General features: G+C 39.6%; 14 protein-coding genes and 1 long non-coding RNA gene across 30 annotated transcripts; 7 read left to right on the top strand and 8 right to left on the bottom strand.

Moving 5' to 3' along the window:
- Positions 1-2,996: 2,996 nt before the first annotated feature.
- nipal3 (NIPA like domain containing 3) lies at positions 2,997-8,479 on the top strand. Its single transcript, XM_084915700.1, has 11 exons — positions 2,997-3,240; positions 3,794-3,862; positions 4,441-4,612; positions 4,760-4,819; positions 4,979-5,124; positions 5,676-5,772; positions 5,928-6,063; positions 6,186-6,274; positions 6,456-6,519; positions 6,843-6,937; positions 7,068-8,479. The coding sequence occupies exons 1-11, from the start codon at positions 3,205-3,207 to the stop codon at positions 7,253-7,255; spliced, it is 1,152 nt and encodes a 383-aa protein (XP_084771826.1). The 5' UTR covers positions 2,997-3,204; the 3' UTR covers positions 7,256-8,479.
- On the bottom strand, positions 6,159-10,299 carry LOC146366009 (uncharacterized). The gene is made up of 2 exons (XR_014798712.1): positions 10,173-10,299; positions 6,159-7,235 (listed from the first exon to the last, which is right to left on the bottom strand). It is a non-coding gene; the product is annotated as an uncharacterized LOC146366009 (long non-coding RNA).
- A 63-nt stretch (positions 10,300-10,362) lies between these two features.
- Positions 10,363-57,896, top strand: rcan3 (regulator of calcineurin 3). 7 transcript variants are annotated; one of them, XM_084915706.1, is made up of 5 exons: positions 10,363-10,481; positions 12,110-12,338; positions 52,871-53,044; positions 53,891-54,062; positions 57,595-57,896. In XM_084915706.1, the coding sequence occupies exons 2-5, from the start codon at positions 12,129-12,131 to the stop codon at positions 57,747-57,749; spliced, it is 711 nt and encodes a 236-aa protein (XP_084771832.1). In that variant the 5' UTR covers positions 10,363-10,481; positions 12,110-12,128; the 3' UTR covers positions 57,750-57,896. The 7 variants fall into 7 exon arrangements, with proteins under 7 accessions (XP_084771832.1, XP_084771829.1, XP_084771830.1 ...); XM_084915703.1 differs by having other exon boundaries at positions 10,368-10,481; positions 11,954-12,338; XM_084915704.1 differs by having other exon boundaries at positions 10,382-10,481; positions 12,073-12,338.
- A 9,140-nt stretch (positions 57,897-67,036) lies between these two features.
- Positions 67,037-80,203, top strand: ncmap (non-compact myelin associated protein). The gene is made up of 4 exons (XM_084914782.1): positions 67,037-67,344; positions 77,785-77,891; positions 78,310-78,394; positions 78,963-80,203. Exons 2-4 carry the CDS (start codon positions 77,798-77,800, stop codon positions 79,240-79,242), a joined length of 459 nt encoding a protein of 152 aa, XP_084770908.1. The 5' UTR covers positions 67,037-67,344; positions 77,785-77,797; the 3' UTR covers positions 79,243-80,203.
- A 72-nt stretch (positions 80,204-80,275) lies between these two features.
- Positions 80,276-85,697, top strand: tmem234 (transmembrane protein 234). The gene is made up of 5 exons (XM_084914784.1): positions 80,276-80,484; positions 80,687-80,838; positions 80,933-80,999; positions 81,784-81,876; positions 84,811-85,697. The coding sequence occupies exons 1-5, from the start codon at positions 80,472-80,474 to the stop codon at positions 84,924-84,926; spliced, it is 441 nt and encodes a 146-aa protein (XP_084770910.1). The 5' UTR covers positions 80,276-80,471; the 3' UTR covers positions 84,927-85,697.
- On the bottom strand, positions 85,556-91,182 carry dcdc2b (doublecortin domain containing 2B). Of its 2 annotated transcripts, XM_084914781.1 has the most exons (15): positions 90,951-91,179; positions 90,483-90,768; positions 90,316-90,367; positions 88,917-88,987; positions 88,248-88,379; positions 88,006-88,140; positions 87,794-87,833; positions 87,558-87,623; positions 87,269-87,437; positions 87,074-87,183; positions 86,852-86,920; positions 86,564-86,635; positions 86,425-86,469; positions 86,256-86,327; positions 85,556-86,136 (listed from the first exon to the last, which is right to left on the bottom strand). In XM_084914781.1, exons 2-15 carry the CDS (start codon positions 90,764-90,766, stop codon positions 86,065-86,067), a joined length of 1,389 nt encoding a protein of 462 aa, XP_084770907.1. In that variant the 5' UTR covers positions 90,767-90,768; positions 90,951-91,179; the 3' UTR covers positions 85,556-86,064. The 2 variants fall into 2 exon arrangements, with proteins under 2 accessions (XP_084770907.1, XP_084770906.1); XM_084914780.1 differs by having other exon boundaries at positions 90,483-91,182.
- Positions 91,183-91,725: 543 nt separating this feature from the next.
- On the bottom strand, positions 91,726-93,829 carry iqcc (IQ motif containing C). The gene is made up of 5 exons (XM_084913929.1): positions 93,724-93,829; positions 93,400-93,543; positions 93,018-93,315; positions 92,464-92,585; positions 91,726-91,908 (listed from the first exon to the last, which is right to left on the bottom strand). The coding sequence occupies exons 1-5, from the start codon at positions 93,763-93,765 to the stop codon at positions 91,873-91,875; spliced, it is 642 nt and encodes a 213-aa protein (XP_084770055.1). The 5' UTR covers positions 93,766-93,829; the 3' UTR covers positions 91,726-91,872.
- Positions 93,830-94,035: 206 nt separating this feature from the next.
- fancm (FA complementation group M) lies at positions 94,036-132,899 on the top strand. 2 transcript variants are annotated; one of them, XM_084914033.1, is made up of 24 exons: positions 94,036-94,818; positions 94,900-95,072; positions 95,247-95,324; positions 95,413-95,571; positions 112,986-113,117; positions 114,061-114,193; positions 114,350-114,442; positions 114,602-114,706; positions 115,015-115,193; positions 116,346-116,552; positions 116,660-116,900; positions 116,994-117,142; positions 117,613-117,777; positions 125,358-127,206; positions 127,306-127,394; positions 128,239-128,307; positions 128,496-128,597; positions 129,660-129,825; positions 129,961-130,067; positions 130,181-130,650; positions 130,788-130,881; positions 131,179-131,527; positions 131,823-132,117; positions 132,204-132,899. In XM_084914033.1, the coding sequence occupies exons 1-24, from the start codon at positions 94,116-94,118 to the stop codon at positions 132,328-132,330; spliced, it is 6,234 nt and encodes a 2,077-aa protein (XP_084770159.1). In that variant the 5' UTR covers positions 94,036-94,115; the 3' UTR covers positions 132,331-132,899. The 2 variants fall into 2 exon arrangements, with proteins under 2 accessions (XP_084770159.1, XP_084770160.1); XM_084914034.1 differs by having other exon boundaries at positions 115,015-115,031.
- Positions 98,231-108,887, bottom strand: soul3 (heme-binding protein soul3). 2 transcript variants are annotated; one of them, XM_084914042.1, is made up of 5 exons: positions 108,281-108,887; positions 102,164-102,258; positions 100,824-100,965; positions 100,527-100,710; positions 98,231-100,396 (listed from the first exon to the last, which is right to left on the bottom strand). In XM_084914042.1, exons 1-5 carry the CDS (start codon positions 108,522-108,524, stop codon positions 100,225-100,227), a joined length of 837 nt encoding a protein of 278 aa, XP_084770168.1. In that variant the 5' UTR covers positions 108,525-108,887; the 3' UTR covers positions 98,231-100,224. The 2 variants fall into 2 exon arrangements, with proteins under 2 accessions (XP_084770168.1, XP_084770167.1); XM_084914041.1 differs by having other exon boundaries at positions 98,231-100,417.
- Positions 132,900-133,032: 133 nt separating the features above from the next.
- Positions 133,033-140,020, bottom strand: slc25a29l (solute carrier family 25 member 29-like). 5 transcript variants are annotated; one of them, XM_084914035.1, is made up of 4 exons: positions 139,546-140,020; positions 137,917-137,960; positions 136,811-136,894; positions 133,033-136,238 (listed from the first exon to the last, which is right to left on the bottom strand). In XM_084914035.1, the coding sequence occupies exons 1-4, from the start codon at positions 139,577-139,579 to the stop codon at positions 135,468-135,470; spliced, it is 933 nt and encodes a 310-aa protein (XP_084770161.1). In that variant the 5' UTR covers positions 139,580-140,020; the 3' UTR covers positions 133,033-135,467. The 5 variants fall into 5 exon arrangements, with proteins under 5 accessions (XP_084770161.1, XP_084770163.1, XP_084770164.1 ...); XM_084914037.1 differs by having other exon boundaries at positions 137,183-137,960; positions 139,546-140,019; XM_084914038.1 differs by having other exon boundaries at positions 136,811-137,820; positions 139,546-140,018.
- A 3,089-nt stretch (positions 140,021-143,109) lies between these two features.
- Positions 143,110-148,269, bottom strand: wars1 (tryptophanyl-tRNA synthetase 1). The gene is made up of 11 exons (XM_084915667.1): positions 148,160-148,269; positions 147,725-147,841; positions 146,011-146,227; positions 145,789-145,897; positions 145,471-145,590; positions 145,105-145,287; positions 144,829-144,929; positions 144,593-144,705; positions 144,319-144,492; positions 144,096-144,236; positions 143,110-143,983 (listed from the first exon to the last, which is right to left on the bottom strand). Exons 2-11 carry the CDS (start codon positions 147,836-147,838, stop codon positions 143,825-143,827), a joined length of 1,431 nt encoding a protein of 476 aa, XP_084771793.1. The 5' UTR covers positions 147,839-147,841; positions 148,160-148,269; the 3' UTR covers positions 143,110-143,824.
- Positions 148,270-148,537: 268 nt separating this feature from the next.
- Positions 148,538-174,780, top strand: wdr25 (WD repeat domain 25). Its single transcript, XM_084915666.1, has 7 exons — positions 148,538-148,629; positions 149,319-150,031; positions 155,899-156,046; positions 169,526-169,656; positions 170,904-171,074; positions 171,497-171,637; positions 173,947-174,780. Exons 2-7 carry the CDS (start codon positions 149,333-149,335, stop codon positions 174,166-174,168), a joined length of 1,512 nt encoding a protein of 503 aa, XP_084771792.1. The 5' UTR covers positions 148,538-148,629; positions 149,319-149,332; the 3' UTR covers positions 174,169-174,780.
- Positions 174,781-175,995: 1,215 nt separating this feature from the next.
- begain (brain-enriched guanylate kinase-associated) lies at positions 175,996-230,012 on the bottom strand. Of its 2 annotated transcripts, none has more exons than XM_084915665.1 (7): positions 228,342-230,012; positions 223,097-223,128; positions 205,417-205,578; positions 201,615-201,681; positions 188,414-188,521; positions 185,798-185,881; positions 175,996-179,951 (listed from the first exon to the last, which is right to left on the bottom strand). In XM_084915665.1, exons 1-7 carry the CDS (start codon positions 230,010-230,012, stop codon positions 178,410-178,412), a joined length of 3,666 nt encoding a protein of 1,221 aa, XP_084771791.1. In that variant the 3' UTR covers positions 175,996-178,409. The 2 variants fall into 2 exon arrangements, with proteins under 2 accessions (XP_084771791.1, XP_084771790.1); XM_084915664.1 differs by lacking the exons at positions 223,097-223,128; positions 228,342-230,012 and adding exons at positions 207,553-207,789; positions 222,775-222,962.
- Positions 230,013-271,783: 41,771 nt separating this feature from the next.
- Positions 271,784-280,732, top strand: dlk1 (delta like non-canonical Notch ligand 1). 2 transcript variants are annotated; one of them, XM_084915092.1, is made up of 7 exons: positions 271,784-272,002; positions 272,129-272,146; positions 272,476-272,555; positions 272,777-272,840; positions 273,283-273,413; positions 274,134-274,275; positions 279,665-280,732. In XM_084915092.1, exons 3-7 carry the CDS (start codon positions 272,504-272,506, stop codon positions 280,449-280,451), a joined length of 1,176 nt encoding a protein of 391 aa, XP_084771218.1. In that variant the 5' UTR covers positions 271,784-272,002; positions 272,129-272,146; positions 272,476-272,503; the 3' UTR covers positions 280,452-280,732. The 2 variants fall into 2 exon arrangements, with proteins under 2 accessions (XP_084771218.1, XP_084771217.1); XM_084915091.1 differs by having other exon boundaries at positions 272,132-272,146.
- A 5,979-nt stretch (positions 280,733-286,711) lies between these two features.
- On the bottom strand, positions 286,712-288,256 carry dio3a (iodothyronine deiodinase 3a). The gene has a single exon (XM_084915409.1). It carries the CDS (start codon positions 288,040-288,042, stop codon positions 287,257-287,259), a length of 786 nt encoding a protein of 261 aa, XP_084771535.1. The 5' UTR covers positions 288,043-288,256; the 3' UTR covers positions 286,712-287,256.
- Between the last annotated feature and the right edge of the window lie 102 nt (positions 288,257-288,358).

Here is a 288,358-nt window from a genome sequence, read left to right on the forward strand (position 1 = left end):
TTAATTTCCAACTTTTTTGCATATCTATTTTATTCATTAAAAATTCAGATTGCAGTTAAATCACATGAGCTTTTCAATTAACTTAACTGTGAAGTACACTAAGCTGAAATAAACCTAAACAAGCAAGATGCTAAGCAGCACGGTGGTTAGCACTGTTGCTACACAGCAAGAAGGTTGAGTTCAATTCCACTATCAGGCCGGGGTCTTTCTGTGTAGAGTTTGCATGTTCTCCCCAGATACTCCGGCTTCCTCCCACCGTCCAAAGACATGCAATCAGTGGGGATAGGTTAATTGATTAATCTAAATCGCCCATAAATGTGAATGTGAGTGCCAATGGTTGTCTGTGTCTCTTTGTGTTGGCCCTGCAACAGACTGGCGACCTGTCCAGGGTGTACTCTGCCTCTTTCCCTATGACAGCTGGGATAGGCTCCAGCACCCCCCACAACCCTGAAAAGGATAAGTGGAAGCGAATGGATGGATAAACTAATCTTTTTTTAAAAAAAACAAAAACATCCAAATTCCCCACAAAATTTAGTCTCTCAGTGCTCCTATTAGTAAACATGATTATGCTAATTAATAATGCTTAGTTTGCTTTAATGCCTTCCTTTGCTTTTTTATATATATAAATATTTGCTTTACATTTTGAAGCAGCCTCATAATTCATTCTTTTCATGAGGCAATACTGTGGAAAATTTCACCTGCATACCTGAGTGCACCTGTTTACAGCCTAAGGATGAAGCACCTGTTGACAGCGACTGAGCTGTAATCACTGTTGGAGTAATAAATAGCTGCAGTCCATAACGCCACGTCTCTTTCCCGTAAGTCAGTCTTTAATGAGCTGTTGTCATTAATCTGTGGCACGCACTAAAAGCAAAGAAAACCCTCTTGTGTGTGTGTGTGTGTGTGTGTGTGTGTGTGTGTGTGTTTGTCTGTGGTTTAAAGAAAAAAAATATTTGTATTAATATTTGCATTAACAATCCACTACAAGTATATGCACAAAAAGCCCTGCAATTGTGCAACTGTTGTCCGTAGACGTCATCATAAGGTTTTGGACGTTCTTGGCAATTGAAAGTGGAAAATATCAGCAAATAGGTATGGAAGAAAAATGATTATGACATGTTCACGCAGTACACCTGTCAGTGACTGTCAGAAACTCATGTTTATGCTCTCTTTCATGCATTCTAGTATTTACACTGTGAGGTTGGTGTAAGCGAACCGTGACATAAAATGCCAAGCAAACCTCAGAGAACTGTAAAGCTCCCATAGATGTGGCGTTTCTCTCCCTCTACTGGTTAGCAAATAAAATGAAAAGAGTGTTACTAACAAATTTAAACGTTATTAATTAATTTGGAGCGTAAGGCAAGATTCTGAAATTATCATTTGAAGATTAATGAAGGTATAAATATAAAATTATATCTTTTTTGTGTTGAGTTTGTAATTTTGGCAGGCTGCTTTAGTTTAGGATAGTTCTTACTTATTAAAAAGCTAACTCATGGGAAAAGATGCATAGAAAACATTCACAAAATGTCTGGAGTTACCACAGTTGGGTTTTTTTTTTTCTTTTTGGGCAATGTTGCATGGAATGGAAATAATGATTCACTGGTTTCTTAATTCAATTCAATTCAATTCAATTTTATTTATATAGCGCCAAATCACAACAAAAGTCGCCTCAAAGCGCTTCATAGATACAGAGAAAAACCCAACAATCATATGACCCCCTATGAGCAAGCACTTTGGCGACAGTGGGAAGGAAAAACTCCCTTTTAACAGGAAGAAACCTCCGGCAGAACCAGGCTCAGGGAGGGGCGGCCATCTGCTGCGACCGGTTGGGGTGAGAGAAGGAAGACAGGATAAAAGACATGCTGTGGAAGAGAGACAGAGGTTAATAACAGATATGATTCGATGCAGAGAGGTCTATTAATACATAGTGAGTGAGAAAGGTGACTGGAAAGGAAAAACTCAATGCATCATGGGAATCCCCCGGCAGCCTACGTCTATTGCAGCATAACTAAGGGAGGATTCAGGGTCACCTGGTCCAGCCCTAACTATATGCTTTAGCAAAAAGGAAAGTTTTAAGCCTAATCTTAAAAGTAGAGATAGTGTCTGTCTCCCGAATCCAAACTGGAAGCTGGTTCCACAGAAGAGGGGCCTGAAAACTGAAGGCTCTGCCTCCCATTCTACTTTTAAATACTCTAGGAACAACAAGTAGGCCTGCAGAGCGAGAGCGAAGTGCTCTAATAGGGTGATATGGTACTACAAGGTCATTAAGATAAGATGGGGCCTGATTATTTAAGACCTTGTATGTGAGGAGCAGGATTTTGAATTCAATTCTGGACTTAACAGGAAGCCAGTGAAGTTAAATGATACGTATCTCATTTTGAAATATATATATATAAATATATAAGAAAACTCTCCTGATTGTTGAAACAGTATCTCACACCCTTGACCTACCTTTGTTTTTTTTGTTTTTACAACACTACTTTTATAGAAAGTACAAAAGTAATTGACGTACTGTACTGTCACTCCCTCTCTGTTGCAATGACAAAGAGAAAACAGAAAACATGCCACTGACGTTAGTCATGATTGTAATAATGATGGCTTTTTTGGCAGGTTGTTTTTCATTAAAAAATTATTGCAAAGATGAAAGTGTTCGTGGTCTCACTGTAATTAATATATACAATTGATAATAGATGTGTGACATTGCTCTAAGTAAAACAATTTAAGAATTTAATGGTATTTGAGCCTCGTTTCTCTGCTATAAAAGTTGTTGGCTAAATCTCAAGTCAATAGCACACCCTAGTGTTCGCATTCGGTACTGCTAACTAAGTGCTGAACTACAGTAAATAATAAGAGAAGCCAAAAAAAGGCAGTAAGAATAACAAAAAAAAGTTAAAAGTCACTGCGTACAATAAGAATCAGACACGCCTTAAACCGGCTACACCATTCTCTAGTTTGTTAATAAAAGCTGCGAGCGTGCGCGGTCACGTGGTTTAAACCGACTGGCTTCCGTCACTAAACAGGTGAATTCAATCCGGAAGTGAGATGCTCCTCGTCTCAAAGATGGTGTCTTTCCGAGTGTAGAGCTAAAAAAGAAAAATGGACACGCACAAAAATGAGCGATAGATACTTTACATTAAATCAGAAGCAACCGGACAAGGTGAAATATCCGGTACTTTTCCGAGGACGCGTGTGTATGTAACAGAAATGGACTACAACGGAGCCGAAATAGGGTCCTACACGGTGAGACGCTTAGTTTAAAAACAGTACTTTAATGTATAATCGACTATTAATACTGTATGTTTACCTCTTTGCTCTAGTAGCGGGTGTCTAAACCCATACAAAAGCGCTGTTTTCAAGGTTTTAAAAATTACGGTTGTAACAAAAGTTGAGCTACAAAGTCTGTTTCCTGTTATTGTTTTGTGACAGTGGCGGCAGGGCGTAATCGGCATCCCCCTTATGGCCATCCCTGTTCGTCTTATTTCTTTGTTGTAGTGTTACGAGTGGCTTTTAGCACGAGTATTGTTCATCTGGTCTAGGTTAAAGTCCAACTTCTACGTCTTGGCCTTCTGCTTTGTATTTTTTATCTAGATTCATTCAAAGTCTCGTTTTATCTGATTAGACGGACACGTTGTGCATTTGTTGCAGACAAAACTGCCAACGCATCCGCTTTAATCACTCTGCGTTATATATTTGAATGTTCACAAAGAGTTATGCCTTTTTGCCTTTAAACTGTGTTTATTTAACTTTGATCGAATATGTGAATTTTAATAAATGTTTTCCTCTTTCTTTTTAGGACAACCTCATCGGGACTTTACTTGCAATTTTTGGAAATGTGCTTGTCAGCATTTCTTTAACCATTCAGGTACACGGCTCCTTGAAAAAAGTTTCACGTCTTTAAATTGATACACAGACACAATGTTGTCGTTCGTCTTGTAATCGGAAGGTTGCTGGTTCGAGCCCTGGCTCCGACAGTCTCGGTCGTTGTGTCCTTGGGCAAGACACTTCACCCGTTGCCTACTGCCTGCTGGTCAGAGGGCCCGGTGGCGCCAGTGTCCGGCAGCCTCGCCTCTGTCAGTGCGCCCCAGGGCAGCTGTGGCTACAATGTAGCTTGCCATCACCAGTGTGTGAATGTGTGTGTGAATGGGTGGATGATTGTGTGTAGTGTAAAGCGCTTTGGGGGCCTTAGGACCAAGTAAAGCGCTATACTAATACAGACCATTTACCATTCTAGGTAAGGCTAGGTCATTACAGGATTTAAAGATTATGTGGAATAAATGATATATGCTGTCATGACATCTCTTATTTAAATGTTCCCTTTTATAGTTTGATTTAGGCCTTGTTTATGTTTGCTTTGCACCGTGTACTGCTGTGTAAATTTTCTGCTTACGCTCTGTCACAGCTGTGTTTTACCTGCATGTTGTTGTTTTTTTTTGTTTGCAGAAATACAGCCATGTGAAGTTAGCAGGAACAAAGGAGCATCGTGCCTTCTATCGCACTAAAACCTGGTGGTCGGGTTTTGTATTCACCTGTCTCGGGGAGCTAGCAAACTTTGTCTCTTATGCGTTTGCCCCTCTTGCTATTGTAGCCCCTCTCAATGCCGTGTCAGTCCTGAGTAAGTATTTACTCCACTTTCAGATATATGTATTGTATTTTACAGATACATATTCCAACCTTAATATGTTATTTATAAAAATACAACAAATTAAAAGGAGAGCTTGAATTAAAAGTTCAGATTGTTCCCTTTGAAATTGCTTTCCAGCTAGCTCAATTTTGGGCTTCATTTTCCTGCGTGAGAGACTGAAACCAAAGGACTTTGCAAGTAAGTTCAGAATATCCATGTGAACTGAAATTCTGACATTGTATGCTAATTTCTTGCTGCTCTACTGACTGAAATTATACAGCCAAAGAGTTTGTCCTGTACAGAGTAAATAAGATCTTTAATTCTGAGTTTGCCGGTTTTCACTTGGTGATATTTCAGAGCAGTACGGCCTCGTCTTCCTGGGCTACATCCTTGTTATTGGAGGGGCATACCTCCTTGTATCATTTGGACCGAACTCTCATGAAAAACTTATAGCAGCTAACATTGTGAAGCACCTTGTTGGATGGCCTGTTCTCCTGTATCTGGTAAGATATCTCTCATAGATAGACAGTTCTCAAATGGTTCCTGTCTGTAGATGTGGTGTTCTTAGTTTATCACTGAGTGAATAGATAAAAACTAATATAGAGCGTGACATATGAAGCAGTGACACTTTTAAATAGCCTAGTTAGTATATGTCATGTCTGTATGTTGTGCTAAAGCAAATCTCTTAAAGGTAGCTCAACCATACAGATGACCACAGTGTTGTGATTAATGTTGAGGCTGTAGTTTGGAAAACTGGTAAGAATAAATGAGCCAACAAGCTCCATCAAATTGGCACCTAATGCAAGGCTGTTTTACCTTCTGTTCCTTTTTAATTCGGTCTTCCCTTTACACAATCATTATAATCCACAGCCTTGCACTAAATGCAGAAAAATGACCAGCTCTTTTTATCCTTGTTGGTATTCTGCATACACATTTGTCTGTCTGTAAGATTAATTGTCCTATTATTGGACCTTCCTGTGTTTCATATATTGTTTTTTTTTTCTTTATATGGCATTAATTTGGTGTTTATTCTTGTTTGTATCCTAACTGACAGCTCCTGGAGATTATCACATTCTGCCTGCTTTTATACTTCTACAAACGGCGCAAAGCTAACTACCTCGTTATTATTCTGCTACTGGTGGCACTGCTGGGTGAGTGTCCTGCATTGAAGCAATCAATTTCCGACCAAGCTGCTATCATGTTTGTTAGGATACATTGTCACATTTCAGATTTTTAAATGGAACCAAAGCTGTCGCTCCTTGTCGCCTTTATTTGCTTACTTACTTTGTGTACTTTTGGCACACAGGCTCAGTTACGGTCTTGACAGTGAAGGCTGTGTCAGGCATGTTGGTTCTCACCATCGAAGGCACCATGCAGCTTAACTACCCGATCTTCAGCGTCATGTTTGTGTGCATGGTGGCGTCAGCGATCTTCCAAGCAGGGTGAACTTGCATCACTTGATTTTTTTGTTTGTTTGTTTGTTTGTTTTAAATTGGTTTTAATTGGACCCAGTAGATAAGCATAATTAATACACCACTGTTTTTGTTTGTTACTGTCGTCCTAGATTTCTCTCCCAAGCTTGTAAGCTGCACGACTCCTCTCTCGTTGCGAGTGTCAACTACATCCTCTCCACCTTCTTTGCCGTGTTGGCTGGTGAGTCATGTCCTTCTTTGTTGCTGGTTTCTCCATTGTTTTCAATCGGATTAACTTGTGTGCGCAACTCTTTGCTTGTCTAATAGATCATCTGCAGCCCATACCTGCTTTATTTCTGCTACACGCCTTTTAGAGTAACAATGCCAAAGTCATTAAAGATTTGCTGTTTTCTGGTTTTCAGGAGCTGTGTTTTACTTGGAGTTTATCAACGAAGACATTCTTCACATCTGCATGTTTTTGTTGGGGTGAGTAATCATTCATCATAAGCAGAATTTATTTATTTATTTTTTTAAATTAGACTTCTGACTGCTTTGGTTTCAGGCACTCGCTGTTGTGCATGCTGTTAGGCTTATTAGGACACTTGATTAGGACAGGGCCACCTGTCCTAATATCGCCAGTTTGTGTTTTTTTTGTGTTTGTTTGTTTGTTTTTATACTAATAAACACAATAAAAACGTGCTTGGCAGAAATGTGTTATACGGTATCTCTTTGAAATACCATTAAAAGCAGTAAAACTTTGTATTTTAAAAAATTAATAAATGTAAATGCTTGTTTTGTGCTTTGTACAGATCTGCAGTTTGTTTCCTTGGAGTGTTCCTTATAACCAAAACCAAGAAAAAGGCAAGGATATTTGAGCCGTGCGTCACCTTGAATATGAGCAATGGTTTGTATAAATTTTAACATAAACATCATAAACTGTGTCTTTTGAGATTTCAAGCTACACAGGCTTGTATTGGCATTTTAGCTCTGCTGAAGTTGTGTTAAGAACCTTTGCCTGTTCGTTCCATTATCAGGTGTCCCGACGATCCACGACAAAGGCCCAGTCATTCAGCCAGACTACAGTGGTTCCTTCTCCTATGGGACTCTTGTCAACAACAATGGAGTGGCTCCTGCTCCTCTCCCAGTCCACGTGGAAACGCCACCGCTCGGACCTAGAACCAGTGATGCATCACAAGGCCATCCTGGCATAAAGAGAGATTAAACATGAGTGCATCTCCTGATTCCCAAGTCCTCCATTCAACAATTAATAACATTCAAGTAGCTACAAAAGGCCACCTCTGGCCTGACACTCCTGTGCACATCCTTGGAAAGCTTTCATTTTTGAAAAGATGTCCGCTGTATTCATTACAGGAATGAACAGAAGAAACCCAAAGACTGTTTGATGGGTTTGCAAACTTCACTTGAGAAACAGAGACAGTGTTGCGCCTTGAAGCTGCCTACCTTATACTTGATGTCATCCCGGATACCTCCAGTGAGCACTCCACAAATAGTTAGCAATTTTGTTCCCATTCACTTATCAATGGGGCCATACAATGATCTGTTCTTCCATGGAGGACTCAAACCATGGCTGTTTATAATATAGCTTCTCAGACTTGTCAAATTATATTTTGGCTTTAAATGTTTCCCTCCAACTGTCTTCCATGCACAGTTTTCTGCCTTCTCTTAATCCTGGGAGTGCAGTGCACTGTTTCATTTCTTAATGTGACCAAACACTGGGTTGCAGTTGTCTTAATTTATTATGATGTATTTATTAATCTTATCTTAAAAGTTTTGAACGTGCCTTGAAATCTGGTTCTGAACTGGATCATTTATTGTATAGATAGTAGCTACAAATTCTGTTGATAAAAGGTGAGGGGAGGCTGTCAGGGACTGTCTTAATCAGAAGTACAGTTGCAGTAATTTCATATTGGGGGATCTGAAAAATTCACATCTTAAGATTAATAAGTAAAATGGGTAACAGAGTATATAAAAAATGAAGCTGTCCAGCTAAAACAGTGCACATTGTAAATTGAACTTGTAACTTTTGGTTGTCCCTTTTCAACACATAGGAGTTTTTGAGAACACCCAAATCTAGAAATAAAAAATGTAGTTAGTGTTACTCAAACCAAATTTTCTTTTCTGCAGTGTCTTTCAAATGCAATTTTATCATTAGATGAAGTGATTGTTGCTCAAGTGGCACTTTAAGACACTTGCCATCTGCACATGGGTCACTGCATCTCATCAGTGTTATTAGAACAGCTACCCGAGGGCTTGTTGCTTTAACACTGTTCAGTATGTGGTTATTGTGGTGATAATTAATGCTATCTTCTAATGAAACTGGGATACTGTTGCAAAACAGCACTGGTAATGTAAATGTCAGATTTTTGTCATTGTAAAATATACAGTGGTGTGTAATCTTGTCTCATAAAGTTGACGTAATGCAGCTTTTGTTTGGTCAGAGTTGTGCTTTATGGGATTTCTGATACATTTTTAGCTCTTTGTTGGCTAAATTGCAACTCTTCACATTAGTGGTTTTAAAATGACATTGATGTAACTCTTCAACATTAGCACCCTACCGTAATAGCAGGTCCCTATTGCAAAAAGTCAGATTGTGAAATTTCTTCCTTCCTAGATATTCAACAATCAACTCTAAGTGGTATTAACACACTATGGAAGTGTTTAGGAATGACAGCACATAGTCACAGTGTCTAGAAGTTGCCAGCATTCAGTTGACTCATTAATGGAAGAGTTCCAAACGTCTTTTGGCATTAACATCAACACAAAAACCGTGCCAGGAGTTTCAGAGCATGGGTTTCCATAGAAGAGCAGTTGCAGGCAAACCTTACATCATCAAGTGTCATATTGAGTTGTGCGAAACATGCCACTACTGGACTCTGGAGCAGTAGAAACAAGGTCTATTGTTCTGTAGAGTCACAAATCATGCTTCTCCGTCTGGCAGTGTGATGGATGAGTTTGGGTTTGGAATGAGGATCTTACCTAGCTGCCAGATGTAAAGTTTGGTGGAGGATCAATTGTACTACAGGGTTGTTTTTGTGGGGTTGGCTTGGTTCCAATATTTCAGCCTACCAAAACATTTTGGACAGTTATATTGTCCCAGCTTTGTCAGAAAAGTTTGGAGGAGGCCGATTTCTGTTCCAGCATTTAAGTTTGGTGCAGAAGAACTTAAGTGATTCACATAAAGCCCTGGTCTAAACCCGATAAAAAATCTTAAACTAAAACAAAGATTATGAGCAAGGAACCCACATCCAACATCAGTTATTGACTTCACAAATGCTCTTCTGAGTAAATGGGCAAAAAATCACACAGTCACCGATGCAGAACCTTCTGTAGCTGCAAGGGGGGGGACCAACTCCATTTTAAAGCCGGTTTATATATAATGGGATGACTTTGTACATATAATGCAGAGGTGCCAGAATCAGCCCACCAAAGACTTTGGAAAATGTGAAGGAAGGGATACATTTTTGTTTTTTAACTGCATTTTCATGAGTTTCATGGCTTTTCTAGCTGCCCATCGCCACTCATACTACATCAAAGTAAATGTAAAAGATAAACAATTACATTACAGAAAGAAATTTAAGATTTTTGCTGTGGGTTAACCATGAAAATAACCATAAAAAATAGGACAAGCAAGCATTTTCCGTTTTATAATTGCAGGGCAGTTTAACAGAACCTTTATTTATTTATTGCAATTTAAAGTCAAAGCATCATTTCTACATCATGAAGAAAACCTGAGATGTATTGCAGAAAATTGCATTTCTTTTTCTTATAGTAAAATATTTCAGGGGGTTAAGCTCAAAATTGACTGCACATGTTCCACAATGTAAAATTATGTTAGACATCCCTGATATAATGTATATCAATGCCTCTATTTGACTTTGGCCTGGAGCCACAATAATACCAATATTATCGTATTATAGTATGCAATCTGCTTTTGAATTGATAACCGTTGTAAAATCTTCATTACTACATTTCACTAGTTAAAAGACACAAAGCTTAGCTACTTTATTTTGACTGAGCAACAGGTAGATAGAGGAAAAATAACTGCAATTGATTCTAGAAACATTGAAATGTGTACATATTCAGATAAATCATGCAGAAGATAGCAAAGCGATCCTTACTGACTGATATGACTCTAAGAAATCCTTCTGACCCCATACAGCAACGGATTTTGTGCATCTTTGCTGCTTGGCCGCCACCAATCATGAAGCTGCTGCAGCGTCCTCCCCTTTCAGCACGCTGATTGGTCGCTGCGAGCATACGCGCATATTTGATTGGCCCCACCTGCGGATCCAGACGGTGGAAGTAGGCTGCATCGGAGTGAAATAATCCAGTAATAACAAACACCCACGCTTCCGTCAACAGCCTCAAAATAAACACGAACAGCTTCTATTTGCTGCATTTAACAAAGTCACCGGAAAAATCCTGATGTAAGTGCGCTTGCAATGGGTTATTTCGGTCGCTTTCGCTGACAGTAGGGAGGTGAGTGGAAATATTTGCATGGGACGCGATTACAGAGGGAAAAAAAATAAAAGAGTAACTTCATCCTCCGCGCGCGTCTGTGTTTGTGTGCTAACTTTTGTATAAAAATTGAAATTTGTTGAGGCTTAAAAACAACATTTGGTATCGATAGCAACGTGCTTTAACGCCAGAATCGTATTATTTATTTATTTATTTATTGCACGAGCTTTACGTAATATCCAGGGGTTTCCTCTGCGTACACGCAACGCAAATTTTGATGTCACGATCCTCTTAAACAACAGGGAGGCGATGTTGCCGGTTCGCTGCCGTCGTTTTTACCACCCCTGTCTTGCTACAAGGAAGTTATATTGAAACAAACTTCCTCGTCGGTGTTATTTTAAATATCTGACAGTTGGCTCTTTTTTTCTTTTTTAGATGTTGGCGTTTTATTGTACTTAAAATATTCACAGGAAGTGTCATCTATTGGTGTATGTGTATATTTATACCACTAGATGGCACTCTTACCTCAGTGCAGCGTTGGCGGTGCTAACCATCCACCCTATCCATTTCTTTTCTTTAATATAATTATTTAATTTTTCATATAAAATAAGAGGAAAACTGTAAGTCAATCACAAGTAACTTATATGTACCTTTTTTGAAAATTAAACAATCATTTATAATTTTCTATTTTTTTGAGGGCTTCTTCACAGTTAGTGATGGTTAAATAAATATTTTATGCCTTATCTTTCTTTTTTTGTATGATTGAAGAGATTATTTTGTAACTGGGGTCAAATAAAGTCAGCATAATCTTTAAAATATTTGGTAATAAAATTTGACTCGAAGCCAGAGTTATCATAGTTTTGTGTTTCCTAATTAGTTTTTGTTTTTATTTCAATTTGTCTTCAGCTAGTTTCATGAGTGGGTTTTCTTATTTCAGTTTAGTTTTAGATTCATTTTTATTAGTTTCAGTGTTAGTTTGAGTCTTTTAATTTTTTAATTATTGCTGTCTAATTATTATATGAGGGAATATGTCTGATTCAAGATTTAGGGAAATCAGTACAAGCGTTAGAATAAAAACACACAACAATGAGCAATTCTGTAATAACATTGTATTAAACTAACAGATCCTAAAACTGAGGATATTTCCTCTCTATTTTTATTTTATTTAAGTTATTTTTTCCAAGTTTACAAATAGTTTCAGTAGTTTTAATTTTCTTCAAAAGTTTAGTTTTTAATTTTACCTCAATAATTAGTCAAGTAAAATGATTTTCACATCTTAGTTTTAAGTTTAGTCTTAGTTAGCTAATACCCTTGCTGGGAGGGAATGGTATAATTGAACTGGGAGAAAATATGACCTACAAATAGGATGCAAACCTTTTTCTTTAATTTATCCTGTTTTGCTTTTCTTAATCTTACTTTCCCTTTCCATCCTACCACTAAGATCTAGTTAAACACCCGCATCTCACTGTCACCTCACACTAAGCCAACTTTTACACGCATTCATCCAGCATCACCAACTTATCTTCCAAATTCCAACCCCCAAACCTACCCTGTTCCCAGTCCCCATCCTCTGTCATCTCCACCCCTCTGTCAGCAGCTGCCTAAAAGCCTTCAAAATGCTGCGAGAGAGCTCCAAGGCATGGAGTAACGGCTCAGAGGCCTACAGCAGTGATCCCGAGGAGGATGAGGAGGAGGAAGAGGACATGATATTTGGAGAGAGTGATCAAGACGGCATGGCGGATGAGATGATGGATCTGAGCGACCTTCCCACAGCGCTCTTTGCGTGCAGCGTCCACGAAGCTGTGTTCGAGCAGGACTTGCACAGGGTGAGCTGCTGCAAAACGCACTTTCTGGGCCGTGTCTTTGTTTTGCGTGACTGGGTGTTTATGCGTTTGAGTCATCTCGCTCAGTGTGTCAGCCCGTCCAAGACTTAAAGCCTGGCAACACGTGCGCAGTTGTCATCCTGTCTGTCGAAGTCCAGTCACGGTCTCAAGCTGTGCTGCTGATTGCTCAGCCGCAAAAGCACACGCACATATGCACACCTGATGTTGCTGTTTGTTTGCCAGGGAACACGAGTGCAGAGCAGCAGATTACAACATGACATGCACAGAATCATGAGCCACACTCAGACTTGGCCCATGTGGTTGTGCATAACATTCAGGCATCATCTCATGCATTGTATTATTTATATTACAGACCTCATGCATATATGATGCAGACACAATTATAAGGGATTGTGTCTATGCACATGCATACTGTATATATTCAGTTAAGGCCTCTTTTGAAAGTGTTGCCTTTCTCGTAGCTCAGCAGAATAGCAATACGTGCTATCAGTGGATACTATTTGCTGGAGGAGGATACAAAGTAAATACTTTTAATTTCCTGCCCTGTAATCCAATTATGCTGTGCTGTCATCCCTCCATCCGTCCAGCTGGCATCGTTACATTTCCCTGTCTTCAAGTCTCTTTTCTGTGAGGTCCATCCTCTTGGTCACCCAAAGCTATCAAGCTCATCATCCCCTGATGACAATCGACAAACTTTCCTGTTAACTTTCTTATCTGTCTTACTTTCTTTAAATACCTCCCTCCTCCCCCGTTCTGTGCTTCTTCGTAGCCTTCTTTTTTTATCCTCTCTATGTATATAAATGCAAAGCAGAGAGGCTAAATCTGGCGCATGTACCAAATCCCTTTAAATGAATCACTCCTGCTTTGTGAGTTTGCTGTTCGTACACCCATTGCTCCTAGCGCTCGAGTCCACCCCCTTCCCTTCCTTTTCATTTTGCCTCCTCACTTCATTACGATTCACACTCTGGCTTTTAAGTGGAAATACCACCCACACACCCTTCAGTGAGACCCTGTCAATAGAACGTTCTCCATATGTTTCAAATAAATGAGCTATGCTAAATATAGAACTTTTTGAGGTTTATTTAAGCCTTTAGAATGAGGGCACAAAGAGATATGAAATAAAAAACAGGTTGGGTGTGGTATTTTCAGAGCATGAACACGGATTTTTATGAGGTTGTTTTTAGCTTGTAGCTGTGCTTTTTCAATTTTACACACACAACCACACACAACCTGTAAATCGTGTTAAATTTGGAAGATTTCAGCATTTGCCTAACTGCTATAAACTTATCTAAATGTGTTGTCAACATTCAGCAGGAACATAGCAACCTACATTTTTGTGTCTTTGGGCTCTTGGCTTTCTCCCAGCTCCGACATTACCTTCTGTTTCTGTTCTCAAAGGCCTGCATGTAGAAGGGATGGGCTGTTGCTGTAATCACACTGTGCTCTTCTAGAGAGGAGAGATGGCTACTGAGACAGAGAAACATTTGCCTCCATGTTTATGAGAAGCTCTTAGCACACTGTAAAAGCCTTTTTCCTTTCTTCTGGAACGTAAGTAAAACCTAGTGGCACACTTCCTCTTTTATCTGCACTATTTTTTGCTCCTGACCAGCTTTCGGCTGAAATGGAGAGATGCCTTAAAAGTGTTTGGGTTTTTTTGTTTTTATAGGAAGATCAGCTAAGGTCTGACTGGCTCAGCTCATGTCTCCACTAATCCTTGGCTTTATTATTCATTTACTAATTTAAATGACGCATCATTATTAATACAGGACTGCACTACTACACTTAATGATTTAAATGATCGTGCATAGCACTCATATCATCATGTCAATTAAAATACCTAATGGGCCTTTCTTTATCATTCTGCATGTGTCATTTATAAAGTTAGATTCATCATTTACGCTATAGGCAAGTGACCTTTATTTGTTAAATGAATATGTTTTAAAAATGACTTTTTTGTCAGTTGTTCATACAGAGGATCCAGTTTGGTATTTCCTAGTTTTCAATGTCAGAGAGAACATCTTAGTGTTCACTCTGCAATGTGCTCTTAGAGCAGCTTCTAATTTTGAAATGATTCATTATCTGCTGTAGAGCACCCACAGAAAGCAAGTGTGTACAAGGAGTGAGGGAGTGTGTGGGCAAAGTAACAAGGCAAATGGGTTTCTGTGCTTATGAAGGCAAAGGTCAGGGGAGCCGTCATGAGCTGTCCCTCATAGTGCCTAGCGTATATCAGGCCTAATCAGCACCGAGCAAAGCTTTTATTGCTGCTTCTGCTGCTGTCAGCCTGAGCACTCCTCACTCCATAACCAGTGCAATCAAGCAAGTAGCAGCTGCAGTGCAACACCAAACAAAATGTTCTTATCTTGCAGGCAAACAAATTTTGTTATAAGATTAATGTAAATTATGCATGTTAGGTATCCAAATAATTATGTTAACAGCAGGTTAAATGTTACATGTTTTTTTGGCTACTGATAGTAACCTACCCACAGTGAATTATGAGATGCCTCTGAAGTTTGTCTCAGCTCTCCAGAGCTCTCTAATTATTCTCATCTCGAGCTGCAGTAAACACACGTCCTCAGCAACAAAGCCAGACAGATCCACACGGCACTGCAGTAGCAAACGGATGGACAGTAAACGTTAGCTTCTAGTGGCAGGCTGTGAACATGATAGCGGAGCATTTAGCAGCCCCAAAGATGTTAGTGTCAGACATCAATGGGGGCGGAGTCAAGCCGAAAAGTAACTGAGCATTAGACATCTAAACTTGAGGGACCATAAATGGAGCTCCAAGTGTTGCATTTGCAGTTTAATTCATCATTTAAGTATTTATTTAGCTGAGTAGTATTCATCTCTGAAAATAATCTCTCATTTTTACTCTCCTTTTTCTCCATGTCTTAGATGTCACCTTTAGCTAACGGACACATTGTGTTCCAATTTCCAAAAAACATCTCTGTGTTTGCTGATATTAAAAATCTGCACTTAAAAAAAGAAACGTTTATGCTTGCTCCTGTTCTGTAGCCTGGCTTTATTGAAACCTGCAGCATGAACGCAGGAAGGGAAGGAGAAGGAAAAGGGACGTGTATGAATGTGTAGGGAGACCCGTGGGGTGACATTACTTTCTAATTTGCTGAGTATCTCCCTGACATCAGCTGGAAGGAGCATCAGGCTGGAGCACATGAAAAATGAACTTGCTTTATATTCATTATGTATTAAAATACTTATCAGATTTAATTACTCATTAATTGAAGGTGCCAGAATGATGTTCCAGAGCTTTATGGCCCGCTTTAACCCTAACATGATGAGCATTGCTTCTAATTTGTTGAAACTTTGTTTTTGTTAATACAAAGGGGCCATCCAGTTGGCACAGCAAAACATGTTAACCACTATTAGTAACCACTTTATCTTTAGTGCAAAACTTTCCAGGCTGACCCTCTTAGCAATGCATTAGCAATATAGCATTGATGTAGTGCTCTAAGTATGTGAAAAGTAAAACTGCCTCTCATGGACACTTTCTGTCCCACTTGAGTGCAATGTGTTTGATAGTGTGACTCATGACTCATATATATATGTATGTATGTATGTATACATACACACACACACACACACACGCACACACAGATATATATATATGAGGATAATGAAAGACAACCCTTGTGCCCCTGAACCATCGGGACTAAAGATAGTAGGGTGCAGGACTCGAAAAGTGTGAAGTAAAGTGAGTGTGTGTGTTTATGTAATACACATACATACAGTGTGCATGCAAGTGTATAGTAGTGATATGTTTGCATGTATCAGACTGCAGTCTATTTTTGGCTGTCGGTCCCAAAGGGTGAACATGAGGGAGCGGGTACTTTGCAGGCTGAAGGTCAAACACGATGCAGTAAAGAGAGAGTGAGTGCCCCCGGCCCGCTACTCCTGCTGTGGCCTGGATATTATTCTGGTACCCTACTGGAGTGATTCTGCGGCCTGGTGTGCTTGTTTTGCTTTTGTGTGTAACAGGGAAGAAAGCGGAAAACAATTTAAGATGACAACAGAAAGCATAATTTGGCTAAACAGAGCTGGCGATGCATTCAAATGTTTGAAAAGATGACAGTGTTTTCTTTTGCAGTGACAGGTTTTAGTCACTTTTAGACATTTTTAGACTTTAGTATCTACAGAAAGCTGAACACACACACACACACACCTTTTCTTAAATGCTAGTTTATGGTTGCTGCATTGGCTGTTGTTTTTTTGTGGCAACTTTGATGACTCTGAACCATTTATACTGGCACTTGAGTTGCACTACACACTCTGCAGTCTTGTCATGAACAACAGGTGTCACCACTCAGTAAACTTCCAGAAATGAAGGAGTCCAACAAGGAAACAAAGTGATTAAGGAGGTTTTTTCAAAGAAAGTCTCATCTTTTCAAACTGTGTGTGTGTGTATACACTCACGCTTGCTTTCCTGTCTAATAGTAGACCATTTTATTGCATGTACAGCATTGTACATATAATACTGTCTTTTAATTTCTTTTTGTTTTAGGATGAGATATTTATTGAAACTAATGCAAACATAAATGGAAACACTGTATGTAAGGCAAAAACAGAGTTTTTACATTTTTATTAGAATCAGAGTCAGATATTTGATATGACCATCTTTATTCTACAGAACAGCCTGAACTCTCTTAGGCAAGCGCCTGTCATTTCTTTAATTAATTTCTTTAAGTATTCTTCAGGCTTCCTGAAGGACATTCAAGGCTCTTCTTTGAATGTTTGCTGAATTTTGTTGTTTTTGTCAAGATGATCCCACGCTGCTTCAATAATCAGGTCTAAATTTGGATTTATCACTCAATGGGACCTGTTGCCACTGATTTTCAGTCCAGTTCTTGTGTATTTTGGCATACCTCGTCCTTGTCTCCCTGTTTCTTTGCCATAAGAATGGCTTCTTCACACCCACCCTTCCACTGAGACCATTTCTCCATGAAGCTTCAGAGAACAACCAACACTAGCTGAATAAACTGAGGGAGCAGAGGGATCTATCAGGTTCTGTGTCAGGAAATGACTTTTAGATGCTGTTCATCTGCCGTAGATAGTTTTTATAGGGCTGTCATTAATTATTTTTTGCTCCACTTGTCCAATTTGCTCTGCTGAGATATGCCAAGTTTGGAGCTAAAAGCTGTTTGGGAATCAGCTTATTGGTGCAGAAATACAATTTTATGCTTATCAAACTTTGGCATTCTTTGTACATTTAAATAATTGAAACAAATTGTGTTTTTTTATCACAGGCTGCTGAATAATACAATTAAAAATCGGCTCTTTACCAAGTTGTCTGTTATGTTATGACATAGCACTGGTTTAGCCCTTGAGTTAGGGACTTGAAAATGGTCAGGGGCAAGGACTGGACTGAAAATGAATGAAAAAGTTTAAATTAATCAGTAATAAAACTTTTTAAACATTTAAAATTCAGGTGAGTATTTAGAAGAACGTGCCTACAAGTAGTTTGACACTTTGCTTATGTTTATGCATATGCACTGCCCTAATGTCCACAGTGTAATATGGGCATATAAGTACAAGAAAAAAGAAAACAACAAGCTTAAAATTAGGCCATATCTGTACTAAATCGTTGTGCAAACTTCTGGCAGATTTCAACACTGCTCTGATCCTTAAAACAAAGTCTGCTGACCCGGTTTTAGTTTGAAAGCTTTGAGGTGTTGTTTTAAATCTGGATGAAAACATATTTGTGTGCATGTAAGCCCAGGACAAAAAAAACTTCAATCATCTGCTTTGTGGAATGACAAGGGATCCCTGTTCGCTTGTGCATAATGTCAAATATGGAGCTAAATTAGAGCTTGAACACATGAATAGCATTAGGGGTCAAGAGGTTTGATTACAGTTGCATTAATTTGCCAGTAGATTTTCCCTTAGGCTCTTACATTGATGTGCTTGACTGATTAGAAGATATGAGCGAGAGAAAGTCATCTGTAAGCCATCCTGTCTTTGAAGGGTTTACTGTGTCATCAGGAGATGTTGCTTTTACAAAAATTAAACAGAAAAAGAAATCTTTGGCTGTAAACCCTTTGTAATCACCAGCTCTATTGGAGATGAGAAAAGATGATTAGTAATTATAATTTGATTACATATTTCCTAATCTAAGATTAGCAGATTATCATTGCTAGTTTAGTGCCATAGCCATCAAATTTTTAATTTTACTGCTTTTATTTTAATATTTCACCTTCATGAATTTACTAAGACAATCACTTAAGCCCAAAATGCAAATGAGAACAAATATATCCACTAATTAAATTGCATTGTTATGATCCACTGTCAGCTTGTTAAACTGTTTTATGGGCTAACCTGTAAAGGCTGCACCCAGAGATATTTTGTATTTTCTAATTAGTTAATTATTTTTTTTGACTTTTTGATTTTAATTCTGTTTAGTTTAATTAGTTTCCAGAGCAGTGTTTCTGGTCTCAGTTTAGTTTTTATTGTGTGGAAATGTTTCGTTAAATTTTTCTTACTTTCAGCGATAGTTTTTTTCTTTGTAATTATTATTTTATGGCAGGCTTGTGTCAGAGGCAAGATTTGTTTAAAAGCAGTACAGGTGTCACTTTAAAAACACAGAACATTTTAACTCACAGTCTTATAGATGACCAAAGTCTCAATAAACATGTTGATCAGTCTCTCATTAGGCAAATTTGAATAGAATTTTACCAGACTGACAAATATTAAAACTAAGATTATTACCTCTATATTTTTAGTTTTAGTTTGTTTTCCAAGTTCACAAAATTGCTTCAGTTAGTTACATTTTTTTGTCAAAAGTTAGGGTTTTTTTGTTGTTAATTACATTTTTTTACAGCTAGTTTTAGTTTTTTTGTCTCTAGTTAACTACAATGACCTCTGTAACACTGTAAAATGCACTGAAACCTCTATACAAAGAAACACAGTTCCCTAAGCCCTTCTCAGACGTGGTTTTATTAAGATCTGTTTGATATTTACATGGATCAGCTCCCTTTCTGAGTGAAATTAAATTTGCTGAACTGTTTTGTTAAACACTGGGGACTCATTTTCCCCTAATATCATTTAACAGGGTCAAATAGTTGTGAAATAATTTGAGTGTTGATTTGACAACAAAGGCGGTGACACCGTAATCAACTTTTTGATGAAGTCTTATGAAGGAGGCTTGAAAATGGTTGGTCTCAGTGGAGCCTTTATGATTAAGATGATACAGCTGTCTGCTGATGGTAATGGGTGTTTTAGCTCTACAAACCTAACTGCTTATTGATAGTTGAGACGCTCTTGGGTGTACATAACTATTGGGGAGAACTGGATGACCATTGGATGACCAAGCTATGGAAATAAATATTATTACTGAAGTTATTGCTGTTGAGATTTTGTCACAAGATATGATACCTACAGACAAATGCTTTGTTCTTCACCAAAGTGGTCAAAATGGTCATTGCTACAGACGGTTGCTTTGTAGTGCTAGTTTCTTTCACTGACTCCTTGTTAATTCTGAACACTTCTTCCTCTTTGCACTTTTCCTCCCTAAAGATATGAAAGTGTCATGTCTGAGGAGTATCTCCTGTTTTTATTCTTCTTTCTGTGGTCAAGAAAAAAACAGAGGTGAACTCTGGAGTGTTTTAACAGCACAGTATAAATGGAGGGATGAGAAACAGTGAAGAACAAAGGTGCAAAATGTTGTTGTTAGTATGATTATGAGTAACTTGGATATAACTGACAGCTCTCCTCATTCTCTTGCCTGTATGCTATCTATCTTCCTGTCATAATGGTCATGGATTCATCTAACCAGTTTAGCATTCCTCTCTTTGTTTTTCCCCAACTTCCTATTATACAACTTTGTTCTTCACAACTGCAGCGTCTTTGAAATCTTCCAGGCTTTTACAGAAGCTTGTTTTTGGACAGTCTTTGTGCCGATCCTTCGGTCCTTCCAGATGTCCTGTCTGTTTGGTTTCTTCTCTCTCTGTCAGGCTTGGCACGTGTCTTTGTTCGGATCTATTTCTGCCTTTAGGCCTTTCTTTCTCCTTCACTTCCACTACTCCAGGCTTTTCTCTCACAAGTTTGGGGAGGTGGATTGTTTTGCCTAAGGGATCTGTGGGGTTGCTTTTCCTCACAAGATGGGGGCCGCAGATATTTTATGACTTTCGCTCTGTGTTACCATATGTCTGCTCCACCGACAGCATGTACTGTTTGATAAGATGTGATCTTTCATTCTTTGAAGATTGGTGGACTTTGGAAGAACCTTCTCTTTATTTCCTTCCTGATGGCGAAGGTTTTGTTTTTCTACTAGATGAGACAAAACAAAAAGCAAGGTTTGCCATTTTTCAAAAATAAATAATACTTAGTACTAAATAATAATTATATCATAATTATAAATAATAATTATTTTCTCAGGACTATTCAGTGGCCTTGTAGATAAAAGAGACTGGTGTCAAAGTTTTAGTCAATTCATAATTAAACTGAAAATAAGCTTAAAAAAAAAAGGTTTAGTTTTTCTTTACTAAAGAAATCAGTGAGAGAAGTCAACTTGTCTGACTGAGCTAAAACGAGTTTATTTAAACAAAACGATATGGCACTGGTGGTTGTATTCTTACAATTATTCAATATTGAGATTTATTCATGAAAATGAAAAATGTGTTTGTACTTATGCAATATCTATTTTCTTACAGTAGTTACATCAGTTAATACAGTAAGAAATTTCTTTAAAAGCTGTTGCAAATGTGTTCAGTCTCAATCCTCACCATCCCGTGATAGTGGATATGGCAGTATGTATTGGGGGGGGGTAAGTGGTCCGATCTGTTCCAATGTTTAATTAAGCCACTAAACACCACTGCTTCAGAGGGAAAAGTACTATTAAATAAAAAATAAAAAATAAAGGAATCAGTTTCTGAGCATCAGGAGACCCTCAAAAAGATCCTTGAAATACTCGTTCTGTGTGCCAACCACATGCCTGATCGCATCATCAGAATTCCCTACACAGGTGAGTTGTTCAGCTCCTTCTTGTAGCTTCCTGGATGGCGGGTGTGCAGTAGAGCTGGTGTTTGCAACATCCTGCAATTATGAAGTGCATCTGTGAAAAAAAGTATGTTTGTTGGCTTTGCTGTGATGTTGCGCCTGCTGTAAAAGGGTCGATAGAGAGGAGCAGCAACACTCCTGAGTAAAAAGATTCAAACTGACCTGATCACTGCATTATTCACAAGTTAAAACTTGTGATCCAAGATGCTGTAGAACACATTACAAAGTCGTTTTCACATTTTTGCTAACTCTCAAAACTATAAAAGTTTCATGCTGGTCTTAGTAGGTCTTAGTAACTGTAACAGAGCCTCCTTATCTGTGTGGACACATTAACAGATGTGGTTAAGAGAGGGGATGCAGATGCAAAATAGTCCATCAAAGCAAACTGCAGCAGAATATTAACTTATTATTTTTTAAATCGACAGCATTTGATGTTTTTGAAATTTAACATTATTTCATGTTAGAAGTGAAGTAAATAGCAGCGCTGGGCATGTTGCACGAAGTAGAAGGGAGATTTAATGCTGACCTGTTTAAACATTTGTATCATTACGTTTGATTAGAGAACATGAGGCTGCAAACACATTTAATTCATTAAAAGTTTTTACAATATTGTGTAATGTTACAATATTCTTGTTAACACTGTGGTTGTATGTTTAAGTTCTAAATATGATTACTTGAAGCTTTTAATTGGACAAAATAAGTAACTTTTTGTGCTCATTACTTGTGGAAATTCTTTAGCACTATCGTTTTATTCTTTTTTTCATTTAATCTTACTTGTTAGGTTTATATTTGAATTTGAGAGACAAGTGGTAAAATATCGTAATATCTCAAATGCCACATTAAAAATATCTTAGCACATAAATGTCATTCAGTTACCCTGCGATTTAATAAATCTCACAGCTAATCAAAGCCACTTAGGCAAAGCAAGGCAAGGCAAGTTTATTTGTATAGCACAATTCAACAACAAGGTGATTCAAAGTGCTTTACAGAGACATTAGAAACAAAAACAAATAAAAAGCATGATTTAAAATTGATTAAAACAAGCAGACAAACAAGCTAACTAATTAACAAACAAACAAACAAAACAGTATATAAAATCAAAACAGATAAAATCAGAACAATAGATAAAATCAGTAGTTAAAATGTACATTTTGAAATTTAAGCTTAAAAGTGTGGATTTGGTGCTTTATTCAAATGCAGCTGAGAACAGGTGAGTCTTCAACCTGGATTTAAATAAACTGAGTGTTTCAGCTGATCTGAGGCTTTCTGGGTTTGTTCCAGATATATGGAGCATAAAAGCTGAATGCAGCTTCTCCGTGTCTGGTTCTGACTCTGGGAACTGATAAAAGACCGGATCCAGATGACCTGAGGGACCTGGAAGGTTCATACTGGGTCAGGAGGTCACTGATGTATTTTGGTCCTAAACCATTCAGAGCTTTATAGACCAGCATCAGAACTTTAAAGTCTATCCTCTGACGGACAGGCAGCCAGTGTAAAGACCTCAGAGCTGGACTGATGTGGTCCACTTTTTTGGTCTTAGTGAGGACTCGAGCAGCAGAGTTCTGAATGAGCTGTAGTTGTCTGACTGATTTTTTAGGTAGACCTGTAAAGATGCTGTTACAGTAGTCAAGCCTGCTAAAGATGAATGCATGGACTAGTTTTTCCAGGTCCTGTTGAGACATGAGATCTTTTATCCTTGATATATTCTTGAGGTGATAGTAAGCTGATTTTGTTATTGTCTTAATGTGTTTTTCTAAGTTTAGGTCTGCATCCATCACTACACCCAAATTTCTCGCCTTGGTTGTGGTTTTTAGGTGTATAGATTGAAGTTCTCTGGTGACCTGTAATCGTTTTTCTTTGGCGCCAAAGACTATTACTTCAGTTTTGTTTTTGTTTAGCTGGAGAAAATTGTGGCACAACCAGTCATTAATTTCCTCAATGCATTTACCAAGAGCCTGTACAGGGCCTCGGTCTCCTGGTGACATTGTGATATATATTTGTGTGTCATCTGCATAGCTATGATAGTTCATTTTGTTGTTCTTTATAATCTGTGCCAGTGGGAGCATGTAAATGTTAAACAGAAGGGGTCCCAAGATGGAACCTTGGGGAACTCCACATGTGATACTTGTCTGCTCAGATGTGAAGTTACCTATTGATACAAAGTATTTCCTGTTTTCTAAGTATGTTTTTAACCAGTTTAGTACAGTTCCTGAAAGACCTGTCCAGTTCTCCAGTCGTTTGAGTAATATGTTGTGGTCAACTGTATCAAATGCTGCACTGAGATCCAGTAAAACTAAGACTGACATTTTTCCACTGTCTGTGTTCAGACATATGTCATTGAACACTTTGGTCAGAGCAGTTTCAGTGCTGTGGTTCTGTCTAAAACCTGACTGGAAGGCATCATAGCAGTTATTCTGTTTTAAAAAGTAATTGAGCTGTTGAGAAACTGCTTTTTCAATGATCTTACTTAAAAATGGGAGATTTGAGATCGGCCTGTAGTTGTTCATTTGTGTCTTGTCAAGATTGTCCTTTTTCAGTATAGGTTTAATTACAGCAGTTTTTAGTGGTTCCGGAAACACACCTGACATTAAAGAAAAGTTGACGATCTGTAACAGGTCTGACTCTAAAGTCTTTGAGACCTTTTTGAAGAAACTTGTTGGCAGGACATCTAAACAGCAAGAGGAGGAGTTCAGTTGACCTAAGATGTCCTCCAGGTCTGTGCTGTTGATAGGGTGAAACTGTTTTATGGTGTTTCAACAGTTTTTCGGTGGACACAGTACATAGTCTGGATCTGCTGTTGATGTACCAATTGCTTGTCTAATCTTTTGGATTTTTTCTGTGAAGAATTTGGCAAAGTCATTGCAGGCCATGGTTGAATGAAGTTCAGCTGCCACTGGCACAGGAGGGTTTGTTAGCCTGTCAACTGTAGAAAATAAGACCCGAGCATTATGGCTGTTTTTAGTGATGATGTCAGAGAAGTAGGACCTTCTTGCACTCCTCAGTTGTAAATTATAATTGTGAAGTTTCTCTTTATAGATGTCATAGTGAACCTGGAGGTTTGTTTTTCTCCATCTGCGCTCAGCTTTCCTACACTCTCTTTTTTCATTTTTCACTAGTGTGGTGTTTCTCCATGGAGACTTTTTCCTTCCAGAGATAACCTTCACCTTAATGGGAGCAATTGTATCCATTACATTTAACATTTTTGCATTGAAGCTATTGACAAGCTCATTGACTGAACCTCTGGACAGGTCAGGTGTTAATGGGAAGACCTGGTTAAAGATCTCACTACTGTATTCAGTTATACACCGTTTTGTGATCACTGCTGTTGATATATTTGTGTGGGCTGAGATTTTACTTTCAAAGAAAACACAGTAATGATCAGACAGGCCCACATCAGACACAGTAATGTTTGAAATGCTCAGGCCCTTGGAGATCAGTAGGTCAAGAGTGTGTCCTCTATTATGTGTGGCCTCTGTTACATGCTGAGTCAGCCCAAAGTTGCCCAGAGTGTTACTCAGGTCTTTAGTCCCTTTGTCCTGAGGGTTGTCCACATGGATGTTAAAATCCCCAACAATAATTACACAGTCGAAATCAACACAGATCACAGACAGCAGTTCACTGAGGTCATTAACAAAGTCTGTGCAGTATTTGGGAGGCCTGTAAACACTAAGAAACACAACTTTGGATGGGGCCTTCAGCTGTAAAGCCACATATTCAAAAGACTGAAAACTTCCAGGAGATAGCTGCTTACATTGAAATGATTCATTAAATAAGACAGCAACCCCTCCTCCTCTCCTGCTCACCCTGGCCTCACTGATAAAACTGTAGTTAGGAGGGGTCGTCTCGATGAGAACAGCTCCACTATTAATTTGGTCCAACCAAGTTTCAGTTAAAAACATAAAATCAAGGCTGTGCTCAGTGATTAAATCATTAATTAAAAATGTTTTCCCAGCTAAAGATCTAACATTTAATAAAGCCAACTTAAGTGTTTTAGAGGCATTACTTGTCCCCTCGTGTTTGGGAGCAGTCTGTGGCACACAAGGTATGTTTACTATGTTTAAAGATCTTTTAGAGTGCAGCTCTCTGTGTTTTGACCAGGCCACATGTCTCCTTCTGTCACCTGAAAGTACAGAGATTTTAAAACCTTCTAGTAAACAGGGTCCCAGCTTCTTCTGGGAAAAGTCACCACTGCCATAATCCTCGCAGCCCGGACCCTCCACACATCACACATCAGACTGCGGAGACAGAGCATGAAGGTGGTAAGGAGGAACTAAGGGGGGCGAGGCTGGGCAATGTGACCTCGATTGCTCTGTTGAGGGTGGGGCTCGATGGCGAACCTTTGGCTGCTCTGGTGGGGGGTTTATGGGGGACAAAAAGGGATTGGGCCGGGGGGTAGATCTGAGCCCAGCATTGACCCGCTCCATCATCTCCTCAGTGAATTTCAGGTGTGGGGAGGAGGGAGAAAGGGAGGGGGAGGAGGGTGATGGGGGTGATGGCCTGTCAGGGGTTTGGGGGACTGGGGAAGATCGTGGTCCCTGGTCCTGGTCCTGGTCGTTGGTGTTGTTGAGAGAGTTAGAGGCAAATAGGGACCCCTCTTCTTGCCTCAGATGTCTCTCCTTTCTGAGGCTTTTCCCGGGTGGGGGCAGATGGAGCTCCTCCTCAAGGTTTCTGCTGGGCTTTGTCTGTTCTTGGAGTACTGTTTGTTCCTCTTTATGAGATAACTCCTCGTTTATCTCAGCCTTGGCACCAAGCACAGATGGATGGCGTATGGAATAAAACAAGTTGGAGGTGAACAGTTTCATCCCTGACTTGTTAAAATTAAATCCATTTGCTTTAAACAGATGCCTGCGTTCCCAAAAAATATTAAAGTTGTTGATAAAATGCACTGAGTGGTCAGCACATGCTGATACAAGCCATTACATAAATCTGTGATCTATTTCAAAAGCTCAAACATAAATATATCTACTTACATCCTTATATACTCTCATCATGGACTTGTTTTGCTGTTTTGTACACCGCCTCCCCCACAACTTCAAAAGAGCTTAGTGGAAATAATTTTTAGCTCTTTGATGTGTGATTATGACTGGTTTTATGTGCGGCTGCTTTGATGAAAATGATGGCTTTTCTTCCACACACGCATCTCGCCCCGCCCTCGCCTACTACACAAGGCTTGATTATGACACTCTAAGATTTACTGTGCTATGTAAGACATTGTTTTATTTGTTCTTAGCCATGCTCTTGCGATTCTATTTAAATCCAGATTATTTTGCGGTTCAATCAGTCTAAAAACAGAAATGTACTGTGGGTGATTTCAAGAATAGCAGTCTCAGTACAACAATAGAGTATAAGCGCCTTTTTAACTGATGCAGAGTATAAACAGACTCTTACGAACGAGGAACAAAAGTAATCATGCAGTCCGTGAAATTGAACAAGGCGACTGCTTTTAGGCAAGAATGTGTCAAATTAACGAGCCGAAACAAACCCATAAATAAATAAGAAGTTTAGTAAAGCTGATAGTGAGAAATAAATGAAAATATGTTATAACATTATAATAATGGAAAGCATCCACTGTGTTGTATATCCAGGATGGTTACTTGTGCCTAGTTTTAAAGACTTTGTTTATATCCTCCATATTTTTGATTTTTTTACTTTTTCACTTGCTTGCATAACTTTTCATTGTCTTAATGTAACCACCAGCTCCCCTCTGAGTTTGCTTTTGAAGCATTATTGTTGGAGGAGAGTTGGAGCAAACGGCATTTAAAACGATTTCTGTATACAGAAAAGGACTATTGATGCTGTTGCTGATGTTTTGTTGTGGAGTATGTTTTTGTTTTTTTCGTTTGTTCATTTCTGTTCCCATCATTGTTCATTCCCGCCCACGAGTGCTCTCTTTGCTATCATTGTCTACTTTTCACCGTCTCCATCATGCTGCCTATTGGCTGTACTCGGGTTAATGGCAGCTGGGGGCAGGTGTGGCATTCTGTTGTTAGTACGCTTTTGAGCATTTGTAGCTTTGATAATTATTTGGTTGTGTGAAATGGATCTTAAGCTTAAGCATAAACATTTCCTACTTTATTTAAATTTAGTGTGCTCAGTCTGCAATCTCATTGCACCAGTGCACCACTTGTGCCCATCTCAGCTGCCATTAGAATCCCATAGCTTTCAATTAGATCTGAAAGAATAGAACGCTCTTCCATCCTCTGGTGAACAGTCTTATGATTTCTTTCTTTCTCTTTGTTTGCTTGCCTTGGAAAATGATACCCATTTCTCAGAATACAATGTTTTCTTCAAAGCTTTGAAACTGCCTCGGGTCCCTCCCTGTTCTTTCTTCTTCTTCTTCTTCTTTGTTATGTTTCCTTTAGCAGCGGTGTTGCCTGCATATGGGTCGACGAGTCCGCCTAGCCCAATCCAAAGATTTGACCTGATTTCAAAGCAATCAGTGGAACCATCGGCACGTGTCACTCTGTGTTTCCTCCTCCTCTCGCTCTGTCTCTGTCCTCCCCACAGAGCTATACGGCAGCTCATCTCTCCAGCTCCTAAGCTGCTGGACGGGGTTAAAATGCTGAACAGCTGCTGGTGGCCCACCAGATGTGGGCTGTGGACCAAAAACATACTGTGCAGTCAGTTCTCATATTTGTTATGCAGTTTGCAAAAAGCAGTCTTTACAGAAAGCTGTTTTTCTTATTTCATTTCTTAACAAATTTGCATATTATTATAATTGAAATGCACCACACTAAAGAATGTATTTAATAAAACATGGTTAATAGATAACTATAAAAAGCTATTAAGTCAAACTATAAAACTAGGAATGTCTGTGACCAGTTGACTAGACAAATAAATATTTGCTGCCCTTCCTTAGTCGGTTAAAATAATTATTTCTATTATATTAATGTATAAAAGCAGGTAACTGTTGCGTCTAAGAAGCTACAATACCACCATCCATAGCTACATGCCCAAAAGATGCTAAATGGGAAACAATTGAATGGGAAGTTGTTAACAAACAAGCTGATAATACTGATGACAGTCATGGTAACAATCATAGTTCTGCAGCACTCAATTCAGAAAATTGACATTTGTAGAGTGTTGGTGCAAAAATGTTGAGCAGTTATTTATTAAAACGTCTGCAAAAATACGTGGAAATACAATATATAAGGCAAAAATAGAATTTGAACAATTCTAATGAGCTTCAACACCAATCGAACTCCTTTATCTAAGCTTTCTTGTAATTTCTTTAAGTCGTCTTCAGGAATAGTTCTCAGGGCTTCTTGAACAACATTCAGAGCTATTCTTTGGATGGCTGCCGTTTGTAGTGTTCTCTGTCAAGATGATCCCGCACTGCTTCAGTAATGTTGATGTCCGCGCTCTGGGAAGATCAATCCATTACTGATAGTGTTCCATCCATTGTGCGGTTTTCTATCCAGATATGCTTTTATTGTGGTGTGTTTGGGATCATTGTCAGGCTGTAAAATGAAGCCATTGCAAATCGGATTCTTCACATTTTTAAGGACACACTGTACACCATGCCAAGACATGCCAAGTTTGGGGGTAATAGAGTAGGTCTTTGAGAATCAGCTTGTTAATGCAAAAATACTATTTTATGCTGGTAAAACTGTGTTATCTTAGCATTTTTCATAGTTTTACAGTTTAAAATGGTTATTTGGTCAGTCTGTTATGTGTAGACACAGCATTGGTTAGGTTAGGTGAGTTGAGGTTGCAGATGCACAGCAATTGTGGTCAATTATGAAGGAGTTTAAATAGCATTCCATATGTAAAATGTAGAAGTGGATATGGATAAGAGTGCCAGCTGAGCCTTCAGCTGATGTCGGCTAGCACTGAGATCAGCTAATTTGCCAGGGTTGCTGTTGCTTTGGTGTATCGTTATCTCACAAGTTAATGTTGGCACGGCTATTCTCCAGATAGGGTACATTAGAGAATTTCAAGATGTCAAATGTGCTTTCAAATCTGTGACCACTACATATTTAATGACAATACATTTTAAGGGGAAAAATGAATAATTTAAGAGTAACTTTCAAAAATGTTGATCTGTCAGCAGCTGTCATCAGATTTTGATTTATCTAGCTAAATCTTGATTGTAAGTACGTGATATGAGCTTTTTTACACCTGAACCCTACCCAGGAGTGCAGTGCACATATTGAAATTCTGTTTGCATAGGTGCATGTACAGATTTCCCATGTTAACAGGCTCATTTCTGTTAATTAGGAGAAAATAGTTACAGTCAGATTTGACATTTGGGAGTTGTGCCTATCACTGTTAATTAAAGTTTGATTGCCAGAAGTCATGTAAAACTCTCGTCTATCAGCATATTTCACATCTGAATGACTTCAGCAGCTTCATCATCCTCCCCTCAATTTTCTGAGCTCAATTGCAGAATTCAAACCACCAGATTAAAAAGAGAAAAAACGTTTGGGGCTTTGAAGCAGTGTTGATGGAGGCTACTTGTTTTCGTCGTTTCTGTTGTGTGCTCATCTTCAGGTTTTGACGCTGTACTTTGCACACAGCAGGACCTTGCTCTCTTTCACTCTGTTTCACTCAGCCCCTCACTACTTTTATTCCCTCTACACCAGCTCTGCCTCTCTGTGCTATTCTTTTCTCCCTCACGCTGTCTCACCTACACTCTGTAGATCTGTCTGTCTGCCCTGTAGACATTCTTTTATCCTCCCATCCCTCTGTCTCCCTCTGGCTCCCTGCGCCTGTACTTGGCTGCTTGCTATAAAAATAGCTTGGCCTAGATTACAGCAGCTGCATTGGCGCTGGCACTACAGTTGGTTTGGCTGAGCCAAGTGAGGTAGCCTGTTGTAATAAGAGGTTGGCAGTGAAGAGATGGAGTGCATGTGTGTATGCGCACATGTGTTTGTGTGTAAACATATACTAACGCGTGTCTTTGTGTTCATTTTTAATACACAGGCAATATACAGTATACTGTAGATTTGCATGCAGTTATTAGAGTTGTGCTTGTGCAGAAAAGCGTTTGGTTATATATGTGCATGTGCATGCAATTGTCCATATTATGAGCATGCGTGTATCAGCCCACCAATGGTGATCCACTGCCCTGATTCCCCCCCCCCCCTCCACTGCAGAGCTCCACTTCAGAATACAAATTGTGTTCGTCAGTGAGTCTGAGACAGTGTCTCATCCTTTCAGCATCTCTGCTGCCTCTCCGTCCACTCCTCTCCTCATCTCTTATGAAGTGCATTGTGCACATTAGAGAGAACAATAGCTGGATTGCTGTCCTATTGACTGCACTTTATGTGATAATTGCATGTATAACCGCTTATTGGTCATAAAGAAGCGAGGTTTAAGTGAAAGACAAAACACATTAGGTTACCAGGGGTTTACATTTCCTAAATCTAACCGTGTTCTTGGCATGTATCTTTACACTTTATATTTAGACACTGTTCTGTCAATATCTGCCTATAAAAAGAGACAACCGTACTGCAGCTTTTACTGTGTCACTACTAAATTAGCTGCAGCTTAAGCAAACAGATTAAACTTGACAGAATATTTCTATTTTAGGAGATGCACTTTGGAGTTGCTGGTGGACATATTTCGTTACCTTGCCAACAGTCTTTAAGTGAAGCTAAATTTATAGACCGCTGGCGGAATCCACATATTAACCGTACAGATGTAAGAGTGGTATCGGTTTTCTCATCTTGGCCTCAGGAAGATTTTTGTATGACGTGGAATTTATGGAAGCATATACATACAGCGTACCTCAGTAAATTGAATCTATAAAACAGTGCTGACCATAACAGCATTGTTACTTATAGCTAACAATAGACCAGAACATCTTCAGTTCTGCTGTTAACCCTCTAAATTGCCAGCATTTGAAAAGAAAAAATGAAAAACGTAGTGTTCCTCAGGTTTTTTCTGTCAGATTTTTATATAAGCCTTTATATTTTCCTGCACAAAGTCTTGTTTGGGCTCTCTTCATCCTGTGAGATCTAACAGAGAGAATTGTGAATGAGGAGAGAAGAATTGAGAATGAGGAGGAGCAGAGCTGCAGAATGAGGCCAGAGAGGAAGAAAAGTGCTTCATCATCCACGGCGATCCATCCTACTTATCAGCTGCGACAAAACAGATCAAAGGAAGCTGCGCTTCGGTAGCCGAAAACAACACACGCAGTGGTCTGTACGGTTTGTTGATGCCAGTGGCCACAGCAGCGCTCCTTTAACCTTGACCCACCCACGACATTCATGTGAACTAATTATTTAGGTCTGATTTAGCACCATTCCTTACTGCCTTTAGTCCTTATTTTTAATTTAACAGACCTAATGTCTCATATGTGTTGTTTCTGTACATTTTCTTCTTAAACATAAATTTTTGGACATACTTTTAAATCAAATCCCCATTAGATATATATATATTTTTAGTTCATATTATTAATAATGTCCCTATTGCCAGTCTTGGCAGCCGGGGGTCAGTCCGCCAGGGCCTCCGCTCCTGGCCGCCACCCGGCACACAATGCAGGTGTCTGGGGTGTATGGGGTGTCTGGCCCATTGCTACGGGCCATTCGATCCCTATACAACCGTTGTAAGAGCTTGGTTCGCATTGCCGGCAATAAGTCGGACTCGTTCCCGGTGGGTGATGGGCTCCGCCAGGGCTGCCCTTTGTCTCCGGTTCTGTTCATAATTTTTATGGACAGGCTTTCTAGGCGCAGCCAAGTGGCGGAGGGCTTTCGCTTTGGTGGCCTCAGAATCTCATCTCTGATTTTTGCGGATGATGTGGTTCTGTTGGCTTCATCGGATGATGGCCTCCAGCTCGCACTGGAACGGTTCGCAGCCGAGTGTGAAGCAGCGGGAATGAGGATCAGCACCTCCAAATCTGAGGCCATGGTTCTCAGCCGGAAAAGGGTGGAGTGCCCACTCCGGGTCGGGGATGAGTTCCTGCCCCAAGTGGAGGAGTTCAAGTATCTCGGGGTCTTGTTCGCGAGTGATGGGAGAAGGGAGCCGGAGATCGACAGACAGACTGGGGCTGCAGCTGCAGCTGCAGTAATGCGGACGCTGCACCGGTCCGTCGTGGTGAAGAGGGAGCTGAGTGTAAAAGCGAAGCTCTCAATTTACCGGTCGATCTACGTCCCTAGCCTCACCTATGGCCACGAGCTGTGGGTAGTGACCGAAAGAACGAGATCGCGGATACAAGCGGCAGAAATGAGCTTCCTCCGAAGGGTGGCTGGCCTCTCCCTTAGAGATAGGGTGAGAAGTTCGGCCATCCGGGAGGGGCTCAGAGTAGAGCCGCTGCTGCTCCACATCGAAAGGAGCCAGCTGAGGTGGTTCGGGCATCTGACAAGGATGCCCCCTGGGCGCCTCCTGGGTGAGGTGTTCCGGGCATGTCCCACCGGGAGGAGGCCCCGGGGCAGACCCAGGACACGCTGGAGGGATTATATCTCTCGGCTGGCCTGGGAACGCCTTGGTGTTCCCCCGGATAAGCTGGAGGAGGTGGCTGGGGAGAGGGAGGTCTGAGCCTCTTTGCTTAGGCTGCTGCCCGGTCGGATAAAGCGGATGAAGATGGATGGATGGATGGATGGATGGATGGATGGATGGATTATTAATAATCTGAACTTCTGGCCAAAGCTAAAGGGGGAGCCTGCGTTGTCATGAAATGTAATGTGTTATCATTTCAATGTAGAGTGTCAGATCCCCTTTTTTATCTGTCGTCCTCAGTGCATCATTGTAAATATAACCATCTATTCGTTTGTTTCTGCTTGTCCAGTTTGGGCAGTAAGTAACTGTGGTTCAGCTAGAAGATCCTGGGTTTGAATCTAAGGCCTGGCTGGGTGCCTGTCTCTGCAGAAATGTGGTTGTGGGTACTCCAGCTTCCTCCTACAGTACAAAGATGTGCATGTTATCACCAGCATGTGTGCTACATGCTGTAAGTGGTAAATTTGCAGTGCCACATGGTATAATATACTGTTTTACAGTATGTTACAATATTCCATTGATTAGTTCCAGGCAGAAAGGACCTAATCTCTGTTTACCTGCAAACATTTGCTTTGCTGATCTTTCTGTTAACAAGAAGTGAAACTTACTTTTTTTTCAGCTTTGACCCAAAGCTTTGTAAATAGGGGAAAGAGAAAAGAGAATTTTCCAAGAGGGCATAAATAAATGATCACAACCTCTGGCAAACTTAGACTACATTAAATTCAAGTAAACAGAGCTGATTCAAAAGAAAAGATGACATATGCGTGCCGCTTTATCACTCCTCTGCGTGTGATTAATGAGCTGTGGGAGTGCTTTTGATGTAACATCTAAACCTGTCAGGTATCATCACCAGCGCTGCCTGCTCGTGCTGCCATGACTTGAAAGACTAAAACAGTTTCAATCTCAACAGATGAAGCAGCTGACGGTGCTTTTCAAACAAGGTCAACATGTTACTGTGTCTGATATGTTGTGTTTTGTGGCTTTTACAGGGGAATTTTTCCAGACCAAGTGACTGACACTGTCTGCTGGAGGAATGTCACAGTCATCCATAAATATCTTTCTCATGTTCTCCGTCTGCTCAGTGTGGACAATGCCTGACACACACAGACAGAAATAGCCCTCACGGCCCAGAGCCTTAATATTAATGGCTTATAGGGACTTTGTTGTCTCAGCTGGTTAGACAATTATTATTATGAAATGGAGTGCTGGAGAGACAGATGATCTGAGTGATGGAAAGAAGACAAGGTGCGTTAGCATTTTACGCAATGGCATAATGTCTGTGGAATCTGGAAAATGATTGGTCTTCAAGTGGAATGGAAACTCAGTCTATCAGTATAATCAAGGAGCTGCAGTATCACCAGCTTCTTCAGCTGCTTTATTGTGAGTCATAAAGAGCCACAGTACCACTAAAGTACAAACCAGTAACTGAAAAGTTCTTAAAAAGTTTTTGAGGCATCGAAATGCTGACAAAATAAGGTATATCTATTAACAGCATGCAGACAGACATCGGCATGATGGGCTTTTAGGCTTGTTGTTTGTCTGTATATTCCTATTCTCATGAAGTCACAGACCATGTCAACTGAAGGCAGCAAACAACTGACATCCGTGGTTATGCAATTGTGGCTTGACAAGGCAAAAAATAAAGCAGCGGATGCCTTCAGCGGAAAACATATTTTTCATTCACAGTGCTGATGGTAAGCCAGTAATCAGAGTGTATGTAATGTGTTGTGTTGGGCAGAAAAACTACACAAACACAGCTTGTATAGGATTGACTTTAACAGTTGATTTCACAAGGATTGTATTCATAACAGTGACAGCACATGTTAATAGACACCGATATACCAGAAATGTAAGGTGCAAACATTATAGCAGAACTGCTAATTTACATCTGTAGTCCCGGAGCAGGTCGCATACGAACTTTATAATAAACAAAGACATGTAGCTGTGAGCCTTGTGTAACTTGATACTGCTAGAAATCATGCTGGACTAAAAAGGATGCTGTGGATTAAGAGAATATTCAGCAGAAAGTCCAAACCATACACCTCCACGCTCCAGTATACTGACTATAACCTTGTGATCTGAGATGTATTGAATTAACTTGATGTCTATTTCTGGAAAGGTAATGTTGAATCAGCTCCTCACTTTTATTGTAAGATGATATTTTGTCTTATCTCCTCTCTGACTCCCTGAAGAAGTGAACCGTAACGGTACAGTTGAAGATCTCTCATGCTGCACTTGAACTGGTGCTTATACAGCTTCTGCTCTCATTGTCCACCCCATATTTGTTGTCAGTATATCACAAAGACATCAGGGGTAAACACGACTTTCTTCTTAATGAATGGGTTGGTCTGTGTGACTCTGATGCTGGTGTTGTTTCACGTAAACATGGATTGATTTTTTTTTTCAAAGATGGTTGTGACACATTTTTCTCCCTCAACCCCGCGAACACAAAAGACAATTGTAATAAAAATAAAATGCAACAAAAGCGGAACAAACCGGCCGGTGAATTCTGCAGTGCGCCCTGCGTGGTTCGTCAAGCTCTACAGTGGCGTAAAACAAGACGAACGTGAGGATGGTAATGACGTCAATGTGGAGCCAGGAGCGGGGAGGGCAGGAGCCAGAGAGAGAGAGAGACAGAGAGAGTTTGTGCAGTTGCTGCAGCATCACTCACAGCAGCGCGTAAGTGCAGCGAGGAGTCCAGCCTCGACTCACGCAGCCGATTAAAAAAGAAACCATCCAGAACAGTCCGCCGGACTTAACCGCAGCTTCCTGGAGAAAAAAAGCGACAGATATCTGCGTTTTCTGCGCCCTGCTAGAGTGGAAGAGAAAGACTTTTACTCATTTTTTTTTTAAAAACCCAAAACACGTAAGGGAATGCCATCGATAAATATGAAACTGGAGATGGTGACCATCATCGCCTGCGAAGTAGATATTGAGGTGTTTACATCAGATAAAATGCAGGTACGGTTCACCCATAAAAATGCACGTTGAAATGAAGCCTGCTTTTTGCGGTGTGGTTGTGCAGCAGTTTGCTCGGGGCGACTGCATGCTGCCCCTGTAGAAGCGCATGAATGTCTTGGGTGACGTTGAATGCAGCCCTTCCTCAGACGAGGATTTTTATCAATGGGAGCCGCATCTCGGGGAGACGCACGCCCCGCGCCGCGCGTGCACGTCGCAGTGATTGACGCTGAATAAATTGCAAAAATTGCTGGAAAATGCACGAATGTTTTTTTTTAAGGAATCATTGTGTATGTGTCAGTGTGTGTGTCAGGCTTCAGATAGACGGCAATTATAAGATGAGGCTCGCAAGGCGATATTGGAATGGGGTGTGATGAAGTGGATTGTCCATGCAAGACACATGTATGGAAATAAGCGAGGCGATGTTTAGACTCAGTGGCGAACAGGCTGTCTTGTACCCCCCCCCCCCCCCCCCTCCCCCTCTGGCCTTACAGCAGCATTGCAGGTACATCGGGTTAAACGTGATGCCGGAAAAAAATTTTTAAAAAAACTTGGTGAACATGAATAAACATGCAGTGGCATAAAAAAAATCCTGGTATGAGTGATTGAAATTGATGCCCTAGGAAATGATAATGGAATGGGGGGGGCTAATAGTTACAATTAGATTTGCCTTTGAGTACATTTACATCACTGTAAATTCAGTATTGCACCCCCTATGGCAGTGTTTTTCTAAAGGCCCTCAGAACTGGGGTGGGCAATTTATTTTCCCAAGGGCCCACGTGAAACACTGGGACAGTTGTGGAGGTATGCACCAATACTCGAATAGAGAGATATAATTAATACTAAGCTGAAGTCAGTTCTGCTCAGTTCTGTTGTGGTGTGGCACTCCATAACAGCTCCAGTTTCTCAGTTGGGCCCTTAGGGAAAATCAGCTGCCCACCCCTGCCTTGGGACACATCAGATACAGGTATTTGATAAACTGTCGGGCAGGAAAGCAGTTGCAATCAGATGAGTTCAAAATGAGCTTCAGGACCCCACCTTTGGCACCACAACATGCCAAGTTTGAGGCTTATGCAGATGGTCGGCCAAAGCTTGGCTCACCCACTAAACCCTTTGGAAATTCCATGTCAGAATATATTCCCTCACCTGCTGCCTGCATGTCTGCTTGTCTGATCTGACTCATCACCAAAAATGACTGAAATACGAAAAGGGTGAAGGAATTCAAAATAAAGTAGCAGTATAAGGGGCTGTAGTGCAGCCTGGAGGTATAAGGACTTATCTGGCCTACAAACTCAAAATAATCCCTCTGTGGTTCTCACACTTAAGTGCTGTTGTGCTCTGGTGATATAGGCTAATTTTCTACCCTACAGAAGCTCAAATCTCAGTCACCACACCCAGCTTATAGACCATTAATTTTTTTATTCGTTCATTTATTTATTTATTAGCAGTTTAATGTTTATCACTAACCTTCCCAAGATATTCCAGTAACATGTACATAGATGGATTGTTGAAGTTTCATTTCCATCTCTTAATGATGTTGTTGTGCTTGTTTGCTCCTGTTTTTGCTGTAAATATGTAACACAAAAAAACAGTCCCTGTTGACAACTGACTCATCCTATGGTCTGTGGCCCCTAGCTAGCCAGGCAGCTGCTGTGATTGCTCCCAGGTCTGACAGTTTCTAAACCACTGCAGACCAGCCAAGGTGAAAGACACCAATGTATCACCCTGCAGTTGTTCTCCAATTATAGGAGATTCAAATTTCCCTAGGGGATGTTAGAGTAAGAAAAACGACTGACGAGCTTCACCGTGGAACCTCTAAAGTGTTGATTATTTAGGATTTCGACTCACCCGTGACCTAATGTCTGTTAATTTATTGTACAGTTCATGATTGTGTGTTTCAAGGGGAGTCTAGGGTTGGATGTGTCATTTCTTTCGCTGTGAAAAACCTTCATTAAAACCTGCTGCTCCTTTAGATCGTCCGTCCTCCTCTGACAGGCTAGACACAGACAGGGGCAGGCCAGTCTGATCAGAGGACAGTCTTCACTAAACCTTCCTGTCAAACCGCTCTTATCAGCCCACCTCTCACAGACTCCGCCAAAGAAAAGGGGGTATGTGCACAATTAAAACAGCAGACAGAGGAATGAATAGCACAAAGGACACTAGTAATCCTGGTTTCTAGTGCACTGAGAGTGATGGAGAGCACAGAAGAAGAGGGCAGATTAAAGATGGGCACGTGGGGAGCACGCTCAGATTGAACCCACCTCCCCGTCAGTCTATTCTTGTTTTTTTTTTATTATCATTTAACCAGATCTGAGCCTGTCTGAGGCCCATGTTTTTATTACTATGCCTAAATCTGTAGATGACAGATAATAATCGGAATGCTGTTTTGTTGCAAAGCACTTTGGGTGAACTTAAGTGGATTGATGCTATTTATAGACCCGTCAAGGAAAGATTAAGCAGTGTTGGTGTTTGAAAGGGGAACATGAAGAAAAACAAGTGAGTGCTTTGACATGGTTGAAAACGCCGCGGCTCGGGTCTTTGCTGATTACATCATTAATGAGACAGACTGAGAGGCTACGCACAAGGTAGGTTGTTGTCATAATAATGGGAAGGCTGATGGCGTAGAAGGCTCTCTCTTTTCCAGAAAGTGCTTGGGATCCATTTTAGATTAAACAAAAGGACTGTTGATGTGAAGTTCGGCAAGGTGCAGGTGCAGGTTGACTGCATGCACACCTCATGTCATTACCTGCAGAATGTACCAGCATAAGCAGATGACAGCACGGGACACATTTTGAAGGTCGTAGCATGTTTTGGCATGCTGTGAGTGTATTTTAGGGCAAAGCTTGCATTTGCAGTTACACTTACCATGCATGCTTGATTTGATGTTGACACTTTCATGTCATTTTTTTTTAATATCCACTTGCACATTCATATAGGTGTAAATAGATAATGCGCGCCTGTCGACCTGCTCTTTCTCTTGACAAGTTCGTCTCTGGTTTCACTCAGTCGCAAAATATGTGTGTTGTTTCTTTTTTTTTTGGGAGAGGGGGTGGGCGTTAATTATGATGCCTATGCAGTGCTTTACACATTTGCCTAACAACCAAAAGATGTCCACTTTGATCCCAGGAGAAGACACAAATCCCTGTTGGGATGTGTCAGGAAGGGAATCGGGTGTAGAAATCTGGCAAATCGAACATGCTGAGCTACCCACTGAGGCGACCCCTTGTGAGTAAGGGAGCAGCCGAAAGTATCTTTATGATACGTTTAACACATCAGTGTTGCTGGAGAAAACAGCATTTTGACATCATGACCTCTTCACACTTACAGCTCCATCGGTTCTCCCGACAGTCAGACCCGCCTCATCATGAAAACAGCACACAGAGGCTACACTGCAAGCCACCAAGTACAGCTATTTTCGACTTATGCCTGATTTCCCCCCACACAGAAGACTCTAGTAACACTGACACACTCACACACTCCAACCACAACAGTGAGTCAGCGGACTCGCAGACCTACAGACAAACATCTCTGTCAGAAAACACAAACAGCACCTCGCAGAGGACACTGGGCGAATTCTCCATCCACCTGGGTCACTTTCCATTTGTCCCGTCGACTGTCTGTCTTTCTGCCCGTCTCTCACTTCCCTGCGTCTGTTCTCACGCTTTGCTGTTGCAGAAACCGCGCTGGTTATGAGGAAGGAGACGAGATCTGATGACTAATCTGCGCTTTTGTTGTTCAGCAAAACTGAAGAGTGATTTTGCTGACGTCTGTGATGTTTTCATTCTTTCCCGCTGTCTTTTTTTAATGTGCTACGTTACATAACATGTTGTCATCGCGCTTCATTTAGGAAGTTTATTTTAAGCATATAAACAGCACAGGAAGGTAAAAAGCAATATACTAGACCATAGTTTTATATAGAGATATTTTCTATCCTTTGCCTAAACCCTAACTATATATGTATATATGTATGTGTGTGTGTCCCAGGCCTCTGGTAGAGGACCTGAGCTTGAAGGGTAAAGATTGCCCGAAGGGTGAGTGTGGAATTTTTTTTATATAGGCCTTATGTACAATATAGCAGAGCGAAGATAAAAAATATACATGTATCAGTCCCACTTAGACATTTGGCCTTTTGTTTTAATATTCTAGGGAAATACCACTGACAGAGCTCTTAGTGCATACCGAATAACCATGCATTAGATTTGAGCGTTCATGTTATCTTAGACTCACATTTAAAAACATTGTTGTGATGCAGCCTGACCAGGTGTTTGTGTAAGGCAAGAGGCAGAGAAGCAACAGGAGGGTAGGGTAGGGAAGGCAGAATGGATGTAGACATCGGCAGTATCATTTTCTGTGCTGGTAGGAAACTAGATCTGCATATTGGCAGGGTTGAGCGATCCTGGGTCTGAGCAGTGGGCTCAGGTGTGCCTGTTCCCCCCACTCTGGGCACTAGGCAGGCGGCATTCACATTTGCCTGAAACCCTAGATAAGTGCTCGAGCTCAGGTGTCAGCTAAAGGTTAGTGCTGTGTCCGTTAGGGTGACGTAGAACAAAGGACATGCTCCTGGCTTGGGTGTCTGGTTACCATGTAGCCAAGATGACATGACTGTGTGATAAGATTAGATGCAAAATAAAAAAGGTCTTGCAATGGAATGTAGGGGCTCCCAATTTACTTACCGAGGACAAAGAGTGCGAAAACGGCATCATGCAGTGACTGGTCTTTGTTATTGAAGGTTCTTGTGAAACATAATTTTCTTGTCAGAATTTCCAATTAGATTTCCTGTCTCAGAAAAATGGCTGTGAGAATGCAAGGGACTGAAAAAGCAACATCAACCCAATTACTAAGGAAAAACACAGCAAGAGTTTTACATACCCTGCAGTCTATGGCGTATACACTGCACTGTGAAAGCTAAGGGCAAAAACTAATAATATTAAGTATAGAGCTGTGTGTTTATCCATATGCGGCACATAGATTAATAGATTATGCATTCGATTGTATATCATAAAATAAACACACTTATGAGTCTCAGTTTCTAAAAGCAAGTACATTTTTCTTTTTGTGCAATTTTGCTTTTAGTTATATAACGCCAAATCACAGCAACAGTGGCCTCAAGGAAACTTATATTGTAAGGTAAAGACCCTACAATAGTAAAAAGAATACCTCAATAATCAAACAACGCTCTTTGAGGAAGAACTTGGTGACAGAGGGAAGGAAGAACTCCCTGTTAACAGGAAGAAGCTTCCGGTAGAACCAGTCTCAAGGAGGAGCAGCCATCTGCTGAGACCAGTAAATCAAACACTGTGGAGTTTTGGGACTTTCGGTGTCTTAATATAAGGAATTTGACATGTCATTGTAAACTGTTGGGCCATGAAAGTTTCTCTCCTGTTTCAGAGCACTTCATAAGGAATTAAAAGTACATTGGTAGATATGTGATGCATCTAGGGTCATGCTTTTACCATTTTGAATCACTGTCCACAATATTTCTGCAACAAAACATGGTGATGTAACTGTGCGGCATGCTCTTGCCTTTGTTTCTGCAGTGCTTAATCATCACTAGAGATGCTGTATCACCACAGAGTAATGCACTGATTGCCACCAGAGATGTTGAAAGAGGGTAAAATGCAAGAGTGAGCAGTAGGAAGTGAGAGTGGTGAGCTCATTTGTCTGTACTCTGCGGCCTGAGTTAAGGACTGTTGGTGTGGCATCTTTTAGCCACCTTATGTAATGTTGTGTAACTCTCTGGATTATCGTCACCTTAAAAGCGTACGGATCTGCGTGCGAGCCAGCTAGAAATTTTATGCGTGTGCTTGTATCACCATCTGTGTGTTCTGCCTAAATGGAGCTGAAGAGGAAAAGCTCCAGCTTCGATAAAAAAATCGTTTTAAAAAAACCCGTAATGACCACGTTGGCGGTAATAGGATTAATGAGTCTCCCTGTGCTATAAACTGATTTCTAGCTCCCTGTCGTGGACACGTTGTGCCCTTGGCAGTGGCAGCATAGCACTGCAGCGTTGGGCCCTGTCAATTCAGCTCATTGCTCAAGGTATTTATTTACCTGTATAACACTTGGCCCATTCACATGCCTTCCCAGTATTTTCAGAGCCGTCACAATGAAGACAAAGCTGTTAATCACAGATTGTTCTCACTGTTTTGTAATACTAAGGATTTGCTGCTATGCTAATGTTAATGGCTGATTTGAGGAAAGCTGTGATTCCCTATGTTGGTACAGGTCACTGCACACACACAAACACACACGCACAATCTTTATCCGGAGTTTATCCAGTGATACTGAGTCTGATTTTTTTCTCTCTGACACATTACCTAATCCTAAGTAGTCACAAGCTAACAGTAGCTTACAATGTTTTATATTGCTAAAACACTAACCCCTAACCTCCAGGCTGAATGTAGCCATAACAGCCAACAGAAACCACTGAGCACCTTAAAATACACTCGAGCTATAATTTGTATGTGGCATGTTACAAGCGTATTGTAAAATACTCAAGTACTTTATGTTTCAGTTCAGGGCTTTTATGTTGGTTTTTGGAAACTCTCTGGTGTTTATTTATTTATTTATTTAGGACAATGCATGTTAATGAACATAAATGTAAAATAAATTACATGAATGTAAACATGCCAGATTATAGCCAAGGGCTAATTTCCATCTGTTGTCCATAAAACATTAAAAAATAGACATAATAATTCATAAAAAAAATCATAATTCATTTATAATAAAAACTCCATCACCAAACTCACACATATCATTCTATTCCCAAATAAAACATTAAAACTATACAACTTATACATGATCACACACTTGATTTGTCCATAACCAGTTTTTAACCTGTGCCTTAAACAAGTTGAATGTCGAGCATTCTCTAATGGGTTGGGGAAGACTGTTCCACAGATGGCCACGCTGGACAGAAAGGATGTTCTGCCCAAATGCTGTCCGTCTATGGGGTATAAACAAGTCTCCTCGGGTTGTAGCTCAAGTGGTCCTGTCTGAGCTTTCTTTATGCCTAATGAACTGCTTTAGTGGTGGTGGAGCAAGGGAGTGTAAGACTTTATATATTAAACACACTCTTTTAAGTTTCACTAAGTTATTGAAGTTCAGTAATTTATGTTATGTGTTGGATTTTGTCTCTTTTGGGGGAGCACTAGTTTGCACACCTGCACCATCTCCATCAAGCATATAAAACAATACTAGACAGAAAATTAATTGATGTTGATCGCATTGCTTACAAATATTTAAACAGTTAATATATGAAGTCTTTCTTTATGCAGTTTATTGAACTATTTATGCCAATGAAGCCGTGTTGAGCTGAACTTCAATTCAATTCAATTTTATTTGTACACAACTAAATCTCAGCAACAGTCACCTCGAAGCACGTTATATTGTAAGATAGACCCTACAATAATACATACAGAGAAAAACCCAATAATCATATGACCCCCCTATGAGCAAGCACTTTGGCGACAGTGGGAAGGAAAAACTCCCTTTTAACAGGAAGTAACCTCTGGCAGAACCAGGCTCAGGGAGGGGCGGGGCCATCTGTCGTGACCGGTTGGGGTGAGAGAAGGAAGACAGTAACTTAGATATACATATAGATACATATAGATAGATATACATATATATCTATAGATATATATGTATATAGCAGATGGGTTCCCAGATTGCCAGTTAACTAAATGTCTCAAAGAAGCTGGAAAAAAAGGGGTGGTAAAATTTAGCGGATATATACACTTTGAATCTACGTTTAATAAAGTCACTTCCAAGCCATTTGAGTTATTGACTTTCAGTTTTTTATTCATGCCAAACAGATAAACTATTATGTAGTGTACAGATGTTTCATTGAAGTTAGAAGATTTTCAAAGTCCTGCCTTTACTTTAATACTAATGTGAACATGGCTAGAACAATTATCAGTAATCTGAGATGGGAAAAAAAGGTGACTAACGAGGTGTAATAAATAATTTCCCTTTATTTAGATGCTATATGAGGAGTAGATAATGGATTTTAGTGGTCCTGCACAATAAATGAAACTTAAAAACTCAAGAAATCCTCTTTGTAATTTGAATTTTTATTTTTATTTTTTATTTTTTTACTGTGATTTCTCTAATATCCGCCACTTGAAGGGTCTTCTATATTTTAAATATAATACATATTCAACTGGAAAGCTATTAGAGAAAGTATACTGGAACAGGTACAGTTATTTTTCGTCCAGCTCCGTCTGTTATCTCTACAATCAGATCTTCCTTCCTTGTTCGTCCTCATTACACTGGTTCCAGTTTGGTCCTTTAGGGAGGACAGTAATTAAAAACGATCGTCTACACACTTAAGAAATGAATTTTCTTAATTATTCCAGCATTATCTATTTTTAATGTAACACCATCCCCCACTCACCCAGAAGCTCTGTGGCCTAGTTTGTTGATTTTCACCCAAATCCAATGCAAGCGTGAGGGTCTGGATTAGACTGTGTTAAAGCTCGGCACGTGTCGCAGAGAAAGCTGAGTAATTCCCCAAAGGAAGGGGGAAAAAAACAAAACCCTTCTTCACGTCCCAATTAGGTTTGGTTAATCTTTTCATTTTGATCCAAAACGCCAAATGGTGTAATTCAACATGGAACTGAACAAGCTTGTGGATTACAGTCATGGATTGTGCTCTGAGTGCCAGGGTGATTGAAATACTGTACAGGATTAAATGGGAAACCAGATAAAAATGGAGCATTGTGGCCCAGTCAGTCAATTTAAATCAAGGAAATCTCAGATAAACTTGCTGGAAATGGGGTGCGTGGACCTGCTAATGTACATTTTTAACAATTTGAACTGAAACTACATTTTTCACCTAAAGTTGTCTAAGGCTAGGGTTAAATTTAACCAAATCCTCTTTCATTTTAGTTTTTATTATTCTGTGTTAGTTTAACTTACCCTCCAACCAGGGTTGTTATAGTTATGCTACTCTATTATTTTCTCAACCATTATTGTCTATCTGAAGAATCCTGAGAAACGGTTTCTGGCCAAGCATCAATCCAAATAACCCTTAATTTAAATGCTGTTATTGTAATTTTATTTGTACTTTTTCCTGAAAAAATGACAAACTATTAAAGGTCCAAAATTGCTACAGATGAATATTAAATGCTTTTTCTGCGTTACCTATTATTTTGAAAATAATTAATTATATTTGTGCGTGCGTGATGCATTTTCAGGCATCATCAAAGAAATAATGGAACATGTAGCTGTGTTGCAGATGATGCTACTCGCTGGTTCCCGGCAGTGACAGCAAACTAACAGCTAAATAAATGGACCTTATGTAACTCTATAAACACAATGAGCTGACAAACACAACAATAAAAAGTGACAGTGTAGGCGCTTTTGTGAAAACATCGCAATTTGAACATAGCTTGCTGAGAATACATTCCAGTATTTGTCCAGTGTGTCTGAAATCCTTTATCCGTCAGTAAGAACAGGAAGAACCTGCAGGTCTGCTGAGTGTTAGTGCTGTTTACATATTAAAGAAACTTAATCTCCCTTTTACATAAGACGGGAAAACACTTCAAGTCACAGTCATCTGATACTTGACCAGTTCATTACGTAGAGAAGGTGTGAAGTAGATCCTGTGGGGTTTTTTTCTCTAACCAGCTTCCTGTTTCTCTCAGCACTGCTCTTTAAATCACTACTTTCTTTTGTTCTGCCACCGAAAACCATGTTGACATTTCCCAGTAAACTTGCACACCTCATCCCTATGCTGTCTGATCTTTTTTTTTAAGTGTGGTTGTGTGTCAAGACCGTGAGCTTGCTGCTGTGAGCATGCACACAGTTATGTCCTTTTGCCACTGCGATGACAGCCTTCCCTTTACAGTCAGGAGCATAACTACCCTTAGTGTCTTTTTATGTTGGTGTCTTTTGTGCTAGTTTGCAGTTGTGCCTGCCTCCACAGACAGTTCCTGAACTGCTGCTTTTGATTGCAGATCTTTTTATGTGTACGCTAGTTATGGTTAATATTACGTAATGCAAGAATGCAATCATATGTAAAAGCTAATTTCCATTTTCCCACTTTATACTAGTAGAAGCATTCAAGAGGACATTTTCAAGTGTCTTTTTAAGGGCCGTCTTGCTGCTGGAAGCATGAAATCATTTATATGTATGAGGAAATAAGCTTTTTAGTGAAAACAAGTAAAAACTAAGATCATGTAATTATACAATAAAATACTTACTTGCAAATAAATCTGCGAGTTGTCCAGCACGCTTGCATGCACACGTGGAGGTCGTAAAGATGGCAATTGTTCTGTCAAAAATGTTGAAATAAAGGCACTATTAAGTTAAGAGGTTGCCATCATTACAAATGCATAACCTGATAATGACCTTCAAAATAAAGTCCATGAAGACTGTGCTATAATACAATTATAAAAAAATGTTCATAAATTCACAGAAAATGTTTGATTATTTTATTTTTTACTGTGGACTTACTGTAAATAATCACTATTAGTTAATTATTTTTTGTGTAGTGTGAATGGAAATTGGGGGATGGAGGCCTCTTTCACTAGGAAAAGCTGTAAAACATGAAAATACAGTTAAAAGGTAAAAATCTGTGCAGTCCTTCCAATTTTCAAAGTTGTCCAGTGGGCCTGTTTGGAGTCCTTGCAGGGCCGGTTCTGGTCTGTGGGCCTTATGTTTGACACCCCTGGCCTAAAGATTAAAAAGGAAAATACAAATATATGCAAACAAACTAAGAGCCAAACGGAAAATACTTGACAAATAAGTTCAGAAACTCATAACTCAGGGTCCAAAAAATGACAGGTTTAGCTTGAATGTTGTGACAGACTAGCTCTATTACGCAACAACTGGGCAGAACCAAAATCAAAGACAGGAAAGTAAGGGAATCCGGCTCGTGGAGCTATAGCTCGGGTGTTACACAAAGGTGACATGGAGAAATGTGCGGTCTACACCAAAGACTCTACACACACTGGAATTCTCCCGTGAGCAACAGCCTTATTATAAACAGCAGCAAATTTTATGTTCTGAAGCAATTCGGTATCCAGCTTGTTCTTATTTTCAGGTTTGTTTGTTTTTTTGGAGGTGTGAAGGTTTTTTTTTTTAATCTTCTGTGTTGAGATTGAAAAACAGGACGTGCTGTTCGCTTCTTCTCCCTCACCTGTTGTCCTTCGGGCTCTCACAGGACACAGAGTACTGGTAGGATTTTGTGCGGTTAAAAGCGGTCGTCCTTCAGCTGTGCTTAGAGACGAATCTCGCTGCCCAATTATTTTATTATGCAGACTTCCCTGTGCGTGAGTGTATAGTAGGCGTATTGTATTTGTGTGGGTACCTACAGCTGTGGAAACACAGTGAAGAATCATGAACGCTTTGTCTACATCACCCACAGGCTTGCTCAATTGCTCTCTGTATCTCTCTCACACACACACACTACACAAGGGAACAAAGGGAGTAGGTCACCACAGGGAACATTGCGATGGCAGATGAGCAGGGCACTTTTCAGCCACATGTAACTCAACAACCCCTCTCTTCTTCCTCGTTTCCCCTCGTCTTCCTCCTCTCATTCCTTTAACATGTTTGCGCATAGAGGCCACATAAATTAGTGATCAGCACGCTCACTTGTTACGCACCAATCAGTCGTGGGTTTATCAGCGCTGGCATATGGTGGTGTAAAACAAACATTGCCTGCTATTATGGAACATGATCTCAGAGCTTTCCCACGTCTTTGCACATGCCAAAACATCAATTTGGGTTAAGGAAGTCACCGCTGTGTGTGTGGGTGTGTGTGTGTGTGCCTCTGTGTATGTAAATGATAACCTTATCAGTTTTACACATGGAGTTTTGATGACATCTGAGTCATAGAAGCTGGCCAAGGCTCATGGAAAATTCACAGTGTGAATAAGGGCTGAAGTGGGCTCTACAGAGAGGTTCAACAAGTGTCTTTGTTGTTATACTCAAGTCACGATTACACCAAAATTAGGAGCAACTGTAACAAACAAGCAGCACGGTGGCACGGTGGTTAGCACTGTTGCCGCACAGCAAGAAGGTCCTGAGTTCAATTCCACCATCAGGCCGGGGTATTTCTCTGTGGAGTTTGCATGTTCTCCCCGTGTCTGCGTGGGTTCCCTCCGGGTACTCCGGCTTCCTCCCACCATCCAAAGACATGCATTTTGAGGGGATAGGTTAATTGGATAATCCAAATTGCCACTAGGTGTGAATGTGCGAGTGAATGTGAGCGCGAATGGTTGTCTGTCCTTGTGTGTTAGCCCTGCGACAGACTGGCGACCTGTCCAGGGTGTACCCCGCCTCTCGCCCTATGACAGCTGGGATTGGCTCCAGCACCCCCCGCGACCTTGAAAAGGATAAGCGGTAGCGAATGGATGGATGGATGTAACAAACAATAGACTGATGTAAAATGCTCTGAAATGTAAATCAAGATCTTGCAATACAAATGCTACCAACCTCCCACCCCCAGTTTACTCATAACCAACAAACGTCTCTTATGATAAACACCAACTGTGACTCATGAGTCTGTCTTCAGTCAATTTCCTTTAGCTATATGACGCTTGAAAGCTTTTTTAAGGTGACTGCTTCAGTCTTTTCATTTTAGTCACTGCATCGTTAATATCTTAATTTAGTGCGAGCATGCTCACCAGCATCTTTTCTTTTTTAGCTCAGATAAACCAAATGTACACCATCTGATCAGTAATAGGAAAACAGAGTTAAGAAGAAGCTAGGAAATTGTACTGAACAAATGCTTCCCTCAAGCATTCGCCTTGAGGGAAGAAAAAACTTCAAGTGAATGCTAATTTTGTTTTACACCTGCTGAATGTGTAAGCAGCTGTTTCCTAACATGCTTTCCATAGTGTAGGCCAGCGGTCCCCAACCCCCGGGCCTCGGACCGGTACCGGTCCGTGAGTCGTTTGGTACCGGGCCGCGAGAGTTGAGGCTCAGGTGTGAAATGTATACTTTTCAGGGTTTTTATCGGTCTTTTCATGTGTGTTATGAATAAATTTTCTTTTTTTCGGTACCGGTACTAGTTTTATTTTGTTGTATTTATCCGCGACACCTTAAAGGCCGGTCCATGAAAAATATTGTCGGGCATAAACCGGTCCGTGGCGCAAAAAAGGTTGGGGACCGCTGGTGTAGGCTGTAAACAGTTTAGTAACAAGTTAAGTTTGAAGCTTTTTTTGCTCGTCTAAAGTGACCACAAAAGCCGTCCATGTGGATTTGTTCCATTGTTCATTTATTAAATATAAAATTCAAATTTAAAACAAAATCTGTCGTGCTCACATGCAAATATTAAGGAACCTGAAAACAAGATTTAACAAATTGAAAGGTGAGACCATTTAGGCCTCAGTCATACAGCCCTAGAGGCCGATCAGTGACCCAGTAGCAACTGGTTGCTAAGGAATTCAACTCAGTTCACTTCAATTTTGCCATCTATAATCCAGTGTTGAGATCCCCTCCCAGAAGCCTTGACGCCCACTCACAGCCTGGGCCATTTGACCTCAGTAAATCACATGATAGGGTGGGGCTAGGTTTCACAATGGGTTCACCTGAAACCTTGGCTGATTGTGACCCACACCCATTTTCACACCTTGGTTCGTGTGATTAATCAGAGGATCAATAGGGGGGTCCATGACCCTCTTGGGGACACTCCACTAGGGTTTAAAATCTGGGACTGTCTACCAGTTGCTTTTAGAACTGAAGAAGCTTCTCGGATGAAAGGTGAAACATCTTCAAGAAATCTAAAGTAGTCCAGACGCTTTTCTTTTAAAGCTCTTTAGGCTACAATGACCTGGAGGACTGAGAACCTTCACAGACAACTCAATTCAGTTTTATTTATATAGCGCCAAATCACAACATTTGCCTCAAACCTCTTTATATTGTAAGGTAAAGACCCTACAATACAAAACAGAGAAAACCTCAACAATTATATGACCCCCTATGAGCAAGCACTTTGGTGACAGTGGAAAGGAAAAACTCCCTTTTAACAGGACGAAACCTTAAGCAGGACCAGACTCGGGGAGGGCAATCTGTGGTTGGGGGTGAAGGAATCAAGACAGGACAAAGACATGACGTGGAAGAGAGCCAGAGTTTAATAATAACTAATAATTAAGTGCAGACAGGTGTATAAACACAACTGAAGATGAAACACACAATGTATCAACCCCCAGCACCGTAGACTTATTGCAGCATACTATGCAAACTACGGGCAACTGCAGCAATCTGATAGCATACAGAGCTATCACTAGGAGGGTTTTATGCCTCTTTGCCTGCATCATTCATCAGAAATTCAGGGAAAACACATTTTTCCCTAGGCCTCTGTAATTAGGTTTTAGTATTTCACTTATGTAAAACTGAGTGGCTCACAAGAGACAGATGGATGTATAAATCTCTGTTATTAGGATTACTATGTACCCTCTCTGATGCAATATGTAATATGAGAAGTAACATCTTGACATGTTGCTTCTCCTGCTATTTATGCACAACTTTGAGCGTAGAGCATTCATATTAAATCAACATACTTAACTCCCAGCTCTCCCATTATATTTAGCGATAAGCATGCTCTTCAATCTCCTCTGGCTTTGAGGGATTTTTGTATTTTAATTGCTAAGTTTCACTTAAAAGGAGTCAAGATATTCACACATTCCTAACTTGACCTCTTTTCCTAGCGTCTTAAGTACGCACCTTGTATGGTGAAGTCCAAATCTGACTAAAAATGGTATCACATGGCCTGTAGGTGAAGTCACTTCTGATGTTAAGCCAGCTACCCAGAGGTGTTCAGCAACAGAAGACCTGATGCACTTACATGGGGAGAAGATGTGAAAATAAAACAAGAGGGGAAAGGGGGGAGGATTAGGAGTAAAAGAGCTAATCTTCTTTTTTATTTTCCTCCAAATTGTTTGACCACAGTGAACAGCACACAGCATGATGGCAGCTAACAGCTTGCTGAATCATTTGGAGCTGTGCATGTGTCAGATAGTGTGATTATGTGATTTCTCTACAGAGAGGCCCGTATTATAAAGCATATATATTTACTGTGTCAACAAAAAACCAAGGCACTGAGATATAGCTGCTATATATTAATACAAATGCATAATGGCTTTACTGATCATTATTAAGTGTTTACTTTACTGTGAACTGATTAGTCACTTAGTAATTAATCGATCATTTAGGTAGAAATGCCAATGATTTGAGTCAGTCTAAGGAGCTTGGAAAGAAAAGCGTCTGGACTTGTGTAAGTTTCTTGGAGACGTTTCACCTCTCATCCGAGAAGCTTCTTCAGTTCTAAGGTCAAATGGTGGAGAGTCCCAGATTTAAACCCAGTGGGAGTTTCCCCTCAAAGAGGGACAAAGGACCCCCTGATGATCCTCTACCTAATCACATATGTGATTAGGTAGAGGATCACCTTAGACTACGATGACCTGGATGACTGAGAACCTTCACAGACAATGATTTGAGTCAGTTTCAGCATCTTGATCCAGATGTTCAGATGTTTGTGTCTTGCGTTATAGTAAAAAGATATTTTATTTAAAAACATCTTTTTTAGACCGAAAAAACTGAATAAAAATGAATGAAAACAGTTATTTTTTATGTGAATATGGACATTTTAGCATGTCAGTGCTGTGTTTGCACTTGACTTTAATTTATGATACCCAGACTTTTATGTGTTGCTCGTAGTTTGATTACATACAGTGTGAAAGTGTTAAGATTTTTGCATTAAATGTCAAACAAGGCCAGATGAATATGTGCCAGATTCTGGCAAGTGTTCTTCAATAAGACACAGGGCTGAAACGACACGCAGAGAGAGCCCAGAACTCATCCCGGTGTGCTGAGTGTGCAGATTATAGGTGTATCCTGTCACTTAGGTGTCACTAATGTACAGAGGCAGATCTCACAGCCGACATGCTGCCTGTATTCCTTCAGGTAACGCTCACCTTTTCCATCCTGGTGATAGCTGCTGTGTCAGCTCAACAAGGAAAGTGCTGTGGGACTATTTTAGTTTCTAGCTTCCACTGACAGAAGAAAAATTCATCTCAGATAAAAATCTGTCAGACAATAACAGAAATGGGCGCTGACTTGAGAGCAGCGTTTAAAAGTAGACATTGGCACCACTGATTGCAAACACGTGGCTCTTAAGACACTTGATCAAAGTAAAAGCAAACAGCCATATCCATATACTTAACTATGGCTTTGCATTAACTTTAACTCATTAAGTATTAAGTAGAAATGTTTTTGTAATGGCGGCATTACCCAAGTTGAGCACAAGAACTACATTAAAGATGTAAAGGCCCTGTGAACCTGTACTGGCAGAAGACCACATTCAGTCGATCATCCTTCTTCGTTCTCAAAAGAGGGTCTAGTTTGATAGTCATTGTTGGAAGGATTCAAAGAGTAGCACTACTGATTATTCAGAAACGAGCTCCCCTGGTGGCCTCTTACTTTCTTTTTTTGCCCTCCAGCTGAGCTGCTTGATTGAGTTTACAGTTGAGGAGGCCAATTTGGTGCCCGTGGAGAGGCCTGATTGGGCGGGGGGGGGGATATGGGAATGTATAATCGACATATATTTCAAGAAGCAGAAAATTACATAAAGATTAAAAACGAAAAGAGAGACAACAGCAGAGAAGAGTGCTGGATGACAGAGCTGGACGCAGAGCACTTAGTCACACGAGTTTCTCGCGTAGTGTTCTCAAATATCTTATTTTGTTGTATTTGAGATATTTGATGTTATCCAGCTTTTGAGAAAATAGTGCTCAGAGAACATGGTTCATCTTGAGTAATTGCACACAAAAGAAATAGAGAACAATAAACAACAGTTTTTAATCCAATTTTGACGATCATTAAGTGAAAGATGATGACGCTGACTCAGAAGATTTGCCTCTAGTCAAGCATATCGCTGTGTAAATACTATTGCCGTGGTTTGTCAGTGAATAAATGTTAACTAAGAAAACATTGTTTTAAGTGTTTATGGAAAAAATGTGACTTGTTTAGTCTATTTGGGTTTTTAAATGGTTGCTGTATTTCACAGTATCAGCAGGTTGTCAGCATACACGTAGCATGCTCAACAATAGCCTCGATCTCTCATCAGACTTGTACATTTTTACCCTTTTTATCTTGTGCAGGAGAGGTTCGAGGCATTGTTTAGGATCTACGATGAACAGGCGACTTTCCAAATGTTCAAAAGCTTCCGGAGAGTCCGGATCAACTTCAGCACCCCAGAGGCAGCAGCCCGCGCACGCATTGAGCTACATGAGTCCGAGTTCAACGGCAAGAAGCTTAAACTCTACTTTGCTCAAGTAAGTGTCAGCTGAGGGGTCTGGGAAAGGGCAGGAAGGGGGCCTGGGAGATGCAGGGTCTGAGACAAAGCACAGCTTATTTACATAGAGAGTTAGGGCACAGTGCAATGTGTGTGCACAGCAACACACAGAAAAACAAACTCGGAGAAAGAGCATGGTACACAATCTCCTCCCAAATTCTTTCAATTTCTCTTTTTAATCCATCTTTTAGTGTTGTTTGCACCTCTGAGCCACACCTGACTGCTTCCTGAACCTATGAGCCTTCCTGTCAACTCATCTGTTACATGATTGAGCACAAGAACACAGTTCTTGATTCCCCACCCACCCACTACACTGTAGCTGTGTGAACAAGTGTGTCTTTATGCAGTTGTGGGGAAGAGAGAGGTTGAAGGATGAATTTTACAGGTTACATACTGTATAAATTGTATTTCAATCACATTTAAATAGCTATAAATTAATGTGTAGCAAGTCCAAAACACCCAGTTTAGCTCAGTTTTAGTCAAGATTCCATCAAAGTTGTGCTTCCTGGAAAAAATACAAGTCACTGCAACTGCAACTGAAACTCCCCTTATCGCAAATACATCATCAGTCATGACCCCTGCTGCACCTTTTAGTACTTTGATGTAAGAGGATTAAGGATTTTACAGCTTGACAGATGCCACATGTAGGTATTGTAATTACAGCAATTGGCAGCTATCAAAATGCTGAAATCCATTCATTGGAAAAAGCCTGTTATTTGAGACTTGAAGACAGAGCTTCTGACTGAAACTTCTGTTTATCCTGTGCATATAACCAGCAGACAATGAGACTTGTGTATGAATTAAGCTATCATCTTCTCTCCAATAGATCCAGAATGGTGACGAGGACATTGATAAGTCATATTTGGCCCCTCCCCAGCCAGTCAAACAGTTTCTGATCTCGCCCCCTGCCTCGCCGCCTGTGGGCTGGAGCCAGAGCGAAGACGCCACGCCCGTCATCAACTATGACCTGCTGTGCGCCGTAGCCAAGCTCGGACCCGGTCAGTACTAAACTTCAACACGCTCGTGCTCTATGTTGGTACTCAGTGCCTACAACAGGCATAACACAGGGAAAATGGTGTGCAACAAATGTTTGAAAAAATCTCCTTTGAATCATTCGTCTCTGAACAGTAAAGCCGAAAAAAGCAGGAAATTATTTCATGCACCTCAGGGGGGCGATGTGGAAATGATATTTATCTGGGAAGCAATCATGACAAAAGGAAATGGAACATTTTTGAATTATAAGTCTTTTAATCTTGACTTTTACTGCGGTGCGTTAGTCACTTCTGAATAGCGTCTGAAGTACTTGTTCAGAAGTACATTTAAAGAATGCTGTGCCATTTAAAAATCTGTCTTTCTTAGTGATCTCAGCGAAGAACTTCCTGCTGCTGTGGTTTTTTGCAGAGAAGCATAAAAAAGGACTGAATCCCATGAATCAAATCCATTGTTCGAGCTATCATACATCAGCATCAAGGGTCATTGTCAGTACATATAATGAAAGAAGCAGTGGATTCAAATGATTTTGCATAACATACACTGACTAATGACTAAACCCCTTCATAGAAACCATAAGTGGATTTTTGGAGGTGGTGAACGTCTGTGTGTATTTTTTTTTTCTATCTGCAGTATTAAACTAGGATTAGAAAGTCCTGCAGGGACGATTTATTTCAATTCATCATTACTTATTTCAGGGATTTAGAAGAGTCATTAAGGGAGGATGGTAAACCAATGGCAATAGTTTATAGAATCTGCCCGAGTGAATCTGCTCTGCTTTCCATTTAGTCGAGCCAAGTTCACATTCATCAATGCCACCCAGGAAAAACAAAACATCCAGTGTGGAAATAGTTGTAGCAGCTAATCTTACAATCACGTTCCTCCCCACCTCAAGAACAATGCTGTTTCATTCTTTCCATGTCTATGCAGATCAACAATTGCATCCTTGTTATTCTAAGTTTAAACGGAGTTCTAGAGGCTCTCAGAACTAAAGTTAGCTCAGTTAAACTGGCAACAGACTACTTGAGTGTTGGCATGCATGCCCAGCCTGCACGGAGCTGCCACAAATGCTAAATACCTTCCTGTTTTAAACCATCCACTCGTATCAGACTAATATGTCGGAAGATTTTATTTCTTACACACACATAGTGTAAATGATAGCAATTGGATATCGTTCAGGTCTCACTTTGCCCTGGAGATTTTGTACCTGGTTGCATATAGAGTGGCATGGCAATATGAAAGCTAATGAGGAACCAGTCTAAATGAGGCAGCACAAACCACCACAGTTAGACTGGCAAGTAAACACCTGCACCTCTGTCTGCCTTGTCAGCAAGATATCAGATCGCCGCAGCCTTTAGAAAATGTCACCTAACACGCACAAGAAGGTGTGCCATTTCCACAGCGTCTTTCCATGCTTGCATATGTGGATGTGATCATGCTGATGAAGTGGAAAAAACAACCCGAGCGCCATTTATTATCACCAAAACTGATGATTAAACTTGCCACGTCCTCGCACGCACAATTACACACACGCAGTCCAGTTCGGAGGACCATTTTGACATGTTCTGCTTTTACCATAGCAACACGAGGCTTCAAGAAACTGCTTTGTTCTGCGCGTCACATCCTGCCATCCAACATCAGATTAGCTCAGGGCTGCAGCACAGCATGCTGACTCCCTCTGTCAACTCCCCGTGGTAACAGCAGGACTATATTCGGTGTCCCTCTCTTGTGTTTGGCACCACGGCGAAAAGCGACAAGACCAATTTCCTCCTGTCTGCCAGCTGTCTGATCTCCATGGCGACTGTGATACAATCTCACAAGAGTCCGTTTTCAATCAGAGTCCGCTGAGTTTGGCATCCAGACAAATGGCAAGAGTATTCCGGGGAATAGTTTTCTCTTGAACACGTATCCTGAGTTGTTCCTTAACAAACAGGAAAAACAGCTGTCACTATATAATAGATGCCGTACATATTTCAAACATAAAGTATATTTAGTTAGTCAACCATATTAGTGCAAAATTAGTGCTACTCTAGACAGAAGGAGGAGTGTTTTTCGTCTCCTTATCGTTCATGGGGGATGTATTCAAATCCCTTCAGTAAAATCAGAGGCACTATAAGAGAGAGACAATTAAATGCGGAACTGAAATTTATGGGAAGGTTTTGGAATGGCAAAGACAAATGCAGAAATACAATTTCCAGAGGCAAAAGCTGTTACATAAGTGTTACTACTTATGTAAATTTGATCATATCTGACCAATAAATATGGTGGTTTTATACATGCACTCTTAATGGTATGTTGTCCATTGGTATAATGAATAATGCTTCAAAATAACTGGGCAGTATCCTGCCTCCAGGCATTTGAAATGGTCAATAATATTGACTTACTTTTAGACTTAAGGTTGTAAAGTTCTAATATTACTCAAAGAGAGCAAAACATACAGCAATTTCCTCTGGAATGTACACTACATTAAATGATTAACTTGCATGACGCCTCTTCTACTGAGCAATGTGTTAGTCCAGTTCTCAGTACTCTGAGTTTTGCCAGTCTCTCTTTACCACAGTAGTGGTTTTGCTTTCATATTTAATCTGTAAATGTCCAATTACCCTTTTTTTAGTTTATTTAATTGAAAAAAAGAATGATGTACTGTGTGTGTATATATGTAGATTGATAGGTAGATATAATGATTAGTTTGCATTTCATCTTCCAACAAACTCATTCTCATAAACTTAGAATTAATTAATCAATTAAAATACGTAGCTGCTGCTGCCAGTTTGTGGAAGTCGCCATTTTTCCCTGCCATCTTCAATACAGTGGCTGAGACGGACATCGCTGTTCTGCCTAAATGTGTTAAGTTTGTTGATACAGACCCGCCACATATGTATTAGATGAGAACTCATAAGAAAATTGTAATTCATGCTTATTTATTCCTAATATACTCAAAATTGACAAGAGCCAGATAAACAGCTATGGCTGGTCATAAGCCAACATTATACCAGCTAATGTTAGGTTCAAGTGTCCAGGAAATCTCATTTTTCCTAAGCATAAACAGTTTGATTATATTCTCACATTGTACGAGAGTTTATTCGCCAAGTGTCCAGCAACTTAAAAGTTTCAATAACACTAGTTAAAAACAGCAGCCTCTGATGACAGAAAATTTCAGGATGTTCTCAATAACTCCGCTCAGTATCATCAAGATGGATCAGACTTCTTTAACAAGCTTACAGCCGCCTCCAGAAGTAAACATCGACACATACAGACAGCTGAGATGAACAGCTGACTAACGGCCTGCTCAGAAAACAGCAGATTGTGGGATGTATCTGGTCTGGAGTCATTTTGTTATCTGAGTACACTAAATACAGATGAACGGCAACCAGTTTTATAGGTGACTCGAGGGTAGAAGCATAAAATATCGCACATAAAATATGAAATATGATTGTCCTACAGTGGCCGGGATTATGCACTGCCACAATTTGCTGACATCTAGTGGTGATATTTTACAGACTGTAACTTAATGGCTCTTCTCTCTTTCCATCCCCTCAGGTGAAAAGTATGAACTCCATGCAGGAACAGAGTCCACCCCCAGCGTGGTGGTCCACGTGTGCGAGAGCGAAACAGAGGAGGACGAGGCAGCGCGGCCAAAGCAGCAGATTGTCCAGACCAGACGTCCCGACGGACCCCCAAAGGTCTTCAACTAGAGAGGCCTCCCTTCCAACACCAGTGGGGCCAAGACCGCCACTTAAGCCCACAACACACCTGCCCTCTCTCTCTTGTCTCTGCACTCACAGAGAGCGTCGATGCCCCTCATTTCAGTTCAACTAAAGCAAAAAAAAAAAAAAAAACAACCAACAAACATTGCTCGAAGACTGTGTTTGTGGGGAGCGTGGCGATGGAATGAGGTGGCTTGAAGGGGATGGATGAGAATCACACACACACACTCATCACATTCTGTGGACAGCCTGGGGGAGCGGTAGGCACGCTTGCCTCCACCCCACTAATCTCCCCTCGTTTTCGGCAAGAGGGGTGGAAATACCTGTCCCTACGCAGGCACCTGTCACTTATCGCACACACTCAGCTCTCATTGCTAGTCCTGCTCAGTAGCTTGCTAGTCAGTTAGGTTGTTAGCTGTACCTCTCCCTTCGTCTCACAGTCATACGTAATAATTGAAGATCTTTGGTTGAGGACATGTGATACTTAAGCAAAGATATTTTTCTTTTCTTTCTGTTTTTTTAACAATAAATTGTGTTCTTAGGTTATACATATGTATTATAAATGTCTATTTTTTTCCTCCTTTTTCATATCTGCTGGTTCGCAGTTTCCGCTCTCATTAAGACTGACTGTGTGATGTTTCTGCTCTTGTCTGCATGTATATACTGTATTACAAAAAATACCTACAGAAACACAAATACTAACAAGCTATATCAAGAAAAAGGAACCTATTTAACATCACACACAGCACGAAGCGCCATATGTGACTAACAAAGTTGTGGTGGTTGTCTGACTTTTTTTCTTTTTTCTTTTTTTTTTGGTTTTGCTTTTTGTCCTTTTTTATTTGGAGAGGTGTTTTTTTGCTGTACTACTAGATGTGTATACTTACTACGTATTTGATACCCCAAACTTTTTGCATGCTAAGTTACTTCTGTAGATGAAGAGCTGAGGTGTATTTTTTTTTCTTAATTGATGTTCGTGACTATGACAGAGGAACGGGTTGATGCTTTTGACGCAAGTGCATATTTGCGCACAGGGTTGAAACTATGTGAAACGGGGGGTAGAAAAATAAAAGCTGAATGAGTTTTTGAAAGCTTGACAGTTCAGTCTTTGACTCGACGGCAAATTTGCATGTGTCACTTTTTTGCGATTTGACAGGTCAAACCCCCCTTATTTCTTCAAAGGGGTGTCGGGACGGGGTTTGTTTTTCTGTTTTTTCTGATTCTGTTTGTTGTAATTCACAACTTAAATGTATTTTTTTATGTTATTTAATCAAACCCACAATCTGTGTCAGGTTTCCTCCGAAACCTTCTACTGCTTGTTTTGCACTGAGAATCTCTCGATATCTCCGAGCAATTGTGGGACTCTTGATCGTCTCCTGCTGCGCACCAGAGTACTGCGCTGCGTCTGGCTGTAAATAGCTTAGCGGAAAAAAATTTGTTGAAATAGTTCCTTTAGATATTGCAGTTTACCTGAAAGCATTTTGCTGAGAAAAGGGAAAATTAATCACGCCACATGAGATACACCAACCAAAGCATCGACTCATCTCCTAACGTAAAATGATTTCTTTCTTACTCAGAGACTCTGATCTGTATTTCTAAACACAAGGATATCATGTTTCCCCCGACCCACTTGCAGTAGTTTGTATTGAATTAGCGCTCATTTTATAAAAACATACATTCCTTAATCTACAGCTCACCTTTATTTTGTTCCAATAAAATCAAATCAGACCAGTGTGTTTCACCTCCACTGAATGAAACATTTCAGCGCTTTAAAAGCCACACAAAGGAGGCGAGTCTGAACCTCATTTGTGTCATCAGACAGCATGAAATCTAAAAGTACTTTTTGCTATGTAACAATATTAGTAAGCAAACTACAAGTCTGTGTGCATGTGAGCACTTTACTGTCAGTGTGCTGTTATTTCCTTCACATAAAAGTCTTTTTTTAAAGACAAAGTAGGAAGCACATTGTATGTCTTCAGTTTTATTTCTAGTGTTGTTTGTTTTATCTCAAGCTAAACACCTGGTTAGCCTTTTCACCAGCATATTGCAGTGAGTGAAACACTCCACTTCCTTTTTGCTCGTGTGAACCTTTCAGGCCTTTTTTGGATCTGTGGAAGTGCGTTTCTGAAAAGAGGTGTGGACATGCAGTGCAGTTTTAGGTTTGAGAGAGAGAAAAAAAAAGAAACGAGGCAGGATGACAGTGCAGAACAAAATCACTATCTTTGTTTTTGTGTTTGTCCACAAGAAACATTCATTTTATGCACTCTTGCAAATGCACCATGTTGGCAGAGTGCACATTTATTGGCACTACGGTTAAGCTGTTGCAGTTATCTAAGCAGACGGCAGACTGGTGGAGCTGCTGTGATGGATGATATTGTAGAGGAAGCAGCGGAGCAGAAAGAAGGACACAAGGAAAGATTTTTTTATCTCTTTTGTCATGGTGTTTTAACAAACTGGTGCATTTGGTCACAGTTGAAAAGAAAATTTATATTTATGTACATATGCCAAGTGTTTTTTCTGTTGCTGAGGCCAGTCCCGGTGTGCAGTTTGTTATGGCTTCTCTTGGCAATGTTGTAAATGGAAACAAAAAAAGACAAAAATGTATAACAATAAGTTCCGAAGATGCTCGATCAAAACCGACAGTCATCGTGTTGTGTTCAACATGGACTCTGTTTGAATGTTTCTTTTATTTCTGGGGAACGTCTACTAAAAAGCTCAATTATACCGTTTGTCACTGTTGTACTGTTTCCGTTGAAACCTGAATATTGTGTCTTGTATCGTAGGAATCGAGAAAACAACGTAGCAAAACGAGCAATAATTTATAGTTCTATAATACCAGTATGTGTATTTTCATGTTCTGTACTTATTTCTCAGAGATGGTCTCTGTCTCTTACAGTATCCGCTTCGATTTGTGTAGTATAATAGTCATTTGTTTCACATAGAAAAAAAAAATACATAAAGACTTATTCTTAAAATCTATGTTTAGTGTTGTTTATTTCAGGTGTGTCTTTGCTCGAGGGGCTACACTTGGGATGCAAACACAGAAACAGAATCTCATTCCAAAAAATTAGATAGTTATAGTTGTGCAGAAAGTGAGCTATATACAGTGTATGTACTGGGCTACACCTCTTAATCTTTGAATCCAGTCTTTTCCAGTCGTAAATATGACGCTTAGCCGTGCAGTCTGCCTTTACAAACATCTGTAAAAGAATGAGTTTTTCTAAAGAACTCATGGAATGCAAGAGTCCTACTGTAGGATGCCACTGTCACAACAAGTCACATCATGAGTTTTCATTCCCTCCCAGATGTAAGTGGTATAATTGTGCAATGGAAACCAGGAGGTGGCAGAACACGTAAAGTTATAGAGCAGCTTAAAAGCATTGCCAATGCTCTGCTGAGTAACTCCAGAGTTTCAAACCTCGGGCGTTTCTGTGGCTAAGCAGCTCCTGTAAATGTGTAGTTGTTCCGGTACTTGAGTCCATAAAGTGTGTGTTGTGCCAGACATACACCTGAGTAAAATCTAGACTCCCCAGTTTGTGCCTTTCATAGGTTCTCATTACTTTCACAGAACTCAGCATTAATTTACCAAATGCAAGATCTTTAAAACATTTCCTGATTTTGTTCTTCTTGATCATAACTGAAGGCTTATTTTATTTTACCAAGGCCAGCTGTTGATTCTTCAACAGATTATATTTATGTGACAGAATAAATCTTATTACTTAGTATTTAAGTACAATTTTGTTTTTAATACCAAAAACTAGAAAGTCATTTGCAAATAATTACTTTTTTGAAATAGGAAATAAACTGTAAGAACTTGGCATTTTTTCATGTAGAGGAAAGGTTTTTTCTTTTTGCCTGTATGTGCAGCAGATTCTAAAGTGAGAAAAGAGAGACCATCTTGAATTCTCAGCCCACATGATCTCTGCATAAGTTCAGCATTAACAGCTTGCATGCTTGTGACACAATTACATTGTTGTAGTTCCTACACAAGACCACATTTGGTATAATGGGGGACAGCAACTGACCTTTTTGCTATCAAAATGTCTTTAACTTGTGTTTATAAAATGTCAGCATGCTAAGTTGCTTTGTTTCAATGCACTGTATGCTAGCATGCTGACTGTAGCACTTAGCACATGACACCTGTCCAGTCATGTGACTGCAACAATGAGGGCAAACAGGCAACAAATGCTGGCCCACACTGGCCAATCCACAGAACTGCAGAACAGGCCTGTTTGTTTCCAGCAGTTTCTTTTCTATTTTGCAAATTCACACTGGCATGTTTCAGATCACAGAAGAAGTTGCAATATTAGACAAAGATAACCAGCTACCTTGAGTTAATACAAAATGCAGTTTTGATTACTTCATTTATTAAGATAAAAGACCTATCCAAACCTACCTGCCCTGTGTGAAAAAGGAACGTGCACCATTTGTTAAATAATGAGTTAATGGTGATTAACCACATTTTTTTTGCAAATCTCACTTCAGTTTCACTGACCACACCCAGGCTTCATTACTGCTAAACCAGATGAATCATGAAATCGGTTAAATAGAACCAGTCTGACAAAATGAAGTAGACTAAAATACCTCAAAAGCAACACATCATGTAACAATTTGAAGAAACATCTAAGAAAACAAGTCACTGAAATCTATCATTGTTGAAATGGTTACAAAACCATTTCTAAGGCTTTGGGACTCCAGTGTACTACAGTGAGAGACATTATTTACAGATAGAGAGAACTTGGAGCAGTGGTGAACCTTCCCAGGAGTGGCCAGCCTACCAGAATTACTCCAAGAGCACAACAGTGACTCATCTAGGAGTTCACCAAAGAACCCAGAACAATATCTAAAGAACTGCAGGCCTCCCTTGCCTAATTTAGGGGCCAGTGTTCATGATTCATGATAAGAAGGAGACAAAAATGTGATCCAGGAGAGAGTTCAAAGGAGAAAACCACTGATGACACAAATGAGTCTCTCACACCCCCAAGAATTTGGTGAAAAATATTCTGTAATTTCAGATGTAATCCCATTACATCTGATTTAAAACCAACACAATATTTCATAAAAAAGAACATCATACCAACAGTCAAACATAGTGGTTGTAGAGTGATGGTCTGCTTTGCTGCTTCAGGACCTGGATGACTTCCTGTAATTGACAGAAACATGAGTTCTGCGTTCTACCAGAAAATCCTGATGAAGCAAGTCCAGCTATCAGTTCATGCACTGAAGGTCAACCACATGTGGTTTATGATCCAAAACACACCAGTCTACTTCTAAACAGCTCAAAAAAAAACCCAAAATCAAGGTTCTGAAGTGAACTTAAATGTAACATGTTTGTCCTCTAAATTAAAACGAGGCATGGCTAAATTCAAACAATTCCACAAAGAATCATGAGCCTTAATTCCTCCACAGTGATGTGAAAGACTAATTACTAGTTATCACAAACACTGAATTGCAGTTCTTGCTGCCAAGGCTGGCAAAACCAGTTATTACGCTTACTTTTTCACACAGGGCCAGGTAGGTTTGGATATGTTTTTGTTCTTTAATAAATGGAAAGGTTATTTAAAGACTGCATTTTGTATTTAGAGTTATCTTTGTCTAATGCAGGGGTGTCAAACTCCAGGCCTCGAGGGCCGGTGTCCTGCAGGTTTTAGCTCTCACCCTGGGTCAACACACCTGAATCAAGTGATCAGTTCATTACCAGGCCTCTGGAGAACTTCAAGACTTATTGAGGAGGTAATTTAGCCATTTAAATCAGCTGTGTTGGATCAAGAACACATCTAAAACCTGCAGGACACCGGCCCTCGAGGCCTGGAGTTCGACACCTGTGGTCTAATGTATCTGTCACAAAAAAAAAATCAGGAACGGGACTTTATTACTTTTTCATAATGCTGTATATATTGTTGGGATTCCTGCATTTAACCTTTGCGTTTGTCCTTCACAAACGCAAAGGTTATAAATTATTTCTTGTCAAAACAAAGCTGAGTACTAATCAACAAACTTTAGCTGAATACCAAACTAGACGGTTATTTATGTGTCATTCTGGGATAGCGGTGCCAAAGCAGACATAAAATCTAGTTAAAGTTATTTTAATGTCAGGTGAAACATTTTCAGTTTCAAATGACCTACCACTGAAAACCTGGGTTGCAAAGATTGGTGGGGTTAGGCCAATGCACGTTTTTGGTTGGATCAGGAGAAGTTTGCATGGAGGTCAACAGTCTGTGGAACAAACTGAGTGGCCAGTAATCTGTGGATTTCAACAGCTTGTCTGCACATCTGTCAAACGTTACAATAACTGTATGTAAGAGAGAGAAAGCCTTGTTTCATCCTTCAAGTGAGCCTTTAGAAAAATAGCTTCTCGCCTTTAAACTGAGAATAAGCCCTGATCATTACAGTATCACATAAATTTTAGTTAATGGCGAAATACCGCTGGCGATTTTACTAGTGTTACTGTATGCTTAGATTCTTTCTGAGTATCAGTGCATGTTTCCCACAGGTGAGTTGCGGTTAACCCTGTGTGACCGATGTGCACACATTGTGACCCTAATTATTTTCTGTAGTCACAATTTAACCACAATTTCCTGACTCCTATGCAGGTTATCTGCCGAAAGCTGTCAGAGAGAGCTGCAGTGTTTTCACTAACTTATTTTGAAAGCGCAGCAGACTAACTTTGCCTAACTTTATCACTCATACAATCATTCACTCAAACAAGGACAAGCAGCTGTGTTTACATGGCCCTGCAGTGGTCCAACCAGAAAGAAAGAATGGCTCTGGCAAAGGAATGGAGCTACGAGATCCATTCATTCAAAGAGGTATAATTGCCGCCATTAAATGTTACTGTCACTTTCACATTGCAGCTTAAGTTAATATTCTGTCTTGTTCCAAGTCTGAGTTAATGATTCTTTCAGTGATCGTTAGCGTGTTTGAAATTTAAAGCATGAGGCATGAGCGGACTGTGTGGCAGGCAGTGTAGTCATGACCTGCTGTGTAGCAAGCGACTGAACATTCACAGCTTCTGTTCCATCCCGTCAGCCATGAACGAAAGACAAATGATTGCTCGTGAATGTTGTAACAACAGTTTTCTCTCATCCATTTCCTCCTGACACATTGCATGAGGTGAGAAACTACAACAAAGCCAAAACATTGGCACACTGTTATCCCTGATTTCACAAAAGGATGTCTTGCAAGCACAGGTTTGGCCCAAACTTAGTCAGTGGGTTGGTACATCTTTATTGTAGCACGCAGTCATAAAGATTGCCTGTGTTAGAGGTAAAACAGTGGGCGGCTGTTGGTATTTTGCAGGTAGAGAGGACTGAGTAGCAGCTGTGATACTGCACTGTCTCGTTCTTCACGACACAGAAAGCCCTCTCTTCACAGGCAGCAGGGAATTCCTCCTCACAATGACTCTTACTGTTGAACATCACAAAGTGTGTGTATCTACGGGGAACAGATCCAGTTAATGTGGATTTCATGGGTGTTTTGGGCCCTTAAGCTCTCAAGCTATACAGGCCAAATCTTTCTGGTTCCCTTTTAATTAATAAGTTAGTTATTAAGCACATGGAGTGAGGTTTAAGGTAAAGTGGCTTCTTACTTCCCTGTCATTCCAGGTAGGAAAAAAGACACAAGGAAATAAATCAAATTCCTACAGTGTAGTAGACAGGTAAAGAGGCGGGACCGTTAGCTGTTAGCTGATGTTTTTAAAAGTTATGAACCTTTTTGTGTGAAACAGTCAAACAGGAACTAGAAAGAGACATATTTCTCCCACATTATGTTCTCTCCATTGCCCCCATGTTTAATCCAGAATGTAATTTAAAATACTTCTTCTCATAGAGGACCCAACAAAACTGACCCAACACAGTCCTGGCTTACTTGTGGTTCCCGGAGTTGAAGAATGGTAGGCAGAGCCTTTAGCTATCAGGTGCCTTTCCTGTGGAAACACCACCTAATATTAAGATGAAACTTGAAGCTTTCCTTTTTAATAAACCTAATAGATAGGGCTGGATCAAGTGGCTCTATTGCTATAGACTTTTTGTGCTCTTTCACATAGTGTGCGTTTCTCTATTCTACTTTTTTCCTCTTCTCTCTCCTTCACACCCTCAATCATTGACAGCAGACAGCTGCCCCTCGCTGTCTGGTCTATTGTCTGGTCTCTTCCTGTTATAAGAGAGTTCTTCCTTCCCATTGTCACCAAATGCAAGCAATTAATGTTGGGGTTTCTCTCTAATGTTATAGGGACTTTACTTTGCAATATAAAGCAGCTTGAGGTGACTTGCTGTAAAGGGATGCTATATAAATTTACCTGAAATAAACTGAGGGAAGCTTCACACTCAGTGATATTCAAAGGTTTTAGCATGCATGGTGTTTGCATCATTCATACTGAACTGGAACCAACACAATGCTGTGAAAGATGTATTCTTCTCTATGAAATCTGACCTCTTTTATACTGTATGTTCCAGCACAGCGAAACACAGCGACACCAGCTCCGTGCATGTATCTAGGTTGCCGACAGTTCTTTCAGCCCATTGGTTGAACCGGGACAATGTGTAGCTCCTCAAATGAAGTTTACTTACACTTCCTCACAAAAGAATAGCTTCCAACTTGCTTTATTGTCATAGGAACCTCGTGGTCCCTGGGGGTAACATGAGGCTGGATCCTGTAGTGTTCTTGGCACAGGTTCGGGACAAGTCTAACCAAGCTGTTAAATTATTGCTTGTACAAATGTTTCCCTTGTTTCCGGCTGTTTGAATGGATCTTACAGTCCAACAATAGAAGGCTGGTACACACACACCCAATACCCTTTGAACAGGCACATTGTCAATTTTTAACTACATACATGAAATGTGTTTGACCAGAGATGAATGGGTATCTGATAAAACTGAAACGACAACCTTTGCCAATACTCACACGAGTACACACGAGTAGGGCCATTTGTTCTGTAAAGGAGAGGAAGTGACAGTTTCAAATGACCTACCAGTTAAGACATAAATCTTAACTGGAGGAATAGAAATGTGTCCACTATATGCTGACTATGTGGACAAAGTGTCCCGAGACGCCCACTGGAGACTGATTTTGAGAAGCGGTGGTCATGGGGAGAGCTGGCAGCTTTGGAGAGGATTCTTGCTTTTTGATCAGCAGCTCCAGCATGCCTAAGGGACGGGCGGAGGGACCTGAAAAACCAGTTGCCTGACATTATTACTTTCAACGAGAAGCAACGTGGAGCCTCCTCCTCCTCCACACTCTCCTCCCCTTCTTCACATAAACACTGTGATTCACAGAGAAACCACACACACACTCTCTCTCTCACACACTCACAGATATCCGTGATTGTTTCTGAACTCTCGCGCTCTCTCAGTACATCTGACCTGTATGCTTGTACCTGTGCCGCCACCACTTTAGCTACATTTGGGATTTATTCTCCCCTCCTGGAGTTGCTCACGCGGCTCTTCGACTCCCTGGTGTCTCCCTCCCCAGGCCTGCTGCGATTCTGGACTATGCCCCCCTCAGTCAGCTGAGGGAGGGGGCTCTTGCACTGCTCAGGCTCCCATCCGGAGAAGGCTTGGGCTGAAATCAAAGAAGAGGCGATCGGGTAGGTCACACTAACCGCTGCGGTTTTCTTGGCAGATACATTTTTTTGTTTTGATGTAAACTCAAAGAGTAAGAACTCCCTTTCCTGTTGAGTGTTTCCTGTTATGGAGCGGGGGTTCTCTCAGACATAACGAGAACATAGGTGATTCTCAGGTGAGGGGACAAAAAAATAGCACACATACCAAAGATCTCTCATGTATAGAAATCTGCTTTTAGTGCTAAAGAAGCGGACAAGTTTGAATTGGAATTTAAAAAAAGAGTCATTTTGACCTCTCATTAGTATCAGGCTGCATATCACCTATTGATAAGTGACTGTTTGATGGAGCAGCTGCCCTTATCTTCCCATCAGCTGGCACTATAATTGCAGGTAAATGCAATCGCACGTTGTGTAGTCCTGCTGTACCGATTCACATGATGACAGTTTATTGATTTAAGGTTTGTCACTGTGTTGTGGAACTCTCATTTTTAGTTTCTTGACAAGGAGACTTCTAAGAACAGAAAGATGACCTGTTCCTCAGGTGCATTTTACTCATCTTCACACATTAAGCTTCTTCTGTGTTTAATGCCTGTGTAAATCTACCCAGCTAAAGCAGATATTCAAGTTTTAATCACGTTGAAACATTGCTCGAAATGTTGCCTGTTATTCAAGTTATTCAATGTGATGTGGTTTGATTTTATTTTGCCTTCTGTGATTTTCTTTGTTTAATTAGAAGATTGTGATCCTATGATTGAAGTATAAAAGAGGTTAAAATGAAATTAAATTGACATTTTCACAAATTAACTCTGTGGCTCAGTAGGCTAACTTCTATTGTATGGACTTTCTTGTGTTGTCACATTTAACTTTGATGAGCATTGTCTTATACTGTGCTTTGTTAATACAGCATTAGCAAGTCACACCGTACGTACCAGCAAAGCAACACTATGACAGAAAATGAACTTATGTAGAAATCTATTACAGGCCAATTAGAAACAATGGGATTTTCATCATGGCAATGATGGATTAATTCTATGTCGTGTATCCAGTTAGAAGGAAAAGTGTGTTATACAACGCTAAACTCTATTCTGAGCAGTATCATCAAATTATTCATCCTATTATTAGATCGTAATATTTCTGAGGAATCCTGAATGAGTAATCAGCACTTCATCTCAGACAGTTTGTGTAGGTTTGTCTCCTGATAATAATTCTGACTGACAGATTTTAATTAGAAAATGTGTTCCTAATTAGTGTAAATACTCCCAGAGAATGTGTGAATGATGCTTTAACACTCCTTCAAGTGACTGGCAATTTTTTTACAGCTTTCACATTTGTAAACAAGCAAAAACAAAAAAAAAGAGACACTGAGTTCAGCATTCAGTCTGTGCAACTTACAATCCATATTTGGGTATTTTATTGGGCTTAAATGCTTTTTTTTTTAAGTTCACACTTGAGAAATGGCTTGTTAATCCCCTCACCAGTGTTGGGTAAATTACTTTAAATTAGTAACTTAGTTACATTACTAGTTACTTCTATCAAAAGTAACTCAGTTACTTCAAGTTACTCGTTACTTTCAAAGTAACTAGTTACTATGGAAAGTAACTTTGGTTTTACTCAGAATTCTCTTGTTAATGTGTTGCTTCCGTAACTGGATAGATTGCCAGTCTTCTAGCTTGCTTACTTGCCACAAGTGCACTGTGCCACCTACCAATAGAAAGGAAAAAAATAATGTGCACACTTCCACGAGAGAAATCCCACGCCTGGACCGTCGTTGACCGCCGCATGATTCTAGCCTAGCCTGCTTTTTACATCCAACACAAAAACTGCAGTCGTGGTGCTTTCGATTGTACTCGGAACTCAGAAATTCTGCCTTCTGAATAGGAAGATGTAGGTAACACCAGACTGCAGATGAGCTGCTTACAGGGCTGGACTGGGACAAAAAAAAATCGTCCCGGGGAATTTGACTAGAGACCGGCCCACCATTATAGGAAAAATCATAAAGCCTTTGAATGAAAACAAACACTGTTGTGACTGTGATGTACACTGTTCTGATGGTATATATGTATCAATCTATCAATCGTTTGTTGTAAGACTCAGATAATTTTTTTTTTTAAAAGCGAGATATTTTAAATGAGAATAAGAAAGTATTTCTTTGTGCCCCCCTCTCCCTGTTAATACCCTACCTGCCCCCCTGGCAACACTTTGCTAGACCCGCCCCTGCACAGTTACCAGCTGTCAGCTACTTAGAAAAGGATCCTGGTGTTATTTGTCTCTCAGAAACAGTTCATAACTTCAACTCATTCATGTCACCTAAAAGGTAAACCTGTTTCTCCATCACCTGTTCAGCTCTGATGATTCAGTAAGGACATCTCCTTGTTTCATCTTCATGTTTCCATCTCACCACATATCCAAACCGACATCATCACCAGCAGCTTTACAGCTGTGGCTCCAGCAAACATCAGCTGATACTAGAAATTAATATTAAATAAATTCTAACAACAGCTGATAAAGCTTAAACGTGCTGCTGCTGTTTAACGCGACATCCGGTGGTTTCCTCTTTCTGGCGCAAAGTAGGCGATAAATAAACACAAGAGAAAAGCCGATCAGCTGATCGCTGATCAGTTTCATGATTGAAGTAGAAACAGGAGAGGGAGGGTGAGAGGATGAGAGGAGAAGAGGCAGCTGTGCAGCGTAAACACAGAATAACTCCAGCTTTGTGTCTTTTTCATTGTAGCTGAAGTCCGGGACAAACTGTTCCTTTTCACCTCAATACGAAACACGTAATAATTTCTCTGAATACGAGACGATTCCGTTTTTTACGGGACAGTTGGCAACTCTAATAATTAACCTTATGAACAAAATAAAGTTCAACATCAGTAAAATAGCACCCACCCAGCTGTATAGAAACTCCGTCATGCTAGCTAGTACGCAGTACGAAAAAGTCAGCATAACGAAAATAAACTCCACCTAAACTTGATTTATATGTGACTCAGATACACTGCAGGTCATAACTTCTTACCTGAAGTTCAGTTCACCTGATACTCGGACCGGCGTTGCTTAGGGTCTCTCCTCTTGCCTCCCTTTTCCTTCATCCACCTGCTGGCTTCCACCACTTGCTAATGTTATTGAATCTGTGGAAGCTCCGCGATAGCCACCACACGAAGTAACGAATAACGAGCCTATTTAAATCCCAGTAACGAGTAACGCGTTCCTGGTTTTGGCATAATAACTAGTTACCGTGCTCGTTACCACAATAATAACGTAGTTACTGTAACGCGTTACTTAATAACGCGTTAGTCCCAACACTGCCCCTCACACACTTCATTCGTCATGCTTTTCGTGGCTGTGTAGAATACTCTTCACGCTAAGAAGATGTTGTGAAAACTTATCGTAGACTCATTGCTGAAGGATTTATGGCCTCCATCTGAAACCAGTTTAGTGTGATTCTCACTACAAATACCAAATTATCTGAGCTTGTTTGGAATTTGGCTTTCGACTTTATCCACACATGGATCTACATTTTTATCGTCTTTGGGGTCTGTCCAATGACTTAACAAGTGTCCTGCAGTTATCTCCGGCATCTCCGGCAGGTTTACATCAGAGATGATCCAGGCGACCTCTCTGCTGTGACTTTAGGCCACATGTCCGCTTTTCTAAGGAAACAATTGGGGCCATCTATGTCTTGTTAGCTTGCTTCAAAGTGACTGCTCAAATATTGGCTCCGACAGCCGTTTGAAGATTGTACTTTGAATGTACTTGTGAACATGGGTCGTGCGGGAGACTGCGTTGTTTTTAACGTCTGAGTGAGCATCTGCAGAGGTGGAACGAGTCAACAGCTTTGTCTGTTCATTCCCTCATAAAAAAATAATATTAAAAAAAAGGAAACTAAATTGTTCCCGTTCTGCAACGAGTCCACTTTCTGGACAGACCAATAACCGGCTTGTTTACTCAGGGTGGAAGAAAGGATATTGAATTTGCAGTGTTAGTGAATAGCTGCAGTTTGTGGAACAGCAAACAAACTCTTATTACAGAACGGAGAAGATTGACCGACGAGGACACGGATGCTGACGTCAGAATCAGTGGTCTGTTGAGATTTAGTTTCAGATTCCTTTACTTTTAAGAAACCAGAGTAAAAAAAGATGAGAGGGTCTCTTGCTACTTATGTCTTATGTCTTTTAAAAGATTATCCTGCTTGTGTATATTAACTGTAATATAGTTTCCCTGTGGGGGGGAAAACAGATTTTCCATGCTCTGGGGTTTGCAATAAACATAAAACGAGTTAATGTGGACAAGTTGTATTTTCTGAAATGTGAATTAAGTATTTAGAGCTCAGCCAATATAGTATATAGATTGGCAATAGCACAGCTACTACTGACAAATATGTTGTTCATTGTGTCCCGATGCAGGAACATGATGAAGGAAAACATACTTGGGCTGCTTTAGAAACAGTGTTAGCACATATTTTACATCATAGCTGAGCAGGCAGAAATGTGTTGCTGAAAAGTCAATAAACAATGGCTGCATCATTTTTACTTTTCAGTATTACATCATAAAAATAGCTCAAAATCTGGTACTGGCTGCACTCTTGCTGAAAACTGACACTTATAAAAACATATAAAGTATATTGACAATGGTGCAACAGATCATAAACTTTATGCACTCGGTTGGATCTTGGGTTTAAATCTGTGAAGTTGAAGTGTTTTTTTTCCTCCATCCTGCAGAATCCTGGCCAAGCCACCGGCCTTTACTGCCACTCGTGTTTGAATTAGCTTGACTGATTTCCCCTCTGTTATCTTGACAATAAAGGATGTATGTTTATGGCTTATGGCATTTCCAATATGTGGCTAAGTTGATCAGCTGATTACACTGTTTGGTTTGTACACCAGGAATGTGGTAGCCAGTGACCAAGCTATGAAAGGACCGGTGTTGCTTTAAAATGTTTACTGTAAATAAAAAACGATCCGGGTTCAAGCCAAAAATCCATCTGCTGGCACCTGTTATATGTTATTTAACTAACCCTGGAGAGAGCATATTCTCTAAGATTTACAATCAAAATCAAGCCAGAAAAGAGATATTATACACATAAAAATACACTTGGACAATTAAATGAGGTCATTATCTTTTATCACAAGCTTTCAATCATGGTAAATGGCTTAGGATAACATATCTTTTGCAATTTGTTCTACTCAGGGAAACGGCGCCATGATTCATTTGCCATCAAACTCGAGTTTTGTCTTCTGGGCAGTTCAGCCGAACTAAAGGAGTGGGTATAGGATGACGATGTCTGCACGTGAATTAGTCAAGGTGTGTTAACATTAGGTGTTTTTCCTTGGCTGAGGGCTCTTCCAACCTCTGCCACATAGCACCCATCCTAAACCTACACTGCAGCTCCTGTGATGTATTACTTACGTCTGTCAACACACCTATTCCGTGAGAGGCGTCACACCCACCAGCTACTGAATCACAAGCATGTGCAGTTATGTAAAGAGATGCCTCTGTACCATGAAAACGCCAAGTAAAGAGGGTGGTTAAGGAGTGAGACGTTTAGTTTAAAATTACAGTACAGCTATTGGGGAGCTGTCCCAGGGTGTAACCTATGACAGCTGCTTTGGGCTCCAGTCTCAAAACAGCCTTTGACTGGATAAGGAGTTACGAAAATGGACAGATTATGTTTCAACTGTACAAAAGATGATATTAAATCTCCATCCTAGGACGATAAATGTGATCTATCTTTGCTTAATCCGATCGCCTCTTTTTGATAAAAGCTGGTACACATCGTGCTGCGCTGGTAAAGCCATTTTTTTCGACAGCACATTTTTGATTGCCTCTGCAGACACGGCAGCTTTGTAGCACAACAAATACCCGTAGCTCTACATTTGAACCTTAAAGAAAGAGCTTGTTCTTTCTCTCATGGTAACTTATTCTATAATCACCAAAGACTCAGCTATGATAAAGGCACTTTTAACAAATTTATTTAATTAGTACACCTAGCTTCTTCCCATTTAAGCCAGTTAACCATATTAATTTTTTATTCTTTTTTCCAGTAAATGAATCCAGACCTGTTATTTCGTCATGTTCTGTTAATTTGCTGTAAACAACTAATGGCAAAGAACTAATGAAGACATAATAAAGGATTAGAAGCTAAAAATACAGCACAAGTACTTTAAAGAAAAGAACTGTAATTGTGTTATTTGCCACCATCTGGAAAATGTACACTATTCTTTTTACACAGTGGGCCAATAAATGAACAAATACAGTAATAATACTTCAAAGGAAGATATAGTTTAAAACTAACCGTTGAAAATACAGTACTGTAAAGAAAAATACTATAGCTATCAATAAGGTACTTTTTAAACACACACATTCATTTGAACTTTTTGCCTATAGGAACAAAAACGATTCAACTGGTTACATAACCACGTCATCCCCATAGTGTATTCACTACTGTTTCCAAAGCAGTGGTGTAACTGACCTTACACATCAGACGATTAGTTAGCCACTTATCAGAAGCTGTCAACACAGCAAACAGCTGACATGATGTATGCCATTATTAATCTCTTTGCCTAATAGTATGTCAACACCTGGAGAGTCATTTATGCAATATTTACCCGGTGGATAAGACGTAAAGTACACACACACGTATCGAGTACTAGTTTCGTTACTCTATTCTCAGAGTGTGACTACAGTTCAGATTTTACTGCAGTGAAAACAATAAAATCACAGTTTAAGCCCTGACCAATTTTTGGTATTTGTGACTTTAAGTGTCTGTGCATTCGTGTCCTTGAGGTTTCGCATACAGTATATGGTCTGTAAAAAGACCTTGTGCAATGCTTCCAGGATGTGCACAGTGGCTTGTAGGTGAAATGTAAACTCGAGCATGCCACTGATGTTTAAGACTGAGCACAAAAGACTGCGCTTATCCATACACTTCATGGGGGAAACAATAAGCTAAAATCTCATAATCTCTGCAAAGTAGGTAAAAGAATGAATCAGAAATGACGTGTCCAGTGTATACGCAGTGCTGGGGTGATATTTTCCGTACTTTACTGTGACTATAATTGATATGATATGTGTCAGGATGTGTGCGTGGGATGATCTTCCGTGTGCCAAGATTTTCAGCTTTTTATAGCTGATGCAAATTTTTATCCGCTTGTGCCACCTGTTCTGATTGTGCCGCTGTGCCGGCAAACACGCTCCTGTTAAAGAAATCTAAATAGTTCTGTGATTTCAGCCTGGTAACTTTAAGATTAGTTAATGAGTGGTGGAAGTGATTAGGTCAAAAAATATCAACTCATTATAAGATACAAAACCACACACACACACAAACACAAATAAATGCTATTGTAATGTCGGCACATTAAATCTTCCACTTAATCACCGCCTCATTGAGTCACGCTTGGATGACTCACTGAGCTCACTGTGTATCCTTTGGTTTACGTTGCACTGCGTGAAAAGAGGATGAGGAAGTCCAGTGATGACGCCAGCGTGCTACAAGTGGAAACAAAAGTAGAAGTGATATTTAGAGGATGTCTTTATGTAAATCTATAAGGAAATCCATTTTATGGAAGTTAAAAAGTTTGTTCGTGTCAAGTTTGCTTTGGTTGCGAGATGGTGTCGCTGTCCTTATCAGTGTCAGGGGAGAGATCAGTGACAGGGACAGCCCTGACCTACAGCTGTGATCTGATTGTTTCCTGGAGTTTCTGGGATCCTCCCACTTGACAGAAGATCTCTTCGTGACATGCTTGCAAAAAAGTAGATTAGATTGCAATCACAGTGTTCTGAGTACAATAACAAAATCACACAGGAGCCCTGATTGTCGACTTGCAGTAAAATAATATCTGAGGGTGACTCTAGGAGTCATGGCTGTGAGATCGCTAATCTATACCTTTTCATTTCTAGAACCTCGTTTGTAGGAATAAACTAATTAAATTTTAGCATCAGAAACTTCATTTTGATAAAACAGCTTGCACATAGTGGGGATTTAACCATTACATAAACATAAAACGTAATTTTGGTAATTACCAATACTGTTACTTTAGCCAATATCTGACGTTGTGTGGTGAGCTAATAGGTTTGTTGAGCACTGTAACTTGAAGACTTTAATAAGCACTATTATACTTATATGTTGTAAAAGAGAATGTGATATGTTTTTTCAGTTAAAATTTTATTGATGTTTATTTTGAATCTGACTACGGGAACTTTGAGTTTTGAAAACGTTAGGAATGTGGCAGGATTACCACCACGTTTAACAGCTGAAACTAGAAAAGCAAATGCTGTGCTTGGAACGTAAAATGTTTCCCCATTCTTGCTTTATCTAAAATGTTACCTGCTTATAAGTACAGAGCCTCCATTGTGGTAATTTTGATTTATTATATGCCAAGTGTTTATGTAAGCTGACAGGTCTAGATTGCAGACAGTTCACCTTAGCGCTCTTTTACCACAGTGCCATGCTGCTTTATGTATGCGGAAAATGTGAAAAATGGATTTGTCCTGCTGAAATAAGAAAAAAAGTGTCATCTATCTGATTGGCAGGTTATGTTGCTCTTAAAAGTAGATCTCATTTAGTATTACTGGTGTCTTCACAGATGTTGACTAATGTCACCTTATCACCATGAAAGCATCCGGCTTCTGTAATAGTCCTTGTTCTCTTTAGTGCCAAGGATGTGATTCCTCACACCACAACATAGTTTTCCACCTCACTTCAGTCCATTTTAAGTGAGGTGTAAGTCATTAAAGATAACCCTAACCCAACATTTTGGAGAAGGGAAAGACTGATTTTTATGGAAATACCGAAAATGGATTTTGATGTGTGTCAGTTGGGAAGATTATTTTCTTTGTTCCCTGATTGATGAGAGAAGGGAATGATGAAAAAATAGTTGAATATATTAAAAAAGCTAACGGAAAAATTGAAAAATTGAAGGGAAAGGTCAAAGTCAGGGAATGGGATAATTAATCATTATCCTCTAATTAATATAACTGAGGATAGGAAAGGAAAAGGGAGCGAAGGAGGACAAAATTTAGTAAAAGGGAATTAATAGGAAGTAAGGGAAGATTCTATTTTTGGAAATGGAGGAAAAGACACAAGAAGAGGAGGGGAAGGTTAGGCTTCAGGAAATGAAGGAAATGAAGAAGGGGTAATACTGAAGTTAGTCCAGTGGAAGGAGGAAGAAGAGATGAAAAGGTGGGATTTAGGGTTTAAGAAAAAAGAAAACAACATAAAAGGGAACTTTTTTAAAAAGGAGTGGAAAGAACATAAAGGGAAAGGGAGGAGGGAAGGTTGATATGGATGAACAGGATCATTTAAAGAATATAGTTAGGAGGAAAGGAAGGAGAGGGCGCAGAGGTTTGGGCTTTTGGTTGAAGTCCTCTCTAATGATGACTTAGGCCTCAGAGGATTAGTGCAGTGTCACCTGAGATACCACAATCCTGGCCATTCTCTGTTGGTTTTTGTCCTTGTTTCTCTGGATGTTCTGAATCTTGTAATTATATTATCTACTGAAGATGATGATTTGCACTTTTGCGTTAGTAAACATTCCTAAAATGTGAAATGGCGGACCGCTGCCCACATTTGCTTCGCTTGTGCTTAAAAAAGTCAAAATGTTACAAAATGTGATAACAATTTGTAAGGTGTTTATGCACAGGAGGTGCAGGGTATATGAAATAAATAAATGTTAAGTACCCCAAAACGAGAACTGTAGGGCAGGAATACAGGAACGCAGTACTGGGTCATATTTGTGCTCTGTTTTTTTCAGCTTTGTTCTGACTGCCTGATGAATATACATCCCTGAAACAACAAAGGCTCTGGCAGACATGACAAAGCCTGGCATTACCAGCCAGTCAATCAAAAGCACGAGAACCCAACAATCACATCCTGTCAGTCAGTTTAATACCATTTGTTTGTGTGAGAAATCTCGTCAGAGACGAGTTATGTGGCTGGCAACATATTTTCTGCTTTGACTGCTTCTGTAGACTGTGTCGTGAAATACATCAAAGATTTTAAAAACGAAAAAAAGGTGTGTATTTTGCTCTCTTATCTTCCCCTGCCAGAGGTTTCATCCTGTTATAAGGGAGTTTTTCTTTCCCAGTTTCACCAGGTACTTGCTCATATCCTTTAATAGGGGACGGCTGTTGTGAATATATATAAATAAAACTGAACAGAAAAGCTTTATGATTGCTAGAATCTTCTGGTACCACAAATCTTGGTATTCACTCGTACTTTTTATTGTACTGTTCTGGTGAGGCTTGCCATTCTTGTGGATGCCATAAAACATTCAGTCATTACCAACTTTCCCTCCACTGAGCAATCCATCTGCTATTTTTATTCCCCATCTGTTCTTCTACATTCCTCTTATTTTCTAGATGTGTTATAAATCTATTGCAGAAACGGTTTAAACCTTATAATATTTCTCGAATGAATGTAGTGCTGTTTTAGTCTGTGGCTGACGTGATACTTTTTGTTCTTGGCAGGTTATTCCTGAAGATGCAAGCTTCAACCGTCTCACCAGTGACCAACACTACCGTAACTTCGAACACAACCGCTGTCACCAAGTCCAAAGAACAAATACTCATTCAAAGTAAGAACATCATCTGTGTGTGAGCTCCAAACTGCAGTGTCGTCTTGAACCAGACATCAGTGAAACACATCCTTGTCAGCAAGGTTTTGTTTTTTTGTGGACACCGTGATAGTGCTCTGAGTTAGATAAAAATTATCAGAAGAGCCAATCCTCAGAAATAAAAATCCACTGCGTCATAAAGTCTAATCTGCACATTTCTTATGGGCTTGGCAGACAAGTATTTGGTAGAAAATATTTACCGGCGTCTGTTTACCTTTTTGGTGATATGGTTGCTAGGTCACAAGTCATTATTTCTGGAGGACACACAAAATAAGTTGCACCATCACAAGAAGGCGGAATGTGTATAAGACGGCATAACTCATAAACAAGCTTGTCAGAGAGTTCATTGCTCATCTTTCCTCTCTTCTGTGTCTCTCAGGTTCTGGGGCTATGATTGCTGTCATTGTCATTGGCATTATTATCATTCTCGCCATTTTACTCATCATCCTGAAGACGTACAACAGGTGAGACGACATTCCTCAGACACAAGGCGATTCCTGCATACCGACTGTTTCAAGCTGTAAAGCAATGTTGCTATTTCTATTCACTTCGTGGAAGACTAGAGAGCGGCTTCAGCTTTTCATCTTGCTTTTTTTATCACGTTCCGTTTGAGAGATACCATAATACCATCTTCTGTATCAGATTCTTATTTATTCTCTGCCTGTGGTTCCCTGACATTTTGACGAGGGACTTTTTCCCTATAAAGTGGCACAACCTGACGTACAGGTCACATCTATCTATATATCTGATTTGCAACCGGTAGCTACAACCACACAGGGGCATTCCCTTCTTAGATTGTTTAACTTCAATAAAGACATTCCAACACATGGGAGGGACTTATGACCCTTTGACAATCTAATATATGTAATGTAAATGAGATTTTTATTTTATTCATATAGCTACTACAGTAAAAAGACAAAAGACTGCCAAGTAAAAAACTGCTATTATTATGGAATTATTACAGGAATCACAAATTTAAAAGAAAAATCTATAAATTTGTCTTCACAATGTCTTTGTTTGTTTTTTGTTTAGGCGGACACGTGAATCCAGACTCCTGGGAACCAGTAGAAGTTCAAAACCTCGTCCGAAGATGTCCCAATCTACAGTTCAAAGCAACTTTCCGCTGACGCCCGTGGGAATCAGCTCTGTGTCAGGGAGCATCACCAACTCAAACCCAGCCTCAGAGAGCAGCTTCCGGCTGCCCAGAGCAGAGCTCACCAGTGCGGAGGGGAATCAAGTTGAGCAGTTCAGCACCAACAGCGGGTCCACCGTCGTCACCATACATGAAAATCCATCAATAGAAAACACATAGCACCAAGACTGCGGTTTAGTCTCAAAACAGGCACTGACTGATGTGTTGTTACATATTGTGCTGACTGAATGCTGTGGAAACTCAATCTGTGACCTTGTCACTGTTAAATCTCCAACAACTGGGCCACTGGTAGAGACTAAAAGGATATCATGAGGTCTTTTGGGTGTACAATTCAAAGATGATCAAAGCAGCACTGGAAACAGACACAAGGGAAATGAAGGATCTGAAAATGGAAATTTCCTCTTGAAGAACTTTGGCTAAACTCAGTGTTCAGAGAATAGTCATTGCGGTTTGTGCTCTTTGCTGATGTTGCATTACTGCTAATGAAGTAATGAAGTAATGTGTAGTGTGGACAGCTATGGGCCTATGGCTGGATAATGCTGGTCCGGCGATGCAAATTTATGTTTTCAAGAGGTTTTTGAGTAAACGTAGAATTCATCTAATTGAAGGCATGGAAAATTATAACTCTTTTTGTAGTTGTGTAATGGACACTTTTTATGACTGAGAAAATGTGTTAATGTTCCAGATTTATTTTGAGCTCTATTAACTTTACATCATTCTGTACTTGTGAGCAGTCGCACATTCACTCTGATTATTTTGTGTTTTTAAAAATCTCTAAAATATCATTACGTCCTTTTTTTCTTTCTTTCTTTCTTTCATTCATTCATTCATTCTTTCTTTTTTACCACGCAGAATGAAGAGACCTATGTGAAACAGCTTGTCAGCCTTACTTCCTGATGTGAATCATTTTTAATTTGACATTAAAGTATTTTGCACTTTATTCTCTTTGGTCCATGTATTTGTATTGTTTGTAGATGTTCACTAAATGAAATGAAGTGAAAATAAAAACTAATATTTCTAGTAGTGGATTGTCTGTTTATTACAATGAAGTAATTAGCACAGAGAATAATAATAATAGTAGTAGTAAAAATAATATTTGGAAGCGGAAGAGTCCCTGCGCCCCCTGCTGGTACTCTGTGGAAAAGTAATGACTGGAAAGCCTCAAAGCTGCGTTCAAGAGGGAAAGAACTGTTCGCAAACTCCAACGACCAGAAGCTGCAAATGAGAGAAACAGTCCACACCAATTTATTTTTGCACATTTCTTGGACAAGTTTAAGGATTTGCACTGTAAATTCTTGCACTATGAATTTATTCGTTTGAATAATGTTCGCTAACAACTGAAAAACAATCTTGAACGCGACTTATAGCGACTGTTGACAACCAGGACGATGGTGACCGTAGGTGAGTTGGCAATAATCTATTGTTTCCCTTAAAAATCATATTAGTTGTCAAGAATTTGAATATTTCGTCTGTATTTTCGTTTTAAATGTATATTTCCGAGTTTCCGCCTCCTCACCAGAATTAACTACGCAAAGCTAAGCCAGGAGTAGTTAGCATCTTACTACCTATGCTAAGGAAGTAAGCTCGTTTCAATGTGTTGCAGTCGAGCTGCTGAGTCTCCTGTTGGTGTCGGTGCTGTGGGGCTGCACCAACCCTTTCCTAAAGAGAGGCACCAAGGGGATAGAAAATGTGACAAAAACCAGCAAAGTGGCACAGCTGCTGGCGGAGCTCAGGTTTCTCTTTCTTAACGTCAAGGTAGGTTTTGAGACAGCAGATTCGCGCATTTTAACGTAGACTGATGTTACCGTAACTGGCTCAGTTGCTCCCTCTCCCTTGTGTTGCTCTACAGTACCTGGTCCCATTTCTGTTAAACCAGAGTGGTTCAGTGGTCTACTATTACACACTTTCAACCACAGGTGAGACCTAGACCTAGTGTAGCCTGAAACACTAATGAGAACTTACCAATAGAGGTGTGCGGATCGGGCCAAATATTGAGTGTATCGATACCAGCGGTGGTATTGTATCAGATTGATATTTTGTTTCTGCGTTAAATAAATTTTTTTGGGGGAAATATATCTCAAACATGCACTGTGAAGAATGGCTGAACCTTTGTTTGAATATCTGTCTATTTATAGCCTACAGCATATTTAAACAACAGAAGCTGACCCAAAGTGCTTTAGAGCCAGGTACATTTAGATTCCAGGTCTCCAAAAAAACGTTTCTGAATGCATGAAAACCTTATAAGTGTTTTATTGTGTTGTTATTATTATGAAAAGTAGTCAAAATCACAATAAATCACAAAGTTTTAGTGATCATTAAAATGTGTTTAAAATTTTAAATGATGATTCATCCCATGAATCATGACACACTGATATACCTATATAAGCTATATTTATAGGCTAAAAGTATTGGTATTGGTTTAGTATCAGTATTACTGGCCCTATATTTACTTCATATCAGATCATACCAGAATTTCCTGTATCAAATGCCAATAAGCCACCGTAGATTAGTTTTTCACATGGCTTACTGGATAAATGTTAAATGTAATTTCTTTTAAACACTACAAGCAGAAAATCATCATACTTAATGGAACATGTTTGAGAAATTACTTTTATTGCTTTACCTGACACAGACTGTCACTCTCTACCTTCTTTGTAGACTAGAAATTCATTTTTTAATAAAACCTTTCTTCTCATCCAGAGTTATCGTTTGCTGTTCCTGTAGCCAACTCCCTCACCCTCCTTTGCACTCTGCTAACTGGCAAGTTTCTGGGGGAAGAGATTGGAGGCAAACGTAAGTCACTCATGTGATAACACTACATTTGTGTGCTTTTTTTTTAAATAATGAGGCCAGTCACACAACTGGTAGTATTTATCTAGAAAAGGAAAGATTCAGATGCTGATTTTGAAAGTCAGACTTTAAGCTGTTTAGAGTCATGATTAAAAAGAAAATTAACCACTCTCTAATTCAAAGGTTTTACATATCAGGAAGCAATAAAAATCATCTGATGCTTTGCAGTTCTTCAAATTAAGTAAAAACAGTATCGGTTGTACTAAAGAACATAGCATATTACACACTGTCATTATTTATGTAACATAAACTAAGCCAAATGCAGAAGGATTATGTGAAACGCTAAATACAACCTTACTTCTTCTTCTACAGGAATTAATAGGGTATTTAGGAGCCAGATTAATAGATTACAGATGTGATTATTCGGTGGAAAATCATTTAGGTCAATTGCCATTAGGGCTGGGCCATATTATACCGTTCACGGTAATACCGGTATAATGTTAGGCAACGATAGGAAAATGAAATATCGCGATAAAATATGAGTAAAACGCGCATGCGCAGTGCCTTTGTTTTCATACGCACATGGCCGATTGTTGAGTGAAACAGATGAACCAGAATTGGTTTGTAAAAATGGTGCAACTTCAGTGATGTGGAACTGGTTTGGTGTTTGTCTGTCAGATACACGACAAAGCACATTTTTTTGCAGAACATGCAAGCAGCCGTCGTTATTGTCGTATTTGTCGGACTAAGATGCTCCTAAATCTGGGAGTAATCTGGGTCCTAAACTCCGTATTTTTCAGGTCAAACGAACACTGCAGCATCACTGAGAGTTAAAAACTGTCTCATTTCTTTCATCTTTAATAAAACGATCAGTATTGCTGCTTTACCAGGTGTAACTATGAAGTTTAACTTCCAGGCATCCATGAAAACAAAATGTATTACATTTAACGGAGTTAGAAGTTAGCAGGAAGCTAGCGGAAGTTAGCTCGCTAGTTTCGCTAGTTACCTAAGCATGGTATTGCATGTTCTGACTGAGATTTCTGAAAAAATTCAAACGTACAGCTCTGCTATCACTTCCAACATAAATGAAGACAGGAAACTAAACAGCAGTGACGTTTGTAGGGTTACTGAAGTTGGGCTAGCTGGTATATAATGATGTGCTACCTGATCGCTAGCGACACAGCTATGTTAGCATAACATAAACAGTGAAGCTGGAGGACGAACACTAACACTTTTCCACTTATAAAAGTTAACGTTAAGGTTCCTGATAGTTAGAGACAAATGCAATCGCATGGCAGGATGCTGTAAACGGACCAAACTTCAGTCAGGAGAACAACTGAGATAATCCATCCACAATAAAAGGTTAGTCATTAATATACTGCAACAACATGGGAATAGAGCAGCTGCTAGAGAATTCAACATTAATGAATCAATGGTACAGAAGTGGAGGAAGCAAGAAGAGTGAGTTTAATAAAGTTTGATTTATCTGACTGCTTTGTTTCGCTTAATGTGCCTTATAATCCCGTGCACCTTATGGTCCGAAAAATACGTACTGCACACTGCAGTTTAATGTTGCAAAGCACCTCTTTTTAACTTCAGTGGATATTATACATGGTTATGCTCAGGATATGTCAGCCCATTTCTACTGGAAATGCCTTTTGGTTAAACTTTATGCAAGGAATTTGCATTTGCACTGTTACATTTTTATAAAGCTTTAATGTACATAAAAACCAGCTTCTTGTTTAAGTGAAAATAAATGGAAGGTTGTCTTTTTGCGCTAGTAATGTTGTGGAGTTGTATTTTGTCTCGCATCAATTATATCGTCAGTTATATCGTTATCGCAAATTTTCAAATATATATCGTGATAAATATTTTTGGCCATATCGCCCTGCTCTAATTGCCATACTTCCAGAGAGTGGACATGCCAGGAAATTCATCCCAAGGTCAGATTGTGCAATTCTCAGACAAACTTGAAAAAAAAAGAAAACCGAGAGCTACATCTCAGACTCTACAAGCCTCCGTTAGCATGTTAAATGTTAAAGTTTATGACAGTTCAGTTAGAAAAAGACTGAACAAGCATGGCTTGTTTCGAAGGGTTACCAGGTCAAAGCCTCAGCTTTCTAAAAAGAACATGGCAGCAGAGCTGTGGTTTGCAAAGCTGCAGCTGAACAAACCGCAAGTCTCCTGGAACAATGTCCTTTGGAGTGACGAGACCAAAATAGAAATGTTTGGTGATAATGCACAGAGTCACATTTGGCAAAAATCAAATACGGCGAATCAGCACAGACACCTCATACCAACAGTCAGCACAGTGATGGAGGGGTGATGATTTGGACTTGTTCTGCATCCACAGGACCAGTGACTGCACCTTGCAGTCACTGGGTCAGCATCCGTAAGCCAAGGTGTTCTAGTCAAATGAGAGGCTACATGTGTGTCTGACAGCTAAAGCGTGACTTGATCCTAACCCTTGCAACACCACAGCTACAACAGAATCGCTGCAAAAGAAAAGACTAGAGGTGTTGCAATGACCCAGTCAAAGTCCAGACGTCAACCTGAAATGCTGTGCTTAAACAAATCCCCGCTAACCTCAATGAACTGAAGCAACATTGTAAAGGTGACTGGGCCAGAATGATGTGACAGATTGAGTAATACAGAAAACGATTGCTTCAAGTTATTGCTGTTAAAAATTGTTCTGCAAGCTTTTGAATAATGAGGCGTACTTAATTTTTTACACACTTCGTCTGTATTTTGGTTTAGCTTTTGTTTAATTAATAATGACACAGTTTAATATGTTGTTGTTCATCTGAAGTTGTGCTAAGACATGCTAACTGAACTGAAAGAGGGTGACATTTCTTTGTACCATGACCGTACCTAATTAATATACATTTTTTTTAACTTTAACTATCTTGATATCCTTGCCCACACATCTGTCTGCAGAGGCTGTCGTAGGAATGTTCCTCACCATGGCTGGCATCACTCTGTGTATTATAAGCTCCATTGATGATACTGACAGAGATACTGGGAATCAGAATATGACCCAACCCGTGTACTGAAGGAGATCAGGATTTAAGCCAATTCCTCTGCGCCTTCAAATAAATCCTTCGCCGTAAGTGGAAAGACGGGCGATGAAGCTGGAGCAGGACTGAAGAGGATGATTTAGATTCAGAGAGCAGCTCCTGAGAGCGGCGATGCTGATGGGAGAATTGTGTCTAAACTAACTCAAGCTTCAAAAGGCCTGTCCAGAAAACTCTCACACCATGTTGAGAGGGGGGGAAGCGGGTTCATGGAGAGTTCACCACAGAGCTTGACTCGATTTATGACGCTCGCATAGAAAAGCGGTGGTTGTTAACTTTTACTTTTAAACGCTCCGCAGCTCCTGCCATGTGACTGGCATCTGCATAGATGCTGTAGAGACCACATATAAATAAGCCCGGGGTAGTTGTCAGCTTCTGGTTTAATGGGGACAGTTTGTGGTGGCTGCCTTTAGCCGGCTGTAGAGTAAGAGCAAGGCATGAGGGGACAATGTTGTTGTATAGCTTGAGGATAAAATTTTCATCTTTCGCCTTTCCTTTTACTGTTTACTCGTGATATACTATGAAGGAATATACTGATTTTATTTTCCAAACTACTTTTGAAAGCAAAAGACTTTAACTGTGTAAAGAGTTCAGAAATTGGTCACATGTGCAGTAATATATATGTTTATTGTCACATTTAATTGATACAATACACTGTACAGATGACTGTTAATATTGTGCTCTGTTCCTGTGTTGTTGCTGATATTTAATCAATAAATTCTTGGCAACACTACTGTTCCCCAACACTCATTTAGTAGTCACTCATTTTTCAGTATAGGTTTAAGATTTACCCTAAAAAATACTTTTTTTTCTGTACACATGGTGAATATATTGCAGCATTGAACATCTACACGGTATCAGCATAAGAATCATCCCTGTAAAACTGAATGGACAGAATGTCATAAACGGGTGTACGATACAATAAACTTCAATCAGTTTGAGCTGAAGCTTGTAGAGCTTCTGATAGTGTATCCACCTGTTGTAGTGTTTGTTCTGCTTGCACTTCTCACGCTTACATTTTCTACAATAAAACAACATACATTAATGTTGTTATTTGGCTCATTACCACAGTTAAAGTACTACTAATTTAATCAAATGTTCATGCGATGTGAAACTGTTAGGATGCCGTGACCTCCTGATGATGGTGGTTTTGTTCTGTTGCAACCGACGGCGCATCCTGCAGGATCTCCTGTCACAGCAGCGACACTAAGTCAGTGTAAAGGCAAAAGCTATCAGCAAGACGAGTTTAATGCCTTGGTTATATTGATGCCAGTAAAAACGTGACGGTGTTATAGGGTGTAAACTTGCCTTTTCTTTTCTGTGCTCTGCGTGGCTGCTAGACGACGAAGGCCTCGACTTTGAAGACGTCTGCTTCAGCTCCTTTTGAAATGAAAGTCACAAACATTTTGCCTCCACGTGCTGAAGTTCTGTATTTGTTCAATTGATTAATTAGCTACTCGTGGGTGTGAGTGTGTACCAGTATTTCAGCTTTGGACTCCTGCTCCTCTTCAGATAGTAATGCCTTTTAACGGCACAAGAACAAAAATGGTTAACCCTTTTAATGCGAACACGTGAATTACGATTAAATGTAAACAACCCACCCACACGAACCGTACCTGCTTTCCACTGTACTTGTGTGGGTGCTCCTCGTCGTCGTGCTGCTCACCCTTGATAATTTGTGCTTGTCTCTTGAGAGAAATAAATTGTGTTTTTTAAATGCTTTTGTTCAAAATGTGCAGCATGCATGTACTGTCCTTGTGACAGTGAATTAATAATTACTCCACATGCATGCAGGACAACTATTATTCAGTGGTATTTTTGGTTTTGCTTGTACAGGAGTGAGTGATGAGTGTTATTTCTCATATCTAACAAAACATGTTAGATATGACATAAAAAATGCCTACCATCTGTTTGTTCTGCAGAGGATCATCTGGGTTGGTTAATTCCTCCTCTTCCACTATTTCTGCAGCTCTCTTTAGAAAGGAAATATGATTAAAATTTAGATTTAATCTCACTTCTATAACATTAAGGGCAGACAAACACGCCCACCTCAGTCATATTTTAGCATTTAATTATCTTCTATTCAATTATGAGTCTGAAATGACGCAGAGGTGCCTGAAGCTAACCTGATCAACAGGAAGCTCTGTAGCTGTATTTTCATCCTCCTGCACCTCCTCTGCCCCTCGTACCTCTTCTCTCCTTTTCTGTGCTGAACTTTTAAATACACTGGGCTGGCCTGTCATGGGTAGATATCAAAAGTTTTTTACCACCAAAAAGTGGAGATACTCCTTAAGACTGATTGGATTTCATGAAATCCTCACCAGATCCATTGCTGAGCGGTGGTCTCGTTTGCATTCGATTCTTCCGGATCTTGACCGGCCTGGCAAAAAATGCAGAGGTCTCATCTGCTCCCTCTCTCCTGCTCCTTTGCTGGGAAGCTTGTGGGGCTGCAGCTTCATCTCCTGTTGACTTCACCCTCCGACCGTCTGACTGAAATTCATGGGTCACATTGAATATGTTACATAACAAACACTAAATTATATAAATACTCATAATATAGCATCATATAGTGTAAATATAAGTCGGTGGAGACTTGTTTGTTTGTTTTACCTCTGGGGAGTCAAGGAGAGCTGAGTCACTGCATTGGTCTTCAGGCCCGCTTCCTGCTTTCCTGTTCTAATGGGGAAAAAAACAGAAGATTTTCATAGCCTGTTAATGTTTTCTTCTGACAGCTGCCAATCAGACCTGACATTTAGGCTGGAAAATAACGATCCTAAAACTGTATTTTAAGACATGAAAATAAAGCAAGTAACTGAATGCAGAGAGAGAGAGAGGAGGAGGATTACCTCAGCTCTCCTTAACATCCTTCTCTTCCCAGGGTAATATCTACAAAATGAAGAAACATAGTTATTAAAAAATGGGAGAGAGGAATGTGTGGGATATTGTTCTCTTCTTGTTTCCAGTCGTCTGATTATTATTCATGTGTTAGCACAGACTGACACAAGCACGGGTTTTGGGTTTTGTTTTGTTTTTTACAAAGGAACTTCCATGATTGTACCTCTCTGTAGTTTTGGAGATTAATAGCTCCACATATGGGAGTTTCTTGAACCTCTCACTTCCCACGGCAACATAGCAGCGGCCAGTCTCCAGCTCCCCAGCTGAGGACACGGCCACTCCTTCTAGAGAACACAACCTGAAAAACGTACAGGGGTTCGATATTTACTTTACTAGATCTTTCTGTTTGTATTTCACAGAGCTATTGGGAATGTTTTTGACCTTCTGTGTAATGGTGTCACTGACCTGCGCACCGCACCGGTCCTTAGGCTGACCTTCTCTGTGATTAGACTCAAGATCTGATCCAGGTCCTGCTGCATGCTCCGAGGAATGATGAATCGGAACGGTGGACACAGGAGGTCTCCATTTCGAAAAACGCTGAACATAACAAGAAACATCTTAATTCTTGTATGCAGATATGTGATGAAAGAGTTAAGAACTGGTAATTGTTACTACTGGTCTAAGCTGGTTGTGAAAAGATAGTTTCCCAGTGGTTTCCTTAAATGAAAGATTAGGAACAATTATTTAGCAATTAAGGAATAATGAATGATAGTTTAATTAGCCACAGCAACGATACTTTAAATCTTCCTACAGTTGCATTACTTTAATGTGAAATTGATTTTGGTATAAGTCTGGGAAACGTGGATATTTGTTTTCAGGGCAAAGATTAGGGTGTTGTTCATTTCTTCAAACTCCCCAAAAGTGTTGCTAAAGGAAACATCAGGGGAAGCCAGTAGTAGCAGTTTATTCTCTGGAGATCTTAAGGACAAAATTTCCTCTCATCCAGTAGGTGCAGAGATAATTTATTCCAAAATGAAAGCAATGGTACTGCCAGCAAACTGTATGTAAAAAATAAATAAATAAATTTCTGATACTATGTATATATGCCTCCGATAAGCAGTTCGTCCAACTCACTGTATAATGCAAGGCACAGGTATATACTTCCTCCATTTAGCTGACACATTCGGCCTCTGGATTGCTTTGACCTAGAGGGGACCAACATAAAATCAGATGCTTGCCACTGCAAAACATCAAATGCTGTCAATTTTTCATCAAGTGTCAAAATTCCCTTAACAGATTTACATCATTCCCATCCTGCACATAAATACCACTGCATGAGTATCGCCAAGAAAATCATTATCCAAAAAGTGTATTCAGCTCATGTCAGCTCAAGTGCTGCAGCCATGGAAACTGACGTCACTCCAAGACTCCTCGGACACGCATTTAGACATTTAGACACGCCGTGTCTTATCTGAGGGCCCTCACCCATGTCGTCGCATAGTAATGAAATCTGGAGCCAATATCCATGTCTGCCTCTAGCTGAGCTAAATCAGTGGGCTCTGATAATCTCCTCGTTATTGTTTTCTTCCCTTCTTTAAAGTGGCAGACGTTTAATTATTTACAATGTGTCTGAATCCAGAAGGAGGGCTCAGAATTTGAGTATTAGGCCTGCCTGAACATGTACACAGCCCTGATTACACTGGGTGGAAGCATAAAAACTTCAAACACAAACACTCAACATACGGGCACACTTCTTGTGTATCTCCACAGCAACCACAATACAGACATGTAAGACTTTAAAGCCAAAGGCCCCACCTAAAAAAAAAACACTTATCCAAAATAGCATCTATGCACGCTTATTCTATACTCATGTATGTTTTTTGTTCATTAAAGTAAGACTAATAGATCGCTCTACATCAGAAACACTAAGAGGTCAGTCCTGCCAGCAGGTCAGAATATAAAACAAGTGCTTGTCGTGAGTGGCTCTAAAGTGTGAGTGGCTTTGAAATCAATTTAGTGTGAATGCTAAGGGAGCTTCATTATGCCTAATCCTAGCATCCTCGTCACTGTGCACTGCCTGCCTTTCATTTTACTGAAAAGGCTGAGTTCAGCCGAAGAGAAAGGATAATTTTCTTGATGAAATCGTTTGACGTTGCAATATCCCGCTGAAATTAATAATGAAGCTGTCACATGAGAGTACCCTGCAAGTTCTGAGTGACTAAGTGTTTGATGGACAGTGCAGTCATTAGCCCATTATATCCGCTAATCTACCTAACAGCCTGTGACTTCAATAGGAGGATAACAGGGGACATGCACAGCTAATGCTTGCTCATAAGAATGGGTCGTCACTTTTAAAGGCGAATAAGGTTGCGTCAATAAACAAAAAATCCTGCACTCTTTTTAAATTTGACTTGGAAGGAGTTGAAATGATCAGCTTGATATGACTGTAGCCTGGTGGTGCATTCCTCTTGGTTAGGCTAGGATTAATCAGTTACAGATTCCTTAAAAGGACTGAAATGAAATGAAAGCCTACCTGGGTTTCCTCACGAGCAATGGGTTGCTTTTTTGTTCTCACGTTCAGGTAACTGTGCATAAAGACAAGGGATATAACAAAGAAAACCCTAACACAGTACTTGATCTGTTTTCCAGACATCAAGGACCTTTCTCTAAGTATAAATAACTTCATTTTATTGTACTCACTCGAGTTTCTTGAATCTCTCAAAGCCAGCAGCAACATACTGGGCTCCTGTCCGTAGATCGTGCAGGTCTGTGACTCGGTGGCCCTGCCTGGGGGTGTACAGAGTCCTGACGGCAAGAGGGGCGCCGATGCTCTGGGTCACTTCATTCAGAAAGGCCTCCATGGTGACCACCTGTCGCTGGTTGACCACAAACCTGCGTCCACTGTAGAAGGGGTCTCCATTCCTATACACTACCACGCTCTTCACTGGAGGCAGCAGAGATGCAGCTGCAGAGCTGGCAGCCATCTCTGAGTGCATATATGCATGCATGTATTCTCATTCATTGCACCTAATAATTGCATTTACTGAACCTTTTCATACACACACACACCACATTCTTTGGGTTCACACATTTCCAAAAGTCACACATTAACACAAACAAATGATCCAGCTACCACTCCAAAGTGCCAAACAATGCTCTGTCACTCACATGCTCGGTGAAGGATTAAGAAGGAAAACTGCAGAAAAGCCAAAGGTGAAGATCAGTCTCTGCTGTTGTTGTGGTGGTGGTCTGTCTGGACTCCCCCTCACCACGTTCTGCTCCTCTCTATCCCCTTCACATTCAAACACTCTCACACGGACACTACTCCACTGATGGCGGTGAGTATTTCCTGGTTGCCATAGCAGCGTGGCCAGCAATGACTGGCTTTGTGGGCCAAACCATCGGCAGAAACCACAACAAAAGAGACAGGCAAGAGGAGGGGAGAACGGGTGGGTCTCCTGCGCTGTAAGCTGAATCAATAAGATAACCTCTACAGGCAGGTTAAAAAAAAGAAGAAAAAAAAGGCCAAATCCATCAAGCATAGAAGTGAGAGCAAGTGCAACAGCCAGGTGATTCTTTTTCGTAAAATATTAAATATGCAAGCACAACAGAAGTTCTCTCAAGGGAGTCACGAGGAAAAGTTCAGCTTTAACTTATAAATATTTTTCTTTCCGTGGGTTCTCTATAAGGACTTAAATAACAGAGGACAACAGGTGTTTAATAGGAGATTGCTGTGAACATTTGAAGGATAATTTCCTAATGAAATGAGTGATAGTGATAGCTCAGAAATATGAGCTCCTGGGAAGCATGCTCACCTGGACTTTAGTGAACAAAACTTCTCCATGCACAATTGTAAACCATCTAAAACTGGCACAGTTAATGCTCCAAGTGAAGCCCAAGCGGTAGACAGCACAACAAAGAAAACGTTGTAGAAAAATAACATTTATTTTATTTATATACATGAAAATACACAATATACAGGTTTATTAACTTATGCCAAACACGAAAAAGGTACTCAGTGCAGCAGGTTCCTGTGTACATGAAGGCATCACTCCCACATGTTTAAGTCCAGTTCGTGGTAACGATGCCATCAGGACGCGCTAAGTTTATCCTTCAGCGACAAGTACTGTAGGAAAAAAGAAAGAAAACAGTCACTAAAAGTAACACGTTCTTCTGCATGTCTGGATGAGTGCATTCTCAGTGCATGACAACACATCTATAAAAAGTGTTGCTCCACATCTTGGCAAATTTACACACTCTGGTGCTGAAGGGCGCCTCACGGAAGCAACGAAATGTGTTAAAGATAAATTAAAGGATTTAAATCAGCTCTCAGTGTGAGGGTAAAGGGTGCCGACAGCTAAACATGCTTCCACCTGATTTACACGCTTAATACATGGGAGAAAATAGGCCGAACCATCCAGCGTGCACGTTTGTAGCTGGGGGGTTTGGACTGTCCGTAATAAGTCACTGTTGACACTTACTGCAAAATTAACATTTGTTATCTGATTGTTGGATGTAGGCTCTAGAACGAAGGTTGCTTCTCAGACCTGCTGGATGAACTTATTATGGGAACCAGTAAATAAATTCCACTATGGAGCAGAAGCAATTTTATTACAGCGGGAGACTGTCACTGCTGAATAAACGTAGGGAAGCACTACATCTCTCTCTTTCTTCGCCTTACCTTTTTCCTGCTGTCAATGGCCTGCTGAAGCCAGAGCAGCTCCATGGTCAGGGTGTTTCTATGGAAACGCAGGGCCTCTGGGGTACGGGGCACCTCCTGAGTCAAGCAGTACCGACGAGAACCTGATGGAGGGATGGCAAATTCGAAACGGCTCAAAAGGTTTCACCAAATTCAGTTTTGGATTAACACATTTGAGGCTAGACAAACTGTAATTAATGCAGGTGAACACTGATTGCATTCTACTTTTTAAGCTTCTGTGATTCTATTTTTAGAGGCAAAAGCTACATTAGGCTTCTCTTTTATTCACAACGGGTCACCACAGCAGGTAACTACACATGTTTGATTTGGCAGAAGGAATCCCAAAGAGATTTGTTAATCCTTTTGGGAGTTACCAGCCCTTATAACTAAATTAAGTACTGTGTGAATGCATCTTCTTTGAATCTTGAAAATTGTGACTGTAAATTTCTTAAAGACTGAACAAGAGGCAATATTTTTTAAAACACCTACACACACACACACAACATGGCTCCACTTTGTGTGCAACTTTAATATACCTTTATGAGACTGAGCATAGTTCATATCTAACTCAACACTGCTCCAGACAGATGACGACCCTGCTGTGCTCTCCACCACACCGCTTTGTCTTTGGCCCTCTCCTTCCCCTCTAATAGAGCTGCTGCTGGGTAAACAGGTCTGTGAATCATCTCTCTCTGCTTCTGTCTTCTCTAGCAGGGCACAGTGATGATCTCTGTTCTCTGGTGAGGGTGCAGGGATCTGGGGAGTAGCACTGACATCTGTCTCTGGATCTAGAGGCTTAGTGGCAGGGCTGCTGGGTAGTGGACGTAGGCTGCCCTGAAAAAGCAAAAAGCAAATGCATGAGAACATTTTGTATGTGGGTTATTAAACGTCACCCTTATTCGCATAAAAGCCACTTACCGTGTCTATGAACTGGGGAATAGAGATAAGCGTGTCCGTCCACTTTAAATGCGTCAGGCACCCGTCAATCTCCTTCACGATATCTTCAAAGTCTTCGCGTGCTTTGCAGACTTCTTTCCTTACCAGATATCCACGCGCACATGCCTGTGGCGAGGAAAGGATTAATTGTAGTCTCACTATCATATGAATGCTAACTATAGCAGACGTTAGCACCTGTTTTCCTGAGAAAGCAAGAGTGGTTAGGATGCTAAACGTAGCACAGAAAAGACACACTGTTGAAAAATTACTCTGCCTATAAACATGTATCGACAGCAGATAAATTACCTGTAAATTTACGATTGTTTTCTCCCATTTGCTTCTCTCCATTGCTATGGTAACATGACTATGCCGCTACGGAGAGCGGGAGCGTAACTCAAAGCTTTTATTTACTTCCTGTGCCAAATCTAAAAAATAAAAGGTTGCCCTTGTAAGATATAACAACATATTTACATATTTTCAGATTAACCTTTCATATATGGTCATAAGTGTCATTTTTTGTACAGTTTACAAATATATGAACCATAAATAGTTGTGTAAAACAAGTTTTCTCAACGTGAAGTGATTTATTTTGGAAAACGTCAGCGGAAATGACCGGGTGTTTGTGTTCTAGACAGTCTTCTTGCAATGTTGCTGCTCGTCACATGGCGTTTTTCCCTTAAAGTTTTTCGCCGCCGGTAATGAAAATGAGTGGCGGTTCAAACCAGAAGACTTTATTTCAGACTTGGGGTGTCTCCGTCTCCCAAAACAAAGTTGTTAACCCGATAAAAGATGGCAAAAATGCTGCTGGGCGCCCCAGAACAACTCCAGGCAGCAGTCCCCAGGTAGCTACATCACACCTTCCTTCTTATCCCCTCTGGTCTGAAAATGGTCAGGGGTCAGCATATACATTAGCGAACCCAGTGGGGACTGTGGACCCCACGCCTGCGTATGAAGATGAAGACGATGATCTGATGGTGGTCGCCGTGTATGAAGCTGAAAGAAGCCTCCAGCTTGATAATGCTAAATGTTTCCAGCATGGCAACCCTGCCAGAACAGAAGAGCCCACGTTCTCTCTAACCCCCTCAGGTGGGCAGACATATCCTGACTTCCCTGGCTTTGACAGTTCCTCAGCTAAGGTATGGATCTACCCGACCAACTATCCTATCAGGGAGTACCAGCTGAAGATATCAGAGGCTGCCCTCTTTCAGAACACTCTGGTATGTCTTCCCACTGGTCTGGGAAAGACCTTTATAGCTTCTGTGGTTATGTACAATTTCTATCGCTGGTATCCATCAGGCAAGATTGTTTTCATGGCTCCCACCAAGCCTCTAGTGGCCCAACAGATTGAGGCCTGTTATAAAGTGATGGGGATCCCACAAGCACACATGGCTGAGCTGACAGGTAAAAACAAAAAATCACATAAAATCTGATGCACAACACTCATCTTCCCCCTTTTCAAATTCTGCACCTACCGCTTCATAGGTAGCACAGCAGCAAAGCAGAGACAAGAGGTTTGGAGGTCCAAGCGGGTCTTCTTCCTCACACCTCAGGTCATGGTTAATGATCTGTCCAGAGACACCTGCCCAGCCCAGCAGGTCAAGTGCGTGGTGATCGATGAAGCACACAAAGCGCTGGGCAACCATGCTTACTGCCAGGTACACACACTTTGGAGAAATAATCAAAGCTTGACATCATGAAGTTGTATAAGTGTGAACTAAAGAACTAAGAACTAAATCTTAATGGTTAGTTTTGGGTTTTTTGCAGTAAAAGTTATGTAAACTGTCCAGATTTAGTGGAGATGATGTCTAACGCTTGGTCTTCTTCATTAGGTCATCAAACTGCTCGGCAGCCAGACTTTGCAGTTCCGCATACTGGCTCTTAGCGCCACCCCAGGAGGAGATACAAAGGTGAGAAAGATGCACTTTTTTTTTTCTGCGCTGTGACCTAAAAGTGAGTAGACTTTAATCTGCAATCCGCCTCACTTCATCCTTCCAGTCGGTGCAATCTGTGATCTCCAATTTGCTCATCTCCCATATTGAGCTACGTTCAGAAGACAGTCCTGACATCCGGGCTCACTCCCACCAGCGCAATGTGGAGAAAGTTGTGGTTCCTCTGGGTGAGGCCCTTTCAGCTTACCAGACACGCTACCTGCAGGTAGGGGCAGCAAATGATTTGTCATGTTTTTTGTCTCTGCTCTGATCAGGACATTGTTTATACTTCTTAAAAATGTAATTCTACAAGGAATAAAAAATGTCAGTTCTTTTATTTTGTGCAAAACACATAAGCTGCTTGTTTCCACAACCAACATGCACTGACTAGGGGTACATTTAAAAAAAAATCTGCCAAATATTATGTATGGTTGTTTTCTGCTGTCAAAACATGGAGTGCATTCATGGATTTTAGGCAGGGTGTGTTATGTGGTGGTGTCTGGCATGAGGACATAGTTGTTGGATTGTTTGGGTTGGTGGGTTGTTGCACAGATGGGGTTTATTCTGATATGTCCCAAGGATGTTTGGATGCTAGGTTCAATACCTTAGGCTCTTTATTGTGTTTTTCAAGCTGTTTTGGAGCAGCTTTTACAGAGTGGCAGATACAATATCTTCCAGAGGAAGGCGGTTGCTGTTTCTGTGTGATGTGATAGGTAAATAATGAAGTGTCAATGGTGCGTTTCTGTATGCACAGTGTTTGAAAGAATCCAGTCCATGACTTTATTATATATTTTTTGGAAGTTAGTTTTATACTAACTTCCACTTTCTTTGCTTTTTGTCTGCCTGTGCTTTCTTTCATTATTCTGTAGAGCAGCGGTCCCCAACCCCCGGGCCTCGGACGGGTACCGGTCCGTGAGTCGTTTGGTACCGGGCCGCGAGAGTTGAGGCTCAGGTGTGAAATGTATCGTTTTCAGGGTTTTTATCGGTTTTCAGTGTTATTTTGTTACCGTTTTTATCGTTTACTCGGTTTTCCTGGGTCTTTTCACCTGTGTTATGAATAAATTTTCTTTTTTTCGGTACCGGCACTAGTTTTATTTTGTTGTATTTATCCGCGACACCTTAAAGGCCGGTCCATGAAAATATTGTCGGGCATAAACCGGTCCGTGGCGCAAAAAATATTGGAGACCGCTGCTGTAGAGTAGCTAAGATTTTTTCCTTTGGTGCTTTACTGCCACCTTGTGGTAATTTTTGGCTTCCTTCTGCTATTAAAAAAACAGAACTCCTCAGCTGTAAAAACTTTTTCAGCTTCACCTCTTTCTCCTTCCTGTGAGGTTCTTTCTGGGTCACTTCATATTAAATTGATTGATTTGTCCTGAAAGCCACATCCTGTTACACTCAGTGGTCTAGCTTTTAGTGCTGGTAGACTTATTGGCTCTCTCCTCATCACGGGTTAGTTCACTGTTTGTGTCTTCTGCACTTTAAATGTGCAGCTCCACTTCATTTGTCTCAGCTGGCTGGATAACAGGAATGTGACATTTGAAATTTTAGACCCGCTGTATTTTTTTTCCTTTACTGTGTTGCACTATCTTCCTTTTTAGTCTTTTCCTTCTAATTCTCTCTTTATTGTTATCAGGGCAGAGTTCCTTTTTTTTTGTCTTTTAGTTTTTTTCTTTCTCTTCATATTACTCTATGATTGGAGGATGTTGGTAACCTGCTGAAATCCATTTTCCACTGCCAAAACATTGGGTTATTTTGTATTCATTATTGCAGTCATGCAAGCACAATTTAGTAACTGTTAAACAAATCAGAAAAATGAAGCAGTCATGCATACAGGTGCTTTTTCTGATTTTTCCTCCAGTTTTTGGCTCAGACATTAGAAAGGCCAGTGCTTGCCCATATATCGACTTGAGTCGCATTTCTCTTGCGGTTCGATTAAGTGCGGATTTAATGACGGCACATCTAAAGGCCACTGAGCTCAGAAGATATTTGGCTTAAAGCTTACACCTTTTATGGTTGTTGTTATGGGAGCTGTAGGTATGCATTAAAGAACAATTTGCCCAACAAGAATGAATTAACCTAAATGAGGTTATATTTATGACTAAAACTATCTATTACAGTATTATTACTCAGTCTCATCTGCAAGCTAAAAACTCTTTAAGCCTTCATGCAATTCCAGTCAGCTGGCTTTATTTCTTTTAGGCATTACACAGTGTGCTGCATTGTCCCACGAGCAGCACTATGATAGACTACTGTATACTGCCTGTGTCCTTATTTTTGGAGTGTGTAATTACTTTGCTCCAGTAACTCAACACTATGTTTGGAAATGGATTATGTCCTACATTTCAGACCTAAACAGGGTGTGACACCTTTTATTTAATATGCTTGACACCACAAAAAAGAGAGAATAGTCCCCTGGAGGTAAAATAAAAGTATAATGGGTCCTGGAAGCTATTTGCTTTGCAGCCTTAGGTTTTTCTTGGCACACCAACAGATAACACAATCTATTCCTCATGTTTTGTCTCTGCTGGCCTGCTGACTACTTTTTTTTGTTATTGAAATAATCAAACCTCTCATTTGTTGTATTTGTAATTCATAATGCGCGTGTGTGTGGTGGGGTTAATTGGTAGCATATGAAGTGATCTGACTTTTGCCCTTTCTCAGACTGTTTATTTAGACTGTACTTGGCAAGGAGTAGAGTAATTTTGTCTGCAGCTACTTTGTATCCAAACAGTTTACGTAGTAAATCTGGAGCTTTATCATCAGCTCATCTGACTCACAAGACTGGGCGTTATTTAATAAAACTAAATTCTTCATGAATATGCCAAAAGCTGCGCAGAGCTCAAGCTCCGTGTATGTCAACCTTGTAAAAACTTCACCAGAGTAGATTTGAAAAGACAGGAGACAAGCACATTTTTATTAAACAAAAAAAACTACAGTAGCTCATGTTGGTACACTTTAATTTTCACATTACATAACACTTTTGTAGAACACTAGAAAAAAAAAAAAAAGCAAAAACAAATTAAATCCAGACACTTGCAGTTACTATGTAACTAGGCTCTTAGAGGGAATACCGACCTACACGTAACATGGCTTTGCAAGAGTTTACACCCTACAGATGTCACAGAGTATCATAGCAATGCTACAATCATTTAATGCAGAATAAAGTCTTTGGATTTGGATGCACTGATGTTAACTGGTTCTTCTTGAGATTAAGACTGGGCAACCTCCCCAACCCAATACCAACTTTCTTAATTGTAATGCTCTCCGTTTCACACAATGATCATTTTTACCTTGTATTTTCCTACATAAAAAAAAAAGAAAGAAAAAAAGCTACAAATGTTCTGGTAAAAATCCTCACACTGTGATAATTTGGCCAATTCTTTACCAGGTTTATCTCACTGGAAGAGAGATTCTCTTATTTCCAGAAGAGAAAAATCCCTGTTATTGCAAACTGCAGGGTTAGCTGGGAGTTCCCAATTAACTTGTTTAATGATTTTATATTAAAATATAATGAAGAAAACCATCAATCCCTTTATAGACTCCTCTTTTGATAGAAGATGAGTTTAACTGAATCAGAATTGCGCCTTCTGTTTTTATCACATTTATATTCTCTGTTGTGTATCTCTTAACGAGTTTGCATCGTCTCTACTCAGCAGCAGTAGTATTTGCAATTGTTAGTGAATGATGACTAATACTAACAAGTAGTTTTTTGTTTATTTTTAAAGCATAAAAAGAGGTACTTGGGTAACTACTTGTGTGTGTACAAGACCTGAAACATGAGGAATGCGTTACACTGCATTATTTTCTTAAGAGAAAAGGATGTATATAATCTATAAGTACTGTATGATTGTCATTCAGCAAAAAATAAATAAATATGTATGTATATGTATGTGTGTATATATATATATATATATATATATATATATATAATCAGTGAGTGTTTCAGCATTTGGTTTGTAGAAGTGATCTGTGTGTTACCCCCTTGTCCCGTAGATTTACATTCAAGTGTAAACACACATGAACAAGTTACGTTCAAAAGTGCTTGTTTTCTAAATTAACGTCACCGTTTGTGTCAAGCTTATTTATGGTTAAAGCCACTAGTTCAGGTCAAGATGGATGCTGCAGAATCCCCTCCTAAACTTTCATCAACTGAACGCACCTAGATTGGGTTAGGTTAGTGGCCCAGGTACTGCCATGTTGTTATGGATGTTATGGATATCTAATAAATAATAATAAATATTGCACTTTTTGCTGAATATGCAGAATATGCTGTGTGACTGTTATCACAAACCTATAATCTGTAATGAAGTATGTAATCCAGAGGTAAAGTAACAGTGGATCAACTGTGGCAGAGCTGTAAATGCCTCAATAAGCAAGAGAATGATGGCGTCATTCCATAACAAGACATTGTGGCTGCGCAACAAAAAAGAAGGGAGCACAATAAGGCTGCATGTCCACCACGAAACCTGACTCCTCTGCAGATGAGCAGGCCGTTGCATGTTTCTGACACCACTTAGTGGGCTGTGTGCTTAGGAAAAGGTTGTTAGCCATCTTTAAGCAGGAGTAAATGCTACACTTCACCCTATCATCTGAGTAGTGTTCACAAGGCTATGGCAATGGTTGAGTTCAGTTCTTGTGTGCCAAATGATCTAACTAAAATGAACAGAAAGGAAAACTGACTGAGGTTGAACTTGTTGTCATTTAAAGATGAAACCAGATGGTTCTGGAGTGTTGCTAGGCTGGTGGTCATTTCAGGTAGTAGTGGTGGTGACTGACGACGATGTTGCACCTGAGGCTGTAGCTAAGCTGGGGCAGTGTTAAGGTAGTCTTTATGAGGGTTAAGGGTCAGAGGTAGGATGCCACGTAATCCTGCTCTCCCTTAGCGCCGCTCTAAAAACCAGATTTCATTCTGACGGTTGCTGTGAGCAGGGTTGGTGTAGCCGGCCACGATGAATGAGTCGTTGACACACACTCCTGGAGACTCCAGCAACTCGGCCAAGGTGCTTATCTGGTTTATGATGGTCACTTCATTGGTGGGACCGCTAAAGGCTCTGGAAGAGGGAAGGAGTGATCTATAAGTGTAAAACCAAGCACAAATTCTAACCTTAATAATCACTTACTGTAAAGTCAGTAACAAAAGGAGGGAGCTCATTTAGAAAAGTTTTTTTTTAAGCTACTAACCTCGTATATACAACAGTGGCAGGCCAGATCTCAATGACAATGTCGCTGTCGTGAGGTTGGGGGGGCTGGGCCTGGTGCTCAGTGGGAAGGTAGTAAGCCACAGTGACATCAGGGGACATTACAGAATGATTCTCATCTGTGCGCACCACTGTTACAATAGGCAGCGTCATGCCCAGATAGTCACCTACAAGTAGACAAAAGCAAAGTATCACTGTCAGGCTGATATAAGGAATAGCTTAAATCAGCTTGCCAGCCTCTAATCGTATGCGTAAAACAGTCTCTTGCTTCCGGACTCACCTAAGGAGTTGTGTTGGCAGATGTATCTCATTATCCTCATAAAGCCATAGCAAATGCTCTGTTCATACGTCTCCTCACGCATTATTATACAAGCCCAGTGACCCTTTTCATAGTGGCGTTTCTCATACAGGATCTCACCACACTGACAAAGAAAACACAGACAAAAACATAAACATCCTAGGAATACTCTGGTAGTCGGAGCAAAGGTTTTGACTGCTGTGGACACGAATGTCTGCAGATCTGCATATTTCAAGAAACCAAGTACAGTGGTTGGCCTTTTAAGCGTACATAAAAGTAGCACGTCTTGTGAATATTAAATACTTCAAATCAAAATTATTTGTTTTACCCACATTTTCTTTCCTTTTTTAAAATAAGGTTACAGGTTTTACAAAGGCAAATTATGCACTCAGGTTTCTTTTTTAATTGAGTCTTCACTAAGCTTTCCAAATAAAATTAACCTCTTATTTACTACAAAACTCCCTCAGTTCTATTCACTTGGTATTTTTTTTAAAACTTGTTCTTAAATGCATAGGAAACTTTTCTTAAGCAGGTACAACAATCTTATTTTTCTTCACTTACGGTTGTGCGATCTGTAAATCTAAAATCTACTCAAAATGACAGAATGTTTTATGCCAGGATTCAGGAAGGAAACTGGACTCTGGATGTTAGCAAAATGTGTGATTTACAAGGTGCCCAAAACTGCTCTAAGAATAGCGTGCCGTGACTGCCCTTTGTTTAACTGGAGTCTCCGGCCAAGTTTTAATTAACTAATTAACTCAAGTTAAACCAATTAGCCTATTTTATTTATACAGTCCACAAAGGACTTTAAACAGCTTTGGGTGACACGATCACTTTGACAGAAATAAAGATCTGACCCTCACACAGAGAAAACATGTACGTGACTGTAGATTGACATTTGTGTTTTTGTTTTTTATTGGATATCTGTAGAGAGTAGTCGTTTACATGTAGGATTTATTTGTACAAATCCTACATGTGTTGTAGTACAATGGGGGGGGGATTGTAATTCAGGTGTAATAATAATAATAATAATGTCAGACTTAAATATATAATTATATTTACATAAACTTGCTATGAGCTTAATCATGTTTAGGTTTATTGACAAAAACATGGCTCCACTGTATTAAGTAGTTTACAGTCTTTCTTATGTAGAGTATACTCAACTTTTTGATGGACCCTTCAAATACTTGGAGGGTATAAATGTTCCAGTCCTTTAAACTGGGTGACCTATTTGGCAGCTGCTCTCTTTTGTCATTTATGCAGAACATTAAAATGTATAGGAAGATGGTGATTATATCCAAAGTAGTAAAAGCCAGTGATACCTTCTCTTTGCGTCCAAGGAGGGTAAATGGGACCTGCTCTCTGTGACTGCGTCCTTGGTTATTGGTGCTTAGCTGTTGAATGGGTTCTGCCATATCTGTCAAACAGACAAACATAACATGTTTGTGGCAGTTTGATACACCCAACTGAGCCTGTGTACTGGGAATTCAGTAACAGGCTTTTTCTTGATACCATATTCGGCCTTCCATGCTAAGGAAATTAAAATGCATTAATACAAATGTGTATAGTCACGCAACTCCCTACTATGATGTCCAAATAGTACATATTATCTCTTGCATTGTATAAAAATGTGCAGTGTGCCCTCTTATCTGTGCGAAATGTCCTCAGTTGCAGTAATCTGTTGGCTGGCAGTGTTGTTAGTTTGAGGGAGAAAGCGCTGCCAGCTGGGAAGAGCATTGTGCCAGGATGTTGAAGAGAGTTATGTTTATTAGAGCTGATGGAAGGGAACATTGACTAAAGCTGCCCAAGGCCAGGTATAGACTGGTATTAACTGAGAGAGACTACAGCACTGGCCAATGGTTTTGAAACCTTATTCACCTGCTCTTTTACAGCACTAGTGATGCCTTGGCACTTTGCAGTATTTTATGCTCATTCATTTCATTTAGTTAATTTATTAAACAAACAGAAAATGAATTGCAAAAAACAAACAAACAAAAAAAAGACTAGTGTACACGCCGCTGATTACAACTACCAAAGGGCTACTTATCCTCAAACTTAACATCACTACAGAAATGAAGAATCAAACACCAGGCACTTAAGGTGAATCCAATTCAATCACATTTTATCACTCAATATCATGAGGGCAACAAGGTCAGAGAGATGTGTGTTATTTAGGGGATCAATTACTTGGCAACAGAGAAAGCAGACTGACGCACGTAACAGACAAAGAGTGTCTAAATATTTAGTAGGATCTCATGAAGCGCTACGCTGTGCAGTCCTGGCAAAAAGGTTTTGGCATTAGCACCACTAAATTTCTAATTAATTGCCAATAAAAGTTTTTGTAGCTTATGAAATCCTTGTTTTTCACTAGTTATGCAAAATGAAGTGGCAAAGTGCATTTTAAAACCCCCCCAAAAAACGAACTTTGTGCTGCAGCCAAAACAGCAACTGTACAGACAGGTTTCTTATTTACAAACATTACTGAGGGAACAAAAGGGAACAAAACTTCTTTGGTAGTCAGTCACCAGATTGTAATCAAAGAAAATATGCCATTTTTCAACATATGTATATATATATTTTTTATTTTTTTTGAAATTTTTTTGTTTGTTGTTTTGCAGTTTCCTCATTAAATAGTTAACCAGATTTAGGAGCAGGGACCCAGAATGAACAATAAAATGTTTTAATTTCTAAAATTTTATCTACGACAGCCTCGCCCCCACCCTCACCAACACACGTGCAGGCATGTACTGCTTGCACAATCAAGCAAACTCATCAGTTTCAATGGCAGGACTTCCAAAGCTTCTCAGTGTTGATGCAGAACAGTCAACACAAATGCTTGTTTTTGTACCTGAGCTTTCTAACCAATACAGAGCTGTAGTCACGTCCCACTTTCAGTGTGCCTCCTGTTCCACTAACCTCCATTTCACTCCCCTTGTAGTTGCCAATTGTACATACATAACAAATTGCAACTTGTTAATCAAAACTATTTCATCACTTAAACATTTGTTATAAAGCATCAGGCTGGACTCAAATGAGGATGTTTGGCTGGAAGCTAGCCTGAGCAATTAATCAAAAATTAATCAAAGCCGACAAGAACCTCTAATCGATGTAATCGTGCTCATGTCATTGTTGTTTTAGTTATTTTGGTTTTAAATTCTGTTAATATGTCCCCCTATTATGTACTGTATGTGTTGCTGGACCCTTGTCCAGTCTGTGACATGGAAACCTCATGCATTTTTGGCTTTACTAAAGATCACAGAGAAACCAAAAACACTGCACAAAAATAGTTTCAGCATCTGAAGTTAGTACTTAGTTTTTGAAGTTAATACTATCTACTAAAGTTGTTGTAACAGAAGTTACAACAGCTTTAGTACAAACTTAGTAAGACCACTGCGTGTGCCAAATCCTTCATTGTCATATTAGATAAGCTTGGAAAAACAGACATAACTACTGAATTTGTTTTGTTTTTCTTAAATTTCATTTAAATTTGTGTGATACTGTCAATCTTAAGGGACACTATGGCATGTCAGCGATCAGCTTGGTTCATTGGATAGTCACTGATGTAAAGTTAAACACACCATGCAGTGGGTGTTGAGTGAGCTCAAAGTGGCATGAACATTCATCTTGTTTACATGCTAGAAACTCTTCATCCCTCCATCACAGCTGGTTATATCTGCTCTCTTGACCTCATTTTACTCTTCAGTGAGTCAATTATCATCTTTGTCTCCAGCATGAAAATTACAGTCTAAAGGACTTTCCTGTAGTGACAGCAGGGTATCCTGAAAGAGTCGATAAAACAAACAAACAAAACCTCTAATGAAACCGGTTGCTATGGATACCAGTTACAATATATTGATCAATGATGTGTTCATTCACCAGCTGAACATTGGCCTACTGGAAAATAAGAAGTGATTAAATGGTGCCATTGGCCAAGGTTTATCCATTATGGCACATTGCTTTTGATGTCATATCTTCATAAATCTCTGTCACTGACCTCGTGTGTAACTGGCTGGAAGGTAAATGAAGAACAACAACAACACCCCCCCATGAAATATCAAAAACATCTGGTCTGTTATCAGCATCGGGAATTTTAATAATCTGGTTACTGGTCAAATTATTACTATTTTAAAACAGCAGCACTGGTCTCAGTCCCAATTAGAGCAAAGCAGTTTACTGTGGCCTAGGCTTGTCCCCTTAGTACGACAGTGAGGCCACAACCTCAGTACCAGCATAGGCAAGGTATTTAATCCCCTCTGAGTCAGAAAGGCCCAGCAAGGGATTTTGTCCTCAATTAGTGCTGCGGTCAGGGAACAGAGGGAGGAGGATGTGCCAGTCTGTTACTGGATTCCCTAAGGGCAGCCAAAGAGACAAATAGCAGATGGTTAGAAACTAAATGATTGGGTATCTAAAGGTGATAGTAGATAATTAAATTCTTTGAATTGTTATAAAATATAGTTTTCCTAAGTACATCTAATTTTCTTAAGCTCCTTGCCACTACATAATATTTAATAAAAACAATTACTTTTGTTAAATAATTTGAGTTGCACATATCCTGAAGTATAGACATGTAAACTGTACTCAGCCTAAAAGAATCCATGTATTCTGACATACAGAGGCTGAACTAATAAGAAGCCTGTGATTTGGTTTAGTGCCCCATAGGGCAGGTTTTATTGCTGTCGAGCAGGAATTAAAATGTTGAAGTTTAACTTATCTCAATAGGCTTATTGTTCAGGTCTCTGTCTCCAAGATCTGCGATCACCAGTGACTTGAAAGACTTCTGAGTACGAGACTACTGTTTTTGTTGTCGGCTCCTGCCGAGCACAACGTCTGAATTCACATGCTAAAATCAAACTTAGAAAACTACAAGTTTGCAACATTTGTTAGTAATCAGCAAAGCAGAATGAACTGAAAAAGGTAAGATTACATTTGGTTGTGGTTTTTTTTTTTTTTTTTTTTTTTTTTTTTGCATAGAGCAATTCTGAGCACGCCTGCATAAAACCCACAACCAAATGTAATGTTACCTTTTTATGTTTTAACCAGATCCAAAGGATAATGATGAAGACTGTAGTCATGGCTAAAGATTTTGGAAATGGGACCACTGCCAGAATTCATTTTTAATTTATCTGAATACAGGGTTTTGAAACTCATAAAATCCTTGTGATTGTTCTTCATTTGTGCAGCTGCCAAATTCTTTTTACGCTGTTATTAATTAGGGTTTTGTATATTAAATATTAATTGCATTTGATTTAAAAAGTGGTCAAGGCACAAACAGGAAAATTCATGGATTTCTATCAACTAAAGTTCCACAGACTTGTTGCCTTTACTGTATGTGGACAAGCCATTTTAACTTAGTCATCCTGCATTCTGAGCCAGGAAAAACCAGGCAATCCAATAGTTTTCCAAATAAAATAATGGAATGCTAATAGAATCGAGAAGACCTGATTGAATCAGTGACTAAAATAAACCGACCCTCTTTTGCCAATTTGGTGTCAGAATTAATGTTCTCAGTGGTTAATACTTTTAAGTTAAACACAAAGCAATGTTGCAACTTAAAATTACACCTAAAGACTGTATGAGGCATGTGTGTTTTGTGCCGGACATGCTATGTGAGGAACACTTTAATAGCACATTCAAATCAGACTCAGCATCTCAGTTGTTGCTTAAAACCTAAAACCATGAACAAGGCATTCTTGAGCAACCCTGATAACATTATAAACGCTTTGTAAATACATCATGCACACATAAAAACACATTTCCATATGGACCAACAACTGTGTTGTGGTCGTGAATATAGAGCACACTCCTTAGTTCATCTCTCATCCTTCTGCTCGTCTAACTGAGCGAGTAAATGAACAAGGAAATAAGAGTCCTACACCTGCATTGTTTTGTATGATTTCAAAAATCGTTGTACATATATAGCTGGTTATGTGTGTGTATCACCTTTTAACAATTGGTTTTCGGTGTTCTCTCTTTTCCAAATTTCAGGAAAAAAAGGACGTTTTTTTCTATCAGGTCCAGGTATGACTGAAATTTTTTTATTTGTGTTCATAAAGCAACGCAGGTGTACCAATGCACAAGTAAAAAAATGCACCTATCACAGCCTGTGGCTGAACAGGGCACAAGGAAACAAAACATTGTTAAGGAAATACTAGTGACTGTAAACAGAGTTGATCATTGTGGGTTAACAAAGTGCAAATCTGTTAGCTTTATTTCATGAATTCTATGTCAGACATATCACACATGTGGTTATTGTGAGGTTAAAAAAAAGGTCCATTGTGAAATCACAAATACAGTCAAGCTCATGTTATGATTCTTTGTTTTTATACTTCTGTAACCTTACCGAGTTATTCCTCTAACAGGGATATAGTGCTGAATCAAGCAAATATTATATATAAAACCCTGTTAGGCACATCTAACAGTGTGAGTGGCAAATGTGTCTTGTCTAATTTGCGAGTGTACACTTTGTATTTCCCATCTCTCTTAATCTTAACACAAACTCTAATATTACTATATTTACTACTAGATCAAACATGCTATTACTACATAAGTATTAGATTTGTTGCCCTGACCTAATACCGCTATCATAATATCACAGTGTCTATAATGTTGCAAACCAATATTATGAATATTTTGAGTTGTAAGCAGACAGATGTATATGCTGGACTGTTTTATGTGCCATACATGGTCCATGATTTTGTAGCAATAGCTGAGCCTTACACACCATTTATTTGATGTGAATAACTCACTATACTCACTGTGCCCCCTGTGCAAGAGTTAAGTGTGGCTTTACTATTGTGACAGATGGACTATTTACTCAAGTAAGCCAAAGGCATAAATCTGCAAATATTCAAGCATAAAAAGTAGTAGCCATTAAAACAACAGATTTTAAGCCCTATACACTAAATCACTTACTAGGGATCCTGGAGGCCCCATGGGCAAACTGTAGGAACCACAACTCTGTGTGCCTCCTATTGTTTTTCCCGTTTAATTACAACCCTTCTGCCCGCAAGTGTTTTTAATTTTAGCATGCATTTATTACGTTCACATTTTTAAACTAATTTACAAATTTTACAAGTTTTTTTTGTTTTTGTTTTTACGAACTAAACACATGCTTGTCTGAAATTAAGAAATGTTCTGGCTGGAACAGGTTTGTCTATGTCCCTAACCGGAATCTAGGTCAATGTACGTGGATCCTTCAACAACAAAAAAATTGAGCGCCAAAATTAAACATCCCTTTAGCTGTTGTTTTGACTTGTTTGTCGCTCTTTCTATCCCTCACATTAAAGTTTATAAAAGAAACAGGAAGAGTAGGCTACTAAAACTACGAGGCTAAAAGCCAAGGTGTATGTCAGCTACGTTGGCATGTACCTTTTTTGTTTTTAACAATTCCCCCAACATCATTTCTGTATATAAATATAGATATATATGTATATTTTCACCTTGAGAAACTTCCACTTGGTGTCCCCTCGCTACCTCCTGCCAGTAATGTAACAGGCGGTCTGGATTTTCGTCTTCCTCCATGGTCTGGCCTTCTTCTTCGAGACTCCCATTGCCAGAGTCTTCGGGCTGGTCCTCCGAGAAAGACTCCAGGTCCTCCAGTGTGATCATCCCGTGTCGGTCGGGGCCGCTACCGTCTCCACTACTAGGACCGCCGCCACTCATCTGGCAGCCACCTCGGTCCATTTTTTTCTTTGTAAAATTGCCTAGTACCTAATGAGAAAACTGTCTCAAATTAATGGGCAAAAGAATAAATGCTTAAAATCGTCCAGAACGACGATTTGCTCAAGTGCTAGTCTTCTTCCTTTTACGCGCCGCGTTGTTTTTGCTTGTCCAGATTAGGACAACCTTTACTTTATGGTCGACAAACCAGGTGCTGCTAAGCTTCACCCGATGCACATAGCCATATTTGCATAGCTGACTTATATAAGACTTAAACGACGCATTTTCTTTTACCGGGAGCACTTTGGAGCCGCTGAAAACAAAAAAGTCAACGTCTCTTTCGCTCGTGCGGAGCCGCGTGTCGTCGCCGGAGGTCAGCGCTATGTTTATAGAGATGAGGGCGGGCCGTAAAACCACGTGATCTGTGGGCTCTCACAACTCCCACCTCCTCTCCTCACACCCACCAAGACCCCCTACCCTTACATACCTCACCCAGCAGTTTACTTAGAAAGGTTTAGCTAATGGCAGCATTAAAAAAAGAAGAAGCTTTTTATAGTAATTTTCAAGTCCGTTTGTAGCTATTATTTACTAATTAAATAATTAACCTTGGAGTCTCTATGTGAAGTAGCTATGTAATTAGGCTATGTATTTGTTGTTTGCTTGTCAAATAAGCTGCAAGCAATTTCCCCCTATTTTCAGTTAATTCTAAAATTGTTTTCTTGCTTAATTACAGAGTTCTTTCTATAATTTATCTTGTAGTCCCCTAAGGACATGGTCACAGCATGTAGCTTGATTGTGACTGACCATGACATCAATAATTTCAATTACAGTAATTGTATTAAAACAGAGCAAAGCCGGGAATTCTTTCATTTGAGAAGCTGACATTTTAACTGACCTTTTAGGAAGAGAAGATGCATTTCTAGCATACTGTTGTTCTTTTTATTTTTTATAAAATGTATTCCTTTCACTTTAAATTATACTATTCTCTTATTTCAGTTACATCTTGATTTGGTTACATTTTGGTTATTTTTTATGTACATATACATTTTTTAGTTAAAACCTATGTCTCCCCTTTTCTATTAATCAGTCAGAAAAAATGCTTTCTAGATTGGTATTTAAAATGTTCTACTTGTGTAATAAACTTCCATTCACTGTCAGCTTAAAGGATCATATATTTTAATGTATTTTTCTGTCACAGTAACAGCTTTGCATTTCATTATTGTGTATTTTTTTGCATCCAAATGCTTAAAGAAGTTAATGACATCCTTGACCTTAAGAACACAATTTTTCGGCCTGCATTTACATCTCTACAGCCCGTTTATTTAAAGTAAGCTATAAAACCTATAAAAGAGTGATAAAAATGTATTTTAAATAGTAATCAGTTCTTTTCTTTGCTAGATCTTTTTAATAATTATTCTTAATCTGTAGTCTTTCGACAGATTTTTTTTTTTATTCCCAGGCAGTGGATTATAAGCACACGTGAACTTGTGCGCTAGGGGACTTACTAGGCAGGATTTCCTCTGATCTGTGTCACTGCAACAGCCAGCCACCATGCTGCACCCTTCAACAGGCACGTAGAGAGGATATTATATAATCTACTATAGTTGGTGTGGGAGGGTCTGTGTAAATACACTGAAAGACACACCTACAATGCTCTACAAGGAGGGAGTGGGGGGACCCATGGCCCCTCCATGGCTGTGCCTTTCCACCTACACAATCACTAGTTTTGTCTTTTCCCTTAAGTCTCTTCATTATAAGCCATCACAGACAGATATGGATTCACAACAGCAGCCTTGTAGCAGCAGTCGCCTCATCAGCTGTCACATGGTTAACCATACTGAAGTGTGTACTCTTCATTTAGCAGCTGGTTCTTTTCTCTTTAGACTTATTCAGAAGTGTCAGTGATACTAAGGCAGCTTTACTATGCACACAAAAATACAGACACAGAACTCTTGACACACAGACACACAAACACACCATGAAGACCTCCTCGTTGTTTACATGACAAAGTGAGAGTTCAGTTTAGTACAGGTTATGTTATTAATAGCTGCCTATAGACAGACTTTTGACCGATTCCTCACGTCACTTAGCTCCATGGCTCTCAACCAATCAGCTGCTGGAACCCACAGAGCATGCTCATTGAGATTGTCAACTACATTATTGTCAATTGGGCCAAGCTCTTTTTCGCTAGCACTAGATAAATCAAAGTGCAATGTCTACACCATCTTTATATTACTATCCTTTAGAAAACATTTATTTCAGATAGCATTTGCCTTATGATCAAGTTGCTAAATGTACATATGAAAATATATTTTAAGTTTGCATTCCCAGTTTCCACATTTAAATCAGAAAATGCAAATCAACACCTTAACCTTTACCTCCAAAGTAATTCTTTCAGCAAAGTAAATCACTGGATACCCTTGGAAACAAACTAGTGCTGACACTAATCATAAACTGAGGCCAGGGTTTGCATTGATTTCTACACAAGAGGAGGTATAAATAATCAGACATATTCCTTTCAGAGTAGACACTTTTCTTTCAGCACATTCTGTTATTTCACTTCACATTCCAGGCAGCCTAAAACAGTGACCTCACTAATCTGGTTCTGAGTAATCTCATAATCTGGACCTGACCGCTGTGTACACATTTCCACACTGAGCTCCACCTGTCAGCCTACAAGCTGGTTGCTGCTAGCGATCCTTTCTCTTGACATGTAAAATAATAAAAAAAATATCTTATAAGTAAGAAAGGGACACACAGCAGCTACAGTAAGAGGTGCAGACACAACTTTGTTCTTCACTATCTTTACATTGATTGAAAATCAGTGGAATGTCATGAATGACTAGGATTGTTGTCGACACTAAATTTAATTGCAATCAATAAGTTCTTCAAGCATCTATGGTGGATGCATAGATGAAGTAAGAAAATTATCATACCTTCTAGTGATTCTAAAAAGTTCTGAGGAAAAACATCTGAGCTTTTAGCTTCTGACATTAAGCCTGCATTGTCGGAAACCCCATGTTTTGTGTTCATCTGTCATTTTGCTCATCATCTTGCAGACGATATACTAATATATATCAGTAAATGAAAAAAAGGGGAAAAGGCTGTAAAACTGTTTTATCCCCAGAGTGTTTGTTCATATAAACAAGCAAATCCATCCTTGTCATATTGCAGGTAGATTTCATTGTAACCATTAATAGAAATGCCTACAGCATTTTTGCTGCCCATCTGTACTCAGTACTACATTGAACATTGAGTACTACCTGAACTGTGCAATTATATCTCCATCCAGCACCCATTTTGGAATTTTGATTTAGCTGTAACCACCTCACCTAATTGAGGTGGTTAATTGAGCTTAATAAGAAAAAAATCCTGTGTGACATACATTTTGTGAAACTAATATCTATCTATCTATCTATACATACACACACACATTAATAATAATAATAATGGATATAGCGCTTTTCAAGGCACCCAAAGCACTTTACAATGCCACTATTTATTCACTCTCGCATTCACACACTGGTGGAGGCAAGCTACGGTTGTAGCCACAGCTGCCCAGTCTGGGCAGACTGACAGAAGCGAGGCTGCCATATCGCGCCATCGGCCCCTCTGGCCAATACCAGTAGGCGATAGGGTAAAGTGTCTGACACAACGACCAGGACAGAGAGCCCGGGGATCGAACCGGTTACAGATACGCTTCCCAACCCCCTGAGCCACGGTCAGTGCATATTAATCTCAGAGAAACAGGTTGTCGTTAAGGAGTTATGGGGCATGGCCTCAGCTCAGTTCACTCATACAGAGTAAATCTTCATTTCTGGTTCATTATCTCTTCCTGGATTCTGAATGTTTGCCATCTGCTGTTTGATTTGTGTTGTTAAACTATGTGCCAAACTCTAAAAGATGTTATGAAACCGGCATGTAGTAGTTACAGGAAATCTGAACTGGTTGTTAATAACATTTTTACCTTACAATACCTTTTATTTACTTTGTTAATTTTGATGCTTGAATGCCCTAAAAAACAAGAAAAATTGCTTGCCGTGTGTTATATAATTTCGTTTTTAGACACTAGTTGACTCCACCGGGTAACCTACTTTTTTCCAGGATAATTTTGTTCCATTCACTTTGCAGAGTTGCTTTTCCACCCAGCTGAAATTGAAAATGTAATGACCCAGCCTCCCATTATCCACGGTCATGAGGATGAATAGATGTTGGTAAAATTGTCTCTTGGAAAAACCGCTTCAATCTGTTTTCCCATTATAAGAAAACAAGGACACAATTTAGTGTTAAGAAGTCAGACTTTTATTTAGTTTGTGTGTGAGGCTGTTTATCAGTAGAACAAACATCTGTATGTTCCTGGATGTACCTTTCAGCTCGGGGTCACTAGGATTCGACTAGTCAGTGTTATGCATAATGCCCCCCTCAAAGAACAGGAAGTGGCCTACAATTGATGACCTATATATGTGTTTGCCTCCATTTGTCCAGGTGCTGGAGAAATTCATGTCTCGTCTGGTCCAGAACCGAGTGATGGGCCACAAGGATCTGCGGACTCTTACCAAATACCAGCTCATTCTTGTCAGGGATCAGTTCCGAAAGAATCCACCACCACACCTCAAGGCATGTAATGACTGTGTCCCATTGTGGTATCTACTGTCTGCTGTAATATGTAATTTTACATGATATGATACACAGGTTTTTACATCTACTAAGACCCATTTTAAGAAAATATGGGGCCTTGAAACTCGAGACATGTAGCCAGCTATTTAATGATTTAACTGCGAATGCATCTGTTGTTCTGAATATTATTTAATAATCAAGTCGCTAATCTTCATTTACAAGAATATGGAAAGAGGGTAGCCTGTGGTGATGCATTTACAGAGAATTATCCCCCTTGTCTCTACAGAGCTTTATCATGACTTTGTGCAGGACTTTGTGTTTATCTGTCTGGCTTGCAACTTTAATGCTACTTTGATTCACTGTCATTTCCTTTTCATAATGCTCCAGTAGGCAGCTGTTTCCAGTTAAAACACTGTACCAAAACAGGCATATGGGGGGAGTACCAAAGAAAAAAACTAAGCACTTAGCAGATGCTAAGAGACAGATGTTTCCCTCAGAAACTAGTAACACCAAGAAGAGATTTCAAAAGATAGTGAACTTTCACTTGCAAAACGAACAGAAACACAACTCCAGATAAAATTAAGTGCTGTTGTGTTGCATATGTAAATAAGTGATTGATTGCACGGCAAAAGGTTCAGCATATATACTTCCAGTTGCTTACGGTTATTTAGAATAAGCCGGGGCTGAGGTGTGCTGGACGATAGTCTTTGGTTCAGTGGAGAAAGAAATCCATTATTCACTTTGTTAGTGGAACATTTTATATACTCCATTTTTGTTTAAAAAATGTTATTGCTGCAGCTGAAGAAGTTATGGACGGTTTTATTTTTCATACTATTTTTCTGCACTTAATGGCCAAATATTATATTTATTTTCTTCCACTGTCACTTCTTCCACTGATCCCGCATTGGTCTCATGAAGTCACACCGCCTCTTTCGCTCAGCAGGGTCCACAGCAGGGAATGCTGGAGGGCGACTTTGCCCTTTGCATCAGCCTGTACCATGGCTACGAGCTGCTGATGCAGATGGGCCTCCGATCTCTCTTCTTTTACATCCAAGGAATCATGGACGGATCCAGAGGTCAGTCACCTCACCTCTAACTTTTGCAGTACATTTCTTAGCCCTTTATCCAAACAATATGTTGAGTCAGAGAACAGTAGCCTTTCGAACGCCACATTATCCACGGGTGGAAACAAGTTTTTAACATCAGGCCTCTCCTTGCTTTGTTTGGCTCAGAGATGTCCAGGGCCAAGAACGAACTGCAGAGAACTCCCACGTTCATGGATTTCTACAAAGAAATGGAAACTATGTTTATGAAGCCATCTGCTGGTATTTAAGTTTTTATTCAATTCACAGCCTGTTATGTAGCCAGAAGAAGAGTTTTGATATCTTAATTTACTCTGATCAGTGATATTTTCTATTATCACAAAAATACCTGCTTTAAAATACAGCAAAGGATCCACTGCTTTGGTTTCACTGTTTTTGTAGGTCCAGATGAGCCATTCATTTACAGCCACCCCAAACTGGAGAAACTGGAGGAGGTTGTGCTGCAGCATTTCAGACTGTGGGCTGAGAGCTCAGCAAACAATAACGGTGATCTACTTAATATAGCACTGCTATGCTGTGACTCACACATGGGTTCAAGCAGAAATGTGATATTCTCTTCTAACTACATCATGTTTTGGTTGATTATCGTTCTTGCCATGTTTATAGAAATCAAATACTTTTGGAAGCTCAGGATGTGATGTTCATTAAATTTGTGGTAAACTTAAACCACAACAGTAGCATCCATACATTGGTTATATCTATTAACAAAGGAGATTTACAGAAAGAATTCAGCTCAGGATTACTGAAGGAATTTTTTATTCAGTTTGTTTCTCTTCTGTCTCCTCGATGTCCAGGTTCAGGTCCTCAGGAGGTAAGCACGCGTGTGATGATCTTTTCATCATTTCGGGAGAGTGTACAGGAGATCGCAGCCATGTTGAACCGCCATGCTCCGCTGATCAGGGTCATGACATTTATGGGCCAAGCTTCAGCTGGGAAGGGGGTCAAAGGCTTTACCCAAAAGGAGCAACTGGAGGTAGACATTTTTTTAGACAGTAAGACAAGTGTTATTAATGTTTTGAGGCACAGACAACTGCTAGGCAGAAGGAAAAGCCAGGAGAAGATTAATTTATGTAAATGACTGAAGGAGTACACAAAGAGGGTGGTGTGACAGAGAAGGATGGTAGGGATAGCGTGGAGGTGGAGGTGATCCATAAAGGGAGCAGAGGCAAGACTAAGAGGACAGTGTCCAAGGCTAAACTCCTTTTTGCCAAGCTAAAATTGACTATGCAATCTTAAAAGAGAAAAAACCCCAGAAAGCAATGACCAACAATATTCAAAGATTTGTGATCACATGATAAAAAACAGACTCATATCCCACATAAAAAATGTATTCAAATATACAGTATTGTTTTAAAATTCAGCAGAATTCATTTGTAACTTTTCCTTTTAATGGCAGTGAACTCCATGTTTGAGTTTGACTTGCCTTGTTTACATTTGGTAAGCACCTCATGGGCTGATTGTAAAGTTGGTAGTTTAAATTCTGGCTGCTCCAGTCTGACAAAATATCGTTAGACAAGATACTGGTCCACAAGTTCCTCCCAGTGCATTCATCGTCAATGTTGATCTATATAAAAGCTGGATAGAAATCACTTAGCTTTAGAAACAAGCTTGTGTGAATGGTTGAATGAGGCATGTTGTATAAAGTGTTTTAAATGCTCAAGTAGAGTAAAAGCGCTGTGTAAGAACCAGATCATTGTAGGGTATAGGGTTATAAAACCAACAAAGAAGCTGTGTACAGCAGTCAGTGCAATACCCATGTATTAATTTCACTGCTGGTTCCAGAGAAATATAATTCCTCTCTGTAGACTGCATGTTCCATTTCCTATAAGCAAATAATACAGGAATCAAACTAACATGCAAATGCACTGACCATCCCATTGGCTGGTCTGGTGATGGAATATAAATAGAGCAGATCTTAATCTGTAAAATGTCATAAAAACGGACTCTAATTTGGAACAAGCAAACAATTACTTCAGGTTTCCATTAGTACGTAGTTAGCACAGATTTGTATTTCTATAATACTTTTGCTATATGGTTGCACTAAAGAGTTTAGGGGGACAGTATAAGCTGGAAAGATTAAAATACTTTATACTTTGTATGACTTTTTCCTACTTTTTTGTTGCAGGTGGTACACAAGTTCAGACAGGGAGGCTTCAACACACTGGTGTCAACCTGTGTGGGGGAAGAGGGCCTGGATATCGGAGAGGTAGACCTCATTGTTTGCTTCGATGCACAGAGGAATCCTATTCGTTTGGTACAGCGGATGGGGCGTACTGGACGTAAGCGTCGGGGACGCATTGTTGTCATCCTGGCTGAGGGGCGGGAAGAGCGGGTGGGTGTTGTAGAGTAATTCTAGTCATTTCTAGACAAAATGAGAGATGATAACGCAAATGTGGCTCCACAACACTGCCTAAAAAGTTCAGTCTTTGTTTTCTCCAGACTTACAATCAGAGCCAGAGCAACAAACGCAGCGTCTACAAGTCCATCACTGGCAACAAAAATGGGTTCCACATGTACCCCAACAGTCCCCGTATGCTGCCTGAAGGGCTGTACCCCAAACTCCATAAGATGCACATTACCTGTGGGCAGTTTGATCACCAGGAGAACAGCAGGCGGTCTGTCAGGGGTCGACGGTCCCACACCGAGAGTCGGGCCTCACTCATCCACCCTCAAAACCTAAGTAATTCCAGAGTCTTTTTTAAGATTGATCAAGTTTTTCTTTGTGGGATGGTTTTCTGATATTGACTGAGCACATCTGTGTATCTCTTGGTAGTTCAACAGGGCAGCTCAACATCCAATGGTTTTCTGAGCAGTACAGAATATTCCCTATGGGAGTCAACCATGAAGCTGGAGGATACTGAGCCCCATCCAACCCTGAAGCAGTCACACTTCCTGTCAATACCCAGTGACCCACTTCCTCAGGTTTCTTTAGTATTATTGTTTTGTTTCTCTCATTCTACTGCAGGTCGGAAAAAGAAATAAACAAGGGTGCACTGATTATTGGCTCATTTTAAGTTTAACCTTGACAGCCATGCCATGATCCATATGTACAGGATATCATACTATCCAGTGACAGGAGTTTTGAATAGAACTACCCCTTTGAACCGCTTCATATGTAACAATAACAGCTGAGACCAGAAATGGGGAAAAAAATAGAAATGAAGATATTTTGAGTGGATCTATGGATTTCTGGCAGTTCAGTGTCACTTCCACATTTGCATGGGGCACGGAAAGTGCAGTTGCCATGATTTCAGGTGGAATAATCTCCCACCTACAGCTGGAAAGCTATGCATGGCAAAACCAGTTTGTGTCATATATTATTGACTTGAATGTAATGATATTATTTCTACTTCAACCTTACTTTTTTAATTATGTTATTTCATGTCCCTAAGGAGGAGGTTTCCAAAGGCAAACAACCATCCAGGGAGCTGTCTTTGTGGGAATGGAGACACTGGCAACACAAAGCGCTCCCTTCTCATGTTGTTGATCATTCCCTCCGCTGCAGCCACTTTATTAAGGTGATGGAGCTCATAGACCGCATGAGAGAGGAAAATGAGGTGAGACGAATGTTTGGTTAGTCATCATTTTGTTGTTTTATAAATAATATGGCATTCAGTTATAGCAAATGTAGTACCTCTTTGTGTCGTACAGGAGCATAGCTATAGCCTAGAATGCGTTGACAGCTTACTAGTAAATCAGTAGAAAACCTAACCACTAATTCAAAGCATACACCACTAATTGAAAAGCTCTTGGTGATAGGAAACTGGTTTTATAAAATAACCTTAGACATCTTGCGTAAATCTTGCTTAGTTTCATAAAAGGGAGACAGTAGTGAGCGTTTACCCATGTGAAAACCAAACTTCATAAACTTACTAGGCTGAAAGGAGTCAGCTGAGTTGCATGTGAACACACAATTGTGGTTTGTGTTGAGTTACTAAATTCATCTTTTTGACCTGGAAGGCAAATTCCTTGCATAATAAACAGTTTCCATGGCGTAATTGTGGCTTTAGTAAGGAGATAAATATTTGATTTATATTCAGCTGGGTCTTTCCAGGCTGTTTCTCCTTTCTTTTTTCTTTCCAGTTGCTATTTAAAGAAAAAGGGACTGAATGAAAAGATTCTCTTTTAAAAACAACACTTCAAACACTATTTTAATTAGTATCTCGGTGCACTTGAAGCCAAATTTGTTATCAGTGGGTTTTAGTTATTTTTAAAGAGAACTTGGCTATTTTTTTTCTCGTAGAGGAAATTGAAGGGTTTACCATCTCAAAGTGTTCTAGCTCATAATTCATCTCTCGTCACAGTTTGCTGACCCAGCAGCAGCAGCAGCTTCGTTCATGCTTTAGCTGCTAATTGAGAGCAACCAAATCAGTATGGTTATCACATCAGTCCTGTCACAACAACTGTTGCCCCGTTGAATTTGCATCTCAAGAATCGAAGATGGAGCCAACTCAAGTATTGCTTTGGTGTTATTTAATAATCAGTGTATGAGAAAGGTAATTTAATCACATGGTTTTTCCAATTACTTCCTTCCTGACATTGTTTTTTGTGTTCAGCTAGTAGGTCCCCGCTAAACACCTTATCGCCCGATATCTGCTATAGCCCGCTACAGGCCTCCTCGTCTCGCCATCTGCCATTTCACAAGATTGTGCCATCGATAAGACCCTTGAAATTAGGTCAGAGATTATGGTAAAACTGACTGTTGGCTAAACTAACAAATGGGCTCTTATTGCCATTTTTTCCCCAGTACGGATCTTGACCGTACTCGTGAAGGAGAAAATTATTCCACCTGTGAAAACAAAACAGGATTATGGCGCAAGATGGCAGCTTATATGTCACATGTTTTGATAGTGCTTGAATTCAGGTCACAAGTCAGCCAATGAGTAATTAGTATTTGGAAGTTGGCACATTTGTCATAATTTTGCTACAATAGAGTTGAAGTGAGATGATAAAGGTGTGATTGTGGTCTAGACTTTCAGCTTGAAATCGACCGGCTTGACTAAAGTATTGGATTAACCGTATAAGAACAATCATTTTTGAGTTCCTCCATTTTTGCAGCCTGAAAACCAATTGGACACTCTAAAACCAGTTGGAATGCTGTGTAAAAGATGAACAAGATGCCATGTTTACCACTGTGTAGAATCACGTCTTCTTTTAACAACAGTCTGCAAATAGTCTGGTATCTCCTGGGAACCAAGGCCACCAGCTGCTGGACTTTAGGGAGAGGAATGCTGTCCTATTTTTCTCTGATAAAGAATTCTAGCTGCTCAACAGTGCAGGGTCCTCTGTTAAATATTTATTTATTTAGTGCCAAATCTTTTCAGTTGGTGAGAGGTCTGCACTGCAGGTAGGCCAGTTCAGCACCTTGACTCTTCTACAAGAAAGCCACATTGTTGTAATAGATAAAATATGTAAGGGAAAAGATCCCATCTGGATGGGCGCATGTGTTTCTCTAGGACCTGTATATACTTTTCAGCATCGATGGTGCCTTTTCGGATGTGTAAGTGGCCAAACTGATAGGCACTAATGAACCCCCATAACATCATAGGCATAGGCTTTTAAACTGAGCCCTGATAACAAGCTGGGTGATTCTGCTCCCTGGTTTGTCCTTTAGTCTGTCCATGTTTTCCAAAATGAATTTCAAATTTTGACCTTTCTAACCACAGAACAGTTTTCCACTTGGCTTCAACCCATTTTAAGTGACCTTTGACCCAGAGAAGCTCACGTTAATCTATGTTCATGTTCTTTGTATGAGAGAGCTTAACCTGCATTTGTGCATGGCATGGAGAACTGTGTTCATATGTATGTATGCTCATATATCATGTACATAACCTTTTTGGTCCTTTAAGTTCTAGCTGGATGGAAATAACCAGAATTGTATACACACCAAATACCTGGAAAAAGCTAATAAAAAATTCCTGAAAGGTTCTGGCTCGACACCAGACTGATCTGTCCGTCACAAAATTAAATTAGAAGCTGTCTTCAGCGTCTCCATCTTCAGCGACTGAGAACAAAACCTCTTTCAAATCTGTAATTAGTTTTGAATTTATTTATTTCCAGAAAGAGTAAATCTCTTTTTTAATTCTACACAACCAGTAAACAAACTACAGCAGTACAACTGTATTTTAAAGTCCACAAAACATGTTTGTTCATATTGTTCTTGTTTATGTTCATCGTTTTAAACACATAAAGTTAAGGATTAACTCGCGATATAGAGGTGATGAACTAAGTCGTTTTTACGTTTTTGCAGCTCACGCACAAAGACATGTGTTCACCTTTCAGGCATTAACTCATAAGCGGACTCTCCCTCAGCACTCACCTCCTTTACTCTCGCTGTCAGGGATAATGTGAGCCATGGATTACTTGCTTGGCCTGAATTTGAAGAGTGCTTTTGACCCTTTGCTTTTTTCTCTATGTCTCTTGGCATCACAGTTTAAAACAAACAAAAAAAAAGGTCCTTGAATCAAAGGCCAAACATTATTTTTCCTATTATTTTCCTCCACTAAATATCCCCACTCTGGAAATCATGTGCTCATGAGACAACAAAACAAAAACACACAAGAAAAAAAACACCCTAAATAAACAAAATATCTGTTTTTCATCTCACCGTTTCTCTCTTTTTACAATGACGATAGCCAAGCAGCAGGCCCCTTCTCCTGATATTATGTAATGGTTCAGAGAACTGTTATGTAAGGCCAGAAGGCTGGAAGTAGGTCAGGCTGTGATGACCTAGATGTACAGTGTACTAGACTGAGGAGGATAGAGTTGTAGATCAGAAAATAGATGCAGAAAAGATTTTTATAAAGCTAAATTAGACACATTTTAAAGCTAATTTAAATGTTAAAAGATATCTAAATCTGAATTTTCCATTCCAGTTTTCCATTTCTATTTTAAAATAGATTTTCTGGAATACTGTTGAAATGTAATAAAGATAGATGATGTCAAATGGTATGATCTGTAAATCATAAAAAAGCCCTATATTAAAATAAAAATAGTACAGCATAATTATCTTCATTCATCCATTTATTTTCTAATCTACTGATCCAGCTAAGTACAAGCTATAGCAAGGTTGTTTGTAACTCCCTCACCACCAACCGGTCGTAGCAGGTGGCCGCCCCTTCCTGTTCCTAATTCTGCCTGAGGTTTCTTCCTGTTAAACGGGAGATTTTTCTTCCCACCATTGCCAAGTGCTTGATCACGGGGGGGCATCTGATTGTTGGGCATTTCTCTGTGTTATTGTAGGGTCTTTACCTTGCAATATAAAGCACCGACCTTGATGTGACTGTTATTGTGATTTGGCGTCATATAAATAGAACTGAAATGATTTGAATTGGACAGTATGGACAGTATATCCACCCTGCAGCATGTACTTCTTTCTCAGTAAAGCCCTTGCTTAATTCACTGTTATTAGTAGTAGTAGTAGTCTCTGTAGCTCAGGTGACCTTCATGTAGCTCACACCCTTAAACCATTCAAAACATTTAGGGCTAAAGGATGAATAGAAGTGTCTGTTCCCCAACACACAGGCAAACAGGAGATGATACACCACAGTGGTAAACATGCCCTTGTTTTTTTTTTTCTTTATAAATCTTTGACAAATTTGTAGGAAACAGACATATAAGGAGAGAAACTATGTTTATAATTATGTTATTGTTATTTATATATCCACTTAAAGTTGAATAAGCAATAAAAATACATAGATGGATTCTGCTTGGATGTAAACAAATACAGTATCTCTGGGATTATTATCATACAGTTATTTTTGTAATTTGTCATAATGCATTCTTCCTTCGTGTGGTCCTGTTGAAACTTGCCTCCCAGTGGTGATGTCACAATTAGCTTTAAAAAAAACCCAGAAACTGTCTTTAGATCATCCTTCATTATTTTGAGTTGTGATGCCAAATCCATTGAAATATAGTCTTGTAAATCAGTATTTCAGTCGTTCATAGTTGTTTATGTACCACAATCTGACGACAAAGGCATTTAAAGATTTCTTATCCTGAGCCGTAGCTTGTTTGGAAACAAAGTCACGCAGACCCATGAATACAGATGACAGTTCTTTGTGTATGCTCATGAGCATCAAATTCATGTTGTTGTAGTGCCATGAGATAATCAGCTGAGAGGAGTTTCCACTTTGCTGCTTCCCTCATCATGCAGTCTGAAACAATATGAACCGTCTGACCCTTCTAGCCCACACAGCGCTCTCTTTATCTCGCTCTGTTCTCGTCATCAAGGTTATTTCTGTCTGCAACATTTCTAGATGTGGCGACTTAATCTGATCATTAATTAATTGAGTGCCAGGGGTTGGGGTTAATCTTATATGAGTGAAGCCCAATTCATTACTTTTCAGCAAGAATATCCAAAAATGGCATCAAATATTATTAGAAAATCCATCTTTTTTTTCGGGAGGTGTATGTTAATCGAAAACCAGATGCTGTGATCTCTTACAGAGATAAAAAAACAAAACCATGACAATAAACAGCGTCAAAGAGCAGTAATCACATGGTAGCAGCTAGAAATTAGGGATGTAGATATGGTCAAAACAACCTTGCTCAAGTTTGAATCAAGCAAAGATGATCTAAGTGACTCTGAAAATGGATGGCATGGATGTTGGTGCCAGATGGTTCTAACAATGAGAACATATCCAGTAATTAGCAGTTCTCTGGGTGGAGATACTTTGTTGATGCCAGAGGTCATAGGACAGTGGGCAGACTGCTCTTGATGAGTCTCTGTTTCTTCTGCAGTATTCAAATATCTGGATGCCTTTATTATGGGCAAGATTTAAGATGTTCTGAGTAGGTTCTGTAATACAAACATATGATATTACAGAACTTTATGAAAGCGGCTGACTCACGATAATATGAACAGTCTTAATAAACATAACCATCAAATCCACCCTGTGCTTTTTGTGTTTACAAATCTAACCGTATTGACAAAAAAAACTCAATTTCTTGGGATTTGTTTTGTAAGTTAATAGTATTGTTTCACTTGGTATTAGTCATTTTTATTTTTGTAACACATAGTTTTAGTTTTATGTTTACTATGGTAAATTAAAACACATTTCTTTGCTGTGAGTTTAAAAGAGAAAGTCCAGTTTTTTATATATATATATTTCTAGGGAAAGCCTCACCTCTGAAAAGTATTTGGCTCTTAATCAGAGGTGTGAAGTGCTGAAATGATAATTACACTGTGTGACGACTGCAGGCAGCTTAGTCTTTGCCCGCAAGTCAGTTTACTTTGTTAAAGGATTAAAGGAGGCGGTATAAGGTGTGTAGAAAAAATAATAATAAAAAAATTGCAAGTCGCCACAGAGTTGTCAAGTAAGTACATTTTGTGTTTAGCACACTTAAAAACAAAGTGTTTTACAACAAAAAGAATAAAACTAAAAGGGTTGCTAAAATTCATGTTGCACACATTCACACTATTTACATAAATGAATACATCACCACCTTTTTCTCCAACCACACTTCCCAGAGATTCCAAATGTTAAATGAAAAATACGTCTTCAGCTTAACTTTGAAGATATTTGACTTAGAGTCATTAAAGACAATAAATCACTCTGAAATGCAAAAGATGTTTTAAAGTGAAGTGACAGTGTTTTTAAGGCATTATCAAGAAGGACGTGTAATTTGTGGAGGATGTGTGTTTTTCCCAGGATAAATGTCACACACACGCACACACACGCGCATTCACTTAACTTTATTGTATAACAGGCGCCATACTGACTCCAGGTCTTACACTAGAAACCTGCTGATCAAGAATCAGAGTGCTTTAGTTCAATACTCATAAATTAAACAAGGTTGACTTTCCCTGTAATTTTGTAGGAATACTCTAGAACCAACTGAGCACCAACTGCACATTTGAGCAAGAGAAATTAAAAGTGAATGAAAATGAGAAGGTTATTAGTGAAAATGATTTCTTTTTTTTCCCTAAAAAATGTCAGTTTTTTTCATACCAGCAACATAATGTTTAATGCAAATCCAGTGAAATACCTGTAACATGGATTATTAGAAGTTTCACAATCATTCATTTCCACAGGATGAATAATAATGTCTTTGCTGATTTTGTGACGTTTTCCTGTCACACTAAATTTCCTCTTTCTTTAAAAAAAAAAAACCTTGCACAAATACCTTGATACCCACTAAATAATTTACCATGAGATTTGCTACAGATATTCATTGTGACTCCAGTCACTCGGGTTATCCCATGACTTTCCTCTTGCACAATTATGGAGTTCATGTTGTTTTTTGTTTTTGTTTTTTAACTAAATAGCTTCATTAATAGGTGGATTACCATTACTAAAATTGTTCATATTTTACTCAGGATGAAATGTTCTAACTTTGATGTAGCTTTTATCTTGTCCAGGACATTTTGTTTGTTGTTTTTCTCCGATGTGTAACTGCAATTTATTCTGCACGTCACGAGTCAGGAAAGCAAATGCACAAACACGCTCGGGACTTAACTCAGAGTCAATCCATATGATGCCTTATAGTGATTAAAACTGGAGTCATTTGTTTTTTTCATGTGGTTCAGGCTATGGGGTTTTGGTGCTAAATAACCAAGACTTCCTTTTATCAGATCAGCTTGTGGTAATGCGGTGGATAAGTTGTCCTCGCTTTCAGTGTTATTGACTTCTATCTAGACAGAAATTGTACTTTTCACTCCACTTTTGTTAGGTGTCTTTCTTTTTCTTTTCTCACTAAAAGTCGTCCTCCTGCTGATTGCAGGCTCAATGGCACCCTGTTGACCCAAGCAGGAAACCACTTTAGATGAATCACTTCCAGGTCATGTGGTTTGCCAAGATGACATGTGCTAGATGATGTGCGTGTACTTGTGCTTAAGGAAAAGATGAAAAATGGGATTTGGGGGGTTTAATTTTCTTTGAATTATTTTGAGTAGTGTCCTTAAAAATTATTATTCAGATTTTTGTTTGTTTGTTTTTTTTTATCTCAAAAGTTACATTGGACTTTTTAGACCTGTACATCTCTTGGTAGGGCACTTCCTGATTAAATGCTGTTAAAAGCAGCATCAGTGTAAAAGTGCAAGCAGGTCCAAAAAAATCAATTAGATCTCTGTCCTTAGTTTTCATGGAGCGAGATTGCTTCTTATTCAACTTTTTATTTGTGTGTTTGTGTTCAGGGGGAATGTTGTTACGAACGGGAACTTCTTCCTTACCTCCACAAAGAGGACACTGTGAAAAGCAGACAGAAAAAGCAGAAGGGCACAAAGACCTTCACCAAAACCGCCAACGACAAACCTAAACCATCCCATTCCTCTTGGTCTGAACTGGAATATATCGATGAGGAATTTGAGGGGAGCGATACACGAACAGCTGGGTTATTAACCACATTGGCCGTGATGAAACAAAGGCCTCCTGCTGAAAATAATAATGAGATACCTTATGATGACAGCACAAACCGCTTAAAACTCGAGGCTGATATTGATAAATGTGAAACTGTCACTGAGGACCTTATCAAAGCAGATGGAGAACCTGTGAATTTAGACAATCTGTCACAGCTTCCTGCTAAAAGTGATGAAGATGTTCAACTTCAGGCAATGTTCTACCTTCCTAAATGGGATGCAGCCCCACTGCCCTGCTGTGATAAGCTCCTCCCAGGGAGAGATGAGAGTCTGAAGGTCATCCTCGCCAGTGTGGCGGAACTCCTGTCCCGATCTCCACCAACACTCGTGGATGACTTAGAGCCCCCTCCATCACTTTGTCCTTCTCCTCAACAGCCTCCTCAGCCCTTCCTTGTCAGCTTTACCTTGGATGTGGACGATGATGATGATAAGATGATAATGAGAGAAGTTGAGAAGCCTCCAGATGAGCTTCCAAATGGTAAAGACTGTGGTAAAATCTCTCCTGACTTTCCCAATCAGGAGAAGCACCCTGTCAGTGTAGCAGCCAACAGCCCAACTTGGGATGAGGTTTTTGGGGAGGACGTAAATGATATTAATGATATCAGGGATGACAGCAAGGAGTCAGATGATGATGAAAAGTGCAATGGCTTCAGGGAGGATCAGGTTCATGTAGAAGCTGATGATGTAAGTGAGGAAAAACAGAGCTGGGATGATGTGAGGGATGAAGAAATACCACACTTGACAGATGGTGTTTTGAAAGACGATAAAGCCTCAGAGTGCAGCTCGGAGATGGATGAGAGCATCGATCTGTTCGAGGATGATGAAGCCTTCCTGCAGATGACCATTCCTGATATCCCCACTCCTTTGGATGGCATCACACCCGCGACATCCCCGACGGAGAAGAAGTCTGAAACAGTGCACGTACATACCCCAATTAACCCATGTAACACTACACAGTCAGCGGATGGCACCCACAGATTGAGGACAGTGGAATCAAAAGGAGTGGCATTTAGCGAAGGTTTGACTCATACTGTAAATGCCAAGCTGATAATCCAGAACACAAACACCCATAACACTACAGTGACAGAACTTAATATGCACACACCAGCACAAACTAAAACTGTAGCAGATAATTCAGTTATGGGCAGTGCAGTCACACCCCATTTTAAATCTCCTGAGTCATTTAACAGCATGCATGACTTGTTTTCAGTCAATTTTGAGCTTGGCTATTCACTGGAAGACTCAGAGGAAGAAGATGAAGCAGTGGGCATGCCTGCCCCTTGTATGCCTGGGTCTTCACAGCCTAAAAAGCAGATTGACTCCATCACACTTTCGGCAGCTGTCTCTAACTCTTCTACTCCCTGTAACAGCTTTGCTAAACAGAGAATACCTCCAGTCTGCAGCGAATCCAAGCATTCCACACCGCAAACGCTGTCAGAATGTAGGATGTCTAAAAGTGGTGCACTCCCGTCTCCGATCAAGTCCCCGGGAGCAAAGCGAACCCTAATGCCCGGTCTGCCCTCCAGCTTGAAACGCAGACGAGCACAATGTGGCATCACTGTAGCAGAGAGAGGGCCTAATGAGGAAAACGGCTCGTACCATGTTTCTGGCTCTTCTCCTCATGCAGGTTTGTTTAATCTCAAAGAAAGAAACAGCATTTTTATTTTAAGTTGGTTCCCAATCGTATTTGTGTCTACCTGCTTGTTTCTCTCACCTTCTTACTTAGTGGAGGGCAACAGTGACAGCGAGGATGAAGTTGTGCTTCATAAAAGAAGACATCCGAACAAAGTCAACCCCTTATCATCCCCCGAAGTGGTGAGAAAGTGCTGAATATTTCGGGAATCTGATGATCTTTTAATTTTTAAAATGCCATACATTTCTGGAGCATTCCCAGTGGCTGTAACAAAAAATGTAAAACATTTCTGTCTGAAAGTCATTTAGTTTTCAGCATCCTCTCTTCAAATGGGCTGTTTTTGGTGTAGTGTTTTTCATTTTGAATTTTCAAAGGTGTTGTACAAGGTAGCCCAAAATCCAGAGGTATTGCTTTAAACAGGAAAACATTACATACACAACAGTGGAGCAATTTTGTTTTTAGTCTAGCTACATTTTTGTATAAATGGGGAGCTTTTATGCTCCAGCTACAAAGTTCATATACTGACCTAGAGCACTGTGTGATTCATGAACAATCCTTATTTAATCTTGTGCTTGGACAGTGGGTGAAACATCTAAGTTCACCAACTGTATGTCACAAACAGTTTTTGCTCCCTTCGCCCCTTTAGGACAGCTTTTTTCTGACTGGCTGCAGATCACAAACAAAATCTGAACAGCATGTAGATGGAGGTTCAGTGGCCTCAGATTGTTTGACACTTTGGCCTTGTTTAATATGAACATCCAATATTATTGAAGTATAACTAATACAAAAGATAAGGAGAAGCATTTTAAGCCCCCTTTACAGAGTTTTTAACCAGTAGTAAACAAATAGTTGCTGCTCACTTTGCAATAAACAAGGCATATATGACAAAAAAAGAGATATGAGGAGGTATCTGATTCAGACAATTTGCTTCTATCATTCATTTCCAGGCTTAAGATATTCAGCTTGTAATCAGGGGGAGATTGCTCTATGCTGTATCTAACATGTAGCATGTCTTGTCTTTCCTAGTCTAAGATCAACAGTGATGTGGACTCCCCGGTGGTAGTGAAAAGAAAACATGCTGCTGCACTCAATACTGTAAGCTCTTCATGACTAACAGTAATGCGCAGCACATGGTTCAATCTGTTCAACACAGATGATGTGATTGAATTACTCGTGTTCCATATATCACTTAAAGATGTTTCTACAAGTGCTCATTATCCAATAATATGTCACAAACTACTAACAGTTTTCAGTATTTCACCAATTTGTTCTCTGTGTTCCAGTCTGATGAAATGGGAGGCGAATCTGTTTCTGATGATGATTTCGAGAATGAATCTGTTTCCGTGTGCAGAGCCACAGTGCAGAGAGCTGAAAGGAAAGCCAAGGTTTGTACAGCAACAGATGGCTCAGCCGGATGCTGTGATCTGAGATCTGTGTTTTCATGTAACTGTAAACACAATATAAACATGGCTCATATTTAGGTTTCTAATGTGAGTGGGGAATGCCATTTTGAAATGACTGCAGTGTTATGGAAAAGTCTTCATCTATCCATCCATCTCAGCTCTGGACAGAGTGGTGAACTGTACCCTGCCTTTTTCCCCAGAAAGCCATTCATGGATGGACGGATGGTCTTGAGCAACAGTTCTCCAGACTTTGTGATGGTCTTAAAAGGCTATTTTTCACTAATTTTCAGTCCACAGCTTTTACCTGACCATTTTCAGAGGTTTTTGTTTTGTGGGGGGGCACTATGTCTTTAGGCTTTTTGTTACTAGCAGCCTATGACAAAACAGATAATGTGTTCCTTAATTCTTTAGTTGACAGTTATGAAATAGTATTTCTGCACCAACAAGGTGATTCCTAAGGAGCTTTTAGCTGGGATCTTGGCATGGTGTGCAGTGTTTCCTTAAAAAAATTGGAGAAAAGTGGCCAAATTACACAGGAATTGGTCTGAAAATTAGTGGCAATGGGTCTTTTGAAGGATTGGAATTTAAAATTTTGGATCAAATCATTTATATGTACTTAGGAGAACAGAAGACAGGTACAGCAGTGGTGGTCTGCAGCCATCTGCAGCCCTCCCAGAGCCTGAACTTCAGCTTAGAGGGTCTTAGAGCTTCTTAAAAAAGCTGCCTGCTGTGTCCTGAAAGCAGTGAGAGTGATGAGTGAGCTGAAACTCACAATAAACCTCTGCAAAATTAAAGGAAGCTCAAAATTCACATTTTTTATTAGTTTATTAGTGTTCAGTGTTTTCATTTTAATGGTTACACTACATCCAAAATTTTTAAAAAGCTCAATTATAAGACAAAAACATACTGCTGTCTCTTTTTAAAGATCGTTACATGACATCATGATCCATTTTTCCTTTCATAAAAAAGTCATGTCATTACAAATCTGCGACTGGCACCTTCAGCATCCGTCATCCCTGACATTTTCCATCCTTCCTCTGTCAGCGCGGCAAATGCCGAAAAGGGCGTCAGTTTTTGGATGAAGAAGCACAGCTGTCAGAGGTCGAGGAAGGGATAGAGGTCTCGTCTGATGAGGAGGATGGAGAAGAACAGAATCAGTCTCTCAACGGTTTTGTGGTCGACAATACACAATTCTCTCAGGGCCTGAATGGTACAACACATTTTTCTTTTCTTTTTTTTTTTAACTGAATTCTCTCCTTCTGAGCTTCTCAGTGTGATAGGAGGCTGAGCGAGTCATGCTGTGATATTTACACTTTGGCTCTCTGTCTGTTCTCCTCTTTGTCAGACTCAGAGATGCATGGAGTGTACCTGAAGTCAGTGAGAAGCCCTGCAGTCCAGGGTAAATTCAAAATTTCCAACAGAAGACATCACAACATGGACATCTTTTCCCAGGTATACTAACAAATAAATACATTTTAAAAGATACACAAAGCAACAAAATACTAAGTGGCTTTGATGATTGGTAGTCTAATTAAGGATGCCACATTCTTAATGTGTGGAAACAGGTGCCTGAGATGGATGAGACGTATGAAGAGGACAGCTTTGTAGTGGGCAGCGATGTGGAGTTGGTGGGCACCAGTGAGGAAGATGCTGAAGATGTTGACCTTCTGCCCGAGGACTCGTTTGTGAACGGGAGAAAGCAGTATCCCACCAGGCGCCGCGTTTTCTTGCACAACGCCAGAGCAAGAGGCAGCACAAAAACCAGAGCTCAGCCTCCACCAGAACAGAGAGCCGAGATGAAAACTAAACGCACCCGGGTCATACAAATGAATGATTCCAGTGAGGAGGAGATAGATGAAGTTAGTAAAGAGAGGGCTCTCAAAGCAGGAGATGGTGTGTTGCCTTCATTGCCAAAGATGGTACCACCAGAGCCTTGTGGGAAAGAAGGAAAGAAAGCTGTGTCGTTATCTTCTAAGGTCTCACTGTTGAGCAAAGCACAAAGGAGCTCTGTGAGTGAAGAACAGCAAAATGAGAGGTGAAGTTATAATAAAGTAATAAAGAGCGAGTGCCATCCTCCTCATGGCCGTGAATTTGTATAAGCAGAAGAGAATGGAAGGATGAGTGTGTACTTAGTAACAATTCTGAGATTGTCTTTCTTTCTCTCTCCTGAAGGTGTCGCCAGAGGATAGAAAATCAGCATCTCCTCTCTGACGAGCTAGACTTTGTGGAGTCACACCTGCAAGTTTCCTCAAAGAAGCAATCGCAGGTATGAGCAGACAAGAAGAGACGTACACATTCCTAACTGTTTCTGGTAATATTCATACCAAAAATCCACACAAAAATAGAAACAATATCACTATGTTACATCATATCTTCTGTTATCAAACAAGACTCCATGTCCACTATGAGGGACAGAAGATAAACATAAATAATTATGAGGAAAAAAAATTGTGTAACAGTTTTTTTTTTCTGGGACCAAGGAGCATATTATATTGAGTTATTTAACCTGTTATCACCACAGGTTTAAATCAAGTGTAAGGTGTTTTTCCTTTCATTTCCACAGGCAGTCACAGCCACTCCATTGGCTCCTCAAAAGACCACAGCTGAGAATTTAATAGTGAGTGAAACCTCCGCTCCATCTGGGTCTGTTTGCATCCTGGTGGACAGTCGCTGCATCAGTAGCGGGGTGGAGTTGCTGACCAGCCTGCGTCAGCGACACGCAGCCACCGTCCACGTCTGCTCTTTGGACAGCAGCTACTTCATTGTCAGCAACCGCATGGCGGTGGAAAGGCAGAGCCAATCAGATCTGGCTGCGGCACAGAACCGAAAGCGACTGGCGGAAAGAGTGAACAGCTTGCAGGGGTTGTTTGAGCGCGTGTGCATCATAGTGGAAAAAGACAGAACCAAGACCGGTACGTTTTCAAAGTGTGGCTCATTTTCTTTGTAATTTTGCAGCCCTCATGGTAAATTGCAAATAAGAATATTTACTGGAGCCTATGAGTGGATGTAGGCATGCTGGAGGGTTGAAACAGCATCTGCATGGCACACATCAAATAGGTCGCCATATTGGAAGAGTGCATTTGGTTTAAATGGACAGAGTTTAGCAGCGTTTTCCACAAATTCACTGAATTAACAGAGGATTAGACTGAATGATTGCTGCATGAGACAATGTCTTTCTGATCTTTATGTTAACTGTCACTGTCCCAGGTGAGGCATCTCGTCCCTTTCAGCGAACTCGCTACTTTGACAGCACTTTGGCGGCGCTAGTGCGATCAGGGGTTCGCCTGCTGTGGAGCGACGGTGTTGAAGAGAGTGCCGGGCTGCTGGCAGATGTGGCACGTCTGGAGCACCGCAAGGGTCACGGCATCGGCATACCAGTGGAAGTCAAAGGGCAGCATAGGCAGCAAGCACTGCAGCTGTACTTGAGCTTGCCTTCAGTTAACTATGTTCAAGCTCTCAACATGAGCCACAACTTCACATCGATTGCCCAGCTAATAAACAGGTGATGGACGTTGTGTTGTATCAAATTATGAATACTTTCTTCTTCTTCAGTACGTCATCTCTTCTTTACCTGCTTCCTCCCTGCAGCCCGATAGAAGCCATACAGAAGGGAGGGTGTATGAGTCGACCCAAAGCAGAGGAGATCTATCGGTTCCTGCGCTACTCCTGTGACTCCTTCCTCATGAATATGTCAAAATCAGGAAAGAACAGCTAGCATGCTGCTGGAAGAAACACTGCTGGGACTCTACAAACTGAAATACATCTTTTTTTTTTCATTTTTCCTTATGTGTATTTCTTTTCACTTCATACATTCTTCTGCTTCTTTCTGTCTTTGTCTCAGGAAGACAGCAGTTAGAATAATACGTTGACTGCATTTAATATGATCTCTCAATGAGAGAAGAGCTTCAGGATCTTGGTTCATCCTTTTTGCACATTAAGTTGAAGGGGCACAACACTCAACTTTATATTTATGTTAAAGAACACATTGGGTTTCTTCAAAGTGTACAGTTGACCTGTAAGGTAGTATTAAGCAGCATTGGTAAGAATTCAATAATTGAAACTTGAATAACATAATAATGGATGTTTGTTTTCTTTAATAAACTATATTTTATTTGTTTATTAAAGTAGTTTTGTGCCACATTTTGAGAAGGAAATCTTTTCCAATAACCGCATTGAGCTTCGTTGATATCAGTTTACTTCCTCTAGAGGTCAGCCTGTTTCCTTCTAACAGACCATGAAAGCAAAAACAATGTGATGTTTATTAAATCATTTTTTTTTACTGAATTGAGACAGCTCATTCTTTCATTCACTTAAAACTTTATTTTGGGGGTTTGTTAGAAGCCTAATAATTTGTAGGGTTTCCAAATGTTCAAACTTAAAAATGCCCAGTCAAAAAAAAAAAAAAAAAAAAATGGAAAAAAGTAAAGTGTTTTATTTCACGGTTCTCCTTTGGGGTTTTAAATGACATGTTCTACTTTGGTGAAAGGTATTGTACAAGTTGTTAACAGTACAAACAATAGCAACATCAGATATTTACAGCAGCATTTTCTTTTACAGAGATATCAGGAATTACTTGCCAATAAAAATAAACCCACAGGCAAAAACATTGCAGGGAAAAAAAAGCGGTAACAACACATGAATGCATTAAAGTAAAATCTGAAGTCTAGAGTTCTCACAAAGCAAAAAACAAAACAAGAAAAAGACAAAGAAAACTGCCACATTCAATATATACATTCTCTTTGGACAAATCCAAACCAGTTTTCAAGACCTCCACATCTAAGCCGGCACTGCGGGCTAAGCTACACCTGGAGGTCAGTGAGCTGTGAAGATGTAGATCATTTACATTAAGGGAAAGTAATGGCTTCTGTATTTAGGACACCTTTCTTGTGAATATCTAATATAGAGGTGTTCGTGAATGCACTTGCTGCAGGCTGGCTGGGTATAATGCTCATTTTAATCCTGAAGAATGTCAATTGTTAACTATGCAGAAAAAACAGACTTTTTTTAGTTAACATACAAAGGTTAAAAATACAGGAGCCATTACCTTCTCTGCCTCTAGGTGGCAGAAATTAGTGTACTTGACTGGTCTTGGCAAACTGCAAGAGAATCTTCCCTTTGTAAAATTGTAAAATCCATTGGGAGGAATTGATTGCCAAAATGTATTTTTAACTACACACATGCTTAATGTCATACTGTAAGGTGCTTTCTTTGGACACACTACAATGTCCACAACATGATTACATTGCATCTGATTTGGTTTTACAATGACCGCCTCAAACAAAGAAAATATTAAACTGTTATTTTTTCTGACCATCAAAAATTCTTATGTCGTACTGCAACAGACCACCATCAGAGCCTCCAATATTTTTCATTACAAACTTTCTCTCTGTACAGATATACAGTCAAAGAAGTGGTATAAAAAGTTTGTGGTAACTGCAAACTTGAAACTTTATACAGCAGCCAGAATTAACTCAGCTACGAGGGAGGTAAAGCTGGTGTAGGCAGAATTTTTTTGGCATCATAGGGCTTTAAAGGGTTAAAGTTTGTTTTGTTGTTTTTTTAAGCCAAGTGTATCATACAGCCAAATCAGTATTTTTTTTTTTTTAAATTTCACCAGAAGGTTCAACACTCCATTGTCCAAAAATTAGAATTTTCTGCCAAAAAAAAACAAAACAAAAAAAAACAAAACAAAAATCTAGCGTCAGAGACTTTAGCCAATTGCATCTTTTCAGTGAGATGCTGAGATTATGATGGTGAAAAGCCTGACTGAAATGAAAAACGTCAAGACAATCAAGACACTTTTTCCCCCAGTTTCCATTCCAGCGGAGGACTGATGAATTTTGTTCTGATCCTCCCTTTACTCTTCCAACACATGATTGCGGTGGCTACTTCTGGGTATAAGGGGATGTTAAGAAGTCACAAGCAGCAATGTAGACAATCGCTTCTAAAATTTTACCTTCTTTCCTGGAAAGAAAAGCGACTGGCCTTTAAACCTTGTTTTCGTAACCATTTTTCTTGGCTGAACATTACAGCAATGGTCATTCAGTACAAGTGACAGTTTAACCCTCTGTTAGCGATTATCAGTGGCTCAGTAGTCGTAGTAGCTAGAGCCCGAAATCACAGCTCGTCTTATGTGCACATTTCAAGGCATGTGTGCAAGCCAATGTTTGTCTAGCAACTTGGGGCAGAGAGGGGAGATCTTTAGGTTAAAAAAAAGTGCGTTGTGACTTTTTATTTTATTTACCTTTTAAAATTTCTGCCTAATCCAGTTCAAGTTACATGAAGCATTAATGAACATGAAAATTTGCTTGTAACAGTTTACACAAGATGCTACAAAACAGTGTTCACGTGATGCTAAACAGGATAATTTTTGACTATTAAAAATTACCCTAAAAATCATCTTCATTTAACTAATGGTAGAAAGTAACAGTATAAACAGCACCGATTCACAAATATACCAAACGCCGTGCTGTGTGTTTAGGCTTGTGTAATATTATAGGATGAAAACGGCATCATTAGGATCAAAGTGTTCAACATTTTCGGGACATCTGTAACACTCACTGTATGTTACAGTAACTCTTGTAACTGTCAAGTTTATTTCAATTTGCTTAAAAAAGCAAAATATGTACAAAAGCAAAGAACATATTTACAAGTTCAGCTTTTCTCTTAAAATATATATTATTTAAATACTACGTGAGACCACTTGGTTTAAGCTTTATGGACAGATGCTTACCCAAAACATAGCTCTCCTCTGTGATTGTGGACACTAATTAACAGATCCTTGACCTGTGTACAAACTGTCTACAGATAGGTTTGCTTAAAAATTAACAACACTCACTGTTGCACGCCAGCTTACATGCTGGTCGGCTGTGTCTGCGTTTGCAGAGGCTGCAGCTGGACAGACGGCGGCTCCGAGTCTGGAATGCTACACTCTCCACCCTCACGCATGTACATTAAGAACAAAGTCACAGTGGCAAATGTGGTGGCATTCACTGGGAATGCACGGAGCAAAGTGGACGTAAGTCCACGAGTGAACACTCTCCACCCCTCCTTTTGTATGCTCTGCCTGACACAGTCCATGATACCATTATACTGGTAAACGCCGCCAACCCCGTCTGCTTGCAGGCGTGACTTGATCACATCCACGGGATAGGTGGACAGCCAGGAAGCTATGCCTGACATGCCACCAGCAAACAGCAGCTTGGGGATCATGTAGGGGTCTTCTGGCTCACAACCCAGTGAGCGTGTCAGCACATCATACGCAAGGAAGTACACGCCAAAACCCGGCGTCTCGCGCACCAGGGTGGTAACCATACCACGATTGATCCCTCTGATCCCCTCCTTATTGTAGATTCTCACTAGACAGTCTAGGGAGTTCTTGTACATTTTCCTCTTAGACTTCTTCTCTCCAGTTCCTTGCATTTGCATACGTGTCTTGGCCAGCTCCATTGGACAGCAAATGACACACTGGATAGCTCCAGCAGAGGCTCCAGCCAAGAACTGGTTGAGAGGTGTATCACGGCCAAGCATGCGCATTGTGTTTCCCTGGACACCAAAAACTATAGCATTGATGAAGGTCAAACCCATCATTGGAGAGCCAATACCTTTGTACAGACCCAGCATCTGCAAACACAGATGTTACTGAGTCAGATCAACACTATAAAAACAAGAAAGTAAGGAGGCTATAGGAAGCAGTGCACTTTTTTCCAGATGTTATCAGCAATGGATTACTAATATGGCTAAAGCAAATAATTATGGGTTGCGTATTGTCTAATAATCTCCTTTTGCCAATAAAAGCTACTTCTCAAATACATCCTCATCATTTATTTTATAAGTACATAAACAGCTGAGAAACCACCTTACATTTGAATATTACTGTGGGCGGAATAAAGGACATCCATGTGAAACAGCCATGAGGTCATGCCGTGCCCCCTCTTAGCAAAAATAGCATGATGTCCAAAGCTTTATTTAGCTCCTCCAGGAATAAGCTCCTCATTGACCCCAGCTAACAGAGACCCCCACCTCGCCCACGTTGCCTAATGCCTTTACTGAGAGATGGGACAGCAACTAAACACTTTAATCAGTGCACAGGACATTCTCCAGATAATAAACAACTCCAGCTTAACACCAAGGACATATTTAAATGTAACCTATTTAATTTAAAGCAAGCACTGTGCTAACAAATTTAAACTCACCGACTCCTGGCGTATGATTGATTGGAAGCAGTGGAACGTCCCACGGTACATAGGTTTATTCACATTTTGAACCTGAAGCCGCACCTGTGGGTGACAGAACTCATTGGAGTAAAAACTGGAAAAAGGCCAAAGAGGACCACAGTAACTACAAACCAAGATCTGTGTAATACAGGTTTTCAGGGAAACAAGCAGTCAACAGGAAGAAAAACAAAGGATGATAAAGGGGGGGGGGGTGCAACATGTGGGAGAATAAGAAAAACATTAACCGAGTATGAAGCTGTAAAAAGAACAAAATGTCTTCGGTGCTTTTTATTTTAATATCTCAAAGACATAACAGTGGGTGAGAGAAAGAAAGACCTGGACCATACTTACTAGGTCACATTTCCGTGGAGAGGTTGTTTATTTCTCTCTCTCATCTACAACACAGTGACACTGTTGCTGTTAAAGACAGCCTCCGAGCCCCAAGCAGACACCGGCTCAGGGAGAAATGACATTGAAAGCAAGGGTGTAAAAGAACTATAACCAAACCATTCTCTCACTGCTTGCCTCTAAAGCGGATGCTCCACATTCACACAAGTCTCTCACGTCACAACGTCCTCACTTTGCCACTGCTTAATCCAGTCTATGCAACATTAATATGCGAATGGCATCAAGTAAAGAAAAACTGTTTTTAGGTCATTCACATAAATCCTATGCCTCAACCACAGATCATGTAAAAGTTGTGATAAAAATGAATTTGATTTCAGCCTTAACATTACAACTAACTTTAATGCATATAAATTTGTGTGGGACTCTGCAGGTACATAGTGATGATTATATAGGCTATGTGACTACAAGTTATTCAGCTAATTGACCATCCCTACAAATCCTTTGATAAATGACGGTTTCATTGAAATCTGTAAAGAAGTGAACGTACTGTCCCGTTCTGAACTCTAACTGATCAGAAGATTTATTCCTCTTGCTCAGTCATCCCATTCCTCTCTTGGGCTCATCGTGTACTCTCAGCTTATCTGGATTTAAATGAAGGCTGTCAGCAAAGTACTGCATTTTTTTTTAATTTTTGTGACCAATGAGCAAACACCAAAGAGGATGCAGCAGACACCCACCTTTACAGTATCAAACGGATGCCCAACCAAAACACCAGCAGCACCTAAAAAACAAAAAAGACAGGAATGAACAACTGACCATTTCACTGAACTATTCTTATTAAAAACTCAAGAGATGATCACCAGACCACAGCATGCAAAAAGTTGTTGTGTTAGAGCAGAGACAGTGGGTGAAAAACATGTCATACAGAAGTAATCTCAGTGCACACAAGGTCATCATATATCCCATGGACTTCTTCTCTTAAGAAAAGAACCACAATATAATAATAGAATTATAAAGGTACAAATGCACTGATGGGTTGAGTTTGGAAAAAGAAGATGGCTTTTGGTCTAGTAGTTGCAACAGACACCTGTCCATCATGAGATGGAGCCGTCATCAGCTGGTCACTGCACTACACGAAGTGACGAAAGCTTAACACTGACGAAAGCTCAACACTGGCCTGTCCTTGACTTGTGTCAATATGCCAGAAAATCATTATACAACACTGTCTTCATATCAGATGTTTTCAAAGACTGCACACTAACATGAGGATAATGCACCAGAAATAACACCACTGAATTTCTAAAGATAAATATGTTATGCAAATAAAAAGCCTCTTTGTAAACAAATCATACAGCTTAAAACACTTGGGGTGATTTAAATCTGCCATGTGTTCATGCAAGGTTGTCAACTAGGTTGGGAAACTGATGTAAAGCCATTAGGGGAAGGTTAAAAAAACAACTTCGTTATTTTACTCTTGCAGTAACTTACATACTGCATGTATAACTAAAATGCACTGGTAAAGCAACATCTGAACTTTTTATTCCCTAAAAAAAAAAATAATTTCTCAGACTATTCTATATAAATAGTTTAATGTTAGTCCAAATCTGGTACCATTCCTTTGTATTTTGTAATCAGCTACATGTTAAGCCGTTCAAGAGAGATAGTAGTACTAGTAGTACTGTCATTCTACACCGCACTACTGACTCTCTCAATGAAGGTGTTATCTAAGACTAAGTTACAGTGCAGTAACTCTACCTGGGATCCAACAGACTTTGGGAAGTCCTGTCCTTGAACACTGACAAAACAGCTTGCAAAATTCCCACAGGGCTTTTGTGTGAGGCAAAGATGAATGCATGAGCTTAACTTTCTGCGGACCGCCGCCTCTCCTCATGGTAACTCCCTACTTTGGAATGGGTTAGTGGAATGATGAAAAGAATGCAGATATTTGGGGGAAATTGCCCGATAATCACTAAAGAAAAGCTGAGATCACGATCATTTCACATTTCTGGGGTTTCCTGGACGTGTGCAAGTTTAATTGATACGTAGCTATATAATGATTGTCGACTATAAACAGCAATCTCTACGTGGGTGCTGCAGATTTGGGAATAACTTCACGTTAGCACTGCAACATAACGTTGAGCTGGGGGGTTAAAAAGCACCCAGCTCCAGTGTTTTAGTATTCAACCTGTCATTCATGTGGGTTTACAATGTTATCAGGTAAACTAGCTGGATGTAAATCGAGAAATCACGGCACGGCACAAATTACACTGCAACAACAGCTTGAGCTTTTGACGATGGAAAAAAACAGAAAGGTGGCTAATGCTAATGCTAGCGTCAACCTGTTAACGTGGCTAGCTGCTACTCACCTCCTACACATCCAGCAGCGAAGTCCAGTGCCATTCCCTCAAAAAATGCAACGACTGGAAGGTGTCAGGCTAACTTAAGGGCTGATAAACGTAATTAAAGAGGCGTAAGTGGGAAATGCTTTCTCGGTATCTGTGTAAACTTGGCTATTTACGACCCCCCCGGCTTGGTGTTCAGCCAGGCTGGTTAGCTAGGTAATAGCCTCCTTTACGTTGCTGATGCTCAGCAAACGGAAGATAAACGTCTCTGGCTAATCGCTCGGACGCGAAACTGGAATAAAGCAGTTTTCTTCTCACTGGTGTCCCTTCCTCTCCCTCTATAGAGGTGCTCTTTCAGGCAAACCTTTCTATTTCTGTACCGCGGCAGAAGGCGGGTTTTCAAAGTAGAAAAGAAGCGTTTGCCCTTTTGAAGACGGCCCAATCGGATTATTTAGAAGCGGACAACTCCCCCAGAGCCCTCCTCTAGTTGGTACTGTCCGCCCCTCACGCCCATTGGCTGCTGCAGGGGGCACGTCACCTACACCAAATGTCTGAAGCTATCTTTCCTCTACCGTCACATCAACTGTGGTCCTCATCAGCCTTGTGAATTTCCAGTGTGGCAATTTGTGTAGTTATAATGTAGTTTGAATACATAGACTGACGTAACACTGAATCATCCAGTCATGGTTTATAGCTTAAACGTTATGTTTATAACATTTTTGGCTTTATCATAATTGTATTTTTCAGTGTGATTTTATTTATTTTTGCTTAGTCACGTTGTGTGGCCTTGTGACTTTTGGAAGCAGGTGTTTTATGCCCAATGTGCATGTCTGGAAAATGCTTCACGTATTTCCGTGTTGTTTTCAGAATGTTGCATAAGCAACAGGGACTTGACTTTGACTTGACATGAGTAATATAACTGCACGTTCTGCTGGCAGCTCTCATTGTGAAGCAGAACGTGCCAACAGTAAAACAGCACCACTGCTGACCATGTATTTGACATACTGGTGTAAGTAGGCTAACACCTGTTTATGGGGAGTTGTGGAAAAGGAGAGACCATCAGCAAGGGCAAGAAAAAGCAGAAGAAGAAGCAAAACCCATGTGAATATAGAGGAGCTGCAGGGAGGGATGGTGCACTGATTTACTCTTTGGTCTGCTATGCATAAGTATGTTTTCTCTTAGGAGTATGGTTTCTGCAGCAGGATAAGAATGCAGATGGCAGATGAGTCTATTTGTTTCCAGGAGCACTTGTACAAAGATTATATCTATACATACACCATACCATCTTTGCTTTGTGCATTCTTTCAGTGATACATAAAGCTCCACATAAATGCAGACAGCAGCAGAACTACATTTTATATTCTCTTGCTTTCAAGCCAGGCAGTAGATAGCAGTATAATGATTTCTCCTTACTACTTTTAAGATAAGATAAGATAAGATAACTCTTTATTGTCATTGCACAGTCATACATAGTACAGTAGTACAATGAAATTGGAAAAACTGTCCTACGTCGGCACTACATATAACACAACACGACACGATATGACACATCACAACGCAACAAACAACACAACACAGTATATTAACTTAGTATAAAAAAGAAGAATAAGTGTATGTGTTATGCACACTGTTATTATTGCACATTAATTATTATTGCACCTTGTTATAAATATAAATATTATTGTTATTGTTTTAAACATTGTTACCTCCCCCCTAAAAAAGTCCAGCCTATCTTTATGAAAATTAGTTTTCTTTATTACCGTTACAGTTTAATTTGCACATTCCCACGTTTAACATTGAGCACTGCACATTTAAAAAGAGGCCGTCACTCATCATTTTATCTTAAAATACCAATCAATCTGAATTACATTTAGATCAAAATCTTTAAATTAACTGCACACAATGCACTATTTTCTATATTATCTATGGTAACCTGTGTTCATATAGTCTTAAACAATATCCCATGCATTTCCTACTGTCGTATGTAAACGTGTTACATGAGTCTGTGGTTCTGTCCGTAATACTAAATGCTAATGCTCTTGTGTTTTAAGACATTGTGGGGAAAAATGACTTTGTCTGTGTTACCACAGAAACATTTAAAACACAGCACTGTACATTATTGTCAAAGGAGCTTGCAAAGAAAAGCGTTTGGACTTCTTTAAGTTGCTTGAAGACGTTTCACCTCTCATCCGAGAAGCTTCTTCAGTTCTAAGGTCAAATGGTGGAGAGTCCCAGATTTAAACCTAGTGGGACTATCCCCCCACAGAGGGACAAAAGGACCCCCTGATGATCTTCTAATCGCCTGAGCCAAGGTGTGAAACTGGGTGTGGGTCCCAATCAGCCAGGGTTTCGGGTGAGCTCATTGTGAAACCTGGCTCCACCTTATCATGCGAATTCCTGAGGTCAGATGGCCCAGGATGTGAGTGGGCGTTAAGGCGTCTGAGGAGGGAACTCAAAACTGGATTATAGATTGCAGACAGTTGGTGTCGTAAACCCCCGCCTCTGTTCAAAGATGGTTGCTCACAGTGGACATAGATGGCTTCTTTCACTCCTCTTTCAAACCATCTGTCCTCTCTGTCCAAAATGTGAACATTGGCATCCTCGAAAGAGTGTCCTCTATCCTTAAGATGCAGATGGACTGCTGAGTCTTGTCCTGTGGAGGTGGCTCTTCTGTGTTGTGCCACTTCACAAACGCATGGCACAACACAGAAGAGCCACCTCCACAGGACAAGACTCAGCAGTCCATCTGCATCTTAAGTTTAAAGGACACTTTATCCTTAAGGACAGGCTGTGGCTTAGCTGGTACTAAGGGGCCCAAAATGTGCCATTAAAAGAACCCCCACATCATTACACCACAACTAGCAGCCTGACCCACTGATAAAAGGCAGGGTGAATCCATGCTTTCACAAGTTCTCAATCTACCATCGGAGTGAAACAGCAGAAATCGAGATTCAAAGCAGATGTTTTTCCAGTCTTGTATTGTCCAGTACCGGTAAGCCTGCGTGAATAGTAGCCTCAGTTTCCCGTTTCCTGTTCCTGCTGGTTTGACACAAATGCTGTAGCTGCTGTAGCCTGTCTGCTTGGTGCATTCATAGATATTCTTCTGCATCCCTTGATTGTAGCTAGTTATTATTTGAATTACTGTTGCCTTCCTATCAACCCATAGCAGCCTGGCCTGGTCCTTTGACCTCTTGCATCAACAAGGCATTGGCACACGGGATATAATTCCCTGTAAACCTTGGATAGTTGTGGGGGAAAATACCAACAGATCAACAGTTGCTGAGATACGTAGATAAGCCCACTTGGCACCAACAACTAAGTCACGTTCAAAGTCACTTGAATTACCTTTCCCTCTCTTGGTTATGCTTAGTTTGAACTTCAGCAGGTCTTCTTGGCCATGTATGCATTTCTAGATGAATTGAGTTGCTGCCATGCGATTGGCTGATTGGGTATTTGTGTTAATAGGAAATTGCGAAAATGTGTACCTAATGAAGTAGGCGGTGAGCGTAATTCAGTCAACAAAAGCAAAAATCATAGCTTTACTTCTAATTAAAACATTTTCAAATAAAAAATTATTTCAAAAGATGCTGTTGTTAAGATGTTTAATTTTTTTGTGTGAGAATAAGCTGGATGAAGATTTTCTACTTTCCTTGACTGATGTCCCTCTTGCTGATAACAACAAACATTTGCTTTTGTTCCCATGACTGAGACACTGACATCCTACATGTGATGTATGTTCAAACTGAGGTGTATTTATAAGACAGACTTTTTATAATACACCTCACATGCTGGCTGATCCTGATTACAAGTTACAACACAACTGCTTTTGATAATCACACAGTTACAATTATTATTCAGAAGGCTGTTTTTAAGTAAATAAAGACAAAGTGGATGTATATCTTAACTGATTATATTAGTTCGGTTTTTAGAGATATGTGTTAGTACTCTGCTTTTATCGTCTTCCAGTCCTGAGAGAGCTGTAACACATTGTGAAAATAAATGGGTACATTTGGTACTGCTGGAAGTCAATAATCAACTGGGAATTAGCATGAAGGTGCAGGCAATGCCATGCTTAGTTTGACACAGAGAGGCATTTCATCACTCCAGTGATTTATATTTATTATTTTACGATTTTTCTTTCTTTTTTTGTTTTTTGTATCTCCAGTTTGGTTGTAAACTGTAAGAGAAATTGTCCTTCTTTCCCATTAAAAAGACTTCAAATGGAAATAAAGCAGGATTCTTTTTTTGTTCTTATACTGAGCTTAACCACATGGTGAACCCTGACTGCTCATGCCCAAGCAAGCTAGAACTTATAATTTAAAGGCCTGGGTGTCATGAACTGCTGCACCATCTCATCTGTGACTTGTTTTCGCCTCTCTTGATGCTGGGCAATCATTGGCTGCAGAGTCTCAATCAAAATCTTCTTCAGTTCTCCTGTTAATAGAGCCCCACTTGTGTAGTCCTGCAAAAGAAGGGATTGAATGAGTACAGGCAGACGAGAGGGGTGTGCAGAGGGGAAATAAGAGGATGAGGGAAGGAGGGACTGACAAACAGTTCAGATTCTACTTCCTCACCTCTTTTATCTTCTCCAGCTTTTCATCATCCTCCAGGAAGAAGGTCAGGTACAAGAAAGAGACATCTACCTCTGTGTTGCCACCATACTTTCTGTGCTCTTCCACTGTGTCTTTTCCTCCCGAAAATGCGTGTTTGTTGATCTGCGACAAATTATTACAGGTCAAAGTAAATCAGACAGCAAACACAGATATTTTGAATCTGAATAGGAGTAAAGAGCAGCACCTTATTTTTGATCTGTTTGGGTGTGTCAGTGAGGAAGATAGATGAGTTGGGGTCGCTGGCGCTCATCTTAGTCTGCGCCCCCTGCAGGGCAGGGAAGAAAGTGGAGTGCAGCAGGGCTGGTTTGAGGAGGCCGATCCTTGGAGCGACATCACGGGTCATCCTGAAGTAGGGGTCCTGAGAATGTGAGAGGACGGATAAGAACATAAATAACTGCATACTGTGAACACCACTGTATATTTCGGGTTGCTACGTATTGATTTAATGGCGTCTTGACCTGGTCTATGGCACAGGGGATGAGACATGGTACATCTTTTTTGCCGCCGAATATCTGCGGGAATGAGCTACTGAAGGACGGAGCTGCCTGGATGGCTGGAAAACTGATCTTTCCTGGACGTATTAAAAAAAACCCAAAACAAAACAAAAACATACCATTACATACCAAGAAGTTACCACACAATCACACTTATAAGTAAAATAAATGATTAGATGACATAATTTCAGTCATTTTACCAATGCAGTCGCTGTCTGTGAAGCCAAAGATGCCTTTAACCTGATTAAATGTCACATGCTTCTGGACCTTTACCACATTTCTGTAGAACTGAGGTGATGCACTGCAGAATATAATACATTGAAATGACAATCAAAACATTTCTATTCATCTGAATTGGAAAAAATATGGATATATACACACACAGTTCTTTATTTTTTCAGTTGTTTTGAAACAGTAATGTCAACACCAAAGTCTACCAGATAAACATATAAAGATAGTCTCTTGGCATATTTTACCCCATGTAGTCAAGGTCTGAGAAGATGAAGGTCTTGTTGACATCAAAGCCACAGGCGATGATGTCCTTGGCATTTTCCACAGTGAAGCGATGGCATTCCTCAAGCGTGAGATCTTTCCACAGGTATTTCTCGTCATCGGTCATCTGGATCACGAGGGGGATGTCAAACACATCCTGAAGCCACCTGGAATGAGGACGCTACCTTCAGTTTTAAGTTAGTCTAAAAGTCTAAACGTAAAATTCACTGAGCCTGGAATCAATAATTTTAGATATTGAACGCAATATTGAGATCAGGCTGAGAGATGTCACAGAGCCACTTAACGCTTTACATTTCATTGACATCACAGAATTAAGAGGTAGAACTCACTTGGTAAAGATGAAAGGGATGAGGTGACCAACGTGCATGGCCTCTGAGGACGGACCTCTGCCGGTGTAAAGGTAGAAGGACTTGTGCTTTTCATACGCATCTAAGATCTGATGCATATCTCTGGCAGAAACAGTAATAGGAAGGAATTATCAATGTGTGTTCTCCATACACTCCCATCTTTATGTTTTCATTTGGAATAGCAAGTAAACATTAACCCTGATTCAACATTACTGATGACGTGCCATATAATCATTTGCAAGACCATCTTTTCAACAAAAGTTGGTAAATTAGAAAGAACAAAACCCATGGAAAGCTGACCTGTGTGAGAAGAAGATTCCTCTTCTTAGGAAGTGATGGGCTCTCTGTCCCGAGACTTTTTCTATTCTTTCCAACAGCTCCTTGTCAATTTTACTGCTGCCAAACCTCACTAGGGAGTGACATCACACATTCACCAATTATTCAGCTTAAATTACCTCATATTAATGTATTAGTGAAGTACAGCTCTTGAAGTGAAGAATTAAAGCTCATTGAAAAACCCACCTATGAGTTTATCATAATCTACTCCTTTGGTGCTGGAAGCAGAAACATTCCACGGGTCAACTAAGTCTTCTCCATCACAGTCATCTGCTGCAGGCCCGTTGTTTGACACAATCAGGTTTTCTGAAGGTGGACATCCTGCCTTATAATCTTGGCCCGCCATCTGTTTATAGTCCACTTTCAACTTTAGCAGCAGCTGGACAGCAGCATCGATTTCAGCCTGGAGAACCAAAACAATCGTATTAGATGATAGATATCCCAATAGAAATGACACAGTGACAAACTGTTGTAGAAACAATGGCTTTTTTTATTAATATGTGTGTGTGACCCCTTCTTATTCTGTTGAATCAGTGTTGAATTTATAGCATGTACACACTGGCCAATTTTTTTCTTACTGCTCTGCGTAAGTCAGTAAATAAGATTCCTTCTAAATCAACTGTCTCATGTTTACTGCCTGCAATCTGCATGCAGCAACACCTGATTTCTCTATCTGGGGAAGCATGTATACCTGAAGGTGGAGTGGAGAGAGTGAGAGAAAGATGTCTGCATTACTAAAGCAAAAAAGAAGGACAAAGTCAGACTGTAAAAAACGGTTTCCGAAGTCCAAGGAGAAAGCCAGATGCTCAAGTTGTTAAAAAGAAAGTTTGGACTGATATGAAAATAGACTACAACAAAAAGAAGAAAACAGGTGGAGGACAAGGAGCATGTGATCTTTCAGCCCTAGATGAGAAATTAATTGCAATTAAAAAAACAAAAACCCACATAAAAACAAACTCTCCCGATTCTCCAGCATCCATGGGATGCCAAGAAATTAGGATATAATTGATGACATCCAGCATTTATATAAGTTGTTTTTTTAATGAAAGATAAAATTATTTGGAAATGGAAATGTTTAAAAGGTTAAAGCCTACAGCTTTCCATAACTATTTAGTTTTCTTTACATGGAATGAAAAAAAATGCAATAATAATTCTGTGTATTGTGTGGCTCATGTTGCTTTGGAAAACTAAACAATGGTCGACAGGCAACAACACTAACAACAATAATATTAATAATAACAAGACATTATTATTATTTACTATGATTATTATTATTAGTGGCAGTAGTCATTTTAAAGACCAGGTTTCCATTTGTGTGTTCATGAAGTGAGTGGGACTTCTAATTTCTTCTGTAAGTGTGGACAACTTCAGGTATAAAAATACTGATATGTCACCGATTTGTTTGTGAAATGTTCATTCATATGCATGATGTATGCACAGATTTGTACATATCCACTGTTAGCAAATGAGGAGCAATGTCAGAATTACAGTACATGTAATTACAATACACCCATCAGGAGGAGGTCCTCCCTTTGCTGCCAAAACAGGCATGGACACCAGACCTCTGAGGATTTAATGTGCAGTCTATCATAATATTTTTGAATGGACCCCCAATGCTCATTGGAGTGGTCAAACAGTGGCATTGCCATGGTGGTGTAACGGTGGCACGTGTCAAAGTAACATCCATTCCACATGAATACCAGTCAAAATTTTCATAGTAATAAAATTATCAATGATGACCAGTGTGGTGAGTAACTTTAATGTTGTTGATGATCACTGTGTGTCATGATAGAAAACAGTGTTCAGGAAAATCATCTGTTCACCCCTTCTGTGAACCTAAAATTACAATTTGCATTTGCACAGTGATAGAAATGTAAATCTGGAAAAACGTGTCACTCACTTTCTCTGCTTTAGCTGATTTCAAGGATCTGACTTTTTCTCCTTGAGCATTCAGTTTCTCGAAAAGCTCCATGGGACTCATGGTTCCTTCGCCATCGCCTTGACAGTCTGTCATCGTCTTCACAGCAAAATATGAAGTGAAAAATAGTTCATATCCAAATATACATGTCATAAAGGAATGTTACATGTTCTGACAAGGATCAGTTTTATACCTCATCCAATTATCTTCTACAGAATCTGTGTATATACTTAAACAGCATCTGAGTTAACTGCCATATGCGAAAATAACAGCAGAGCTGGTAGTGCTAGCTAATCGTCCTATACTAAACACAAACTACACTTAGCTCATGCTGTCATGTTTAATAATTTATATAGTCATGTATCATATATCCAGCTCATTATATTTCTGATTAAATATAGTGACAAGTCGGTATACCGTCAGTATTCTTCACACGCAGTTGACAGCTCACTCATTCAACTTGCATCAGCCTGTGTGATGTAGTGTTTGGGTGAAAGTCTTCCCAGGCAAACGACCTTATTCATTGGTTCCGCGGCGAATTAACCCACCAGAAAAAAAGTACTACTTTGGGAATTCACTTACGTGAATATTACACATATAAATTTTGATATATAATTTTCAGTTCGATTTCCTACGAAACCCATGAGTTTAACTAAATGTACAGAAATATAATACGTCGGAAGACAGAGGCAGTCGCTTCAGATCCGTCCTTTTCAAAATAAGAGCTTTTAATTTAAGTGAGCGTGTCATTTCAATTGGCAAACGGTAACAGTACTTTTATGCTGAAATGCTACATTAACTCGAATTGTCTTGCGGGATGCTGAACCTAAAGCATGACTGTATTCATGCTCTGTGCCGGATAATGTGATTATTTCTGCAGAGTACAGGTACAATAATTAAGAATACAAACAACAATTAAATGGTAGCTTTCTGTGTTTATAGTCTCTGTTAAGTTTCCAAACATAGAGGCAAACGACCATAGTTAGCTACTTTTGCTATACTTGTTGGAAGGTACGACCAGTGCTTGTCATTGAGATGTTATTAATCCAAAATTCTTACGTCAAATACCTCCAATTAGCATGCATGCTAATTATACATGCGTGGCCGTGACCGTAACTGTACGCTATCCTAAGGTGGGAAGTTGACAAACCTGCCTTTGCTGTCTCTGTTTTGGACAAGCCAAGTGTGTAATCACCGTTAATTAACACGTAATGCTAACTGCTAGCTTTTAAAAAAGCATCGCATATGATTCCGAATCTCCCAAAACATCGCTTCATGTCCGTTTTTGTTATTAATAAAATGGTCAGCAACTTGTTTACCTGAATAGTTTCCCCCTAGTATCTTTAGCTGGTCTCTGGGGTATTATTTTAGAAATAGTCGGTAAAGCAAAACAAATGTTAAGATTTGTTGTTAAAATTCCAGGTTAAATTATTTTAAAACCAAAAGCTGCTGTTGCAGGTTTAAACCTTTAAAGAGTGACAAGCATGTTTACCACCTTTAGTTGCAGGAGTACATGTAGCCACTAGATGTCACCGTCGGGCCTCTAATGAAACAACTCATGCCTTTCTGTTTTCAGATTTTCATGTGAAGATGTCTTCATTAGTGGACTATGAAGATTCAGAGTCAGAGGATGACTCACTGGATCAGAGAGTAGAAGGAGCAACAGATTCTGCTCAAACAGAAGAAAACCAAGACACTAATATTGTCAAGGTTATATCTTACCCTGGAAGATTTGTGTCTGACCAGACAGTGTGGGAATATCATAAAAATATGGCAGAAACAAGCAGGTCTTCACTCCATCCTCACTCCCAGCCACAGAGCTTTACTAACTCGAAAAGAAGATGTGGAGGTGCAGCAGATTTTAGAAATACTGAAACATCTTTGAATTTGCTTGATAGTCAGAGGGAGATGGCATCCCCGCAGGCTCTTCCATGCATGCCACAAAGTTTAGGCAATGCTGCAAACTCGGCAAAAAGACAGCAAACTGTCCCATCTGGTGTCAGACCGTATATCCCTAAGAGGAAGAGACTTGCCACTTCAGAAGGAGTGGAGCTAAAGCACCCAGCAGAGCAAGTCCTAGGGAATCAGGCCAGAGAAAGTCAGATTCTCTCAGATGTGTCAGCAAGACTGAAGCCATATCTTGCTCAAACGCCCAGCATGACAGGGATACCCAGGAGGCTTCTGATGAGCCTGGGGGGCCACCAGGGCCCAGTCAACACAGTGCAGTGGTGTCCTTTGCCCCATGTCAGCCATCTGTTGCTGTCTGCCTCCATAGACAAGACTTTCAAGGTAAAGAAAGCTACATTTGTTTTATAAATGATGTACAATAGTGAAGCTGTGGAAATACTTCAGTAGTGCTATGCTTTAAATAATGTAGACCTGATGTGTTGTTTTCTTTTATTTAAACTGTCTCATACAATTAAATTAATCATTATATTTCCCCACTTATCTTTCTGTAACAGAATAGAATTTCAGTAGAAATAGAATAAAATATGCTATTTACTCTTGGGATGCTCCAGGTCCAGTTATAGCGAACTGCTTCATAAACATTGAAACGTAGAAACGATGCAGGGTTCAACATAACAAATAACCCTGCAGCCTGGGGCCATTAAAAAAGTATGTCGGTCAAGTTGATTGGCTAGCTGCTGACACATTTGGACCAGTAATGTTGTTTCCACCAATCGATTTACCTGTGAACTGGCTGAAATGGACCCTCACTGACGAGTGTTTTTTTCTTACCATCAATATGATCACATTAAAGAGGCAGTAAAGATCACAATCTGTGCGGATAGCTTACATGTGAGAAAGGTGACCTGCTCCTAACCACAGCTGCATGAAGAAGAAGCTAAAATTTATGCAGATAAACTGATATTTAAATTTGTCAGGGGAGCAGTGGCAGCCATCCACCATCTCTATTTGAAGCAACAAAACCTGCGGCATGCAAGTGCTAATTCAGGCTTTGGTTATATATTTTTTTCTGATATGAATTTATAATCTAAAAACACAAATCTACTAATACATTATGCGATATTCTTATACATTCAGCTAGCAGTATATAAGTGAATCAATAATTGGCTTTTGTTTGTGGGCACCATAAAAAGTCTGATCTGCTGGTCTGTTGGCCCAGTGGAGAAAAATGCTATGTTGACAGGTTTCAGCTTTCATGTGGATATATATCACTCATCCAAAAACAGTTGTTTAATCTGCCACGAGGGTATCGTGTCCATACCTCTACAGCAGAACTTACCCAGCGTGCAAGCTGAAGCTGCGAGAGCTAAGAGGATACTTGCTTACCTGACATGTAGTGTAATTGGAAGAGATACAGTGTCTGCCCTGCTGCCTCAATTTATAAATATACAATGTACCACTTTCTTTAGAATCATATCTGTCGCTGTGTGTTGAATATATGTCAGGGCCCATGGGGCTTCCTGTCTCTCCTTCCCGATTTATCTCACTGTTTGTATTCTACCTCCCTCTCCTTTTCTCTGGTTCACACCAGGAAAACACTCCATCATTTCCCTGTTGTAAAGGTCAAGCAATGCAGCTAACTGCCTGCTATCGACTAAATATGTCTGTCCCATCATAAAATCAAATACTGCCCCAATATCCTGTGAGGATTTTGAATAATTAACGATTTAAATATGAATGACTATATTTGCATAATCTTACAAGTGCAGCGGTATGGTAGCCACCTCTTCTGGCACCTGGAAAGGGTTGTTTGGAACAGATGGTGGAGACTAGCAGAGGAAGGGAGGAGAAGACCTGTTTGTTTGTATGCATGGATTATCTCTTCTTCTCTCAGGCTGTCTAACCAGGCGTTTTCTGTGAAACCAGTAAATAGACGAAGTTCTCATACTTATCGTCAAGGACTGTGACAGTATTTTGAAATGTGGAATTTCAACATCAGACAATGAAATGAAATAAGTATTTCATTATATTTCCTTAGATTTGTTGACAAATTCAGGTACTTCCAGGATAACTATTTTTTTTTATAGTAATTTGATTTTTTTATGTAGAGAAGAAAAATCTTTTTCCCAAAAATATTTGAATTCTATTAAATTAAATTAAATTACATTTAATATCATTTTAAAAACTCAGTGAAAAGAAGAATGATCAATAAAAAAGTCAATATCTGTACTTAAAAAAATTCTAATAGGAAATTCAATTTTGCATAGCAACAATACTGGAGCTTCCATTACTCCCATTTAAAAATAGAGTTATTTTATATTTAGATGTTTTATATTTTTTCAAATGCAACTGATAAAAATATAGTAATCCCACTCTGTGGCTATCTAACTGTATCCTGTGTAACCATTTCTGAAATATACAGATTGATGGATTAAGATTCAGGTCTTTTCCAAAGCAGTTGGTGTGATGTGGTGGTGATGGTGCAGAGCTCCACTGCTCCATATCAAACCAAAGCGTCTGAATTTCACAAAGTTCTGCAAAAATCTATGAATCAGTGAATCTTCAAAGAAACGTTTTTTATTTGGTAAAAGTATCTGTAGTTTGAGATAACTACAAGATGGTACTGATTATTTCACCGCTTATTACATATTTATTTGAATATTCTGTACTTAAGATTTCAATTGATCAGTAAAGAAAGTAGTTGTCAGGAGTTCCTCGATTGATCTGGTAATCATTCGGTTTAGGGCTGTAACCTTTCCAGATTTTCACTTTACGATTATCATATTAAAAAAATCTAATCAAGACATATATAGAAAAACTGAAAAAAGCAATCACAATTATACAAAATTGATTAGTGTGATTAATCTATATCTTTGTTTACTGTGTGTTGTCTTTTTTTTGGAAATTCAACTCAAAATGCAAGTGAAAACAATGTTTACACAATCAGTGGCCTCAGGAATTCGCATGATAAGGTGGGGCCAGGTTTCACAATGAACACACCCGAAACTCTGGCTGATTGGGACCCACACCCAGTTTCACACCTTGGCTCAGGCGATTAGAAGATCATCAGGGGGTCCTTTTGTCCCTCTGTGGGGGGATACTCCCACTAGGTTTATATCTGGGACTCTCCACCATTTGACCTTAGAACTGAAGAAGCTTCTCAGATGAGAGGTGAAACGTCTTCAAGTAAACTTAAAGAAGTCCAGACGCTTTTCTTTGCAAGCTCCTTTGACTATGATGACCTGGATGACTGAGAACCTTCACAGACAATCAGTGGCAACATTATCAAATGTGTATTTAAGATATAATATTGAGATTTCATTTTAAGTTAGCTCAGAGTGACATTAAGTTCCAATTTACTGTAAACCTTTTAACAACACAATTAATAGGAATTTGTTGGTTTGCTCACAAAACACACCCAACAACACATAACACAGCACAAAACACAAGTATATGAAACAAATCAACCTATAAAGTAGTGCAAGTGTATTAGGGGAGATTAGCAGATCACAGCAGGGCACAGTACTGCCAAACAAAAAATGGTGTATTTTGTCTACAGACAACTTCAGATTAGAAGAACCTGCTTTTTTTATTTGGGAAGTGTTAACTGCCAGAGAAACAGTAACGCTCCCTGGGGTGTCCTGGTGTTGAAAGTAACAGGAAAACTGTTGAAAGTGACACGTTGTTAATGCGGCGTCTATTTTCTTATTGCACATTATTATTTATTGACATAATTTAATGTCTTTTATGGCTTTCAGCACTTTGACCACAGCTATTGTTTACTAGTCTGGTTTAATTCAGAGGAAGGACATAATGAATGAAAGCCTAACATTCACCTCTCTGTACTCAAGTTCCTTCACTGACATGCTTTTGGTTCCTGACTTGTGTTGTTCAGTCCTGTCTGTCAGACTATTATTATTATTATTATCCCAGCCGGTTTGGAGCTGATGTCACCATGGCTACGGCAGGTGTAAAGCAGCCGTTTTATGTTGATAATACGAATACCAATTTAGTTTTAATTACCAAGAGTCATTTAGGAAGCAGATTACCCCAATGAGTCATTTGCAGGGATCCGCTCTGCATGTCTGTTAAGTGGCCGGTGAAATTAAAGGGGATGCAAATAAACAAGCACTCGTTTTCAGTGATGCACAAGTCTCGCTCGGTATTGGATTAATGCAACTGTGTGCAATGAATTGTTTTGTTATGCTGTATATCATCGCTGCTGTCATTCACAGAGCTGAAGCTGTGGCCCTTTGTCAGACTTGTTATGTAGAAGTGTGTTTGGTTTAATACTCCTCAGCTTTTTGGTCAGTTTATATTGTTATCAGTTGCTTTTCTCTTAGATTTCCATGCTACCTTCAGATGGCAGTGTTTCCCTAAGCGGAAGATCATTCAGAGAAGAGGCTTATAGTGTTGTACAGTGAATGGGAGTAATTCCTAACAGATGCATCATGTCCATATTTAGTTTATTTCAATTAAAAACATGCCTCTGTTTCTCTCTGTCTCTGCTACTTTTTCCCCCACCCTGGAGGCATCTCTAGCATTCTGTTTGTCAGACTTCTGTCTGCTGGATTCAGATGTCGCTCTTCTCTGTCCATCTGTCTTCTTTGTGTCCTGTGGGAGCTGTGGTACAGTACTTTTTTACTGTGTTTCATGTGCTGCATAGAAGAGTCGTATTTAATAATGAAACACAGAGAGAAGCACAAAGGGATCTGCAGTGCTCCATAGATCTTAAAAGTTCCTCTGTGGCCCTGGCAGTGCTTGTGAGCCCAAAAAATCCTTCATCACCTCAGTGGGCACCAGTCCAGACCACCCACTGGATTTCAAGCTGGGCTTCAATGAGAACCTTTTTCCTTTCAGCAAGAGGAGGAGAAAATCCTACTTTATCATCTGGACCTTTTATGAAAGACATTTTATAATAGTGATTTTGCCAAGTGAACCTTTTGAAAGCCATCACTTTGACTGAAGACATCACTTGAGCAGTGTGGGTAATTACCACCTCCTTTATTTACACGCCACATTTTCACCATGATATCGTATTTCAAACCCGCAAGGTGTCACGGTGTGTAGTCATGACCGCCATGACAAACAGGAGGCAGCTGGGAGCTTTTCTCTCCTGCTCTGTTTTTTATCAGAGTAAACTCTGACAATACCAAAGCATTAAAGCCATTACAGCCCAGTGGGAATTGATTTATAGGCCCACTCAGAGGTAATTAGTTTGATTAATTCATTAGAAAGGCTGTTTCTCCCTTAAAATCCTACAGACAGACCCGATTTATATGGATGTTTTTCCTAGTTTTTCCAGCTGATCATTTCATTTCATTACAATGGAAGTGAGGTGAAAGTGGCCTATATTAAATCTTTCTCAGGTTTGAGGAAACTTCACACAGAAAAAGAGTTTGAGTTCCAAAGGACACAGCACAGGCACACACAGAATATTTAAGGTTTGTAAAATTTGTCCAAACTGCTGCTTTTGATTTTCAGCAAGCTGCTTTAAAGCTTCGTCCAATTCAGACAAAAGTCAAACAAGTGCAGTCAGTTAAAAAAGAAAAAAGAAACACTTGAGCATTGATGTACATATACCATAAACCCACGCTACATATATTCCATGTATCCATTTGTAGTTATGCGCTCACAGTTCCATACTTATTCAATATTTGTTATATATACACACATATGAAAAAGAAAAGTAAAAAAACAACTTTTGGCTTATTTTATCATTTTTAATAACAGTAATAACATCACCTTCATTACTGTTAAACTTAACTAATAGATTTTATTGTCACATAATACATAGATTGGTTTTGAATTTCATAACTGAGCTAAACCTCTCTAGAATGATAAATTGACAGGAAGTTAACTGAATATTTGTATAAAGTTTTCTTTGAATGTCAATTAGATCCAGTGACCTAGGCTTCCATCTGCTTGATGTGGAGGGAAATGACTGCATGCCAAATCCTCTGATGTATTTCCTTGTTCTTTATGTCATCAGGTCGTGTAAAAGATCCAGGGTTCTTTTGTATATCTCTATATATGTGATCATTTAAAACAACCCCTAAAAACCAAGCACAACCTACTGATTATGGATTTTGAACTCTTAGAAATTCATGCAGTCAGTTCTTGGCCTTTGAGTCTTTATTCCTGAACTGTCTTAATCTTGTGCACAGTCAGTGAAAAAACAACAAAAAAGACTGCAGTCTGGATAAATTTGTGAGTTTGGCGTGAATCGATGTGCCCGTGTCTGGCAGGTGTGGGATGCAGCAGAGAGCGGGCGATGCCTCAGGGTTTACACCTGCCATTCGGGAGCTGTGCGCGACGCCTGTTGGACCCCCTGCGGGCGACACTTTCTCACCGGCTCATTTGACAACACGGCTGTGATCACTGATGTGGAGACGGGTGAGCAGCAGCAGCATTTCTTTCTGTAGTTCTGAAGAACCAAATGTCAAATAACAAACCAGTGGCTTTACTTTTTCAAGTATATCACTGTGATTTTTCCCCTGAACCAAACTCAACACGAGATATAATTTTGGATGTTCCCATACACAGGCAGAACGACTGTGGTGTGTGTAATACATTTACTTAATTGGCTTGAAGTGTGAGCCTTTGTTTGATTAGATATTTTTCTCCAACCACGTTGCTGATGTTGTGGGACAACAAAATGTCTGTGCAATTTCACTTCATGCACATTTATTGTTTCTCAAACTCTGATTTAAAGTCAGTGTAGTAATTTATGTGTGGAGTAAATTTAAATTGCCTTGAGCCTCCAGAATCTGTTATGAGCTCATTGTATGGATTGCAGAGCTACTTCTCTCTCTGTCTCTGACTCTCTCTCTATAGTCGTGACTCATTTCAGGGACAACCTTTGAAATCTGAATTCCTCGAGCAAATGTCTCTGCAAAGATGTCTCCAAGCACAGCCAAGAAATGTTGCTTTCTTGCCTTTTAATATCAAAATAAAATAACAGGTATTTTGTTTTAATGCCCAATTTATGCTTTAGCGGGAAATCTACGTCATAACTTAGATGTAACCACAAACTTCTCTGAACTCTACAACATAACCTGACCTGCACACCCTCAGAAATGCAGCTACATGTTGGTTAGTGCTGCTGATAACTATTGTGGTGTACCAAAATCCACTTGGATTTAGGCACTTCAATTCATGTCAGCTCATTAAGTTACACATTCGATCCCTGGCTGCGCCATCTGCATGCCTTGGGCAAGACACTAACCCTTAAGTTGCGATGCATCCATCGGACTTGAGTGCTATGGTATAGTAGAAGTGATACATATTACTAACAAAGTTGTGAATAATTTGTAAGAATAATACATTTACTTTAGTTAGTTTCCTGCAAATCAGCCTAAAAATCTACAGTGGGACTACATTCTCTGGCCACTACATTAGGTATACCTACATAATCAGCAAATTACATTGCAGTGCATTTAAGCATGTAAACAGCTAGATGACATGCTGAAATCTAAATTGAACATCATGCTGCTCTGAGCATTTTAGAAATGGCTGATCTACTGAGATTCTCCCACACAGCCATCTCTACAGGTTACAGAGAATGATCCAAAAAGAAAATAACCAGTAAGCCGCAGGTTGAAAATGTGTCATGGCTACTGAACGGACTCACGCGCAGACAGTTCTTTCTAAGAGACCAAAAGGACATTTATTTACAACAGGATCATCTCAGTGCTATATATATGTACAGTGAGTTGGGAGGGGGGTCCAGGGCTCCAGGGAGAGAAGGGGGGGGGGGGGGGGGGATCCACACACACGCTTCCTCTTCCACACAGTCACCGCCACAGCTCCTCCGCACACACGCACTCCTCTTCAGCCTCGCTCCAAAACTCCACACACGCTGCCACACCCGGGCAGGTCCCGTGATTTGGTCCAGAAGAGGGATATCTACACACAGAAGTTAACGTTAGTTCCACAGCAAAATGCATACAAGGGATTCTTTTGAAAATGCCGAGAGCACGAACTCAGGAGGTTCAACGTTCCAGCGGTGAGCTGCTCTGTGCCACTGCCTTAAATAGCAGCTGGGGCAATCAGCCAGATCAGCAGCAGGTGGACACAATCACACAGGTGCGTGGGCCAAGAGCGAGAGCCCGTAACGAGCTCCACCCAGGCAGAGAGGAGGAGGAGAGACAAGGAAAACAAAAACAAAAACGAACAACAACAACAAAACCTGTAGCCAGCGTGAGCCAACCAGAGAGACACGGGGACCGTGACAAAATGCTTTGCTGATGCCAGAGTTCAGATGAGAATGGCCAAACTGCTTTGTGATTTTTTTTGCACTTTGAGCCACTTTGTAGTAATTGAACATCATTTAGGCGCCACAGTCTGCCTGAGTACTTGTGATCACAGTGTACCCATTTTCTGATAATGATATTGTGCCATGTCACAAAGCTCAAATCATTGGAAACTATTTTCTTGAGCGTAACTGCAAGGTCATTGTACTCAAATAGCCTCCGCGGTCGCCTGATCTCAATCCAACAGAGCACCTTTGTTATGTGGTGGAATGGGAGATTCACATCATGGATATGTCAGCAGTTTGATACTATCTTGTCAGGATGAACCAAAATCCCTGAGGACTGTTTCCAGCACCTTGCTCAATCTATGCCATGAAGAATTAATGCAGTTCAGCAAAGTTTACCTAATAAAGTAGACGTGAGTGTATATTGAATGCCTGTAGACTGTTTCATTCAGGTGGGAGGCAGATGTCTTAAATGAAAATCTAAAATAGAAGTCTATCTGTCTATCTTTTTATCTAACAATACAAGCATGGCAGTAAAGATGATAGTAAGTCATATATACAGTCTGCCACAGTAAGACTGCTTATTGAGCAATAAGAATAGTTACCATGAATGTTCTCAAATTCCTTGTATCTGAACAGAGAGAGAGAGAAAATTTCTTTGAAGCCCCCATGGCATCTGCATCCCTAGGGTCAACACATGGCAATGATGACTTGCTGCCGTTTTCACTTCCCCTCTAAGCTTGTCTGTCAATACTGTCAATAAAGCCTACGGATAATAGCTTGGGCAGCCCATTAAACACACAGACAGCTCCAGGAAGTGGATCAATAATGGATACATCACCACAGGAGCAGCTACCATGACCTTATACTGGATCGTCTCTAACCAAAACCATAAACAAACAAATGCTTTTGGTCATATGCAGCCAATAGCTTGATTGATCTTCATCCTTAAAATATCAATTTTAAGGATGAAGATCTGCATGAGAGCGCAATAAGGCTGCATTTCTATTGCAGTGTGTGATGAAGAAAATTCAATTTAGCTGAATATTAATGTGGGAGTTGGGAATTCCAGACCAGTTTCTGCACTACAGATGTGGTGGAGCTCAGACCAAGTCACGAACACTTTAAAGCAAATCATATTCTGGCAGTGAAAAGAGCACATGGAATAAGCTACATGCATAATTTCCCTCATAATATGTTAAACAGATTCCAACATGCATGGGGTTTGAGTTCTCTTCACATCAAATGCTTTTCTGAAATATATGGCACTCACAACTCACCGAGGTTTTAGCTTAGTTATTCTACCAGCACCCCCCTCGCCATTCATGCAGCCTATATATCAATACTAGACTGGATGATGGGATACTCAGAAAGCTTGAGTGTTTGTGATGGCAGACTCTAATCATGATAAATGTGATCTTTATGCTCTTCACGGTAATGCAGATCCTCTTAGCTGTAACAGGAAAAGCAGTTGGAGCTTTTGTGTTCAATTGAGCTCTCTTTGCAGAGGTATACTCGTCCTTGAATAAACAGCGAGAGTCTTCATGGACATCTGACTCATCATTTCACTACTGCATATCTACCCTCAGTGCTGCACTAATCATTATGTTTGCAAAGAAAAGTAATTTCCTATGCCTGTGTGTTCAGAATAGTATGTGGACCCATTTCCCCTTGCAAACCTTTGCAGTTGTTTCTGTGTCCAGTTTAATTTGTAGAACCTTATACCCACTGCCAGCGGTCCAAGGCAAGCTGTCACAGCTGAATAGCAATAGCTTGGGGTGAAAACGATATAGGGAAGGCGAGTAGGTTAAGTGGCATAATGCTAAAAGAGAAACTGAGGAGAGGAATGTAAGATAAAGAGGACTTTTTAAAGTCAGAGAGGCTGAATAGTGGAATAAATTAATTAAGTATGGATGGCATTAGTGTGAAGCCCCAGCTTTTGTACGCACTCTAACGACCGTCTTCAGAAAAGCCGATCGTCTGATGACGATGATGTAAAATATGTTCACCTATTTACATTCTCCCACAAGTTGATGTGTCATTTCATGCAAGAAAAAAGAAACAAAATTAGATCAGAGAAAAGCAATAATACACAATAGTTGTCTCTTGTAGTGACTTCCAGCTCAGTTTAGGTTTGCATTACCTTATTTGATAAACCCAGGTGAAAGATTCAGTAATAGGTTGGTTGTGAGATGGAGGTTCACATTAGTGCCACGGGCAGGCTTTTTTTTTTTTTTGTTCCAGACTGAATTACAAGGCCAATAGTGCAAAACTAAATTATTGAGTCACACTGGGGATTGGAGTCTGGGGGTCATGCAACAGAAAATCTTTCTGGTTTTCAAAACACAGCTTAGATGCTGAAATTTCTTCTCCAGCCATGCAATCCATGTAACCCACACTGTCACGCTGGGTACATTTGAAAAAGTTAGATCAATGAATAAATGCACATTTTCATAAATAAGGAAAGAAAGGGAAGAAGTAGTAGCTTGCACACGGGTTAACAAAAAGTCAGATTTTGCAGTCAGTGCTCTTATTTCTTTCATCATATATAAATAAATAGAGAGGCTTTTACAATATTACAGTATAAAAAAAACATCTTTCAGCATTCGGTCACACATTTTTATTCCACTGGAATATTTTCTTCAACATATTCAGTTCATTGTGTGGATGCTTTAAGCATCCACACTATTGAGTTCCTCTTGGGACTTCCGTACACTTTTTGGCACTTAACTACTTCCACAATTTTCAGCCGATTTTCACCGTTCAAATTTTAAACTATTCTGCTATTTCTGCTAATGTGTGCTATGACTTTTGGTATTTTTCACTATTATACTTTTTAAAATATTAAGCTTAATTTGTCCCATTGAAATGAATGGGAAACTTCTGCAATTCTGCTAAAATTTGCTTGTTTTTGAAACTTAACTACTTCCTCATATTTTCACGTAGAACAACCATTCAAACTTTAAAATGTTCTCAAATTATTGGGCTATTCAGGTATAAATCAGCTTTTTCAAATCTTTTACCATTTTACTTTTATGCCTCTTAAAGTTTTCAGTTGCAAAATTGTGATTTTTCACAAAATACATGCGTTGTTATGGTTGCTATGCACTTGGCTTCCAGTGTGCCACTGAAGGTTTTGCAGTCTTCTCTTCATGTCCGAACAACTTCTTGCTACTTGCTCAATTTTCACTCAACTTCCACAAATTATACATCAAAACGTAGGTATTTTTGCTGGCTTTCCGAAAATGTCACTATCATTGTTGTGGGATTTATAGAATTTTGGCAAATCTCCTCAGACCAACACAAAGTCGCAAAACTCTCCATAGAAAGTCAATGGAGAGCTTGTTGAAAATCACCGCTTGATTTCTGTAATGAGAGGCATATTCGAATCGTCATATCTCCTTAACGAACCAAAGTTAAGACATGAGGCTTGTCCCAGTATATCTTCAGACACTCCTGACGCTCACAATTCAAGAATTATTTTCTCACCTATTACCGTTCTGAAATGAGTTAGACTTGTTTGAGGGTAGGAAATTCGTCCTTCGCTCAGGTTTCTTCAGATTTCAAACTCTGGAAATGAACCACTTTTTTCTCTCGTCATATCTTTTTAATGGATTTCCACAGAGACCTGAAAATTTCTATGACTGTTCACCAAAGCCTGCTGTCTCTTACGGTGAAAGAATGATATTGATACTCCAAATAGATTTAGAGTTAGAAAGCGTTGTTTGAGGGCAAGTCAAGGCAGTTTTTGCTTTGCTCTACTCAGTTATGGTGCATTAGAAGTCAAATATCTTTAATAATTCATATTTTAATGATAAATTGTCAACACTGGAAGATTCCCCCATCTCTTCTGAACAAAACGGTGTAAGAATGACCGTTCTAGCCCCTACGGTTAGGAAATTATGGTCATTTGTTTGAGGGGAGTCGTCATTATGAGAAATAGACTGCAAAAATCCTGTGTCTCTCTGTGCTGCGTGCACCTGTTTTGGCGGGAAAAAGTGCACAGGCTCTCTGATTGGTGGATTCAAATTCAGCAGCTCCCAGGCTTTGACCTAGAAACTTACTTCTCTCTCCCTGTGTGTGTGTGTGTGTGTGTGTGTGTGTGTGTGTGTGTGTGTGTGTGTGTGTGTGTGTGTGTGAGACAGAGAGCGAGCGAGAGAGAGAGAGAGAGCCTTTTTATGGGATGATCTCATTGTAAGATTCAAATTCAATATATTCAGACTGGTTGACTGAATTGGATCTTGTGTGTGTGTGTGCGTGCGTGTGTGTGTGTGTGTGTGTGTGCGTGCGTGTGTGTGTGTGTGTGCGCGAGACAACCACAGAGAGAGAGAGAGAAAGCCTTTTACAGTATTCTGCAAACTTTTATGATTTTACCAGCTTTTCTAATATGGACCTCAGATTCTTGTTAACACTCCATGGCACAAATACTGTTCCCTTTAGGCTCTGTGTATGTGTGTGTGTATCAATATTTCTCCCATTTTAAAGTATTACTCCTCCATAATTGTATTTCTGTTAAATCAAAGTACTTTTAATAAATCTTAGTACTTCTGCTCAAGCATAGTATTTCTGCTAAATCATAGTATTTTGCCAAATCTTTGTTTTTGTTCCAAATCATAACATTTGTCTTATGTTATAGTATTACTACTAAGTGGAGGAATTTCTGTCATGTTACAGTATATGTCCTGATTACAGTATTTCTGCTAAATTATAGTATTTCTACTATATTATATTTTTCTCTCTAAATATAGCACTTCTGCTGTATAATTGTATTTCTGCTATGTTATAATATTTGTGCTAAACCAGAGTATTTGTGCTGAAACATAGTATTTCTGCCAAATGATAGTATTTCTGCTAAATTATAGTATTTGTGCTAAAACATAGTCTTAATTTAAAATTACAATATTCATAGTTCATCACAGTGTCTCTGGTAAATCACAGTATTTCTGCTATGTTGTACTATTTTTCTAAATCATAGTGTTTCCGTAATGTTTAAGTATTTTTGGCTAAATATATTCTTTCTGTTATCTTATACTATTTCTCCTAAATTCTTGTATTTTTGAGAAGTTATCATGTTTCTGGTAAGTTACAATATTTCTGCTAAGTTCTGCTGTGCTATTGTATTTCTGCCAAGTATTATATTTCCTCTAAGATATTGCAGTTCTGCTAAGTTATTACATTTTAGCAAAGTTCCTTTGCTTCTGCAAAGTTTTTACAATTTCTGCAACTTTTCAGCTTTTTCAGCTAGTTTTTGCATACAGCTTCAGCTTTAAAGCATCCACACTGCATTTTCGCAGGAAATGCAAATTTTTCTAGTTAGACTTCATTTGCATGTACCAAGAATTAACCACCACCGTGTTACTGCATAATCACAGGAGCCTCAAGCGTTGCACACCAAGAGGCAACGAATGCAAAAGCACACACCCGCAGTATTATTTCCTCTAAATCCCACCAATATTTTGACCTACTTTGAAAGCTTCATTTTAGAGTAGCAACCTACTAGGTCAACACAGGCTTTATATAGTCCCCCCCCCAAAGAAAATAAAACAAAAGAGCTTTCCTTCAAAAGACAAAGGATAAAACCCACATCACAGCATTTCTAACTTACATTAACGCCCATGCACTAGTCAAGAAAAGTGAAGGACTTGGAGGCTTTGTATGAGCTTCCGTGGTGATGGCATTCAAAAGCAGCCAACACGGAGAGGGGAGCGTTCCCAGCAATTCAGTGTGCAGTATTTTGCAGTTGCTCAATACTTCATTTCTTTCTATTATTGAGCTTCTTTCCTGCTATTCGAGATGATCTGCTTTGACCTACAGCGTTTAGTCATTTAACTTGTCACCAACATAACCTGACAGCTAAAAAAGAGAGGATAAAGCAAAGACATAGTATTAATTAAAAACAAGATCACAGAAACATATCCAGAGTTAAAATATCAAGGGAAAGATTGTCAAATTGTTGCCAAATTTTAATCTTTTGTTCATATGTGCATCGTGTTAGTGAAGTTAAAGCTTAGTGCTGAAGTTGAAACATCTTCATTCTTCATCTTTGCAACCTTGGCTTAAAACAACTTGCATGATTTAGAGGATGAGCTGATGAGCTGTTTCAAGGCCCATTAAGAAAAATAAGGATTATTTTGACCTGAAAAGTAGTGTAGGTAGAAAAAAGGTGGTGCCGAGAGTAAGCATAGTATGTCAGCTATGACACGAAATTTGTGAGAACAGTTTTTCCTATTTTCATTTAAACATTAGGTTTAAGTTTTGTTTTTGTCATTACTTCCACTACTACGTCACAATGATTAACTAAGCAGTGGCTCACTTTAGCTTAAAGCCGTCTTGGTTAATGAAACCTACTATGCAGTGTTGAAGGAAGTACATTAATTTTTTAAAATGAGGATTAAATTAATAAATCATGCACGGTTATTTAAGGATTTTGCTACCTTTTCTATCAAGTCCGAGGGCATGGTTGAAATGAAAAATATATAAATAAAACAGTCAAAAATACCGCTTATTAAGTCTACATCCAAAGCATTTTTTCGGATGTGGCGTGTCAGACTGAATAATGTGTTTCCTAACCTCTGCATAAGTGCAAAGACAGCACCCATAATGAGGCAGACTCGCTGCTTCTCTCTGCTCTGAAGGGCTCATCCCTGCTATCCCAGTCATCCCTAATGTCCTCTGCTCCAAGTCATCCACTGTTTGTCAGCACTACAGCACAATCACAGTTCTTTCAACAGATTAAACTATTGTGAGGGAGGGACAGATCACTGCTGTCCTCCCGTATCTCCTCTCGCATGCCAGCTAATTAATCTTGCTTAATTAAAACATGATGAGGCCCTATTTATTATGAGGAGAATGTTTTCTCATTGTCTCGCTAAACACAAGTTTAAATCTCGATGACAAATCTTCTGCATATCGCTGTTGGTAAGCCAATTAAGCAGGAAGTATGAGCCTGATGAAACTGCCTGTTAAAACTTTGGATCAGACCAGTGCAGTCGTGAGTGAGTGAACTAGTCCCCCATTAAAAGGAGAGAAGGTCCATTTTTGGTGCAGTTTATTAGCTGTGAATCATTCCCCACTTCTAAAAAGTCTTGGTGGGAATATTGTGGAACAAGTCTATAATGAAGTATGTTTTTGTTGTGGGCTAACTGTCTAAGACTGTTTTAGATGTGGCCTTTGTTGTTTGTTCGATGAATTAATGAGAAGCCATCGAGCCCTGAGGTGCTCCACTTTGCATAGCCTTTGACAGAGTTGCTGGCTCATAGTCTTGTTTCATCGTTTTCCCAGGAAACTAATTTTTGGTTGCACCCTGTCAGGCTTAATTATATTTTAGCCCTTCGGTGTTTTTGTTTTATGTTTAAGTATGACATTTTTTAATTGACTGAGATAAAGCAGCCTCTAGCCAAAACAGTACTTTATACTCTGGTTTCTTTTCTCCACATCACATCTTTGTCAGTTTTATCTTTTTGTCTCGAGTGATGCTTAAATCCTCTCAGAAACTCATGTGTACAATGCCGCTGTCTGGAAATAGAGAGATAAAACTATCACTTAGGAAAGTTGTGCACTTTTGCAATATTTTCGATCGGTAGAAACTAGCAAGATTTTGTACTGAACACAAGAGTGCAGGTCGGCTGAAAATGAGCAAACAGTGCTGCAAGAAATAAACAGCTTGCATGGTACAGCACACTGATTTACATTTGATATTTACAACAAAAAAAGTGTGCTATCCTGAGGATTAGCACTGCTCTTCAGCAGACAGAAATGATGCTATATTCACAATATTCAGGTCACATGGACAGAGTCTAGACACAGCGGAAGGATACACTGTAAACAAATCTTTCTTTATAAACAGGCTGTATATAAAAGACAGACTAAGTCTCCATGTCTAGATGAAAACAATATAGAAAAGCCTTGAAGGTGGATTCTTTCTAATGGTGAGTAGTTTATAGAAGTAATCTGACTTTATGGAAATTTGTGAGAAAACAATCCCACTGCTCACTAGATTTATGACCTTAGTAAAAAACTTGAGTTTATGGTCTCAATTGGTAATTTTAAGTCTTGCTTAATGCAACATGATGTTCATGTTGTAAGTTAGGTTCTAATTCAGAGTAAACTATAGAGCAGGGTATAATTTAGGCATGCCTACCCTGTGATTTGAAAAAAGGCTCCTGTTTGAGTGTGAAGCGTCCTTGGTTTCTTAGCCAGATCGTCCCCCCTGCTCGTGACAATGCAAAAACCAGATCTGGAGCCTTCAAACCAGGAATCCACTAATCAATGGGGGACATCTTGTTGGCTTAGTCCATCTTTAATTTTAAAATATATGAAATCTACACATCTGTACAAGTATTTACATGTGGCAGCAAACATATCTAAAATTAAAGTACATACATAGCATGTGTAATTTTTGACAGTGTGAAGTGATGAGGAAGACTTATAGGATTTCCACAACCACCAAGCTTATCGTCTTCAATTTCTGCATTTATTCTTATTTATTTAGAATGTTTCTTTAATCAGTCTTTGATTCTAGTTGTCATTTATTTTTACTAAATCTGTGTGTTACATTTATATCATGAAAGCAACTGAAATCTTTAGGATCCCATTATAAAGTAACAGAAATCGAAAACATTTTCTGATATGATTTGTCTTTCAGTTCAGAGACTGCCAAAATAAAAGCAAAAGCAAAATGAATAGTGTTTAATGTAGCTCTGTGGACGCCTCACTTCACAGTCAGTTGTAGCTCACTATTAGGCTCATGCTTGATTACACACACCAAACAGCTTTGGGCCATTTGGTGCCCCCACCCTATTGAACGCTCAGTTGTTTCTGTTAATACTATACTTATACTATTAAAAATGCATTATCATAATTGGGCAGTTCTGACCATAATACATTTTTTGTTAAGCAGTGGCAACAGGAAGATTCTTGGTTAAGGAGAATTAGGGTTAATCATTTCGGAACACACTCTCCACGCTCTTGTGTGAGTTCATATTAAACTTGTCCCTGCCTGGAAATCTTTTCTTTCCTTTACTCTTCCATCATTCCCCTGGCCCTACATTACACGCAGAGTTTAATGCTCACAAATGTAATGCATGTGTCAATGGAACTGAAACTGGATCCCCAAAATGTGCTCAATTAATAAACCAAAGAGAAGTATCTGGAAATGTTGCATGTGTGGGGTAATGCAGCTAAAATGTATGCTGGCTGTGTTTAGTTTGGCTTTGACAGCTGAGAAAGAAAATTCCTGCCATTTACCTTAATTCTGACTGAATTGGGGCAACCGTGGCTCAGGGGGTTGGGAAGTGCATCTGTAACCGGAAGGTCGCCAGTTTGATCCCCGGCCTCTCTGTCCTGGTCGTTGTGCCCTTGGGCAAGACACTTTACCCTACCGCCTACTGGTGTTGGCCAGAGGGGGCCGATGGCGCGATATGGCAGCCTCGCTTCTGTCAGTCTGCCCCAGGGCAGCTGTGGCTACAACCGTAGCTTGCCTCCACCAGTGTGTGAATGCAAGAGTGAATGAATAGTGGCATTGTAAAGCGCTTTGGGTGCCTTGAAAAGCACTATACAGGGAGTGCAGAATTATTAGGCAAATGAGTATTTTGTCCACATCATCCTCTTCATGCATGTTGTCTTACTCCAAGCTGTATAGGCTCGAAAGCCTACTACCAATTAAGCATATTAGGTGATGTGCATCCCTGTAATGAGAAGGGGTGTGGTCTAATGACATCAACACCCTATATCAGGTGTGCATAATTATTAGGCAACGTCCTTTCCTTTGGCAAAATGGGTCAAAAGAAGGACTTGACAGGCTCAGAAAAGTCAAAAATAGTGAGATATCTTGCAGAGGGATGCAGCAGAGCTTCTGAAGCGTGATCATCGAACAATCAAGCGTTTCATTCAAAATAGTCAACAGGGTCGCAAGAAGCGTGTGGAAAAACCAAGGCGCAAAATAACTGCCCATGAACTGAGAAAAGTCAAGCGTGCAGCTGCCAAGATGCCACTTGCCACCAGTTTGGCCATATTTCAGAGCTGCAACATCACTGGAGTGCCCAAAAGCACAAGGTGTGCAATACTCAGAGACATGGCCAAGGTAAGAAAGGCTGAAAGACGACCACCACTGAACAAGACACACAAGCTGAAACGTCAAGACTGGGCCAAGAAATATCTCAAGACTGATTTTTCTAAGGTTTTATGGACTGATGAAATGAGAGTGAGTCTTGATGGGCCAGATGGATGGGCCCGTGGCTGGATTGGTAAAGGGCGGAGAGCTCCAGTCCGACTCAGACGCCAGCAAGGTGGAGGTGGAGTACTGGTTTGGGCTGGTATCATCAAAGATGAGCTTGTGGGGCCTTTTCGGGTTGAGGATGGAGTCAAGCTCAACTCCCAGTCCTACTGCCAGTTTCTGGAAGACACCTTCTTCAAGCAGTGGTACAGGAAGAAGTCTGCATCCTTCAAGAAAAACATGATTTTCATGCAGGACAATGCTCCATCACACGCGTCCAAGTACTCCACAGCGTGGCTGGCAAGAAAGGGTATAAAAGAAGAAAAACTAATGACATGGCCACCTTGTTCACCTGATCTGAACCCCATTGAGAACCTGTGGTCCATCATCAAATGTGAGATTTACAAGGAGGGAAAACAGTACACCTCTCTGAACAGTGTCTGGGAGGCTGTGGTTGCTGCTGCACGCAATGTTGATGGTGAACAGATCAAAACACTGACAGAATCCATGGATGGCAGGCTTTTGAGTGTCCTTGCAAAGAAAGGTGGCTATATTGGTCGCTGATTTGTTTTTGTTTTGTTTTTGAATGTCAGAAATGTATATTTGTGAATGTGGAGATGTTATATTGGTTTCACTGGTAAAAATAAATAATTGAAATGGGTATATATTTGTTTTTTGTTAAGTTGCCTAACAATTATGCACAGTAATAGTCACCTGCACACACAGATATCCCCCTAAAATAGCTAAAACTACAAACAAACTAAAAACTACTTCCAAAAACATTCAGCTTTGATGTTAATGAGTTTTTTGGGTTCATTGAGAACATGGTTGTTGTTCAATAATAAAATTATTCCTCAAAAATACAACTTGCCTAATAATTCTGCACTCCCTGTATAAATCCAATCCATTATTATTCATATAGTCTCTTTATTTTTTGCTTGTTTTGGGACAATCAAGCAGAAAGTAAATAGTCTGTATTTACTCAGATTTATTGTTGAGCCTTTATTTATGTGTGTTTTTGATACCAGATTAATGATTAGTGATTAATCGTCCAGCCATCTTCTCAGTTTATCAGTGGATCTTTATGTCTGTGACATTTTAATGATAATGAATCAATTAAGCAATAATTCAGCAATTTTCAGTTTTTAGTTGAAGTGCTGATCTTGACATTTATAAATGTGGACGCAGTAAAGAACGGTAAAGTAGAAAAATAACAATATAACAATAACTATAATGATTAATTCAGTTAAAGAAATGTAGTTTATAATCAATCTTGACAAACCTGACACTTCTGCATTCACAAATTAGCAGCATGATGTTGTAAATTATTCATAGTAAACATACACAAACACAAGATTTCTGTCATGTTTTTTTTTTTTAATCAGTCTTTTCTCTTTTGTAGGGCAGCCAACAGTGAAAGTGGACAACGAGTTTAAGGTGATGTGTGCGGCCGTGCATCCCAGCAACCCGGAGGTTTTCCTGTGTGGAGGTTACAGTTCAGCAGTCAAGGCGTGGGACTCTCGCAGCTGCAAGGTCAAATTTATTACCCTCCTTACAGTAGATTTATCATTTTAATTTTCTGTGGGTTTTTTTTACCTCCAGAAATCTAAATGAATACAGTTCAAACACATCCTCTTTGTTCAACGCTGCTACACGCTCGGTTTCACATGAGTACAAACATACGAGTCTATATTTCACTTTGTGCAATGACCCTCTAGATAATGCTTCAGCATGCATAGGGAGAATGCAGGTTATATCACTAATTGTTCAAAGCAAATTTTAATTTAATCCTGGCTGCATAAATTGTTCCTGTGAAGCTGCAACCTAATATTGCTATTAAGCTTAATGGACTGTTTTATATGATAATCCTATTCACTTCTTCAGAATGTGAATGCTCACTTGGCGAACTGAATCGTTCCCCTGCATGGTTAGACTTAATGCACTGAAGATGTTTCTGCTAGCAGGTGTTAGTATGAGTTGCGGACAGAGAGCAATCCTTAGAAAATATGTTGTTAAGGCTGTATGGTTCTGGCTGCCTGTGACTCTTGACTGTTAGCTGTTTCATTCAGGATCAAATTACCCATATTGGATAAAAAATTCAAGTCAGCCACCTATGTCATAATTTTGCTGATATCCAAATGGATTCAAGAAGCAGAAAGGATTTGTTTGACTGATCTGCCACATTATGTTACAGGTCACTCAATCAGCCAATTAAATCTTTATTTTGAACATAAAAGTGCCAAATAATATATCATATCGGAAAAAAAGTTGACTATTTCCCATTTAAAAATGAGCAGAAGGAAGCAAATGCTAATTAATTCCTATCCCTATCTAGCTCATACACATATGCTATAATAAATAAATAAATAAATATATATATATATATATATATATATATATATATATATATATATATATTGCCAAAAACAAAGTTAGAGGATGCTTTAAGCAGCAGGTAAAGGGTTAAAGGTTAAATTCTCAGTGCAGAGGAGCCGGTAGCCATCCATTGTGTGCTTTTTAAAATTTTTATTAATCATCAATAAATTGATACATCAGGGTGTGCTTTATTGCAGATTGAAACCACAACATATAAGTTCTCCATTGCTGGGCACTCTGTCATCATTTGACAGCAAGTCTTTACAGCCACAAGGACACGTGGAACTGTTATCTTGCCTTTCCCCCTTAATGACAGAGGTCTAGATGTTCCTCTCCCCTGTTTATTTCTCTTCTTGGCTGAGTGCTTCTACAAGTCATCCATGTATATGTATGTGTGTTACCAGGTGGTGAAAGTTTACCACGCCGGCATCCAGCAGACCTTGGACATAGTCTTTCTGAGAGGCGGTGTGACTTTTATAACAAGCTCTGACTGCGTGAGCAGAGACTCTGCAGACCGCACCCTCATTGCCTGGGACTATGAGACCACAGCCAAAGTCTCCAACCAAATCTACCATGTAAGATATCTGTGTATGTGATAAAGAAAAAAAAGTAGGTCTAATTACATGAGGTTTGGCTGGTATATGAAATTAAATTTATAATCTTAAGAGACTCATTTTTATTTTAACAGTTAAATTAAGTAAAAAAAAATGTTTAATAACCTTTGTGCTTTTTTATACAGGATAACTTCTCATTCTGAACAGTTTTGAGTGTATATTCTCTTTACTCATTGGAATAGATTGAAAATGATGGTCAAAATAAAAAATATTACTACATATACACAGTGGATTGATCATAAACCTTTATACCATTGTACAAACTTTTTTTTATCATTAATACACTAGTTAACATGGAGCTGACTTCACCATAAGTAATAACAAGAAAAGGTCAAATAGTGAATTAGTTTCCCTTCTCATTCTTCTTCTCATTTGGCCACCAGGAGCGTTACACGTGCCCGAGCCTGGCTCTCCACCCGCTGGAAGACTCCTTTGTTGCCCAGACCAATGGGAACTACATAGCAGTGTTCTCCTCCCAGCAGCCGTATAGAATGAACAAAAGGCGGCGGTTCGAAGGACACAAGGTCAGTATCGACTGGGGGTTACGCAGGCATAATCCATACTGAATAGCACTGCAGTCAGATGTACACAGACACACACACACACACACACACACACACACACACACACACACACACACACACAGAAATACAACTTCAGCAACATCCCACCCCACACAGCTTTAATTGCAACCTACATGCTTCATTGTCTTTACCAAGATTCATAGCAGTGTTTCCTCCCAAAAAAACAAACCCACCAAATACAATACAACAGTTCCACTGAGGGAGGCAACAGGAGCAGCATATGGCAGCACATTTGAAATATTACTGAAAAATGCAGCACTGCTAGTGTGGCATTTGGACTGTTGTTTACAATAATTGACAGGAAACAAATGGGTATCGCGCATTCCAGGTCCATTTTTGCTTTTCTCTTTCTGGTACAGCACTAAAAATCAACAAAAAAGAAACAACGTGGCAGAAAAGACCTAGAGTTTTGTTTCACAAGCATTTTGTATTTTATTTATATACTATATACTACAATAAGACAGATGTTTCTTATAATTACCTTATAATAACCTTTGTGTTATTGTGATTATATTACTGAAAGCATTGGTAATTAGCCAGTTGCTAATTAGTTGCTATGATGACTAAAACACAGACATATCCATAATTTTTCTGCTCCTCCTACCATATTGGTAGGACACAGTGATCACTTAATGGGTCTTCACCCAAATGGTGCATAAGGTTAAGCTCACATTTGTTGTTTTACAGCCAATAGCGTGTGAATTATGATGGATTGTGAGCCAGTTATGCTACTACATCATTGATGACAAGGTTTTAATGCAGTCTTAACAGAAGCATTACATACTCTAACAAGAAGTTTAATACAATGAGCATGAACTGTAGTAACCCATTATTTTCCACAGGTGCAGTCTATAACTTGAAACCACTTGTTATGTAAAAATATGCACACTTGAGTCTGGGCTTTGTGCCATAAGAAATAACCAGTTGTATTACAGTAAAGTTTAGATGAAGAAGTAATGAGCTTTTATTCAGCTTAAAACACAAAGTCCAAAGCAGGGGTCTAGGAACCATCCAATGCAGAAAACAACAGCAGGATCTCACAAAAACATGGGACTATTTATAGAACAAGGACTATTTGGGGATTGGAAACAGGAGGGAAATGAGAGACAGGTGAAAGTAATCAAGCCAATCGGACAGAGTGGAAGTAAAGTCCAAAAAGTGACACGAAAGAAACGGAGCTATTGCAGCAAATCAACAGCCCTAAAATGCCTGCTGAACATGGATACAGGATTCAAACTAAACAAGGGAACACTGTAGGACATAAGCATAAATAAAGAAAGATAGGACAAAGGAAGGAAGGACAATAAACTAGAAGTAGGGACTCAAGCTAAATAAAGTATAATGACTGAAAACTAAGGCAACTTAGCAGGGATCGGTAATGCATAAAAGCAAAATATGGTGCTTCCAGAAAGGATTTTAAAGTATTTACAGTGCTTTAGTTCTTCAACATTTAGCCTAATTCCAGATTGGATTAAATTCATATTCACCTCAAAATTCTACAATTACCCCATAATGTCAAAGTGAAAAATAATTGCTTGAAATTATTGCATATTTAAAAAAATAAAAATATAACATGTACATGAAAACAAAAATTGAGCTCAGGTGGGTTCCGTGTCCACTGATTATCTGTCTTTTCTACAACTTCACTGGAGTCCACCTATGGTAAAGTCAATTGATTGTTACTGTGGGGTATTATTGTTCATTCTAGCGCTGCGAATGCTTTCTGTTTATTCCACGGCACCTGACGAGATAGTATTTCTGGGGGTTCTTTATGCAAAGTGACGATCTAAAGTGGGTTGGTGTGGATACAGACTCGCACTTCATTCAAAATTTAAACAAGAAAATCACTAAGTAAGAAGATGAGCCCAACTTAAAGTTAAAAGGTTAGAGTGTTATTCTGCTTCTTTCTGTAATCCTTTGTCAGTGTTCAGTCCATCAAAAACAAGACTACACTTAAACTGTCTACACAAATCAAGAGTTGCCTCTGCAGTGTTTGTAGGTATAAATCAACAGTATGCAGACACCATCAGGGTGCCTGCACTCTGTCTGTAGATTTGTCCTCCCCTGGGACTTTCCCCAGTTATTTGTGACATTAAATGTATGCAGGTAAAGGCGGATGAGAGCTGTTCTTTGATTTCCCTGTAACAATTGCTTTTTGCTCTGAAGGTTGAGCCAACACGATTCTGATTAGTTCTCTAAAATCTCCTCTGAGCCGCTATAAATGGATTGTAACATGTTTTTTGTTCTAGGTGGAGGGATATGCAATAAAGTGTGGCTTTTCTCTGGATGGAACTATCCTGGCCTCAGGGAGCTCCACTGGCTCCGCTCACTTCTATGACTATCACACAGCTCATATGCTTCACACCCTCCGTGCCCATAGCCAGCCCTGCCTTTGTGTGTCTCAGCATCCCATCTTACCTACGACTGTGGCTACTTGTGACTGGGGCGGTGAGATCAAGGTCTGGCACTGACAACCAACTATGAACAAAGAGATTATAAACTTAAAATGTAGCAGGTTGGCCATGAGATGGAAGACTGTATTAAACAGAAACGTCATGTGCACATTTATCTTCAAGACTATAGCTTTCATAATCTCTTGGCAAAAGATAAGAAGAACTTGGCAAAAAATGCTGAAAGTCAGCAAATCTACTATCTACTGATTCCTTTGGAAAACATTTTTTTTACACTGACTATCTTGCAAAGCTTTCACATCATAATAAAAAAAAAACTAACTCAATTTCAGTCGCTATGGTGTCATCTCACTTTAAGCGTTTTATTCATATTTGTCCCATCTGTTCACATCCTGTAATCTTGGTGGTTGAAATGAAAACAGTTGAAGTTACACTGTATGAGATCAAAGGAAGCTTCTTTACAGTTAAGAGTTCAAAGAGTGAACTATTGTTATGGGTTTTATCTAAAGTGGTAGGCGGTGGAAAAGTAGTCTAGCTGCACATATGCCCACAAAAACACCCCAGTGCTTTTATAGTCCTGCCTTTCACCCCAAGCAAGGGATTTCAACATCACCGTAGTCTTTAAGGTTTTGTCAAAATAAAAATAAAAACATCTCTCTGGGTGGTTTTTAATCAGAAGTGTTTTTCATTCCACATTCTGCATACACATCACTTTTCTTATTCCCTTTTCTTCTCTCTGGCTCTGATATGACATTTCCTTTCACACTGCATCAAAGAAAGACAACCAGAGAACTAAAAAAAATATGCCATCATCTGTCAAAGCATTGCCAAGTTCTCCCAGAGCCCTGCCAGTCAACAGCAGAGCATTGAAGTGCAGATGCTTGTGATCTTTATTCAGTATATATAGTAGAAACATCCTTATCCTTGTTTATAGGGAAAAATCTAATGTGTAAATAGTTTCCCCTGTTTTGTAACGCCTATGCTTATTTTACCTCAGTTAATGATACAGAAAGCGTCATTGTAGTCGTCTTTAAAAGGCCCCTAAATGATTTTTAAAGCAGTTTTTTTTAATTAATCTGCATCTACATACATAGTCCACCGTGAGAATAAGAAGGAAGAATGCCATCCTGTGGAAAAACATACTGTTCCCTTACTACTTCCATAGGAAATAAAGTAGAAGCCAGGTGCTGTTAATCAGATGAGTTAATGATCAGGAAGTGTGACCACCTCAGTAAAAGCCCAAGAGCTACTACTAAAAATGACATGGCAGCATGACGTCTGGAACAATGCCCCCTATAAAGATGGGACCAAAGTGGAGAAGTTTGGCTATAATGCAGAGCGCCATGTTTGGTGAAAACTAAAGAAAGCATATCAGCATGGTGGTGGAGGTGTAATGATTTGGGCTCGCTTTGCAGCCACTGGACTTGAGGAGCTTACAGTCAATGAGTCGACCAGTATTCTAGAGTGAAACAAGAAGCCATCTTTGTCAGATGACATACAGGCCATGCAACAATGATCCCAAGCATACCAGCACCAGAATGGCTGAAAAAGAAAAGAATCAAGGTGTCGCAATGGCCCAGTCAAAGATTGAAAGATTGAAAGGCTGCAGTGGCACCTTAAGAGAGCTGTCCTTAAATAAAAGCCTGCAGACCTTAATGAGCGGAAGCAGTATTAATATATCAGTCCCTAACAATGAGGTGAGAGACTGATAAAGTTGCACAGAAAACTGTTATTTCAACTTATTGGTGCTAAAAGCGGTTCTGCAACTAAATGTGATAATTAAGCCGGTTAAGGATTTGTTATAAAAATTTAAAACAGTCCCCTACTGTGAACCACCAGATGGTGGTAGAATAAATTACCTAAAATAATATGCCTTGAAGTCTGCAATCAATTTCCCAACACACATCTTTATTAAGTAAATAAACATACAGCAAAAAATATAGAACCATGCATCAGACAGACAAACGTGACATTTAAACAACAGGCCTGTTATTCCTGGAACAGGGCTGGAGGTAGGACAGGACAGAACCACTTCAGCCTCGTCATTCAAGGTCAAAACATTCTATAAATATAACAACAACTTAAACTAGATAAAAATATTCATATTATAACAACCGTGTATGAAGTATCTCCTTTTCTACATTGCGCCCACAACAAAAATACCATTTATATTCTCATTTCCTCTGTACAGTAAGGTAATTTCAAACCTTTTTCACTGCTAAGACCTAAACAGTCTACCAAATAAGAGTAAAAAAAATGTCAGTGACCTGTATGGTGCAGTTTTAGCTTCACAAATATGACAATGTCAGAATATTTCAAACAGCCTTAAGCCAGTTCTCAGATGTACGGGAGTGAGAGACGCATAGCTTTCGAAAATAAAATCTGTCAATGATGATTTGAGGGCAAAGTTGAGCTTCCGTAAATTACCTTCTCTCTAGCGCTGTTCCTCTGCAGAGCTACACAGACAGTAAGAAATCCTGGCGTGCATAGATGTTGGAACATTGTCATTTTGTACTCTTCTATATTGGAATAGCAAATGGTAGTATGATTGTTTGGCAGCAGGACAATCTCTCTGCAGCTGTTCATTTAACATAAGGCAGTATTTTATAATAAGGTCTTTGACACTTTCTATGTCTGTATATACACAAGCTTTGTCCATTTCACAGTGTTTACTGAGCATGCTGGTTGAAAACAACACACTGACTGTACATGTTTGTGTTTAGTCACTCTTTACTACCTTTTCAGCGCACTTACCCATCCACCTTTTCTTGTGCATACGTTGCAGAACTTCCACCAAGGCCTGGACAATTTTCCAATTAACTCTCACCTTAAAGTAGTAGAACCAACAGTGTCGTTTTGCTTTTGTGTATATAGTGCCAAAAGTGTTAAAAGTTGGCACATCAGTAGAAATTTTACAGAATTTCATGTCAGCAAATTCCAGTGATGATCAACATCGAAAAACGTGTCTCATATGGGAACAGACTTAATCTGTCTCCTAAAACCTGTGTATGTATATATATTATCTGACAGGAAGAGCATACGCTGTAACAATAGTGCATACATACAGTGACAATACAGCAGATATACAGTATGTACACAGTTGTTAGATGCTGTAAAGGAGACCTTTCTGTCCACTGGACAGGATTAAGGCAATTTCACAAGTGTCTTGGTTTTTATGGTAACTGCTGTGCAGTATGACTGCTGATGTCATCATCTTATTTTTGTACAAATATATGAAAAATTCCAGTTGGGTAAAATGAATGACTTATACCTGCAACTTATACCTGCTGCTTTGTTTGAGTTATAGTACTGTGCAAAAGACATGAGCCACCCTTCTACTGACACCATTTCTGATTAGGTGGATGGGTCAACGTAAAGCCCAGATGCATCTCCCAGGTCCCATGTGAGGTCTTTGGATTTTTTTTTTTTTTGCGAACTTGGTTCAATTGCTGTCAATGGGAATCATCTTGTTGATGCCAAAATACTATTTTTTTTAATCTGTCAGACTGTGTTATCGTTAGCATTTTTCATAGACTTACCTGAAAAAATGGGAACAAATTATCTGTTTTTTGCAACAGGCCTCTAGTAACAGAGTGCCTGAAAATACAATTTAAAATTGGTTCTGTGCTAAGTTGTCTGTTATGTGTCGACACAACACTGCTTCATCCCTTTTGTGAGATGCCTTTTTATTATCATTGAATGATTCGGTGAGGTAAAATAACTGGACTGAAAATGAATTAAAAAAGCAACTAAATGTCCAAAGAAAAACTTTGGAAGACCTTCAGAAAACCTAGAAAACTATTACTCAAAACAACATTTAAAAAAATAAGAGACAAAACATAAAAAAAGGTGGCTGAAGACTTTTGCACAATACTGTATGTGTGCAGAATTAAGTCACCTCATTAAACACACTTCATTTTCAGTACTTGTATATATTAGAGCAAGAATTAATGATCTTTTGCTGGTTTTACTAACAGTACTTAAAAAAAGAGTGAATAGCACAGTATCTTTGTGTTGTAGAGAGAATGTGATTTTATCCTGGTGCCTCTAAATATCGCCATCACTTAAACAAAAACATACTGAGTAGCATGTCTCAGGTTGATAAATACACTGACGTACAATAGAGAAAAAGGTTGCAGACTGCGTGAAACGTGCCGTGGCTAAGATACATAAAACAACATCGGAACACCCCATCACACCAAGTATGTGTTTGCTGCAGGGAGAGATACAGAACAGTACAGAAAGTTAGGACTCGTTATCATCGTCATCATCATGCATAAAATAAAAATCGCTTTCTCCACTCAGTTCAGCAGCGTACCGTATAGCTGTGCCTTGGTCAAACTGTCCTTTCTCGTCAGTCCTGTACTGCCAAACTTTTGGTATCTTGCAGAAGTCTTCTTTGGGAGCGCGGGGCCGATGCTGAGAGCAGAGCTGGAGCTCGGGCGGGGCCGGACGCTCAGCCTGGGGGTGGGGTAGTGTTGAAGACTTGAGGCTTCAAGTGAGCTTTGGTGTAAGGAATCAGCCGAGCTGTCTGCGCTCAGATTCACGTAGTCCTTCTTTGCGCTGCTTGCCGCTGTCGCTCCCCCGCTGCTCTCCTTGTCTTTAGAGCTCTCTGAGAGGAACAAACTGCTCTCAGAGTCCTGACTGTCATCCTTGGCTCTATACAGCACAGAAGTTTTCTCCTGCTTGCGATGCTCTTTTGGCTTGGGACTGCGGCTGGGAGAGGAGGAACTCATGGGAAAGCACTGCTCCAGCACCCGACCGTGGAAGACGTCATCTCCTTCTTGGAAGCTGCTGTAGAGAGACCCTTTGACTTTACTGGAGGGGCCCATGGCAAAGTGGCGTTCAGAGAAACTGTATGGAGAAACCCGCCCTGTAATGTTGCGATAAGAAGATGAGAAGGTGTTGATGTCTTCCACGCTGAGTTGTCTCCAGCGGCTGCTCAGGTCATCCTCGGAGACCTGGACATCACCCTGGCTGTCCAGGGTTCCTCCATGAGCCTGGCCCAGTCCAATTGTAGACCCCATGCTGTGAGAGGAGGCCAGACGAGGAGTGCTGGAGTGGAACGGTTCACTGAAACATGACGCTGTCCTTGTGTAGGCTGGTGAGGGGCCCTTCTGGGGGCTCCTTTGGGTTGCCATGTGCTGGATGCTGTGGGACTTGGGGAAGCTTGATCTGTCTTTATCATAGGAGGAAATACTTTTGTGCTCATAGTCTCCACTACTACCTTCTCGCCAGTCCATGTAGAGACCCTGGTGGGAAGAAGATAAGGTGCTGCTGCCAGTGCGCCCACATCCTCCACTAACTCCTCCCTTTTCATCTGATGCAAGACTAAAACTGGAGTAGGAACTGGACACTGGGAGACTCCCAGTGCCGAACTCATCGTGGTGACGGAAGGAGGATGGGGGTTCATGGTGGGAAAAACTTCCAGAGTGGAAAGCATCTTCATCGGGGTTGCTGTCAACAGAGTTCTGAGCGTGAAGCTGAAGCAGACCAGTGCCATGAAGGTCGACACTTTGTCTGCGCTCGGTGTCCTGCCATCGTTCAGGACAGTAGAGCGCCGTGTCACTGCAGTACAGGTCAGATGTCTTATAAGAAAGGCGCCGGTTCAGATGATCAGTGCTTCCTGTTCCTGTCAGAAAGTCTCCATCCTGTGCCTGCGGGCTGGGTGAACGCGTTACAGGGCAACTGCTTCCAGGCTCGGGCTTTTCCAGGACCTTGGCAATTATGGCTGTGGGCACAGCGTCTGGATAATTTGAGTGACACATTGCCATGGTGACGCCACTACTCTGATTATGTTTTTCCATGAGGGAACTGATGCGTTCCTGGAAATCCAGTGGCAGCTGAGGCATGGAAGAGAAATACAAAGAGAGACAAAAGAAGCTGGATAAAGACAGGAAACTACAACCCAAAACAGCAAAACAAATGTCTTTGAAAAGTTGTGACAGTTGCTGAGCTGGTATTCAGCAAAGCTCTTTAAAAATGAATAAGTTCTTCAAGAGCCTTTTAAGCTGAATACTGAATGTATTTTTAAATGCCATTTCTTACTTTTCTGTAGGTCTAGGTGCAAAAATTCTCCTTTGATTTAGACCAGTATATGTGTCTCAGGGGGGAAATGTTTACATTCTCATTCATCCATACATGGTAGTATTAAGGGCAACTGGTCGTTTTTTAGGTTTCTGAAGACTTTTGCCTCTCATCCAAGAGGCTTCTTCAGTTCTATAACAACTAGTGGAGGATCCAAGGTATTTAACCACTAGCAGGGGCTGTACCCTTGGAAGTGGCCCTGAGGGTTGGTGACCAACTATTAGTCATAAAAGTCATCACATGAAATAAGGTGTGAAGAAAGGCTTATGAAGTAAAACCTGGTACTCTCCACCAGCCATTTGATAAATGAAACCTCTTAAATGAGAGGTGAATGTCTTCATGAACCTAAAGAAGTCGAGTTGGAGGTAGATGCCCTGTCTGACCTGAATTCCTCTCCTGATAACGCAAAGAAACTGTGCTACCTTTAATAACTTTCTAAACAACCTTTATTTAGTTATGTGTTACAGAGTCCACAACTTAACTATACAGACATAAATATTTCTTCTTCCCTTCCTGCTTTCTTCCATCTGTTTCTCAGCCTGTCATCTTTCTCCTTTTCTTGCTGTGTGTCTCTCTCTCACACACAGACAGACACATAATCTCTTTGATTGGCTCCAGTTTGAGAAAAATGTTCCTGTCAATTACAGACTGGCTCTTTGTGCCTATTAAAGCTGGTCAGGGTCAGCAGGAACTGTTCCCGACACACTGAGCTCTCTTTCTACTCATCCCTTTCTTTATCCTTTCATCTTTCTCCTCTTGCACCACTGCCTTCTCAACAAAAAGACTCTCATTCCCCCCATTTCTCTTTTTTCTTCTTTTAGTGTGTCTTTTTATTTCTCTTTCTACCATCAAACAACATTGGTTCCACAGGGAAGGGCTTAGATTCAAATTAAACCAGTTCTCTGGGTCTCCAGCTGGGTATTGGAAAAAAATAGATAAAATTCTGACTTGGCTTTGTTAAGAAATAGAAGCTCGCCTCGGCATAAAATAACCTGCATCTTTTAAGTCTAGGCTATTTTTAGCAGCTGTTGCCTCTCCCAGAGGGAATAGAGATGGAAAGTAGGTGAGGCTGTGGGGGGAGAGTGCAAGATAATATACAGTGTGTGCTCCAAGTAAGTCAGCTCAGCATTAGTTGCTATCTGAGGCAGATCTTAATTAACAGTCACATAGTTGTGCAGTGTTAAGCAACGTGACAGCGAACACATCTGCAGGTCTTCTTTTATTACAATAAGTGGATTAATAGCATATCGTGGAGCTGGTTACTTAAAAGACTAGAAATTCACCCCTTGTTCCTAAACTCCATATTTCCTGCTTCACAATGGAGATAAAACATTTCAAATGAAATGTTAGTTTTACTAGCAATAAGACACACTCCATAGCTTCTTTAGTTAATCTTGGTAAATCTGTTACGTATCTAAACTGGGGGAAATAGTTAAACTTAGCACCAAAAAAAGTACATTTGTGTTTGGTCAATTATTTCTTTGTTGTAACAATGTTTCTTGGCAATAAATCTCACACTGTCGGAAATCCTATTTATTTTCCCTTAAATGGTGCCGAGAAAAATGTGAGAAGAATGCAGACTTAAGTATACGGGCTTGTCCGGCCAACAACTTATTCTACTATTGACTCTTTTTTTGAGCTTCTGGTACCCCAGGTGCTGACAATCAGGTGCCTGATTAGTGTCACCTGTGAACTACAGCGGTCAGCTGTTTTCAGATTAGGAGTGAGTCCTAGTACCACCACCAAATTGAAGGTCGGGGTCCATATAACAGGGAGTGTCAGAGACCAGCTGCAAAGTGGGCGTCCCACAGCAGTGTGTGACGACGCTGGTAATGAGTACGAGAAGGTTTTCCAAGCTGTTGTGTATGTGTATGGTTCTTCCACAAGCTACTGAGGCCCCTATTTATTAAATTGTTAAATTGCCAGACCTCCAATCCAATAAGTGACGCCAAACAAAAGTTAGTAGCAGACTGACACTTTGGTAATGATTTGAAGCAGTCAGGATTTTCACTATTTTAAGTACATGCCTGTAAGTTCCGCCTGCTCAGGAAACACATGCACAGACCTTTCCTAAGTTTGTCAGTGTACATTTAAATTATTTTAAATGTGTTCTTTAGTGGATATTCTTTCTCTGTTAGAATGAAGAAAAAAAAAACCAATTTGATTATTTATTTTGTTTATATTTAGCAGCGGAGCAAGTAATTGGACAGTAGTCCTTTAGTTTCACTGTGCAAACTTAGCCCTTAGGTCTCTTATTTCTAGAAGAATCTCTTGGCTGACAAAATCCCCCAAAGCAGAATTTTTACTGTTTCCAGTCAGCTTAACTCAAAACATGTCTAAATGGTACTCTAAATACAGGGAGTGCAGAATTATTAGGAAAGTTTTATTTTTGAGGAATAATTTTATTATTGAACAACAACCATGTTCTCAATGAACCCAAAAAACTCATTAATATCAAAGCTGAATGTTTTTGGAAGTAGTTTTTAGTTTTAGCTATTTTAGGGGGATATCTGTGTGTGCAGGTGACTATTACTGTGCATAATTATTAGGCAACTTAACAAAAAACAAATATATACCCATTTCAATTATTTATTTTTACCAGTGAAACCAATATAACATCTCCACATTCACAAATATACATTTCTGACATTCAAAAACAAAACAAAAACAAATCAGCGACCAATATAGCCACCTTTCTTTGCAAGGACACTCAAAAGCCTGCCATCCATGGATTCTGTCAGTGTTTTGATCTGTTCACCATCAACATTGCGTGCAGCAGCAACCACAGCCTCCCAGACACTGTTCAGAGAGGTGTACTGTTTTCCCTCCTTGTAAATCTCACATTTGATGATGGACCACAGGTTCTCAATGGGGTTCAGATCAGGTGAACAAGGAGGCCATGTCATTAGTTTTTCTTCTTTTATACCCTTTCTTGCCAGCCACGCTGTGGAGTACTTGGACGCGTGTGATGGAGCATTGTCCTGCATGAAAATCATGTTTTTCTTGAAGGATGCAGACTTCTTCCTGTACCACTGCTTGAAGAAGGTGTCTTCCAGAAACTGGCAGTAGGACTGGGAGTTGAGCTTGACTCCATCCTCAACCCGAAAAGGCCCCACAAGCTCATCTTTGATGATACCAGCCCAAACCAGTACTCCACCTCCACCTTGCTGGCGTCTGAGTCGGACTGGAGCTCTCCGCCCTTTACCAATCCAGCCACGGGCCCATCCATCTGGCCCATCAAGACTCACTCTCATTTCATCAGTCCATAAAACCTTAGAAAAATCAGTCTTGAGATATTTCTTGGCCCAGTCTTGACGTTTCAGCTTGTGTGTCTTGTTCAGTGGTGGTCGTCTTTCAGCCTTTCTTACCTTGGCCATGTCTCTGAGTATTGCACACCTTGTGCTTTTGGGCACTCCAGTGATGTTGCAGCTCTGAAATATGGCCAAACTGGTGGCAAGTGGCATCTTGGCAGCTGCACGCTTGACTTTTCTGAGTTCATGGGCAGTTATTTTGCGCCTTGGTTTTTCCACACGCTTCTTGCGACCCTGTTGACTATTTTGAATGAAACGCTTGATTGTTCGATGATCACGCTTCAGAAGCTTTACGATTTTGAAACTGCTGCATCCCTCTGCAAGATATCTCACTATTTTTGACTTTTCTGAGCCTGTCAAGTCCTTCTTTTGACCCATTTTGCCAAAGGAAAGGACGTTGCCTAATAATTATGCACACCTGATATAGGGTGTTGATGTCATTAGACCACACCCCTTCTCATTACAGAGATGCACATCACCTAATATGCTTAATTGGTAGTAGGCTTTCGAGCCTATACAGCTTGGAGTAAGACAACATGCATGAAGAGGATGATGTGGACAAAATACTCATTTGCCTAATAATTCTGCACTCCCTGTATGCACAGCAGCTATAGTGCTTCAAAACTGAGGCCAATACTACATGCTCCAGTCACAAACATATTCCCCAGCTGATGCCATTTAGAAGAGTGCAAATGAAAGAGAAGTCAATGTTTGTGGACTGAAGTGTAGCACTAATTACCCTCACTAATGCAGTACAGTATTGCCTGTGTTAATGCATGCAATACTATTATTAATCCTTTATTTATCCAGGTAAAAAATCTCATTGAGATTAAAAATCTCATTTCCAAGAGAGACCTGGCATCATGGCAACAAAAGTCACATACCACATAGGTATATAACATTTAAAACAAATACAATATCCCATACAAACATGTGTAAAATATACAATAACAGATCAAATTAAGATCTAATGTACTTCTGTGAAAGATTCCTAGATGATTCATGTTTTCTATAGAAAAGCATACTTGGCATGCATATTTAAGTTTAACAGCCATATCTGAATCAGTTTCTGGCAGCTATATGCAATTAGTGTTATTGCATTGTGGCTACAGTGCTGCTGTTCAGCAAAGATTAGATGAGCTCCCTATTAGCCAGTGGACCTTACCTCAATTTCCTGCCCTAAAGTCCTAAATGTGTTTCTGTAAAGAAAAGCATAAAACATCCCCTTTTCAGAGTTTTAACAAGCTGAATTCATTATTGCTGTTTCATTTATATCAATGGTTTTTTTAGTGATGCAAGTAGTCTGTAGGTAGTGCTTCACTTAATTTTGAGCCCAGGTCTACAGATTTTTTTTCCTTTCTTTTGTGCCTCAGGTGTCATCACAAGCCAGTCTTTCATTCATTTATTATGCACAGCTAAGATGCACACAGATGGTACTTCAGACAGCAGACCTTCATCAGTCTGAGAGGAGAGGCCATGATCACTGTGGCTCCTTCTTATTGTGAAAACCACTCAAGAAGGCTTTTAATGGTACACCAACACAATATCATAAACTTTGCTTCATTAGAAGAAAAATACATTTAATTTCCTCTTTATTAGTTCAAGTAAATGAATCCATCTCAAGCTTACTCGTGGCTGATGTAGTTATGCCCGTTAGCCTCAGAGCTGTATGTTGGATTTAAGCTGATGAGTTAAGGTTTCACACAATGCTTGGAAATGTTTTAATGCTTTAAACTAATATTATGTATTATTAGATTTTGGCAATAATATTTGTGAAAGAAAGGAGCTAATGCTGTTTGAAAGAATTCCCCAAAGTAAATTTTGGTGGAGAAATCCCGACATGGTAGGAGTTACCAAAGTGTGTCCATAGTGTTAAGTAGAATACACTAAAGCAGCATCAGCAGTACGTTTCAAATGCTTGACTAGTGTGTCCTTGTATACTGAATTCAGATGTAGCACTTTCTAAAAGACTTTATTCAAGCAAAGCATTTTGTACAACATGCTGCTTGAATGAAAAATTAAAACTTAAACCGCATTCAATAATAAATAGTAAAGACCCAACTATGTTATTTTATTAATACACTTTATAAAGTTCTCAAATGTAAACACTGCAATTTCCTGCCGCTCGTCTAGACTAACCTTGTTTGGAGTGTTATTTAATAAACAAGACATCTTTGCTTAAATGGTCGGCGCTGAATTTTAAAGCTGAACTTTTTTTTTTTTTTTTTTACTGCAGCACAAACCTAAACCCGCACTGATGTAGCTGCAGCAGGCAGTGCTGGTGAGCTCACCTCAGACATCTTATGTGCTCTGTAGTGAGACTTGGAGCACTGCAGCAGCTGGGCTGCCAGATTGCAGTCTTTCCTGTACAGGTCCTGGAAAAAAAGCAAAAAGATTATTCCCATTCACTTAAAACACACATGCACGCACGCACACACACATATACTGGGTTTTCTTTGGCATCTTGATAATTAAAGCATGCTGTGAGTGAGGAGTGTTATGAGTTTAAACCATCCCTGAGTAAAACCTTTAATACGTTAGATTACAGCCTTCTAATTGTGCTTTATAATTATGGGAGATGTCTGAGGGGGGAATCAGGAGAGTGTGCAACAATACAGCTGAACATAAAAAATATATGTAACCAAGAAGCTACCAAGAAGCAAATTTCACAGCACCGTGATGGTGGTCTACTGGCACAACAGATGCCTGGTTTCATTGTTTTCTTCGTTTACTGTGCGTGCATGTGTTAGTGTGGGCGGTTAACTGGTTTTAGAAGGTTTTCTTTTCCTCTCCCTCCTCTGTTAAACCTGTCCACTTATAAAGGTCAGTTCATGCTGCACTGTAGCTTTCCTGTTTCTCTTTAATAGCACAACCCTGACATTTTCCCCCCATAACATCAAAGCCCTCTCTTTGACAGTCTCAACTCCCCCACCAGTTAACAGTGGCTGCTTTTTGAATCTTTTTTTCCCCCTGTTTTGGTGAAAAGAGACATTTGAAGTCCCTGTAGTTTTTCGGGACAGTTCAAATAGACCTTTGAGACCTTTGGTGATGTCTTAGTTAATATGAACTGTGTGGTGTGTCTCTCCTGGGAGTGCCAGCTGACAGCTTTGTTGCTCCAGCTGGTTGTGAGGCAGACTTTGTGATGTCTTATGATCAGTTCTTTATGTACACTATATTAATAATCTCTGAATGTTTGAATTGAGTAGATTCTTTCCTTCAAGTTGTTGTGAAATTAGAGCCATTTACTTTCACAGTCATTATCTTTGTAGGTAATTTATTACATTTGAACAGTCTTTGGGGATCATCAACATCTTGATGCCCTCTTTTGCCTGTCAATATGTAGGATATGTAACAACTTGTTCTACAGTACTGTGCAAAAGTCTTGAGCCCCGCCTTATTTCTTTATGCTTTGCTTCTTAATAGACACGCCTTTTTGTAATGTTTAAAGTGGTCCTGAGGTGTACTTCTCCAGGTTTCCTAAAGGTCTTTCAATTTTAGAAGAATATATTTTGTTTTTTAAGTCACTTGACACTGACCTATGAAGCATTCAAGCATAAAATACCCTAAGACAAGCCTAAGGCCTCAGTTCCTAATTTCTAATTCAAGGGACAAACTAGCATTGTTTGCACATAACAGACAACTTGGTGTATTTGGACACTTTACTAGCAGCCTGTTGCAAAAACACATAATTTGTTTCTATTTCTGTGGTTGGATCTTTCAAAAATGCCAAGAGATAACACAGCTTGACACATAAATGATATTTTTACACCAACCAAAAACCAAAAACCCTATCCACAGCAGATGAACAGGATCATGTCCTTAAATACCATGTATTTACCATGCTCGTGTATGTACCATGTACTATGTTAAAGTCTGTTAGAATTGTGAAAACTCAAGTTTTTGCCTTATACTGTATTTCCATGTATGTTTGCACATTTTTCAATAAATTGCTGGACCTGTTTCCCATTTTCCTTGCAAAATATCAAGACATGAGGGGTAATTCAGGACAATTGCAAACTGCTGTAGATTAAACGGCTTCATCAGTTAAGTGTAAAGCAAACACACAATTCATTTGTAGTGTGTTTTGTGGCAGTGGGTCTCAGGCATGACACAACTGTGAGGTTTTATTTTATTTCTTTGTGTTTTGAGCAGAAAATTTGACGGTTGATCTCCAGAGGAAATGTCTGCCTCATGGCTGGCACTGATGGGACAAATTCTGAAACCTACTCAAAATGAACCTCGTCTCTAATCACCTCCGCTGGATGTTGGAGGGGAGGATTGTAAGAGGGCTCTATAGCTCAAAAGTGCTAAAAAATTGCCATAGAGTGGTAAGAGAAAATCTAACTCAGCCTAGAGCCCCTCCACAAGGAAAACCAGTAAAATCACTTCAAAGAAAAGCGAGGCACCAAATTTCCACATGCCGTTGAGCTCAGGTCTATGCAGCTGTGGATTCAACCTCTGCCAGCCCCGAGGATGCCCATTGATTTCAGTTCTATCACTATAAAACATCCAGTGGCTTAGAGTTAATTCCTCTATCTGCTGTGACACCTTGAAGCACAAATATTGAGGATGTTGCAGAAATACAGTGAGTGTGACTTCCAGTTTGACATGAGGAAGTGCTCTCCTCAGAAAGAGTTGATTTTTAGCTTCCAAAACCAACTGTTGTTTGGTGCTAACAAGGCACCAAGTAAGTAAGGAAGGAAGGCAGCTGCCCCAGGGCATCAAGTCTCTGTGCCCTGGATTTCCTGGGCTACTGTGCCTGCAGGCAAAATATAATTTGGGCAAGCAATCATACCAAAAAGTTCAGATACTGTCCAAATAACCTTGCCTCAGGTATATTCCCAGTGCTGACAAGAGGTATTATGGGGAACTTACATTATATAGATGGAGCAGCTTTAAGTACTCACATTGTCCTCTCTGAGTTTATTAATGGTGATCTTCGCCTCCATGAGATGATTGTTGAGAACAATGATTTCCCGGCTGAGGGCTCTCTTTTCCTCCTCGTGGTGCTGTGACTACAGTGTAAGAGAAAGAATGGACAAGTTAAAAGAGAAACTGGAGAAAAACAGAAGGAAAAACCCCCAAGGATGACAGAGTGGATGATAAGATGAGGGGCAGGAAGTAAGGGTTAGAGAAAAGAGATAACGAAAGAGATGAGAGAGCCAAAGTTGGAGGAGCAACAGAGGTAAAACAAGATTATAAAGGAGCACAAGAAAAATGAAAGGGCGAAAGTCATAAGTCGCTATCAGCGTGAAGCTGGCGCTAGCACCAGGACTTAATTAAAAGAAGATTACACTTGCCAGAGCTCATATCATATCAATTACTCTGGGAGTAAGAGAAAGAAGCATGGAGGGGAAGCGAGCGAAAGACGAGAAAAATAAAGTGGGTGCAGGAAAGACAAATGAAACACTCCATTTCCAGTGATTACTGTCAAAGAAGTGCAAAATGACCCTGCTGTAGTGACATCTGAACCACACTAACAGCCGAGTTTAATGATGGCTTCTATGTCTCTCTCTGTGTCTGTCCAGTCAGCTCAGCAGCTGTTGGCCACTTAATCCACCAGTTTGCCACAGATATCGCCCCTAATGATTTTGGTGGCCTGATCGCTCATCTAATATAATCGAAATTCCTTTACTTGCACGTCTAAAATGTAAAAATAGGAAATAATTCATTCTTGCTAAATTGGCGTGTGACAATCATTATTCTCAGCCAACAGGCCAGTCGTAACAACGCCATGATCTTTTATAAATATTATGACCTCTGTGAGGGTATCGTGGGATCAGGTTCTTTAGCTCCACAAACTGTAACTAAATGCATCTCATAACGAACAATGATTCTGGCATGCAGTTAACACTTCAGCCTCCAGGGGGCAGTATAGGGTTCTTTTGGCTTAGAAATTATGTTTTGTTTTTCTTATTCACATGTGTCACACTGGCATACACACATACACAAAGTTGTAACTGTGAAACCTGTCACACAGCACCAGCTGTCAAATGATACACTCACTTGGCCTCCCACCCTTTTTTTCCCCTCCCTCCTTCTAATCTCCCAATGGTGGTGATTGTTTTGAAATACAGAGGTGCAGCGCCAATCTAATAGGTGGCAATTAATGTCAGTTTAAGCAATAGAGCAGCATTGATATTCAAATCCAATTCTGTTACGGTCTCATTAATCAGCTGTTGAGACAAGCGCCTCCCCGCTGTTCTTTCTCCAGCTCATTACTCCTGCCTCCAGCTCGTTCTCACTATGTGGATGACCACATTAGGTACATTTTTAAGCTCAGATATTTAATTTGTCGCTTTTCTTTCTTTGTTAAAGTGATGTTGTGTTGGCTCAGAGACAATCTCCAGCTCAGATGTTAATATGACTGGTGTTGTGGTTTTACACATGGCTGCTTTTTATTTTTCCTTTTAAGAGTGACTCTGGACTTTAAAAACTGCACAATTGGCCTCATTTAGCAATACGTGACTTTTTAATGCAACTTTTTTTTTGCTGTTTTCCAGCTGTGCAACAAGCTGCAAGCAACTTTAGTAATCAGCTGGAGTTGTGTTTGTGCACCCCCAGTGAAAGCTCTGGCATTTACTAAGTTTGGTTTAGTCTCCACCAGCTACTAGTGCCTGAGTCCATCTGTGCTCCCTGTAATGTTGCGCTTTGGGCATGTAGAATAGAAGGTGTAGAATAGAAGGTGTTTATCAGAAGGCCTTTTCATTGAATACAGCTGCCTAATGCATTTGTAAATTATGACAACTGGAGCGGCAAAGTAGAGATAAAAGGCAGCAGCCACACTGTGGGAAGCTGTATAGTTAAGTGATAATTCTGTGTGTGCGTGTTTATCACTTGTACATCAGTAATTTGATTCAGTGTTAGTACAGAAATATTGATTAGTGCATCTTTCAAACCCATCTAATCGATCGACCGGAGGCTCGAGTGTATCTGCACTGTGATAAATGTTGTAATAAAGAGTAGAAAAAATGAATCAGCGCAGCTTTAATGTTAGTTAGAATTCAAGCCTGTTTCATTTACTACATATAACCCAATAGAACAGGAACACAGTCGCTATCATCGGCATTAAAAGGCATCTTTAATTTACGATTCTTCTTAATGATCTTTGGGTCTTCTATTGCATTTTTGCTGAACATTATAGGAAAACAGGGCACAGAGTCTGTTTGGAGACAAAAGAGACAGAGGGCATTCTTAACTGTGCTGATATAGTCATCATTGATCTTGTGCTGTATTTTAGAGAGAAGAGGAAAATGGGTTTTTATTTTCAGAGTTCTAGCCAGCAGAATTTCAGCTGTGCACACTGATTTTTGCTATCTCCAGCAGTCACTTTGTGTTGGATACACATGGCGTTCTTATCTATTGGTACCACACAAACAAGGAAACTGCATCAAGGAGAATTTATATGCATATTCTGACAATCTTATCTTATTGATTGACCCAGAGGAGTAGGGAAGATATTGTTTCCCACCCTAATGCATTGCACAGAATTAAAGTATCTCTTTTTGTCTTTCAAGTTTCTTCCAATCATTCACAGGAATGGTTGACCATTAGTGGACAAGTTTAAGGGTTTGTTCAGACGTCATCTTAAATGACTCCTTTAACAAAGTTATCTCCTCTCCCAGTCGGATACGTAATGGAACAAATCAAAAACTAAACTCACAGGGCACGCTTCAATTATTGATCAGGTGAATTGAGTGCACAGTGTATAAAATGAGGAAAAAGTGTTTTTCTAAGACACCCCGGTTTGTTTTATGTATTCTGCTGGAGATTCTGTCTCTTCGCTAGGCAACAAATGAAGCCTGAGTCCCATGAGATGCAATTACTGAGGACTTCGGTTCACAGAGGAGAGCAGAAAACTCTGCTCCATTTTAAATACATCCTTATTTTAAGAGGGAAAAGGAAAGAAACAAAGTAGATTTCTAACCTCATTAAAGAGGATTTTGAAATCAAGACACCAAAGATAACCACCACCCTGCTAAAAGCAGATTCTGTATGTAGCGAACACTTATAGGTAGAAGGAGATCTAAGAAGTAGTTCAATGGATACAATTAAAGCAGAAGTAAATCTCTGGGTGATCCAAATTGATTATGTTAAGATGAACTTGCCATGTGAAACAAACAATATTTATAGGAGGAAATAAGCCTCAGTTTCAGTCAGCATTTCAAAAACAAGGAGTTATTTTTAAATTGTTTCCTGTAGAACTGAAAAACCACCTAGCTTGGCGTATGTGGGTAATCCATCATGATACAAATTTACTTGACTATATTTTGGAAGTGTTCCAGGTGATATGGAGGGGGATTTGTGGGCTACACTGCTGGGAAATCAAACCTTACGTATTATAAGAAAATACAGTGTACATAGAAAAACTAAAAATCCCTCCATGCAATTTCTTCCACTTATCCAATTCAGGGTTACGTGGGGCTGGAGCCCAGAGACAGCCAATCATGCTCACATTCGTACCTACAGCCAATTTAGAATCACCAATTAATTAATGTGCATTGTGCATGTCTTTGGACCGTGGGAGAAAGCTGGAATACCCGGAGAAAACATACAAAACTCCATACAGAAGGCTCCAGCCAGCCGGTGGAGTCGAACCCAGCGGATTCTTGCTCTGAAGAAACCACTGTGCCACCCAGTAAGTAATAAAAATATAAATACTGAAAATACTTCAAAAATTCAGGACCTGTATCCTGAAACTGTGTCTGCTGAAAAATAGATGTGTTTTAGAACACAGGAGCTTTATTGCTAAGATGAATGAGTCTTATTCTTATCAGTTTATTTTACTGTCCATTCTGTGCTTTTCTCTTCCAGAATCAGTAGTAAATGGTGAAATGCATCAAAACTGTCTGGTTTCACTTTGATGCTGCTCTCCTACATGTAATTTTCACATTTTATTCAAGAGTTATGATTAATGGCTGTGGTGTTAATGGCACTAATTAGTGCACTGCAGACAGAGCATGGCTCTGCTCCCTGAAGGGCAAACCATACAGACAGGTATAACACTCAGAATCGACAGGCTTTCTCAACCACCAGGACTATTATTCATCTGCTTCCTTTTACATGGTGAAATGTAGTAAAATAATAATAATAATAATAATAATAATAATAATAATAGTAATTTTAACTCGGGATCTCGCAAATTTTTGCGAGATCTCGCAAAACAAACTCGGGATCTCGCAAAACTTTTGCGAGATCTCGCGAAACAAACTTGGGATCTCGCAAAACTTTTGCGAAATCTCGCAAAAGTTTTAGCCGAATTCTTCGGACGCCGGCTCGAAGCCGACCGGGAGGTCGAGGCACGATGTGCCGGGAAAGCGGTGTTCCTCCCGGCTGTAGTAGGTCTCGAGCTAACGGGAAGAATGCGGCTAAAACTTTTGCGAGATCTCGCAAAACTTTTGCGAGATCCCGAGTTTGTTTTGCAAGAGCTCGCAAAAGTTTTGCGAGATCCCGAGTTTGTTTTGCGAGATCCCGAGTTTGTTTTGCGATATCTCGCAAAAGTTTTGCGAGATCCCGAGTTTGTTTTGCGAGATCTCGCAAAACTTTTGCGAGATCCCGAGTTAGTTTTGCGAGATCTCGCAAAAGTCCGTCTTAATTTTTTTTTCTCCCATGTCCCCTCCGGGGCTCCATACAATTTACACCATGAAGCACAGAAAATAACCAACTTTAAAAACTCTGTGATAGTTAGCTGACTGACTATCAACTACGTGACACCTCACAGTCATGTTTCCTCCAGCAGATTTCTGCTAACGTCTTTGTCATGATGTTGATTAGTTATGGCATGTAGCACAAAGTTTTATTGTAGGGACAAAAACTGCAAGGAGAGTAATTTAAAAGTCAGTACTGATAAAGTAGAATGTGCTGCCTGTGGAGATCCCAAAAGAGCAAGAAACCGTTTGTCAGCAAATAAGTTGGTGCAGATTGTGAAGTGCTATACAGAGTAACATAAACTGGGCTGGAAAAGGTGGAGTGGTGAGAGAAATACTGAAGTATAAGTATTAAACTAGTGGCATCAAAATATATTGTTTTAAGTACCAAAAGTAGAAGAACCCATAAGCATTACCACCTATTTTGTTTTAATGTTATACCGTAATTGTCTTAATAGCTGGTCATTTTCAACTCAAGACTGATAAAATTGTGTTCCCCACTGGTTCCTTTATTAAGTACACCTTGGACCCTGTTTGCCTTCAGATTAGCTTTTTCTTCTTCATGGCATAGAGTCAACAAGGTGATGGAAACATTCATCAGAGATATTGGTCCACGGTGACACGACAGCATCATAACCTGTGATGTGAACCTCTCATTCCACCGCATCCCGTTCAGATGACAGATGACTGTGAACTCATTGTCATGTTCAAGAAATCAGTCTGAGATTATTCAAGCCTTGTGACATGGCACGCTATCTTCTTGGAAGCAGCCATCAGATGAAAGGTACACTGTGGTCATAAAGTGGATTTTGCAATATTTGCCTCTGAGATGTAATGAAGTAGAAATATTTACATCCTGCAGTGAGAAAAACCGAGACTGAGGTGATAAACAACACACTGATAGAAAGCAATTATGGTTTAATGTTTTTACTTATTATTTTAGTTGCTTTTACTTCCTGTAAAACTGAAGGTTTAATGCTCTGGTTGTTAACTGATCATAATAGAATGTGAATATAATAAACGGTGGCTTTTTTTATGTAAGTATTTATTTATTTAAGTCAAACTACAACAGACCTTTTTGTTTTGGGATGACAGTTACAGATGAAGAAGATGTAATCTCTGTTAGGAGTAAGACCTCAATTTCCTGTCAGTTTGTCAACGGAGAAAAGAGAAACAAGACTTTCAGCACTATGGACAGCTCCTTAACAATTCCAGCACTATAATGCAGGATCATCCAACAAAAAAGTACTCCACTTAAATAATATATATCATATAAAAACCTATATAAAAGCCTATTATCCAGTTATAAGTACTGGCAGTATTTTGAAGTCTACATTTCTTGTAGTTATTGTTTGTTCAGTATTTAGTCTGAATTTTAAAACTTTCCTCTGTTCTGAAGTCTGAGGGATATTTTGGGTAACACAGGCAAAAGCTTACTTGACTAACAATTGTATGCAAATATGTATTTTCTGCTTGCACCAGCACTGTCTGGGAGAGCCTCAAAGATTAATTTGAATTCCTACTAAACAGTCTAACAGCCACCAAGCTATAACTCATCTAACGCTAGGACTGTCAAAGCTATATTTCAGCAATGTTCTTCTTGATCCACGCTGGCTACAACTACTGAGCACAGCTATACCAATGTCATCACAGCCTACATCTTGCCAGTTCTTCCAGGTGTTAATCACTTGCTTTGCTCTTTATGAATTAGTTTTAGTCATCATTGTTTTTCAGTTGACCTTGCCATTTCAGGCTTCTCAGAACTTTTAATTACGTGTCTGATTTGACTGGAACTGCTTTTGTCACTGCCTGCCTGGTCTGTCTTCTACAAAGGAATATATTCCCCCCTTGAAATGCCATTGCATGACATGACATCAAAAGAAATAGCAATCCCAATAGGCCCTGTCTCAGAAAAAAAAAAATCCCAATACTGTCTCCTGCCATGAAGACCGATTTGCTACACCAAGGCCCTCTGCTTGAAAGACAATCCCTTTGAAAAGAGTTTCACATGAGCAGAATGCATGGATGTGTGTGACTGTATGATGGAAACACACTGAAGGCATTTATGCTGTTCATGGCAGAAGTGTGACAAAGCAATAACTATTAGATCCAAACATCAGCAGTAATAGACTGCATATCACGTGGGACAGATGTTGGTGTAAGTGGCTATCTACTGAATATACAGCACTGTATTTCATGATTGCTCTGATTTATTACAGTTTTCACATCTCACTGGTCCACTACCACGCATGACTAAACCTCCTTTATCTGCCACAACCAATACCATTCACTGTAGCTTCTGCTTATTATAATTATTAAAAACAAATATGTTGTTGTCTTGATCCACCTCTCATTTCTTTAATGTTTGCTGAGAAAATGGAAAATAAATGCAGTGATTCATTGAAACATATTGGAATACAACATTGAAATACAGCCTCATAATTCCATCACTTTTGACAACACACCAAGAACCACTGACTGAAATGCAGACCCAAACCATGAAATAGTCTCCACCTTGTTTTATATATATAAAACAAGGTGGAGACTATTTCACGGTTTGGCTGTAAACACTCGAAAATACATATTGAGAACCATTTGATAAAAAAAAAAAAAAAAAAAAAAAATAGGATTCATAATTTTCAGATTTTCAGTCCAGTAGTCCAGTTTTTTGTTTTTTTCCCAACATTTTATCCATGTTTCCCTTCCTTAAGAATGGTTTCTTTGCAGCCATCCTTCCACTGAGACCAGTTCTAACGAGGCTTTGGTGAACAGAAGGTGGATCACCTGAAGGTGAATCCAGGACTTGACTTTTAGATACTGTTCATCTGTAGGAGATAATTGTTATTTTGACAGCTTCTTCTCTTGTCCTTTATGTTTCCTAAAGTTACTTCAAATTTTTGAAGTACACCATGAAGTACACAGCACAGCATGTTTTTGGTGTGCCTGTTTGGGAATCACCTTGTTGGTGGAAAAAGCATTATTTTATTGATGTCTTCTTTTTGTAGAGACAAATATTAAAATAGGAACAAATTCAGTGTTTATGTGCAGCCAGTATTCACAGAAAAACTTTGAATGCCCTTCAGAAAGCCTGGAAAACTAGTGCTGCAGACCACCTTTGGCTCCTTGGAAGCAAAACAGAAAGAAGAGAGGTGTGGCTCAAAACTTTCACATTACCCTTCACTTGAAGGAAAGAGAGATGTAATGGCATTTAACATAAAAAGTCCTGGTCAAACATAGATGACAGAGATTTTATAGAGCTAATTAAGCTAATGAGTCTCTTCAAGTCACTGTTACAGTGTTACTTTTACAGTTAGCTAGATCAAGGAAGTCTGGATAGACTCAGGGGTTTTCTAGTGGCTTTTATGAAGTACTTTATTGCCATGGAAGAAATGACCTCTTGATGAATGAAAACAAGTTGAAATCATTTCCAGATGCTGACAGCAAAAAGTGACAGTTTGTTTGTTGTTAACCAGCTACTGAAGGAAGTTAGAATATTTTTTCTTCTGATGTTTCCAAGGTGTATAAAATGAACTTTCAAGCTCATCATGTCAGGAATGCCAACTCTTTAAAAATCTCAGAAAATTTGAACATTTCCAAATCCAACACAACTGGATGACATTACTTCATATGTAATTGAAGAATCATGATCAAAAGCATCAAAGCAAGTTGATCTTACAATGAGACTCCAACAGCCTCGTAACAACTGAAAGAAAACGGACAAGTTAAGCGCGAGATGAAAAGCAGCTGACTATAGAAATACATTTTTATCTCCCTATTTCATCCGCCGAGGCTCGATAACCTTGTTGCTACTTCTCTAATAATTTCACAGAATCTTCTTCTATCAGTGAGTGTGCTGCACAGACAAGCCAAATGGATCAAACCTTTGATGAGATAACAATCCAGGCTAATCAAGATACTGTAAGTCTGTCATAAGACACGCCTTGCTGTAGAGCTGGCTCATCTTTTTCACTGATTCTGGCTTTTAAGTCCTAAAGCTGAGGCTGGGAAAATACTTGGGAAACCTCTCAACCTGATGCGATTGGACAGCTGCTGCTGAGGTGACTAGCACAGCAGTTAGCTGTAATAGTTTTCTAACAGGGTTGCGAGGCAGCTAAGACCAATTACTTTGGACATTGATTGCTCTCCCTGTCTTTGATCATGTAATTGCTTTGAGCGAGATGAGAGTGGTTCTGCTGCTGAACAGGTGTGTTGAAATCGATTACAGCAGATTTCTCATTTCTTAGACGAGAGACACAGAATGGTGAGCGTAAATGTCATCATCATTCATAAATTATCTGGTTGTATAAGATCACACTGTAGTTTATTGTTGCTATTTTTTATGATCACTGCATTTGAAGATCTGAAGTCCTTGCATCTTGTGTTTCTATAGAGGCTGCTGATCATGACTCCAAACATTTAATAGAGTCATTGATTTACATTTGAACACATGGGTGTGGATAATATTACACTTAGTTTAGACTGTATAGCTACAGACACAAAAAATCTGCATTTGCATTCATACTTTCTGTTGACTGGCAGTCGGGAAACATCAAAAACAACGTCAGACAATAGCTTTATCAAGTTTCTTGACACATTCACCTGGAAACTTTAAATTGTATTTGGAGCTGAAACAAAAGTCTTGAACCACCCCCTCATTTCTTTACATTTGGCTTCCAAAGAGTCAGACTTTCTTGTAATATTTTACAGTGGTGGAGGAGTAGTTCTCCAGGATTTCTGAAGGTCTTTCACAACTTTTATTCAGACATTGGCTACGTTATCACTCATTTTCAGTCCAGTCCTTGTACCTGACCATATTCAAACAATAGTTATTTGTGTGTTAAATCACTGGTCTACGATCATCACAGCTTGACAGACCTAAAATATCATCATCAGTTTTACAGCCCTTGAACTGACAAAAGTAAAGACATCACCCACAGCCTGCCATGTCACAGAAAAGTAAGATGGTTAAGTCAAGGAGCTGTGCCTTTGACTGAGCCATTTGCATTTCTTTGTAATGACAGTAGACTGACTGACTGAATGTCAAAGAACAGGGACATGTTGTTGACATTCTGCTTGTTTTTCTTAAGCTATTATTTGCTAGGTGGTTTAATATTATGAGTTAAAAAATACTTTAATTGATTCAGATAATGTGAGACAACAGGACTGTATGTGGCTTATGAGCCTAATGACTAAACCTCGTGGTCTATACTTCACAAAACTGTGACTCTGAGTGTGTTTTTCTCAGGCTGAATTAATTTGGGATAAATCTTCTGCTGTGCCAAACTGATAAAAAAGACAATTTCTCCAAAAATAAAATAAAGAAGAAATGAAACTGATTATCATAAAGCAACAATAATGTTATATTGTCAAATATATTGTGGCATTTCTACACCAGGGAACAATATAATAAAATTAAAAGAAACAAATCTAACAGGAGTTGCACTAGACAAAAAACAAACAAACAAACAAACCAGCGGCCCAATTGTGACCTTGTGTGTTGTTAGACAACATTATAATATTTGGACTGATCTAACTGAAAAGACAAGAAATTGTTAAGGATACAAAGCTGAAGCCTCAGGAAACAGATACTGGTAAACACATCTCTGCTGCTGTCTTTCTACAACTCTAATCTATGACAGGAAGAGGAAATTCTGAAAACCCCCCAAACTATAAGTAATGGTCTTCTGGTAACAGGACTTGATGTTCTCAAGGAGATGATTCCAGGTCAAGCTTTGGGTCAAAACCTGCTTACTGCATACATGTGTGTATACAAGTATGTGGTTGAGCTCACAAATCCCCATCACTGTCATACATCTTTTATGAGAGTCTTAGGGAGACCGCTGTGGTACTTTCATACACCATTAGGATTCTGCACTTCGTGCTAATATCAATACAAACAGGCACAGCGGTCAGGAAATGTGAAAGCTCAGAGGGAGAGAAAGAGAGAGGCTGAAAATGTAGTTATGCAGCCTGAAGGTCGAACAAGCCCATTTATATTTATAGCTCGAAAAAAAATATGCACATCCTTTACTTAAGTCAGAACAGAAACACCAGAAAATGGACATTTATCTGCTGCAAGTTAATGTTCTGTTATTGCATTTCATTTGGTGGATTACACAGTAATTACTGATGCATTAATGTGTCAGCGGTCTTTACATGTTGCTACTTGATGGAAAAAAACAAAAATACTCTTGATCTTTAACAGAGTGTCGTATTTTATGAATGGATAACCGTATTTAAACCTTTACTCCAACTTTCTTTTTTTATGGGTGAGCAAATATTTTACATAAACACTGAAATTACCAAAATATGTTTTTGAAAACATGATGCAGGCCCCTGAAAATATTAGGGTGAGAAGCGTTGTGAAAGGCAGGGAAGGGGAAAGCTACCAAGCCACTGCAAATGTGTCAGCGCACAATGAGCATGCACTCCAGAGCCTAAAATAAGAGTTGTTTAATTTAATTTTTTAATTGGACAGCTAAACATCATCTGTCTGCAGGAGTAATGTATACGCCACTGTTTTCTGTTGGATATGAATCATAGATAAACTAAAGGTAGAACTTAGCTCCTTAAGCTAAGTTATCACAAGATAATATCTAAATATATTTGTCTGGAGCTACTTTGTGCCACTGCTCAGCTCTACTGTGTTTTTCTCCATTTCTACTTATTTTCTCAGCATTTTGAGTTAAAACATTTCAACATACATAACGTCAAATTTTGAGATAATAACGCCAAATTTTGTCTATTTAAAGTATTCTGCATTTGTTACATCTGTACATCATAATTTCCTGTAATATACATGCAGAATATTACAGCTTGCTTTTTTAACGTCAGTATAAACATTGATAGCAGAACCAATGGCATCAATGAATTCCAGTCTAAGCATAGATGTAGTGGGTCTCATTAAACTGAGCTGTCATGATTTAGACCCAAGTTTGAGTAATATCAACAGATCACTTTGGTCTTAAAAATGAAAGTGTTCCTATTGTTAAGTCTAATTGTTGAATGTTGTCATTATGTTCTTAAATTTGTACAGTCTTGGTTCAAGCAGTAGGATCAAGACATTCCTTTGATCCTGAGCACCTCTCCAGCCACTCTGTGCTGGGGGAGGTTTTATGCAGAAACATCCTATCTGAAAGATCTGTTTCTTGTGATGTTGCCTCCTGCTTTTATGACCCTTTTGGTCAGCAGGAAGTCTCACACACACACACACACACACACACACACACACACACACACACACACACACGTTCTTGCACATGCATACACGTGCACACACATACACACACACACAGTGCCTTGTCTTTGTAACCAAGGGGGGTTTTACGGAGGGAGGTGCTGTGATGTGTATTGTGTGAACTGTTTTCCCAAAAAAAGGCAGCAAGCGGAGGACGTCGTTGGGGTCATTTTGTGGTAGACACCGACGAGGCCTCCCTTGCAAGTAAATCGATCAATCGCTGACTGTCTTGTTTTCTTCATGATGAATAAGTCTCTAAACTAGCGGGGCTTGCGGAAACACAGACCCAACACCTATGTTTCCACATTTTGTAATATTTAACAACATCTTTTGCACATAAAGTTACATCTAATCCTAACTGGTGGATTAGTTTTGAGATTGGGTTATTTCCTACCTGCGCTGTTAAGTCTGTTTAAATCAAACTCTGGTATCTTTTCTTTCTTTTATATATATATATATATATATATATATATATATATATGGCTACATGTGAACATGGTAATCACACTCAGGTGCCAAGACCAGAACAACTGAGATCATTTGAAGGATATGGCCTCAGTCCAGTTCCATATGAAATCCAGAGGAATTTGTTTATGGTGAAAGCATAAAGCGTATCACAAAGCAACTTTGACATAGCCAAATATAGAAAAGTTCCCATTTTTTCACGATTTATTGTTAATTTCTATTTATTATCTGTTTTTCTATTTGGATACATTTTCTGTTTTTAAACATTTATGTATTTGCACTTTATTTGTGTTTCGTTACAGCAGCATTTCTTTATCATGTAGAAAAAACGGAGACGTACTGCTGAACCAGCACTTCTTTTTCTCATACCAAATGGAATTAAATATGCAGTTAAACATCTTTATACTGACAGAAAGGGGAGTTTCGCTTGTTCGGCCCACTTGAGATCAAAGCGAGCTGTATGTGGCCCATGATGTAAAATTAATTTGACGTGTTCGGCTTACCAAATAACTTTTCATAACAGTACAGACTGTGAAATGACATAGTTTTAATGTCCATATGGAAAACATCAAGAACACTGTGATGTTTTCCAACACGATAAAGAATACCTTCCACCATGATTTACAAAACAAAATAAGATTTTAGTGGCGCTTAAACTATATGTAACCTTATGTAACTGGATTCTTTAGTGTCAATGAAAGATACAGTTACGCAAGGTTTTAAAAAAAACTTGCAAAAACTTCAGCAGGGGATTCTTACCGCCCTGTGCATCTTGTCCTCCAAATCCTGGTTGATCCTCTGAAGAGCTGCATAGCTACTCTGGATCCTGCAAAAAACGAACGGAGAAGTTAACGCACTTAAAAATGCAAACTGCACAATATGACAAGTAAAGAGTTTTTTACTGTTCGTAAACCAAAACAAGCAACGGCGATCTGCACATAAATTTAGAGGAATAAAAAATTTACAACATCAGTGCGCTGACAGAAAGTCTCAGATGGGATTTGCAGGATATCTTAAGTTCTTACTTAGACTTAAGGATCACTGTGGTTATAAATCTGCTGAACTAAAACACCACAAAAAGGGCTGATGGTATGTTTAAGTGCAACACCAGGGGAATCTAACACATAAAAAGTGGGCACAAAAAACTTTTACATCTATAAATATTATATGAAAAGAATAAGGAAGCATGACTATGACTTTATAGTTAAATACCACATAAGTTTTTTCCTCCCTTTTAAATTCTGTTTCTTCATTTTGTGTAGTTTTTATCATTTTGTTATTTTCCCTTACTGATAATATTAGTATTTATTATCGGTTTTGCTCTTAAGTAGACCATTGCATTGGCTTAATGCTTAATGTAACCCCTGCCCCTGACTTTATATTTGTTAACTTATTCCTCTTATTTTATCGTGTCACCTCTCAGCTCTGTATTACATTTTCCCATTAGCTCTCAGGCCAAAGAGAGTGTTGATAAACTAGCATTTATGGCTCCATTAAGCAGACAGATTTGGAGACTGTGGGCAGTAGAGATCAGAAGCAAAAACAGATCATAAAACAAAGGTCTGAAAGAGATTTGACAAGCTAAAGAGGGAGCATAAATGGGAATGACTGAGTAGAGCTGACAGAGAGTGGCTCACACCATAGTGAATAAATAACTGTAAAACCTGCCATAATAAGGGAACACTGAGCACTGTTACTCATTTTAAAGGTGCATGAACAAACTGAGCTTTGTTATGAAGTAAAATTGTGTAACTTGCGAAATATGACTGGCATGCATTGTAAGTGTCTGACACACGCTGTGCCCCCTTCCTCAAGTGTCAATTCCATTGAATTCAGTCAATTCATGTGTATATTATTGTTCTGTTTACTTAATTCTCTTCCTGTTTCCTAAATAAATGGCTCGTCTTTACTTAACTTCTATTTGCCTATGCACGTCTGCACTTGGGTTTCCACATTCCTTGAATCCCGACACACATATGATATGCCAACTCCTCAGATGACACATTCACTTTACTTTAATGATTAATATTCTTATTAATCTTCAGTAAACATGTCCATCAACACCTCATCAGGTACACTGCAATAAAATGTTTATTAAACTAACAAACACTAAAACTAAGGTTTTTATTTCCTCTGCATTTTTTATTTAATTTGAGTTAATTTTCCCAGTTCCCAAAATCGTTAGATTTTTCAAAAGTCTTATTTAAATTTTTAATTAGTTATTTAATTAAAATCTTTTTTTTTTACATATCAAGTTTTAGTTTTTAGTTTATTTTCCATTAAATACAATAACCTTATATCAGATGCTTTAGAACAGGCTCATTCTGAATCAATACTGGCTTTTGTACACTAATTTTCTAATGTATTTTTTCTATTTTTATTGTTTTCTAATATAGCTCTACTTCACATTTTTCTTCCTGTCCCTTGTGCTGCTGTAACAAGTGGATTTCCCCAGTGTGGCATTAAATAAAGTCTGTGTCTATGTCATGAAGTCATGTCATAAAGGTTTGGACTCATCCAATATGGACTTAATTACTATAATGATGGATAGGCAGTGCTGGGGAGTAACGGAATACATGTACCGGCGTTACGTATTTAAAATACAAAATATGTTTATATTAAGACTCGACTGTACACTGTGTTCATGTTTTCCTCCGAAACAATAAGTTCCGTTGGAGCAGCCTTTCAACGCCTCTCTCTGTCTCACGCTAGCAAAGTTGACCCAGACAACAAAGTAAAGCTATTTTTCGGGTACGAGCCTGACACAAACCCGACGTATTAGCCAGAGGTCCCTTTACTACGGTTCGGAGCCGCTGACCTGTTTTATATACGCGTGGAATAGTTTTCTATACGAAATCACTGCAAAAAGTGCAGCCTTACCTAATGTCCACCCTACTGTTACTCATTTTATATTGAGATTTAAAAATTTAGTTGGTATTGGTATGGCGAGTAACCTTCAGTAATAGTAATAAATCACACAGCAATAGTACATTCATGTAGTTGTAAAAAGCATGATAATATATTAAGTAATCCAAAGTATTCCGAATACGTTACTCTCATTGAGTAACGTAACGGAATATGTTACAAAATACATTTTGGGGCATGTATTCTGTAATCTGTAGTGGAATATATTTTAAAAGTAACCTTCCCAACACTGTGAATAGGACGGTGTCTGTTTTGGGAAACTCAGAGTTGCAGCCTTGATTTTTGATGATGTAGTTCTTCTGGCTTCATTTATGTGCCTCTGGCATCCACTGGAGCTGTTCCAAGTGAGGATGTACTGGCAGATTGCTGCAACATCAACAGCACTGTGGGCATTGTACTGGACTGCTGTAGTTAAGAGAGAGCTTACCTTCACCTATGGTCATGAGCCCTTGGTAACAACCAAAAGAATGCAATCATAAAGCAAGTCAAGATGCTTTCCCTCTGTATGGTGTCTGAGTTCAGTCTTAGCAATATGGTAAGGAACTGGATAATCCTGGAGTAAAGTCCCTATTCGTGTTGTTAGGGTATTTGTTTGGAGATTTTCCAGGTTCTCCCATACCTGCTGAGAAACTCCCATTCCACAGCATGCCAAAGGTACTCTATCAGACTGTTCATTGCATCTAAATGACTGTGCAAGTCATTTAGATGCAATGAACTCACTGTCATGTTCAAGAAACCAATTTAAGATAATCTGAGCTTTGTGAAATTGTATATTATCCTGCTGGAAGCAGCCATCAGAAGATGGATACACTGTGGTCATAACGTGGTGGTGGTAATAAAGCTGTGGTGTTTAAATAATGGTTATGAGAATACTGCAGGGGTCCAAAGTGTGCCAGGAAAATATTCCAGACACCATTACCCCACCATCAGCATGAACTGTTGACACAAAGTAGGATGGATCGATGTGTTTATGCTGTTTATCCCAAATTCTAACCCACTCTTTGAATGTTGCAGTACTCAAGACTCATCAGACTCCGCAACACTTTTCCAGTCTTCTCTTGTCCAGTTTTACTGAGCAGGGTGAATTGCAGTCTCAGTTTCCTGTTGTTGCCTGATAGGAATGGCGCCTTGAGTAGTGTGGTCTTATGCTGCTGTAGCCAATCCGCTTCAGTCTTTAACATTCAGAGCTGCTTATCTTCATACCTTGGTTGTTACTAGTGGTTATTTGAGTTACCGTTGCTTTCCTATCAGCTCAAAGCTATTTGGCCATTTCATTCAGACTTCTGGCAGATGTTCTGAATACCCTGCTTAGCCTGTTGCCACCACCACCTAACTAAAAAGCAGAAGAGGATGACGGGGTGGTGTTCAAACCACCTGCGAGAAGTCTTTTAAAATACTGGAAAAGACCCAGATAATTGACTGTCAAAGAATTAAAAAGCAACAGAAATGTATAAAAGTGAAAACTGTAAATATGTAGACTCAATATGATGTATCTAAACCGTATTCATTTTCTCAATAAAACTTGCTTCCTAAGTCCCAAAAATTGCCCTTCTTAAGCTAAAACCAGGAAATGAAAGTTGTGCCACAAAATGCATAAATAAAAAGGCAGCCATCTCATAAAGCCATGCACACACACCTGCGCAGCTTCTCTGTAAATTTCTCCAGTTCCTCCTGGGCCCGGCGCAGCTCTGTCTCGAGGTACTGCCGAGTGGAGTCAAACTCAGTTTCCACCATCTCTAGTTTGTGGGTGGTGTACGACAGGCGCTTACGTAGGTCATCCTTGTGGTCGTGAAATGAGCTGAACAGATAGCAGAGAGCGTTTAGAGAAAAGGAAAGAAGAAGATAAAGTCGCACAATAGTGGTGCACTTTTATTTCTGTCAGTTTGTCAGATTCAACAAGCCAAGCACAGAATGCTAGAGAAAACAGAGACAAGCTGAAAAGGCATTATGTGTTAGTGTGAGAGGGAGGGAAAAGGGTGAAGTGTAGCTGGAGTGTAATTCAGTTTGGGGTCAGAGAGGTCCCAGGCAGGGGGATAGCAGGGAGGCCGATGGGGAGGAGTAGATGGATGGAGGAGGACTACTAATCATTTCCCATTCACAAAAAAGGAGTAGAACTGGGAAAGGAGCTCCCATCGGTGTAATGGTGAATTTTTATTACACCCTCCACCCCCTTCACCATCAAATGTGTGAAAGAATAGAAAAAGATTTTTGCCCCTGGACTTGAACCACTGGTGATTCATAGAAGAAGGGGCGAAAATACAGAATGAAACACAACTTTGTGTACGAGAAGGCTTTAAAAGAAAGATGGCATGAGAGAGAATGAGAGGCCAAAGGAGCACTGTTTCAACACCATCCCTGTCAACAACACCAGGCGGGAAGAAATACTTTGGTTGTGTGTTTGAAGCAGTTTTGCGCATTAACAATGAAAGCACACCGACAGGACTGACTGTGGGAATGGATATGGTAGCGGAAGGCTGTAAAGATTGGGAGCAGGAGCCATGTGCGCTCTGGGGGATTTAGCATTGTGCCAAACTGATGGATACTTGGCTCATGGAGAGGTTTGATGGCTCGGCCTAACCATCCAGCAGGCGCAATGACAGCATCTTCCAAGTTCACCTCAGTTCTAAGCCTCAAGCTAATCTGACACTAAAGTTGGAGTGTCCATAGTAACTTAGAGGCTATGCCATGTAAATGGGTGGTGCAATAGGCTAGCCTTCACGTCTGTGTCCTCAGTTGAGAAGCTGCACTAATTAAGCCTTTATAAATTCATAAGAGGTAATCTTATATGCATGGGACCTCATGCTAGGTACTGTGAACGTTTTTTTTCTTTTCTAGTCTTGATCATATGCTAAACCGAGGTCAGCAAAGGTCTGAGAATTGCATTTTGAGCTGGAGTTAGTAACATGTTTAAAACCAGTTTAAAATCTTTCAGCACATTTTAAAGGAACTGGTCTAAGACCTCCTGGGTACTTTGACTTCATGATATTGAGCCCATGATGGAAAGGCCAATCACACTTCTCTTTAATTTCTGTAGACACATTTGGCAAAATACAAGACTTTCACCTGGGACAGTGTGGTTTGAATACCATGTCAGCACTCACTTTTGTTGATGCTGTGGTAGACGAAAGTGAATAGAGACGTAAAACTGCTCTAGTCTCCCCCCTCGCAGTTTTAATCCTCAGACACGGTGTCTGTAGGCTTACTCTGTGTAGGGACGTAAACAAGTGTATTATACAAAATGTGATGCTACCCTTCAAGTATGGAATCACAGCCAGAATGCTTTTAGCTTATAAACACTAGAGGAACAGTCAAACAGTTCGCCTGCACCTCCAGCAGCTAAACACAACACTTCTTGCTTGTTTACAAAGAGAAAAACAGAGACGATCGCTGGATAGTTTATTTTATCTGTTCAATATCCCGATGCAGGTTTGCCCTCCTAAGTGATTTTGCAACACAATCTTTACAACAGCTTCAAGTAATGTTGTTAAAAAAATACATGGCAAGGAGCCCCAAACCTTTTGCCAGTGTCCTCTGTTTTTGGTCCAAAGCAGAGCGCCATTAAACTAGATTTAAATGTCAGCCGACACACGAGGGGATGTGATGATGAGTGATGGCAATGAATAGATACAACGCGATGTTTTTAATGGCTTTTTAATGGTTATAACCTCCCAATGAGAATCCATTTCCACGAGTTAAAATGAATGAAATGGATTCATCAATGATGCGGTCGATGTTTCGATTCTGAATAACTCTGCTGACTGACTCGTCTTACCTCCTTTTTTGATGTTTGCAACCGTTTCTCTGGGTTTTGAGAGCAGTTTTGCCAATATATATCTTTTTCATATTTTTCTCTGTGCTCCGGCTCTCATGTGTGTGTAGTTGGTGCTGCTTCTGCTGCTCCTGGTCGTCTGAATGCTGAAGCCAAGTTTGAACTATAACCGCAAACCGACAGTCAAAGCTTTAAGTCTTGCCTGGGGAGGCAGATAGGAGTTGGCTATCTGTGATGACCCTGGCAAAAGAGCAGAGAAAAACAGCTTTGAAGTCCCACAGATTTAGCAGCACATTTAGTTGCGTTAACTCCAGAGAGAAACAGAGATTTTATGCGTGTTCAGAAAATGAGCTTGTTTGGTACGAGAGAGAGCAGAGCTGACGGATCAATGAGATAAGTTCAATAGCAAGGAAACTTGAAAAATATTGAGAAGTGTGATTTATTGCACCTCTAGTTTAACTTTCATTACACAATCAGCGCACAAAGCTCTTTGTGATGTATTCTATCATTTCACAAGCCAAAAAACATATATGCACCATGTGAATTTCTAAAAATAATACTAAAACCAACACTAGTTAAAGAAAACTGCAACACTGAATTACATCATTTTAGCTGCATGTTTGTCCTTTTCTTCCTTCTCGCTCTTGTTGTCAACAATTAAATGCAGCCAATACAAAGAGACGCTAAGTTATTGACTAGCTGACCGCAAAAGGTTATTCCCCAATAAATCAGGGTTATGATGAATGCGTGTGTGTTTCTACTTCCACTGCTCATCATCGCTCTGCGTTGCTGGGGCTTGAACTCAAGTCTGCTGCGCTGTAAGAACTTAATAACCTGCCACTGGCAAGCATGAAATGTTTCAAATCAAAATAAACCTTTCAAGGTGTGAGCATATCTCTCTTTATGCAGCTGTGTTTGGTGAGACCTGCTGATATTACTCCAGCTGCACATACACAATAACAAAATATAAAAATGCTGCTACTAAAGGAAGCTCCATTAAAAGTAAACTACAGGCTATTTTCTAAAGTCGATTATTTAGTTATGCATATCTTTCGGCGCTCTGTCCAGCAACAGCAACCCTGCTTGCTTTTCAAGATTCAACACATCACTTAGTCCCCATCTTTAAATTTCTTCATTTTTTATTACATTTATTCTTGTGATTTTACAAAAGAAATGTTTGAAAAAGAAACAATGTAGTAGAAATAACTGGGAGCCTAAAATATAATCAGATGTAACACTAATCCCATTACTATGCAATGCACAGTAACATTATGATGCTGACGTCTCTTTTTTCCCATAACACCTGCAGTGACCTACGAGCCATTTTTAAATTCTAAAATGAATTTAATAAACAAACAAACTGGCATTTAACTGTAGCTTTTCTTACCTATCACACAGCACTGTGCAAAAGTCTTGAGCCACACATCATTTCTTTATATTTTGCTAAGGAAACACCACTGGCTGAAATGCCAACTCCTCCAAACATTCAGACAATAATTTGGATTGACTGATTTTCCGTCCAGTTCTTGAGTAATTCTGCATAACTCGGCCTTTCCTCGCTGTTTTCCTTTTTCAATAATGGCTTTTTAAAGGACAATTTCTGAATTCAACGAACAGTACGAGAATCAGCTGAAGGGCCAGATGCATTTCTCAGATCCTTGTCTGATCAGGTCAGATAGTTTTTTAGGCCAGGCACTTCTTTTATTCAACATGTTTCCTGTAGTTTCCTCACATTTTTTAAGGACACAGTGCACACCATGCTGAGATATGGCAATATTTCAGCTAATAGGCCTTTGAAGCACTTTGTGAGTGCAAAAATACAATTAAATTACTATCAAATTGGTGTTCTGGTGATCTTAATCTAGATTCAACTGAAGAAATTTGGAACACATTATGTGTTTCTGCAACAGACTGCTGTGAACAAAGTGCTTTAAGATATAATTTGAAATGGGTTCTTTGTTGTCTTTCATGTGTAGACACAACCTTGATTCTTCTCTTGTTTTCGACCCCTTTGTTACGTTTGAATGACTTATAGCCCCTTAACGATGCCCTACCATAATTATAATAATTTATATAATTACTATCACCATTTGTAACCAGAGTGCCAACCTCTCAGTGAGTCCATATATTTCCCTTTTAAACCAAAAATGTCCCATACTTAAGAGCCATGCATGAATAAAGACATAAATAATGACACCAGCACAACTTATTTCAGTACACACAGAATGGTAAGGTAGCACTCTTACAACAAACTGGATTGAATGTTTTGTAACCAATTCTAATGGCACCATGACTTAAGCTATTAATTTTAATCTCTGTTTAGCATTGGCTCAGGAAACAATGGCGGTTTCTGGAAACACTGCTAATACGGCTGCTACAGTCATTTTCTTATCTGCAACGCACAGAGGGAGAGAGCAAGACAGAAGACAGAAATAGTTGCTGAATTTGTAAGTGTGGCTGTATAGAATCTGTCCTGACATACACAAATGCACCTACACATGCTCCTCCCTGAAGTGTGTACAAGGTACTGTACCCTTACTGTATCGCATCACGTCCCCCATGGGGATAAGCAGCAGATCTTGGTGCCTCTGGTGTTGTTTTGTAAGGTAAACACTATCCACATGAAGAAACAAATCTAAGTCCTCAGAGTACCTTGTCATAGGCTTACTGCTGTTTTCACACTTTCACAACTCCAAAAAGCACTGATATGTAAATCAAACACAGTCTACTTTTTTCCAGCCTTGCCACATAAGTATTAAGTGAGCTCTATAGTGTGGCTGGAAACACAAGCAAACCCTGTTTGCAACTTGTCACAATCATCAGACTATGCACACTACAGGGAGTACAACAAATGGTTGTTGTAATGCTGCAGACTATAACCTACTTCAGGCAGACATCTTCCACCTACTCTGACTCTCTACTTTTTCTCCTTAATGAGAATGGCTCGGCTAGTAGTTTAATCCAGAAAAACAACCTAATGCAAAACCAGTAAAAGGTCACAACCAGCCAGCATCCATCTTGGATTCACAACAGAGAGGCCTAATAATGCTTGCGGGTTGATTTACTTGTAATGAGCCACAGGAGTTGAGCGAGGTAGAGCTACTGCCTGCCACATATACTATTCACAGGGAGAAAATAAAGGCATTAAACTTTCATGGTCACAGTGCCATCTCTCCTGAAGTCTAATGTTAAATCTAACCCTTCATTTTATAGCTTGAAATGTGTCTTTGCTGTTAATTTTGTTGCTCAATGATGACACCAGGCAAACAGCTCAGCTATATTAAACCTTTTAATGAAGTCCTCCTAATAACAGAACAGTTTTTTGTCACTGCTTTCTAGAATCAGAAAAAATGTCACTGCTTTATTAACAGCTGCAGAAATAATTGTTTATTATCACATACTGGTTAAAAAAAAAAAGAAAGACTGTCTATATTTTTCTTCATTAATTTGATAGTCATGCTTGGGGACATCATATTTGAAGAATGATTGTATAGTACATAATGTATGGATAAGAATTTACTGAAATGGCAGAGTCATCTATTAAAAAGCTTTCCCTATTATCTTATTACATAAATCGATCATCCTAAACATTAAAACCAGGGTGACTTGAATGCCACTGATCATGGCATTACTATGTAATGATTCAAAAAATTGGAATCCTCAAATACTTCTTAGAAATACTGTTGCAAATCAAGGATGTTCCCATTGCACTGGAGATTCCCCCGTTCAGTTTTATGGAAAATGCAACACAAAACTGGTCAGGAATGGCCTCAAATCACTGATACGGCAATTTATCTCAGCTTTTGCTGGATGCACATGAGCCCCCAAGGGATCCATTGCCACGGGACACAACAGCTCTCCCCAAGAGGTTCCATGTCTGTGCTCCACAGGCCACTGTTAGATAAATGATGTATGCTGTTAACTGTGCTGCTATTTTTTCCAGTGGTTACAACTGCACCACATTCTTATGGATAATAATTTTATTAATATTGCCTTTTTTGCTTAAAAATGCCTTACATAAATATATGGTTAATAATTCTGGTAGGAAGCTTCCAACAATAAAACACAAGCTGTAAAAAATAAAAAATTGTCTAACCAACAACTGCTCCGCTCAGAGGTATTAGATTCAAACAGACCAAACAGAAGATGAAGTGTTGATAATTAGAAACCTTTCTTCAAGTATTTTTTCCCACTGGTATTACGTACCACATCGGTTGAGGCTTAACTCCACAAGCGCGAGTTGTGCATTTCCTCTGATGCAAGACTCCAGAAATATGGCAGTCTCTTGTGCATGCTCCACTACCAGTGGCCAGAAAAAGAGCTCTGTGGATTAAGCCACCGGAGCAATGTTGATGATGACTAGTCAACATAATTTGCTGCCTGAAGACAAGAACTGCAACTGAGGAGTAATCCACATACTGTTTATCGCCTCTTAATTTCTATCTACATATCAAAAGGGACTTAACCTTAAGTGGGTAACAACTTTGATAAAAGCTTCCAGTTACAGTTTCATTTAGGCAACTAAAATCTAAGAGGTGAACTAAATTATACAGAAATGTTGATGGGAGCACACTAATTAATTGCACTTTTGACTGCAGTATAATCTAGGAACTGTTAAAGTACAAACACCTGATATTGCAGTTGGAAGTAATGTCAAGCATAGTTCAAGGCTGCAGAGCTAATACCTTTTTTTCTACAGTACAAGCTCCTGAGGATAAATTAACTGATAACAAATAGGTTCCCTTGCTGTGTTATGACTCATCAAATTTTCTCAAGCTCCTTTACAGGTCCTTGGCCCTTTAAATGGTATATCAGTCATACCAATAAAGTTTTATTTGCGGGAGTCAAAGTTTGTGAATGTACACCTAACGAGCTTCAGAGGAAGCAAGCTTTCGATTCTGACTATTTGAAGGGAGATTTCACATTTACCCTGATCTGATCACATCAAGGGGGCCACAGCATGAGTAACTGGAGACATTCATTCCCACATAACTGGTGTGTTTGTGTGTGTTGTGTAGTTCAGCGCTGGTGTGGGAAACTGTTCTTTAGTGCATTTGTGGTTAAGATTACTTGAATGATCGTTCAATTATCGCCACATGATTAGTGCTTTCATTTTCTCAGTTTCCCAATAAATATGTCAATACCAACTCACTGAGCCAATCAGTGTCTTTAAACTAAGTGGCATAAAAGTCATTTTGCCTCAGTGTAGGATCATCACGCATCAGAGAGATTTCAAGGTGATGTACAACGAGTTATTTACAACCCCACTTTTAATTTGCTCCTGCCAAACTACAGTCCTCATAATCCAATCTACATTTACTTTGTTATTGTGCAATATAACTTTTTATTACCTGAACCACCACCTGGCACACAGGAAAGCATGACTGGTCTAACCTGAGCAAAGCTAAGCAGCAGGTTAGGATCAGTTTACAGACAGCAAAATTTGATATCATAAGGTTAAAGAGACAGTATAGCTAGAGTTGCACTGGGATCTCCTGCAGCTCATATAAGTTTATGGTGATATTAAATTGCTTCTCTAATTGTTTCTTTTTGCTATTTGACCCCAAGATGATCGATAAAAAACTATGTAAGCTTGGGAGTGTCTTCACTGAAGGTTATGGTAAGAAAAAGGTTGAGTGGGTTAGGGTTAGGGTGGTGATAAAAATATATCTCCCTTCTGACTTTCAGTTTAATATCTTGATATAGTCAAACAACAGTAAAATTAAAAACTGACTTTCACTCCTGTGACAACAGAAACGGCATTTTGAGAGGGATTATTTTTCGGCTTTGTCTTGTGTCACCACGAGTGGCATGTAGTGACTTTTACAGAAAGGCGAGTAGAGACGATGATGGTTAAATTGGGCCATAATAAAACACAGATACAGTCTCGTGCATCTTTCTGCACTCCTTCCTGAAGAATTGTTTAATGTCATTATTTGTTCATCATCATATTTACTATTAGCTGACAATGATGAATGAATAGGGTACTTAAGAGTACTTATTCTGCAGAAAAATGTTCCCCATCAGTGTTGAAGGGATTAAAAATACTGCTGTAGATATATAAGTTGGGATCATTTTAAATACTTTGTAATCTCTTTAATTTAAAGTAATATGACATATTCTAAAAAAATGTGAGGAGTGAGGACCCCATTCCTGAAAAAACAGCTGTTAACCGAGTTTAGAAAAACAGGCTTATACCTTAATTTACAAAACAATATTAGATATTAAATAATATTGTATAAATAAAATCACAGCTGAAATAAAAAGCTTGTGCACCGTGTGACATATTTACCTGTCAACATGTACATAGACGATAAAAAGATGAATGAAAAATAAAGATGATCTCTTAGCAACATTGTTTAAACATTGTTTGGTCATTCGAGTAATTTCTTTCAGAGATGTTCTTCTGTTGGAGTCTGCACCTGTTCACATTGCTTGTTTTAATAAACTGGACATAGCAGAAAATGACATCCACCATTATCATCAAGGCTGATGTACTAAAGAAGTTATTAAAAAATTTTAACAATACACTCCAGCTCCTTTAGATTACACAGGCTGGCCGAGGTGGTTAGTAAGAAGATGGTTTTCAGATTTCGCCTAATGACAGAAGCTTGTTTACTTGTTAATGCTAGCTCTATTTCCATTTAACTGATCTCAAAGCAGTGAAAGCTGAGGAAGTGGCAGCTAATCTAGCACTGTTGTCCCCCGTCAGATTTCCAACCAAGACCAGAGGTTTTTCACCATGCGCATGTTTAAACAAACAGAAAAAGCTACAGAGGTCCCAGTTTGACAAGCTCAAGCCATTGTTAATGGTACATGGACACAGCTTCAAAACACTGACCTGTAGGGATTTCAACGATACTGTTGTAAAGTGGGGGTTAATCCTGCTTCCAGAGACAATAATTGACTGCGGCCTAAAAACAGCAATGATGTAAAGGATGGATGTAAGCAGGTATGAGAGAATCTTTATGATAGAATACTGTTTGAGATGAAATCACTTTCAGTTTCAGTTCTCCAGGCAAGCACTGCTTCCCTTACTTGCCCTGATGCAATGCCATTGCATTATACTGCAGCTATTTCAATACGGAAACGACTTCTAACTAAATAAAATATAAATTAAAATGATTCAGAGCTGTCAGACTTTTTTTAGGAGCCTTACAAAAAACCCCTATAAATATTCCTACTGAGTGTCAAAGTTGATTTCTGCAGCGTCTTATTTCATGTGCATTAGGCTGGTGACTGTGATATCTTGTTAGAATTTTGGCATATAGAAATTTTGGGCATGAATGTTATTTGCATGGTTTGTAGGCTTTGCAAATGATGGAGCAGCTGTGATTGGCTGATAGAGAGGACCACCCTCACTCCTGTGTGGAAAGATCAACCCTAATCTGATCGTCAGTCACTGCATTACTAGCAGTTAGAACCTGCAGTCAACAAGGCTGTAAAACACACAGAGAAGATCATTTTCACATATTCACTAACTCTCAAATTGATAATCTCAATAAACAAGACGTTTCCTTCCCTGTTTGGAGATTAACAGATATGAGTAAAAGACGGGTGACGTGCTGAACACAAGGCTGCAGAAAAGCAGAATATGGTCATCATGCTAAAGTTATCAAAGCAAACAGTTTTCTAAACTGTGGTTTAGAAATCTACTGTGGTGGATTATTTATTCATTTTTTTTAAACTAACAGCATTTTTTACTGTTGCAGTTTGATATTATTTCATACTGGAGTTAAATGGTACAACTAGCCAAACAGCGCAAAGTCGAAGGAAGATTTAACTCTGTCATTTTTTTTTATTATTTTATTTATATATCATCAAATGACAACTGCAGTTATCTCAAGGCAGGTGGAGACCCTATAATAATACATAGAAAACTCCAACAATCAAAAAATCTCATTTCCAATTAAATTCACAGCAATTGTTTCAACCCCAACTTTCAGGTATTGTGCCTTCTTTTCCAGTCATGTTTTGAACAGATCCAAGTCTTTCTCATAGTGACCACCAGTTTCATAATTTTTGTGCTTCTCAACAGTTCTATAAAAGCTCAGCAATTAATATCAAAGCCAAAAATACAGTCTAAGGGAGAAGATTTCCGGAAAGGCTGCATGCCCTAGAGAGGCTTTAAATCAAAATTCCTCCTCTATTCACCGGCTTTCATGAATTCATCTGAGTGCTACTTTTCTCCTGGTTTAATCTGTGAAGACTGAAAATGAGAATAGATTTGCATACAACAGAGAGGATTTGAAGCCTGGACAATGTGCAAAAGGTAGAGCAGAGGCACTTGCAGTAACACAGAGGTAGGCACAGTATAACACACTGCACTTAAAAGAATACTTTCAAGATGTGTGAGGTTTTTCTTCTGGGCAAAGGATGAAAAGATTTTCAATGTCTGCTCAAGATTAATAAGACATTAATATAGACCTTGACCAAAGAATATAGCAAGACCAACAAAAAAACCTATTTGCTACAAAAGCTTCTGGGCAGCAACCCGGACAAAGTAATAGCATCCAGATCCATCAGGTCAAATGAAGTTCAAGTCACCTATAATTCCAATGATGTTTACTCTCATCGGGAAAAACAACTCGAGCTCTTCTAAATTTAATTTCCTTTCAAGCCTCCAGCAGAATTGTGAGAGCTCGTTAAAATGTTTTTTTTTTTCAGTAACTGTCTGACAGAAAAAAAACAATAGGAAAAATAGGACAAAAAATAGTGGTGACATGAATCTAGTTTATGAACATTCAATGATTTATATTGTTTTATCTGTATGTATCTACAAAGTCTCCCCTCTGTTTCTGTGTTTCCTGCAATAAATATACAATACAAAGCTCTACAACTACACATTGCTGTAGACCAATAGCTCATTGTGCTCTTCACCCCTTCATAACCCTTAAAGCAAGAAACAAGAGTCAGGAAAGAGGGGGGGAGATAGCGAGAAAGAGAGTAGTATAATAAGAGGAAGATTAATACAATCCATATGCTATGTTTGTGTGTTTCGCATATAGACTGATTCAATTGATCTCCATTGTTAAAATTATGTGAAAGAGGAGTTCAGTCTTTGCTGAGGTTGCCACGACAACCCAGTCGTGACATACCTGTGCTCCCAGCCTGGCAGAGGACAAGAAGTATAATAAGAAGCATTTTAAAGCTCTAATATATACAGTAATATTCGTGTTTTCTTTACTACTTGGGAATTTATATTTTTTAGTTTTTCATGCCTCATTCTATTTTTTGTAAATGATTAAACTGTAGTAGTTAATTAGTCAAATGTAATAGTTAAATGAAGACTATAACATCTCAACCAGGATTAGAGCAAATCCCACAAAATTATGAACATCATTGTTCTCCTCAGGTGAGCTGTAATTAATACATTGAAGCACTTTACTGTGTATTTTAGTGCAACAGAAAGTCAAGTTCTTTTAGGCTACCAAGGCTTTAAGGCGTTAAGTAACAAATAAAAAACGTTTTACAAATACCACTATTATCATTACTACTACTCTTTCACAAACTCACTTGCAAGAGATATTTCTGTCTTAAGCAGGCCTCCTGCCACTAGGCCTCATATCTCAAAGGTAATTAAGAGTTGAGTTTCTTGCAAGTCTGTAATGATTCTGTGTCTGCAGAAGCCCCAAGGACTGAGAGAAGCATCTTTTACCAAATTATAGGCAAACAGACCTCGTAAAAATATTCTAAGAGTGACAGAGCTTATCTAGATGGAGAAGAATAGGGTATTTGGAGAATATGTAGATATGTGGTAGCGTGGATCACAAGCCCAATGCCGTCCAAGTTTTGTACTCGATGCACGATCAGTATTGGTCAATCCTTCAAACCCTTTCCATCTTGTGCTAGCAAAAACCCACCAAAGAATATCACAGAAACTCCTTCCTACCCGTCAAACTTTATAACCCCTTGTGTATTCTGTTTATAGCATTCCTCGGAATATTTCATTTTAACTTAGGACTTAAAGCAACTTAGCAACAGTCATATATAGGTGAAAATATGTCATGTCAGCAAGTGCAGCCATCTTCCTCTTCACTAATGTTGAGCTTCCTGCAGTTACTTAGTAAAATATCCAACAGAATGCTAATGCACCAAGTTGTAAACAAGGTAAACATTATTTCTGAAAAACATCTGCATTTTGGCATCGCGGGAATGTTAACACACTAGCAGCTTTTAACTGAAGCCTAAGTGAAGCCTCGCTGTGCTGCTACAGTTTCTGTTAATGTTTGCTTCTGTTAAGCTTCTGCTCTTGTTTGTGTTTTCCCCGTATGTGGCTTCATACAAAATACAGTGTGACTTCAATATTCATTCAACACACTGACATATTATTGCATTTAAAGCTGCTGTGTTAGTGACGTTAGCATAAATTTACACCTACCGAATTTAAATGTGACGCTCTCTCTTTTTTGCGGTTTTTGGTTTCTTCCAACTGACAGCTGATGGTAATATTTTGCCGTGTACTGTAGCTTTTAAACACTCCTCTTATGTGTTATTTTATCTCTTAATGCATTTTCATTTAAAAAACTGTCTGCTGTAACTACAAACAAGCCATACAATGGAAAGGATAAACTTAAGCACACAGTAAAACTGCACAGAGGACGAAGTGCACAATTCTCTGCAGGTTCAATGACATATGAGTCATGTCATCCATTGTTAATGCAATATTAATTATAGCCACTTTAAGAGCGCATATATAGGTTTTTTGTTGACATTTATAACTATATAAATCCCTAATATTATAGTTAATAGAGGAAACCATTAATTTCTTTTTCCACAGACATCAGGTTTACCAAACTTACTGATATAAATCCAGTGATAACTGACTTTATAGGTCTAACTCTAATCTATGACTAAAGCCCTACATTCCCTTCTGTAGAGTACAGCGTAACGTCGTACTGTAGGACAGCTCAGCGCTGCAGACCACAAAGCTCTACAAGGGCCACGACGGCCACATTTTGTCTTTGAAAAAAGAATCCTGTTCTTTTCACCTTAAAGCCTTTTCTTTTTTATCATCACCGTCCAGATTGGACATCTGGAAATCCACCATGCATTAAACCACAGGAGGCCACCGGGGCTCAGACTGATTATGCGCATGTGGGCCGAACATACAGCAGCATGTACACAGCCCTCCAGGGTGCAATGAAGTATTTACTGAGGTGTAATGGGTGTAATGGGTGCAATAGGTGCGCAGTTTGTTCAACATGTAGCTAGAAACAGAGCTGTATATTTGTTTGACAAAAAGCCTCTCTTAAGAGGAAAAAGCCGCTTCTATTATTAAGCTCAACACACTGCCAAGAACGTGTCAACAAATTATTGTTTATACAGCAAGAGTGTCAGAACCACGACACTGAACCAGAAAGATCAGGACTGAAGCTAATGCATTAATGAGAACACGCAAGCAAGTAGGGGCAGTAAGCTTGAGTTAAAACCTCTGAGTTGAAGACCTTTATCTTCTGTATTTTATCGGCCACATTAAAATGCCACGCATCACACTCTTTTGACATACAGTACATGGACTTTGTGCTTTTGAGAGACTTGAGGTCTACTCTATGTGTATGTGCACCAGAGGCTTATGTTGCTCAGCTGACCCTGTCCTGTTGGCTTTTACGGAGCTGCATAAACGCCAGCAGCAGACAGGCATATCTCCAGATGTCCAGGGAGCGATGAGGGTGGCGAGGTGGGACGTCAAAGGGAGAAAGCATCTTAAGACTTAGACATGTGATGCACAGCGGTCTAAATCAGAGAATATGGGTACATGTGCACGCTCAAAGACAGAGCCAACCCCTTGAGAACGATCCAAAGTAGATTCCACATCGCCCAGCTCCACACGCTACAGTAGTGCACCCTAACAAACGGCTCCTGCATGATTCCCAGAGCTCATGGTCTTAGAAATAATTAGACAGAAGAATGAGAGAGCAGAGAGGTGGTAAACTGCTCCAGGCTAACCTGAAGGGAGACTTTGTATAGCATCTGCTTTTGGAAGCTACGTGCTTAGGAAGAGATGAGAGATGAACAAACAAAGCTTCTTCAGGCATATTCCTAAAAGTCTAAGTGAAGCAGAGCAGGCGACTGATGTCGCTGAGAAGCTGATGCTGGTGGAAAAGTGGATTGATGCATCTGATAAAGGGAAGATGAAACATTAGTGGAAAACTAAAGTAGGAGTTGGACTAATGCAGCAGTTGCCCTCTATTCTTTGGCTGCTTTTCAATCCCTTTCCTGTCCTTGCTTTATTCAATCTCAGCAAGCTCTGACTGCAATTTTAAGTTCGCAAAGATACTTCCGTTACCCTCGGATTAATGAAAGCTCACTGAATTCTTTGAAAGATTGAACGGGGACAAGAATTTTGTTATTTTGAGACCAGAAAAGAGAGAAAAAAAGTTATAAAGCTGTAACCTTTTCATCTGTCAGTAAGCAGTTATTTTTTGACTTAACTGGCACACAGTCTCTTTTACATTATGCAATGTGCTCACTATTTTCAGCTTTCAATTTTAGTTTGATAGTGATATTTGTATTACAGTCAGAAAGTAGGAAAATTCAGATTTCTTCTTCAAATCACTTTGCAAAGAGCTTATGAAAAATCTGAAAATCAGATAATAGCAGTGCTTGCAATCTACTATGCACGTACATAACATGCAAAATACAAGACTTTTCACAAGGTTTCAATTATCTACTTTAATCCAAAACTCGTAAATCTCATAAAAACTGGCTTTTATTTGGCTAATAGTCTCTTAGTGCGCTCTTTCATATGGAGACCGTGACTTTGAAAGGGTTTGTCGGTGCACAATGATCTCAATTTTATTGGCATTGATTTAACACAGCTTACATGTGAAGTACAGAACAGCCTTTGGTGATAAGCTTTGGCTTATTATCTATGACAAGAATCATTTCAGAAAACTGAGGAGGAGCAGAGCTCGTTGTGCTGCAGGGGGTTGGTGGAGCTGATGGTTTGTTTGGACAGACTTCAGCACTTATTAATTTTCATCTTTGGACTCATTTAAAGTGGACCTATTATGTTAATTTCCAATTGCATATTTTTATTCTTGTACTGCACAAGATTTAGAGTAGCTTTGCATGATTGGCAGTTAAAAACCAAAACATATTTATCTTACACCGAGCCCATTAGTTCATACTATATTTGAACCAATCATTTTTATATTCTCTCCATTTAACTTTCTACTGACTGACCCTCACCAATGGAAATTTTCAACAGCACGTGTATGGGACTGTTTATTCACAGTCAGAGCATCAGCCTGAGATGACCATATTCAAGATTTCATCTCTTTTTCACAGTATTCAGAGCCAAGAGTAGAAAATCAATAGTTGGAAACTGAGCTCTTGGAGCAGTCTGAAGCCTGAGGTTTTGATTAACAGGGATTACCTGCACATATCCATACGTTATTATTTGAAACCTCTGGCCATATATATTATGATTAGCATAATTTGCTTGCATGGACAAGGGACATTTCCCCATCTCTGGTCATACCAGCCTATCACATGGTAAAATAGCAAAGAAAATCTAATAATGTTAATTTTTCCTGGACACAAATTCGCACATTTATGTCACAGTAAGCACGACTTTGAAAATTAGTGGTAAGTATATTAGCAAGGATATTTTATGCCTGGAGCACACAGAGGGGACACACCATCCAGGCAACCAAGATAACTGAGCTCTGAAAAAAAGTATCAGCTATTGAATGATCTTTTTTCTAAATCCAACTGAGATGATTAATAATAATAATAATAATAATAATAATAATAATAATAATAATAATTTAAAAGAAATGCAATGAAATAATTTTGGTCCCAACGCACCAACAGGGTATCTGTGTGCAAAAACTACAGTTAGTTAAATACAGTGAAAAGGATTAAAAGAAGCATGTTATGATATTTTATAGGATCCTTGGAAAAGGGGAAAACAGACTTGTTTCCACGGTTTTCCAAGTAGAAAGATACCTAGCTGCCTGGTTAATTATTCATTTATTTGTCTGCCAGCATACTGTGTTACTGCATTTTGAGAATATTTTACAGTAAATATTGAAGTTAAATGGCGCATACACATTCAGTATTAAACACAATCAAAAAAGACATTTAGGATATGCAAAAGTGTGTAAATTACATCACTGTGATTGACATAGATTGCATATTGACAAGGAATATTGGGTAAATGTGCAGCACCATTCCACGGCCATACCATTTGCAAATACAAAGTGCCATCTTCCAACTAATTACGAGTTAATATAGCTTAAAGTGGCAGAAGGTTAGCGCACATTGTTCACTCTTCCTTTGTTTTTCCACCAGATTAATTAAAGCTCTCTCCACTGTACAGGAGGTTTGAAACTCACTTCAAAGACTCAAAGTTTCCCTCTAGACTGCACTTTATCCGAGGTTCTGTTTGCTTTAATTATGTAACAGGAAGCAGGGATCATCTCCAAAATCAATGGTTCCTCACTAGCTGGAGGTTAAGACCGGAGGTGAAAGCAATTAACTTCTAGATGTTATGATCATGTTATGCTGACATGCTGATTATAGAGCCACTTAAAGGCAATGCATCACCAAAGGCTTTAGGATTTCCTCACTGAAATTCAAAGTGATCACACCCATCTATCACGTCTTTTCTCAACTCATCAAATTCAATTATGGAGTCTTCCATCTTGTGTTGTCTCTCTTACTCTTGATCTGTACAAGGTGAGGAGTTTGGCTTAATGAGAGCAACTTTCTTTCTCATGATGGGCTTGTTGGGCTGTAATAGCCTCTCTGTGGTATCTTCTTGCCCAGTGAAATATTATGAGAGTAAATTGAGGGCTGTGAAAAAAAAACGTGGTAACTCATTATTCTCATACCATTAAAATCCAGACGACAATAATAACCCCTAAGCAACGACACCAGTTACACCAGTTTAGTTCAACTTGACCAAACGATCATGACCAACCTAACTTACATGCAGTGACTTCCAGTAAAAACCCTTCAGATTTTACTCCAGTATGCTGCACAACATGTAGTCACATTCTGCAAACATAGTGCACTGTTGAATGCAGAGCAGTCTACCCAGCGCTTTTTCTCAAAGCCCTCAGAATATGCAACACATGAACAGAGAGGCACAACAGCTACAGAAGAGCCCTCACAACAATCATTACTTTCACAAGTGCAGCAAAGCAACTACACACACTTATCTCAGCGCCACTAATGAAACCAGGCATGCGCTTCTTCGCTTCCTTGCCTTACCGTTTATATGCCATTTGCCTCATTTTCAGCAGATAAAATCACTACATTCATGTGCCTGTGCATCCCCTCAGAGCTGCATGCATTTAGAAAAAGACTCCCCTAATTCTGACTGGAGACAGGGCTGGTAGGCAGAGAGAGAGAGAGGGGAGAGAGAGAAAATGAGAGAGGGAGCTGTGAACTGAATGGAGCAGGAGGTGGTGTTCTGGAAGAGGAGGGGTTAGGGGAGTGATGGAGAGAAGAGAGAAGAGAGAGAGAGAGAGGAGAGGTGTGGCTGAAGGTGTAACTGCTGGGAGGAGAGGAAGTAAAAGTGAAAGTAGCCAACCTTGTGTTATGCTGCGTCTCGCCATCAGATTCCTGGTAGGAAGAGAAGAGAAGCGGGTGAAATGATTAGATATATTTATCAAGCAGATTTATCTGGCGCCGCTGCTGCCACTGCACGCCGTGGAATACCTCTTATCTGGTGTTTAACGAGCTCTCAGAGTGGCTGTGTCTCGGCAAACAAATATATCCATTATTTCCTCACTCTCAAAACACACACTGTATCAGTTCTGAGAACATTAAGTGAAAGGAGGAGGGAGGCAGAGCAAGAAATGACAGATTAACAGTGCAAAAGAAAAATGCTGTGTGCTGCAGAAAGAGAGAGAAAGTGCCCAAGGGTGAGAGGGAGACTTGCAGACTGTAGTTGTTACGAGGAAAGTACAAAAAAGTAAAATGGTAAACAAAACTAAAAATGTTGCAAATTAAGTCTAAAAGAATGACTTGATACCACTCTCTTGTTTTGAAGAATGAAGATATTGCTACCTTAGGGAACACAAAAATCTGCCTAACATGAAGCTCACTGCTGAGCGCTTTGTGTTTTATTTCGATATGCAACAATCTGTGGAAAAAAAGGACCACACTTTGCAAAAGTTATGTGGAAGTTAGTCGCTTCAGGTTGCTAACGCTGATTAGTGTTTATAACATAAGCTAACTGATGGCTAGCTATATTATACTCAGTACTCGGAGCATACTCAGTGCTGCTCTGTCATATCTACACATGAATGCAAATAAATAGACTGGTCATAGCTTGCATATAGATCGTAAATAATAAGGAATTCACAAGAATTTACATTGAATTATTTTAATGCAGTTACAAGTTACATGCATGGCCATAAAGAACTCCCAATTTCACCGTCTTCTTCATGAACTTTACAGTGGCCACAAAGTCACGCATTGTTTTGGCGCTGTAGTAGGTTGGTATGTTTTCAGGTGTTTGTGTGTTCGCATGCTGCACGCAACTCACGTCAGTCTCATTGGTGAGGATTTAGCAAGGTATATTAAATGTCACAGGTGCACAGCTTCAACATACGGACTACAAGATTGCAATGCGTATTGGTGAGTGTGTGGAAGCCGGGCTTCACGCAGTTGCGTGGGTGTTACAAACAGTGCGAATGATACAGCAGGATGACTCATACAGCTACTGAATGAGACAACGCTCAGTAATCCCCCCCCCCCCCCCCACCTCCACGTCCATCCTTCCATCCCAGCATCCCTCTGTGTGGAGAGGGCAAGCCTAGAGAGAGGGGGAGGAGGATAGAATTGGCATTCCTGCAAGGCATCACTGAATGATAATCAGCTCACATGGATTTACTTTCATTCAGTGAAAAAGGTAAAATATTAACCTTTAACTCGCTTTTGCTAAATGATGATAGAATGGAGACAATAAGCAGACATATATTAAAAAATACTGACTTGACAAACACTATTTGTCATTTATTTTGTACATAGCTTGGGCAGCTAAATATCCATTTTCTTCTGATTTCCAATTCATCGTCATGGGGGGTCTGGAGCTTATCCCAGTTGTCATAGTGTGAGAGACAGGTACACACTGGACATGCCGCCAGGGCTCACACACAGAGGCAAACAAGCATTCACTCTTACATTTACACCTATGGGCAATTTAGATTTACCAGTTAACCTAACCCAACTCCATGCATGTCTTTGGACTGTAGGAGGATGTCTGAGTACCCAGACACAGGGGGAATATGCAGACTCCACACAGAAGGTCCCCTGGATTTGAAGCCATCTTGCATTTCACATTACCATTTGATAAAACTTTTATCATAAAAAATATTTATTAGTATTTTTAAAAACTTTGTAATCGTTAGGATTTCTTCTTAGAATTATTTCTGATACCATTGTGGATATTTTTCAGCATTATTTTCATTACATTTTTTTGAATCACTGCTCCTACAGCATTTAACAGTAAATCTGCTATTCTCATCCCAATATAAAGGTCATTCACAGGAAGCCATGCTTGCATTTACTAGGTGATGATTTTATCGTAACACACACATTAGCCCACATACTTGCTTCATGTTTAATTACTGCTGTATTTCACAGGTATACTCTTGTATTGTTAGGATGCGTTCCGCCACTGACTGATAATTTATAACTTCACTATGTCTCAATTACAAGTTCTCAGTTTATCTCAGCTCATCACATATTTTGTAATAGATGTATTTCAGCCTTGCCCTCCAGACTGCAGAGGACACTTCTCCTTCTTTTTCTCCTACCTTGAAAGAAGCGCCCACCTCATCTCTGCACTTGCAAGCCACTAACTGTGAAAAGCTGCCATACAGCAGTTTTCTCTCTTTTTGCCAAATGTATTCCTTTTAATACATACACCCACTCATCGGCTGAACAGTTGCTAGGGAGCTGACATCCAGTGAATAAGTTCTAGTCAGGAAGCGACATCCCAAACATTTATCTTCCTCCTTACTGTTGGACGTTGGTCAAAGTTCACCCATTTAGCAGCAGGGTATTAGTACAACAGTGCATCAGGTTGTGAGAGGCCATATTACTGGATGGCATTACTATGCCTGAGGCTCAAAAGCACAACAAAAACAGAAGGAGGGAAAGTGTTTAAATATTTTATGTATCAGCTACCGTCACACTGGCACACAAGCAGGATAGTGAAATTTGTTTTAGATTCAAGCAGTCTTTCTCTATTTTAGTAAAAAAGCAGCAAGTAAGGCCGATGTATTTCTTAATATGATATTCCAAAGGGACCAGTAGTTCCCATTGCTAGCCCTCTGTTGAATGTTTGGAGTGCAGGAAGATGCTAATGCATTTAAATAAAAAGTAATAGAGACACAGCACAGCACTCTGAGAACATCCCGGCCACTGAAAATGCTCATCTAGTAGGTCGCGCTGTGATTTTGTGTCTATATTTGAAAGTAGCATGAGCAAGAATACAGTTAGGTCCATTAGTATTTGAACAGTTACACACTTTTGGTAATTTTGCTTTTGTACACCAACTGTATTTCCCACCTAGAATTTCTGCAGCCATCTTTAGCTGCTGCTTTTTTGTAGGTCACTCTGCATTCAATTCGGTCTTCAGTAAGTGAAAAGGATGTTCTGAGATCAGCTGAATGACTTGGCCATTGAAGAATATTGCAATTCTTTACCTTGAGATACTTTTGGGTTGCTTTTGCAGTATGCTTTGGGTTATTATCCATTTGTAGTGCGAAGGTCTGTCTGATCAGTTTTACGACATTTGGCTAAATCTAAGCAGAGCACAGCCCAACACTTCAGAATTCATCCTGCTACCTCTACCAGCAATCACATCATCAATAAACACTAGTGACCTGGCTCCACTGACCTACATGCCCGTGCTATAACATTGCCTTTCGCAGATGATGGTGTATGCTTCGAATCACAAGCTGTTTCTCTTCTTTTCCCTTCTTTTTTCTTCTCATCATTTTAGTGCAGTTTCATCTTGGTTTCATCTGTTCCAAATTATTTTTTTAGGACTGTTGAGGCCCTATCAGATGTTTTTTCTGCCAATGTGTAATCTGACCTGCTTGCTCTTGTGTGTAACCAGTGGTTTGCACCTTCTGTTCATGAAGACATCTCTTCATGTAGACTTTAGGGACCAGAAAAAGTAGAAACATCCAAGTAAAACCCATAGTATAGCAAAGAAGGAGGTATACTACATGTTTAGCTTATACCACAACAGATATGCCTATCTGTTTAAAATGTTCTTGACTGGACTTTTTCATCCACTTTAGTTGTTTTCTGTGGCCTTTTGGTGTTGCCAATTGCTGTTTGTTTGATTACACCTGACGTTTTTGCTATCTTTCTGATAGGTTTATTTTATTTTATTTTTTCCCCAGTCTAATGATGGCCTCCTTCACTTGCATCAACTTTTTGGACCTCATTTTGAGAATTTCAGTAAAAAGCTGAAAAATACAAGTTCAACACTTGAAATTGATTCCAGATATTTTGTCTGCTTAATGTGTCATAGAACAACAAGAAAATAGGCCTCGAAACTACCTTCTCAACTGACCAATTATTTTTAAGCCTCTGAAAATAGGGCACTGTAACTCCTAGACTGTTGATGCAATACTTTTGATAAAGCTCTTCATATCCCCAGCGACTTTAAATCCCCTGTGATGGAGTATGTAGGCAAAAACTACAGAATTTGTGTAACTGTTCAAATGCTTATACCTATTCTTTTCAATCATAGACTGAAAATCACAACATGAGCTGCAGTTTGAACAAATCTTTTCTTGGTAAATGGACATTTTCAATGGCCAGGGTATTCTCAAAGCATTGCTGTGGTCTATATTACTTTTCATTTAAATGCATCAACATCTTTTTGCCCTCCAAACATTCAAAAGATGGATAGCAAATGTCCAGATACTTATGGAGCTATCTGTATGTTATGTGCATGCATTCCTGTGCATGTACAGCACAGAATAATTCAGATTCTCGCTAATGAATAATCATGTTTTCAGATTTAGTTTTGTATGACAAGTGGGTCATGTGTCAGATGCAATTAAGCAAAACAGCAAACATAAATGAGTCACATCTACATAATAAGTCTGAGAAGAGTAATATTCAGCTAACAAAGCCTTGAATAAAGACTGAGTGAATTCATCAGAGGCTTGTGTAATCTTATTCATTTGGCTTCTCATTTCCAGCAATCTGCATTTACTCTTACTGCAGGAGGAAACATGACACAAACTGATCATTTCTTAGAATGATCACGACAATTATCTTCACAATAGCGCAAAATAAAGTTACTGTGCATGATGTAATAACTGTCTATCATGTAATAAAATTCAAAGTATGTGGGATGTGTATCTGCAGTCCTTTTTTTGATCCGCTGTGTTGAAAATCAAACTGCAAAAATCCCCTGCAGTTTTCACATAAGCTGTTCACAGTTTAAAGAACGCAGGCTTTCCAGGAAGTAGTTATTCATAACTGACATAGTGCTAATTACTTCCTGCTGGACTATACCTCCTGAAATGGTGATAAATTCTTGGCTAAAGCAACCCTGTTCAATACCATGTCAAAAACAGCAGCTGGAACATTATTGTATATTAATAAAAGCAGATGGTGGTTTGCAGACATGGCCAACAGAGGTGTTGAGGGACACCTCACATGTTGGAAATCAAATCTGATTAATTCAGGAAATAATGTCAACTCCAACACATACATTAGATGATCTCTGTTCTATGTATATGTATTTTTAAACCAAACCACCAAACGAACAATTAAGTGTAGTGTAATGTACTCACAGCAACATTTAGAGGTCTGGGCAATGAGGTAGACCTGTAGGACATTCTCGGAAACTGCTGCTCCGGCCAGCTGAAGACAGGGCAGGGGTTGTTCCGTCCACTGGCAGCCAGATGAGGATAAGGTGACTCATAACAGGTAGGAATAACTTTTTTCTCCTTCTCCCGCCCTCTTTCTGACCATCTAACTTTTTCCCAGCAAAGCTTTTCTCTTTTTCTGTCCCTTTCCCTCCTTTTCTCACCTCCTCTGTCTCTCTCCCAGGAGGCTTCTTTTCTCTTTTCTCTCTCCTTCTCTTTTTCCATCCCCAAGCCTCCATTTCTCTCCCACAGAGTCCTGTTTTCCCTTTTCTTTACTCTCCCTATACCTTCTTCAAGCACTTTTTCAGTTTTCTCTTTCCCAAGGGTGCCATTAGCTACCAGTTCATCCAGCTGCCTCACTCTGTCAATGTCTGTCTCTAGATAATGTCTCCCAGTAGGGGCTTGTGCTTGGATCTTTGGACATAGCTCTTGGTTGGGCTCTGGGTGTGAGTGAGTCTCCTCTTTTACTTTCCTTAGGACTTCCCTCGGCTCTATGATCCTACAGCTTGGTAATGTCTTGCTCCACTGGTGGATGGAACTTGTGATATCTTTGGAGTCACACTCCTTAATCGGCTGAAGGTTCGAACTGGTTGGACTGTACCACAAGTTTGTTGTTGATGTCGATGGTGGCGGTGGATTTGTTAAGGCAGAATGTAGCGGCGTGTGAGATGGAGTTGGTGGAGGTGGTGGAGGAGTTAGATTGCTATGTCGTAAAATGAACGGTTGCTGAAGAGGACCACCATTTGATTTTAAGACCCTGCAAGTCACTTCATTTAGAAACTGTGAGAACTTGCGCCTGTCCTCTGATTTCTCATCACACTGATGGAATAAGACCGAAGAAGCATTTTTGCAAGATGATGACATATTTTGGAGTCCGGCATCTTTCCTTTGTGTTGTGCAAGTATTCTCATGATCATGGTCTCTTTTGCTTTCAGATTTAGCAGGAGGACGTGAAATGATAAGATTCTGGTAAATGATTTCATCCTCACCCTCAGCAGCAGAGGACACCTGATCAGTGTTGCAAGACTGTTCATTGCTGTCTTGCTTAATAGGAGTCCGTAGTAAGCAGGTGGCCACTGAGCTCCAGCTGTTTGTATCCCAACTTCCATCATCATCACTAGAGCTGCTGTTGCCACTCTGTAGACTAGGGCTTTTACTTCTCTCAATAGGATTGGGGATGGAGTTGTCCAGGCTTCCAAGTGATCTCCTCTTTATCCGAGAGACTGAACCTCTGCGATTGGGTAAAGAGTTCAGAAAGTTAGACAAAGGTTCGTCAAGACTTGACAAAGATCCTTGCATGCATGGAACAGACCCCTGCAGGCTGGAAAAGGAACCTTTGAGTAAAGGAGAGGATTGGCGACGCAGCTGAAGCTCTTCTTCATGGTCACTGTAGGGTCCAGAGAAGACGGGGCAAGATGCCGTAGAAGAGCAGGAACCACGATCTTGCCGAGTTGAGGTTGCTCTGGAATGCTGTCGCCGTAAAGTAGCCATGTAAATTGCCTTCCTTCCTCTAATTTGCACAGACTCTGGTAATCCTTTCTGTACAGACTCAAGTCTGGGACCATCATCTGAAATGGAAACGCATAAATGAACCATGTCAGGCTCAGTCAGTCCTATTGGTTTCTGTCCTCTGGCTTTGCCCAGTTTCAATTGTCTGCCCTAGTTGTCCTGACTTCCAACAGTGCACCCAAGCTGTTGCAGTGTGACACACTTTACACTGATCCAGCTCAGTATTCAACGAGATCCCAAAGAGGCCTGATAGTCATCTGGATGCCAACCAAATCATTACCATATGGTAACTCCATCAATTCTATTTTTTTCCTTTTTAAAATAGCATTATAGATCAACAGGCGACCAGTGGTTTGTATGTGGGCATGTATAATGAATTTGTGTATTGACATGGATGATGTTGGAAAGCAGCTGGATATCCAGGTCAGTGATATTGACCACAGTGACCATGTGAAATCTGCTTTCTGTGTAGCAGGCAAGGAAAGCAGACACAGATCAATTTGTCACACATTGTTGTTGTGTTTGTTATGGTGTGATGTACAGATGAATGTACAAGTTCATGGTTCATTGACTGTTACATATTACTAAAGACACACTTGAAATGATTAATTCTGTCAGTCCCACAGGACAGAGCATCTCTGTGGGAACATCTGTTGCCTCCAGGTTTGATTAGAGGGAACCTGTCCTGTCAGAAATTAGGCTTTTAAAGTTGTGATCAGCAGCATCAGTTGTCCTGCTGAAAGCAAACCCTAGTTAGAATGACTTAAAAGTACTACTTCTATTCTTCTACTCCAGTTTCGTTTCGCCTGGTTTTAGACATTCAAACAAAGAGTGGATGTCTTTAGTGTATATTTATCTTGTACAAAACATCTTGGAACACAGAAAAATCGTACAAATAATTTGACAGATCTTGTGTTGGACCTAAATCTGCAAACCAGTATGACCACATATGGGCAAGACAGGAAAGAAAGGAGACAGAACTAAATACATACAATAGCAAATAGAAAGAAACTCTTGGTCTCTGATCTATATGACTCTGATAAAATCTGTATAATGTGACCACATGCAGGATTGATGTGTAAGCTGGACCTAAATGCAGACGGAGTGTAATGAAAAGCGAGCTTTATTTTAAGCTGTTAACAAAAGCAGTACAGCATAAAGAGAAACTAAAACTATGAAAACTAACTTCAAAACTTCAAACACTAGAATAGAAAACCCAGTAACATTAACTAAGAATTCAAAACAAGGAAGAAAACCAGGGACCATGATGTGATGTAGAACATCCGTATTATCCTACGTGTTGATTGGGATAGTAAGAGCATTGTTGGTGCACAAGTGAAACCTTGCCCCTATAAACCGACACATGAAAGAGAATTCAGCATTAAGATCCAACCTAATTAATCTATGGTAAATGCTGGAAAAAGGGAACCACATCAGAAGCCATGTAGGTCAATCAAAAGTAAGTTTAAGTTTAGACAAGTGATTCTGAGACTTTAGGCAAGAGCTCTCTGAATAGAAAAGCCTTTTGTTATATAGAATAAAACTACTGAAAGTGATGGCTTTACAAACAAACAAATAAACCAGACATTAATGTAACATTAGAAGCAAAACCTTGCAACACTAAATCAATTTCATTGATTCACATCAGTTCAATTCTAATTCATTCGCAGAACTTGTTGTTTGGTCTCAACCATAAATTCCCAAGATGAACATTAACATATCGGTATCCTAGAGCCTTGTTACTGGTGGGCTGATACATAGTTTGAATCTTGATCAAAACATATGTCTTCCTAAAAGTCCAAGAGGACAACACTAGTAAAAAAAAACCATTGCCTTATTTTTTCTCTTCTGCTTTATATTGTTTTTAAGTGCCCCTTGGTATGTTTTCCCTCCTGTGCATGAATTATTATGGCACACAGGGTGCTCAACCAAGCAGGAAAAGGACTGCCTCACTGCGAATGAAGAGTGTGAAGCTAAAGAGGCAGATGGTGGAACTATTGAAAATAAACATCCCTTCCAACAGCTGTACCCTCTCTAATAAAATGTTAAAAATAAGGGTACTTGATAGAGGAAGTAGCATAGAGAACACCAAATAATGGAAATCCAAAGGATACCTTTGTTTTTATAAGGCTCCCTACTGCTGAGGGGGTTTAACATGTTTGACAGTAATTAGATTTTAAATTTTTCTGACAGCAGGTATAATTAATTTGTTTAAAGACCAAGAGGATCATCCCCAGCATGCATAGCAGCTCTTCTGTGATACAATTTATCTTTATTCATCCTCATACCTTATAGAAACTAAAATTGCTGCTGCAGCTTTGCTGAGACAGTGGTACTTTGCCATAAATTAAGGTAATATACCTAAGGTAAAAAATTTAAAGCCTGTGCAAATTTAGTATAAAAAGAATCTGCATATTTTTCCATTTAAGAAACTTGAATGACCTAAAATAGCTTGAATCCACTCCCAGTGCTCCTGGCTTTGCTTGCTTTGCACCTGGTCTTCTACACACACAATATATGTAACTTACTTCCCTCTATCATAACAGCCAACTCTCCCTTTACCAGTCATAGTCCCTACTCTCACCTCCAGACTTCTACTTTCCTTCTCTCTTGTTGCCCCTTTTACACTTTCTCCTTCTTCTCTTCATTGTCTTCAGCCGACAGTAACACAGTTTCCACCACCACACTGTTTCTCAATAGCATATAAAAAGAACATCTAACCAATAGTCAAACATGGTGGTAATGGCATGGGCTTTTGCTGCTTCAGGACTGGGACGACTTGCTGTAATTGATGTAACCATGGATTCTGCTCAGAAAATCCAGAAATCCAGAAAAAGCAAATGTCTGACGATAATCTCATGTCCACAAGCATATTTAGGTTGTGCAGCAGAATAAGTGTGGCCCAAGTGTGGGCCAAAATTTCTCAGCAGTAATGTAAAACACTGACTGTCAGTCATTACAAAAGCTTGATTACAGTTTTTGCTTCCAAGGATGGTATAACCAGTTATGAGGTTTAGGTAACAATTACTCTTTCACACATTTTCCCTTACATTTCCCTACATTTTGTATTTACTCATACTATTCTGACAAACATTAATATTTGTTTGATGATCTGAAACATTTGAACATGACAACATTGTAAAATTTGAATGAAATAATTACTTAATTTGAAATAATTACCAAACTTGGTAGAAGAGAACAGTGTTAAAGAACTAAATGATGTCCAGACACCTGACACATGACAAATGAATCCACTGAGCTGCGAATGATAAGTGTGGCAACTGTGGTAAAAGGAATCAATAAGCTTGTATATGACACTGTCACAGTAACACTCGCAGAACTTAACTTAGAACCACCTGAACATGAGATCCAGAATATGTGCAGAGACAAATCCCTATGGAGTTAAATCAAGGAAGGGTGTTAGTTGAGAGGGTGTGCTCCTAGCTGCAAGGGATCGATCGGATAAAGCCCACCTGACACACCATTAGACCCACCAAGAGCTGAGACTGATAAATATTATAGGAACATTGGGGAGAAACAGGAATCACACAACACCAATACCAAGTGGCCAGTGGACCTAAACATCCCAGAACGAGATCCAGTTGACATCACTAAAGTAGACATCCAACAGCATCAGGACTCTGACAGCACAATAAGGGGGCTGCTAAAAACAGTTACTCACCCAGACTAGATAACACAGGACAGAACAATCATGACAGGGTGATTGCCTGTAAACTCCTCACAGGCATCATAGCAACCAATCTGAGTATGAACATAAGTCAACACATGAGTGCAGCTCAGAAGGGCATTGGAAACAACACCAGAGGGTCAAAGCACCAACTGGGGTTGATGTAGCACTACACCACTACTCCAAAACCCGGGATATTAACCTGAGTCGCCCATGACTGATTACAAGAAAGCGTAGAACTCAATACCCCACATAGGGATACTGAAGTGCTTGGCATATACAAGGCTAATGGTGCAGTGATAACACCAATTGGACTGTGCAAGACAAAACTAAAGACAACCTCAAAAGCACAAGTCAGTATCATGTGTGGATTATACCAATGTAATGTACTGTCCCTATTCTGCATAGGCCTCACCAGCCTCTGCTACCACACCAAAGAGCACATACGGATAAAGATTCAGGAATGAAGTAGCAATCAGCCACTTCCTGTACATGGACGACATCAAGCTGTACACCAGGAGCAAGTCAGAGATAAACTCACTGATCCACCTCACCAGAACATCATAGTAATTCGGACAAAATAAGTGTGGCTCAGTGGTTGCAAAAAGAGGACAGGTTATCTTGACCGAAGTAGCTGGCAGAAGGCAAGACAGTGGGCATACTGCACAGCCACAAGCACCTGGGTATCACACAAAATAACAGGAACCAAGATAAAGATGCAAGAAGGTCAGGGGTCAAGGATTAAAGATTGTCAGGTTCACAATCCAGGATGAAACAAGGAACCTTTTACATGAAAAAGATAGTTGGTAGCACTCCAGACTAATTTTCTTTACTGCTGTAAAGCTATCCCGATCTTTCTAGGGCACCCCAAAGTTTTCCAAATAAATTGAAATGGGGAAATCCTTTATAGCACTATTTTCAGCAGGACCTTTGTGGGTAAACTAGTGTGCTGAGAGACGTGCCAAAAAGGTTGTAATTCAGCTATTTCATTGTGTCTTGTTTTTTAGCACCAGTTTTTGAAGAGAAGATCTGCCTGTCAAAATTCAAATCAAACCCAAAGGATAATAATAATTTAATCAGATGCAGCAACAGAATCACCCCCTAGCTCTTTGAATAATACACAACGGTTTTGCTAATAAGATCTCTGCCGACTCATATCCACTGAGCACATCTTGATTCCCCAAAGCTTCCATAACTGAAACAAAAAGATCAGATGCCTCATTTAATCCCTTCAAGCATCTGCCTGATGAACTCTTCAGAGAGATGCTTTGACATCTTTCTAAGTTTACACAAATAGAGAAGTGTTGCTCTGTATTTGGCATTTTTCTCTAAACTTGAGCCTCGTTGACAGCACTATCATCAACGCATTGACAAATTACCTTCAGGGTATTTTTGACCAATCGCTCAGCTGTACTAAAATAAACATGTAACCGATATACATGTTTGGTAAAGTGCTTCTAGCAGGAGCTGTTTGTTCTCAATACAGACAAGGCTGTGTATTTTTCAGCTAAAATCACGGGATGGATATTTACTGTGGTTTCACTGTGCATTAGGACCCACAGTAAGCACTCCTGTTGGCAAACACATTTAAGCCTGTACATATTATTACATGGTTAAACTCAGCGTGAGCCAATTTCCCATTTGCTACTGAAGAAAACCAAAGCCAGCAGCGAGAAAACCAGCACTCAGTCATTCAACTTTAACATAATTTCAGCCACTTCCATTCAGTAGCCACATGATGTTATCTTTTCCCATTTTATTAATGAGCACTCAAACAAATGTCAGACCCCCCCATTTCCCTGTTGTCAACATCAACGTTGTCATGGAAACAGTGATCTGAATCAATCTCTCTCGCTCTCTCTCTCTTTCCCCAGCTTTGTGCTACAGCAATCCGCTATAGCTTTCACTCTAAATGCCAAGGCAATAAAAAAAGACACCTATAGGAAATGTCAGCCGCACAGCCTGACCAATGAAACCTGACAGCCAAGACAAGCAATATTTCTCATTTTCCTGTCAAGGGGAGCACAGCCATGATGCATCCTTTTCTTTTGAGAGGAGAAAAAACGCCATTAAAGAGCAGCAAATTGAAATGAATGGTACTGCTGTAAATGAAAGCTTTGGATTTGAGGCTACAGGTCAAATTTACATAATTGAAACTCACCAGCTCTTGCACACATTTGTATAAATGCGCACGCTCAGTGACATGTGCCCAGACACATGCACACTCACGTGCCCGCACTCGCACTCTGTGTGCACGTGCACTGTACCCTCGCCGATTTGCGTCACTTCTATTGTTTATGTATGCAACAGCGCTCTCCAGTGGTCACTTCTAGTAAAAGCTAAATTTTGGTTATATATATTTTTTCACAGCTTTCCCAGATTTAAGCGTCTGCTTGTTCACCCATATAAAACCGCTTGTTGACATAGACAACTGCTGTTTGATCATATACTCATGTGTGAGCTCGAGAGGGTTACAAAATGAATCTGGGTGTTGATAATGATGTTGTACTGAACTCAGTTGTGAAATGTTACAGCTGTCTCCCCCTCTATCTCTTTTTAAGACACAGTCGGTGTTGTTGTTTTTGAGTTTGTGGGAATTTTAAAAAGTGTTTTTGGCCTATTTTATGACATTGTGCAGTATTTCCAGTGATAACAACAAGTTTCTTTATTTATTTGACTTTATTCTGTATTTGGTTGCCTGGAACAATGACACACACGTGATCTGTGTATTGCAGCTATTGTAGAAAGCAGCACAGTACAGGCTTAAATTATGTAAATATACATTTATTCTCATACAGTGAAAGCACACGTGTGTGAGTGCGTGAGTGCACAGACACCTGTGTCTCTCACTTCATTTATGGTCTCAGAGTCCTTTATCCCTTCCGTGTTAATTAGTGGTTTGCAGCATGCATGATAATAATAAAATGCATTCAGCTGAAATTAAGCAGATCTATGGTAATTTTATGCCAAGTGTCAAACCATGAAAAACACTAAAATGATCTACTAACTAATGCAACCTGTGAGATGAATGTATAAATGGGGGAATAGGGCTGCCATCAGTTTCTAGTACTGCCTTGTGCAGCTGGTAATGGTCAATTTATAAGTCTGTGCAGGATTTATGATTATCAGGAAGGAAATCACATGCAGCATATTCACACGAGGGAAATAAGAGTGACAGTGATGGAAACGAAAATGCTGTGGTGAGAATATAAATAAGACAGATTGTTTCTTTTTGCACAGCAACAGCGTTCAGCACGAATCCATATGGAAGCGCTGACATTAGGATGTTTGCATTAGTCTACACAAACTATCAAGTGCACAGAGACCTCGTTTATTAAAAGAAAGAAAGAAAGAAAAACAAAACAAAACTTTGAGTGCACAAACCCGTGCATGCATACACAATACCAGGAGTTTTGGTTTTTCCCTTGAACACAGTGTACAAACAAAAATAAAACTGACAGAAGCACATGCAGTATGTTTCTCATGAATATACTGTGTAGTAAATGTACTGTATACTTTCTGTACATATCAGGTAAATCAAACCATACTCAAAACAGGTGTCCGAAGGCAATATTTTTCAGTGTTTGAAAATCAGAAGATTAACTGTAATACTCCAAAGATAGATTAAACATTTTATCAGTAAATCTCACAGTTTGAGATGACAGTTTGGTGGATTTAAATGCAACGCAAAGCCCATTTTGTAAAACTGGCCCCAAGGCATCTGGAATCATCTGGCACAACTACAAAGAGTGAAATACACACAGAAGAAAACAAACGCTAGACAGTGTTTATCTCCAAGTAACTAATAAAATGCAATGGCCACCTCCAAGGGACTGTTTTATTTTATATGAAATAGAGAGAAAAAATGGATAAATAATAGTAAAGCAGCTGTGACTTTTACTGTTTTCAATGTGTCGTATTGGAAGTCTTCCACCAGGGAAGAGTGGTTCATCACAGCCAACATAAATTGAGCTTGTTTGAAACAGGTGACCAGATGTCCCTCTTTATGTGGGTCTACAGCATTTCCATTCCCCAGGCCTCACATTTTATCTGGTTTTACAGGACAAGCACTTTCTAAAATCTGAATTTTACTCATTGTGTACAAAAAGATGCTTTTGTATTAGTCTGACAAAAGAAAGTCTGTCTAATGTCATGCTCATCAGGGAAATCCAACAAAATGTCACAAGTTTTACAAATTTTACTGAATATGATTTGTAGACGTATGAGAAAGAAACATATATTCACAGTTTTTGTCTTTTTTGCTAGTTATTTTTCAGTTTTGCACAGGGACAAAATGTGGTGTGAAGTGACACAGTATGTGTCTGTCATGACTGGATAAAAACGATTAGAACTGTGAGATGTGATAAAAGCTATAATTAAAAAAAAGGTTTGCTAACCTAGAGATACATCCAAATTAAAAAAGGAGAGCAGCTGAAATCAAAGCCTATTGATGAGGCCATGAAAACAGTCTTAAGCTTCTCTTTATCCCTATTGTATTCACTTTGTAAGAGAATTGGACACATAATGCATTTGGTATGTACATGCTAAATGACAATCCAGTAATATGAACTATATATTGTATTTTTAAGTTTGGTATGAAAATTTCAAACTACCTCTCAGCATTGTTGATGTGTCCCACTTAGTCCCACACAAACACAGTGTTTGCCCCACATTTAGTTTCCTGGGTCAGCCTACAGATAAGACCATTTTCCTATATATAAAAATATAAATACATATAAAACAGATTAGAAATTGAAATTATTTGATTTGAACTAATTAGAAATGTATAATTAAAACAAATAATAAAAAGATATAACCTTTAAACTTTTAAAAATCTACTAAAAATTTTAAGGATGAATACCTTTATGTAATGTTCAGCATGAATATGTTTGCAAAGATACAATTTCCTTTTCTGGAGATGTGCAGATTCAGGTTTTAAGGAGTCGTTTTCATTATGGTAACCTCTACGATTTTTCCCTACCTCTCTATTCCCAGCACCTGGAAATCATTACCCATCTGCCATCCTGGAGTATCTTCCAATCCGTTACTTGCACCTCAAGAAAACAAGAAGGCAGAAGGTTTCTGGAAGAACATGGGTGATGCTAAATTTAGAAATGCCTTTGCCAAGTAATTAAAGTAATTAATAACTGGCATTAAAGTTATCTTCTGTTTATGTGTCTTGTATACCTCTTGCATTTTCCATCTTTGGAGCTTAAATTTGATAAAATGAGGAGAATAAGCAAACATGCTAGCATAATGACTAGCACTCAAGCTATACGTGTATATAGTCAAATCACCGTTTTGAACCAGTCCTGATTCTATGATGAGCTCCTGGCCAATGAAGATCCAACACAGAGTCTATTTTAATTTGCAATGAAACATAAAATGGTCCATCTTGCCAAGTATTTATTGAAAGTGACTGCCAATTCTGAGCTAGCATAGCCTGCTCACTGACTGTTATAATGAACTGAAACATGCTGCAATTTACTTAGAACATGATAGTTGGCAATGAACTCAAGGAAATTGAATTTAAAAAGTATTGATACTTATAGACAAACTAACAATACCACAAACCACATTCCTCAATAGCATTTTTATTTTAATTTTTTTTTTCTTCACCTTTTTGGATATTTACAGCAGATTTTTAGGACGTAGCCAAAACAAAAAGGACTTTCAATACATGTATAAAGAAGCAGCTAGTTGTAAGATAGTTGCTGCTACAAATGATCTGCTGCTAGTTAGTAAGAAAAACCAAAATGGGGAAAAGTTAGTTCTGGTGCTGTAATGAACCTGAGAGTTACTACATTCTAAAAATATAATAAAGAACTATCATTTCTACTTTAACCTAATCAATGTAATGAAATACTCCTTAGATAAACAAATAAATAAATATTACCACAAATCTTACACTTTTTGGACCATGGCTTCACAGAGATTTATTTATTAAAAGAATAACAGTGTAAAAGTGGAAGTTCAGAAGGTCTCAAAGTTTTTTCTTCTTTACAAAGATACAAGAATCTTCTTGCATCATATCTGATGAAATGTTGTTATTTTGCTCTTTGCTGCTTTTTTTTTTGTGGTTTTTAATGGTTTTTTGATCTGGTTTAAGTTACCCTGTGGTACATGGTGATGAAAAGCAATTTTCTGAAGTGAAAGATTATGAGATATAAGTAAAAACTTTAAGGACGCAATCCTGATGACACATAAAGGGGCCTAAAAATATATACAATATTAGAGTATGGGATGGTTTGGTAACAACTGGTCAATGATGTTATGCTTTGGACTACCTTGTATAGGTATATCAATACATTTTAGAAGGAAATGTATGTTAGGTGAACTACATTTATTTAGTTGATCTCGAAATAAGGGTTTAAAATATGTATTGTAATAGATTTAACAGCTTTGATTACAAACAGAAACAGTATGTTAGACTGATGTGAAACAAACTAAAATATTGTTTTATTTTCATTGTTATTATTTGCACATCCTTATCATCATTAAGAAGTACATTGGTATTCTGACTCCATATTTTCTTAAAAATATGGCGTGCAGTACCTTCAAACACATCGCACTGAGGTCAAATGGACTTCAGCAGAGGATTTTTCCTCAGCAGTGACCTTCAGCTCAGTCTGAGCAGTTCCATTCAAATAACTAATAACCAATTATTAGCCTTAAGCCAACATGTTGAAATTGTGTCTGGAAGCTTGGAAGCCATCTTTATTCACGTGTGAATCTGTTACTATGTACAGGAGTAAGTTTCACAGATGGAAGAGAAGAAAGCAGATGGACTTAATGAGCAGGCAAGCTTTGAAGGGAGCAGGTGGGTGGGTGTTGGGGGGTGGGGGGCAGGCAGATGGAGGGAGATGGAGGAATCTGATGGCTTTATGGTTTTTCTGAGGTAGTGTATGTTTTTGCAACTACAATTAGGGTATCAATGCATCTCTCAGTTACCATGACTACAGCAGAGCCTCTCTGTTCATATAAAGAATGGCGACCGATGCAGGGACCAATTATCTCTGTCTGAATTAGCGAACCCTGAACACTCTCCTAAGTGCGTACGGGGGGATACACCTAAATTGAAGTTCCTAAGTTGTAATTGTTCAGATTAAGAGAACATTTCTGGAATGATAATGACAGGAATAATACATGGAAGATAATAATTTGAGAAAGAAGGTTTGAGTCACTCTCCCTCATTACAGCTTGAATAGTATGTTAATTGTTCCTGTTATTATTAAAGTTTGTCTGATGAGGTTAAATATGTGAGGAACTCATTATCCAAAGTTGTTCTGGATTTTCATTTACATAACTTCTTGGAAAATTGTTTATAACATGAAATATATCTTAACCCATACATACTGTTGACATTTCATGCCCTCACAATATGGTCCAGGCCAAGAAAGCCAAACTATGAAATACAGAACTACTTAGAATTTATAATTAGCAAAGCTGACATGAATAAATGGATTATTAAACTATAGTTTAATAATAGTTTAAATTAGGACAACACTGCTTCATCATAAAAATGATCATAACTACCAATCAATCTAATCTGTGCACTCATCGCAATGATTGGAAATGTTGCAAGTGTCATGTACTTGCATTTATGTAAAGCTTTTCTGATCTTACTGACCACTGTGAGTACTTTTAACTAGCCACATTTTAAGCATGCATCCATGCCTTATCATTACTTCACTCTTTGGAGATTCCCCCATGGTCCTTTAAAGACCAGCAGGTGTCTGTCTCTAGAGCACAGGTGTCGAACTCCAGGCCTCGATGGCCGGTGTCCTGCAGCTTTTAGATGTGTCCTTGATCCAACACAGCTGATACAAATTGCTAAATTACCTCCTCAACATGTCTTGAAGTTCTCCAGAGGCCCGGTAATGAACTAATGATGTGATTCAGGTGTGTTAACCCAGGGTGAGATCTAAAACCTGCAGGACACCGGCCCTCGAGGCCTGGAGTTCGACAGCCCTGCTCTAGAGTAACCTGGGTAAACGTGGTCGGACCACAGACAGTTCACGTTATGTCTAGATCACCCTTGAACTCCAAAAATTGTAGCACCTGTACAACAATATAGTATTTTTTTAAAACTCAGATTTCTTTTTTTGTTTTTTGTTTTGTATTTTGTGTCACCTTTTGTCAAGTTATCAAATAATACCCAAAAAGAATTTAGCATATTTTTATTTTACTGCCATTGAATGTCAAAATAGGTCAATTTTGACACAAAATAGTATTCAAGGGTTAAAGTCATGAACTCATTTCATTATCAATGTTTCAACTTATGCTAAACCACACACATTATGCTAATTGTTATGTACTGGACTATACCATACCAGTTATGCAATCATTTTGTAAGGTAGGTCAAAAAAACATTAACCTCCTAAGCCCCAAGCCTAACTGATCTCCTGCCTTTTGCCCCCGTATTAGGGGGCGTTGGGGCTTAAGAGGTTAAAGAGAACCATCTTACTATGGTTTCACTATAGTAAGATTGTGTTATCTGTTCACATCACTGCTCTTTACAACACAGAACAAAGTTCCTATTGAGAAAATCAACCTTCATCAATGCTTTTTAAACACTGGGTGGTGCAACATAATGCAGAACAAACTGAAGGAGTCATAGGGATGTCTGTGTAATTATCTCGATGGGCATTTTATTGAAATTACATGTCTTGTTGAGGCAGCTGGGCTATAAAAAGCAGCTGGAACCATGAGGCTAATTTAGAAGAGCGGTTTCAGTGTCTCTTTCAGGAAAATTTCCACAGATCTTTGACATTTGCCTGCATGTTTGTACCCCTTAGGACAAGAAAAGAACTGCTAGAATATCTGAAAACGAAAAAAGCATGCAGCTTTAGTTTAGTTGCTCTTCTTTTCCGTTGCTCAGTGTATGATGCTGAGAAACTTCCTTTATTAACAATTAAACTGCTGTAGAAATAATAAAAGCAAATCTTTACTCAAATTCAATTAAAATGAGCTCCAAGAGAATTGTCACTGTATATGCATAGTTTTTTTTAATCAGAATCAGAATCAGAATACTTTATTGATCCCTGGGGGAAATTATTTTTTGTTACAGTGCTCCATTATAAACCAACATTACGACAAGACAGACAATACGCTAACTAAGAATAGTACAATATATACATATATATAAATACATAAGTCACTCATAAATAAATAGCTGGAAAAGAAACGTGTAGTTGTAGCAGTAACCAGTGTGTTAAGTGGATGCGTTGTACAGGGAGATGGCCACAGGCAGGAAAGATTTCCTGTGTCGTTCAGTGGTGCTTTTCGGTAATCTCAGTCTCTCACTGAACGTGCTCCTGTGACTGACCAGCATGTCATGGAGTGGGTGGGAGGTGTTATCCAACATTGTCTTTATCTTGGACAGCATCCGCCTCTCCGACACCACCTTGAGGGAGTCCAGCTCCATCCCCACAACATTACTGGCCTTACGGATTAGTTTATTAAGTCTGTTGGCATCTGCGACCCTCAGCCTGCTCCCCCAGCATACAACAGCATAGAGGATTGCACTGGCCACAACAGACTCATAGAAAATCCTGAGCATTTTCTGGCAGATGTTGAAGGACCTCAGTCGCCTCAAAAAATAGAGACGACTCAGGCCCTTCCTGTAAAGTGCTGTGGTGTTTTTAGCCCAGTCCAGTTTATTGTCAATGTGTACTCCAAGGTATTTATAGTCCTCCACAATGTCAACACTGACCCCCTGGATTGAAACAGGGGTCAAGTGTTTCCTGGTCTTCCTGAAGTCCACGATCAGTTCCTTGGTCTTTGCCACGTTGAGCTAATCGACTGTATATTAATGCATTAGCAAAGCCAGAAATCTTTTCAGTTTTCAGTCTGAGCAGTAAAGATGCATCGCAAGGATCATCCTCAGAGGACAGCTGTACTTTGAGCTGAATGCTAATGTAACATGCAAAGACTGCATAAGAGAAGCGAAGGTGAAGGTCTGAAAATAGAATCCAATGTAAAATTGCGTCAAACTTGCATCCTTTATTATGGCTAGTAGTGCCAGCTTGACTGGCTCCAAAAAGAGACTATATTGGACTGCACAGACATCTGTGCTAGGGGAAGAAAATTACCCTGTTTCTTAGTTGATTTATTGCCTCGGTAAGCATTTTTTCTCTTGAGTTCATGAGCAAAATTGCTTTTTCAAGTCTTCTTCAAAACGACATGATGTTCATTTTATAAATTATGATCCCATTTGGAGTAAAATAGTCCAATCGTTCTTCTATAAAATCACTAATAACTGATATCATCTCTTAAGGGTTAGCGTGCACTCATTCATGCAGTGTGGCCAAGGCACAAAAACCAAAACACACAACGGAGTGTATTTCCCACGCCCAGCATGAGGAGAAAAAATGATTCAGTCTATTATAGTTAGTAATGATGAAATCAATGGATATCAGCTGAACAGCAAGTCATCGCGGAAAGTCATCGCCTATCTCTAGCTGCTTTCTAAATCTTTTTTTTTCGGCCTACAGTTAAGTTTATTCATGTGAATTTGCATGAATAAATAAATAAAAAAAATATTCTCATATATGACCAAAAACAGAAAAAAATCAGACGTGGAAAAACTTCCCAGGATGGTAAATCCATCACTATTTCTTGAAGGTTGCATCTTGAAGGATTCAAAGCTTTTCTTTGGCTCTTGGCTGCTTTTTATTGCCTTCACTGTCAAGATGATCCCACATTGCTTTCATAATGTTGATTTTCGAGCTCCGGGGAGGCCAGTCCACGAGTAGTAGTGTGCCACTGTGTGTTCTTGATAGGCTTTTGCTGCATTGGCAGTGTGCTGGGGATCATCGTCATGCTGAACAATGAAGTTGTTTCCCAATCAAAGCTTTCGTAGATCAAAATCTGATGATGCTTTTCTGTGTTCGTATTTCCATCAACTTTAACACCACTGGTGGAAATGCAGCTCCAAACCATGAGAGAGCCTCCACTGAGTTTTACAGATGGCTGTAGACACTCACTGTTGTACCACAATTGCAAAACAACTCAAAACAAATATTTCAACTTTAGATTTATAACTACATAAGACGTGTTGCCACAGATTTTCAGTCCAGCCCTTTCGCCCTGTTTCCCTTAAAAATGACTTCTTTTATTAAGACCATTTGTTCAAGAAGCTTTGGCAGACAGTAGATGGATTAACTGAAAGGCCAGACACATCTCTCAGGTCATATGTCAGGTCTTTGCTAGATTTTCCCTGTTTCTTAAGGACATGACTTTCAGTTACTGCTGTACATATGTGGTAGATAGCTATTATTTAAACCGCTAGACTAGGACTAGAATGAAAATAAGTGGAAAATAAGTGGAAAAAGCAGCCGATGTGAATAGAAGAACTTTCTCTGTCTTCCTTGGACATTGAAAAGTCTAAAAAACTATTGCCCAAGACCACTTTTATAAAATCACAGGAAAGTCTGGCTCTTCAGAACAAAAATATAAAGAAAGATTTCTGCACAGTACTGTATATGTGTGAAAGCATCTCACCTGTCTCCCCACTCTACACCAAAAAATATTAAACCAAAAATCACACACATCCAGTGGGCATAAAGGAAAGGTGATACATTTATTTTAAGCTTCATTTTAAAATCAGACCCGCAGACATAAACTCCATCCTTCTGCTTTCTCACATTTCGAGGGAGATGGATCAGCCGCACACATTAAATTTAAAGAGTGAAAACGTGTGAGCTTCATCCTGTGTGCACCCTCACACCCACGCACGTCTGTATTGCATGTGTCAGTTATATTCAGAAATGTTAACATGAAGAAGGCAGGATGGTTTTTGGTAGTGTTAGTATTGATCTAATAATAGTTTTGATGCAATAATAGAAAACAGGGCAAAAACAGCCTGTTGACCATCACTCTGACCTTTGTTGATCTGAGCGCCCAGGCTGACGGCAGTTTCCTTAGTTTATGTGCCTGCATAAGCCAGAGTGCAGAATAAATGAAATCTGTGACCTGAAGGAGACATGAACGCACATCAAACAACTGCTTCTATAGTTATTGAGACACTTTAGAAAAAGATAAAAATGTCAAAGTCATGGTGGTTGTAAAAAAAAAAAAAAGGAGATCCCTTGGCAGACATTCACCTCTTGGTGGCGCTGTCACTTGGTGTTCGCTCGCTTTGCGGTAGAGTATCACTTCCTGTTCCTGCTCAAACACAGTGGTGTTTCTGAGTAGCTTATTTGCTTAGCAATTTAATTAACAACTTTTAAATACATTCTTCTTTCATAGTATAATCTTCACGTGCTTCATCCGAAGCACACTTTCTGTGTACTCACTACCTAATTTATAGCCAAAGTATTCACTCACTGTCTCTGTACTGTTTCGCTAGCTTAGCTTAGCTCGTAGCCGACTCGTTAGCACCATGGCTACTTCACCTGTCCCTCCTGCACTTTCTTGCTTATTGTGTCAGATGTTTAGTTACTCCTCGGCCTCCTTTAGCAGTAATGATATCTGTAACAAATGTAGCATATTTGCAGCTCTGGAGGCCAGGATTACTGAATTGGAGACTCGGCTTCGCACCCTTCATTCACCCGTAGCTAGCCAGGCCCCTGTAGCTGGTGCAGCCGAAGATAGCGTAGGCCCCGCTAGCTGTTCCCCGGCAGACCCCAAGCAGCTGGGGAAAGAGGGCGGCTGGGTCACGGTGAGGAGGAAGCATAGTCCTAAACAGAAGCCCCAGGTACACCACCAACCCGTTCATGTGTCTAACCGTTTTTCCCCACTCGGTGACACACCCGCCGGGGGTCAAACTCTGGTAATTGGTGATTCTGTTCTCAGACATGTGAAGCTAGAGACACCGGCAACCATAGTCAATTGTCTTCCAGGGGCCAGAGCAGGCGACACTGAAGGAAATTTAAAACTGCTGGCTAAGGGTAAACGTAAATTCAGTAAAATCATAATTCACGTCGGCAGTAATGACACCCGGTTACGCCAATCGGAGGTCACTAAAATCAATATTGAATCGATGTGCAACTTTGCTAAAACAATGTCGGACTCTGTAGTTTTCTCTGGTCCCCTCCCCAATCAGACCAGGAGTGACATGTTTAGCCGCATGTTCTCCTTAAATTGCTGGCTGTCTGAGTGGTGTCCCAGAAACGATGTGGGCTTCATAGATAATTGGCAAACCTTCTCGAGGAAACCTGGTCTTGTTAGGAGAGACGGCATCCATCCCACTTTGGATGGAGCAGCTCTCATTTCTAGAAATATGGACAAATTTATTAAACCCCCCAAAATATGACTATCCAGAGTTGGGACCAGGAAGCAGAGTTGCAGTCTTACACGCCTCTCTGCAGCTTCTCTCCTCCTGCTACCCCCCCAAAAACCCATCTCCATAGAGACTGTGTCAGCTTCCAAAAAGACAAAAAACAAACTAAAAACCAGCAACAAACAACTTAAACATAAACAATCAAAAAGAAAGAACAATACAGTATCCACATCTGAACCAAAGAGTAAAACAGTGAAATGTGGATTATTAAATATTAGGTCTCTCTCCTCCAAGTCTCTGTTAGTACAGGACTTAATAATTGATCAACAAATTGATTTACTCTGCCTTACAGAAACCTGGTTGCAGCAGGATGATTATGTTAGTTTAAATGAATCAACACCCCCGAGTCATTCTAACTACCAGAAACCTCGAAGCACAGGCCGAGGGGGCGGTGTGGCAGCAATTTTTCACACCAGCCTATTAATTAATGAAAGACCAAGACAGACTTTTAATTCATTTGAAAGCCTGATGCTTAACATTGTCCACCCCAGCTGTGAAACTCAGAAACCAGTCTTACTTGTTATCATCTATCGTCCACCTGGGCCTTACACAGAGTTTCTGTCTGATTTCTCAGACTTTATATCTAATCTAGTTCTGAGCTCAAATAAAATAATTATTGTGGGTGATTTTAACATCCATGTAGATGCTAAAAATGACAGCCTCAACATGGCATTTAGTCTGTTATTAGACTCAATTGGCTTCTCTCAAAATGTAAAAGAACCCACCCACCACTTTAATCACACTCTAGATCTTGTTTTAACATATGGCATAGAAACTGAACATTTAACAGTGTTTCCTGAAAACCCTCTCCTGTCTGATCATTTCCTGATAACATTTACATTTACAATAATTGATTACACAGCGGTGGAGAGGAGACTTTATCAAAGTAGATGTCTTTCTGAAAGCGCTGTAACTAAGTTTAAGAATATAATCCACCCACTGTTATCATCTTCAATGCCCTGTACCAACACAGAGCAGAGCAGCTATCTGAACGCTACCCCAACAGAGGTTGATTATCTTGTTAATAATTTCACCTCCTCACTACGTACGACTCTGGATACTGTAGCTCCAGTGAAAACTAAGGTCTCTAATCAGAAGTACCTGACTCCGTGGTATAATTCTCAAACACGTACCCTAAAGCAGATGACTCGTAATCTGGAGAGGAAATGGCGTGTCACAAATTTAGAGGATCATCATTTAGCCTGGAGAAATAGTTTGCTGCTTTATAAGAAAGCCCTCCGCAAAGCCAGAACATCTTACTATTCATCACTGATTGAAGAAAATAAGAACAACCCCAGGTTTCTCTTCAGCACTGTAGCCAGGCTGACAAAGAGTCAGAGCTCTGTTGAGCCAACCATCCCTTTAACGTTAACTAGTAATGACTTCATGAACTTCTTCACAAATAAAATTTTTATCATTAGAGAAAAAATTACCAGTAATCATCCCACAGATGTAATATTATCTACAGCTACTCTTAGTACCATTGATGTTAAGTTAGACTCTTTTTCTCCAATTGATCTTTCTGAGTTAACTTCAATAATTACTTCCTCCAAACCATCAACGTGTCTTTTAGACCCCATTCCTACAAAACTGCTCAAAGAAGTCCTGCCATTGATTAATTCTTCGATCTTAAATATGATCAACCTATCTCTAATAATCGGCTATGTACCACAGGCCTTCAAGCTGGCTGTGGTTAAACCTTTACTCAAAAAGCCATCTCTAGACCCAGCAGTCTTAGCTAATTATAGGCCAATCTCCAACCTTCCTTTCATATCAAAAATCCTTGAAAGAGTAGTTGTCAAACAGCTAACAGATCATCTGCAGAGGAATGGTTTATTTGAAGAGTTTCAGTCAGGTTTCAGAGCTCATCACAGCACAGAAACAGCTTTAGTGAAGGTTACAAATGATCTTCTTATGGCCTCTGACAGTGGACTCATCTCTGTGCTTGTCCTGCTAGACCTCAGTGCAGCGTTCGATACTGTCGACCATAATATCCTATTAGAGCGAATAGAACATGCTGTAGGTATTACAGGTACTGCACTGCAGTGGTTTGTATCATATCTATCTAATAGACTCCAATTTGTGCATGTAAATGGAGAGTCCTCTTCACCCACTGAGGTTAATTATGGAGTTCCACAGGGTTCAGTGCTAGGACCAATTCTGTTTACATTATACATGCTTCCCTTAGGCAGCATCATTAGAAGACATAGCATACATTTTCACTGCTATGCAGATGACACCCAGCTCTATCTGTCCATGAAGCCAGATAACACACACCAATTAGTTAAACTGCAGGAATGTCTTAAAGACATAAAGACCTGGATGGCCGCTAACTTTCTGCTTCTTAATTCAGATAAAACTGAGGTTATTGTACTCGGCCCTGAAAATCTTAGAAATATGGTATCTAACCAGATTCATACTCTGGATGGCATTACCTTGGCCTCCAGTAACGCTGTGAGGAACCTTGGAGTCATTTTTGACCAGGACATGTCCTTCAACGCACATATTAAACAAATATGTAAGACTGCTTTCTTCCATTTGCGCAACATCTCTAAAATTAGAAATATCCTGTCTCAGAGTGACGCTGAAAAACTAGTTCATGCATTTATTACTTCCAGGCTGGACTACTGTAATTCATTATTATCAGGATGTCCAAAAAACTCACTGAAAAGCCTTCAGCTAATCCAAAATGCTGCAGCAAGAGTACTGACAGGGACTAGAAGGAGAGAGCATATTTCTCCTGTTTTGGCTTCCCTTCATTGGCTTCCTGTTAAATCCAGAATTGAATTCAAAATCCTGCTCCTCACATACAAGGTCTTAAATAATCAGGCCCCATCTTATCTTAATGACCTTGTAGTACCATATCACCCTATTAGAGCATTTCGCTCTCGCTCTGCAGGCTTACTTGTTGTTCCTAGAGTATTTAAAAGTAGAATGGGAGGCAGAGCCTTCAGTTTTCAGGCCCCTCTTCTGTGGAACCAGCTTCCAGTTTGGATTCGGGAGACAGAAACTATCTCTACTTTTAAGATTAGGCTTAAAACTTACCTTTTTGCTAAAGCATATAGTTAGGGCTGGACCAGGTGACCCTGAATCCTCCCTTAGTTATGCTGCAATAGACGTAGGCTGCCGGGGGATTCCCATGATGCATTGAGTTTTTCCTTTCCAGTCACCTTTCTCACTCACTATGTATTAATAGACCTCTCTGCATTGAATCATATCTGTTATTAACCTCTGTCTCTCTTCCACAGCATGTCTTTTATCCTGTCTTCCTTCTCTCACCCCAACCGGTCGCAGCAGATGGCCGCCCCTCCCTGAGCCTGGTTCTGCCGGAGGTTTCTTCCTGTTAAAAGGGAGTTTTTCCTTCCCACTGTCGCCAAAGTGCTTGCTCATAGGGGGTCATATGATTGTTGGGTTTTTCTCTGTATCTATGAAGCGCCTTGAGGCGACTTTTGTTGTGATTTGGCGCTATATAAATAAAATTGAATTGAATTGAATTGAATTGAATAGATCACAGAAGTTCAAATTAAAAATCTACCTCAGGAGAATAAATGAATGTGTGAAAGATTTCAAACTGGATCATATAACAGCCATGAAATACACTAAAATAAAAGCTAAACAGCATCTAAATGTTAACCAACATCTAAATCATTTAATTTCACTTCGCCCCATTAAGTTTAGTCCGTCTTGCTTTTGGCATTTACATTTTAAATGGAAGGTGAAGCAATTTCATTTTATGGCAAATCTTCAATGTTTCCACACTTTCCACATTTGTGTGTTCAGGCTTGGTTTGTAACGACCGATAACTGCATCTCCTGCTGTGAAACTGACAGTCTAGATGTATGATGTGGAACAGGTCAACATCAGAGGATTAAAAGGTGGGAAACACTGCATATGAGCTAATCAGACCGCGGCCCCCAGCTGAGCTTTGATGGTTGAGCTTAAGGATGCGTTGATAGAGACGGTGCAGCCTCACTTGGCTGAGCTGCTGTCAAGCCTTTCTGAAAGCCAGCGGAAGAAGCTGCCATGATTTCCCTCCACAGCCCCCACCATTCCCTGCCTTCTTTTTGACAGCAGCAATGGGAGTGATGAGAGTCTGTTAGGAGTCAATGGAGAAACTCAGGAAACCCTTTCTTGCTGTTATATTACAGGGCATGTGCAGGGCTAGACGTGCCAGATAAATACAAGCACCATAGCCCTGACACAGCTCATGGCAGTTGGGTTAACCACCTGCAGATTCTCCCCTGCATTTGATATTAACAGAAACACAGAGAACAGACTTAATGTACTGGAGAGGAGTGTTTCTTGCTCAAAGACTAGTTTGTGGAACCAGGAATTAACTGCATTTGAAGGCCTTTCCCTTAACTTTGATGAAATGGAGAACTCTAACCTTTGTTTGAAAAGGTACTAAGACACCCTACCATCACACAAACTGAGGCTTTAAAGAATAAAGAAAGGAAGAACATTTGTAAGGCCCCTTTTACAGGTAGAAAATCCTGCACAGAGAGGCAGGAGGTGGGAGCCATTTGCCAATAGCCACAGAAACTGGTAACAATGATACTACCTCAAAAAAGAAAGGTTGAATAGCAGCAGCCATTCTGCTACAACAACAAAAAAGGCTGTCACCTTAGTGGACAGGTGGCAAAATGTCAAGTGTACAGTGACCAAGAAGTTTTCTACCAATTTTTCTCCCATCCCTTTGTAGAAATATCTGCTACAATCTAAGATCGCCTTTAATAATGGAGTGGTGTGTTAAGCACAGCCTTTATAAGTATGCAACCCTCCCTTCTGCATGGATAAAGCTAAGCTGCTTCACTAAAGCTTGAACTCTTTGGAGAAGAGCTGTCATGAGCTATCTTATAGCCATATTCTAGATCAAAGCACTGAAATGGGAGGAACATCAGTGAAGATTGAAGACATATATTTCTCCGCACTCCCTGTGGATTACAGTTCGCATGAGGTGCTACAGCTGCAAAGCAATCACATCGTCTCAGTGACAATCACACAAAATAAAACACCAGCAATGAGGTGCTGCATGTGGAAATAATTGGAAGCCGTGTTTCAGCTGCAGCAAGTTTCCTCAGGGAGTAGAAATCTTTGGAAGGATCAAAAGTCAAAACTGAATTCCAGAGAACCCTTTTTATCTCCTGCAACGTACCTGTTTTTGCAGATGGGGGGGTAGTTCAAAAAGGGGAAGGAATTGGGAAAGTAGTGGGAAATTTTTGTGGTTGGATCAGTACTCACAGAATTTCTGTCAGGTCATCTTAGGATGAGATGATTCTCCAGTATATTATTTGTTCTGTCTTTCTATTTCACCATGTCTGCAAACCTGGACCGATTCAGAAAGCGAGCAAAGAAGAGAGCGAGAGAAGAAAGTCAGTGAGACAAGTAGTTTTTTGCTACTTGAAAGCTAAAAGCTTTTTTTTGTGACTGTTTTTCCAAAGATACAACATTGCAGAAAGCTAATGCATTGTTGGATCTTCTGTGAACAGCACAGAATTGCATCCTTCATCTCAGAAGAGAAGAAAGATGTAGTCAGTTGATCATGCTGTGTAAAGACAGCCCTGGCTTTCCCCAGGTTAGTGGACTAATTTGTCTCATCTTCACAGGTCTTTACTACAGAGAAAATGCAGACACACAGTGGATGGAGGGAAGCTTTATGTTCCTTGAGGTAAGCTCTCGGGACTAAGAGTTCTGGAAATGCAGCTTTAGCAAAAGTTACCTATGAATACATTTAGACTGTGACTGTAGATATTTGCAACGCATTGCTTTCAGGAGTGCTTTCAAGTCCTTGAATAAGGTATCTAAGAGAGGTATTCACTGATGGCAAAATAAGTAATTTTAACAATTTCTAGACTTTCCAGGGCAAGTTAACACTCAGAACTAAATCACATGTGTCTGCTCTAACAAATCACTCTTTTTTTGGATGATCAAAGACTGGGTATGAGATGATTCACGAGGCTTCTACTTACAGGGATGTGATTTTATAAAACTTTAGCAAATTTCAAAAACATTAAATCCATGTAAATTAATTGTATGCTGTGTGGTCAAATTTTATTTATTTTTTTGGTATTTTCAGGTATTTCATTTTTTTTTTTTTTTTTTAATCGTGATCAGTTTTGGGGTCATTACTCCAAAGAAGTAATGTATTACATATATTACATAGGACACTTAAGAGTAATGCAGTACAGTACTTAATTACAGTTTCTCTGTACAATGACCTAAAATGCATTGTCTGATAATTACCATTTAACATTACAAACCTATTGGCTGCAGTCCCACACACCAACACAAATCCGTATCCTAATGAGAACACATATATAAGCTTTCTATTAGTATTTAAGTACAAAAACAGCTGACAACACAAAGCAAAGGTGAAAACTGGCACAAAGACACTTCAAAGCAAGCACCACAGTGATTCTACTTTAGAGACCTTAACAAATAGAAACCAGGGGTGCAACCTGACTGCTCATCAGTTTGTTGCCTGTTAACGTTCAGGGTCTGGCTGCTGAGCTGGGGTCAGCATTCACTCAGCTTTAACATCACTCTGTGTTGTTGGCTAGCTCGTCCAGCCTGATTACTCCCAGCTGTGCTCTCCTTCTGTGTCTCATTCCCTCATTATCCCTCAGTATATTTAAGCCCTGTGTTTTTCTTTGTCAGTGTCATAGTCTCCCTCATATCTGTGTGGTGTGCCATGTGTTTTCACGTATGATTTATTTGTAGTTTTCCCAGTTTAGTTTTGTTCTTTGTTTCCTTTCCAACCCTGCAATAAAGCAGTGTTTTGAGTTCACTTTTGTCTCGGTGAGTTTTGCGTTTGGGTCCTTCTCTTGCCTGCACACAGCCGAAACATGACACCATCCCTACTTCTGCTTTATTGCTTCTTCCAGTAGTTTCCACACAATCACCAGCTTATTGTACAAACACAGAGGCTTTTAGGGGATGGAGTAAATGAAGCAAGGACATACAGACTGGCGTTTTTGCCCTGAGGAGATAGGGCTTGTGTGTAGGCAAGTTATAATGAGCAAATTCTTTCATGAACAAGAAAACTTCACATCCCTTGTCATCACACTGGACAGATGTATAACTGCTTAGTAAACATTTTGTAGGTTAACCTCCAAGAATTATGATTTCACTAATCTATGATTGGATTTTGACTGTTACTATTTAGTTAGAAAGATATCACACAGCAATGTATATGTAAACCTAAGAGTTGTAATTTTGATCCCTAAAGTTTTAACACCTTTTCCCTTTACACAGGCTTAATTATCTTTGGTTCTGTATACAGTTGTTGGGGTTGACAAGGAGTTCTTGGCACATAAAGATGGCTGTTTCTAAGCAACAGAGTGAAATGGTTTAAACTTTACAGGGATTATAATTAGATACCCTGTCAATCAAACCATCTTTTCAGTCTAGTCACAACACAACCAGTCAAGATGACAAAGGAAATGACATGCTCAGTGGAGATCATTATCATTTTCTACTTTGGCACTAAACTCTCCATCTTTCATCTCTGATTGTGATACATAAAAAGAAAATCACATCACATGTAGTATAGTATATAATTATGCCATGATTGTAGGATTTCAGTTTAAAGTAGCATGGGGCTTCAGGCAGGAAGTTACCTATTTTTCCTTCCAAAGAAACAGATTTTCTTGTAATTTTTAAATTAGTCTTGAGTAATAGTCCTCAAGGCATTCTAAGTCGAAGTTTTTCTTTGGATGTTGGTTGCTTTCTCTCATTTTCAGTTGTTTTTAAAGCCACTTAGCACTGCAGTCTAAACAGAAATCCACTTAACACTGAATCAAGCATAAAAAGGCACCTAAGAGATGAACCGGTGTTGTGTCTACACATAAGGCAACGCAATAAAAATTAGAATAAAATCATATCCAGGCATTTTGTGCAAAAACACACAATTTGTTCAGTTTCTTTAGTTGAATCTATGGTACAACAGTAAAGTGTCTACAACTGTCTATTATGATTTGGGGCTTTATTTCAGCCAGCAGTGTTGAGGATCTTCTCAAAATTAATGAAATTATGAATGGGGAAAAAAAACAAAAGGAAAAAAAAAAAAAGTCAGATTTTGATCCACCATTCAAAGCATCTGATTGTCAACGCCTTTATTTTTTAGCATGGTGGGATCCCAAACACACTGACATTGAACTAAACGTATACCTGGACAGAAAAACAGCAGAGAGCAGACTATAAGGCAGCCAACATCCAAAGAAGAGCTCTGAAATATACCTGGAAAACTGTTCCTGAAGACTGATTAAAGAAATTATAAGAAGAATAATTAAATATTGACTTTCAGTCTCATTAGAGCTGTACAAACTGTTGTTGCCTTATGTACTGTATTTCTATGTATATCCCATTTTTCTTGCAAAATATGAAGAAATTAAATAAAGACTTTTCCACAGTAGAATAAGATTGATTCATGTCATCGGCCTTGGTTGCCTTGGTTGTCAAACTGTTTAGGTCATGCTATTTAGCAGCAGCACAAAATTACACAATGATTTGTTCTCAGATGTTTTTTCTATCTATCAAAGCAGACTTCTCATTACTGGCAAATACATCTGCTCTCAAAGAATGCAACAACAACTTCACTAATGATTAAAAAACTTGTAAACCAGTTCAAGAAGAATCATTATAAATATAACCCCCCAACCTCTGAGTGGAAACATAACTAACACTAGTTAAAAATGTGCATTTTGTGGCCCTAAATGACTTTGCACATGAGAACTCCTGCTGTAAAGGATTAAGAAATGCTTTAAAATCAAAACTATCTATCACTGTTACAAGAGTTTTGTTCCCTTTAGTTGCAAACAAGGCAAACTGCAAACAACGTAATGTGCTTTTCATCCCACATTTGATAAGATACAGATATATAAAAAAATACGACAGTGTGTGTGTGTGAGTCTCTTGCTTTATAATACCAGTACTGAGGAAACATTCAAAGGCTGCTCAGCGGGATGTACTGCCATAGACCGCTTGCTGTGAGGAAAACACGATTTCAGAGTAAAAAAGCCAGCTCATTGTTCACCTGGTGCATATTTTTTTCTTTTTGTGCATTTGTGTGAATCACAAATCCGTTCCTTCAGTACCGATGAGACCGTGCTGGAGTGGCTGCTGTAATGATGAGAAAATGAAGAGAACATTTGAGTTTATAAAAGTGCCTTTTTTGCTTTCCAAAGTAAGACATTTGGAAAAGAGGGCTTTTCATTGCAAGATCACTGCCGACATGAACATAAAACCTAGCTGAAGCAACTGCCAACATTATCAATCAATCAATCTTAGTTTTTTTTGCCTGTAGAGCACAGAAGCCATGAAAACTGAAGTGGACACATGACATAATGGGCAACAAAAATATAGGAATTAACAACTGCAAAGTCTTTTGTTAAACACGATGATATAAAGTGTGATTAGTGACACATGTAGGTGTCCCAAAGAAACCTGCCAGATTGCTGGCAGTCGCTGTGAAGTCGATTTCTAGAGCCCCAATCACACAAGGCCTAGATACTGGTCAGTGACCCCCTCACTGCCTAGACCCCTCAGGGGAGCGTAACATGTGGAAGATATAAATTTTTCTGCAGACAATTGCACACTTGTCAAGCAGTAGAGAAACAATGACAAGTGTGTCACAAACTCGAAACAGAATTTTCACCTTCAAAGCAAACGTTGGAGCCTTACACAGTATAAAAAATGGATGTAGCTACTGCGACGTCATCCATAGGTTTCTGAAGTCCTGTCTTGAAGCCTGGAGATCAGCATTCAGTAGGGACAGCAAAGAGGGGTGGGTCTGAATGTCAAACCATTTAGTCTTTGGGTAACGACTTATTGATAGCTGTTGAGAATGCTAAAGATAATACTCAAGTATAAAACATGGTATGATTGAGATTTACTAAATTGACTTTTTTATGCAATATGACCCCAAATGGATGACTGAGCCCGTAAACTCAGCAGAAAAATATCTGCCGACGTCAAGAAAGCTGTTTGTTTACAGACTTCTACAGGATCAGAAATCTTGGCTTATTTTTTCTGATCTGGAAGCTTTGGACATGTTTTATACTGTGTATGGCTGCATCAGTGAGGCACAATAACAAGTACAGGCAACTGCAGCAATCAGCTAATGACTAAAGCAATCTTAAGGAGGGTTTTGGTGCAGTCTTTGTAACTGATTTCATGAAGGGACAGGCAGAAACCTCCAGCAACCACTCACTGTGTTTTCTCTACAATTGCAGGTTACCGCAAAGTTGCTGATCGAACTCTAGGCCTGCGACTTAGGCCTAGCAAGATATTTATTATGAGCTATTTTTTTAATTTTCAAAGTCTGGTCTAAATGGGCATTAATTTAAATGAGGAAGGAACTCAACATATCTTTAAATCGTTTCATTTTAGATCTTCAGCTCACTATCAAAAAATAATCAAAAATAATCAGAAAAGTAATCTGCAACTACTCTGATAATTGTTCATTTGTTATTTTCTAACTGTCTGTCCTTGGAACTTGACATGTCAGGAAAGGATTGAGGAAATTTGGCAAACTTGGGCTCAAAGATGAATTGTTTACATTTTGTTGGTCACTGTGACCAAATGTCATTCTTAGTAGTATGAAGGCAGTGTGCCAGGAGGGAATTTCATTACATCTGGCACAAACAACAACTTCATCCTCACAAAACGCATTTTTGGACATTACTTAATCATGTGGTAATTATGTAAAAAGAGAAAGCCTGATAGGATAAAATGCTGAAGTGATTATATTTCAGATGCAAGGCCAAAGGTCATCTTCCATGTGGCATCAAAATGGTCACAAAAAAAAATATATCTTTCTGGTGATTATTCAGTACCCTACCTCAGGAACAGAAGGGGAGATTGTGGCCATATTTCCCATTTAGTTGGATACTAAATTCCTGGCACTGACCTCAGGTGCCCACCTTGAATCTGCAATGATTTTATACATCTCTGCCTGCTTACAGCAAACATAAATCAGCCAGATAAGATACAGTGTTACTCGTGAAACATAAATACACATAATACTTTTATTGCATGACTTTGGAGACATGGTGGATATATTTGATAACAGATGTTGAAACTGCTGTCAGCAGCAAAAAAGGAAAACCACAGATAATGAAGGAGGACATCAAGGGGTTTATATTACAGAAGAGGATGTAAAAAATAGGGTGGGATGGATGCAGATGATTTGGGGTGGCGACCCCTAATGAGAGCAGCAAAAAGAAGACTTTAAAGTCATCATAACATCTATTATACAAGTCTAGACAGTCGCAGAGGTAAACTGAGACTTGACTGATCCAACAATAGGGTGTGCAATTCATGTCTCATAAGAACTTCAAGATTTTTCAGGCTTTGTCTTCTTTTTTTATTAATAAAATAACTGTCAGAATGCCTGAATGAAAAATGACTCATGCTGCAGCCCTACTGTGGATTTAGAAATGTCATGTATTGTCGTAAGAGGAGTAGCATTATAAGAATAACTAATTAATACTATATATGTTTATAATTTTACATGCAATGTTCAGGAAAATTTAAAGAACACATTTGCAGGGAGAGGTGTACTTGTTTATTCTGTTCACACCTTCTTTTCTCTGTCACACAGTATTGCCACACTGAAAGTTAGTTTTCCTTCTCTGCACTGTTGCCCCCGATTGTGGAGTTTTAGCCAGGGGATTTGTCACATCAGTTCATAGGGTCTGACCAAACAGCACTAAACAAGCTTTATGCTTTAACAGCAACCGCTCTGTTTCCTTGCCGCTGCCTGTCCCAATTCATGCCTTTCTTTTCATCACCCTCGTCTCTCCATCAACATCACTTCCCTTTGCAGTGTTTTTGGAACATCTGCGTCCTCGTCTAGCTAATTCTCACCTCCCTTTCAGTTTCCGTCTTTTCATCGGGTCCATTTTTGGCCTTCTATCGCTCCTTTTATTTTGAGCAGAAGTGGAAAAAATGTTGAGTGAAAGAAAACCAGAGAGAGAGAGACAGTCAGTAACAAAAACAGAACAAGCTGAGCAAGGTCAGACTGTACCGTTGCTGTTAAGAATCTTGTCTTCTTTATCTTGTTTTTTACATTGAGTTTGAAATTGAGTAACACTGGGTTTGAAATGTATGTATAAGCCTGAGATTCACTCTGCTTTTTACCCCTCTTGTGTAAACCTGCACAAACCCTTCTTAATTACAGCATTCTAGCTCCTGTGTGTTATGTGCTATTTTCTGTACAGTGATTAATGGCGTTGAAGCTGCATGCAATCCTGCATTTTTGCACTTTCTATTTTTTTCCTTTAAAAGAAAACACCTCCTTTATCTCACACAGATATTTTCCTGCTGCAGGAGATCAACCAGTAAATTTAGGCTCATCATGTCGGTCACAGCTGGAGGAGCACTGACATGTGCATTGTCTTGGTCCAGCCTGTGTACGGAAGAAAAATGATGGGATAATTTCAGCAAGGTCATGACAGCGATCTTTAGACGTCAGTGAACCGGAGCCTTTTTGGTATAAAACTGCCTGAACAGGAAATTATCAAATTCACATGTCTGTCATGGCTTTGGTGGATTAAGCTCCTAAAACATGAACTACAACTAATAAAAGCTAAAATGCTTCAGGCAAAAGTCCTTTTCTGAAAAAAAAAAGTTTTATATATGGTGGCTTGATCTGGGAGGTTGAGTTTCTCCCCTCGCCCTGGCCTCTTTTTCAGCAGTGACTGTTCCTGTGAATAATTCATAGTGAGGGACTCTAGTGAGTGAGGGCGTGCAGAGAAGCAATATCAACACTGTCTTAACCTTGGGCTGGCAGCCACAGGTTTCTGTTGAGGTGAGATTCAATTAGACGAGGAGAGTAGTGTCTTATCCTTCACTTTATTTCCTCCTCACTGCAGCTCGCTGGAGCACAGAAAGCTAAAGAGGTTCATAGAACTCGCAAATGCTTGATAATATATAATGAGGAAGTTTAGAAAATCCTTACATTATTAAAAGCGACATGTAAATGTGGACTCGTGTAGATAATTTACAGTATGATTGATTTAACCGCAGGCTTTGTTATAGTATTAAAAATAGTGTTAATTATCATTCTGACTAGAGTGAAATATGTGAATTCTTAAATACAACGATTAGTGCAGAAGAAAAATGAAAGAAAAAAAATGTACTTAGCCTCAGGCAAAAATTATTACTGTTTCAAAATTACATTTTGGTCAAATTTAGGATTTAAAACTTCTTATAATTTTTTAAAAGTGGTCTTGAGCACTACTTTTTTCACTGCTTTCTGAAGGTCTTTCAAAGTTTTTCTTTGGAGATTGGTTGCTCTTCCACTCATTTTCAGTCCAGTCTGTTTACCTGACTATTTTCAGAGGAATTCATTTATTTTTGAATGTATAAATCATTCAAGCATAAAAAGGCACCAAATTCAAGGGATGAACCAGTGAATTGTCTACACATAACAGACAACTTAGCAAAGAACCAATTTTAAATTATCTTTAGGCACTGTTGCAAAAACACACAATTTCCAATTTCTTCAGTTTTTCTAGGGAAATATACCCCAACATTTGCACCAACAAGGTGATTCCCAAAGAGCTATTAGCCAACACCTGGGCATATGTCAACATGATGTGCAGTGTGCCATTAAGAAATCTGAGGAAACTTGACAAATGGAGAATGAAAGATGAGTGGCTGGTTTACACAAACTATTTACACAGATGAACAGTGACAGTCTCAAAGACCTGATACATGAGCTGAGAGATGCATCTGGATCTTTGTTTGATCCACCTACTATTCAGTAAAGCATCATCAGAAATGGTCTCAGTGAAAGACTGGCTGTCAAGAAGCCATTTTTAAGAAAAGGAAATAGAGAGAAAAGTCAGAGATATACCAGATCACACAAGAACTGGACTGAATATCAGTAGCAACAGGTCTAATGAATCCAAATTATATGATGAATTCAAGTGTGATATCTTTGGTTGAAACTGTCATTAATATGTACAGGGGAGGTCAGAAGAGAGGTGCAACAGTAGAGGTAGAGGTTGAACAGCGAGTGTGTACAGCCATTTGTAAAACATGGTGGAGGCTCCGTTATGTTTGGGACAGCATTTCTTCTTGGGAATGTAATAAAATAAGATTTTGATTCAATATTCAGTACCATCTGGAAACGGTCTAATCTGCAACATCTTCATTTTTCAGCATGACAGTAATCCCATACACTGTCAATGTAGTATGATTGGTTAGAAAAACACACAATAGAACACCAGCAGTCATGGATTGGCCTCCCCAGAGCCTGGACCTTAACATTACTGAAACAATGTGGGATCATCTTGGCAGAGAACAATAAAAGGCTAAAGGTGGTCGAACTAAATATTGACTTTCAAGCTTATTCAAATTGAAGAAACAGTCTTTTTCTTATATAATGTTTTTAATGTATGTTATCAATTACCTGGCTTGAGACTTTTGCACAGCACTTTAAAAATTGTAATGTTTCAAAGGCAGAATGAATTTAACAGTCCAATAAATAATAAGGATTTTGACAACCTCGGGACATTTTTCATCTCCTTTATTCAGTTCTTGCTCATATTCTTTAATTTGTTCTTATAATTTTGGGAGATATGGTTATATGCCATCTTACTAAAAGTAATATACCCCATTCACCTTTAGAATTAGAAACTGAGCATTTCTTTTCAGAGGTTAAAATATAAAACTACAGACTGAAAAGTAATTAGAAGGAAAGCGTCAGCTCTCAGGAGAGACTTGGGTAACAGAGAAGTGACAGGCATTGATGAGAAACCCTTTTGGACTCCTGCTGATCAATTATGATCAATTTGTGCCAAGAGCAACTAAAACGTGGTACCTTACTGATTACTGATTGCACTTTAAGGCACCCATAATTAGACTTCAAACTGAAGGGACATAAAAGACTGGGTTGTTTTGTGTCCTCTGTTGTGTATGTATTGAGGTAGAAAGGTTTGGGTCCTATTTGCTCAGATTAGATGCCAGACTTTCAGATTTTCTTTTTTCAGTTGTTTCAGGCCTAATGAGACAAATAAGAAGGATCTTGAAATTTGTCTCAATGGTTGAACTTAGTTTTTGGAAACAGCTCGTGATTTTAGAGTTACGAAAAGCTCTGAATGAACGTCTTATTCCAGATTACCTTCATTTTATTTTATGGTTTTTCTTCAGCATCCCTCCTGGTGACTTTATCGAGGCTGTTACCCAGGAGGGATCAGGATGAGTGGCAGCTGCTTGGCCTTGAACTTGATCAGGTAACAGTGAGCAGTGCAGCAAACAGTTAAAGGAGCTTGCAAAGAAAAGCGTCTGGACTTCTTTAAGTCGCTTGAAGACGTTTCACCTCTCATCTGAGAAGTTTCTTTAGTTCTAAGGTCAAATGGTGGGGAGTCCCAGATTTAAACCTAGTGGGAGAATATCCCCCCACAGAGGGACAAAAGGACCCCCTGATGATCCTCTAATCGCCTGAGCCAAGGTGTGAAAACGGGTGTGGGTCCCAATCAGCCAGGGTTTCGGGTGAGCTCATTGTGAAACCTGGCCCCACCTTATCATGCGAATTCCTGAGGTCAGATGGCCCAGGATGTGAGTGGGCGTTAAGGCGTCTGGGAAGGGATCTCAAAACTGGATTATAGATGGCAGAGAGTTGGTGTCATAAACCACCGCCTCTGTTCAAAGATGGTCGCTCACAGTGGACATAAATGGCTTCTTTCACTCCTCTTTCAAACCATCTGTCCTCTCTGTCCAAAATGTGAACATTGGCATCCTCGAAAGAGTGTCCTCTATCCTTAAGATGCAGATGGACTGCTGAGTCTTGTCCTGTGGAGGTGGCTCTTCTATGTTGTGCCATGCAAACACATTGCTGTACATGTCTTTTTGCAAGGCAAAATAAGAACTACAATAAATCATTGTGCCTTTAAATATACATAGCTTCACATGCCCGAGGCTTCTTCTGCCAGCATTATGGATTTTGTCAGGAAGAAAATCTTTATTCAATAGTCTGTGTTAGAAAATGTGTCAGATTATTTGAGATGAGTCACACAGGGGAAAGGCTGAAGAGATTCTGCTCTTTAGGTATCATAGGAGACTATTGTTGTGTTAGCTCAGATCTTTTCCTCTGTCTGCCTGCTTTCCTCCCACTCCGCTCTCTGTGTGCCAAAGAAAAGGATGCTGGTTACTAATGGATAGAAGCAGAAGACGAGGTGTGTGTGTGTGTGTGTGTGTGTGTGTGTGTGTGTGTGTGTGTGTGTGTGTGTGTGTACTATAACAACCAAATTAATCTCTATATGTGGCACGTGAATGGACTTCACTTTTCTAAACCAAAAGCACAACTAGGGGCTTTCCAGCTAGAAGGAGTTGAGTTATTGCATCGAGAGGCATAAAAAGCTTTAATATATTCACCAACAAAGAAAGCGATGTTGACCTGCCGCCATGCATGAATAGTAAAATGGAGGATGAGTGAATATTTGCAATGAAGAGTTGGGTTTCACCTGCATCTGTGGCAAATAGAAATGATGGTTTCAGTCAGTGAGCATTGTGGGCTATTTAACTATTCTGTCTGTCAGTTCTGGTATTTGTTTATCCCGGTGCCTGCGGCTATCAACTCTCATCAGCACCTGCACAATTTTGCTTTCTGCCACGTGTCACAGAATGGTCTTCCAAAACATTCAAACAGGCAATGTTTAACCTTCAATCACCTTGTGACGAGCACCTCGATATGGAGTGAGTTTTAGGCTTTTAGAAACACAGGCTTAAGAAATAAATGAGCAAATGTGAGCTTTCAACTGTCTAAAAAAATGTCAGAATAACTTTTTAAACACATCATGAAGCAAACTCATTGCAGAGTTACTGAGGATTTAAACCAGACGGACCAATTAGCAGCAAAGCTGAAAGTGATGAAAGAACTGACTGTCTGTGCTTGAGCATGCTCAGGGAATCAGTTTGTTAACTTGGAGCCAGTGAAGCATTAAATCACTGCTAACAGAACATCGGTTTGTGTTGTGGCTCAGTGCGTTCACTTTTTACTTCAGAGCTCAAGCGGAGCAGTACAAAAGCAGCTTTCTTCATTAAAGATTTGCACTTTAATTACCCCTCTGTGTCTGGGCCATTTTTGGTTGTCGCACATTAGTTTTCTTTCAGACTAGAAAGGTGTTATACTTGTTATATCTTGATGATGCAAGGCCACGGCAAGGTGCGACACGCCTCAAAAGACAGCATCATTCTCCCGTTACCATGGTGACAAGACAGCAATAACTAGTACCAGGAGCAGGTGGCAACAAGTCATTCCTTTCCAATTGCTGTTTTCCCTTCATTCTCTTGCTCCTCTCTGGTGCCTCAATCGTCATCCTCTGCTGCTCCCTGTTCTTGTAAACTCATCTTTCTGGTCCATCAGGATCTTCCACAGCCTTAATGATTGATAATGACAGGCTTCTGTTGCTATGGTGATAAAAGGTAACACTACTTAATTTAGTTAACATCTCTACACACTGGCTCACGTCTGAGCAGATGGCAAATTCCAAAAATATCCTCGCTAAGTTTCGGCCTCCTGCAGACCACAATTGGTGTTTATGGGCTTATAATATGTCAGATAACTGCTGTTTATGTAGCCACAACAATTAGTTGCATCGATGCATCAATACAGGGATGCTGTTACGTAATTCTAACATGCAAGAAATACGTAGACTACCAGTGTTTAAAGGTTCTCGTTCTGGCTTATGTGGCTGGAAGTTAAATAATGCAGCATGCTACTTTGTTGCATCTCATGCATTGGAATCTCTTGATGGACTGAATTAAGTGTACATGGTATCTGAAATGTATGAGGGTTCTTTAAGAAAAAGATTGGAGACTAAGGGAAATATTGCAAAAAATTCAAGATAGTTGGCTTTCCAGTTGGGGTTGAATGAACAGTGTGATGAGAGAGGCTGAAAGAGAAATGAGAAAAGCTTTCACTTTATATATATATATATATATATATACAAAAAATAGTCTAATCACACTCCTTTCTGCAGAGAGGAAAGTTGATGTAACACTGGTGCAAGACAGTTGTATGAAGAATGCACATTATGTCCCTCAGGAATAGTGGACGATTGAGTAAGATGGAGACGGCCTAACCATTAAGATGACGATTAATGAGTCTAGCTTAAAGTAGAGTCAGGAAGAAGGAAGGAATATATTTTAAGTCGTCCAGTAGGATCCTTGCAACTAATATATAACAGGTAAATGACCCCCTGCCTTTAAACAACCATTGATTTGCCAGAGAACAGTTTTTGGATGGTTTTCAATATCATCAACTCTATCAGTTTGCTATCACTTGACTCTTTAATATCTGATTTATGAAGCTGCTATTAAAGCTAGATGGTTTCTGTAACCTTTTTCCTATTTGAAATTCTGGGGTAGGTTTTGCACATGCTTAAAAGCAAAAACTGAAAGTGTTTGAAGTTCTGCCAACACTCCCAAGGGCGAGGCTATAGAGCAGTTAGCCCGTGTAGTGCCAGGAAAATGCACGGTGTGCTGTCAGTCAGCGGGAGACAGATCGTCTCTACACCACCTTTCATGTAATTGGTATATTTGAAAAAGAGAAATGCACTCTCCATTTCCACCAGCTATCTCAGATTCCTGCAGGGGCAATCTGCAGAAAGTATATTTTTTCCTCCTTGGTTCACTGAGAAAAATAAAGCAATGAAGTACACCTGGACCATGGTGTATTAAAATGTACAGTTTTGCAGGTTGTGAGGCTTATGCAAGTTTTGACAATATAATACATAGGTACAAAGGGGTAATCTATGCATTGCTCTACAGGGAGTGCAGAATTATTAGGCAAATGAGTATTTTGTCCACATCATCCTCTTCATGCATGTTGTCTTACTCCAAGCTGCATAGGCTCGAAAGCCTACTACCAATTAAGCATATTAGGTGATGTGCAACTCTGTAATGAGAAGGGGTGTGGTCTAATGACATCAACACCGTATATCAGGTGTGCATAATTATTAGGCAACGTCCTTTCCTTTGGCAAAATGGGTCAAAAGAAGGACTTGACAGGCTCAGAAAAGTCAAAAATAGTGAGATATCTTGCAGAGGGATGCAGCAGTCTCAAAATTGCAAAGCTTCTGAAGCGTGATCATCGACCAATCAAGCGTTTCATTCAAAATAGTCAACAGGGTCGCAAGAAGCGTGTGGAAAAACCAAGGCGCAAAATAACTGCCCATGAACTGAGAAAAGTCAAGCGTGCAGCTGCCAAGATGCCACTTGCCACCAGTTTGGCCATATTTCAGAGCTGCAACATCACTGGAGTGCCCAAAAGCACAAGGTGTGCAATACTCAGAGACATGGCCAAGGTAAGAAAGGCTGAAAGACGACCACCACTGAACAAGACACACAAGCTGAAACGTCAAGACTGGGCCAAGAAATATCTCAAGACTGATTTTTCTAAGGTTTTATGGACTGATGAAATGAGAGTGAGTCTTGATGGGCCAGATGGATGGGCCCGTGGCTGGATTGGTAAAGGGCAGAGAGCTCCAGTCCGACTCAGACGCCAGCAAGGTGGAGGTGGAGTACTGGTTTGGGCTGGTATCATCAAAGATGAGCTTGTGGGGCCTTTTCGGGTTGAGGATGGAGTCAAGCTCAACTCCCAGTCCTACTGCCAGTTTCTGGAAGACACCTTCTTCAAGCAGTGGTACAGGAAGAAGTCTGCATCCTTCAAGAAAAACATGATTTTCATGCAGGACAATGCTCCATCACACGCGTCCAAGTACTCCACAGCGTGGCTGGCAAGAAAGGGTATAAAAGAAGAAAAACTAATGACATGGCCTCCTTGTTCACCTGATCTGAACCCCATTGAGAACCTGTGGTCCATCATCAAATGTGAGATTTACAAGGAGGGAAAACAGTACACCTCTCTGAACAGTGTCTGGGAGGCTGTGGTTGCTGCTGCACGCAATGTTGATGGTGAACAGATCAAAACACTGACAGAATCCATGGATGGCAGGCTTTTGAGTGTCCTTGCAAAGAAAGGTGGCTATATTGGTCGCTGATTTGTTTTTGTTTTGTTTTTGAATGTCAGAAACGTATATTTGTGAATGTGGAGATGTTATATTGGTTTCACTGGTAAAAATAAATAATTGAAATGGGTATATATTTGTTTTTGGTTAAGTTGCCTAATAATTATGCACAGTAATAGTCACCTGCACACACAGATATCCCCCTAAAATAGCTAAAACTAAAAACAAACTAAAAACTACTTCCAAAAACATTCAGCTTTGCTATTAATGAGTTTTTTGGGTTCATTGAGAACATGGTTGTTGTTCAATAATAAAATTATTCCTCAAAAATACAACTTTCCTAATAATTCTGCACTCCCTGTATATATCATAGCTTTTTATTTCTCCACACTAATTGCACAGGTTGCCAGGACATTTTCAGATACAACTGTTGATCCTAAAACTACAAGACTCCTTAAATTGATTTGATATTTATGTGACAAAATAAACATCGGATCTCATTCTGCTGAAGCCACACCTGTAGTTGGCAGCATTTACCTTCTTTAAAATGCACAAAAGCAATAGTAACTTGGAGTCTTATTTGGGTTACTGAAAATGAAATATGACATCTAAAAACATGCAAATGCAAAAAGACACACTTAATGTCATTTGTTGGTACAAGCAGTTTTATGGAGCTGTGGTGTCTTGAACCCATGAGTACAGCAGCACTTGCTGAGCTACCTAAGGGCTTTATTGAGGGAGATACAAGATTCCCAAGTTTATCTAGTGGCACCCATGCAGAAAAGAGAAGAAAAGAAATGAGGAGCCAAGCCACTGAGGTGAGCGTCTGATTTTTATCTTTCACCTTTTGCCTTGCCAATCCAATTAAATAAGCCACTCATCCCCAGAGGCAAGATGGAGGCCGCTCCTTTGTGAGTCATTACTGTGATATATGGGGAAGTTTGGAAGGCAGAGAAGAGAATTAGCCAAGTTATCACACACATATCTAATCACTCCCCCGCCAGCCTGCCATACAAGTTGGCTGAAACTGTCATTATGACAGAGTCCAGCAAACATGGAGCATTAAAAAACCCACAAAAAACATAACAGTGACAACCAGAAATCGACTTGAAATGAAAACACATTATGTATCAAATACTTGGACTCTAATTTCCTGATGTGACAAGGTGCTGCATAATCTGCAGTTCAATTGGTTCATCGTGTACACAGAGTTATTTTAGTGTCAATACAGATGGTATGATATTATGGAAAATTTAATTAGAACGTCTCTAATATTAGTAAAATTGTCATTTTGTACCTTTAGGCATTTGGTTTAATCAATACAAAGAAACTAAATGGAAACAATTAATTTTGCATTTTTGAGCCTTGATTTAGAATTATTAAATATAAAACAGCACATATTTCCGATTAGCTAACGCTCCTGCTCCCAACACAGAATACTGCATTTTTATACTCTAACAAAGGACATGTTTTAGCATATAAGCTGTGACTAATTTCAGCATTATACTATGGTAATAGTGTATTAATATGCAAAAACAACTAAACTTACATTACCTTATATGTTACTAACACATCAGTGTGACTAGGTTAGAAATGTTTATTTCTAAATATCACACAGAAATGACCATTTAATTGCTCAAGGGTTACCATATACTACTAAGTGGTTTGTAAATTTTAGTCTAATAGCACCAAACTAAAAACCAAGGTTGGCTATTACTTGGTTATTGGTTTGTTAATAATATAGTAATTAATTTTTATTACATAGTCATTGCCTCATTATTTTTATCTCACTATTACCAAGCATACAGCACCATTATTGTGTCATTTATTTGTAGTTTCTAGGTAAAAATGTACATCCCTCACATTTCCTCCACTCAGTTTTCATTGTTACTTGTTGTATGTTTCACCATCACTTACAGGCTGTAATCCAACAGGGGACCAGATGTTATATTAAGAAGTAATATTACATCATTTACATGTTAAGAACAACTATGTATTTGTATGCACTATATACTATGTGTAAAGGATAAATATATATAATGTAGAATGGCAGGTCTACTGTAGTGCAATAGGTTTGTAATTGAGCTCACTTGACTCCCACCTGGTTGGATCTCCAGCCTAATGATCCATTATGTCAAAAGAGCCGCCTGAAAGACATCAGACAAGAAAGAAGTGGGCAGCCACAACATGTGTTATTACCCAGGCAACTGTGTTTAGAGTTTATAATTCAACATTCATTTCTTTCAAAGTGTGCCATCTGAGAGTTTGAATGAAAAGATCTGTATCAAAACCTGAACGAGAACTTCTTTAATCAGATTTTAGACTCTGTTGATGGACTTTTCTTCATTTTGTGTCTGCGTGCTGAGAATTCAGATTAAATCATTTCGGCCTTGAGTGGATTTTAAATTAAATGATCTACACTCGCTCTAAATTGTGCTGCTGTGACATGTAATAATTCCTCATCTATGTGGTTTGGAGACGGGAAAGCTCTCAGTGTGGGACTAAACTTCACGGAGATTAGAAATAAGACCCTCATATTACGTGGCTCATGAAAAATACTCTTTTCCCTGTAGATGCATAATTATTAGAATTAAGACTTGACTACAGTGAAATTCAAACTTTCCCTGTCCAAACACAGACTAGGACTACACTTCGGATATCAAGATGAATTATTAAAGACGGGACGCTATAAAAAGCCATAGAAACCAGAAAATATAAAGCTTTTTAAAATACCTTTGACATATTTTTGTACGAGCATGGTAGCATGCTAATGTTAGCATAAAACAGAAAACACCATCCTGCAAACGTCTAAATCACAGAGCACACATTCGGATTCTCAGATCCATAATGTCTAATCTTTACTTAGAGCACCCAGCAGCAGATCAGATACCAGATGAGATCAGGGTTGGGGGGAAAAAAAAACCCTCCTCGAAATCAATGGAAAACTCCTTCACTCTAAAAAAGCACGTACAAGCCCGAGACATTTCATTAGAAGCTGCAACTGATGTGAATCTGGTCGGCAGATGTTTTGAAGGAAATCGCACCTCCGCTGTAATGTTAACCTGGCCTCGTTGGAGGTTTGAAAATAAACACAGCATCTGAACTGAAGCGCGGGATATGAGACTGGAGACCTCTCACAGATTCTATCAGATGTGAGGAGAGTTATCAATTTCTTCATCACACTTACCTGTGTCAGAGTGCTGTTTGCAGTATGATTATGTCCTTGTTTCAGGATTGATTGGGTGTAAGAAGAAACGACAGATTACCATCTTCCAATTGTGAAACATGGACTTCTTGCTTATTTGCATTCATGTATGTATCTCTTGACACAAACCCACACATATTTGAAACCAGAAACATCTGCTCAAGATTATATTTTTATTTTAAAAAAAAGATGGCTTTCCCCTTGTTGTTAGTCATTTTTGGTTTCTTTTTCTTCATTTTATCCTGAACAGGATACTGGTTGCATCTCATAGCCTACTTGTGCATGTAGAGAGATAAACACTGAAGATAATTAGAAAGACAGAGCAGTCGAATACCCCTGATGCTTCCTTGGCCACCATTTTCAAGACCTTTATTGCTTATCTAATAATCTCTGAGAGAGGTGAAACTCATAATTAGGCCCTCAGACTAAGTCATGCATGGGAAGGAAAATACCATTCCCTGCCCTTGGGAAGGATAAGGGAAGATTATGGACAGTAATAAGTGGACTAAGAATAGGACGGCACATTATTATGTATGACAGGTAGGCGCTGTGTATGGAAAGTCAATCAATATAATTTGAAAATGGGGAAAGGGTTCCTCCCTTAGGCAGCATAAAAGGAGGCGAATAACTAAGCACATTTTCTCAATACTGCGCTTAACTACAAATTTGAAGTACTTTGGTGGATATTTCTCTTTTATCACGCTTTACTGCATATCCCAAGTCCAAGTTCTTATAGGGATAATGATTGACACACACACACACACACACACACACACACCTACCTACCTATCTTTTTTCCATATTATTTCCATATTTCTTTAAGATACGTGAAAATTTATGACATTGAACTTCTGTTCTTTGAACAGTGCAATTTTTTCGACGTTTGGATAAAGTATAGTGCAATATTCTTCCATCAGTGTCCTCTGGCTTGCTTTCAAAATACGTTGTGACTGATTGTTTGCTTTTTATCTCGTTTGCATCTTGTGTTTTTCTTTGTATGTGAGGTTGATTTTCAGACCAGGTGAAATGAAAATAACAACATTTATTCTTCATTTTTTTCCCCTTCTGTGCAGTAGAAATTTCACATTGTGTTGTTCCTTCATATTATTTGGCTAAAAGTAATGTTCAGCCCAAATGTCATAAGGAGTTCTGTATAAAAGCTCTTGCAATAAATGCTTTATTATATTTAGCAAAATAAATCTGTGGTTAACACGAGTATTAATATTAAATAAGTCTACTATAATAAAAATAATAATTAACACCAAAATTGGACATTTCAGATATACCCTTACTTTTAATATTTCAAATACACGGCCTAGTTATGTACCTAAGCCTTAACTGTTATCATTTTCTCCCTGTCTGTGGGGCTCGTGCGTAATAGATACCTTTGAGAGAAGACGTATATACTTCAGGTGTGTCCAATTTCCAAAAATAAAGATGAAGAATCATGTGTACAAGAATCATGTGTCTCCATCACCCTTGAATAATTTATTATTGCGTGAAAAAACAAACAAGATATCCGTAGACATAGGTTCGTTTGTTTTCTTTCTTGTTTTCTTCCTTTGTTTTAAATGAATCGCAGAGACCTCATTCATCGCTTGACATAAAGTTAGACATTTGCAAACTAAAGTCAGCCAGCTAATGTGACTACTGTACAACTATTGCACTTCTCTCCCACGGGGTCAGATTGGTGCACGCATTCTCCCTCAGAAGGTGGGAGGAGCGTGCAGCACTGGGACGCTGCACGATGCAGCAGTCCCGTCAAAACCTTCAGGTCCACCTTCAGCAGCCAGACCACGAGTACACCTGTGGTATCACTTTCATTACACGTTGCTTGGATTAAAGGAAAGAAAGCAGAAAAAAGCAAACGTGTGAAATATGGTCGAAGTCACTTGGGAGCAGAACGACTGGGCGACATAGGTAAGGCAGTTCATTTTTAGTCAGAGGTTTTTGTTTTTTATTTAAAAAAAAAAGATGAAGATTGTGTTTAAATGAATGTCTTTTCTCATTTTCTGCGTGCTCGTGCGTAATGGATACCTTTGGGAGAAGACGCATACGGTTCAGGTGCGTCAGTTTCCAAAAATAAACAGGAAAACAGTAAATCACCCCCATATATATATATATATATATATATATATATATGCATTTATATTTATATTTAAAGTCAAGCTCAGTGTATTAAAAAAAATCTCGTACAGATATATTTTTAAAACTAAAAATCTAAAAGCGCTATGTAGATCTTTTTGTGTAGGATCCTCTTAAATGTGAACGAATCTTAATGTGGTTTTCTTTTTTCAAAAATCAACTTTTAACTAGTGTCCTTTTTCTAGATGGAAGATGTCGCTTCTCCACGAACCGAGAGCTCTTTATATCAGCTGCTTTGTATTTTGCAGGACAAAAGGGGTCTTCCTCGAAATTACGATGCATCTCACAGCGGTGGTCTTAATTCTCTCCGTGACAAGCATCGTCAAAGGTAATCTTAGATTTCGATCAGCCGAGACAGCTGACAGCGACACAAAGAGATTTGAGTCAGTTCATGAAAAACGAAAAAAGAAACAACCCCAACTCCTTTTCTCCCTGCGTGGAAATAGAAGTACCAGGGATTAATATTTTATTGTTGTGAATCTTTCGTGTGTGTTTTTTATTTTTTTTTATTTTGTGATGCCAACATGCTGATGTCTTCCTTTCTCAAAGGTTGGGAATGCAGCGCAGGGTGCAGCACAGAAAATGGGTTTTGTGAGAAGCCAGGGAAGTGCAGGTACTGAACGACCTCAGATTTCTGTGTAGATTCTATTTTACCTCAGGAGAAGCAAATGGCTTTTGGAGAAATACAATAACAATCCAGCCAAGTGAATCTCTGTTTTTGGCGCTTGTATTTTGTGTAAGTCAGCTGCCAAGTCTGTTCTTTGTTTAAACAGTAAAAAGCATTGTTATCCCGACAGATAATTTAAAAGGTTTCCTCATGTTTTTGTTTCTGGCAAAACCTTCTGAATCTACTCTTTAGCCAAAATGACTGTACCCTGTTGCTGTGGGTATTTAGAAAGATTAACCAATTACAGCAATCACAGTAAATCGCAGCATTTGATGTCACTTTAATTGTAAAAACATGCAGATAATATCGGACCAAGAGCAGGACTGCGAAGCTCATTGGGTGGTGTATTAATAGTTTAGATTTAATGCCTTTATTTAACCTCATTCAGGTGCAAACCAGGGTGGCAAGGAGACAACTGTGACCACTGTGTGCCCTTCCCTGGCTGTCTGCACGGCACATGTGAGAAGGCATGGCAGTGTATCTGTGAGGAGGGCTGGGTGGGCAGCCTGTGTGACCAAGGTAAGTGTCATTAGGCTCCCCAGGCACTCCTATCTCAATCTGCTCCCAATACTGATATACCAGAGGTCAGGGTGAGTCACAGAGCTCTAGAGATACATGGGTCCAGAGAGATCTATAATATAGTTAACTGTATTTTTCCCAAGAGCATAAATAATCTGACTATGGAAATCTGCCAACAAGGAAAGCTGAAACTGCCAACATCCTCATGATAAACTACCTTCCGCTCCACTTGTGCCATTGAATAACGCATGCATTATTAATTTATGAAAATACCCAGATGAAAATGTTATTGTTAAAGTCACATTAACATTTAATTAGATGCCCTATTTTAGTTTAAGGATTTTGATTATAATCATAGTATCTATAGTGGCCATTATCACACAAAAGGACTTGGAGACCCTGGAGCAAAGGAAGAAACAAAGGAAGAAGAAGAGAGATTTTTTTTCTGGCTTCCAGCTCAGTGTGACCTCTTATCAGCACGCATAGTGCATCTTTTATTCTGTTGGAGCATATGAGCCACTTGCCTGTGTAACGCAGTTGGTTATGTTCTCAGTTTTGTTCTTGGTGACAAGATGCTGTGGAGGGGAGTGTAGTGTGAGAATGGAAACAAAGACGAGAGGAAAAATCAGCCACAGAGACACAGGGAGAGAGAGAGAACCCACAAGATCTAAAAACAGCATACTTATTAGTATTTTTTTCCCCTTTCTCTTTTTACCACAGATATTCGCTTGTGTTCATCCAGGCCTTGTGCTATTAATGCCACTTGCATAGAGACCGGAGAGGGACGATACCTGTGTGTCTGCCCCCCTGGCTTCTCTGGAGAAAACTGCCACCGGAGGAGAGGACTTTGTCTTACAAATGGGTACAAAAAACCTTTTGAGTTCATAAGCAGTCTTATCCCCTATGGTCCCTCAAATATTTTATGGTTATTTTTTCCTAATTGCTCTATTGCTATTTAGTATGCATGCAGGTAGGTATATCAGCCCTCAGACTATACTATACAATGTACAATACTATATAATAGAGCAACAAATCGTAAACATAACATAACAGTCACACCTTTTACCTCCTCAGCTGTAAAAGGGTGATGGGATATTATTATCACAACACTGGCTGGGTAGGTGAACATGTCAACTCTAGAACGAGGCGACGTAGGATTTTCAAATTCGTACCACAAGTGCATCTAGCAGGAGCCTGAGGGGAAGCACCGGCGGCCGCGAGTATTTTTATATCTGTCAGAAGTGTCATGGGAACGGGTGTGCGGTGAACAGAGTGTGGCTTTAGATGCAGGACTCAGCAGATTGTCGTAACTCAAAATCACAGCTTCATTTTAACGCTGACAAAAGAAACAAAAAACACAAACTGAGCTAAGCAGGAATAAACTGACTTGAGGCTACACAGGCAGACAACGAGTCACACACCACGAGGGAGGCAGTGACAACAAACAGAGGGAGATGCAGACAATATATGCAGAATAAGGAATTAAGGCAGAGTGGAAACACCTGGGGGAACACAGCTGAATAGAATCTAACTGACGAGACGGGGGATGCAAAACATGACGCGGGTGAGATGGACTGTCAAGATAAAACAGGAAGTGATAAACAGAGAGACCGGGACTAACTTGACAGAACAAACAGGGAAACCAGACAACAATGGAGACAAAACACTGAGGGACCAGAGAGACATGGGGACACGACTGGGAAAACAGAAAGGAAAAATAGAGAAACCTAAAAATCCCCAAACTTAAAAGCCCTGGTCCAAAACCCAGGAACCGTGACAAAAAGTGGCTTATTTGCAAACACTGGCTGTATATAATAGATCATCATAACCTTTTTGAAGCCTTGCCTTTAGGTTTTGGCTATTGCCAGCTTGTTTTTTTTTTTTAAACCAGATGTGATGAGCAAGAGGTGGAACAAACTGCACACTCATACATTAAATGACTTGCCAATCAAAAGAGAGCCACAGACTAAAGCTTGCACTGGTTTATCATCAGTTCCACTTTAAATGGGAACATAATGTACAACTTAAAGTTTATGCTGGACTAAATAACACTTGAAAATATTGATTAACACTATGAATCCATAAGAAAAGTATTTACTCAGGGCCATGAATAAAGTCAGTCCTTGACTTATATGCAATCAGAGCACTTCTTCCAATCAGAGCACTTCTTCCAATCAGAGCAACTGGCCCTCTTGAAGAGTAGAGATAATGCATATTGTGTTGGCTTAAGTTTAAGATCTAGATGCTATGCCCATATTTTGTATCAAATGTCCTTGTTCACTAACTTTAAACTGTGTTGGTCGCTAACACGGTCAGCCATGAAGTAAATTGCAGCCAAATACCCCAGTGTCACATTCATACCATGCTTTGTACTCATTTGATCTTTGTTGTTTTTTTGCATGATGGAATCACGCTTTACTTTCAACCAGCAATTGTAAAACACTGCAATGTGTAAGATGATGAGGCTCACTTAGCCAAAATAAACACAAAATATGGCTTTGGGCAAACAATTCCCCTTCATGTCAAATCCAAGACAGCTCGGATGTGTAAAGAAAGAATTTCAGTAAATTTGTAGCCCTGCAGCTATGTTTATTGTGCTCCCCCCTATAGTAGCTGACTGCGTGTACCAGGGCAGCATCATAAGCTGCATCCCAGTTCAGAGGCTTCATCCTTTAAAGTCAAACTTTCAAGATCAAATACACCATAATTGCTTGTCACATTTCAGATACTCCATCACTCAGAATGTGACCAGTAATCCGCTCGTCCTTTGGCAGCTGGAGAACACAACTGATGCGCACTTAACATCCGTCTGTATCAAAGATGAATTTCAAGGCCTTTGGCAGATCGTTCAGAAATATCATATTACCATAGCACAAGGGTCATCACTCGTTGATATGATTGTTCCAAAAGCCTAAATATTTGGACAGTTACATTTTGATGCTTTGGTGTGCGCTCTTCAGCACCATAAATTTAAAATAAAACAACTGATCTGATTCATTAATCGCTTAAGTCCGAGCTTTCATTTCAGTGGATTTATTTCACTGTTATTTCACTGTGAGTGTGTGTTGTCTCAGTGTTAGTCCAGGCACAACAGAGCTCACGCGTGGCTCCCAGCTGATTACGAGTTGACTTTTAGATTTAGGTGGAGTTGAATGTCAATATACAAAGCGAAGAGGCGGGGGTCAAAGAGATGACAGCAACAAAGCAGGCATCTATCATAGAGATATCAGTGGTTCTCCAAAATCAGTTGGATAACAACAGGTGTGCACGAAAATGCACAGGCTGGAAATCATTTGCATAATGATGAAATCCGTGACTGCTTTCATGACAGTTGGCTGTACCGAAGCCCTGGGAGAGCATCGCCAGGAAAATTTTAGAGCATCTACTCATGTCTGTCGGGGGCCTCATTACCTGCAAAAAATAGTAACTGTCGTAAACTGACTCAAAATCAGAGTTTTGACGTTTTTAATGTAATATCCAATATTATCGATAGGCTGATTGGAAAATAGGCTGCAAAGAGCCCTGTTAACACAGAGCTTAAATTTGAACTTAGAGATAAGTTTCTCAGGTTAATCACATCTATTTGCTTTTACCACTACTTAAGCCGTTAGAGTCCATCCATCCATCCATTCGCTACCGCTTATCCTTTTCAGGGTCGCGGGGGGTGCTGGAGCCAATCCCAGCTGTCATAGGGCGAGAGGCGGGGTACACCCTGGACAGGTCGCCAGTCTGTCGCAGGGCTAACACACAAGGACAGACAACCATTCACACTCACATTCACTCGCACATTCACACCTAGTGGCAATTTGGATTATCCAATTAACCTATCCCCACAAGCTGCATGTCTTTGGACGGTGGGAGGAAGCCGGAGTACCCGGAGGGAACCCACACAGACACGGGGAGAACATGCAAACTCCACACAGAAAGACCCCGGCCTGATGGTGGAATTGAACTCAGGACCTTCTTGCTGTGCGGCAGCAAGAAGCAGCCGTTAGAGTCACATTCCTAAAAATGTTCCACTTTTACTGGCTTATGAGCAACATTTGAGTATTAATCTGGTCATCCGTTCAATGGTAGGTGATGCTTTTAAACAGAAACCCTGCCTGGACATTTGAGATAATATCTGCAACAAAAACAGCCTTGCATCCTGTGCCTGCACACAGATGGGTTGCAGACAGAATTGGTCCCTGAAGGAATCTTCCTCCTGCCTGTCAAATGAATATAAAAGACTCTCTGGGGATTCAGTTGTCTGACACAGCCCTCCATACTCTGAACCACAGCATGTATTTTCCTCTGTCAGGCAGCCTTGTTGTTGACTTGAAATACACCTAAAATTCAATAGCTTACATAACATCGATAGAGAATTGTCAGCTCTCCTCTTATTTTCAAAAATAATTACCATCCATTCATTTTCTTAATCGCTTATCCAATCCAGCCTTGGATAAGCTCCTCGAAAGTTGGGAGGCATCACTGTACTGCCCTCAGCAGCAAATCCATCTCCACATCTTATGTCATACAGCTAAGTGCATTGCTTGGACTTCTCTCAGTGGTTAATAATGCTATATCTAGGATTATTTTTTTGGCTTTGTTTCTGGTTAAAAAAAATAATCATTTAATCCCAGTTCCAACAGTGAGACAACAGAACCTTGACTTGTATTCTGGGGGAATTGATCTCAATTAGAAACCCTGCACGAGGTTTCATTAATCAGCTCCTCTGCGAGGCACCAGAGGCTTCTAAAAAAGGATGGCGCTATTATTCTTTGACTGAGGCACAGTGTTAGAGACTTGTGTAATTACATGAAATACTCCTACAGATATTGATTACTTTCTATCCCGGGTTCTCATCATGCACTTTGTGAAGCATGGTTACATCGATCAGATCTGCTGCTTATACGGCTGCGAGAAGATTAGCAGATGCAGCGCTGAGGCGTCATCATGCTACTCGTACAGATTTTTAATTTGCACAAAATAAGCCATTAGTGCTGAGAGAAATGACCGAAATCAATATCACAGTATTAATAAGCATTACGTGCAGTAGCAATTGCAAGTTTTGACTTCGATTGATTCAGTAATTTTGCAGTTGTTTCTCAGTTTCAGCCTTTAGTTTGTGAAGGTCTGATACTTTTTTGTCTAAATTGTCTAATAAACTGTGTGTTTTTGTAAAAAGACAGGAGCTTGGTCAAAATAAGCAGTTTCAAAAGGTGTATTGGGTTATTTATCAATACAGCCTCATCTTTGCCCTTTTATTTACCTGAAGAACAAGAAAATAATCATGAGTGTAATCCCCAGATTAATAAATAAATAATTGCTAGTAGCAGTTCATATTCGTCACAGTGTTAGTCATTACTCAAAAAAAGTAATGTATTATACATTTCTCATTTCTTCAAAAACAAGTTATAAAACTTTCCTATTCTCCAGAAAGTAATTAGCTTGACTACTAGTTACATTACCTTTGTATTTATCTGCCATATTTGTCTTAAATCCACAGAAATGTGCTGTGATCAACTCTATCATTTTCATCCTGCACAAACTGAGGTCAGGCAATTGTTGTGCAATTGTGCACGACAGAGTAGGACAGAAGCAAGGAAATGTTTGATAAGGAATTGTATTGTTATTTAGAAATGTAGTTAACACATAAAGAGCAACACAGCAGGCAACAGCATTTTCCTTACTTTGAATTTCATGTTTGTCGGAAGGAGCTGTTGCGTTTAACAATAACACTAATTTTGCTCATTGTAATTACACTTTACTTGAACTTTTACATTTTATGTAACATCAAATGCATTGTCCTGGTGTAATTTTTGCATCGATTGCTAAATCGAGCGTGTCAATCTCCCTAAACTCAAATGCCCAGCTTTGCAATGTTAACAGGCTAGTACAAAAACTACCTTCATATTATTGTCTTACAGCCTGATGCCCAGTAAAGTAACACTAATAATCAACTAAAGTTGCCTATTTTTTTTTCCTTAAATGAAAGGACAACCATGTGTGTACAATAAATGTTTATTCCAGCTTTGAGATTTTTTTGTAGCTTTAAGATTAGAGGAATTTTCTCCCCTGTTGAGGAATATTGATTCCTTTATTATTCCTGTAAATTTGCCCTTGAAATCGACAAGTATGATTAAACCAATTTCCCCATGCTTATTGCTGTTTTATAACCACAGGCTAAAGCATGCACTGTACTGCTCTAAATTTATGTAAATCACAGGACACTCTGTTTTCCTTTATGTCCCTTATGTCCTGTCCTCCAGCTCTCCTTGCCAGAACGGAGGCACATGTATGGATGCCGAGGGCTCAGCAGCCTTTTCTTCCTGCTTATGTCCCCCTGGATTTTCCGGAGACTTCTGTGAGATCGGCATTGACAGCTGCCAGCCTAACCCTTGCCTCAACGGTGGCAACTGTACAAACCATGGCCTGACTTTCACATGTGTCTGTCCACACGGCTTCACTGGTTTCACTTGTAATGACACCACCAGCCTCTCTCCCTGCGCCGGGCGGCCCTGTGCCAACGAGGGCACCTGTGTCGGTCAACCTGATGGAACCTTCCGGTGCATTTGCCAGAAATGGTTTACAGGTCCCACATGCTCCCTGCAGCACAGACCAAGAAACAGATCCAAGCCGGTTGCTGCCAAGCCTGTGGACAGAGTGTTTGCTCTGACTCCACAGCACTACTCCCTCCCCGCTCATGCCTTCCACAAATTGCTGAGACCACCTGAGAGAGATCTGCTCAAGATCACCCTGAAGGAGACGGTTCACTCGTCCGGTGTCCTTGTTACGCATGGTCAGCTTGTCTGCTTCAGCTTGCTAGCACTGCTCACCTGCCTGGTCATCTTGGGCACTACAGGCATTGTGTTTTTTGGCCGCTGTGAGACGTGGCTGGCGAATGCCAAGTACAGCCAGCTTGTCCGGCAGCAAAGGGAGCACCTGCTGAGAGAAGCTGGCAGCCCAAGCCAGGAAGAGGCGGAACACTCGGTAAACATCATCCTGCCAGAGAAGATTAGACTCACCAGCTTTGGGAGGCACTACACCTCCATCTGATAAAATCATCTCGTCCTCACCCACACTCCCCCTGGAAGAAGTCAAATGTGAATGTATAAAAATAGCAGCGATTAAAAAGCTATGACTGTCGTGCAGTTGTGTTTAAAGTGTGTATAACCGAGAGCTGGTGGGCTATCCCGGTATATGTTTGAATGTAAAGTCTGCTGGACCAAATGGATATACATGACGCTGGTTTGTAAATGTATTTTTAATCCAAAATTACCATTAAAATATATAATTATGTGAAACATGTTCTCTCACATAGCATGTTGTTAAAAATATGTCATTGCGTGGCCTCTTTCTATTTACTTATTTCTCATGAGTTGATCTAATTAGGAAGTGGGGTTAATTAAGAAAATGAAAAATATATTTGAATTCATAATAGTCAGTACAAAGTGACTGAGCTGCTGACTTTTAGTTTGTACTTTCATGAGCACCATCAGAGCTGCAATCTCTCATTTCAAAGATAAGCAAATAAGACGTCATCGTTTATTGTAGCCCAAACCTCCTTCATGCAGCATGTTGTGAATTTCCAGATTCTTTATAAATGCAAAAATACATATTGTGAGTGTTTTCAGTGCAAATAACACGTGGCTATAGATCGTGTTACTTGCCACCCAAACAGCTGTGCAAATCCTGCAGGGATGAAAAATGTTGTTTTTAATGCAATAAATGTATTTCAGATGTCTAAAAAGGTAATTTACTTTTTCATATAACACACAGCTGCTACCCACTGCATCATATCAGACATTAATTCGTAAGGTAAGTATAGATGTCGAGTCTGATATCATGACATTATTTGTTTTGCTAACTCGTTTTCACCTATTTATATCAATGATTAATCCCTGGTCGTTCTAAAACTCGTGTTCCATGAGCTTTTATAAGATTTTCCACTAGTGCATCTTACTGTCGGTGTTATTATGCATCAGTGAGCCCTGAAATTGATACTGCAACACCTGTTTAAGTGTTATTAGTTTGCTTCACGCATGAGATGGCCATCCACTCTGAATGGAGGAAACGTGATTGCCATGAAAACCTAATATATGTCAAAATATGGAAAATACACGTCTGTTACACAGGAAATATGCAGACTGATGTGAATAGTGTTGTGTGTAAAGCATCAAATCCATTAACTCCTGATATGAGGATTGCTGGGATTTCAAGGTTAAAGATCCTGTCGCTTTCTCAGTAAGTCCCCTTCAGCCTCCTTATTGTTTACCATAACTCTCTAATTGGCTGGTTATCTACATTTCATTTTCTGACATGCAGAAGTAAAACATAATGATGTACAAGTGGTTTATCTAGCAGGAGGTTGCAATTACAGTCATTTAGGACTTGTATTATTCTGAGATAATTCACTGTTGTACTTTGAAAACGTTTGGTTGTCTATCGCTTTTAATAAAATATGCCACAATGTGTCTGCCTAACTAAAATGCTTGCAGTGTCACATGCTTGTACACAAAGGTGACTTTAGTCTTGCATTTGACTTGATTTCCACCTTAGTTGGTCATTGGTCCTGATTTTATTGCTTTTAGCTGCTGTTTTCTTCACACAACAGACAGTTGGAGACAAGATCAGATCCTCCCCAAGGCTCATACAGTGCATCAGCTGTTTAACAGTGCAAAGTCCAACTGATACACATGCTGCGAGTGCACCACCACCACCACCTGTTCTAAAATCATGCAAACATCTGCTCTCCTGCTCTGATCTCCTTCATAAATTTTTCCCCAAGGCCGTCTTGATGGTTCTCAGCAGAGTGATAATAAAGGCTCTGTCCACACGCCTCCACTGGCTGTAAAGGTTTGAGATAACAGTCTGTGTCTCCATCTTCTGGTACAGTTATATATTACTCCTCTACGGCACCATTCCAGACAGCCATGTCAAATCTGGCAGGTCAACCCCTCGTAAAAGCCTAAAATGTTCTACAAATAGTAGCAATAAAGATGTTTTTATAAGTTCTTTTTTATGATACATTGTTTCTCTATTAGATCTTTGGATTTGATCATGTGTTTGCTATTTTTTATACTATCAACCATGGCTGGAAAAGATAGCAAGTGCAGTGTATGTTGGAGACTGTAGCAAAGGACAGTAAACAGGACAAAGACAGTTTCAAATTGTTTCAGTCAAATTGTGTGTTTATGTGCCCGGTTAGGTTAAGGTGAAATTACAGTTTCTTCAAACTGTGTGTTAATGAGAATGATAAAACACTACTGTTCTCAATAGTTAGCAGTAGAGTAGTAGATCCTGCCTCGAGTTCATTTTGACTTAATTTTGATATAATAGTGAAACTCTCAATTTGCATTTATTACCATTTTAAAGAATAGAAGCAGAACAGATAGCAGGAAAGTGCCAGGCTGAAGTGATTGTAGTGACTAGAAGCTTGTTCCAAGTTACAACCTCTCAAACTTGCTGTTTGATCCACTGTGTGTACATTTCAGACTGTAAACTATAAACAGTGTATAAAACTATAAACAGTGTATAACCGGATGAAGTTTTCCTAATCTAATGTCTGCAATTCAATCCAGTTTTATTCACATAACATACATTTACAACAAGACTCATCAAGGAGATTTAGATTATAAAATAAAGACCCTATAATGTTAGAATACTCAAGAATCAGACTCCCTAGAGCAAGCACTTTGTGACAGTGGGAAGGAAAAGCTGATTTTTAACAGGAAGAAACCTCCAGCAGAACCAGGCTGAGGGAGGAGCGGCCATCTGCAGCTACTGACTGGGGTGGGGGGAGATTGAACAATAGTGATGTATAAACATATGAAGAGTGAAAGAAGAAAGGCTTAGCATGATGGGAAGCCACAGAAACCTAAGCTTACTGCAGCATAACTAAGTATAACATGCTAACAATGAGGTCATTAAGATATGATGAGGCCCGACTACTCATGATTTCGTAGGTGAGGAGAAATTGTGAATTTGACAGGTGCAACAAAACCAAGAGCAGGGAGTGTGCAGATGTTTATGGAGCACTTCAACATTCCTAAATTGTCCCCAGAAAAGTCCCAAAGAGGTGCGTAAGTGAAAACACTTGTATAAGTGGAGAATAATTGTGCACAGGCTTTAACATCTAAATATTTAAAACAGTTTCCTCTAACTGCCATCGTGGGCCAGAGACATGGCAAATTTCCTTTGAACATTAAAAGCTCATTACATAGAACTTTATTATAACATCTAAAGAATCCAGCACTAAACATTCAGTTAAAGCGTTATTCATTGCAATATCAGAATGATAAACACATCGTCAGTTCTTCAAGTAGGACTGACATTTCTTTAACAATATAGTCAGAGGCTTTCTGTTTTCCATTAAGGCTCTCCAACATCAAAATAAGAGTTCAGCTGTGTTCCACTCACTGTGCTTCAGTCTGATGCAGCTCTAAAAAAAAGCTATGCAGTCACCAAGTATGGCCACGGGGTGTCATCCATCTAAAGAAAGAGGAAAGGCTATAGGCACAAGCTGGACACCGAGTGCAGCATTTCAATGCACTGAGAACACTGCATTTTGCTTTCATCAGTTAATTATAAGTTATACACAGTTTTTATACATCTGGAAACAAGACAGCTGCCACTATATCATTTAAATCTATACAAAACCATTATTTTTTAAATGTTTTGCTTGATTAGTATTTTAATATTTCCTATATACAATATATATTTGTAATGTATGGAAACTGCATTCTTGGTAAGATTGTAAAAATATGTAGGTTATGTTTTCCAGCTTCCATTCTGCTGCTCTTCTTCTGCACAATAATGCAAGCCATCACAAGACTCGGGGATGAGTGCTGCCTGTCCCACATAACAAATCATTTTCGACTTTGTTGCCAGGCCATTTCAGTTCACGATTGGGGTGACAATCAGTGTTTTTTCCAAGTTACACCCAGCCATTTTTCACTGCTGACTGAGATTCATTGGAAAATGTTTCAGGGACTCCTGCTGTGTTCCTGCATATCCCTCATCTGACGCACACACTCACACAAACACGCACACACTAAACCTATCCTTAAACAGAAAATTGAAATATCTTTTAGTATCTGTACTGCAAAAATAAAACACTAAACGAGTTCATGTTAATAATGCAACACTCTTTATTTCCAAATAGTGCCTCTATTTGTGTGTTTGACTTCAGAATTTGGATTTCTTTTTGACCATTATAAACTAGATGGTTTAAAAGATGGTTAAGTAGTAACACGCTAGTTTCCCTGAAACCTTTTTGTGTGTGCTGAGGCCCCCCTCGCTCCCCACCACCAGACATTCATTTGTGGAGTTATGACCCTGGGGAGAGAGGGGCCCTCACCTTCAAAGCTGACCAGGGAAGCAGAAAAAAACCACCTCAGCAGACCCAGTCTGCTCCCTTCAAGTCATAAAACAAAACAGAGCAGCAAAAGTTAAATCTCACCACTCAGCCTGAGACCCTTAACCCTTTGTTCCCGTCTGCCTCTCCGCAGAGAGATGAGACTCAGCATATGGAAAATCACACATGGAAAGAATCCAAATCTAAAGCATTCCAGTTGGGGTCTCTTTTCAGGGGTGCACATTGTATACACTGAAAGTTATATTTCACTCAGGCAGGTACCCCTCTGTCAGCTGTCAGCTCCGCATAAATACTGTGTGTTTGTGTGTTAAATGTGTTCCAGATGAGCTGTAAAGTCGGGTCACTGGTAAGCCTCTGTAGTCAGACCAGCAACATGTTCTTTAACGGTGCTGGACTTAATTCTCCTCTCTGTTACTCTGGCGCCAAATGTTTTGGGCTTGTGAGTTCCTAAAACAAAAAGATGTCTGCTATAAACTATTGTCAGGTCAACCAAGGTGGGTTCCGTTTTATCTGTGCAATATTTATGCTGTTGTGATGCTCAACAACATTTTTTTTAGTACATTTCTTTATTATGGGAGACTAATGTGGGGTGAGCGCGTCAATTGGCTGCAGAAGCTGAGTGTCTAATCTTGGGACCACAGACACTGAAAAAGGCCTGGTGGCCAGATACTTTAAACTGCAAGGGCATTATCTGTTTTACTGCCGTGTGTTGGATATAAGAGAAATCAGAGCGATGTAGTTTTCCTGAACCATAACAAAAGCCTCCTTTCATTTCCATCAACTCCACCCACTTATCTCACAGACCAAGTGATATTTAGAGCAAACTCTGATTCATTTCAAAGTCGTGATTCGTAAGAACCGTTTTCTGACAAAGGAAAAAAAAAAACCCACTTTGACAACAAAGAGCATCCTTGTGTCGTCAATACATTTAAATTTCTAAAAGCTTGTTGTGTTGTGTCTACAGTGATTTATGCCCTGGTTGTGACTTTGCCTGCTTGCTGGAGTTAAGGACTCTATATCCCACAGCTGACTATGAATAATAACCACACAGGGAACCAAATCATCTGACAAGATGTTGCTCCATGTAAGGGCTGTGTCCAGAGTTATTATCTGGTTTCCTGAGTCATCTGTGTCCACGCCATTGCCCACTGTTGTGTCTTCATTGCGTCGTGACCTGTGTCTGAAGCATCGGAAGAGCTCTTTCTTCAGCTTTATACTTTTTACGCTGCATGGCTGAATTAAATCACATTAGATCATTACAAATCATTATGCATGTTTTTAGACCGGGTGATGGCACGGCATTGATATTCAGTATTAGCTGCAGACGTCTGACGTTTTGAAGGACTGTGTTCTGCTGTGGGATTGGTTTGCTAACCCTGAAAACATTAGTGTATTTAGACCCTTGCAGGTGGAAGTATCACTTAGCATAATAGGATAAACTCTGATGATCCTCATTTAATTGTAAGAGGTCAAAGGTTTAGGAAGGTGGGGGGTGTGGAGAACAATGGATTTTCTCTCTCTCTCTTTTTTTCCTAGAGCCATCCCACCATAACCAACTATATAGTTTAAGTGGTTGACCACTAATTACAGATGCAATATTTTACCATTTTTGCAAAGAGAAAACTTGCTTGCAGCAAATGGCTGATTTTAGAGAAAAAAATATTGAAATTGATTCAATTTAAACAAAATTACCGTTATGCTCTTGAGAAAGATTTAATCTAAAACATCTTTCAGATGAGCAATCGTCTTTCACTTCTACGAGACCGAATGGCAGTTAAATCTGTACACAGCATGCTTCATTGTAAAAACAAAATATAAAGCCACACACACGCGCGCGCGCGCATGCCATAACCCTGGCTTGCATGCAGGCACCAATAATTTAACTTGTCCACTTTAAGTATTGCGCTTACAACAAATAAATAAACAAAAAAGCCCAAAAGAAGGAGTAAACCAAAGAATTTATTGGATACAATAAAATGCCATCCATAAAACGGAACATTTACAAAGTCTTTTTGCGCCACGCAAGGCAGAGAGAACCATCTTCACTCTGCTCACTAGTATGGAAAACATCAATATCGGTTCTCTGGATTTATCCCATTTAAAAACCGAACTTCATAACAATACTGGTGAGCAAAGTGATGCGCACATCTCTAAGTCCCGAGTGGGGGAAAAAAAATCATAGAGGCGCATTTCCACGAGAAGAAAAAAGAACGTATACAGACATATACAAAGTGCATGTGTTCGGCACCAAAGTCCAAACAAACTAACCTTTTGTAGGTGGGTCCTAAGAGGATGTATAGATGTCCAGTATTAAAGGAAGGAGGACACCCTATACAGCACCTTTCTTTAATTCAGTCCCTTATGAAAAAATAAATACACTTAAACCATTAATGAAAATCTATCTAAGGGTAGTTACAATACTGAAAAAATGCAGCATATGTTGTTTTATTTTTAAGTAGCAGCTCTAAAAGTGTGAAAATTAATCTACACGTGTATAACTTGGTTATTGGATCTGTCCAGCCCGTCTCTATATCGATTCAGCCAGTCTCTGAGCTCTGAGATCCGATACCCCTCAGGTCCTCTACCACCCTGGTAAACTATCTTTCCCTCCTGCAGGATATAAAGTCTGTCAAAATAAGCTCCGTATGCAGCGTTGGAGGAGTTTTCCATGCTGTCAACCACGACCAGGCTGCCGGGCACTTCCAGATGCATCAGCTGCGCAGCGTTCAGCCTGTCTTCCAGACACCGGTGTTTGGGGATCTGATATGGCGCGTCGGTGCTCATCCAGCCGTCGGAGGGGTGTGCTTCCTCGATGTATACAACTAAAGAGTCTGCTATGTCTGCATTCTCCCTCACAACCTCCTGGAAAGCCTTCAGACGTGCCATGAACGGTGGTCAGGTGCAGCTGCCAAAGTTGAGGATAAGCGGTCTCTTGTCCTGTGCGTAGTCGAGGATACGGCTGCGCCGCTGATCCTTCAGCTGGACAACTTCGGTGTTGGGCGCTACCTGTCCAAGATGCGCTGCTTTCAGGAAGTCCAGCTTGTGTCCGTGCCAGACTGCCTTAAGGGACTCAAGGCTGAAGAGCCGATTGGAGTCCGATATGCACAGAGGAGGATCAATGGCATCGCCCTCCTGCTCCTTCATCCTGAAGAACACTCTTTTTCTTATGCATAAAAAGTCAAGCAGCCAAAACATGACAGCTGCCACCAAAAAACGAGGCAACAGGACTAAACAAACTATTGCATTTTTAATAGTTTTAAGAGTATTCATTATCACCTCTAATAACAACCCGATTTGTCTAGCGTTATGCCACGATCTTGTGGGTTGAAGTTGGGTTACTTGCAACTTCCCCTCTTTTTATAGCACTGGCAGATTTGAATGAATCACACCCCGCCTCCAAACCGGGGTCGAGGCCTCACATGGCGGGGATTACCTTCTGTCAATTCCGCAGCTTGTAGTCACAGCCAAAAGCCAACGGTGCTGGATAGGGTGCAAAGCGCTGCGTTATGGGCAGTCTCTCATATATAATTTGTTTTTGGTTTTAATCATCAGGATGTCAAAAGAGATGTTAAAAGCAAGTCAGGCT

The sequence above is a fragment of the Perissodus microlepis genome, chromosome 19 (genome assembly GCF_051167445.1).
Source record: "Perissodus microlepis isolate ML-2025 ecotype Zambia chromosome 19, ASM5116744v1, whole genome shotgun sequence".
In the NCBI taxonomy this organism is placed as follows: domain Eukaryota; kingdom Metazoa; phylum Chordata; class Actinopteri; order Cichliformes; family Cichlidae; genus Perissodus; species Perissodus microlepis.

Excerpts from the sequence above, each read along its gene's own strand:
- fancm (XM_084914033.1), top strand. The coding sequence starts at position 94,116 with ATGAAAATGAGTGGCGGTTCAAACCAGAAGACTTTATTTCAGACTTGG. Across the intron at positions 95,325-95,412 it reads CCCCAGGAGGAGATACAAAG|TCGGTGCAATCTGTGATCTC; the intron begins GTGAGAAAGATG and ends TCATCCTTCCAG. Across the intron at positions 130,651-130,787 it reads GAAGAACAGCAAAATGAGAG|GTGTCGCCAGAGGATAGAAA; the intron begins GTGAAGTTATAA and ends TCTCTCCTGAAG.
- wdr25 (XM_084915666.1), top strand. The coding sequence starts at position 149,333 with ATGTCTTCATTAGTGGACTATGAAGATTCAGAGTCAGAGGATGACTCA. Across the intron at positions 156,047-169,525 it reads GATCACTGATGTGGAGACGG|GGCAGCCAACAGTGAAAGTG; the intron begins GTGAGCAGCAGC and ends TCTCTTTTGTAG. Across the intron at positions 169,657-170,903 it reads GGGACTCTCGCAGCTGCAAG|GTGGTGAAAGTTTACCACGC; the intron begins GTCAAATTTATT and ends GTGTGTTACCAG.
- dcdc2b (XM_084914780.1), bottom strand. The coding sequence starts at position 90,790 with ATGCATGCATATATGCACTCAGAGATGGCTGCCAGCTCTGCAGCTGCA. Across the intron at positions 88,988-90,315 it reads TTGCTCGTGAGGAAACCCAG|GTCAAAGCAATCCAGAGGCC; the intron begins GTAGGCTTTCAT and ends GGTCCCCTCTAG. Across the intron at positions 88,141-88,247 it reads AGGACCGGTGCGGTGCGCAG|GTTGTGTTCTCTAGAAGGAG; the intron begins GTCAGTGACACC and ends TACGTTTTTCAG.
- slc25a29l (XM_084914040.1), bottom strand. The coding sequence starts at position 139,070 with ATGAGGAGAGGCGGCGGTCCGCAGAAAGTTAAGCTCATGCATTCATCT. Across the intron at positions 136,895-137,916 it reads ATCCGTTTGATACTGTAAAG|GTGCGGCTTCAGGTTCAAAA; the intron begins GTGGGTGTCTGC and ends TGTCACCCACAG. Across the intron at positions 136,239-136,810 it reads CAATCATACGCCAGGAGTCG|ATGCTGGGTCTGTACAAAGG; the intron begins GTGAGTTTAAAT and ends CTGTGTTTGCAG.
- tmem234 (XM_084914784.1), top strand. Across the intron at positions 80,839-80,932 it reads TTCTCTTTCTTAACGTCAAG|TACCTGGTCCCATTTCTGTT; the intron begins GTAGGTTTTGAG and ends GTTGCTCTACAG. Across the intron at positions 81,877-84,810 it reads GGAAGAGATTGGAGGCAAAC|AGGCTGTCGTAGGAATGTTC; the intron begins GTAAGTCACTCA and ends ATCTGTCTGCAG.
- iqcc (XM_084913929.1), bottom strand. The coding sequence starts at position 93,765 with ATGGAGAGAAGCAAATGGGAGAAAACAATCGTAAATTTACAG. Across the intron at positions 93,544-93,723 it reads AAACAATCGTAAATTTACAG|GCATGTGCGCGTGGATATCT; the intron begins GTAATTTATCTG and ends TCCTCGCCACAG. Across the intron at positions 93,316-93,399 it reads TTCCCCAGTTCATAGACACG|GGCAGCCTACGTCCACTACC; the intron begins GTAAGTGGCTTT and ends TTGCTTTTTCAG.
- ncmap (XM_084914782.1), top strand. The coding sequence starts at position 77,798 with ATGCAAGCTTCAACCGTCTCACCAGTGACCAACACTACCGTAACTTCG. Across the intron at positions 77,892-78,309 it reads AGAACAAATACTCATTCAAA|GTTCTGGGGCTATGATTGCT; the intron begins GTAAGAACATCA and ends TGTGTCTCTCAG. Across the intron at positions 78,395-78,962 it reads ATCCTGAAGACGTACAACAG|GCGGACACGTGAATCCAGAC; the intron begins GTGAGACGACAT and ends TTTTTTGTTTAG.
- nipal3 (XM_084915700.1), top strand. The coding sequence starts at position 3,205 with ATGGACTACAACGGAGCCGAAATAGGGTCCTACACG. Across the intron at positions 6,275-6,455 it reads CTTCTTTGCCGTGTTGGCTG|GAGCTGTGTTTTACTTGGAG; the intron begins GTGAGTCATGTC and ends TCTGGTTTTCAG. Across the intron at positions 6,520-6,842 it reads ATCTGCATGTTTTTGTTGGG|ATCTGCAGTTTGTTTCCTTG; the intron begins GTGAGTAATCAT and ends TGCTTTGTACAG.
- wars1 (XM_084915667.1), bottom strand. The coding sequence starts at position 147,838 with ATGACAGACTGTCAAGGCGATGGCGAAGGAACCATGAGTCCCATGGAG. Across the intron at positions 144,493-144,592 it reads TCCCCTGTGCCATAGACCAG|GACCCCTACTTCAGGATGAC; the intron begins GTCAAGACGCCA and ends TCACATTCTCAG. Across the intron at positions 144,237-144,318 it reads CCAAACAGATCAAAAATAAG|ATCAACAAACACGCATTTTC; the intron begins GTGCTGCTCTTT and ends AATTTGTCGCAG.
- begain (XM_084915665.1), bottom strand. The coding sequence starts at position 230,012 with ATGGTTCATTTATGCGTTTCCATTTCAGATGATGGTCCCAGACTTGAG. Across the intron at positions 188,522-201,614 it reads AGGACAAGATGCACAGGGCG|TCACAGCACCACGAGGAGGA; the intron begins GTAAGAATCCCC and ends CTTACACTGTAG. Across the intron at positions 179,952-185,797 it reads GAGCACATAAGATGTCTGAG|CTGCCACTGGATTTCCAGGA; the intron begins GTGAGCTCACCA and ends TCCATGCCTCAG.
- rcan3 (XM_084915706.1), top strand. The coding sequence starts at position 12,129 with ATGCTGCGAGAGAGCTCCAAGGCATGGAGTAACGGCTCAGAGGCCTAC. Across the intron at positions 12,339-52,870 it reads TCGAGCAGGACTTGCACAGG|GAGAGGTTCGAGGCATTGTT; the intron begins GTGAGCTGCTGC and ends TATCTTGTGCAG. Across the intron at positions 54,063-57,594 it reads CGTAGCCAAGCTCGGACCCG|GTGAAAAGTATGAACTCCAT; the intron begins GTCAGTACTAAA and ends CCATCCCCTCAG.
- soul3 (XM_084914041.1), bottom strand. The coding sequence starts at position 108,524 with ATGGACCGAGGTGGCTGCCAGATGAGTGGCGGCGGTCCTAGTAGTGGA. Across the intron at positions 102,259-108,280 it reads CCAAGTGGAAGTTTCTCAAG|ATATGGCAGAACCCATTCAA; the intron begins GTGAAAATATAC and ends TCTGTTTGACAG. Across the intron at positions 100,418-100,526 it reads GCCACTGTTGTATATACGAG|ATCACTCCTTCCCTCTTCCA; the intron begins GTTAGTAGCTTA and ends TTACACTTATAG.
- dlk1 (XM_084915092.1), top strand. The coding sequence starts at position 272,504 with ATGCATCTCACAGCGGTGGTCTTAATTCTCTCCGTGACAAGCATCGTC. Across the intron at positions 273,414-274,133 it reads GGGCAGCCTGTGTGACCAAG|ATATTCGCTTGTGTTCATCC; the intron begins GTAAGTGTCATT and ends TTTTTACCACAG. Across the intron at positions 274,276-279,664 it reads GGACTTTGTCTTACAAATGG|CTCTCCTTGCCAGAACGGAG; the intron begins GTACAAAAAACC and ends CCTGTCCTCCAG.